A 288,358-nucleotide genomic window follows, 5' to 3' on the forward strand; every position below is an offset into this window, starting at 1 on the left:
CCCTTTGTCTGGAACATATTCCTCTGTTGCCTCATTTTGTCTAAATTTCTATTTGTATTTTTATGTATGTGGTAAGTTAGTTATTTTTCTTGACCTTGTAGAGTGGCCCTCTGTGGAAGACATTCTATGGGTCCCAGCAGTGCACTCCCCTCTTATCCATTAAGGGCCAGGGGCCAGCTGGTCCCAGGGTAGTGTCTGGTCTGTGTTTGCTGACTTGGTCTTCAGGCTGTGGGACTATAGTTTTCTTATTTTTGATATCTGCCCCCTGGTAGATAAAGTTGGTCTAGAGGCTTGTGCAGGCTTCCTGGGAGGGACTGGTGCATGTCCCTTGTAGGTGGAACTGTGTCTTCTTCCTCTAGTTGGCAGTGCCATGTCTAAGGGCATGTCTAGAGGTGGTTGTGGACTCAGGAAGTCTTGAGGCAGCCTTTCTGCTGATTGGTAGGTCTGTGTCCCCATGTAGTTTGCTGTTTGGCCTGAGGAGTCCCAGTACTGGATCCTATGGGCTGTTGGGTGGGGCCAGCTCTTGGTGCCTCCAGGAGAACTCATGCAAATAAATGCTCCCCAATATATCTACCACCAGTGTCTATGTCTCCAGGGTGGGACACAGCTGCCCTCCTCCTTTCCAGGAGACCCTCCAAGACCAGCAGGTAGTTCTGGACCAGGCTCCTACCAAATTACTGTTTTTGCCCTTGGTCTTGGCATGCATGAGATTTTGTGTGTACCCTTTAAAAGTGAAGTCTCTATTTCCCTCAATCCTGTGGAGCTCCTACAATCAAGTCCCACTGGCCTTCAAAGCTAAATGCTCTGGGTGCCCCTCTTTCCAGTGCCAGACTCCCCAGGCTTGGAGGCCTGATGTGGAGCTCAGAACTCTCACTCCTGTGTGATAACCTCTGAAATATAATCATTCTCCAGTTTGTGGGTCACCCACCTGCAGAATATGGAATTTGATTATATCATGATTCTGCCCCTCCTACCAGTCTCATTGTGATTCCATCTTTATGAAAAAAGAGCTGTAGAGGATCTTTTCTGATAGATTTCAGTCCTTTACAATGATGGTTGTCCTGCAGATTGTTGTGATTTTGGTGTGCTTATGAGAAAAGGGGAGCTTAGGGTCCTTCTACTGTGCCATCTTGACTGTTCTATAATATGAATTTTAATTTTGCATGGCTAGTGTACTATTTCTGAAAAAAAATCTGTAGTTCATTGCCATAGCTAGGACTTTTTATGATAACTGATTCATTGTTTATTCATTTTGTTGTTTCTTTCAGAACAGATTTTAATAAGGCCAGTTTTTCTGGAAATAAACCATCTCATAAAGTGTTTGAAATAGTGATGAAATGAGTGTGAGAATCAGATGATGCTCCATTTTGTTATTTCTATTATTTTCCTTTTTTCTTTTTTTAGAATGAAATATAGGTGATTTACAATATTGTGTTAGTTTTAGCTGTACAACAAACTGATCAGCTATATTTTTTCAGATTTTTTCATTACAGATTATTACAAAAAATTGAATATAATTCCCTGTGTGGTATACAGTAAATCCTTGTTGCTTATCTATTTTGTGCCTGGTAGTTTGTATCTGTTTATCCCATACTCTGAATTTATCCCTCTCTTCCTCCCTTTCCCTTTTGGTAACCATAAGTTGGTTTTCTGTCTCTTTGTCTGTTTGTTTTTTATTTTTATTTATTTATTTATTTTTTAATTCATTAATTAATTTATTGGCTATGTTGGATCTTCATTGCTGCACACAGGCTTTCTCTAGCTGTGTTGAGCAGGGGCTACTCTTCATTGTAGTGTGCAGTCTTCTCATTGTGGTGGCTTTTCTTGCTGTGGAGCACGGGCTCTAGGCATGCAGGCTTCAGTAGTTGTGGCATGTGGGCTCAATAGTTGTGCCTCACAGGCTCTAGAGCACAGGCTCAGAAGTTGTGGCACATGGGCTTAGTTGCTCCATGGTATGTGGGAATCTTCCCAGTCCAGAGCTCGAACCCATCTCCCCTACATTGGCAGGTAGATTCTTAACCACTGAGCCACCAGGGAAGCCCCTGTTTGTTTTTTAAATAAGTTCATTTGTATAATTTTTTTTCAATTCTACATATAAGTGATATCATACAATGTTTGTCTTTCTCTGTTTGACTTATTTCACTTAGTATGATAATCTCTAGGTCCACCTATGTTGCAGCAAATGGCATTATTTCATTCTTTTTCATGGCTAAGTAATATTCTGTTGTGGGGTGTGTGAGTGTGTGTATAGATAGATAGATAGATAGATAGATAGATAGATAGATAGATAAACAGTTATAACTTCTTTATCCATTCACCTGTTGATGGATATTTAGGTTGCTTCCATGTCTTACCCATTGTAAACAGTGCTGCTATAAACACTGGGGTGCATGGATCTTTTCAAATTAGAGTTTTTGTCTTTTCTGGAGATATGCCCAGGAGTGCGATTGCTGGATCATATCTACTTTTAGTATTTTAAGGGACCTCCATACTCTCTCCACAGTGGATGCATAAATTTATATTCCCACCAACAGTGTAGAAGGGTTCCCTTTTCTCCATACCGTCTCAGCCTTTAAAAGGAAGGAAACTCTGACACATGCTATGACATGGATGAAACTTGAAGACATTGTGCTAAGTGAAGTAAGCCAGTCACAGAAAGCCAAATATCGCATGACTCCACTTATGTGAAGTATCTAAAATAGTTAAATGCATAGAATCAAATAGTGGGATGATGGCTGCCAGGGGCTTGGGGAGAGGCGAAATTTGGAGTCAGGGTTTAATAGTCAGGTGTATAGTCTTACAAGACAAAGGATTCTGGAATTGGATGATGGGGATGGCTGCACAGCAGTATGAATGTACTTAACACTACTGAACTGTACACTTACAAATAGTGAGGATGGTAAATTTTAGGTACTGTGTATTTTACTACAGTTGATCTGATTTGAAGAACGTGAAATCTCAGTAGTGTTCAGACCAACTTCGGCAATTGATTACTCCTGGGTGTGTGTTCCTGGTGCTCTAGCCATGCGTGGGATTGCCTGAAGCCCAGAACTGGGCAAAACCCCAGGGAAAACCAACCTGTTCCTTTGCTTAATACTCTTAAATACCATGACAATACTCTGGTTTGGAACAGAAGCTCATCACCATCCTCTGGTAAGAACTTTTGTTACCACACTCAGGTTCAGGTGCTCACCAGTCAAAAGCCAATAATTTGAGAGGAAGTGTCAATAGAAAGGAAAGGTGGTTTAATCAGAAAAGCCAGGAATCTGGGGAGAAGATTGCCTCATGTCCAGAGACCAATTCTGCATATTCTGCTCAGCCATGACAGTTTCTAAAAGGAAAAGGTGAGGGAGAGAGAATCTCAGTGAATCACTGAGGCAGGAGGTTGGGTTCTGCATCATTCTCTGTTGTGTGCAGGCTGATTGACTCTCCCTTCAGATCTTATCTTGCCCGTGTGATCTGCCCGCAGGATTGCTAAAAGGGGTTGTTGGGGGTTGTCATTCTTTAACTACTTAATTCTTTATTCTTACTTCTTTTTAATCTAAGAAAAGGATCAATAGGTTAATTAGGTTCTTTCAAGTTTAACAGGGAACAGAAATGGGCAAACAGGAAAGGGGCAAAAGAGCTACTTTCAATTCCCCACTGTCAAACATCATTCCACTTCTACGGGATTATGGGGTGAAGGTCCATCTTCTATAACTTCTTCATGCTGACATAGGGTGCTGTATTCTCAAAGTGGAAGATATCAGCATGAGTCTGTAGAAACTCTTTGCTGACAATTTCAGTTTCCCACTTACATACACAGGCAGAGCAAGCTACAGTTATTTTGATTCCCACAAAGGTATAGATTATTATGAGCAATAATGTTAATCCCATTCTCTTGAGGCCAGTTCTTGTAATTGTGCTAGCCATAGATTCAGTACTGCTCCAGATGGAGCCGCTTATGTCATGGCTACCGTCTGGTCATCATGCAGTTAACTTTTCTTCCTCTGGTGGTGGTTATGGTATCTGTAAAACAACTCAGGAATGTGCATCAGACATTGAGTCTGTGACTCTGTTGTCCTAATCATTGATTGCTGGGTTTTGAGGGGTTTTCTCGGTTTCACTTTCAGTCAAAACATTGTACCAAACCTTTATTAAGTGTTCTATTATGTCAAGAAAACATTTTGGGACAAATTAATTGGCAATGTGCTCCATGAGTTCTCCTTGGGTTAGCAAATTATTTAGACTCCTTTAAGATCTAAGAAAAGTCCATATGCCTCTCCAGGCATGCTGCATCCTCGGTCTTGAATTTGCACCATCTTTAAGGAATCTTCTTAAGGCTGGGAGGTTGCAGCTCTTTGCTTGAAACTGCTTCTTGAACATTCTTTCAAACCCAAGAAATACATTAAAAGAATCTTCAGCCCAAGAGAAAATTCTGCAAGAGGATTCCTTTGAGAGATTTCAGGGAGCTGAGAAGATTTGAGCAACTCAAAAACAGCCATTCTTTACATCTTTTGGAAATAGGAACCCCCTTGAGACTCTCAAGGAACCATGGTACCCTTTAGTCAGATTGGGACACAAATGTGCTGGGTGCCCATTTTAATGTGCTTTTCTAGGGAGGCCTAGATCTATTTAAACCCAGGTTAAGGGTTTGTACTCTAAATTCTAAACAACTGTTGCGCAGAGAGAAATTGTGTCCATTTCTCCCCTAATGTGAGGAGGGAGCATTTAAGGAAGTGAAACAAAGAAACATCAGGAAAAGGCAAGTGATAAGGGGAAGAAGTGTGGATACAGATCCTACAATGGCTGGCTGCCTGCTGGCCCTCAAAGACCTCTAGTCTTCAAAGTCAGGCTCACACTGTTCCCATCCTAGGTCCAGTCCAATCTCAGAAGTGTGGGTCACACCCATTACTTGTCAACAGAATAGAAGGAACTTCCCCTCCATCATTGTCAGCCTGGCTTCTGGTCCTGCTCTGCCCTTGAGGCCAGGAGCCAGGGTCTGCCACATTCCTGTGCCATGTGTCCCCAAAGGCCCAGACCTCTAAGCCCCCTGCTGCTTGTGCGGTGGTGACCTAGCTAGTCCCAATCAAGGCCCACTCCCTGACTCCCTCCAGCTCACATTCTACCTTTAAGCCCTCTGGCTTCTCAAGGCCTTTTATGGGGTCTGGCCATGTGGGTGAGCTTGGGCTTCTTCACAGCATGGCAGCCTCTGCAAAGTCACACTGCGTGCAAATGCAGCTGAAAGGGTCAAGAGTGAGAGTTCCAGTGAGTGATGCAGACGTGCATGACATTTTTTCTAACATCACTTTTAAATTTGCCCTTTCCTATACTATAAACGCCTTCAGATGTTAGTATATTGCCCACTCAAGCCCAGTGTCAGTTTGGAGAAGGGAAGGGCCACCTCAGGTCCACACATGGGGCAAAGCAGAAGGCACCAAAGAAGCCCACAGCAGTATAAAGAGGGGTGATGAGGCTCAGGGAAGGTGAAATTTCTCCCATAAAGCCCAGTAGAGCACAGGACCTCCTCTAGCTCAGGGGGGCTGGGATGGGAGTCCCATGATTATCTTAGACTAATTGTGAATCTTTGCCTGGGCCTGGGCACCCACTAGCAAGCATGGAGCAAGGAATGGTCTTGACTTAGCCATACTATGTCAGCCATGGGCCTTATGGGCAGAGCTTCCCCTTATAGCAAGAGGTACAGGAGCCCCCACACTGAGGACACTCAGTGGGTGATACCTGACTCTTAACCAGGGCATCCAACTTCTGTCAGACTCCACTGAATCAGGGCCAGCTTCATGGGCATGCGACCCACATAGTCACAAACAGCTCCAGGCTCAGGAGGGCACATGCTTGCAACATCTTGAAATTCTTAACAGTTTTTGAACAAAAGGACCTGTGTTTTCATTTTACTTTGGGCTGCACAGCTTTTGCAGCTGGTCCTGCTTGTGTAGGAGGTACAGATACAACGGCAGAGCATGGCCAGAGCCAGGAGTGTGGAGCTGGGGAGGATGGAGACCTGGTCTTTCCTACCTCCTCGTTTTATGGATGAGGAAATGGAGGCCTCCAGGCAAAGAGACCTGAAGGAGTTTGACTGGGGGCAGAGCAAGCTTCTTCCTTTGCACCCTGGATTCCTCATGCTGAAGAAACTCCTCTGAATATCATGGAGGCAAAGTGTTCACTCCCTGCAGAGGCAGCCTAGAATGATGGGGCATCCCAGCGGTGCCATCGGATGGACTAGAATCTGACTCCTAGCTGAGGGATCCTGAATAAGACTTTCAGCTGTCCTGTGTCTCCTTGGGGGAAATGGGAATATCACTCGTGGCTGATGTGAGGACTCCATGGGGCATGGAAGGGACCAGTGACACTTTAGAAACCATTTTATAATTGTTAGTCCAGCTTGCTTGTTCCTCCTTCTGGGGATAAGCTGCAGCATCTAGAACCGTGGGCTCTCAGGTTCTGGGCTGGCCATGGCCCTGCACCGTAGGGGCTGTTTGCTTGTTCCTCCTTCCCACTGGTACCTCACATTCAACAAATGGGACAACAGCACTGAGCAGGCATCATGGGGCAGGCCCTGAAGGCTCCTTACCAAGCTGGCCTTAACCCTTTGTGGTCAGGGTGCCACTAGGGGAATGGAGGAAGCTTCTGTTTACCGACATGTAGCTGAATTATCTGGACTTAGTGGGCAACACACAGCACTGTCAGCAAATGCTTGATGAGGGAGTCACTGAATAAATGGAGAACTGAACAATGCTTGGGAGGGGGTGAAAAAAACCTAAAGTGACTTTAGACTGTGCTGCTGTTTGTGTCTGTATTTCCAATGCTGAGCAGAAGTTCCCTTAAAGCCCCTGTAGAGAGTGGAGTGTAGCTGAAGGGAACAGAAACCAGAAACCTTTGCCCTGCAGGGTGGGTATTCTCTGGACCTCAGGCATGTCACAGACTTTGGGGTTCAGGAAGGCACTACCTTTTCACTCCTGCCCACTTTGCTCCTTGCAACCAGGGAGTTCCACCTCCAAGCTTCTGTGGCTTTTTCCCACTGGGTGGTTGCTGCAGGATGGGCTAGAGTGTAGAATGGCAGTCCTCAAGCTGGAGTGTGCCTGGGATTCACAAACAGGGCTGCTAAGACCCAGATGACTGGAGTCCACCCCAGAGTTTCCCATTCAGTCAATCTGGCACTGGACCTGAGAATTTGCCTTCGAGTAAAGTCCCAGGAGATGTTGAGGCTGCCTGTCCAGGGGCCTCATTTTGAGAACCACTGGTGTAGACTATTGAACCAAGAGTGAAGAGACTGGCAACTCTGCTATAAGTCCCTGGGTGACCCAGGTAACCCACCTGTCTATCCTCTTTCTGCCTCAGTTTCCTCCTCTGTGCAATGATGATAACAATCCATAACTCAGTCATTGTGAGAATCGAGTGGAAATACGTATAAAGCATTTGGCACGGTGGCTGGCATATAGTAAGTGCTCAATAAATATTAGCAATTGTTACCTGCAGAATAAGGGTGGGATAGGAAGCTTGGGGTAGTAGGTATATGTCATGTGCAAACCTCTATAAATTCTCCCCGGGCAGGCATCACAAATGAATTGGAGCTTTCTCGCCAGGTTCTGGATGTGGCTTCAGAATCCTTCTAACACAGTACTTCCAGCTCCTACTACCAATGGATCGATCGACTCAGCACTTAAGTTGAAGCCTATTTGCTCTCCTTGGGTGTGGAGACCACAGGCCCTTCTAGTACTAACAATCAGATGTAAGCTGAGCCACACGGTCTCATTTCTATCTAAGGGGAAGCCAGTTCCCATGACAGGTAGCGGGTGGGCAGAAAAAAGGAAGGTTAGCTCCAGGGATTGAAAAACTGGTCCAGGAAGGAATCCCCCCAAAACCATGATGTTCTTTGTGAAGCACTGATGCACTGAAGTGTCTTTTTTGTTGTTGTTATTGTTTTGGGGTTTTTATTTTTAAGCTCTTTATTGGCATATAATTGCTGTACACTGTTGTGCCAGTTTTTGCTGTACAACAAAATGAATCAGCTGTATTTCTACATATATCTCCATATACTGAATTGTCTTATATGAAATAGGAAGGAAGAACTTAGTAGAAAACCTGGCTCCATGAGATAAATATATAGATGGACATACGGGGGCGCCACAGCCTATGAATCCCACATAGAAAAATAGGTCATTGAGCTAATAATCATCTTTATCTTCTCAGTTTTCCATTAATATTAAATTTTCCATTAAAAAAAAAAACCTGTTGCTACTAGGGACATTTTATCGGAAAAGCAAAAATCGAGAATATTCTATCCACCAGTTTGGAAAAATCATGTTTCATGGTGGAGGGAACATGGACCCATTGGGTGTAGTCTCAGCATGACTAACCCTCCAGGTTTGCTGGAGGTGGAGTGGTTTTCCAGGATGCAGGGCTCTTGGTGTAACACCAGGACAGTCCTGAGCAAGTAAGACACATGGGTGACCCTACACAGGCTGCCTGTGTCCTCCAAGCCCTGACGTGCTCATCTGCTGAATCACTGTGAGCATTAAATGAACTCAGAGCCAGGTGGGTGGGGGATGCTCAGCAAGCACTCACTCTTAGTAACTGGTGGGCAGAGTGTGAGTTTGGCCTCCGGGATGCTCAGGCAACTCCGCTGTTTGGTGTAGTTTAGGTATGACAGAGTTACGTATAGAATTCCAGCTCCTGAGGGAGTCAGGGAGCCAGCCCAAGGTGTTAGGCAATGTAGAAGCTTCCTGACCTCCCCAGGAGCTACAGGAATTTAGGGAAAGCTTGGCTCCTGATGGTGAGAGAGGCCTGGGTCCATATGCGGAGACTCAAGCTTGAGGACTGGGCTGCAAAAAGAGTCATTGACTACTTACCTGCCTCTGCCCTTAGAATTCTATTTTACATGTTAATTACTAAATATTCTAAACAAAAGCAGAGATAACCCCCCACTTACCTTCAACTATTCTCAACTGAGGGCTAACATTTTTTTATCTATATGCACTACCTATTCCCCTACCACTCTGACTCCTGCCGGGATGTTTTTAAACAAATACTTCATCTGTAAATACTTCTGTTTGTATCTCTAAGATGTACATATAAGAATTGTTTTTTAAATATATAATCCAATATCATTATCACAAAACAGGAGTTCCTTAATCATCAAATGTCCCATCCATATTCAGATTTTCTAATCTTATCACTTTTTTTAAAGAGTTATTTTGTTCAAATTGTTACCAAGTCCAAACTTGCTCTGCTTGCCCCATGAAAGGCCAATGAATCAGAGATGAGGTGTTGAGGCAAGGAATACGACCTTACTTGGAAAGCCAGCAGACCGAGAGGGTGGCAGACTAGTGTCTCCAAAAAACCATCTTATCGGGGTCTGGATGCCAGTTTCTTTTATAGAATCAGAGAGGGAGAGGTGGGGAAGTAAAGTAAAAAGTGTTATCCATCTTGCAAAATGTCTCCTAGAATGACTAGCCTTGGGGACGGGATTTGTTAGTTTCACAGGTGGGTAGGGTTCCCTGAGGCAGGTCATTGTGTATGATTAAAGCAATGAAAAGCAAAGGTTAAAGTCAAAGAAACAGATCCCACATAGAGTCCAATTTAGCCCTTCCCTGTTACAAAATCAGGACCCAAACACAGTCCATACATTGCACTTGGTTGATTTGTCTCTCAGGGTGTCTCCCTCCCTCTTTAACCTCCCCCCCCCCACATGCACTTTCAGGGGACAAAGCTTTTGCTTTGTAGTGTGTGTACCTTCTGGAGTTTGCTGCTTGAAGCCCTATGGAGCAGTTCAACATGTTCCTAATCTGTCTCCAGTATTTCCTGTGAGTTGATAGTTACATCCGGAGTCTTGATCAGATTGAGGTCAGATTGTTTGCAAGAAGGTCCAGAGGGGGAGCAGTGGCTCCATTTGCATGATTCTCAGGGACAAGTCTTATTTATGTGGAGCCTTTCTTTATGTGGTGCTCTTAGTCAACATGGTGCTCCATCTGTGGGCACCTCCTCTTCCTAGCTCTGGGCCCCAACTCTCCCCAACCCCACTCCCCGGGCAGGGTGGTTGAGTCAGCTCCAGGGCAGCTCTTTTCCAGACTCTCCCTGTCCCTGGGATGGGCAGCAGTGGAGGCAGGAGGCAATGGAGAGTTCCTGTTTCTTTCTCTTGGTAGAAAGCCTAAGGGGCGGTGGGGTGGAGAGTTAAAGTGAAAACTCTGGGAAATGCCTGGATCACAGCCAGCTGTCCCTTACCATGCACCTGCAACTTATGCAAGCTTTCTGAGTCTCTATTTCTTAATCTACCAAGTGGGGACAATAGCATCTCCTCCATGTAAGGACTTAGAATAGCCTGCCTGGTACACAGCTCTTAAATACTCCTCAGTGTTAGTGGTCCTTCTCATCACCACTATTCCATCCACCTGAACACCCAGGTGAGTGCTGAGGCCCCTCAGGTGGTGCAGCTGGGGAAGGAAGGGGCCTGGCCGGGGAGACAGAGGGTCCCTGGATGATGGCATCGCCCAGACACAGCTTGCCTGTCTTTCTGATGCCTGAGGATGCAGGAGGGAGTCATCTCTTGGGAGTGAGCCCTGCTTTGTTCCCCATTTCTCCTTTGAAAGGCAAATATCCCTAGACAACATTGAACCTGAGTATTTCTGGAGAGGGGCTGAAAGGAAGGGGGGCAATCCAGAAAACAGAGATTTGGGAGGGAGTGTCTGTAGAGGCAGGTTCTGCTCCCATCCTTGGGGGAGAAGTTCACAGGTGAGAGGCTCTGAGCAGATTTAGCTCTTGGAATGAATGGTGCTCTCCAAGGATGTCCCAGGTACGGCCACGTGGGGGGACAGACCTTCCAGAGTTACTTTCAAAGGCAGGGGCGCCCACACACCTTTGTGTGGGGGGGTATGAAAATCTCCAGGCTGGAATGGAACACCAGTATTTAGAAACCACATTCCAATTACAATAACTCACGTTTAGAAGAGGGGGAAGAAAACCCTACCTCATTGTATCACAGCCTACAAAAGTGAAGCCTGACACAAAACATTGGTGAAACTGAGATGAGCTTTTAAGCAGGGGGAACGTGCTTCCGAGGCGGGGACGGATCTCGGGTTTCAACGAGGCGGGCAAGTCGAGGCTTCAGCGCGCCCTCTAGAGGCCAAAGATCCAAAGTACAGCGCGAGCTCGTCCCGCTCCCCCGCCTCACGCGTCCCTAGCGGAGCCTGCAGCCTCGCTAGAGGCCAGTTCAGCAAGGACACAAGACTTATAAGAAAAAACGCTGAGTGGACGAGGCAGTGGTCCAGCCAAATGCGCATTTGCCTCATCTTGTACTGCCTCCGGTCCACTGAGTGTAGGAACTGAGTAATAGGAGGTAGTAACTTGTCAATTAAAGGTCTCTTTTGGTTTAAAAGAGACTTTTGCAAATACTTAAGTCTTCAGATTTAAGACTACCCCCATCAGGCCTCCTCTCCTTCCTTCCTAAGAGGTCGGAGGCAAGGGAGTGGCCTATAGGCTGTGTCTGGGTCACCGCTGGATCCGCTGTTGACGTGTGGGTGGCTCCAGGAACTCAAGACCTGCTTCTGCCTTCTCCCGAAAGCTCAGCGGTCCCCGTACCCATGCTTGCTTGCCTTCACCTCCTGCTGGCTGGCCCTGCCGTCCTTGAGGCACGGTTGCATCTCGCTTTAAGGCTCTGGCTTAAAAGTCCTGCCTGCATCCCTGTTCCGCAGAGCCGCTTTGTACCTTAACGAAGGAGTCAGCACCTGGGTTATCGTCTGGGAGCTTGGGCATCTCTGGATCCTGGAGCTGCCCCAGGCCTGGCCCTCAACACTGGTGCACTATTCTCCTTGGCAGAAACCCCAGACTTTCCTAAGATCCAGCTGCCGTGGGGAAGCAGAGGGAGCCTCGTGTTTGATCTGCTCCCACCCCCAATCACTGGAATATTTTACTCTTATGGGACTTGGTCTCCTTTCTCCATATTCAGCCAGAGCAGGGAGGGGTAAGAGAAGACCCTCCAAGATCACCACCTTCCCTCCCTCCCCTGCCAGCTCTCTTCTGCCCTCCCCACCAAACTTACTTAGAGGGCTCTTCTTTGTCTCCTGGAGTGAAAACACCCCTTAGGTCAGATTCTGCAACCTTTTTATACTGTAGTTAGTTAACAGTCTGTTCTCAGTCCCCCAAGCTTTGCTTTTGCTAAACAGTGGGAAGCTTTTGGTAATCAGAAAAATCTTTCTCTCTCTGTGAAGTCAAGTTTTCAAGATTGCTGTCTTCCTAGGATTAAAAAAAGAATCATTTTGCAAGGTGAGCAATGACATGTTCAAAAGACATTCCTTTTCCAGGTCTATAACTTCAAAAATGACAGCAGAAGATTATTATTATTTTGCCTAATTCTAAGGACCCAGGTTTTGTATTCTAATATAATTCTACTTTAAAGGGAATCAGGACTCCATTAGAAGGTAACCGATTCCATGTCCAGGGTGTAGCAAAAGATGTGGATGGGCCTGGAGAATCTTGCTGTTGGCCTCAAACAATGAAATGTTTCAGAGTTGTGGGGTGCACACGGGCTGCAGGTAGTGTTACCGAGTCCAAGCTCACTCTGCTCGTAGCAAGACAGGCCAATGAATCAGAGACAAGGTGTTGAAGCAAGAAATTTGACTTCATTCAGAAAGCCAGCAGACGGAGAAGATGGCAGACTAGTGTCTCCAAAAAACCATCTTATCAGGGTCTGGATGCCAGTTTCTCTTATAGAATCAGAGAGGGAGAAGCTGTGAGGAAGTGAAGTAAAAAGGCAGAGGGGTGGTAAGAAAGTAAGGTAAAAATGGCCATTAGTCTTGAATTTCTTCTTTTCTGCAGCCATTCACAGGTGGGCAGCATTCCCAAAAGCAACAAAAAGCAAAGGTTAAAGTCAAAGAAACAGATAGACCATGGAGTCTGACTTAGCTTTTCCCTGTTAAAGTAGTGCTAATAGAACAAAGGGCTTCTTGGCCAAACTGTAACAATTGGCAACAACGTATCACAATCTGAGTGTGTCAAAACTGCATAATTGTGGACTTCCTAGGTGGCACAGTGGTAAAGAATCTGCCTGCCAATGCAGGGGACATGGGTTTGAGCCCTGCCCTGGGAAGATTCCACATGCCATGGAGCAACTAAGCCCGTGCGCCACAACTATTGAGCCTGTGCTCTAGAGCCCATGAGCCACAACTACTGAGCCCATGTGCTGCAACGATTGAAGCCCATGTGCCTAGGGCCTGCACTCCACAACAAGAGAAGCCACTACCATGAGGAGCCTGCGCACCACAATGAAGAGTAGCCCCCACTTGCAGCAACTAGGGAAAGCCTGTGTGCAACAACGAAGACCCAATGCAGCCAATAAATAAATTAAATAAATTAATTAATTAAAAAAACTGCCTAATTGTAGTTGTTATGAGCAATTTTAGTATAAAAAGACATGAGACTATAATGATACCTAGAAAGGGAAAACTTTATGTAAAATGTACAAAAAGATACTATTTTAAATAAATGTCAGTAGTAAGGACTGTGTTCATAATGTATGGATCTCTTATTTCTTGAGGATCTATTTGTAAAACTGCATCCGTCCAACATATTCTCTATGTTTGCAAGTGGAAACAAACAAGTACAGGTGATAAATGGAATATTTATAAATGGTATGGAGTATTTATAAATGGAATATTTCCTGCCATATCAATAAACAAAGGATGTCACAGTCATCAATGATTGCAGGCTTCCCCTCCAATGTGAGCTGGCAAGCCCTGAGGAAACTCAGGATGTGAAAATACGGGCTACTGGCCCCAGATAGCTGAGGTGCATAGCAAAGGAGTGATTTCAGTGAGCCCAGACTCTTGCATCTTCCCATACCTAAAAAACAGTGCTCAATTCCTTATCTTGAGATATCTAGTTTTCTTTATTTAACAATAATCTTTTAACATTCCTGGTTACCTGCCCTTTGTTGCAGAACTCCTATATATTCTGGCTCCTCCACTTGCCTCCTTGGAGCAGTTTCTCCGAGTTATCTGAAACGCTCTCTCCTGGGCTGCAGTCCTCATTTTGCCCCAAATAAAACTTAATTCATAACTCTCACGTGAATTTTTTTAAGTGAACACAGGCAACTTGAGGAAGGGAGCGATGACTGGGGAGAGTAGCAAGGACCTAGCAGCATTGATGGTCACACAAAGTCACAAAGTAGAAAGAGCCCGAGAGTGTGTTGCAAGATGGTGGATAAGGCAAGACTCTAAAAGAGGAAAACTAACTGGCTAGACTGCATTCCCTGATTTCTTCGAGATAAAACCTCTGGTTGTCCTAGTTAATTAAAATGAGCCCCCATAAAGCAAGCATACGTTTCCTCCTCTTCCTCCCCTTCCTTCTCCCCTTCCTTCCCCCCTCCTTCCTTTTCATGTCTTTTTACTGTATTCCTAGAAGTTATCACAATAAACCCCACCATAATCCCACAAAGGTAAAAAACAGCTAAAAGGGTGCTGATTATAAGATGAATCCTATGTTGTATTTGTGGATATTTTATTTCAGTCTAAATCTTTTCCTTAAAGGACCAGACAATTAATGTTTTAGGCTTTGCATGCCATATGGACTCTTCTGCAGCTACTCAGCTCTGCTGTTGTAGCATAAAAGCAGCCATAGGCAACCTCTGAATGAAGGGGATGGCTGGGGGCTGATAAAACTTTGTTTACAAAAGCAGATAGTGAGCTGTAGTTTGCTGACTCTTGGACTAGAGTATGTGAAACTTCAAATTATCAGTCATGATAAGACTTTAATTTTAATTTCAATTTTTGAGGAAATTTATTGAATTAAGTCTGTTATCAGTGTTCAAATGTTTATGAAAAGTTGTTCTCTAAATGTGGTTTATTAAAATCATGGTGTGTTTAATAAAGGCTGCATTCATTTCCATACAAGTGGTGGGACGTTCTCCTCTCTAATCATAAAAGCCCTTCTGATATTAAAAGAGTCCACCCGTGTAAAGGACAGAGCTGAGTCTAAACTCCTTATTTTTCAATTGGTAAAATAATGAATTTCCATTCATTCGCGTGTGGCAGAGACTGGCCAGCTACCAAGCAAATCCATTTCCTCTTCTCTCTGGCATGCACAGCCAGACCACATTTCCTGGCTTCCTTACAGTCGGGGTGCCATGTGACTGAATTCTAGCCAATGGGCTATCAGCACAAGTGATGCATGTCAGTTCCAGACCTGGCCCGTAAAATCCTTCCTTTCCCAGTCTGCAGCCTGAATACAGAGAACACCAAGGCTGTAGGGGAAGACAGAGCCAAGACCCAAAAGAGCCATCCACTGAGTGAACAATTAAATTCTATTGTAAGAACCTCCGAGATTTTCGGTGTAGCTGTTATAGCAAAAAAGCATTATTGTAATTATGGTAATGGTGGATTGCAATGAAGATTTATAAATATAATTTATTGTGAAATATCTTGGAAGGGGGTGAGGTGGAGTAAGGCAAGAAGTAGACGGAATTTTGTCATGTGACCATCCAGCAATTGAACAAATATTTATTGAGGATTGATGTGGCTAAACTCTGAGGATACAGAGATAGAGAAGACACATCCCCTGTCTTCAAGGACCTCACCAGGAAGGGGCAGGCAGTTGTGTTAACAGATAATTGTAATACAGTACTTAGGGTCCTGGGATAGAATTGTATCCATGGCGGTGGGTGGGATAGGGGAAGGAGTTACCAGTTGGGAGAAAGAAGGGAACAGCTTCTTTCAAGAACATACAGAGGTGCCACAGCTTGAGGTCAACTGGATCTATAGTTGTGGGGGGGAGGGGAGGAGTATGGGGAGGTAAGCCAGAGAAGCAGATACCCCTCAGGTCCCACCGGGCAGGTGGCAAGAAGCAGGCAGTGGGTTACAGGACTGAGCTCTGCATAAAAAGCTCAGGATTCACCAGACGTCTGCTCTCGCAGTGCTCTTTCCAGCCACCACAAGAAGAGGCTGTACAGTGAGCTAGGCAACAGGACTTGAATAAGTTTTCTGGGACCCTTACAGTGATGGTTGACGTCGTTCTAGTTCTTCCCTTGGCTTCCAGAGGGAGCACCAGTGCTTCCTGTAAAGGTTCAGTCTCTCAACAGGCCCTGAATGTCTACTGTGTATTAGGTACAGCTCCAATTCCATTGTCTAGTAGGCGGTGGGGCCGCTGACACGTAAGCAGGTCATTTAAATTCCATGCGTGTGATCAGTCTGTCAAGAGACATACTTATAGGATACCATGGGAACTCAGTGAAGGGGTTGCTATAGGTATATAATAGGTAGGGACTTCTAGACCTCATCTCCTGAAATTTGTGCACTATGTCTTTGTTCCCTCCTCACAATAAACATTGCTATACTTACTGAATAGATGCTGGGTGCCAGGCACTTTAAGCACCTGAACACATTTGATTTCACTCAGTCCTTATAACAACCCCCTTCTGGATGAGGAAATGGCATCTCGGAGAGGCTACTAATAAGTGACAGAGCCAGGACTTGAATCCAGCCTGCCAGCACGGAAGTGAATCTCATTCTTTAAGCACTCTGTCCTAGGGCTGCCACCCTGAGAACTGCACCCGTAGCTCATCAGGCCCTCAGGCCTTCCTTCCAGACCTGGGCCCACTCCACCCAGGAAGTAATGACACCATCTCTGCACGTCCCTCTGAGAATAAAAGCTGGCTCTCTCTCTCTCTCAGGTCTCCAGCCCTGTTCTGTCTTCCTGCACAGCAGTGGGTAGGGCCCCATCCTCTTCCCAGGGCCCCAGGCTGTCAGGTCTCCATGTGACCGCCCAGTCTTCTACTGCAAGTATTTCATGGCCACTGTCACCTGCACAGCTTTAGGCTTGGGGTTTCTCCACTTGCAATGCTTTCTGCCTCTCACACAAACTCTACCAAATGTGATGTCTGCCTCAAATTCTACCTTCTCCAGAATAACTTCCTGGCATGCCAGGACCTCTGCCTTTGAATTACCTATTATTTTCATTGTTAGAACATTAATTAATTATCATTTTTCCCAAGACATCTCTCTTCTATAGTACTTTTTACTGGTCTAGTTTTCACATATGTGACAGCCTTTCTTACTTTGGCAAGACTGGAAGTGTATCCAAATTTAATAGACAAAATGTAAGATGTAATTAAAATATAACAATTTGTGTCTCTAATAGTGCTTTTCTGTTTTTGTTACTTTAAAAAACATTAATTTTATTGAGGTATTTTAATACAATAAAATGCACTCATTTTAAATATACATTTTGATGTTTTGATAAATTTACATATTCATGTAACCACCACAATCAAGACAGAAGACATTTATATTACCCAAAAGAATTCCCCTGTAATCCTTCTCAAACAATTCTGTTCTTGCATTCTGGCCCCAATCATTGATCTGATTTCTGACACTAGAGATTAGATCTGCCTTTTCTAGAGTTTCATGTACATGAAATATAAAAATGTATATAAAATATGTTTGACTTCTTTCACTCAGCATAATGTTTTGGATATCCATTCATATCTCAGTAGTTTTCATCTTACTGCTGAGTAGTAATTCCATTGTATGAGTACACAACAATTTTCTTTTCCATTCTCCCGTATGGATATTGGAAATGGTTCTTGGCTTTGAGAATAAAGTTGCTATGAACATTTGGGTATTAGGTTTTGGGTGGACATATGTTTTCATTTGTCTTCAGTCAATACTAAAGAGAGGAAATGCTCGGTCACAGGGTAAAAGTCTGGTTAATTTTCTAAGAAACTACCAAATTATGAAGTGGTTGCACCATTTTACACCCCCATTAGCAGTGTATAGTTTTTCCACATCTTCTCCAACACTTAGCAGTGTCAGTCTCTTTAATCTGAGACATTTTAGTGTATATGTAATCGTATCTCACTGTGATGACTCCCCGGTGACTAATTACATTAAGTATCTTCCCTTGGGCTTATCGCTCTTTGTATGTCTTCTTTTGTGAAGTGACTTAGAATCTTTTGCCAATTTTTAGAAATTGAGTTCCTTTTCTTTTTCTTACTGAGTTGTAAGAACTCTATATATTCTAGATACAATTTCTGTCAGGTAAATATATTGCTAATATCTTTCCCCCAGTTTAGCCTGGCCCTTTCATTTTCATTTTTTTAATTACATCTTTGAAGAGTAAAAGTTTTCATTATGATGAAATACAATGTATAATTTTTTTTCCCTTGTGCTTTGTGTCCTATTCAAGAAATCTTTTCTACCCCAAGGTTTCAAATATTTTCTTACATTTTCCTCTAGTAGTTTTATAGTTTTACCTTTTGTATTTGGGTCTGTGATCCATTTTGAGTTAATTTTTTATATATAATAGGAAAGAAGGGAAGGCTTTAATTTTTTTCCCATATGGATTACAGTTGTTTTATCTCCATTTGTCAAAAAGTCTATCCTGTTCCCCACTGAATCATTTTGGAAACACTGTCAACAATCAGGTGACCAATAAAGTTATAGTCATCAAGACAGTGTGGTATCAGGTATTAGAATAGACAAGGAGAATAATGGAACAGAAAACAGTAAATTGATCTTTGACAAAGAAGCAAAGGGTAATCTTTTCAACAAATGGTGTTGGAACTACTGAGTATTCACTTTTAATAAAAAATTATTCTAGACACTAATAACTACATGTTTCACAAAAATTAACTCAAAATGGATCATAGACTTGAATGTAAAATACAATATTATAAAACTCCTAGAAGATAACATAAGACAAAATCTAGGAGATCTTGGATTTGGTGATGACTTTTTAGATAAAATACCAAAAACATGATCCATGAAAGAAAATTTAAAACTTCTGTTTTGTGGGGACTTTCCTGGTGACACAGTGGTTAAGAATCCGCCTGTCAGGCTTCCTAGGTGGCGCAGTGGTTAAGAATCCGCCTGCCAATTCAGAGGACACAGTTTGATCCCTGCTCCAGGAAGATCCCAAATACCTTGGGGCAACAAATCCTGTGCACCAAAAAAAAAAAGAAAAAAAAAAAGAATCTGCCTGCCAATTCAGGGACACAGGATCACTCCCTGGCCCAGGATGATCCCACATGCCACATAGCAACTAAGCTCGTGTGCCACAACTACTGAGCCTGTGCTCTACAGCCCATGAGCCACAACTTTTGAGCCCGCATGCTGCAGCTACTGAAGCCCACACTCCTAGAGCCTGTGCTCCACAGCAGGAGAAGCCACCGCAGTGAGAAGCCTGAGCACCACAATGAAGAGTAGCCCCCTCGTGCCACAACTAGAGAAAGCTCGTGCTCAGCAACAAAGCCAAAAAAAAAACAAAAAACAAAAAAAAAGTCTGCTTTGTGAAAGACATTGTAAAGAAAATGAAAAAGCCACAAAGCAGCAGAAAATATTTTCAAAACATATTTTAGTAAAAGAGTAGCTCTTGCATCCTGTGATATTGCTAAACTCTATTATTAGTTGTAGCTTTTTTATAGATTCCCTGAGTTTTTCTTCTGACGTAATCATATTATCTGTGAATAAAGATAGCTTCACTTCTTTCTTTCCAATCTAGATACCTTTTATTTCTTTTTCTTACCACCATGCCTTGTTAGACCCTCCAGTGCACAGTTGAATGGAAGTGGTGAGAATGGTCATTTGTACTTTGTCTCTAATCTTAGATGGAAAGCATTGTCTTTCACCATTAGGTATGATGTTAGCTGTAGTTGTATTGTTTATACCCTTCATTAAGTTGAAGAAGTTTCCTTGTGATCTTAGTTTGTTGAGAGTTTTTATCATGAATGGGGGGGATGACATTTGCCGAGAGCTTTTCCTCCATCTTTTAAAGTAATCCTATTGTGTTTCTTTAGTCTTTCAGTATGAATTCAAGCAATTAGCTTCTAAATGTTAGGCCAACCTTGTATTCCTGAAATAAATCTCACTTCATCCCTTTTATAGATTGCTGGATTTGATTTGCTAATATTATGTTAAACATTTTGACATCTCTGCTATCTTTTGTGTGTTTTTCTCACTCTTTGTAATGAGATTTGTCCATACTGTTGCACAAGGCTGTAGTTTGTCCATTGATTATGCCACTGCGTGAATATTATTCATCTATTCTCCTGTTGATGGGCGTTTGAGTTGTTTCCAGGTTTTGGCTATTGTGAATAGTGTTGTTATGAACATTTTTGTACAAGTCTTTCTAAGAACACATGTATGCATTTCACTTGTGTGTATACTCAGGAACTGAATTACTGGGCCATAGGGTACACACATGTTTAGCTTTAGTAGGTATGGCCACACAGCTGTAAAAAAAATATTTGAGCTGAAATATTTGTGCCGATGAGACATCAGCAGTATGTGAGAGTTCTGGCTGTGCTACATCCTTGCCAACCCTTGACATTTCTCTTTTTCTTCCTCATTTTTGCCATTCTGATGGCTGTGTACTTGTCTCATATCATGGCTTTACATTTTCCTGATGACTAGTGAGGTTGAGCACATTTTCACGTGTTTTTTGGCCACTTGGAGAGCTGCTTTTGTGAATTTTGTCTTCTATTCATTTTTCCGTTGGGTTTTCTGTCTTTTTGTTATTGATCTGTAGGAATTCTTTATATATTCTGGATATGAGTATTCTGTAGGAGAGACATTTAGCCAGTATATTTTCCCAATCTGTGGCTTGTCTTCATAATCTCTTAATGGTGTTTCTCATTGTGGTTTTAAATGAAATTCTATTTAATGAAAAGTTTTCCCCTCGTCTCAAATGAAAACTGGGTTTCCGGCAGGTCCTATGGTTTGATAGTTTCCTCCTATGTAATAAAGCGTCCTTAAATGGAATGAAAGAAGCCTCACACAAAGGATGTAAATGTATGGTTTCACCCACATGAAGTTGTAGAACAGGCAAAACTAATTTATGGTAGGAAAAAAAATGAGAGCAATGTTTGCCTCTGGGAGCATGATGACAGATAGTGGCTGGGAAGGGACATGAAGGAACTTTCTGAATCGATGGTAGTGCTCTGTATTTTGATAAGGATTTGGTTTGTGCAGGTACATGCGCTTGTTAAAACTTAGCTGGTATATTTAAGATTTTTGCATTTTATTGTAAATAAATTTTACCCCAAAGAAATAATAAAACTGTAAGCAAATGTTAAACTCTACTTAATAATATATATGCTTAAGTATTCAGGGAGAAGCATTCTAATGTCTGCCACTTACTTTGAACTGCATCCAAAATTTCATTCAGGTCGCTGGATGGAGTAGTGGATGGACTGCTATATGATAAAACAACTAGAGTAAAATGCTGTGGTAAAAATCCAGGTGAGGGATACTTGGGTGCTCACTGTAAAACAAAAAAAGTCTTCACTTTTCTGTATGGTTGAAAAGTTTCATAACAAAATGGACAGAAATAAATACGTTGAAAGTCCTTGAAAAGTCCTTCAAAGTTCGGTGTGGCTAAAAGAAGCCAGTTTTTCTTGCTCTGCAGTCACCTGATTTTTTGCAAATCCTCCCTCAATCTGTGCGTCCCGCTGTTCTGTCCTGCGGCTTGCCCATGCAGGAAAGCGACTTCCTCCCTCCCAGCCAGGAACACCATTCCTTCCGCGCATCCTAGAGCTCAGGTTCCTATGCAAGCGTGTGCGTGTTGACCGTCTGCGTGGTGCAGCGCAGAGCCCGCAGAGACTCCAGGAAAGGCTAGGCGTTTGGTGTCCCCTAGCGTAAGGCATCCCCCCGCTCAGCCCAGGGGCAGGCGCCTCCGCCCCACGCGGCTTTACTGGGCGTAGTCCAACTCCGCACTCCTACCGCCTCAAGAGACTTCCTGGTTAACCATTTAACGCACGTGACCTCGGTTAATGGAAAACATCTCTTCTGATGCTTCCTGGCAGATTGAGGCTTTGGAGAGCAGAGCTAGAACTGCTCCAAACAAACGAGCAGAAACTGTGCAAGATTGTGAAAGATGGCAGAGATTGAGAGAGAGCGCGCGCGAGAGTCTGTAGGAACAGAGGCCACTGAAGACAACAACCTGGAGAAGACAGCCCTCGAACCCTCTCACTTTCAAGGGAGTCTCAAACGCAAGACACCGTTTTTCACCTGCCAAATTGTAAAACCCAAATAATTTTTAAGTGATAATACTCAATGCTGCAAGGATGTGATAGTGAAAGAGCCCTCTGGTACATTACCAGTAAGAACTTTTTATGGGAATAATTTAAGAATATGCATAAAAGATCATACATTTTGAATCTAAAATACACTCTAAGGGTGAAAAATCAGAATATTTTCAAAGATCTGTATATACAGTTGTTTAACAAAATATAATAATAGCAAAATTGGATATTGTCTATCAGGGTACTTATTAAATTACAGTCCAACAATGTGATGCAAATATGCAGACATTTTTCGTGATATGCTTTTAGGGGAGAAAAATCAGGTTACAGAATTTTATATACAATGTGATTCCCATTATATGCTATAAGATTATGAGAGGTAACTTGCTCTCTTTTTCATATTTCTGGTATTTCCCAAATTTTCTGCAATGCATCTATTGTTTTTCAAATCAGAAAAAAAAATTTTTAAAGCAGCACAGTCTGGGACTAGGGTATGAAAGCAATGTCTGCCCAGGGATTTGGGATATAATGTAAAGAAACTGTATCTTAAAAGGCTTGTTTAAAAACTCTTAAAAAATCAATTTGCAAAATCTTTTGCTTATAATATGAAGTCAGTGCAGCTCCCAGTTTGGAATCATATTGCTGGAGATGTTAAGTTGGTGGGGAGAAGGAACAAAGATTACTGCTTAAGAACAGAGCTCTGTCTGCATTGGGCTGGAGCAAATTTATTACAAAATTCCTGAGAGTGTAGTTATAAGCATGGGATATGAATTGTCTAAGGTGGTAAAGGTTGCCACTACTGTTGTCTTGCAACATAGATGGCATTAGTTGCAATTTCTCACTATCCACAGGGGAAAATGAGGAGTCACTAGAAGGGAAAGACCAGGGGGAAAGGGAGCTTCCACTTATGGAGCTCCTATAGTTTGCATTGTGCTGTGAGTTTTGCAAGCATTATCAATCATCTAATCCTTAGAATAGCCCTGTGAGATGTGTCACATTGTTGTAGCCAGGAAGTGACAGAAACCCATGTCAAACTAGCTTAAGCAAAAAGAGGATGTAGTGGTTTTTCAGTTATCTGGAAAGGACAGTTTGATGGAGGCCACATGCAATATGGTCATAAATCTCTGGCAGGTTATATTTTCCCAAAATAGCTGCAACAGTGTCTCCCATCCCACAGGCCTTTCCTATGTTGTGAGTAGGATACTCTTCTGATCAAGAATGGGGTCCATATTCTTTTTCCTTGAATTTGGGACTATGGCAGAGGTGACGCCATGTGACTTTAGAGGCTTGGTTATCAAAGACAGTATAGATTCTACCTGGGTCTCTTGGGACACTCACTCTGGGAACTCAGCCACCATGCTGTGAGGAAGCCCAGGCCACATGGAGAACTGTGTGTAGATGCTCTGCTGACAGCCAGCATTAACCACTAGACATGCGAGTAAGGAAGCTCTGAGGTGACTGCATCCCCGCCACCTTCCAGCTGTAAACACATGAGTCATCCTGAGCAAGAGCCGCTCAGCTGAGCCTAGTCAAGCTCAGAACCATGAAAATGATAATGAAATTATTGTTATTTTAAGCCACTAATTTTTGGGGTGGCTTGTTATACAGCAACAGATAAAGTGTCCAAATAAAATCTCAGGTAAGAGATTTTATTGACATCATCCTTTGCTATGGCAAACAGCTTCTTCCGTGCTTCTGGGAAAGATGGCAGCAAGCAGCTCCTGCTTGTCCCTACAGTTAGAGATTTTGGAGGATGGGCGAACTCTCCACTGAGGCCTGGCCAGTTAAGGTGTTCTATGCCCCTTGCCACGAGATTGTTTCAAAGATGGTCAAATGACCCAGGCAATCATTCTTCCCTAGGATTTTCATGCTGGGACCTTCAGGAAAAATTATCCTTCCTATACTCCAGGACTCTGATGGGCTAATTCCCCAGGAACAGGGGAGGGGGAATTATTCCTCAAAAGCAGGTATGCTGGTCCAAGCACACATGAGCACAAAAGATATACAATTTAAGACTGGGGAAGAGTCTGGGCCACCTCAACCAGAACCTCTCAGATCTTAAGATTAATTCATTTTTTTATTCATTCAAAATGCTTTTGTTGGTGGATAATAGCTACCATGTATTTGTTTTTCTTTTGTGTATTAGGCATTTATTAAATCTTCACTCAATTCTGTACCATAGAGATTATCCCTATTTTATAGACAAAAAAAAAAAAAAAGAAAAAGAAAATCTGAGGCTCAGAAAAAATAAGAAACTTGCTCAAGGTCAGAAAGAAGAAGAGTGGCCATTTCCTGATTCAAGTTATATCGCCTGGTGAACTGGTAATGTCCCTCAGGGCCACACTTAGGCAAAACTCTGTGGAGGTCTGAGATCATTGGTCCCTCCAACCCCCTCCCACTTGACAGTTCCCCCTTTCTTTTGGCAAATCTCCTACTGGATGCTCATGCCCTGGTACTGGTGGGTGATTTCTAAGTATGGTCACCTTGGCAGCAACCTGAGCAGCTTTTTCATGATTTCCACCAATACTGTGCTAACTCCCATACTTTTAAGGCCCCTGATTTCTAGCAAAGGTGAGCCCAATCAAGTATTCAGAAGAGAGCCTGCCAGGTAATGGTATCTATTTGTACTTGACAAAGACCTTCCGGTCTTCTAAAGAAGGGCTACTGGTGGAAGAGACCAGCCCACGGGCAGCCATACAGGATCAGCCGGCGTATTAGTTTCCTAGGGCTCCTGCGACAAGTCATGTATACTGGGTAAATAAAAAAAAAAACCCAGAAATTTATTCTCCCACAATTCTGGATGCCAGAAGTCCAGATTCAAGGTATGGGCAGGGTTGGTTGCTTCTGGGAATCAGAGAAAATCTGTTCCATGCTGCTTTCTTAGCTTCTGGCATTGCCAGCAGCCCTTGGCATTCCTTGGCTCATAGATGCCTAACTCCAACCTCTGGCCCCATATTCATGTTGTCCTTCTCTTGTGTGGGTCTGTGTCTCAAATTTCCCTTTCTTTTCTCTTATAAGAACAGCAGTCATTAGATTAGGGCCCAGCCTTAATCTGGGATGATCTTGTCTTGAGATCCTTATCTTAATTACAACTGCAAAGATCCTCTTTCCAAATAAGGTCATGTTCACAGCTATGGGGGTGTGTGTGTGTGTGTGTGTGTGTGTGTGTGTGTGTGTGTGGAGGTGGTTAGGACTTGGACATATTTCCTAGGGGAACACAATCTAACCCACTCTATCAGGGTATTTTGGGGCCCCACAAGTCACACACTTAGGCTACTTGAGATTACCCTCCACCCAAGTGCAGAGTTTCTGTGCTCTCTTTTTAACGTCCCTGGTTTCTCTGGAAAGGCTTTGTGGGGCTATCTTTACAGCTACGTAAAAGGAAAATATTTGCAGTCTAGACTTATTAGTTCATTCATTACTTAGCAAGAATACTTATTAAAAAATCATAAAACACGAAAAAAGCTGTAGGTTAACCAATTCCTGGTCCTCCAAGGGTTGAGTTGTATCCAAGGTGGGGGGTGTTGCCAAGCAAGGGGGATTCTCCTCCTGGAGGTGCACAGAGAGGGCATCCAAGGGCACTTCTGTTGCGGTTTCTGGTTTACAGCTGTTTCAGAGCAAGGAGGGCATCTGAGTTATCTTTGGACCCTGGGATCCTGATGGGGCTTTGCTCATTTTGGGGGTCTGTTCTTAGCTACTTCAAGTCCTTTAGAAAGAGATTGTGTGTAATCACATAAATAAATAAATAAATAAATAAATAAATAAATGAATAAATAAATGAATAAATAAAGGAAGAAACATTTTGACCCTCTCTTCCCTGGGAGCTGCTGAGGGCAGAGGCCCTGTCCTGCCCTGGGCCAGCCTAAAGCCTGCCTCCGCTGGTTATTTCTCCTGACTCATCCTCAGCTCCGAATACCTGTAATTTAATTTTACACACTTTTATTCATCCGGCTGCTTAAACCGCCCCCTCACAACTTCCCAGCCTGATTCCCATCAAGCCAGCCATCCCTGGGGCCGTCTCGTTCTCCTCCTCTGGCTCTCCTTCCTTTCTGCGCTGGACACGTGACCTTCTGCTCAGCCCCGTTTTATTGATGAAGAAACTGAGGCTTACAGAGGTGACATAACTTGCCCTCTGTCTATGTAACTTGGGCAGTGGCTGAGCCAAGGTCCCCAAATTTCAATCCAGTGGCCTTTCCGTGTTGCCCAAGATGCCTGGTCCCTGATCCATAGTAGCAGTTCTCAGGCTTTTCAATCTTGGAACTACTTTGGTGTAGGGAGAACATCCCAGGACATGGCTGACCCCCCAATTATTGAAGCACTGATAAGAGAGGAGCAGCAGTTTGTGTCCTCGGGCCAAGGCTTGTCCACACAGTTGGGGAGGGAAGTACTGAGGGCGAGGATGCCCGCTAGGGAAGACCTCCAGGCTGCAAGCAATTTGCTGTGCGAAGCACTTTACCCATTTTCTCAGCCCGTTTTCCAGATGAAGGAAGTGTGGCTCTAAGAAGACAGGTGATTCAGCACCTGAGAGACTGAAGCGGGATTCACATGTAAGTCTATCACCAAAGCCAGATTGGAGGTAAGAAGTCCCACACAGGTGCTGGGCGTGCCTCACTGAGGAGGGGGCAAAAACTGGCGTCCTGCCTGCTTCCCACTGCCTATCTCAATTTTCCCCCAAATGACACCTGTGAGCCCTCCCTGGGCTGTACATGGACTCCCGCAGAGGCTATGGGAGCAGGCACAGCCCCCAAGGCTGCTGGTGACGTGGTCTCAGGACACCAGACCAACGCTACTTCCTGAGAAACCGGTACCACTACTTTAGAGTGAGTGGGGAGGGCCTCTCCTAAACCCGGCAGAGCCTCAGAATCAGCTGAGGTGCTTATAAAAGTATAGCTTGTCTGGGCCCCACTCTAGCCTTGGAGAGGTGACCTGCTTTTCAAAGTCATTTTTCAGGAAAGAGCTGCCAGCAGGTGGGGGATTCCACAGCGTCTCATGCTAGCCCAGCGAGACAGGGGTCACCACCATCATCTGATGGAAGAAGGTGCAGAGGGAGGGGCAGCCAGTGGGGAATGAGAGGCCACGTGATGGGAGGGGATGAGCAAGGCCCTCCTGGTCAGAGAGCCCTGGGTGTGGATCTCCTCATCACCTGAGCCTTCCTCTCCTCATTTGAATCATGGACATGGTAACCCCCCTTACACAGCAAGGAGGCGTAGTCCCCACCTCAAGGCACCATGGATGACATTCAGAATGGAAGCAAAGAGCCGGAGAGGGACCCTGGCTCCGCAGGTCCTCTGCAAATGATGGCCACTATTCAGAGGCCACGCCAGTAGTGGGTAGAGGGGACTTGGGTCTGCCTTTTCAGTCCAGTGTTTCCCTCCCATTAGCATCTGCTGGAGAAGAGATATGAGTCATAGCACAACCTTAGCGGAGTGTAACTGCAGAGGGCCAGACTGCGCTACCTTTATCAGGGCTTCCCTAAGCTCAGGCTCGTGCTTCTGGGATTCTGGCTGGCAGTGTGTCAGCGACAAGGAGCCTGAGTGCAGGTCTGCCAAGTCCTGGCTGCCTTTCACAAGCTAGAAATAGGGCAGGATACCAGGCAGGTGCTTTTCTTACCCACACCTTCTCCAGTGTTACCAAGGAGTGATCATTTGCTCTTGGGCTAGGTCCCTGACTCTGATAGATATTGCAAGGGATGTTGCCAGGGACAAAAACTGGTTTGAAGGAGGGTGGGAGAGAAATTCCTGTTAAAGTGCTACACACTGGGGCACCTACTCTATGCCAGGAGCTTCTCATACCCCCTGGGTGGATGGGCTAGGCCTGACCCTGGAGCCAGATCTGTTTGGACAGGCACCATACCTTGAACTCACAGATTGTTTTTCCTTTGGTTTACTTCTGAAACAGCCAATAACTGAGCAAAGAGGATCCAAATATGGGTACAGGGGAGTGGCTATGGCTCCTTAATGCCTCCCTTGGGGCTCATAGATGCCCATGGGTTGGGTGGTCTTGGCGGGTTGGGTGGTCTTGGCAGCTTGGGTGGAGTGGAGGCAGGTGGGAGAGGACTGTGGGCTCCCTGCTTCATATACCCTCAGTCACAAGAGGGCCCAGAAACTGGTGCTGCACAAATGACGCTGCTACTCAGGATGTCACTTCACCTGGGATGCATGTCAGGGTTTTGGACCCCTTGACCCCACTTCCTTATTGGAGTGGCCTTCCCATCTACATCTGAGCTGCGGGGCTTAGTTTTCCATAGGCAGCCTGGGCTGGAACTGGGCGATTTGCTATTCTCAATAGTAACTGATACCGTCAGACTGACCGTCTGAATGCCTTTGACCATGTGGACTCCCCAGCAGCTCCCCATCACCTGTGGTCAAATTCTGTACTTTTTAACTTCGTTATCAACTTTCCACTGCCTAGCCCTGCACTGAAGGCATGCCGTACTCCAGCCACACCAAACCCTTGTCCTCCCTGCTTGCCCATTTCTCCCACCAGTGCTGCTCACACCTGTGAGGCCACCTTGGCTGGTACAGGTATCTGAACCAGGGAGATCTGCACTTGAACACTGGTTCTGAATTTCTTTACCAGCTGAGGGACCTTGGGCAAGTCACTGTAACACTCAGGTCTCACTTTCGAGTGAGGCTGAACTATGTCTAAAACCAGGGCACAGGCTTTGGAGGGGAGAACCAAGAGCTTCCAGCCTCACGGAGCCTCTCTTTAATTCCTTCCAGCCTTAGCATCCTCACCTACAAAACGGAAATATGACCACCTCCCTTGCAGGACTGTGGAAGCGACTGAAGGGGAACATGTGGCAAAGAGGGTCTGACAGCTGTTTCCTTTTCGTACTCCTTACTATTCAACCACCTGCATCCTCCAAAGTCAAGCTCCAGCCTTTCTTCTCTGGCACCTTAACCCGCTGCTCTTCTTAGGTCCTGACTGCCCTTCTCCCTGCCGAGCCCTTACTTCCTCCACTTGTTTTTTGCCCGCCCAGCTGCCTGTGGCCAAGCTTCCAAGGGGACTCTGGGAAAGCTCCCCACAGATGCATATTTAATCCTGACTGGGGCTTCCACCCTTGCTCGTTTGCTCTGCAACCATGACTGGTTGGACCGCAGACAAACCTCAAACACTCATCAACACTGCCTTCCTCAAAGCATGAGGCCAGCAGGGTTCCTGAGAGAGGGTTAGCAGTACCTGGAGACTGACGTCTCAGCCCACCTGATGGATGTGGCTGGAGTTGGGGGAAGGAGGTGGGAAAGGCCACTTCTATATTCCTTTTCCTCTGCACGAGAGGTGAGCACACGCCAGGTCTGAACATGTGGGAGAGGCTGCCCACCCTCCAGCAGAGCATAGAGGAGGGTGAGAAGGGTAAGCTCAAATACTTTCAGATGAAATCTTTAAAAAAAGTGAGGAAGAGACTGGAACAGAGTGCATTATTTCAAGAATCCAGGTTATCAAAGACTTAAAAGTAACAAATGTATTTTTAATTGATCTACGGATAAAAACTACTCAGTGAGGGTCAGTAACCATTTCAGCCCCTCTCTGTTAGCGTCATATCCTGGGCTATTTTGAGCAGCTGGGTTAACTAGTTATTTATTAACTTCATCCACAGTATTAGAAAAACAAGGCATTATATCCGTTTAGGTGAAATGTGTGGCTGGCAGTCCCTTATATTCCATATTTTTTCTTTAGTTCTTCTACTTTGTCGACATACGCTTTCATGGCATCTTCCTTGGAAGTCCCTGTAAGGCATCAACAAGATTATTGGTCAGATAGGCAGCAAGGTAGAAAGGTAACAGACTGTTTTTAGAGCCCCGGTTTAATGCTCTGAGGCTCAATTTCTCCACCTGTGAAGGGGGTGGGGGTTCTACTACCTACACCTCACAGACCTGGCCAAGATCTGAAGTCCTCGAGGAGCCTGGTCCACAGGGAATGCTCCATAAAGCACTGAGCCCATGCGGTGTGTGCAGCTGCCTGGGGCTTGGCACTGGCCTGCTGGCCATGGGAGTCCCCCTCTGCCATGTCAAGCCCAACATGGAGAGCTGCGGTGACTACTGGTCTTGCTGACTTTCACAACTGGCTTTGACCTATCACCTACTTCTCTGTTGGGCTCTTATCTCCCAGAGCTGTTAAGCTGCCAGGAAAAAAGCAAAGCCAGCCACCCTCTTCTCCCCAGAGATTAGCTATGAGAAAAGTTTAGACAACTCTGAGCACAAACAGCTGGCTCTCGGAGGGGAGTACAGAGGACACTGGAAATATCCCTGAGAGACAGCCATGCCCAGTGTCCTGGATTCTATGGTGAGGGAGAGATACTCACTGGGAATCAGAGTGTGTTCTGGAGCAATGGCATGTACTTGGGGCCTGAGAATGGTATGGAAGTGCCCAATGATGATGGACAGTCAGACAGGCATTCTTGTTCCAGTTACTTGCAAATCCTAGGAGTATATTTTGTGTGTTTTGGCCCCTTTTGAATTCAAGGGTTTTGCATTTGCAGGAAGACAGAGGGCTTATTCAGAAATGAGCTAGTTAGGACACAAAAGCTGGCAGACAACGTTAGTGCCGACTTTCGGGTCTTGCTGCCGCAGGTGGCACGTGATTAAGTCAGAGCTGGGATACTTGGCTGCTGCTGCTTAGAGTATAATAGCTCCATTCACTGAGGCTGTGATGTGCCAGCAGCTTGACATGCATTAGTTCATTCCTTTTTTTAGGTGCCTTTCTGGCTGGAAGGGAACTGGGGAGGGCTGCTTGGTCTAGGAGGTCACTGCCTGGCCTTGTGGGGAAGAGGAAGGTTTGGATAGGAAACCACTCCTTATGCTGAATACGTATAAAGGCCAAGTCAACTCTATCACCTCCCAGCCTGTTAGTGGCCTGGTCCCCAGCCCCTCCTCTCTCCAGATGATGCCATGACTCAGAGATGGTGTTTTGGAAGAGGCATAAATGATATTAGAAGAATAAGTACGTGGCCCAGTTTTTTTTTTTTTTTTTTCCATTCTGGCCCAGGTCAAACTGGTTCCCAACATGTGCCTCATCCACTGTGTTCTTTCTCCTCACCCCTTACACTCCTTAATGAAAAGTATTTCATTACTGGCCTTCCCAAATGAGGGAAACATATTAGAACAATTACCTTTCAGCTCATTCCAGGCATCCCACTTGGCCTTGCCTTTGAGGTCCAACATTCCAGGCCGTTCTTAAACAAGAGAGGGAAAGACATTAGACCTGCTGCAAGTTCTAATAGGGAACTTTATCAACTTTCTTGCTGTTGAAAGCTGTATTTTATTACATCGATTCCTTCTAGGCTCTGCTATGGAGTTAAATGGGTCTCGTATGGTGGGTTCTGCCTTCAGAAATCCACATGTACAGAAATCCAAATTTAAAATCTAGAGAAAATAGAAGGAAAACTGTTCCCGTTACTAGAGAATCCTTGTCTTATAAGTTAAATAACGCCAAAATTTCTTTTAAAAGCCATACTTTAATTTTTTTTTTTTTTTTAAAACAAGGACTACAATCCATTCATCTGGTTTAAAATTCAAACACCACAAGGGGAATACTATAAAGTTTCCTTCCACTCTTCCCACCCAATTTCTCTCCTGCATTATCATCAGTTTTCTGGGTGTCCTTTTCTGTGAACTGTCTGTTCATGTCCTTGCCCCACTTTGCTACCAAAGTTAGTCTATTTCTTGTTGATTTGTGGGAGCTTTATTCCTGAGGACGAGCTTCCTTTAAGTTATACCATGGTTTTACACATCTAGACCTGTTATCAGTTGCACTTGGGAAACACTCTTACCACTTCCCTGCTGACCTACTTCACGGCCACTCTGAGAAGAAAGCCAAGGGGAGCAATTGCAGTGCCCATAGCCTGGACCACTGTGTCTGAGAAACATCAAATTGCCTCCCAAGTGCTTGCCAGGAAGCATTCCCAAGGATACCTGAGTGAAACTGTACCTGCGGAATCATCATCAGAATCCTAGAGCTGCATATCCCAACAACCCTTTCATGATGATGGAAAAGTTTACATTTGCACTGTCCCACTCAGGGGCCACTTGCCACTTATGGCAGCTGGGCACCTGGAATGTGGTTTGTGTGACTGGGGACTGAACTGTTGATTTTATTTAATTTTAACTATTTTCAGTGTAAATTTAGATAGCTACATGTGGCTAGTGGCTACTGTATTGGGCAGTGCAGCCCTAGAGTGAGCTGATCAGGGAGTGATAGATTCCCAAGCCAGTCTACCTATACTTATGTGTAAACAGGGCAGAGGCCAGCCTCTGTGAAAATTGCATTTGTCAGAAAAGCATCTCAGCCACTCTGGTCACCCCCACTTCACCTCTCCTGCCTCCCTGGGAAGATGCAGAGTTTATAAACCCAGGGTAAAACCTTCACCACAAGACTCTTTTTAACTAAGCCCTCCCTGTGATCTCTGACTTGGCACTGCCCAGGATCCTTGAAGCCAGCCCACCAGCTCCACCTTCTACCCCAACTGCAACGGAATTAGGCGCTATGCTCACCCTCCTGAACAGGGGCGGGGGTGACCTCCTTCTATGCTACTATGGCCACCACTTCTGAGTCCCTGCATAGCCTGCATCGTGCCATTGCCATATACTCCTGAGTTTCAGGAACTCAGGGGCAGAATGAAAGCTGTCCAAGGCAGAAGACAGTATTACAGACTACGGTGGTCCAAACCAAGGCCTCAAAATCTGTACCAAGATTTTTTGATAGGGAACAAACAGTCATCTGGAACTATTGTCAGCAAAAACTCTTCTGACCTGCCCCACAAAGCCAGCTGCTTCTCTGCTCCTGCCATTTGGCTTGGCCCCATTGCCAAGTGCTCTGATTTTGATCCTGCCCATCTGGGGTGGAAGCAGTATGGTTCAACAAAACTACTACTGAGCTGAGAGCTTGGAGTAAGTTTCTTCCAAGCGGGGATCTTTGCTTCTTCCCAAAAAGATGGAAAATTCTGGAATAAATAAAGTTCTTCCCAAACTAGGATTTGAATTCTGCTATCTGAGCCACCAAGAAACCAAGAACAGTGCAAGGTCTGTGAATCCCAACCAGGAACATGACCTTTGGGGACCCTCTCCCAGCTTCAATCCCAGGAACCCCATGAACTGCCTTAAGAGTAGGGCAGTAGGGCTGTGGGTGGTTTTGAGTGAGGCTTCCAGAGACGAAAAGTTCCAGCACCAATCCAGGCTGCTTTGATGTTTGGGCCCTCCCACCCTCACCTCAGCATACCTGTATTTACATCACCCACAGTTGCTTGTTTGTAGTGGCTGTAGATGAAAAGCATCTCATTGTCTCCTGGCTTGGTCTTGAGGTGCTTAACCTCCTCAGCAGCTTTCTCAAACTCAGCCTACATTCGAGGGAGAGAAGACTCCTGAATAGAGCTCAGTAATGGGGGTGGAGGGGTTGGAAAGGCAGCACTCCTCTTGCAGTGCAGGTGAGGAAAAGCAGTCTTTCCTCAACTCAACAGGGCGGCTAGAAAGATTCAGCAAAACCAGGAGGGGAAGCACATCAGTAAACTCATTTGATGCACAGCTACGTATTGGGCTCTCTCACTACACTAGGTATCAGGGGCTGGAAACAGAGGTGAAGGAGACACGCTAAGACTGCCTGCAGCGGGCATACACTTCACAGAAAAAGCAGCGTGGCCAACTGCCTGGCCAGACCGGGGTCCCAGGATAGCCCTGACTTACGGATAGGGCTGGCAGTGCGTGACTGAAAGAGCTGAGAAAGGAACAGGGCATGAGCGCAGCGGTGTCAGCAGCCAGAGCCCGCGGGCCCCCTCCCCCTGAGGCCCGGGCATCCGGCGCCGGCTTCTGTCCCAGTGCCCGGACTGGAGAGAGGGGAGAGGAGCCAAAGGTCGCCCCCACACTGCTAGGTGCCGGAAAAGCGTCCACAGTCGAAGGAGGGAAAGACCTCTAGGTCACCCCTCCTCAGGCCGCAACCCTCCCCTTGCCTCACGCCGGACACTGGGCCCCTACCTTCCCTGACCTCCAAGCTCTCAAGCACGGCCTCCTTGCTTCTGCACTCTGCATGGCGCCCCTACTCCCGCCTTGTGCTTTCGGATGGGGCACTCGGTCCCTTTACTCTTTCAACCCATGTAACCCCACTACGTCCCATCTGTCTACCCAGGACCCTCGCCTCCAACCTCAATTCCTGCTTCATTGCGAAGTCCTCCCCATGGGCAACTTGCCAGCAGTTGCAGACTAAGTAGCGGCGTTAGGAGTCCAAAACCGGAAAGTTCCGCTTACAGGGCTCCGTCCAAAGAGTCTGGGTTGGGCATGGGTCCAGGAAGAACAGCAGAGCCCGGAAGGGAAAGACCTTGCGGGGTTGTGTCTGCGGGACGATCCCCGCACCAGCCTCCCGCCCCGCGGCACCTTCGCCGCTAGGCTGGGCACGCGTTATACCTGGGACATGCCGGCGGGGATGCAGCGATTCCAGGAAGCTCGCGGAGGTGGCGTGGAGCGGCAAACAGTAGCACACGGCTCAACTGGCAGGCGCCTTTAGAAGCGCAGCCGCAGGCCTCCCCAGCTGCGCTCAGGCGAGCGAGAGGCAGCCAATCAGAAGCCAACTCTACGCTCGGGGGCGTGCCCAGCCTCCGCGCGCGGCCCCTCCCGCCCGAACGCGGGGGCGATGTGCTCGCGCACGCGCAGCTGGGAGGAGCCGCGAGGGCCGCCGGGAGCAGGTGGGGATCGCGGAAGTAGGGTGCCCTCGGTAGCGAGGGCCTTTTGGTCGGAGTGGGGATGTGGTCCCGGACCATTGTGGGGGGTGACCCGCGAGGCAGAGGAGAGGGGCGGAAGCTGAAGAACGGATGTTTTTTAATTTGTTTCATTAAGTCTCGTGTCCGGCGTGAAAGGCCGGAAGTTGCGCCGCCGGACAAGTAACCTCTCAGGCTTGGGGAGGGCGAGGGGCCCCACCCCTCTCAGAGGGCTTGAAGAGCCCCCTGGGGGTGGTCCCCGGAGAACCGAGCGAGGGTGGGAAGCTGGACTGGTACCCGAAGCTGAGACCTCTTCCTCTGAAGGTTTGGCAAGTGCCGTGACTTGCCGGTGGCCGTGGTTTGCAGTCCTGTTTTGTTTGTGTGCAGTAATCCACCTGGTGCATTAAAGTCAGGGACAGGGTCGTATTTGTCTTGACTTAACAAACTTGGCCCGGACTAGGTGCTCAGCAAACATCTGTTAAGTAAACGACTCTTTCCTTCATTCATGAATGCTTACTGAATTGTCAGGTAACGGGCACCGTTCTAGACCTTGGGGATACAGCAGTGAATAAAATAGGTAAATCCCTGCATTCCTGGAACTTATACTGGGGATAGTAGTTAATAAAATCGGTTAAACAGAGTTTGCCAGGGGCATAGGGAGTTGGAAGTGTGCAGTTTTACATGGGGGGTGGGGGGGAGTGTTAAAGGAAGGCAGCATTTGAGAAAGCCTCTCAGGAGAGGAGGGAGCATTGCAGACAGAAAATTAGTGTAAATGTGTGAGCAGGGAGTGAGGGAAAGATAGGAGATGAGGCTGGAGAGTTAAGGAGGTGACAGGCTGGGTAGATGATACAGAATTTGGCTTTTATTCTGAGTGAAATGGGAAGTTACAGGCTTTTGAGCACAGGATGAAGACACTGAGGGGAGGCAGCTTTGCAAGGTTGTTACAGAGGCTGATGTTCTCCACGGGAGAAAGGAGCGGCACAGGTTGGATGGAGAGTTTGAGGGTGATGCCTAAGAGACCAAAGGGAGAATTTTCTGGCACTGGTTACACAGGAGCTGCGTGAAAGGAGGGAATTGATGGAAAATCATTTTCTGGAGGTCAAAAAGACCATACCTCTCCAAATCCTGATTTGTAACAAGAGTGGGCTACAAATCCACCCCCCTCACCCCCCCCCCCCATTAATTTATAGCTGTAGGTGTTTAGACTAAAGAAAGGCCAGGTAGAAGCTTTCAGATGTAACTTCCTAACTTAATAGAGATCAGGCTTTATAAAAAGGGAAGAAGTGGGGATGCAGTAGCAGGGAACACATCTAGAGTCTTCAGTCTATGAATAACTTTGTTTGAGAAAGCAAAGCCAAACAAACAAAGGTTTTGGAATTAACTTTGGGGAAATTACGTTTAAATTGTAAGAGTTGTGTCTTCCAAAATGACAATTCAGAACTGTTTTTTTGCTCTTAGCCCAGATGAAGCGTGGATTCACTTTTGCTCCATTATTTGGTGCTTACAGCTTCCTTGATGGAAATTCAGATTATTCCCTGTGTGGGTCAGATTTGCAGTCAAATATATCTTCCAGTCAGTAGGTTTTAACACGAGGCTGTTGTGTTGGGCACATTTGAAAAGATGAGATGCCTCTGATAATGTGATTTTCTTTATATCCCTCCAAGGTTAGCTGGTGTGATTGAGTTTTGAGTGGAATTAAACATTGCAGAAAGCAAGGCTAGTATTTTAAATTAACTTGGTAGTCTCCAGTTTAAGTGGGGTTGATTTGTTGGTTGCTTTTTGGGGAATATACTCCACTTTCCTTAAAAGAAAACAACCTTCCACATGGTGATTTTGTGCTCAGGTTAGTCTTCAAAAGTTGCATAAGGCAACTAAATTATGGAACTAGGAGGGACTGTGGATCCCAGGGAGCAGGGTGCTATGTGATCTTGACAAGGAGAAGAAAGAGTGTTTTTTCCTTGTTAGAGGGCCTACCCTAGGCCAAGTTTCAAAGTAGCTGAAGGCATGCTTTTCATCTTAACTGCTTCCTTCCCTCACTTCTCAGTGACCTATTTTTCCTTAACCTCCACCTGTGGAAATGCTGCCATATGCCCTGCATTACCACCTCTAGTCTAGGGAATTGGAATGCCGTTCAGCTTTTAACATAAAGAGAGGGTAACAAGTCAGCAGCTGGGATTTAATTTTTAAAAGTAAATTTTAGAGTATATTTGGGGTTAATAAATTATATGAATTTTTTTATTCTACAGTTTGACAGTACTGGAAAGGACATTGCTCTTCATCTCCCAAGAAGGGACAAGTTCATTAGCTCTGTGTATATCCTTGTTAGCAACTATCACAGTTTGTAATTATTAATTTATTTTTTGTAATTATTTACAATTGTTTTTATTTAATTGACTCTTCTGTCGGAGCACCCTTCCCTACATAAGCCAGGGAGGATAGGGATCACTGTGTATCAGTCAGTGCTCTGTCTCCAAGTGCCTGGCACTTGTAAGGCACTTAAATGGTGGGTGAATGAACAGAGTGCTTTTCTCCCTATGAAGCATATTCCTTCTGATTAGCCATAAACCAGCTAAGTTTATTAGAACTGAATGTGAAACTGTGGGCTAAAGTAGATGAACGTTGGTGCAAGGACCATGTAATCTCTGTTCCACCTGCAGCCTTGGAAACAGAACACCTGAAATGTTAAGGGAAGACGGGAACCTGATGAGCCTACTCGTCAGCCTGATTGACCGTCCGAGTTAGTGGAGAGGCCGTTGTCATTATTGCAGCTTGCCCTCACATCCTTGGGTTGCCAGTTTTGACTATTCATAGACTTCACTTGCTGGGTCTCAGTGTAAAGCCAGTCTGGCAAGTTATATTAACAGGTAAAAGCACTTCTTGCCCAGTGCATGTGAATAATAGTTTAATATTATGTTTCTTGGTATAAACTAAACCTCTAATTTCTAAGAGTAACCTAATCATTAAAACGTGAAAGTCGTTAAAAAGCTTTACAGTAAAGCTTACTGGAAGGCAAGGGTTAGAGTGTTCACGAATGATGAATTATATTCATTTGGTATTTGTTTTCCAGTTTCTTGGAATGTGACTCCTGAGGCATGGCTTCAGCAAAGCTGAAAAGAGAACAGTGTGTTTTAAAGGGAAGGAGGTGTTACTGAACCCAACCCGGGTCCACTCAACCTGATGGGCAGCAAAGCCAGTCTGCTAACACGGGGTTGTGGTGAAGGAACGTACAGCAGGGCACCAAGCAAGGGAGTGACAGACAAGCCTCATATCCACTCCAACTTGGTCTTTGAGTTAGGGCTTTTTTTTTAAGGGGAGGAACAAAGAGGCTGGGATTAATCATTGTGACATTTCTTAATTGCAGTTTCTTAATTGTAGGATGTCTCTGGTTTACCAGTCTCTGGCCAGGTGGTCCATGGCTTGGGGGTCTGTTAGCTCATCTGTTAGCCCTGGAGAAACAACCTGAGTTTGTACGTTAATGATGATATCTGCAGTAGCAATTTTAGTACATTAAAGATGTTTTATGGACAACAGCAGTTGTAGTCATCTGACTCTGGTTGATTAGTGCTCAGCACAGGATTGCAGTCAGAGGGCTCAAGAAAGGGAATAAAATTTTGGATAAAGAGATTAATCATAAACTTGGTGAGGGAATTCAGTTTTAGGGGGACTTGGGTTCAGAGGCACTTGGGAAATACTTCTGGGATAGGAGTGGGGAGAGCTGGGCAGAGTTGGGGGCCTTTGTTTTGTGAAGGCTGGGGGAGGTGACAGCTGAGGGGGTGGGGTAAAAATGTACCATAGTTTTCCTTTTTTCCTTTCTTTTTTCCTTTCCTTTCCTTTCCTTTTCTTTCGTTTCCTTTCCTTTTCTTTTTTCTCCTTCCTTCCTTCCTTCCTCTGTCTTTCTGTCTTTCTCTTTTTTCCTTTTCTCCTCTTTTGTCTGTTTTCCTTTTCTGATGACATAACTGGTGAGAGGAGGCCTGGCAGCTGGAGATCTTAACCAGCCCTTCCCCTTTGCCATTCTTTTCTTCCTTTGGGTGTTCATATTCAGAGAAGTTCCAGCAGGTTGGGTGAGAGAGGAATGGGGTGTGTGTGTGTTTGTGAGTGACAGAGAGAGAGAGAGACAGACAGACAGACCGACATGCATATATGATTCTCACCTTTCCCCGCTGTCCTGTTTTTGCCCAGCCAACATTGCTGGGGTGAAGGGTGGGGTGGGGTTTGGTTTGAGCTTAGTTGAGACATGGTGACCGGGGCTTGGGTGGGGGTCAGGGTGTTCCTGGCAGAAAATGTCCTACACTGGCTGGAAGTAAGAAAGGGAAGACTTTCTTTAGAGTTACTTATATGTAAGTTAGTCATGAACTGGTCAGGTGCTACCTGTATTCTGTTTAGAAATACTTATGACTGTGGGCAGGAATAATGAAGTGTTTTATGAATATATCTTGAGCTCAATACTGTAGTTCTTGTTCAACTTCATTAGAAGTATAAACTCTCTTCTAGATCTACATTGTCTTCCTCATCTTTGCTTATTTCCCTAGCTCCTAGTTGCACATGACAAGCAGTTGGTAAATGCTTTGAAACTAGGTTGTTGAGATGAATTTTCTAGTGAGCTCTTCGTTGCCTGTCATTAAAATCTAATGACATCTATTTAGCTGATAATTCCTTTGGAGATAATGCCATTTAAAAAACTTTATTCTGAGATAATGCCATTAAGAAAACCTAATTTTTATTTAGAGATAATCGTAAATTTATGTGCCCCCTACCCCCCAGCATGTGGGATCTTAGTTCCCCGACCAGGGATTGAACCCCTGCCCCTGCAATGGAAGCTCGGAGTTTTAACCACTGGACCACCAGGGAAGTCCCTATGTGCTCTTACTGTTAAATAACACAGCGATCCTTTGTACTCTTTACCCATTTTATCCCGGTGGTAACAGCTTGCACAGGTATGGTACGCACCACAGACAGTGCATTGACATTGGTATGTTTAAGATACAGAACATTTCCATCATCATCCTTATGTTGCCCTGTGATAGCCACAGCCACTTCCCTCCTGTTCCTACCCCTCCTCTGCTCCTGGCAACCAGGAATTTGTTCTGTTTCTATAATTTTGTCATTTAGAGAATGTTCTGTAAGTGAAGTCATGTAGTTTGTAACCTTTGGGATTGGCTTTTTTAATCAGCATGATTCTCTAATTATTCACCTACATTGTTGTGTGTACCAATAGTTCCATCTTATTGCTGAGTGTATTCCATCATATGCATGAACCAGTTCGTTTAACCATTCACCTGTTGAAGGACATCTGTACTGTTTCCACTTTTTGACTATCACCAGTGAAGCTGCAGCTAGTACAAAATCTGTACTCATGTACAGATTATTCTGTGAACATGTTTTCATTTTTCTGGAATATATGCCCAGGAGTGCAGCTCTGGACCGTATGACCATTCCATGTTTGGTTTTGTAAGAAATTGCCATTGTGGCTGTACCCTTTTTTTTTTTAATTTTTCAAATCTCAACTGTTTTTATTTTCTTTTAAAGTAAGCAGTGGTATTGTGCCCTTTTATTATATATTCCTACCAGCAGTGAATGAGAGATCCAGTTTCTCCACATCCTTGCCAGCATTTGGTGTTATCACTATTTTTTATTTTAGACATTCTGATAGATGTGTAGTGGTATCTCATTGTGGTTTAGATTTGCATTCCCTAATGACCAGTGATGTTGAACATCTTTTCATGTGTTTGTGTCATCTGTATATCTCTTATGTGAAACTTCTTTGTGTCTTTTGCACGTATTTAAATTGGAGTTTTTTAATGTTGAATATATTCCTGATACTATTCCTTTGTTGAATATGTGGTTTGCAAATATTTTCTTACAGTTTTTAGTTTGTTTTTTTCATCCTCTTAACAGAGTCTTTCACAAAGCATAAGTTGAAATCCAGTTTTTCCAATTTTTTCTTTTATGGATTATACTTTTGGTTTCGAGTCTAATAAATCTTTGCCTAGCCCTAGATCCTGAAGATTTCCTCCTATTTTTTGTAAAAGTTTTATAGTTTTGCATTTTAAGGTTAACATAATCAGTTTTGAATTAATTTGTGTATAAGGTGTAAGATTTAGGTTGAGGTTCTTCCCCCCTCCCCTGTCCCCTTGGATGTCTAATTGCTCCAGCACCATTTGTTGAAAAGATATCTTTCCTCTATTGAACTGCTTGTGCACCTTTGTCAGTAATCTGTTGCACACATTTATGTGGTCTTTTCTGGGTTCTGTCTTCTGTTAATCTATGCATCTATTCCTCCACCAATACTACATAAGTCCTGATTATTGTAGCTGTATAATAAGTTTTGAAATTGGGTAAACTGATTCTTCCTACTTTATTCTTCTTTTCAAAATTGTTTTAGCTATTCTCCTTCCTTTCCCATTCCATATAAATTTTAGAATAATCTTGTCTATGTCTACAAAAAAAAGTCTTGCTGTGATTTTGAAAAAAAATTGTGTTAAACTTGAATATCATTTTGGGGAGACTTGATATTTTTACCATGTCAAGTCTTCCAGTCTATGAACACAGCATGTTTATCCATTTATTTTGATCTTTGATTTCTTTCACCATCAGTTTGTAGTTTTCAGCATATAAATCCTGTGCATGTTTTGGTAGACTGAAACATTTAATTGTTTTTGAGTGATTGCAAATGGTATTGTACTTTTAATTGGTCCATGTGTTCATTACTAGTATATAGAAATACAGTTTTTTTTTTTTTTGTATGTTTATCTTGTATCCTGTGACTTTGCTGAATTCACTTATTCTAGAAACGGTGTTTGTTTGTTTGTTTTGTAGATTCCTGTTCCTTGGCATTTTCTGTGTAGATTCATTTGCAAATAGGGACAGTTTGATTTCTGATATATTGGCCTTTTATTTCCTTTTCTTGCCTTATTGCACTGTCTAGAACTTCCAGCACTATGTTGAATAAGAGTGTTGAGAGTGGATATCCTTGGCTTGTTACTGATCTTAGAGGAAAAGGCATTTAGTCTTTTTAGTGTAATGTTAGCTGTAGGTTTTTTGGTAGGTGCCCTTTTTCAAGTTAAGGAAGTTCCCCTCTCTTTCTGAGAGTTCTCATCATGAATGGATGTTGAAATTTGTCAGATACTTTTCTGCATCAATTGGTATGATTTTGTGATTTTTTTTTTTCTTTAGCTTGTTAACTGTGGTAGATTACATTGCTTGCTTTTCTAATATTGAACTACACTTGCTTTCCTGGAGGAAACCCCACTTAATCATGGTGTATAATTCTCTGTGTATACTGTTGAATTCTATTTGCTAATATTTTAAGGATGTTTATGTCTACGTTCATAAGGGGTGTTGGTCTGTGGTTTTCTTTTTTATAATGTCTTTGTCTGGTTTGTTATCCTGGAACTATTAGCTTCATAAAATGAATTAGGAAATGCTCCCTCCTCTTCTGTTTTCTAGAAGAGATTGTGTAGAATTGATGTTAATTCTTTAAGTGTTTTGTAGAATTCTCCAGTGAAACCTTCTGGGCCTGGAGATTTCTTTTTTGAGAATTTCAAAATTATGAATTCAGTTTCCTTAATAGTTCCCATTCAGATTATCTATTCCATATTGGATTAACGATGGTAGTTTGTGTTTTTTAAGAAATTGGTCCATGTTATCTAAGTTGTGAAAGGTGCATATATAGATTTGTTCATACTATTCCCTTATTACACTCATGGTGTGTCCAGTCTTTGATGATATTGTCATTTACAATATCATTGTTTTGATATTGGTTATTTACGTCTTTTTTCTGAGGTTGGTCATTTCCATCTTCTCTTGTACAAGATTTGTCAATTTTTTTGATCTTTCCAAGAACTAGCTCTTTTTTCATTGACTTCCTCTTGATTGTCTTTCTGTTTTCAACTTTATTGATTTCTGCTTTTTATTATTTTTTTCCTTCTGCCTACTTTGGGTTTTTTGCTTTTTTTTCCTTAGGTTCTTGAGGTGAGAGCTTCCTGACCCTCCACTGGGTCCCCTCTGACACTACCTGCTTTGTTAAATAAACATTTATTAAGTGGAGCACAGATTGCTGGATGGTGAGCTGTGGCCAACAGATAACCACAGAGAAATTGAAATAGAGAAGTTTATTACTCCCAGGTCCTAGAGGGAGTACGTGGCACTCCTCGAGGGGCCACATGGGGAGGTCAAGACTGAGTGCAGAGAGAGAGAGAGAGTGCAGTAGGACCTGGAGCACCTGGCTTTATTAGGGTCTGTGGGTGGAGTGCTTTGGGGTTCCTGGGCTAAGACCAGATTGGTCAATTCAGACAGAAAGTGCCGGATTCTAGTAAGCTCCATGGGGGTTTTATCTAAGGGGTGTGTAAGGGGTAGGCCCTGGGAGGCAGGGGAAACTGGTAATCACAAGGGCTGTTGGGGAAGTCATATCAGGAGCTTATATTTGCTTGTGATTCTGAAGGCTGCTATCTAGGGCATGTGCTTGCACGAGGGGGCAGTTTCGGTTTAAAGTCCCTATGGGCCACAAAGCCAAGCAGAATGGATGCCAAGCAAAATGGATGCAGAGGCAGCAATACCATGCAGTAGCTTAGCTAACCTCTCCACAGCATCCCAGCATGGAAGGGGAGGGACCTTTCATTACTGTGGAGGTGGAAGTCCAAGCTCTCAGGTGGTCTCCACTGACTCCAGGATGCAGGGGAGTCAAGCTCATTCTTGTCCAGCTCCCCACTCAGCCTTCTCTAATATGACCCTGGCAGGGGATTGGGGTTCCTCCTTAAAGCCTGGGAAGGGTAGAAGTCTAGGCTCTTGCTCTGCCTTTGCTAGTGGGGGTGGGGCTGCAGTTTTTTATGTGATTTCTGGCTGAATTAGAGATCTTGTTTTTCTGGAAGTTTTCTGTCTTGGCTAGGCTGTCCGTTTCCTGGTCCTTTAGGTAGAGAGACCAGGCTTTGTGCAAGCTTTTTTTCCTTACACCTGTTCGTGTTTCTGGGTTGCTGACTTCTTCAGCTTTGAGATATGTGAAAACCCAGGGACCTTTGCACCATGTCATTGCTCAGGTCTATAGGTCCCTAGCCAGTCTGCCGCCCTCCCTCCACTTTTTTAATCCTCTTATGTTTGTTTTATAGATAATGTCAAGGATTTTTAGTTGTACCTTATCAGGAAGTATAGGGAAAAGTACATCTACTCCATCTTGCCAGAAGCAGAAGTGTAGAACAGTACCACTTAAAATTCATTGTTATTATTTTCTCTCTGAATTACACTAGATTCTGAATTCGTAAGCTAAGTCGTGGCTATTAAAATTGAATAAAGACTCATTGTTCTCCACTCTTTTCAGAAGAGCATTAGTTCTGTTTTGGCTATTTGGAAGCTGTTTCATGTGGTTGAAGCTTACAACCTACCACATTCAATAGCAGAATGTTTTTCTTCTTAAGAAGCCAAGTGGTAAGGGAATGTAGCCAATATTTTATAATAACTGTAAATGGAGTATAACGTTTAAAAAATGTTGTACATCTGTAACTTATATAATATTGTATAGCAACTATACTTCAATGAAAAAAAAAAGTCGAGTGGTCAGATACTTATAAGTTTGCCATTAAAGGTGAGTTTCAGTAATGCCAAATCCAACTTTAGCTAGTGCTTAGAATAATGTACATTTTTACATATTACCTTAGAAACAGTTTATTTTAAAAAGCATCCTTCCTGGGATGGGTGATACAAAAATTAAGTTTTGAGTTTATCTTAACAGTATTTTCTGATTATGTGTAAAAGTACCGGGAATATTGCTGCAGTGAAACTGGCTGTTCTCTAATAGAGTCTGCCAAATGCATTATTTGTGTGATACAATAGGTAGCTCTTGATGGACATCACAAGATGTATGTTCTAGTCTTGGCTCTGCTACTGCATTAGCAGCTTTATTCTGACTCATACATCCTTTATTTCCTCATCTGTAAAATGGAGACAATTGCACCTGCTTTGCTGATAGGTAATTGAGGATTATTAGTGATGTTTCTAAAGCATTTAGCACAATGTTTGACACATGCTGAGTAGCTATTATTACCATCATTAATGCAGTTTATTAAAGCAGAACCCTTGAAGCAAATTCATAACAAAATTAGAGCTCAAATAATTTCCTCCAATCCTCATTGTAAGGTCATAGAGTTGAAACTGAGAAGTCTGTGTCTTTTCTTTCTTGACTCCAGTACAATTTTTCAGGAACTGTTTGCAGTACCATTTAATATGGATTGATGTAATAATAGTTACATGTTTTTGGGGGTTTTTTTTTTGGCCTGGGTGTGTGTGTGTGTGTAGGCTTCCCCACATAAACAAGCAATTCTTGGATGCTAGCATGGTTTCCAGAAATTCAACTCAGTTCTGACACTGTCTGCCCAGAGATAGAATCAGATTCCACAGCCAAAGGGCTCAGTCCCACAAGACCGCCTTACATTTCAGAGGCCAGTCACAAGTTGTTACCTGTGCTTTTGACCAGCTACTGATTGCAGGTTCTAATGACCCCTCCAATTTAGGATGCCAATTGCAAGTCCAGGTTGTAACCTGTACTTTGATCAACTGGCTGTAAATCAGAGGTTCCCGCAACTGCCTCTTGGGATTCAATTAGTTTGTTGGAAGGGCTCACAGAACTCAGGAAAACCTGTTTAGTCACTAGATTACCGACTTATTATAAAATGATAGTAAAGGATATGTCAACAGCCAGATGAGATGTATAGGTCGAGGTTCTGAACAAAGGGGCTTCTGTCCTCATGATGGTAGATGCGGCTTAGCATGGGGGCTTGTGGAAGTGTTCTGCTTCCCTAAGTTGGAAGCTCTCTGAAAAAGGTCTAAAAAGCTGTCCTTTTGGGTTTTTTATGGAAGTCATGATTGACTAAATCACTGGCCAATGGTGATTGACTCAACTTCCAGCGGGGGGTGGGACTGAAAGTTGGTTCTCTGACAGCCAGCTCCCACCTTTGGGTGGGATCCCAAAAGTCACCTTCCCTGAGGACGAGAGACCAAATATCATCCCGTTGTTCAAGAAACTCCAGGAGTTTTGGGAGCTGTGAGCCAGGAACTCTGGATGAAGACCAAATATATGTTTTTGCTATAAATCACAATAATGCAGTGGTAGTGAGGCTTCACTGTAACTGTAGTTCATATTTTAATCATTAGGTTACTTTCAAAAATGAAAGTTTTAGTTTAAGCAAACATAATGTTAAAACTGTCACTCATGCCCCTTTACCACCACCTCCCTCTGTAAGAACACCTTTCACCCCTAGATATGTCTTTGCAATTAGGCATTTGTATTAGTCTCTTGGGATTGCTGTAACAAAGTATCACAAATTGGGTGGCTTAATACAACATATTTATTGCCCCACAGTTCTGGAGGCTGGAAGTGCAAAATCAGTAAGCAGGGTTGATTCCTCTGAGGACTGTGAGGGAGAATCTGTTCCCTGCCTCTCTCAGCTTCTGGTAGCCCCAGGCATTCCTTGGCTTGTAGATGCGTCACTTCAGTTCTCCATCTTCACATGGTGTTTTCCTTGTGTGTCTGTCTTCACAAGGCCCTCTTTTCTTTTATAAGGATGCTGGTCGTATTGGATATGAGGCCAGCCTACTCCTGTATGACCTCACCTTAACGAGTTACATCTTCAACAGCTGCATTTACAAATAAGGTCACATTCTGAAGTCCTGGGTGGGAGTTAGGACTTCAGCATATCTTTTCAGTGGGACACACTACAACCCACAACAGCATTCAGCTAAAAATCAGAAGTAAGAGAATTAGTATTAAAAACATAGCACTTTTCCTCATGCATTATTGCCTCACAGTGGGAGAAAACTGAGAGCAAAGGAGAAATAAGTGGGGCTGAGTCCGTCAGGAAAGGTCGTTTTGACGAGGTGACGTTTACACTGAGAACACAGAAGGATAGGGAGGATCCAGTTTCAGAAAAAGCAAGAATGTTTGAAGCTAAGGAACAACTCGTGTAAAGGCCAGAAAGAGCTCAATGTATTGGAAGAACTGAAAGAGAGCCAGTGTCACTGTTGGGTGGTGGCCCAGGGGGAGATGGTGTCTGGGGCCAAATCATGCAGGGACTTGCCACAATGATGAGTTCACTTCTTTACTTTAGGGGCTCGGGGGAGCCTTTGAAGAATTTTAAGCAGGGAAGACATACTCAGATTTACATATTTAGAATATCACTCCCGCTGCTCTATGCCACATGGATCGAGGGGACCAGACTGGTAGTGGGAAGACCAATTGGGAAGCTTTTCCATAGTTCCACTAGAGACAGTGACAGTGGAGGCTTGGACTAGTGTAACAGTAATGGAGATGGAGAGAAATGGGGAAATTCAAGGTACATTTTGGGGAAAGAGCTGAGAAGATTTGCAGATGGGTTAACTAGAGAGTAGGGAAAGGAGGAATCCGTTGCTGATGGCTTGAGTAACTCAGTGGATGATTGTATAATTGACTGAGGTGGGGAAATCAGGGTTGAGGGTAGGGCTCAGATTTAGACTGCCGAGTTCAGTTTGGGATATGTTAAACGTTAAATGCCTGGTGATATCTCAGTAGAGAAGTTAAGTAGCCAACCTGGTTTCAAACTCAGGGCTAGAAATGTATTTGAGAGAGTTGTCAGAGGAGCGCTAACATTTTAAGTTCTCAAAGAAGAGAGGAGCCTGGAAAAGATCTACAAAAGAAGCAGTGCAGTAAGAGACAGCTGGAGAGAGTGGTGTCACAGAGGCAAAGAAGGATGAGCAAGTTCTTCAACCGTCTCGAGTGCTTCTGAGAAGTTGAGTGTGATCTCCTTTCACTGACATCAAAGTGATATGAAGATAAGGACAGAGACATGTTCAGTGGATCTGACCTTGTGCTGTTTTAACTGAGGGGTGAGTGCAAAGTCTCACCTGGAATGGATTGAAGAGAGAATGGAAGGTGGGGAATTGGATCAGGCGTGTGTAGGCAAATTATTTTGGAGAGTAAACATACCAGCCCTCTGCTGGGGGCAGACACTGTCTTCCAGGGTCTGCTGGGAAAAGATAGCCCAGGACAAAGGCCACTAGTGCCTCTGCTCATAAGATATGCAGAAACTTAGAGACTCATGGAAAATTGTCTTCCCCTAAGAGCCACTCCTCACCTCTGCACCATATTCTGGTGAATTTTCCCATGGGTGTGCCACTCTCTCAGCCACTCTGGTGAATCTGACTGACATGGGCTGGGACTAAATCAATTCTGTTCGTCCCAGACAGCATTTAATTAGAGCTACTCTCAGTGAGACTCCTAGCAGCAGGACTAGGCCAACGTGCAACGTTGACCTGAGCCATGCCCCCAGGGTCCTGAACAAATCCCAGAAACAAGCCAGGGGCCTTTCTCATTAGATTTCTTTATTGACCTTCCCACTTGGTCTAAGGTGTCAATCCAGGTGTAGCAGCTTGTACTGGCCTTGGCACAGACTCGACCCTGGGCAAAAGGCAGAAGTCTAGAGTCTGCCATCCATAATGACACTGGCCAGTAAGTTGACCTCTGCTGACCTGCAGAGTGAGGTGGTGTTACTTATCACTTTAGTTAAAGCTGGGGACAGATTTCATACCACCTTTTCAAACTGGATGACTCATTGTGGGGAAACTGCCCATAGGATGCACTTAACCCTCCTGGAAGCTTTCCTGAGTAACCGAGGGCTGTTTTGGAACAATTGCCACCATTGATCTAGTCATTGGTCATCTGAGAGCTTAGTCATGGTGTTTTCTGAAACACCAGTAGGACTAAGATGCAAATAACAGTATTTTGGGGAGAGAGGCAGGTTAATACTGGTGCCCACACACACACACACAAAGACACAAAATCGCAGGCCTGGAGGTGCATGTGGTGTTTCTGGAAAGAAATTTCTTTACAGTTTACAACTGGGACCCACGTGGTTTGGAGCACACAGGTTGTCAGGGCCTCCAGTGTGACCCTTGGTCTGCTAGTAGGCATTTGGGTGTTCACTTGGGTTCACATTATTGCATTTAGACCTTGTTTTTGGAGGGCCTGCCTAAGGGCAGGCAGTCAATCTGTCTTGTTTGTCTAGGCTGCCAGCTAAATGTCATTAGTTTATAACATGGCATGCTGAGCAGTGGCTGTGGGAATGGGGTGGAGAAGACATCTGGAGGTATTGAGAGGTACAGGAGCTGGTACAGATGTTCTGATACACTTGTTGGTAATGGTGATCCTATTGCAGTCAGAGCCATCTGTCAGGGGTGGCAATTTGAGGAGTCAGTTAAATTTAAGGTGCTTGTACCAGTTTATGGGAACCTCGTCAGGGTGTTTTGCTTCATGAGAACTGCTCCGGGGCAGTTCTGAAAGACAGAAGATCATTAACGAGTGATCCTTCCCACCCCTATCTCCTGGGGTACAGGTTGTTCTCTCCCTAGATGGTGAGGTCATTTCCCTCCCTCCACCTCCACAAAAATGCGTGTGTCCCATGCCAGAAGCCGTAACTTCACCTTTGTTCTAATCGACTCCTTTTCCCTGAAGGGAGTTTTTATAAAACTTACAGAGGTGCGTTATGCCACCCCCCGCCCCCCGGCCCGAAGGGTTCTCCAGTGATGTGATGTGAGTCATTGTCAGTCCAGGAAGAGAATCCAGGAAGCTGAACCAGAGTTATGTTCACATCCCCTAAGCCCCCTTTTGACCACCTTGCCACATGGAGGATGTACCAGTCAGGCTGGCCGGGGGTTCCTGACGGGGAAAGAGAGAAGCATCATGCACAGCAATGGTCTGGGTGGAATTCCAGGATTTCACATTGGTCTCTATAACTGCCCCCCCCCCCCCCTTTGTCCTGATCATTTCCCAGGAGACAGACAGCAGAGAGAGGATGATCCTTTTCTGGGGAAATCTGTGTGCAGCGAACAAACTGCCATTCTAAGTCGTGTGTTCCAGGAGGAGATGAGGGAAGTAGAGTGAGAATTCTTTCTGAGCTGATTTTTTAGGAGGCAGTCTTAGTGCTTAACAGTACCAGGTGGCTGTGGATGTTAGGGAGGTTTGGGAGGTCTACTGGGTCGGGAAGAAAGAAATTTTCTTCTACTCTTCTGAGAATTGTTTCCACAGTTCACAGCCCTGAAGAGAAGTGTCTTTGATCTGCCACTCTGTGGTTTTCCAAGAGGTGCATCAAATAGCTAGGCCTTTGGCAACAGCTCAAGAGTAAGTAAAATATAAGATTCATCTACAGGAATATTGGCCAGAGCTATGGGAACTGCCTTCACTTCTGCCTTTGAGCAGAGTGAACATGTCTGTTTTCAGTTCTTCACAGCTGGAGCTGAGGCTGAACAGCCACAGTAGGCCAGTGGACACTGCTGGGTATGAGCTTAGCCAAACCATCCATGAACTAGGCCCAGGCATTTAGGGGAACCTTGGTGTGAACAGAGGGTCCTGTTGAGTCAGTAGGCGGTGAAATGGGGAAGAAAGTTTTCTCCAAAGGGAGAGCTGCCACTTTTCCAAATCAAACTGATATGCTCATAGGTCCTGACCTGTTAAGATGTTAAATATATCATTTCCATTTGACAAGGGAACCTGTTTGGTTCCTCCCATCTTATTAGTCATTGAGCTGGAGTTGACTCACTCCCGAATGGGAATATTAGGCTGAAGAATCAGAAGCTGTGTCAGGGAGGTGAGGAGCCCAAGACCAAAAGGGGTGGCTCTGGGTGGAGGCTGTCTTCTCTTTGCTAGAGGCTCCAGTTTGCAAAATCATCAGCCGTGGAGATTGGTACCTCAAAGGGGTCGTTGGGTTGTAGGACCCAAAGGTAGAGATGTACCATAGCTTGCTGGACCACTTTCAATGCAGCTGATCGGTTTGGGCGCCACTCAGGATGCTGCCTTGTAGGTTAAAAGACCAAGTAGAGTGTCCAAGTGAGGAGTGTATCAATCAGGGTTTAACTGGAGAAGGAGCAGAAGCAGTAGGGACAAAATACAGCGCGTGCGCACACACACCCACACACACACACACACACACACACCCCACGCGTATATCACACAAGGAATTGGCTTACTCTGTGGTGGGGACTGGCTAAGCAGGTTGGAAATCCAGAGGCCTGCAGTCAGGAAAGGCCCACGAGGAGCAGACTGGACCCCACAGACACCAGCCAAGCCTCATGGTCTTAGGCAGAGGTCAGGAGGGAGGACCCAAGGGAAGGGAGAGCTAGTGTAGACCCTACTGTGATTTGGAGTCTCTGAGCTCAGGGATGCCTAAGTTCTCCTAAAGGGCTTCTAGCTGATTAAGTTAGGCCCGCCCAGGAAAATCTCTATTTTGATTAAGTTAAGGTAAGGTGATTATGGACTTTAATTATATCTGCAAAATGTTGCTACAGAATGGTCACTGCCCACTTCTTCCTCTAACATTCAGGAGAAAATATCCCTTGTGGCCCAGAGTAACCAAAAGCATGCCAGAAAGGGCATTCTGGGGACCATAGCTCAGCTTGGCCACACTGACACGCCACTGTCACACACTGTCTCTAATACCCAAAAAGTCCAACAAGGTGCTAAGCTTTTTTTTTTTTTCCTTTGGTGGTAGGAGGCTGAGGAGACAGCTGTTGTTCCTTGACGGCCAAAGGGACTGAGCGTTATGAACCCACCTACATAATCCCAAGAAACTTTACTTGTTGAGTAGAGCCCTGGATTTGGCTGGTGGAGCACAGGCAGGACCATTGAGACTGAGGTTTCTGACTTGCCAACCAACAGGACATTTTTTGTATATTGAAAATTTTGAACATCAGTGGGTAGGGCAATTGTATGATGTCCTGACCCACCCACTGATGACAGACGGCAGGGGAGCTTCTCTCACTGGCATTTCTCTACCTATAGCTCTTCCTGATGGGGGAGAATCTCCTTTGGCACTGTGGACGGGAAGTATAAGGATATATATGCATCGTTTGTACAATCAGTTGTAGAAACAACAACAGTACTTTGAATTGGCCTGAAGCATCCCCTCTAGTACCTTGTTAGTTTCCTTTCCTCACTGTGAATCCTGTCTAAATTCCTTTAGCTGAATCTGAGTACCTCCTTCTGCACAGGGCCAAGTAGGACAGTGACGTGGGTGCCTGGATCCACAGAGCCATAAGCATCTGAGTTCCTTCTTTTCCTGAAGTTCCTCAGTATGCTTGGGTGCTTAAAACCTTCAGTCTCTCCTGGGGACAGAGAGACCTGGGGACAGAGAGACCTCGGGCCACCCCTAATGTTCCTCCTTAAAGCAGATGCCAGAGTGGAGGGCAAGGGGAGGGATCAGGGTTACAGAGGGGAGAGGAGCTCGATGCCAGTGAGCACGGCACACTTATTATTAGTTTCATATGACCCAGTGGCTGTTCATGGCTCAACTTAATCTACCCAGAAGCTCTAGATCCTCATTGATGACGTAATTTGTGTCAGCTCTGGGGGCTCTACTCAACAGCTGCATTGCCTCCCATTTGGGGCCACAGGGCTTGTGTCTCATTGCCGTGGTTGCATCCCTTCCTTCTCCCACCCCGAGGAGAGTGAGCAACAACCAAAGGACCGTGGGACATTTTATTTGAATCCTACCTTTTGCTGCTCATCCTCTAAAGGTTAATTAACCCTTACACCCCCACCTCCACCACCTGGACGAGAACATTTGCTCCTGGATCCCAGGGAATCTTCTTATACGCCCTAATCCCATGGGACATTTGTCTTTTCTGTTCCAGAAAGCCATGTTTCTGCCAGCATCCCATCCTTGTCACACACTGTCAAGAACTGTGAAGAGTCTTGAGATTTTATCCTACTTGGAAGCTGACAAGTCAGCCTGTCACAGTGTACTGGACGCTGGCAGAAGACATGGGACTCCTGGGTCAGAGACAAAGGACTGTATTACAGCACAACGAACAGCATGAGCTACCTTTTGTGTCATTTCCTCTTGCCCCATGAGTCCACAGCTGTAGAACCCTGAGTTTAGGTAATCCAAATATTTTACAAAGAACTGCAAGCAAACCTGCCCAAACTTAGCCCAAAGGGAGATGTTATTTTTATTATACTGGGCAACAAACAAACTGCCCTCTATTCTGGAGAGAGAATATGTTTATCTTCCTGGGTTGTTTGCTATACACACATCCTTGAAAAGATATTTGAGAGCTAGAGCAGCCGGCATCTCTGCTCGTGAGATGAGCAGAAGTGTGAGAGCGCCGTGGAGAGTCATCTCGCGCACACACTGTACAAGGATTGACATTCTCACTGATAATTGTGTATCAAGAAAAATCAAATTTACATTCAGTATACCTTGTTTAAAACAAGAAGGAAAGCATGTGAAATATTCTTTCCAAATGGTTAAGTCTCAAACCCTTTGGAAAAACTCAACTGCCCAGAATAGTTTGTTCTCTGAGACTCTTACCTGCTTTGAGCAGGGAAAACAGATTATGATTTTGTGTGTTTGCCCCAAATTGAAGGTCACAAAGGTAGGTCTGTGGAATTGTAGGTGTTGATTTCTTAGTGGGTGGTGTACTCGGTGAACAGCAAGGGTTTATTTATTAGAACTGACTGTGACTCTTCCTCAGGAAAGGCCAGCTGCTAATGTCATCTTGCAGTAAAGCAGTTATAGCGCGGAGAGGTATTTGTATAGTTGTCTGATTTAGCTAATATTTGTTTTGCACCTCCTTTGTTATCTTAAACACCTAAGATGTGAGACTTTATTTTTTTATACTGTCTAAAAAATAGCTGAGGTCAAAGACTTTAAAATCTTTCATAAGTTAATACATTGAAAATCTTTCTCAAAAGTTTTATGTCAGTAAAAGATGAATAAACCATTTTTTCTAATATAGTAGTGTTTTGATTTGAATTATACAACTAAACATTTGGAAGAAAAAGGCCAAGAGGTTTTCAAATGTTTATTTGATCCTCACATAGTCCTACTGTATAAATATATAGTTTCATATCTTAAAAATTATGCTTTTGAAAATATTTAAAGCAAATTTCTGTTAACTTTTTTCTTTTTATTGTAATGACCAGCTTTTGGTATTTCATTGTTACCAAGATCTAATTTTAGAATAAAATTTTGTTGTCCATTTAAGAGTTAAAAAAAAATTATGCTTTTGAAGTAGGCCAGAATAGATTAAAATGGAATTAACATTTTAGGCATAGTCTTAAATGTGACTTGATTATAATTTGTCATTCTTATGAATTTTAGTTAAATTGGAATTTTATATAAAGTTACTAATTTGCCAAGGTTATGTTCTCTTTAAAAGGTGAATGTTCCTCATTCACCTACTTAGCAGTGTGCTAGGTGCTCAGTATTTTTAAGAGTAATAAAAAGAAGGTTTTTTCCCTCTCCCTCTCTGGCCTTAAACAACTTTTTTAGGGGTAAAATGACATATTTGGATGATATTTAGTAGTATGTATGTTTACTCCAAAATCATTGTCAGAATCATTTGCATATTGAGTAATTTTCATCTTAGCAGAAGTCTTCTTTTTCCGACTTTTATACCTGATCGTCTATGCCAGTTTAGTTTCCTCATATAAAAGAACAATAAACTGTATTTCTTATCTTCTTACTGATTTGTTTCAAAAGGAAGGCAGATAGACTCTTTGCCCTGTAATATTAGTTCCTAAATCTAGAGGAAAATTAAGCACTTAGTGTGAGTAATATACATATCTATATATAGTTTTGTATGTGGTTAGAGCATTAGTTTTTTGAAAGTTGTACCTTTTTCATGTGGGTAAAACAAGGTTTAAAGCAAACTTGATATATGACAATTTTGATTTTACAGTACTTAAATTTAGGGAGTAGATATAACTTTACAAAATGTTGTAGTTTTTCGAAATGATTCACCTTAGGAGTCTGTTAAATTTCAAGTTTCAGACACCGCTTCTCCTGCCTGTTGCAGAAGGGAGGGTCAGCCAGTGCATTCTTTTGCCTGGTGGTTGTGGAATCTTCTCCATGCTAACTACCCAAGTGTTGAGTGCTTCTCTACACTGAAAGCTTCTAACTCTTAAGGACATTTTGGATTCTCTTCCATTGTCTTACAGTAAGGTCAAGAGCATGCTTTCTTCAAATACTGGAAAGCACATATGCTTTTTTTTTTTTTTGTAATACAGTCAGTTCTCATTACTCACAGATTGTGTATTTGTGAATTTGCATACTTGCTAAAATTTACTTGTAACCCCCAAAGCAATCCTCAAGCACTTTCTTGGTCATTCCCCGATGCTCATTCCCCTATGACACATTTGAATCAACGAAATTCACGTTCCCAGCTGGGGTCAAACAAGGCAAAGTGCTACCTTCTTTTTTCAGCTCATATTGTAAACAGGTGTCTGCACTGTGCTTTATTTAATGCCATGCTTTTCACATTTTTATGCTTGTTGGTGATGTCGCTGTTTAAAATAGCCCCCAAATACAGTGCTGTCTAGTATTCCTAAGTGCAAGAGGGCTGTGTGTACCCTAGAGAAAAAATACATGCATTAGGTAAGCTTTGTTCAGGCATGACTTGTAATACTGTTGGCTGTGAGTTGTGTTCGTGAATCAACCATATATATCAGATAAGGTGTCTTTAAACAGAAATGCACATCAAAACAAGGTTATGATGAGAATGTTGTGGCTAGAGGAACCAGAGGCTCCACAGAACCTGACCCTTTATATCCCCAGGAGCAGTGGTTCAGTATTCATGAATTCAGTGTTCATGACCACTTTACAGATATTACCCACCTCGAGTAACCAGAATCGGCTGTAGTTACTTTTTTTTTTTTTTGAGCTGATAGAGATCATCAGTCAAGTATTTCATGCATTTGCATGTTTTGTGTTTATCATAATGCTGGGCTGGGAGCTTTTTGTTCACCTCAGGAGCCACCCCAGCTGATGTACAGCTCTTTAGCTCAGAATTTTGCCATGGGGAGAGGAGCCAGCTCCGTAATGAAAGCTGTTAGGGAACCTGGCTTGCAGCTTGTCTCGACATTCTCTGACCTTCCATGCTGAATTTCCACCTTCCCTGTTCACGCTGCTGAAGCCTGGGCCATAAATAGCCGCTCCAACCTGACCTGTAAGGGGAGGATACTGGACTGCATCCATTCTTGGCTCTGATGATGCAGCGAGTTACCTGTCAAGGATGTGGGAGCTCCAGGTGAGGGCATTCCGGACGTGCAGGAATGTGAGGTTTTGTGTTTGCTTTGTTTGTTTCTTTGTTTTTAAGAGTTTTGCTTTGCTTTGGATATGGGTTTTTCTTCATTACCCGAAACCAGCTTGGTAAGGCACCAGCCAGGACAGGTTTTTTTTAGGCGGGGAAGTTTAAAGACCTTCCTAAGCCTTAGGCACTGTTACTTTTCAAATCCCCACCCTACATTGTAAAAAATGGACCTATATCCTCTTTTAAATCTAATATATATAAGTAGAGTTGCTGTTGAAATGTTATGTGTTGTAGGTAGTTACTTAAATGTTAATTTTGGTTTTTAAAGATTTTCATATTCTGGAGCAATGAGGTTTTTCTTCAGGTCTCAAACATTTTCATGGGAAGCTCATAGACTCTGGGACTATGTTTATACTGCGGGACTGACTGATGTGTCAGGAGGAATTCAGGTGTTCCTCAGCCCTGCAGTTATCCAGACATCGATGGGGGCTTTCATGTGCCTCATGACACACATGTTGCTGGGTTTACAAACATAAACCATAAACAGATGGCTGCACTATGACATGGTCAGGTGCTGTGGGTGGACAGAGGGGCCTTTTGCTGAGCTGGGGCAGAGGAGGAGCTGACTGTGATGCTGTCCTGGAGCAGATGGTCCCAGGCTGGGTTTTGGAGGCTGCATATGTGGTAAGGTCAAGAGGTGAGGGGTAAAGAGAGTTGGGAGAAAAGCTGGGAGTGAAAAGGTGTGGCAGAGGCTTGTGGGAAATTATGGGCAGTTGCTGCTGCTGCGGTGCTCTGTGCCGAGTGGGTTATGGTGGGGACAACCCCATCTGAAGGGTAGGGAGGGGCTGAGGATGAAAGGCATTTTGTGCACCTTGGACAAGTATAAACTCGTCCTGGGCATGTGAGCTGCTTCCAGTGCCCCTGACTACTGAATACTTTTCGGATTTAGTTGGTGTCCCTCAATACGTATCAGTAGTATAACTAAGTTTCTGGCCCTCTCTGTCCTGTACAGTATTTGATAAGTTCTGTTTTATTTACTTTTGTTCAGTTAGCTCTTTTTTCTTAAAGGGAAGATAAATACCTTAGCTTTAAAAATAACTTTTTGTTGGTGTATACCATATATGTCAGAAAAGTGCAAATGTAAGTCTACAGGAAAATTAACCTAATTTCAAAACACATAATCATTATTAAAACACCAAGCAATATTAAAAATATGTAAAACAAGTAACAGGCTCTTGGATTTTTATCATTCAGAGGCAACCGCTGTCAACATTTTGGTAAATGTTGCTCTGGACATGTCTCTGTGCTTATGGAGATGCCACACACCAGCAGTTTTCTAACTTGTTTTATTTATTTTTTTTTATTTTTAAGAACTTTTATTGAGATACAGTTAACAGACAATAAATAGCATATATTTAGAATGTACAATTTGGTATCCCATTCTCCCAGTTCATTCCCCCCCAGCCCTCCCCACTTTCCCCACTTGGTGTCCATATGTTTGTTCTCTACATCTGTGTCTCTGTTTCTGCCTTGCAAACTGGTTGATTTGTACCATTTTTCTATAGTCCACATATATGTGTTAATATACGATATTTGTTTTTCTCTTTCTGACTCATTTCACTCTGTATGACAGTCTGTAGGTCCATCCATGTCTCTACAAATGTCCCAGTTTGTCTACTAACTTTGGGTTTTGTTTGATTTTCTTTCTCTAGTTCCTTTAGGTGTAAGGTTAGATTGTTTATTTGGGATGTTTCTTGTTTCTTGAGGTAGGATTGTATTGCTATAAACTGCCCTCTTAGAAATGCCTTTGCTGCATCCCATAGGTTTTGGACCGTTGTGTTTTCATTGTCATTGGTCTCTAGGTATTTTTTGATTTCCTCTTTGATTTCTTCAGTGATCTCTTGGTTATTTAGTAGCGTATTATTTAGCCTCCATGTGTTTTTGTTTTTTACAATTTTTTTCCAGTAATTAATTTCTAATCTCATAGCATTGTGGTCAGAAAAGATGCTTGATACGATTTCAATTTTCTTGAATTTACCAAGGCTTGATTTATGACCCAAAATGTGATCTATCCTGGAGAATGTTCCATGTGCACTTGAGAAGAACGTATAATCTGCTGTTTTTGGATGTAATGTCCTGTAGATATCTATTAAATCAAGCTGATTTATTGTGTCATTTAAAGCTAGTGTTTCCTTATTAATTTTCTGTGTGGATGATCTGTCCATTGGTGTAAGTGGGGTGTTAAAGTCCCCCACTATGATTGTGTTACTGTCACTTTCCTCCTTCATAGTTGTTAGCATTTGCATTATGTATTGAGGTGCTCCTATATTGGGTGCATATATATTTATAATTGTTATCTCCTCTTCATGGATTGATCCCTTGATCTTCATGTAGTGTCCTTTCTTATCTCTTGTAACATTTTTTATTTTAAAGTCTATTTTATCTGATATGAGTATTGCTACTCCAGCTTTCTTTTGATGTCCATTTGCATGGAATATCTTTTTCCATCCCCTCACTTTCCATCTGTATGTATCCCTAGGTCTGAAGTGTGTCTCTTGCAGACAGCATATATATGGGTCTTGTTTTTGTATCCATTCAGTCAGTCTGTGTCTTTTGGCTGGTGCATTTAGTCCATTTACATTCCAGGTAATTATCGATATGTATGTTCCTATTACCATTTTCTTAATTGTTTTTGTTTTTGTAGGTCCTGTTCTTCTCTTACGTTTCCCGCTTAGAGAAGTTCCTTTAGCATTTGTTGCAGGGCTGGATTGGTGGTGCTGAATTCTCTTAGCTGTTGCTTGTCTGTAAAGCTTTTGATTTCTCCGTCGAGTCTGAATGAGATCCTTGCTGGGTAGAGTCTTCTTGGTTGTAGGTTCTTCCCTTTCATCACTTTAAATATATCATGCCACTCCCTTCTGGCTTGCAGAATTTCTGCTGAGAAATCATCTGTTAACCTTATGGGAGTTCCCTTGTATGTTATTTGTTGTTTTTCCCTTGTTGCTTTTAATAACTTTTCTCTGTCTTTAATTTTTGTCACTTTGACTACTATATGTCTTGGTGTGTTTCTCCTTGGGTTTATCCTGCCTGGGACTCTCTGTGCTTCCTGGACTTGGGTAGCTATTTCCTTTTCCATGTTAGGGAAGTTTTCAACTATAATCTCTTCCAATGTTTTCTCAGGTCCTTTCTCTCTCTCTTCTCCTTCTGGGACCCCTATAATGTGAATGTTGGTGCAGTTAACATTGTTCCAGAGGTCTCTTAGGGTTTCTTCAGTTCTTTTCATTCTTTTTTCTTTATTCTTTTCCCCATCAGTGATTATCACCATTCTGTCTTCCAGGTCACTTCTCTGCCCTTCTGTCTCAGTTAATCTGCTATTGGTTCCTTCTAGCGTATTATTCATTTCAGTTATTGTGTTGCATATCTCTGTTTGTTTGCTCTTTAATTCTTCTAACTCTTTGGTAACCTTTTGGATCTTTGCATCCAGTCTTTTTTGAAAGTCCTGGATTGTCTTCACCATCATTATTTTGAATTCTTTTTCTGGAAGGGTGCCTGTCTCCTCTTCATTTAGTTGTTTTTCTGGGATTTTATCTTGTCCCTTCATCTGGTACAAAGTTTTCTCCTTTTTCATTTTCTCTATCTTTCTGTGTCTGTGGTTTTCAGTTCCACAAGACAAAATACTGCTGATACTGCTTGATACTGCTGTCTGCCCTCTTGTGGAGGAAGCTATCTAGGAGGCTTGTGGGTGCTTCCTGATGGGAGGGACTGATGGTGGATAGGGCTGGGTGGGCAGAGCTCAGACATTAATCTGATTTGGTGGGCAGAGCTCAGTAAAACTTTAATCTGCTTGTCTGCCAATGGGTGGGGCTGTGTTCCCACCTTGTTGGTTCTTTGGCCTGAGGCCACCTAGCACTGGAGCCTACAGGCCCTTCGTGGGGCCAGTGGTGGACTCTGGGAGGGCTCATGCCAATGAACACTTCCCAGAACCCCTGCCGCCAGTGCCCCCGTCTCCTCAGTGAGCCACATCTGCCCTCCACCTCTGCAGGCAACCCCCCAACACCAGCAGGTAGGTCTGGTTCAGTCTCCTGTGGGGTCACTGCTCCTTCTCCCGGGTCCTGGTGAGCACACTTTTTTGTGTGCCCTCCAGGAGTGGAGTCTCTGTTTCCCCCAGTCCTGTGGAGGTCCTGCAATCAAATCCCACTGGCTTTCAAAGTCTGATTCTCTGGGGATTCCTCCTCCCGTTGTTGGACTCCCAGGTTGGGAAGCCTGATGTGGGGCTCAGAACCCTCACTTTTGTGGGTGGACTTCTGTGGTATAACTGTTCTCCCATTTGTGAGTCACCCACCCAACTTTTTTGGGATTTGATTTTAACGCGATTGAGCCCCTCCTACCGTCTTATTGCAGCTTCTCCTTTGTCTCTGGACATGGAGTGTCTTTTTTGGTGAGCTCCAGTGTCTTTCTGTCAGTGATTGTTCAGCAGTTAGTTGTAATTCTGGTGCCCTTGAAAGAGGGACTCCTAACTTTTTTTTATTTGTTTTTTGTTTGTTTTTGTTTTTAAAAAAATCTTTATGTATTTGGCTGTGTTGAGTCTACGTTGCGGCACGCAGGATCTTTAGTTGCGGCACACAGGCTCTTTAGTAGCAGCACGTGGGAATCTTTTAGTTGCGACATGCAGGATCTAATTCCCTGAGCAGGGATCGAACCCAGGCCCCCTGCATTGGGAGTGCAGAGTCTTAATGGCTGGACCACCAGGGAAGTCCCTAACTTGTTTTTTCATTCACTAATATGTCATTGCCATCTTTTAAAGTTAATATCCCTGGATCCATTTCACCCTTTAAAATCCCCTGCAGCAGATTTTATTTTGTGGCGTGACATAATTTACTTAACCAGGTCTTCATTGATGAACATTTAGATGGATTATAATTTTTATAAATATTAGAGATACTTCAATGAAAAAATCTTCCTTGAATGTACATCTTTGTGCACTTATCTTCTCAAAATGATTTTATTATGAAAAATTTTAAGCATATAAACATTGAGTAGTATAATAAGGTCTCACATACACCCAGTTTCAGCAGTTACCCATGTTCTAAAACTTTTTTTTTAACGTGCACATCCATAATTGTTTTTCCTCTGTCAGAGTATTTGAAAGCAGTTGTAATACCATTTCAGCTATATACCTCAGTCTTTTAAGTTAAAGACTCAAAAGCATAGTAATAATAAATAGAATTGATATTAATTCCTAATATCATGTAATATTGTGCAAATAAGGATCCATGCAATGTCTAAACATTGGTTGATATATCTCTTTTAAGTCTCCTGGTGTATAACCTTCTTCCCCTTCTATATATCTCATGCTAATTATTTGTTGAAGAAAACAAGTCATTTATTCAGTAGACTTTTCCACAGTCTGAACTTGGCTGATGACCTCCTTATGGTGTCATTTAACTTGTTCTTCTAGACACCGTCATAGCCCATAACCTGGGAGTTAGATCTGGAGGCTTGATTCATTCGTTAAGTTTGATTTTCAGCCCCTGAAGTACCCATTCTAAAGTTTCCCACCAATCTTTTACCTAATGGTTTTGACACCCCTTTATGATCATTGCCTACATTCAGTATTTCATTAGGGTTTTCAAAATGATGGCTTTTAGCAATTTTTATTTTGAGATAATTGTAAATTCACATGCAGTTGTAAGAAATAATACAGAGTGATCCTCTATGCCTTTCATCCAGTTTTCCCCAAGGGTAACACCCTGCTTCAGTGTAGTCTCATATCACATCCAGGGAATTGATGTTGATACAATCCATGGACCATATTTAGATTTCACTAGTTTTACATCTTCTTTTGTATGCATGTGTGCACATGTATGTGTATTTACTTTTATGCAGTTTTATCACATGTGTAGATAAATGTGGATAACACGATGGTCAAGAATCAGAAAATTTCCATCACAAAGATCTCCATTGCTACCCTTTTATAGCCACAGCCACCTCCTTCCCTCCCTGCTAACCTCAGGAACACTAGTCTGTTCTCCATTTCTATAATTTTGTCATTACAAGAATGACATGTAAATGGAACTACACAGTATGTAACCTTCTGAGATCGGCTTTTTTCTTTCAGGTTAATTCCCTTAAGAGCCATCAAAATTGTTAGGTGTATCAATAGTTTATTCCTTTTTATTACTCAGTGTTTCATGACATGAATATACTACAGTTGGTTTAACCGTTCACGTTGAAGGACATTTGGGTTGTTTCCAGTTTGGGGGGATTACACGGGAATTTGCTATGAGCATTCATACATAGGTTTTTGTGTGAACATAAGTTTTCATTTCTCTGGCACAAGCACTCAAGTGTGTACTTGCTAGGTCTATAATAAGCACGTGTTTAGTTCTGTAAGAAACTGCCATATTCTTTCCCAGAGTGGCTGTACCATTTTGCATTCCCATCAGCAATGAGTGAAAGATCTAGTTTCTCTACACCTCACCAACATTTGATGTTGTCACTGTGATGTTGTCACTTTTATTTTAGCTATTTTGATAAATATATAAATCATGATTTTTAAATTCTGTCATTCCTTTAGTGCTTTTTAGCTGTAATCCCTCTATAAAGAACTTTTTCATCAGCTATTTGATAACCTTGAAATACAATCTGTATAAGAATTTGATTATCTTTCTCATTTCAATGCCCCCCTCCCCACCTTGGTAAGCCAGTTTTCAGAAAAACAAATAAGTGCCCTTTTAGCTTCCAGAGTGACTAATTGGCTTTTTAAAAAGTATCATTATAAACTCATGGATGTTTAAAATATTTGATGTGATTACCTTCTCCAGGTAAATTACTAGAAGAGAAATTGTCACATCAAAGTGTAGGCAAATTTAAAATTTTGATATAGACTACTCCACTCCTCTCCAGAAAGGCTGTATCATTTTATATTCTTAGAAAGAGTATATAAAATATTTCCTATATCCTTGATAACACTGGTGTGGCCAGTTTTTAATTTAAAAATATTGCCCCAATTTAGTGGCAAATTTATATCTTACTATTTTTATTTTCAGTTCTTTAGTTACTGGTAAAGTTGATCATCTGTTCATGTTATTGACATCTTAAAAATTTATTCAATTACCTGTTAATTACCTTTACCCATGTTTCTATTAAGATATTTGCTTACTTTTTTTTTTGTTGTTTTATCTGTCAACCTTTTCCTTGATTGTTGCTGATTTTTATTTGTTTAGACAGGTCTTTCCTTAAGATTATAAAATTTTACACCATATTTTGATACCTTCTTTGATTTTATAGTTTAGTTTAAATATTTGTTCCACATATGGTTTATTTTGTGTAAAGTATGGATTAAGAATCCAACATTACCTTTTTCTAAATGACCAGTTTTCCTAATGCCATTGATTAAATAAACTATCTTTTTCCCACAAATGTAAAATGCCATTTTTATACTAAATTCTCAAATCTTGAGTCTATTTCTGAGTTTTTTATTGTGTTCTACTGATTTGTCAATCTTCAGTGTCGCAGCTTAAATTACTATAGATTGTCCTTTAACATTTCTGTTACTGCGTGTTGTCAGTATATGAACATCATACTAGCGTATTCATGTATTACTATTATATATCTGACTTGTTACTTTGTAATGTGTTTTAATAATTGGTGCTGCTAATCTCTTTTTTTTCTTCTTTTATGGCTTTGCTAAGTTCACAAGCATTTTCTTCCAGATCAGAAATATTTGTGATAAATCCAGACCACCCTTTTATATTTTGATTGGGATTTTATTTAATTTATAGATCAATTTAGGGAGAATTGATTTCTTTACAACCTTGAGCTTTCATAGTTAAGAACATGGTCCATCATTTCATTTGTTCAAATTTTTTTTCATGTCATTGGATATTTTTTGTTAATTTACCCCTAAATTATTGCTTTTGGTTTCTCTGTCCCTTCATTTGAGGAATGCCTTTTAAACTGGATCAGATTCATTTTTTTAAAGTAGGTCAAACCTTCTGGGAAAATGTCACATTTATAATCTGTAATATCGGCTTTCCAAGTTGTCTCTTCAGTATGTCTGGCTCCCAAACCTAGCAAGCTGTATTTCCCACAGTCGTTGAGGCAAATTAAATAATGGCTTCATTCTGATAGTAGCTAATATGGTTTAGTTACTGAGTATACATTACAACAGATTTCTAATGAAGATGACAATACATTGTTGATCAAAATTAGATATTAATGCGCATTTGGATTTTTAAATTGAAAACTTCAACTATTTAAGTATAATATATGGGCAGCTTTTTATTAAGTAAAAAACCAAACCTACAGTTATAAGAGTTTCATAAGGCATGCATATGCTAGCTTGCCCTGTCTCCTTGGTTAGACCATTTATATCATTTGTTTCATTGCACCTGGGAATCTTGTATCTTTATCTGCTGCCTACATGAGCTGTCTTTATGCCCAAACCTATTTAATCCCAAATAGACTATTGATAAAAGCAGCTACTATTTATTGAGATCCAGCTATGTGATCTAAATGTTGGAGCTAAGAGGTAGAATCAATAATTAACTTAGATCTGTCCAGCTCTAAACTCTTTGGGAACTTGGACTGCATTTTAGGGCTTCCCAGCATGTTTGGGTGTATATGTGTGGTGTGTTTCTGAGAGCTTCTTTGTTGTTTTGGCAGCTAGGTGAGAGGAGAAAGAAGTTGGTCATAATTTTCAAAAACCTGTTAACATTGCTTCTAAAATATAGAATTTCTTATGATATCCCTTTCTTGAGAGAGATTCTTTATTAAGTACCTCAGTATATTGTAAATTATAATTTTGTAGATGTCTTGCTGAACTGCCATTATTTGGTAGATTCTAGGGTCAGAATTTTGGGGAAGCACTGCAGAAACCAGATTTATTAACAAATAGTGCAGTAGCTAATAATGCAATTATCAGAAGATTTAATTTAAGTTCATTAGCCACAAAACAAAATTATAAGATGAATCCTTACTTTAGAGGGAAAATATTATTTTTAGTTCCTTAAAAACCACTTGTTTAATTATAAACAGTGTACTAATTATAATTGCAAATTATTTTATGCATTAAAACAGCTTGAACCTTTGCTTTTCATACATAATATGCTATGTATTCTCTCAAACTTAGTAAAATATTTGTATAAGCATTCTATGATTCAAAGAGACTTTCTAGGCCAGATTAGTGTGCCTTATTTGTGTATATTATGAAATACTCAGCCACACTTTTAGTGTGAATAGTAACTTTTAGTGTGGATAGTAACTACACTATCCCTATACCTAACATCCTGTTAAGATATAAAACACAACCAATATAACTGAAGCACCTGTTTTACTTCTCCCTAATTGCATAATCCTTTCTTTGCCTCAGGTAGAAGGACTGATCATCTCCTTTTAAACATAATGCTTTTGAGCTTTGTATAGATGGTAGTGTACTCTGATGCTTTTGCTGCTCGCCTTTTTTCCATTCACCATACTGTTTCTGAGATTTCATCTGTGTTGATGTGCATAGTTCAAGTTCATTCATTTTCACTGCTTGAACTACTTTCATTGTATGAAAATGCCATAATCATCTCTTCTCCTGCTGATGGACATTCAGTCATTTCCAGTTTTTGCAATTAACAAACGATGTTGCTATTAATGTTCTTTTACAGTCCTCCTTGTGCACATATGTGAGAGACTCCCTAGGGCACCTACCTATGAATGAAATTGCTGGATTGAAAGGTATGTGAATGTTTAGCTTTACTAAATATTGCCACATTGCCTCCAAAAGTAGAACTCGTTTGGATGCCCACCTTAACTGATTAAATTCTCATTGCTCTGCACGCTTCCAACACTAGGTATTGTCAAACGTTTTTATTTCTCAGTTTGATGAGTAATATATCTCATCGTTATTTTGAATTTCACTGATTGCTGGTGGGGTTAGATATTTTTCGTATGTTATTAGTATTACAGGCATTTTTTAGTACTTGCATATTATGGCTGAAAGTTATAGGCACAGTCAAAAGCATGAAGTAGTTGCTGCTAGTTAGAAATATACCATAATTTTATTTTTAAAACATTTACAACTTGGCAGATTTTTTGGAGGAAATAATTTGGGGTGATTTTTTTTTTCCAACAGTGTATTAGAGAGAGCTAATGGAATTTGGAATTAAATTGGTGCTTGAATCCCGGCTTCATTTTTTATCAGCTATATGACCTTGGGCAATTAGTGCAATCTCTCTGAGCCTTTCCTCATCCTTAAAATGAGTGTAGTACCTCTTGGTTTGGTGATAGAATGAAATCTGATAACATTAACACTGGCACATAGGACTAGTACATAGTTTTAGGATGAAATAAACATATTCAAATTAAATAATAGTGTGGAAGACGGATGATACCATGGCATGTGATTAAATCAGTCCTGAAATCTGGCAGCATTTGTGAAATTAAAATGCAACTGATAGTTGATGCTAGTATAAGTGTACTTCATCTCAGGGCCAAGTGAGGAGATCGCTGGTGTACCAAACCAGAGCAGTCACGTGTTTAGTGCAACCCCACTTCTCCCCATACACACACCCCCACACCCCTGAGTCAGTTGTGTTCATCTTCTGTGCCCTGTCAGTTTTCTACCAGTCAAAACATCAGTGACTGTGATAAAGCTGTCCAGGATCACAGTGGGTAGGTGGGAGTGACCTTGGGACCCTTTGGTTGCCCCGGAATCTGGCTTGGGTCCGGGGACTCTGTTGTTAACTGTACAGTGTGGGAGAGATGGGCTGGGTGCCTGATTGCTAGTGGAGGGAGTGCAGCCTTGTAGATAATTATGAATTGATGTTTTTGTCCCTTGCCACAGGAGCTTCTTCACATGGCTTCCGAAGATGTGACCATTACAGTTCGACTCATTCGTTCATTTGCACATCGAAATTTCAGACCTGTAGTATATCATGGAGTTCATTTGGACCAAACTGTAAAGGAATTTATAGTATTTTTAAAGCAAGGTATGAGATGTGTCAGCCACTTTCTTTTATTAGCGTTTTGAAAGAAATCGTTGACTATTAGAGTGATAGTAATCTTTTAAAAACACTTTGAAAGATATTAATCTGTGTTCTAAGCTAGGGGTGACGCTAGCTCTTGCTCTGGGCCTTGGCATCAGTGGCAATGTCTCCCTAAGGCCTATTTAGCAACGTGTGTGCCCTCATCAGGAATTGTAACTATCATGTTTGGTTTCTCTCTCTCTTTTTTATTTTAATTAAAAAAAAATTAAGGTCTACATTTGCTTGTAACAAATGGGTTTATGTATTTGGAGGCCGACTAATAAGAGAATGTAGTATTACCTGCCTGAGCACACAAAGGGCCTTCTGGGGAGCGTGCCAGGAAGGTGGCAGGCCTCTGTCTGTACAGCCAGGAAATCACGAGAGCTGCTGGTCATTGTGGGCACAGAAGTGACGACCAGCCTCACTGGTGCTAGTGTATCATTTCAAGGTTAACATACAGCAAACGTGAATTTAGTCTTCATTTTGATTGGTCCTTGGTGGGTTTCTGACCTCTTGTTTTTTTCTTTGTTTTTTTTTTTTTTTTTTAAGTTTTTGTAATTTATTTATTTTTATTTTTGGTTGTGTCAGGTCTTAGTTATAGCACACGGAATCTTTCATTGCGGCACGTGGGCTTCTTTAGTTGTGGCTCGTGGGCTCAGTAGTTGTGGCACATGGGCTTAGTTACCCCACAGCATGTGGGATCTTAGTTCCCTGACCAAGGATTGAACACTTGTCCCCTGCATTGCAGGACGGATTCTTTACCACTGGACCACCAGGGAAGTCCCTGATCTCTGTTTTTAGTTACTGAAATGTTCCAGTCATCAACATTGGATGAAACATCTAGAATAAGCTTTTATTATTATTTTATGGTATAATGTACAGATCTTAGTGTTCTGTTCTATGAGTTTTGAAAGATGTAGCACTTTATATCCAACCTAATTTTTTTAAACTGACATAATTTCAGACATGGGAAAGTTGCAAAAACTGAATGCTCTTCACAGACTCCCCAAATGTCAACATATTGTTAATTTGTTTTTCTCTCTCCTCTTCCTCCTCCCTTCCTCTCTTACTCTCCCACTTCATTTTTTTTTCTGAACCATTTAGAAGTATGATGCAGACATGATTCCCTTTTACCTCTAAATATTTCAGTGTGTATTTTCTAAAAACAAGGAATTCACTTACATAACCATAATACAGTGATGAAAATTAGGAACTTAACATTGAAACAATGCTATTATCTAATTTACAGACCTTATTGAGATTTTACTTGTGCCAATAAGGTCTTTTTGTAAATAAGGAAAATCCAAGGACATATGTTAGTTCAGTTCCTTTAATCTGAATTAATTTCTTTATCCTGGAGTCTTTTGTTGTATTTCATCACATTGGTAATTTTGAATAGTACAGTACAGTTATTTTGTAGAATGCCTCCCTCAGGTGGGTTTTTCCAGTGTTTTCTCATTATTAGGTTTAGGTTACGCTTTTGGCAGAGAAATCATTGAAATGATGCTGACTTCTCAGTACACTTATCCCAGGACGCACGCGCTGTCAACTGCCCCCATTACCGGCAATGGTGACTTTAGTCCATTGGTTAAGGTGATATCTGCCAGGTTTCTCCATCGTAAATTTTGGTTGTAATTGAAAAGTAACTTGTAGTGGCATACTCGGAGACTATGTGAATGTCCTGTTCCTTCTCAAACTTTCATCCACTAGTTTAGCGTTCTTTGATAATTCTTGCCTGAATCAGTTATTATGATGATGATTGGCAAATGGTGATTTTTCTTATTCCATCATTCCTTTTATGTTTTATTTGTTGTTTTTCTACAGTAAGGAAGAGCTTTTTACCCTACGCCCCCATCCTCACCCCCTGCCCTATTTACTTAATCTTTTGTCTATAATATCACTGTGGACTCAAGGATTCTTACTTTATTCAAAGGATTATAATTCTTTACGATTATTATTTTATTTTAATGCTCTAAGCATCCCCATGTTGGCCAGTGGTAACCCCTTCCATCTGGCTCCATGTCCTTTTAACATGTCCCCAGCCTTCTTTGAGCACTTCCTTACTTTTTGGTCTAAGATGTTCCAGACATGTTCTGTTCTTTCCCTGCCCCAGCCCTGGGATCAGCCACATCTCTGAGGAGTTCTGATTCCATTACTGGAGAATGTTACTGGGAGACCAAGATCTTGGTTTATGTGTGTGCAATGTAAGTGTGTATAGCTAACTATAAAAAATGTAGTTAATCCACCTCAGTACAAATAACTCAATTTCATTCCTTTTTATGGCTAAGTAATATTCCATTGTATATATGTGCCACATCTTCTTTATCCATTCATCTGTTGATGGGCATTTAGGTTGCTTCCATGTGGATGGACCTAGAGTCTGTCATACAGAGCGAGGTAAGCCAGAAAGAGAAAAACAAATACCGTATGCTAACTCACATATATGGAATAAAAAAAATGGTACTGATGAACCCAGCAACAGGGCAGGAATAAAGATGCAGATGTAGAGAATGGGCTTGAGGACACAAGGTGAGTGGGGAGAAGGGGAAGCTGGGACAAAGTGAGAGAGTAGCATTGACATATACACTGCCAACTGTAAAATACATAGCTAGTGGGAAGCTGCTGCATAGCACAGGGAGATCAACTTGATGATGGATGATGACTTAGAGGGCTGGAATAGGGAGGGTGGGAGAGAGTCGCAGGAGGGAGGGGATATGGGGATATATGTATAAATACAGCTGATTCACTTTGTTGTGCAGCAAAAACTGGCACAACAGTGTAAAGCAATTATATTCCAATAAAGAGCTTTAAAAAAACAAGAAAAGAAACAAAAGACAACAACAGAAATGTAGTTAATTCTTGATGTTTTACTTCCTGATTGACTGTAAAATTTCTAAACTCTTCCCCCTTACTTTTTTGTTGTTGTTGTTGTCTAAGTTTGAGTGGTTTCACTGCTCAGTATTACTTGTCTAAAAAGAAAGTGAGGTATATAAACTCATAGAGAAGGCAGATTAGTCAGTCTACTTGTTAGGGGGAGATTGAGAGTTGGTACTAAGATATAGCCACTTATAGAGGGTCCTGCTTTGGAAAGGATATCACCAACATTGTATTCACATTTTGAAATAAAAACAAATCTCTACATTTTTTATTTTAAAATCTATGTGTGTATTATGGGTTACAGTGTTTCTTAGTGGTGATACAGTAAGTGCTGTGCTGTTCTTGGTACAGTGCTGAATAGGTTCTCTGAAGTCCTTGAGAATAAGATGTAATCTTCAAGCTGCTTCAGTGCCAGGGGAAGATGTATTCTCCTGGGGTCACTGTGTTCTTCCCTTCCCAAGCGTAGAATGTTCCCCATTAGAGCAGTGATGTGGATCACAGCTAGATGCTCAGCCCCGCCTACTCACATCATTCACCTGTGTTAGTTAATAGTATATCTACTACTTGTTTCTATTGTGCATGTGGGAATTGCGTCCCACTGATAAAAAGGTAAACTTTGGGGTTAAGACCTTTTTGAGTTGTGTGATCTGTGCTTATCTTTGTCATCTGATTTTTGAGGTACTGTGGAACTCTGCAAAGTTGGTGAATTTACCTTTTATGAATTGTATACATAGCAAAGACCAAATAGCTTATTACTGAGAAATTTTTGAACTAATAATAATAGCAAGCATCACTATGCATCAGATATTATACTAAGAACTTTAATTAGGTTATCTCATTTCATCCTCACAGCATCCTTCTAAATTAGGAACTGTTATTATCTCCATTTTACAGATGAAGAAACTAAAGAACAGAGAAGTTAGAAACTTGCCTGACATTACATGGCTAATACAAGGCAAAGCTGCAGTCTAACCCAGGTGGTTCAGCTATACATCATGCACCCCTACACACTACACTCAATTGCCTCTTTATTCTTCTTTGATGCCTTTCTTAAGAAGATCTCTGAAATAAATGGATTTACTCAGTATCAAAAGAGTCTTTGAATTTAGTTCATCTTGCTCTAGTGTTTTTTTAAATTAATTTATTATTTATGTATTTATTTATTGACTATATTGGGTCTTTGTTACTGCACATAGGCTTTCTCTAGTAGTGGCAAGTGGGGGCTACTCTTTGTTGTGGTGCACGGGCTTCTCACTGTGGTGGCATCTCTTGTTGTGGAGCACAGACTCAGGCATGTGGGCTTCAGTAGTTGTGGCATGTGGGCTCAATAGTTGTGGCACATAGGCTCAATAGTTGTGGCACATGGGCTTAGTTGCTCTGTAGCATGTGGAATCTTCCCGAATCAGGGATTGAACCCTTGTCTCCTGCATTGGCAGGCGGATTCTTAACCACAGAGCCACCAGGGAAGTCCCTCTAGTGTTTTTTTAAATTGAAGTATAGTTGATTTACAGTGTTTCAGGTGTACAGCAAAGTTATTCAGTTATACATATACATATTCTTTTTCAGATTCTTTTCCATTATAGGTTATTAAAAGATATTGAATATAGTTCCCTGTGCTATACAGTAGGTCCTTGTTTACCTATTTTATATATAGTAGTGTGTATCTGTTAATCCCTAATTCTCCAATTTATCCTTCCTACCCCGTCCTCTTTGGTAACAGGTTGTAAGTTTGCTTTCTATGTCTGTGAGTCTATTCTGTTTTGTAAATAAGTTCATTTGTATCATTATTTTAGATTCTACAAATAAGTGATATCACATGATATTTGTCTTTTTCTGTCTGATTTACTTCACTTAGCATGATAATCTCTAGGTCCATCTATGTAGCTGCAGATGGCATTATTTCATCCTTTTTTAGGCTGTGTATATATATATGTATATGTATTCCATTGTGTTTATGTATATATATATACACACACACACACACACACACACACCACATCTTTTTTGTCCATTCATCTGTCGATGGATGTTTAGGTTGCTTCCATGTCTTGACTGTTATAAATAGTGCTGCTATGAACACTGGGATGCATGTATCTTTTCAAATTAAGAATTTTTGTCTTTTTCAGACATATGCCCAGGAGTGGGAATGCTGGATCATATGTTAACTCTAGTTTTAGTTCTTTAAGGAACTTCCATACTGTTCTCCGTAGTGGCTGCACCAATTTACATTCCCACCAACAATGTAGGAGGGTTCCCTTTTCTCCACTCCAGCATTTATTATTTGTAGATTTTTGATGATGGCCATTCTGACTGGTCTGAGGTCTGGTCTGACTGCTCTGACCTCATTATAGTTTTCATTTGCATTTATCTAATAATTAGTGATGTTGAGCATCTTTTCATGTGCATGTTGGCCTTGCTCTAATGTTTTGAACAGTGACAGCTGGAAGGATGTTTGACATTGTGGCAGAGAGAAGCTTGCACACAGACAGAAATGTTCATTTTGGTGAATCACTTTTTGGGGTTATTTTAGATGCCTTCTTGCCTTTCTAGCTGTTCTTTTCTTATCATAGTCACTTTTTGCCATCTATAGCTTAACTTTCTTTCTTCCCATAATTATTTGTATTTCTCCCTCAGCCAAGAAACTTTGGTTAAATTTGATCCATTCTGCATTGAGAATCATTGTACCACTACACCATGCTATTAAAATCTAAAGCTGTATAAATATAATACGTAAGTATATTAAATATAAACTAACATTTATAAATATGTATAAATATATTAATAAATACATAAGATTATATTTATACATAAGCATATAAATATAATAAAACAAATCTATTATCAACTTATGGGGAATGGATGTTAATCAGATATTCTGATCACGGAGGTACCAGATATTACCTTATATAGATGACAAATTTTCTAGATTCAGAATAATATACAAACCAATTACCTAGATAATATGACATTTTAATTATTCATTGATTTGAAAGCATTTTAATACTTTGTAATACTTTAGATCTGGGTTCTGAATGTGAAATCATTTCATCTATTAAATAGAGGAAAGCTGTGGTGATTTTTTCCAGGCTTCCAATTCAGAACTCATTCTTTATACCCCATTACTCCTGGTGATATGTTGCTTTGTAGAGCAGTCTATTCTATTGAGTGACTACTAGGTTAGAAAGATTTTCCTTATCTTTTTAATCTTTATATATTTGTTTACATCTAATTCTCCCCTCCAGTTTCCCCTGTTATTAACATCTTACCATAGTGTGCTGCGTTTGTTGCAATTAATGAACCAATATTTATGCATTATTAACTACAGTCTATAGTTTATTCAGGTTTCCTTAGTTTTTACTAATGTCCTTTTTCTGCTCTAGGATCACATCCAGGGTACCACATTACATATAGTTGTCATGTCTCCCTAGGCTCTGTGAACTGTGGCAATTTCTCAGATTTCCCCTGTTTGATGACTTTGACAGTTCTGAGGCATACTGGTCAGGCCTATTGTAAGATGCCCCTAATGCTTTTCTCACAATTCAACTGGATTATGGGTTTTTGAGCAGAAAATTGCAAAGATAAAGTGTCACTTTTATCACACATATCAAGGGTACCTACTTTCTGCATGACATATGAGTGTTGTTGTTGACCTTGATCACTTGGCTGAAGTAGTGTAGGTTTCTCCACTGAAAGGCTCTGTTGTCTCCCTGTTCATAATGTACTCTTTGGAAGGAAGTCACTATGCACAGTACACAGTGAAGGAGTGGGGAGTTAATTTATTTGAAATTCTTTTGCATGGGAGATTTTATTTTGTTACTCAAATTGTTCTAGATTTGGTCACTGGAAACTCTTTCAGTTGGCTTCTGTGCCCCTTTGACATATGCTGTCTGTGTGTGGTTCTGGTACTTTAAGATGCTCCAGTCTAATTTTGTATATCCTGAGCCAGTCCTAGAATCAGCCATTTCTCCAGGAGCTCTGGTTGCTTTTATTGGAGAATGGCATTAGAAACCAAGATCTGAGTGCTAGGCTCTTTACTACTGGGGTTTCGTTTCTTCTAGGTTCTCTTAACTGACAGAGCAAAGAAATATATCAACCTGTGTATTTACACACACATATATATAAATATTTTCATGTTTACCACCTGAATCTGTATGTTAAACATGAATTCTTACTGATGTTTCCAACTCTAATCACGTGGATCATTCTGGCCTTTTCCCCTTGCTTATCTCTACATCCCCACTCCAATAGTGAGAAACCTGGCTCCCATCATCTGCCGTCCATTTACTTACTTGTTTCATTCCAGTATACAGATATAGCTATGTCAGAGTTGTTAATTGGTACTCTGGGGGAAGCAACTTGTTATTGACTAGAGTACAGTGCTTTTGTGCAGTTCCTTTTGCCTTAGTCTTAAAAAACTATTCATTGCCAAAGTTACTTAGGTCAGCACCTTTTTTTTCACCCTCTTCAGTAAGCTTGTTTCATATATTTGCAATACAGCTATATTCTCTTGTCACCCTCTGCATTCTTTCCTGGGATCCCCTGTCCTTCTAAATGTTTTCTTTGTTTTTTGCTTTGCATACATTATGGTTCACTCTTTGCGCAATACAGTTCTGTGGGTTTTGACAAATGAGTAATATCATGTAGCCACTATTATAGTATCATACAGAATAGTTTAACTGCTCTAAAAAATCCCCTATGCTTCACCTATTCATCCTCTTTGCAAGTCTCTGGCATCCACTGATCCTTTTACTGTCTCTAGTTTTGCTTTTTCTAGGATATCAAGTACTTGGAATCCTACAGTATATAGCCTGTTCAGACTGGCTTCTTTCACTTAGAAACATGCATTTAAGGATCTTCTGTGTCTTTTCATGGCAAATCATATCTTCTTAATCTCTTTTAATCTGGAGCAGCCCCCACCTTCATTTATCTGTCATTGTATTGATTTTTGTAAATGTTTTAAAGATATTATTTATTTATTTATTTATTTATTTATTTATGACTGTGTTGGGTCTTCGTTGCTGTGGGCGGGCTTTCTCTAGTTATAATGAACAGGGGCTACTCTTCGTTGCAGTGCAAGAGCTTCTCATTGCGGTGGCTTCTTTCGTTGCGGAGCGTGGGCTCTAGGGCACAGGCTTAGTTGCTCCTCGGCATGTGGGATCTTCCTGGACCAGGACTTGAACCCATGTCCCCTGCATTGGCAGGCAGATTCTTTGCACCACCAGGGAAGTCCCTGTATTGATTTTTTTTAAAGAAAAATCCAGGTCTGTGTTTTATAGAATGCCCCACAATTTGGATTTGTCTGGTTGTTTTCTTATGGTTAGATTCAGGTTAAACATTTTTGGCAGGATTACCACATAGGTTGCAGATTGACAAACCACAACGTGTGGGTCAATCTGACCTGCCACCTGTTTTTATAAACCAAGTTTATTGAAACACAGTCGCACCCATTTTTTTACATATTATATGTACTGGTTTTGTGTTTCAGTGGCACTTACATAGTTGTGCCAGAGACTGTACGGCTCACAAAAACTAAGATATTTATTACCGGTCTTTACAGAAATAGTTTGCTGATCCCTGATATTGGTGATTCCTCCTTGATGCATCACATCAGGAAGCACTTGGTGTCACTTTGTCCCATGATTGATGGTGTTTATTTATTGAACTTACTGGGTCACCAGTTTATTATAAAAGGATAAAACTCAGGAACAGCCAGATGGAAAATATGCATAGGACAAAGCATGGGGAAAAGGTGCAGAGCTCCCATGTCCTCTTGGAGTGTGCCATTCTTCCTGGTATCTGCACGTGTTCAACAACCTGGAAGCTCTGGTGATACATATTTAGGTCATTTGGTTAAGGTGCTGTCTACCAGATTTCTCTGTTGTAAAGGTGTCTTTCTAACTAATAAGTAGTGTGTGGAGTGATAAACATTGAGACTATATACATGTGTGATTTCCATTAGTTTAGTATTTATTGATGATCCTTGCCTGAATCACTGGTGACTGCAGAAATTGGGATTTTTTTCTAACTCTGTGACTAGTACATTTATTATCTGGCATTCTTCTGTAAAGAAGCACTCCCTTGGTGCCCTTCCTATTTAGAAAGGAACAGGATAATTTTATAGTAGCACAGTCATAGCACATCATCACCTTGTCACAAAGGGACTGTTCCTTCAATACATTGTTGAGGTGATGCTCTCTTGTTTGTACTACAAAATGTACTGTAGATTGTTGAGTTTAAATACTTCACTCTATAAATTTAAAACACAAAATAATACTCTATCTTCTGTGGCTGTGACTTAACAGAATGAAAATATAACAACGAAGAAGGTATGCTAACTTAAGGATAGTTAGTGGTTACCTCTGGGAAGGGAGGTTAATGGGACTGTGGAAAGACAGAGAAAAGGTTTCAACTGTATCTGTGTTGTTTTATTTAACAACAACAACAAAAAATAGGGCTTCCCTGGTATCACAGTGGTTAAGAATCTGCCTGCCAATGCAGGGGACACGGATTCGATCCCTGGTCCGGGAAGATCCCACATGCCTTGGAGCAACTAAGCCCGTGTGCCACAACTACTGAGCCTGCGCTCTGGAGCCTGAGAGCCACAGCTAATGAGCCCATGCTCCCAGCTATTGAAGCCCGCACACCTAGAGCCTGTGCTCTGCAACGAGAGAAGCCACTGCAATGAGAAGCCCGAGCACCGCATTGAAGAGTAGCCTCCACTCTCTGCAACTACAGAAAGCCCGCGTGCAGCAACGAAGACCCAATGCAGCCAATAGATAAAAATAAATATTTACAATAAATTGAAAAAATAAAATAAAATATAGCCTTTATAAAAAAAGACAGTAAAGATCTGAAGCAGTTATGACAATATGCTAACGTTTGTTAAATTTGGTTGATGGGTTAAATGAATTTTTGTTCTATTCTCCATACTTTTTAATGTTTAGGTTATTTCATGATTAAAGTAAAAAGCATCTTAATATAGCTTAACCTTGAAGTCTTACTATAATTTCTGGTAGAACCCCTCGTCAGAATAGAATATTGGTGCAATGTTCTGATTAATGTTAGGTCTTTGGTATTCTTGCCTGTGCGGATTAGTCATTGAATTAGTCAGTTTCTTTTTTTTCCCTTAGGTGTTTGTGCTTTCCTAAAAGTCTTTAAATTTAGATCCAGCATCTAATAATAAATTACAAATTATGTCACTTCTATTTTTAGAGCCTTTACTGTGAGGTAAAGAATTATTTTGTTGTCCATTGATACTTTAATAATTTTCCAGACTTTATTGATTTTTATATTGAAACGTGTGTTTTAACATCTCAGACTCTTTCGTGGCATCCTAATTGCCAGCAGTATATTTATTATGTTGCCTTATTTTTCTCATAATTAATTTTTCTGTGGATGCCTTTTGTGGGGACCTGAATGAATGAGTAAAATTACTGGTTACCTTCTTGTAAACATTCCAATAATGAAATATTAAGCAGATTTTTGCAGAATTCTGCAATCCTGAATTCTGTAAAAGTTCACTGGTTTCCAAAGTTAAGTTCAATGGTGGGAAAACATAAGATGTAAGGAAAACTTAGTGTAAAGTAGGAAATAATTTCCAGAATATAATAGATATATCACAGACTTTTACTTTCAGCCAAGGTGGAGTAACAGAGACTGAACTTTATTCTTCTAATTGAAACAACTGAAAAACTATGCAAAATATATCAGACAATGATTTTCAGATATTGGACATCAGATGCACAAGACGGAATAGCGGAAACAAACAAGGTGGCCCCTATGATTGTGCCATCTCACGCCAGAGAGGGTGTGTAGGCCACAGGGCAGGATGGGGGAATCCAGGCAGAGGCTGGAGGATTCCATGAGTTCATGAGTCACAGCTGGCATCCTGGAGTGGAGTCTAGAGAGTTCACAGGGCAGAGTACTGGAACGGAGAGAACTGTACAAAGAGAGAGCTCTAAAGATTTGCAGAGCATGAATCTTCTATTGAATATGATCAGCATGTGTAAGGAAACTAGCAGAAGCCAGGTGGAGAACCTCTTGAAGGCAGCAGAGGGTAAAATACTCAGAGCTCATGCACGGCCGGCAACAGTTTGTATTCACACCAGCCAGAGTGGAAAACCTTGTAATTACCGGGTTACTGGGTAGAATATCTAGAAGGGTATTGCTGCAGCAGTAGGGCACAGTTAACCCTGGGCTCAGTTCTGCTCTGCTCTTACCTAACAAAACTTAAAAGTGAGACTCAAAGGATGGTTCCAAGTAATTTAACTGTGTTCCAGAACAAAGCTCAGGATGTATATAGGAATACAAAAATATCCATTGCTCAACAAGATAAAACCCACAATGTCCTGCATCAAATCAGAAGTTAAAAGTCATGCAAAGAAACAAGAAAATATAAACCATAATTAGGAAAGAAGTCAATCAGTTGAAACTGAACGAGAAATGCTGTGGATGCTAGAATTAGTAGACAATGACAATTAAAACAGTTATTATGACTGTATTGCAAATGTTCAAGAAAGTAGAGGAAAGATTGAGCATGTGAGAGATGGAAAATATGAAAAGAAAAAGACCCAGATTGAACTGCAGATGAAAAATACCATGCCTGAGATGGATATGCACTGAATAGGATTAACATATAGATCAGATGGGCAGAAGAAAAGATTAATAAACTTGAAAACATAGCAACAAAAACTATCTAAAAGTGCAGAGAGAGAAAAAGACTGAGAGAAAACTAAATAGAGCAGCAGGGGGGTGTGGGGTAACTTCCATTAGCTAAATATACATGTGATTGGAGGCTGTGAGGAGAGGAGCTGGGACAGGGGAGGGAAGACCTATTTGAAGAAATAATTTGATTGAAATTTTACAAATGCGATGAAAGCTATAAGCTTACATATCCAAGTAGTTCAACAGATCCCAGGCAAAAGAAACATGAAGAAAGCTATACCATGGCATAGCATAATCAAATTGCTTACACCTGGTAATAAAGGAAAACTATTAAAGATAACCAGAGAAAAAAGGACACATTATATAAAAGGAATAAAGATGAAAACAACAGACTTATCATCAGAATCAATGCATGCCAGAAGAGAGTGGCGCAACATCTTTAAAGTATTGAAGGAAAAAAAAGTCAACTTAGGATTCTGTTCCCATCTTTCAGAAATGAAGGTATACTAAGGACTTGTCAGACATAGAAAAGCAGAGAGTCTAACACGAGGAGACTTGAACTATAAGAAATGCTTAAAGGACCTTCTTCCAACAGAAGGAAAATAAAACCAGATGGGAATCAATGCACACAAAGAAGTACTACTAAAAAATGGTGAATGTAGGTAAACAGAAAATGCTTTTTGCCCTTATTTAAAAAATATTTTTTAAAAGATATTTGACCATTTAAAGAAAAACAACAATGTGCTGTGGGGTTTATGGAAAATACATGACAGCAACAGCACAAAGGCCGAGAGGGGAGAACTGGAAGCATGCTGATAAAAGATTCTTTTACAATATATGAGGTGTTATAGTATCACTGGAAAGTAGACTGATAAGTTAAAGACATTTACTAAAAACCTTAAAGCAAATACACACACACATGAAATGAAGAGTTACAGCTAATAAGCTGACAAAAGGGGGATAGAGTAGGATCATAAAAAACTGTCAAATAGTCCATTTAAAAGAACATAATAGAAGCAACAAGCATATATTGTACAGAGAAATATAGCCATTGTTTTGTAATAACTACACGGAGTATAATCTATAAAAATATTGAATCACTGTGTACACTTGAAACTAATATAATATTGTAAATCAACTATACTTCAAAGAAAAAAAAAAGAAAAGGGAGATGATAGTTCTGTTCTCTTCTAATCTGTCATGGAAACAGTTTGGAGATTCCTCAAAAAACTAAAGCTAGAACCATATCATCCAGCAGTTCTACTCCTGGGCATATATCCAGAGTAGGTGAAAACACTAATTCAAAAAGATACATGCACCTCAGTGCTCATTGCAGCGTATATATTTACAAAAGCCAAGACATGGAAGGAACCCAAGTGCCCATCATCTCCCTTTTCTTAAAAACATAAGTGTGTTCATACAACTTAATTTAAAATTATTCTTGGTTGCTTCATATTGTGTCTATGATCTCTTAAGGCCTTAGGTTTTGTTTTTGTTTTTATCCTGATTGCTACTGTTAAGCCATGTCTCCCAAATGAAATTTAGGGAGGTAGTTCAGTTTTGGACTTAGGCAAAGGACATTCTCTCTCTCTCCCAACCTCAGTCTCTTTTTCTCCCCTTTTAACTGATTTCTCCTTGGTTTCTCTCTGTGCTCCAGACTCAGATTCACCTGCTAAACTAACAATTTCTTTTGTCTTTCTAGTTGGCACCTACAATATCACATTTTGTAATGATTGCTCACCAACTGTCCATGTGCTCATTTAGACAGAGCTCCTGACCAATATGCTGAAGGAGAAGGTAATAGATGTCAGTTCTAGGACAGAGCCTCTAACATCTGGTATCTGATCCTCCTGCTTTCCTCTACCCAAGATACCGTGGATGCCTTGTCTTTCAGAAGGTGCAGAAGTTTCGAATACTGTTTATGTGGTTAAATTTCTCATCATTTAAATAGTTTTGTGTGTCTGTAGTCAAATATATTAAAATGCTTTATATCGAAAAAAATAAAAGAAGGTAGAAGAGGAAATAGATGCACAAATAAAAAACAAACAGCAAAGTGGTAGGTTTAAACCCACCTATATCAATAATCACATTAATTGTAAGTGGTTTTAACACCCCAACTAAATGGCACATATATAACAGGAAGTCTCAATTATAAGCTGCCTGCAAAAAATATATTGTCTTGTATATAAGGATAAAGATCAGTTAAAGGTAAAATGATTAAAACGTTATACGATGCTAATACTAATCTAAGAAAGCTGGAGTGACTATGTTAATATCAGATAAAGTAGATTTCAGAATAAGGAATATTACCAGGGATAAAGACTCTCATTTTATCATGATAAGGCATTCATTAGTCAAGAGAACATAATGATCCTAAATGTTTATGCACGTAACAACAGAACCCCAAAATACATGAAGTCAAAACTAATAGAACTGCAAGGAGAAATAGATGAGATGGCAATTGTTGTGGGAGGTCCAGCACCCCTCTATCAATAGTTGATGGAACAAATAGAAAATGAGTAACGATATAGGAAACTTGAACACTATCAACCTAAATTGACCAAATTGACATTTTAAAAACATTCTACCCAACAACAGCAGAATATACGTTCCTTTCAGGTGCTCGGAGAACATTTACCAAGAAATTATATTCTGAGCCATATAGCAAATCTTGATAAATTTGAAAGGATTTGAGTCATGGAATGTTGTTTTCTGACCGCAATGAAATTAGTTTAGAAATCAAAAACAGAAATATCTCTGGAAAATTCCCAAGTATTTGGAAACTGAATAACACAGTTCTAAATAACCTATGGATAAAAGCAGAGATTAAAAGGGAAACTATTTTGAACTTAATAAAAATGTATACACAGTTTTTCAAAATTTGTGGGAAGCAGGTGAAACAGTACTTAGAAGAAAATTTATGGTACTAAAAATGTGTAATGTAAAAAAGAAAAGAGGTCTCAAGTCAGTGATTTCAGCCCTTATGTTAAGAAACTAGAAAAAGGAAAGCAAATTAAACCCAGAGTAAGCAGAATAAAAGAAATAAAAAGATCATAGCAGAAAATAGAAAAATCAGAGGGAAAAGCAGTAACAACCAAAGCTGATCTTTGAGATCAATAAAATTGCTAAAGCTCTAGCCAGACTAATCAGGAAAAAAATGAGTGAGAAGACACAAGTTATCAGTATCAGGAGTGAGAGTTGATATTATCACTACAGATTCTCTACAGAGTTTCAAAGAATAATACAGGAATAATTTGAACAACTTTGTGCTATAAATGTGTTATCCTAGGTATGTGGACAAATTCCTTGAAAGACTCAACCCAAACTACCTAAACAGGTAGTTTAGCTCACTGAATAGGAACAAACAACCTGAATAATTCTGTATTTTAAAATGAACAGTAGCTAAATTACATTTTCACAAAGAAAACTCCAGTCCCAGATGGCTTCACTGGTAAATTCTACCATACATTTAAGGAAGAAATAATCTCAATTCTACAGAAACTCTTCCAGAAAACAAAAGGGAAGGAATTTTTATTATTATCTCATTCTCTGAGGCCATCCTTATCCTAATACCAAAATCAGAGAAAGCAATTAGAAGGGGAAAAAAAAGCAGCCAGCCAATAACTTTCATGCATAAAGATGTAAAAATTCTTAACCAAATTTTAGCAAGTCAAATTCAACAATTTTTATAAAGGAATAATATATCATGCCCATGTGGGGTTTATCCTAGAAATGCAAGGATGGTTTACCATTCAAAAATCAATCAATGTAATTCATCATGTTAATAGATTAAGAAAGAAAAACCATATGTTTATTTCAATAGAGGAAGACAAAATGCTGCATCCACTTCTGTTATGAAACACTCAGTAAAGCAGGAATAGAAGGAAATTTTCTCTACCTGATTGAGGATAGTTTTGAAAAACTGACACCCTACATCATACCTAGTGGTGAAAGACTGAGGGCTTTCCTCCTAATGTGAGGAATCAGGGAGGGTGTCTTTTAGAAATCACGTCAACTCAACATTGCACTGGAGGTTCTAGCCAGTTCAATAAGAAAAGAAAAAGAAACAAGTGGCATCCAAGTTAGAAAGAAAAAAGTAAAATTGTCATTATTTACTGGTGACATGATTATCTATGTAGAAAATCCTATGGAGTCTATAAAAACACTGCCGGAACTAGTAAGTTGAGCTTAGCAAGGTTGTAAGATATAAGTCAATACACAGAAATTAATTGTGTTACTAGCAGTATACAGTTGGAAACTGAAAAAATAATAGCATCAAAAATATGGTACAGGATATATTCGATAGAGTTGCAAAACTTTTGCACTGAAAACTCCAAAACATCACTGAGAGAAGTTTATAAAGACCTATATAAATGTAGAGATATATATACTGTGTTCATGGATCAGAAAACTCAATGTGGTTAAGATACCATAACTCCTCAAAATAATGTATGGATTCCAGTCCCAATCAGTCTCAACAGGCTTTCTTTTTCCCTTAAGGTAATATCAGACTTATTCTAAAGTTTATAAATAATTTATTCTAACTTGTTCAAAAATTATAATGAAAGTAAAAAAAGTCCTATAATATATAAATAAATAAATATATAAATAAGTCACAAAAAGAAAAAAGTTGGAAGAATTACACTATCTGATTTCATGATTTATTACTATAAACCTGTATGAGGCAAGATAGTGCATGTGGCTAAAAAGGTGCTGGAACAGTTCGATATCTATATGCAAATAATTGAACTAAGTCTTCCTACCATACATAAAAACAGTTTGAGATTGTTCAAGACGTAAATTTAAAAGCTGAAACTATAAAACTTCTGAAAGAAAACATAAGAGAAGATCTTAGAGACTGATTCTGGTAAAAATTTCTTAAATATAGCAGAGTAAGCAAAAAAAGAAAAATTTAGTTAGGCTTCATTGAAATGAAAAACTTTTGCTCTTTTAAATACACTGTTGAGAAAATGAAGAGGCAAGCTACAGACTTGGAAAGACTTTGTAAAATGTATATCTGACAAGGGATTTGTATCTAGAATAATGATAACTAAAAAAGAACCCAAGCTCTTACCACTCAGTTGTAAGACATACAACCCAATTAAAAAATGGGCAAAATATTTGAACACGCACTTCATCAAAGAAAATGTCTGGATGATAAATAAGCACATTCATTGATACCCGTCATCATTAGTCTTTAGTGAAATGCAAATTAAAGCCATAAAGAAAAACCATAGTGAGAACATAAAATGCCCACCAACGTGCCTAAAATCAGAAAGTTTTAGAAATTAAAAACCAAGTTTTTGGCTAGGATGTGGAAGAACTGTAACTCCTTATATGTTGCTAGTGGGAATGTTTAAAAGGTACCACTTTGGAAGATGATTTGGCAAATTCTTAACAAGTTAAACACACACCTACCATACAATCTAGCTATTCCACTTGTAGGTGAAATGAAAACGTATGTCCGCATATGAATACTCATAGCCCTATTTGTAGTGGTGCCAAATGGGAAACAACCTTTTTCATATGGAAGTGTTTGTTTTTTTTCTCTTCCTCTTCAAACATTTTTATATGTAAAGCCTTCTTCTCATCATAATGTGTTTAATGTCTAATCTTTTCTTTTGCCACCACGGAAGATACCAGCTTTAGTCCTATGCTTCTTAGTGCAGCAGATGGGAGTTGGCAGGTTGGGTCCTAGTCCTGGCTTTTGACGTTGTGGGCTGACCAATTGCCTTCTTGGTACCTCAGTGTTCTTACCTGCTGATTAAAGGGATTAAATGATACATATTCACTCAGGTATGTTTTTGAGCACCTGCCATGTGCCAGGCACCCTTTTAGGTATTGGCAGCACGATGAAATGGGCTGTAGTGCCTGCCCTCATTGGAATCAGTATTCATTAACCTGTCGTGCCAGGCACTGTCCTGGGTTTCAGAAAGACAGGCCATTATGTCTTAACCTCCAGAAATTTATGAATTAGTAGGGAAGAGAGACCAAACTAAGTAAACAGACAAAACTATAGTTGTAAAAAATGTTATGAAGGGTGGAATATAAGAGGAGACCCCTCTTTTAGTAGGGCTGTCAGGGGAGGCCTCTTTGTGAAGGTGACACTTGAGCTGATATCTAAAGAGAAAAGGAGAAAAAGGGCTCCTGTTCACCTCTGTCATCATCTCTCCTCTCAGAAGTCTAGACTGAATGAAAGGCAGTGATTTGGTGTCTTGACTGTAGACATCTCTAAATGAAAATAGTTTTGTTGAGCTATTTGTTCTGTACCTCAGCCCTTTCGCCACGGGTTTTTGCTGTCTAGTTCAGGAAATATAAATGACAGCAAATTAAACATTTAATTTTCCTTTCTGATGTTTAGTCAATACTTCTTTGGCCCATAATTCAAAAATAAGTGAGAAACAAAAGATAAAATGAGAGTCTGTGCTCTGCTAAGCCTAAAACAGAGGTTTCAGATGGGAGTCAGGCAGAAGAATCTGGACTCCAAACAGACTTCCTTGGGCCTACAGTATTTTAAAAGTCAGAAAAATTCACCTATCCCCCAGACTTTTAGCATTCCCTTTTAAATCTTTAGATGACCAATTAGAATGGATGGGCTGAGAAAGAGAAAAGCAAATACTGTATGCTAACTCATATATGTGGAATCTAAAAAAATGGTAGTGATGAACCCAGTGACAGGGCAAGAATAAAGATGCAAATGTGGAGAACGGACTTGAGGACCCGGGGGAAGGGGAAGGGAAGCTGGGACAAAGTGAGAGAGTAGCATTGGCATATATACACTACCAAATGTAAAACAAATAGCTAGTGGGAAGCTGCTGCATAACACAGGGAGATCAGCTGATGATGGGTGATGACCTAGAGGAATGGGATAGGGAGGGTGGGAAGGAGCCACAGGAGGGAGGGGATATGGGGATATATGTATAAATGCAGCTGATTCACTCTGTTGTACAGCAGAAACTGGCACAACAGTGTAAAGCAATTATACTCCAATAAAGAGCTTAAAAAAAAAAGAATGAACGGGCTGCAGCCCCCTTTAATGGGATGCTTGCTCATACCTCACAGCCCCCTCCTGTTTGCCTGGCCTCACACACTCCTGTCATCTGATTGGCCTCCTGTGATTTTGTTTGTCTAAGAATCATCTCAGCAGGTTTTCGTTTTGTGTTTAAAACATGGCTGGGACTGTCCTGCTGTGAGTCTGATCTACTCGGGGATGGGGGGTGGGGTGCTCGGTGATTCTGATGTGCGTCAGGTGAGACCATAGCCCTGGCTGTGAACGTAATGGGTTGGCCAAAAAGTGCCTTTGGTTTTTAAGTAAAAGACATATTTTTCATTTTCACCAAGAACTTTATTGAACAGCGTATTCACTGTTTTGTTCGACTACCTTCTGCCATTTTTCAGGCAACTTCATAATTTCATCTTCCCAAAACTTTTTATCTTTTTGAGCAAAGAACTGTTCCAGGTGCCTTTTACAGCCTTCCAGGGAATTGAAATTTTTTCCATTAAGAGAATTCTGTAAAGACCAAAACAAATGGAAATCTGAACGTGCAGTATCTGGTGAATATGGCGGATGAATCAGAACTTCCCAGTGAAGTTGTAACAGTTTTTGCCTGGTCATCAAAGAAACACGTGGTGTTGTGTTATCCTGATGGAAGGTTATGCATTTTCTGTTGACTAATTCTGGATGCTTTTCATCAAGTGCTGCTTTCAGTTGGTCTAGTTGGGAGCAATACTTGGAATTAATTGTTTGTTTTTCCGGAAGGAGCTTATAATAGAGAACTCCCTTCCAATCCCACTGTATACACAACATTATCTTCTTTGAATGAAGACCGGCCTTTGGTGTGGTTGGTGGTGGTTCATTTCACTGACCCCACGATCTCTTCCATTCCACATTATTGTACAGTATCTACTTTTCATCGCCTGTCACAATTTGTTTTAAAAACAGAATGTTTTTGTTACATTTAAGTAGAGAATCGCATGTGGAAATATGGTCAAGGTTTTTTTCACTTCACTTACTGTGGAACCCAAACATCAGAGCGATTAACATAACCAAGCTGGTGCGAATGATTTTCAAAGCTTGATTTGGGTATTTTGAGTATGTCGGTTATCTCCCAAGTGGTATAACATTGATTGTTCTCAATTAATGTCTCAATTTGATCGCTGTCAACCTCAACTGGTCCACTCAACCATGGAGCATCGTCCAGCGAGAAATCTCCAGCACGAAACTCCACAAACCACTTTTGACACTTTTGATCAATCACAGCACTTTCTCCATACACTGCACAAATCTTTTTTTGTGTTTCAGTTGCATTTTTACCTTACTTGAAATAGTAAAACATAATATGCTGGAAATGTTGCTTTTTCCTTCCATCTTCAATATTAAAATGGTTATACAGTAATTCGTCAGTTTTGATAAGTTTTTTTTTTAAATGCACACCGATAAGGCAGCTGTCACAAAACAGTCTAACAAAATTGTTTCAAATGAAGTTAAAGACAACTAAGTGCTACTAGAGCCAACTTATGGAAAAAACCAAACCAACCTTTTGGTCCACCCAATACCTTTGTTAAAGGATTCACAGGGAGTGTTTGCTCTTGAGAGTGGGGACTTGTCTCGGTAACTTCTTATTTACTCTGTATCTGAAATGCTTGGTGGTAGGTAGTTTAAATGCTTGTGACATAGATGAATGAATTATATTTTAACTTTGGTGTGTATTTGACTTTTAAAAGGTAAATATGCTTAAACACTTTTCCTAACTCAGAAGTGTATTTTTTTTTGTTTTCTTTTATAACACGTTCCTGTGATTTTAAGATCAAAATGTAAAAAGGAATACAGTGAAAAGTCTCATTCCCACTTGTGTTCTCTATCTGACCAGTGCATCATGTTCCCTCCCGTGAAAATATAAGCAAATGCAAACTTATATTCTTATTTCCCCCCCTTTTACTTCAAAAGGTAGCTTACTAAAAATAAGGCTCTGCCTTATGCCTCCTTTACTCTTGAGATATCTTGAAGATCTTATATTAGTAGGTCATCTTTTTTTTTTTTTTTTTTTTTACAATTGAAAAATATGGTTAATTCTTTGGGCATATTATAGTTTATTTAGCAAGTACCCCCATTGAAGGATATTTGGATTTTTCCAGGCATTTGCTGTTGCAAGCAATGCTATAGTTAGTACCTTTGTGTGTGTGTTATTTCATACACACACACACGTACACGAGTATGCAAAGTATATCTCTATGATAAATTCTCCAAGTGGAATTGCTAGGTCAAGAGGTATATGCATATGTAATTTTGATATATATTACTTAATTGCCCTCTGTGTAGGTTGTAGTTTAATTATTAATTAAAATTAATTAGTATTTGGAACACTTTTAAAAATTTTTTACTCTGTTTTTGTTGCTGAGCTAGAGTAGTTACATGGTAGGTTATCTGAATTTTGGTTAAGAGTAATAAAGTTGTTCTAGATCATTGGTTTCTACTACTGGCTTTAACCCCCCAAGGGGTTCTCAGATTCAGGTGCTAAATGAACATCAACTATATAATAATGTCTTACACATACATACTATATATTTCAAATGTATGTAGGTGCTATTGTATAATAAAGTGATAATTCACTTAATACTATGGCTATTTGAATATTTTATAATAAAAATAATCTTTCTTTTACAGATATCCCTTTGAGGACCAGCCTGCCACCACCATTCAGAAATTATAAATATGGTAATCATTTTTTCTTATTCTTTTAAGACATATTAATATAATTTCACATTAGTTTTTTATTGATATGAATTTAAATTTGGTTTTCAAAAATGAATTTACTATCTGTATATAAAAACCAATATGGAAGTTATTTAGAAACAAATTCTAGTATATCATTAAATTGTAATTGTGTAGGGAAGTGGCCTATTTGTGAGGAATAGCATGTTTGGCCAACTGTCTAAAATGAATTTCTTTGTCAGGTAATCAGAAAAGGAGAAATGATTAAAGACTAGGAATTAAAAGAAGAGATTTAACATTTTAGATGCCAGTAACTTGAACATGTTGCATAGTAATTTTATATGTTGCAGTTATTGATTTTAAAATGTAGTAATAAGGCAAGAAGTTGGGTTTCATTATTCTTTATAAAGATGGTACAGTTATTAACCTTCAGCATAGTGACACTCACCAAACTTTGAATTTGAGACTTCACTTGAGAATTACGATGCATCTAATAAATATTTCTGTTAATTGGTGCAGACATTTTAAAGCATAAATTTTTTATTACCCTAGGTCATTTTTGGAGTGGTTTTTAATTCTGCTGCCATTTTGTAGAGCAACTTATGACCTAAAATACTTTGAAATCACAATCTTCACCGTGTGTTTGCATTTTGATATCCAGAGACTAATTTTGAGGTCACAGGGGTAGTCATCAGAAGTTAAAGGCATTCAGTGGAAAGTACTTTGATTTATTGGACTTAAAGAATTTACATGCTAAGTATTGAATAAGAGAAAGGAATAAAAATCATGATTAAGTAAGTATGAAACTTCTCAGTTCTGTCTTTCATGGTTTTCAAAGTATCATGCCTTGAAATATAACCTTAAACTTGAATCAGCCTACAGATGCCACTTCAAGTTAGCATAGTTACATATGGTTTCCCTTTTTGCATGGTGTGGGTGTGTATTCAAACTTGTGTTCCATGTAAGTTATTTTGAAAGATAAATTTTAGATCATGAAATCATCAAAATATCTGACTGTCAATCATCATGGTGGTAAATAACATATTCCCATCAATTTTTCCCTTTATGTCTGTTAGTATTTGTTTTGTTTATTTAGGTGCCCCTACATTGGATGCATATGTGTTAATGAGTATAGTATCCTCTTCCTGTATTGATCCTTTTATCATTATATAGTGTCCTTCTTTCTTTCTTTATGGCCTTTGTTATAAAGTCTATTTTCTCTGATAAAAGTATTGCCACCCTGACTTTCTTGTCCCTTTCTTTTGCATGAAATATCTTTAAAAATTTTTTTTGCTTTTTATTTATTTTTTAATTGAAGTTCATTTTGATTTACAATGTTGTGTAAATTTCTGCTGCACAGCAAAGTGACTCAGTTACACATATATATACATTCTTTTTTATATTCTTTTTCATTATGGTTTATCCCAGGACATTGAATATAGTTCCCGGTGCTATACAATAGGACCTTGTTGTCCATCCATTCTATATGTAATAGTTTGCATCTACTAACCCCAGAACTCCCAGTCCATCCCTCCCCGCCCTCCCCTGGCAACCACAGTCTGTTCTCTATGTTTGTGTGTCTGTGTCTGCTTTGTAGATAGGTTCATTTGTCATATTTTAGATTCCACATATAAATGACAGCATATGGTATTTGTCTTTCTCTTTCTGACTGACTTCACTTAGTATGATAATCTCTAGTTGTATCCATGTTGCTGCAAATGGCATTGTTTCTTTCCTTTTATGGCCGAGTAGTATTCCATTATATATATGTACCATGTCTTCTTTATCCATTCCTCTGTCGATAGACATTTATTTATTTATTTATTTATTTATTTATTTATTTATTTAGGGCTTTGTTGGGTCTTAGTTGCAGCACATGGGATCTTCATTGCAGTATGCGGGATCTTTCATTGTGGCACACAGGGTTCTCTCTAGTTGTGGCGCGCAGACTCCAGAGCATGTGGGCTCTGTAGTTGCAGCACATGGGCTTTCTAGTTGTGGCTCATGTGCCCAGTAGTTGCAGTGCACAGGGTTAGTTGCCCCGCAGCATGTGGGATCTTAGTTCCCCAACCAGAGATCAAACCCGCGTCCCCTGCATTGGAAGGGGACCACCAGAAAAGTCCCCTTGATAGACATTTAGGTTGTTTCCATGTCTTGGCTATTGTGAATAGTGCTGCTATGAACATAGGGGTGCATGTATCTTTTTGAATTATAGTTTTGCCCAGATATATGCCCAGGAGTGGGATTGCTGGATCATATGGTAACTCTATTTTTAGTTTTTTGAGGAACCTCCATACTGTTTTCCATAGCGGCTGCACCAGCTTACATTCCCACCAACAGTGTAGGAGGGCTTCCCTTTCTCCACACCCTCTTGAGCATTTGTTATTTACAGACTTTTTAATGGTGGCCATTCTAACCAGTGTGAGGTGGTACCTCATTGCAGTTTTGATTTGCATTTTTCTAATAATTAGTGATGTTGAGCATCTTTTTGTGTGCCTATTGGCCATCTGTATGTCTTCTTTGGAGAAATGTCTGTTTTGGTCTTCTGCCCATTTTTTGATTGGGTTGTTTGGTGTTTTTGTTGTTGAGTTATATGAGCCGTTTGTATATTTTGGAAATTAAGCCCTTGTCAGTTGCATCATCTGCAAATATTTTTTGCCAATCTGTAGGTTGTCTTTTTGTTTTGTTTATGATTTCCTTTGCTGTGCAAAAGCTTGTAAGTTTGATTAGGTCCCATTTGTTTATATTTTTATTCCCCATTGCCTTTGGAGACTGACCTAATAAAACATTGGTATGATTTATGTCAGAAAATGTTTTGCCTATGTTCTCTTCTAGAAGTTTTATGGTGTCTTGTCTTATATATGTCTTTAAACCATTTTGAATTTATTTTTGTGCATGGTGTGAGGGAGTGTTCTAACTTCATTGATTTACATGCATCTCTCCAACTTTCCCAGCACCATTTGCTAAAGAGATTGTCTTTTTCCCATTTTAAATTCTTGACTACTTTGTCAAAGATTAATTGACTGTAAGTGTATGGGTTTATTTCTCAGCTCTCTATTCTGTTCCATTGATCCATATGTCTTTTTTTGTACCAATACCACACTGTTTTGATTACTGTAGCTTTGTAGTATTGTCTGAAGTCCAAGAGGTTTATGCCTCCTGCTTTTTCCTCAGGATTGCTGTGGCACTTCTGGGTCTTTTATGATTCCATACATGAAATATCTTTTTCCACCCCTCACTTTCTTTTTTTTTTTTCTTCTTCTTTTTTTTTTTTTTGATATTTATTTATTTATCTATTTTAGTTGCCCTGGGTCTTAGTTGCCGCACATGGGATCTTCATTGTGGCATGCAGGAGCTTTTAGTTGTGGCATGCAAACTATTAGTTGCAGCATGTGTGTGGGATCTGGCTCCCTGAACAGGAATTGAACCTGGGCCCCCTGCATTAGGAGTGTGGAGTCTTACCCACTGAACCACCAGAGAAGTCCCTCCCCTCACTTTCAATGTATGTGTGTCCTTCACCCTAAAGTGGGTCCTCTTGTAGGCAGCATATTGTAGGCTTTTGTTTTATTATCCAATCTGTCACTCTGTGTCTTTTGATTGGAGCATTTAGTCCATTGACATTTAAGGTAATTATTGATTGATATGTATTTATTGCCATTTTAAACCTTGTTTTCCAGTTGATTTTATATTTCTTCCTTGTTCCTTTTTCTTTTTGTTTTTCCATGGTGGTGGATAATGTACTTCTCATGTTATTCCATTTTATTAACATCCTCTTGTCCTATTATTTCTATGCTACTCAGATGAATTGGCAGGAAAAATGAATACTTTTATCTGTGAAGAAATTAGAGACCCACCATGGTTTTGATAGGCTTCAAGTGACTATCTGCGTTTGTCTCTTTAACAATCTGCCACTTTGCGTTGACGGGAAAGGCTGAAATGTTACTTTCTCACCTCTCCTTGTCCTGCAGTACTGCTGCACTCTGTGGGATTGAACACACTGGGTGTTGGGGAGTGGAAAGGATACAGAGTCAGATTTCATTTTTGTTAGTTGCCATTTCTGTGCCCTTGGACAAAGGTCCAGCTCTCTGCCAGGCCACGAAGAGTCTGACATTTCTCAGAACCCCGCCTCCCATTTAATTGGCATCTACATCTATTACTGATTTACCCTGGCCAGACAGTATGTTCCTAAAGCACAGGAGATGTTGTCTTATTTTTAAATCCTTATTGTTTAGGCGTGGTGCATGTGTGCAGTCAATGTTGGTTGTTGTGCGGTGTTGGGCTGCTAATCCTGTTTGTTTCTAAGGCTGCGTGAAATGAGATTAAGCAATGCACGTGTGAACACATTACTCCGCAAACATAAAATCTTGTTTTTATTCTTATGAGGTTGCTTTCCTCAAGGAATTTGCATTAAGGAAAGAATACCACAGAAGTTTTTTCTGTTAATAATGAAGATTGTTTTTTTAAGAAGTAAAAACAAGTGAAAGAGATGAAAGGGACATTAATACAACACCTTTTGCTAGCTTGTCATTTCTCCTTTCTTACCTTCTTCCCAAGTCTTACCAATTTCTGTTGGAGAGAAAATCTGGTGAAATTTATATTCAAATCATTTCTGTTTCTGCTAAAAAAAAAAAAAAAGTGGCCTCCTTATTGTGGGGTTGCAGAACCTATCAGAACAAAGATATTTCTAATTTAGACTTGTTAGCAAAATATATAGAACATGGTTAACATTTGGCAAGGTCAAACTACAGTTTTGCAGGTTGATTATAACAGGGTTTCAGCAAGGTCCTTTTGTTTAAAAAAAAACTTACTATTGGCTTTTCTAACTTGTCTCTGGTAACAAACCGATATTTATTTGTAGTAAGAAAAAGAGTGTAATAGGTAACTTGGTATAATAGAGAATTCAAAAGTCACATTGTTTATTTCCTTGTGTACATTGTAAGCTTATTGTTAGTAATTGTGGCATATTTACATCCTAAATATGTGTATTTCACTTAGGTTAGATTTATTTTTATTTCTTAACAATACATATTGTTTTATGATTAGGCTGACTTTGTATTAAAAATTACAATAGGTAATTAAAACTTGGCTATTTAAAATAATGGGTAATTCAGGGTGCTGGTTTTTAATAGGTACCCTATCCTTCTGTATTATTAGAACATAGTTAAATCAAGGTTTGTTTTTTTTTTTAGTAGATCCTTTCATTTCATTTCACTGGAATTCCTTGTTGAATCAAACAGCATGATTGATAGAAATGAACTTTAGTTTAAGATTAAGAGTTTGTTCAGATATAATAATACATGTAATCATAATACATTAATTAAATGGTTAGATAAAACTGAGTGGAGAATTGGAAATTTTCTGAATTTAAACCTGTTGAATGCTATGTCTATTATGTAATTAAGAGCTGATTATTGCAGAGGTAGAAATACTCAATGTAGAGAAACTGCTTATTGGGAAAGCATAGTGTAGTGTGACTTCAAGATAAACAGATTAAGAAGTGAAGGAGGGATTGAGTAAAGCAGAATAGATGGTGTGTGCCTGTGCAACATTTGAAAACCAGGAGATGGGTATTGCTAGTCTTTGGGTATTAGCAGCCTTGCTCAGATTACCAGTGATCGTTGATGCTGCTTGAATTCTGAGAGTGGTAACAACTTGTTGGTATGATCATTTGACCTCCTGTCACTGAATCTGTTCTGAGAGATTAGTAGATTAGTAGTAGACATTAACAAAGTCTGTTTTAATTTAAGACAAACTTATTTTTTTTAAAACCTTGTTTGCTAATCTTAGCATTTAGCGACTCTAACAAACAGGGTAGAATAGTGTTGTTCACCTGTCATCTAAGGGAAAATGTGCTGAGTTGACTTCAGGTTATGGTACAAACACAGTTGTGTGTGTCAAAGGCCAGGGCTTTAAAATATCTTTATACAGTGATCTTTAATTTTAATGATATGCAAATATAATTTTTATTTTACTGTATACTAGATTTTTAAGTGAACCTGATCATAAGGCAAAGACTCAGATTTCTCAGTTTCATAGCTGCCACCCTCCCCCATCTCACTTTAATAGTTTGAAATGAAGTTTTAGAATAATTTTAGTAAAAAGACAACTTTTTTTTTCTTTCAGATAAACTAAAGATTGTTCATCAAGCGTATAAATCAAAGGTACGTTTCCTGTGCATAGTATCTGGCACACACACAGCAGGTAATCAATTTTGGATGACTTAGTGAGTAAATGATTGAGCACATGTACTTCTAAAATATTTTCTATTATAATAGCGTTTTTAATTTTGTAGGTACCCTTTCTACGGCCTTACCTTTCCATTAAAGGAAAAAAAAAAACCCTTAAGTCTTGTCCCTATTAGTAGTAGATTCTTTAAAAAAGAAGTGTTAATTTAAAAAAAAAGCAACATGTTATATATGGAGCAAATGTTTAACATAAAATAAGCATAAAACTTGGTAAAATACATTCAGGTTACATGTAAAGGAAGTCAGATATTATCTGGCAGTCCAATTTCTTTGATTTTCTTAATTCTGTACCAGAAGAAGAGAGCCAAAAGCAGATGAAAATAATGTGTTTTTTCTGATTTGACTCTTTCTGTGTGTAAAAGAAGGCCACGGACTGTGCCTCTCAGGAACAGACCTGTTAGTTCCACAGAGGACATGGCCTGCCCCAAAGAGGACTGCTTAGCTATGTGTTTATAGTATGTTTCCATTTCTGTTTTCTTACTTTTTTAGAGCAATGTTTTTATGTTTGCTTCTCATACCAATAGACTAGAGTGATCTTTTTTCTTGAATCTCAGTTACCTTGTATAGACTTCTCATTAAAGTAATAATCTTCTCTATTATACAAACTACTCGAGGACAAGGGACTGTATCTTATTCTTCGTGTCTCCAATACCTAGCACAATGCCTCATTTGTAGGAGTGTTTCTATAACAATTTTTGAAGGAAGTGTTTATTTTATGAATTCATTTAATTTCATTCTCTTCTCTAGTCATAGATGGCCTCCATAAACTCAATCAGCTTTCAAATAAATGTATAACAAAAGATCATAAAGAAGATGGCAGGAGGGTATGTCTGTTGACCATGAATTAGTAACTCAAATATTTTTTTTCCTATGGCTTAAAACAACACACACTTATTCTCTCATAGTTCTGAAGTCAGAAATCTTAAATGAGTTTCCCTGGGCTAAAATCAAGCTGCTTCTTTGCAGCAACTTTATTTTTTTTATACCAAGGATTATATATACAAATTTGACAGTATCCATTGTCAAACTCTGTGTGTGTGTGTATGGGACTGTGGTGTGGAATCTACTTTGTATGGATGCTAGAATTGTATCTGGCCACAGGCTCCATCCACTGTCTCTTCTCCAAGCCAAGACTGTTTACAACCTTGTCCCTAAAATGTGGAGAGTAGGAAGTCTTATTGTAGAAGGGAAATATATAAAATGAAGTTAAAATGAAACAATATGCTCTTTGAAAAGGTTGTCATTCTCCATTGTGTTGCATTTTTACATCATTGAGCTAATGTTTCCTAAAAGGAGTAAGTAAATTATTCCTTTATCCCTAATGAAGACCTAGTTCATAATATTCAAATAATCAGTATTATTACATTTTAAAAAATCAGGAAACTTTCCTGCTATAGTTGGAAATATCTTAGAATTGTTTCTTATATTTAAAACATGTTCCATCTTGGCATGTTAGAGTTGTAAAATTAGGGCCTATTTTTTAGTTGAACAGTGTGTTTACTTAAAGAAAGATTCCCATAACAAATTAAGTCACTTAGAATGTTTCTGGAATCTGGCTTTATAAACTTTCATCTAAACCATAACGATTCTAGTTAAGTACAGACTATATACCCCAGAGATGGTTCTTCAAATTTCCTCTTTAATTTTTAAGGAGGGAGTCAATATATTTTTACAGATATTGTTTTAAGACTTTAAAATTTTACCCACATGTCCTCATTTGTGCCTTTTCCAACTACCAGACATTTTTTTCATTTTCCCATGTTCATTCTACTCCCCCTTTGCAGGGCTTATAAGCACCACTGGCCCGGCCTGTCAGTTTTCCAACCCATCTGTGATTTTAATCTCCTTCCTTAGCCAAAGGGAGAGACTTCCAAATAACTCCTATATCTTAATAAACTTGTTCACGAAAGGCATTTTCCCCACTTCCCTAATTTTCTGGGTTTAAAGACGTTCTTATATACAGTTAACCAGGTATCCACATAAATTTCTTGCCATCACCACAAGAAAAAGGTGACTGGATACCTTCCCACCAGAGCCTCCTGTTTGGACGATGAGTTCAGTGTTTATTGAATGAATTAATAGCACAGTGCAAATAATTACCATAATATGATTGATTTATTTTTTATCAAGAAAATATATTTTTGTCTCTTTGTATTTTGATTATAATCAGTAGGCTACTCGTAAAGTCATAATTCCTATCAAAAAGATTTGAAAGAAAAATCCTAACTTCGATCTTATATTTTGTGAATTTGGAAATCAGATAGCTGTCCTTGCTAAAAGTTTATGAAAGGAAGAAGTCACACTCTGGAATACACTTTGTAAGATCTTGAAAAAGAAAATCTTAAAATGCCATGAGGGTATTTAGTTGCCCAGACTCATTGAGCTGACTCCTCTTAAGATCTATGCATTTTCTTTATGTGAAGTTCTACCTCAAGTTACAAAAAAGTAAAGCGTGTAAAGAGGGATACAAGGTGATACTTAAGTGGAAATGCTTAGGATATTTGGATGGGAAGATGCAACAGCATGAAAATGTCGGTTCTTTCATAGGTAATTTACAAATTTATGCCACTCTTATAAAATTCTACAGTTGTGTGTATATATATATTTGTATATATGTGTGTGGGTGTGTGTGTGTGTGTGGGTGTATGTGGATGTGTGTATATATATATGAGCTAAAGAAACTGATTATAAAACTAACATGCAAAAAATAAGTAATGAAGAATAGTCAGAAAGAAGAGAAATTAGATTGAATAACTCTAGCACGTATTGACAGATTATAAAACTGTAGTAATTAAAACAGTGTGGTACTGTCACATGAACTGTTAGTTCAATGGCACAGAATTAGAATTCCAAAAATATACCCAGTTGTATATGGGAATTTAATATATATTAAATATCGCATTTCAAATTTATGGAGCAAATATGGAGGATTCAAAAAATGATATTGGAACAACTGGGTAGACATCTAGAAAACAGTTAAATTGAATCCATATCCTTTTTTTATGCCAAAATAAATACTCTGGCTTAACGACATAAATGTAAGATGAAACCCATAGATGAGGGTAGAAATGAAATAGATTAACATGAGTGGGTAGTTTGTTCAAGCTGGGTGATGAGTACAGGAGGGTTCATTGTGCAACTCTGTATACATTGTATGTTTGAAATTCTCTGTGATTAAAAGTTTAAAAGATGAAATTAATTAAAATATTTAAGCAAACAAGGAGTTTTAAAAGTAATCTTAGACTGAAGGTCTAAGAATGATAGAAAAATAAAAGATCGATACAGTTTACTTTAATCATTAATTTAGTCAACAAACATTTGGCACCTTCTTTTTTAAAAAACACTTTAAGAAAAATGAAGGGACAAATAAAAACTGGGAGAAAATGTCCTGACTTACATTACAGAAAAGGCCTAATTTTCTTAGAATATAACAATATTCTACAATTCCATTTAAAAAATTATCCTACAAGTTTATTAAAAAAATAGAAGATATTCACAACATTACTTAAAATAAAATAAATGCAAATTAAGACTATACTTAATCTACATTTGCTGGATTGGCAGAGACCAGAAGATTTTGATAATACACTGTGTGGGTGAGGGTGTGGGAAACAGGACTCTTAGCAATGGGTAGCATTGGTATAAATGGGTACCGCTTCTATGGAGAGTAATTTGGCAATATCTGTCAAAATAAAAATTGCACTTATTCTCTGACCCAACAGTTCTACTCCTAGGAATTTATCTTACAGATGAAACTTGTACATATGCAAAATGGTATATGTACAAGGATATTTGTCGCAGGATTGTATATGGTAGGAAGAGATAGGAAACAACCTGAATGTCCATCAGTTGGGACAGAAGAGAGAGTTAATCCCTTCATTGGAATATGCTGCAGCTTTGGTAAATTATGAGGCAGCTCTTACACTGATTTTGAATGACTTTAAGATATTTCAAGAGAAAAAAATGTAAGGTGTTAGAACACAGCATATACTATACCATTGTTTGTGTGAAAAAGTTTACACACACATCTCTGCCTACATGTACATGTACAGAGACAGTCTCTGGAAGGATGCATAAGAATCAGTACAAATTCTCCGGAGAAGAACTAGGTGGATGGGATTGGGAGGAGACTACTTCTCACTCTGTCCATGTGTACTTGGAGAATTTTGTATTGTGAGTATGTTTGACCTATTCTAAAATGACTTTTTTAGGACTTCCCTGGTGGTCCAGTGGCTAAGACTCTGCCCTCCCAATGCAGGGAGCCCAGGTTCAATCCCTGGTCAGGGAACTAGATCCCACATGCGGCAAGGAAGATCCCACGTGCTGCAACTAAGACCCAGTGTGGCCCAATAAATAAATATTAAAATAAATAAATAACTTAAAAATGATTTTTTTAATAAAGTTTTTTTCCCCCTTTTAGTCTGAGTGCTTTGGAGTTTAAGCCCCTGTGCTCTCTAGTGAGTGAAGCTTTGGAACATGGCTTCTGGGGCAGCTCTTTTGGCTGCTGAGAGGGCTTTCTGTTGAGCCTCCCTCTCAGCCATATTCTAGAAAGAGAATCTGGGCTAAATGGCCACGTCTGGTTGACAGGTAGTACTATGTGCCTAACTAGCGCTCACTACTAGGTGCCATTTAGGGGCAGATATCAGTGCTCCTGTATTTATGATGTTTAACTGGACTTGTAAATAGCATTGGAGAGCAAACTCATCTACCTCCACCACAGATCACACAGAGAAATGTTAGTTAACATGACATGGGGACTTCCCTGGTGGCTCAGTGGTTCAGAATCTGCCTGCCAATGCATGGGACACGGGTTTCATCCCTGGTCTGGGAAGATCCCACATGTCTCAGAGCAACTAAGCCTGTGTGCCACAACTACTAAGCCTGCGCTCTAGAGCCTGCGAGCACAACTACTGAGCCCATGTGCCGCAACTGCTGAAGCCTGTGCGCCTAGATCCCGTGCTCCGCAATAAGAGAAGCCACTGCAATGAGAAGCCCATGCACCACAATGAAGAGTAGCCCCTGCTCAGTACAACTAGAGAAAGCCCGTGCGCAGCAGCGAAGACCCAATGCAACCATAAATAAACAAACAAACATGACATGGGACCAATATTTGTTAGCTGGGGCAAGGTGTTTAGGTATGTGGACTTCCAGTGGAGGAAAACTTGCTTCTCTCAGAAGTCAGACTGGCCAAAGTTGGAACCACAGTCCCCTGGCTGACTAGCCACATACTCTGGGCCTGTATCTTAACCTCTCTGATTCCTCCTGGATTGTCGTGAGGATGAGATGATGATGGTGATAATAGAACAGTGACGGCTAACGGTACTCCCTATGTGACTGACACTGCTTCATCTCTTTCCATCCTCACCATAGGGCAAAACAAGATGCATCCCTCCCACTACTTTTTTTTTTTTTAACAGATGAGCACATAAGAGCACCTCTAAAGGAGATAATGTAGTTTGTTGAAACCACACAGCTGGGTATTGGTGGAACCTGAATTTTAACCCAGCTCCAGCTCCAAAGCTCTGTGTTCTGGCACTGTCTCCCCAGTGCTTTATGTAGTGTGTGCATTTAGTAGGTACTCACTTTGTATCTGTTCACTTCTCTCCCTACAGTGATGGGAGCAGAATGTCACTTAGGTTATTGCTGTGACCCAAAGTATCAATTCAGTTGTCTTTGAGGAATCTTCTTACCAACTATGCAACACATGTAAGTACTGGTAAAATGCAGATTTTCTTTCTTTCTAGACAAATGAACTTGTGTTGAGTTTGGAAGATGATGACAGACTCCTGTTAAAAGAAGACAGCACCCTGAAAGCAGCTGGAATTGGTGAGAATGTAGAGCTGGAGGGGGCACTGGCTTTCCTGGCCTGTATGGTGATGCCTGGCTGATTATATTTGGATAACTTAATGCAAAGTAAATGGTACCCTTGGTGCTCTTTACACTACCTGATAATTATTCAGAGGAGGAGGACGAGACTGATGTACATTCAGATCATTTGACTGAGGGCAGTAGATATCTGCTCTCCGAATGTTCGGAATGCAAAGAGTTCTTTCCAGAAGGTATGCTCAGAATTCTGCTGAGGGTTATTTTAAGTGATTGACAGGTTATTACTCACTTAATAACCTACTTACTCATATCAGCATCATTTGAACTGATAGTTTAAGAGAAAAGGGCCTGGTAGCACTAATGTGGAATAATGAAGTGAAATGTTGTTTGTATAACATGCAGCGTGAGTTCTGATAGTCATCCAAATCACTCTGGGCCGACCAAGTCATGGAATTTCAAATAGGAGCCTAGTGTGTGCAGTTGAAAAATTGCCTGATTTAGCCTTTCAACTTGGAATATGCATGTAGTTTAATTTTAAAGGAATGCTATGTGACATGTTTCGTGACCATTAGATGTCACTATAATTCTACTTATATATACACTCACAAGTGATGTGGCAGTAAGATGAAAATTTTAAGAGAGATGTGAGCAGTCGAAGGTGTTATGCCTCTGACATAGCTTTGTGGTTAGTGACTCTAATGAAAACAGCACAAATCACACTTTCTAATTCTTCATATGCACTGGTTAAGGAGCATGCTAAGGTTCATGAAGTCGGTGTTAGGAAGCTTTAAATTTTTTTAACAGGTGTTTTATTGAGTTATTTTAGTCGCATCCATTAGGAATTCATTTTTAAATGACACATGTGGCTAAAGTGGGTTTCTGATGTCCTCCAATTTAAATATGATTTAAATACCATGTTGTATAACCTCAAACTTGTTTTCTGTGTTTAAGTTTATACTGTTGGCTAGACTCAGTGTCTTTGCATACTGTAGATATATAAGATTGATTGCTGTTATTTGAAAAAACAATCTTTAATTTGGAATTTATATCTTTAATCACTATTATTATAGCAGGTGGCACTTAACGGCTGCTTGTTGTTAAGCATAAAACTATGTTTAGTATAATAGACTGGCACTGATATAGGAATTGACAGATAGCTCCATGGAAAAGACTGGAAAATCCAAAAACCAACTAAAAGAAAGTTCACGGTATGACAAAATTTTGACATCTCAAATAAGTGGGGAAAAGAATCAATTAGCCAGAAAATGTTGGGCCCATTGCCAAAACATTTGGGAAAATCAAATTTAAATTCTTAGTCTTTATTCCAAAATAAATTCTATACAGAGTAAATGTTATAATGTAAAAAAACATTTAAATGTAGGTCAGTAGTTTCATAATCTTGGGGAGAAGAGCTTTCTAAGCATGCCCTTGAAGCCAGAAGCCGTAAAACAGGGATAAATGATAGATTTGACCACATAAACAGAGTTAAAGGAGAAGCAATAAACTGTGAAAAAATATTTGCAGCGTATATGACAAAGTTATTAGCCTGAGTTTATAAAGAGGTCTTATAATCAGTATAAAAAAGAAATTCTGATAAAAGAAATAACTAACATAAAAAATAGTTCAGCCTTATTAGTAATGAGAGAAATACGCATGAAAATAGATACTATTTTATGTAGTTTACTACTCTAGTGGTTAAGAATTAGAGGCTGGAGTCAGAGTGCTCGGGTTCACAACTTGACCCTGCCACTTGCTGTCTGGGTGACCTTAGACAAGAAGCAGTTATTAGACTAGCAGACATGAAGAACAGTGGTAGTATCTGAGGGAGTGTTAGGAAATGGATGTTCTAATTTGACCAGTAGGACTGTCTGTCATATCTGTTACCAAGCCAACAGAAGTGCTTCCTCAACTGTGACTCCCTTGAGGTGGTGTGCCTTCAGAGGTGTTATATCTCACCTCCCCTGTTTGGGATTCCTTGATGTACAGCTTTATTTATTGAATAGAAATAGACTGTATTGTGTGATACCATTATTATTTTAAAATGTATGTATTTATATGTCTGTATATGTATATGGAGAAAAGATCATATGCTAAAATTACAGAAATGGTTTCTCTGGGTGGTGGCATTGCCAGTAATCATTTTTTTTCCCTTTCTTCTCCACATTATCTAATTGTTCTTGTATTGATAATTTAAACTTTTTTCTACAATTTACATGTATTACTTGTAAAGTAAGGACCCAATATAAGGAGTAAACTCCTAAATTTGGAGAAGATTGGTTTGAATGAAGGCTCTGCATTTTGCTTGCTTTGTGACCTTCTAGAAGCCATTTAGCCTCTCTGAACTTCTACTTTGATTTCTGTAAAACAAAACAGAAATAATTAAACCTATTTCAGAGGGTTGTCATAGGATTGAGTAAAAGAATGTATATAAAAGCATCTGGAGCAATGCATGTAAAGGTCCTCAAAGATAGTTTATTTGGAAGGCATTTGGAGAAAGCAGTTGGCAAATGTTTTGAATTTGTTAAAACATCAAGTTGGTTTAATTGTCATTAATTTCAGACTTATGTAACAAACCACCTATAATAGTGTAAATCAAATCCCTCTTTTTGCCATTCTTGTTTTAAGGCCACATCAACATCAGATCCTTTTGATAGTTTCAGGGTGGTACTTCAGACTGCCCTCCTGCCCTGGCAAGCCCGTAGCTCTACTTCAGTCCCTGTGGGGAGCGATCCCCTCTCCTGCATGTTCCCCTTTGTTGCCTAGAGCAGTGTTGCTGTGCCCTAGAGAACAAGCCAGTTATTACACACCCGGATGGAGGTGATGGCCCCTGGAGAGCAACAGGAAATTCTAAGTGGGAGTAGAGCTGTAAAAGTGATACTTGAAGTGTGTGATTTTTCTAGGGAATTTTCCCTCCCTCGGTGCTGTGCCTGGTTAGGATTTTAAGAGGTTTAAGAGAAAAATTCTAAATCATCACTCTCTCCCTTTTTACCACTTGATCTTGCTGTAGAGCTGTCACTCTGCTATCATAGCCAGTTGCCATGGGAATAATGCCAGTGTAACAAATTTATCATTATGACTTTTCTGCAAAAATCATGAAAGGAAAAGAAAGACTGTGGGGGCGGGGCGGGAATTAGGGGAACAAACTGGTTTGAAGATTTCTTTTCTCACTGAGAAATTCTCTGGCCTTTTATCTACATTGCAGATCCCAATTGTATATTCTATGCCTGATGTCAGGGGAAGATTTTGCTTGTGGATTTAGTTCTAAAATACATAAATAAAAGGATTTGCTTTGTGGAAGGAAGAAGAAGGCCTTATCTAGAATTGCTATTTATAATTTAAAGATTTTTATCTTGTTATTACCAATTGTGGTTTTATGGACTAATTCCCCTAAGTAATACATTTGCATGTTAAATATTTTGGGGGTTATATTTTATCTCTTTCATTTTGCTACATTCTATTACTGGCCATCCTTTGAATCGTCTCTGGTTTAGGAAGGAAATTGGGGTAGGGTAACTCTTCTAAAGTCAGTTCTGTTTTATGGGAAATATTTTAAAACAAGATACAGTTGGCCAAACTGTAAGTGCTCATCTGTGGGAACAGTTCACATCCAGCCAGATCTTGTAATAGTTTCCAAACCCCCTTGTGTTTTGTTTTCATTTTGTGCGTCACTCCTGTTGTCTGCCCATAACCAAAACCCAGTCTCTGTGCCCAGCACCTGTCGGTGATCTTGGATAGCAACTCCTGTTATAGGATTCCTTAGCTCCCTCTTCATTATCAGGATCATATTTGATTTGTGTTTCCTGAAGGTTTGGGTCCCTTGCCCATTATTTTTTTGGGTAGTAATATCTTGGGGCATACATGGTTTTCTCCTTTGACAGCACGTTAAACTGGCTGTTCACATTAATGTCATAACAGCGATGGTCTGGTACTCTATAAAGTAGGTGGTGGGCCCAGGGAATTTGGGATCCCAGAGCAAGGGGGTCAGAAGGAAGCTCCCAGACATGATTCTTCCCTTTTTGCCCTCCCCTTGCTGTTGTGGAAATCACAGTGTCCACTCTGTCAAAGGTCACATTCATTTTACTATTTGTTTTCTTCAAACTAGTTTGAAGTCTTCTCTGCCAGCTTGACAACAGATGCTCAAGCAAATGTGAAATAAAAGACCACTGTAGTTCGGAACTATTTGTTGGATTGTTGACCTCTTTTGGTGAAAAGTTAGATGTATAACTCTGAGAGCGTGGTTTTGAATGATTTGTAGCTTAGGATTTTGTGAAACTTGCAAGGATGGGATATAGTCCTGGACTATAGGAGAGAGGGTGAAACTTTGTCCTTTTGGTCTCCAATTGCTGCAGAAATCACACCTTGCCCTTCCTTTTTTTGTTTCTGTTTTGTTTTTGCCAATAATCTGCAGTTATTATCGCATTACAGCCTGCCCTGATCATAAATTATCTGTACTACAGTCAGGGCACATCTCAGTCTCTTTCCTCAGATGACAGTTGCTGTGCTGCGCATGACTTTGGTACCAACTAGTACGAAGCTAAGGATTTAGAAACTATACACTAAATCCTTGTTGATAGGTGAGTTTATTGAAATAAGTTAGTTGAGGAGTTTAAGTACATTGCCCTTAATTTTTCTTGAGAATTTACATTTAAAATCATTTTTTCTTATATTTTTGAAATTTGGAGTTGTTATTTTCCTGTTCAAGGTGTATATATGTGTATTTTATAATGGAAACATTATAGAATTCTTAATTCTTAATTTCGTATCTAACATTTGATGTCCTGGCTTGCGTTCATTTTATTAAACTTGAAAGTCAGTATTAAAATGAACCACAAATGTATTTGGAGAGTTCTTACTTGATTTCATTTGATAGTAAGACAAAGGGATGAGCTGGCAGTGTATTTATTGAATTTGAGAATGCACATTCATTTCAGATTCACATGCCAAGGCACTATGCACCTGAGTGCACTGCTGCCTGCAGCACATTTAATTTAAAATCAGGTGCCCTAGGGGACCAGCATGTGGTAGACTTCCTGAGGGTTCTTCCGGAGCCATTTTAAATAGAATTTGGGAAGCAGGAATTTAAGGGATAATGGTGGAAAGGGTGTTATGTAGAGGTCTTGAAAATCTTTTGTAATTTGTTTTCACTTTAATCAGCAAGTGAATTTACAGTGAAATCATTCTCTCAAACATTTTCAACAGAGTTTTACAGATCAAAAAAAACATGTTATATTCTATTTCTGTTGAGGACCACATTACTAAAGTTCAAAATCCATTTTATGTCTTTCTTTTGAATGTTCAGAGCAACTAACTCTTAATTTGTGTGTTTATTCTCCAATTTGTTAAGGGTGAGAAGTTTTATCAACCTGGACCATTTGAGTTTAACCCATTTGTCAGTCTGGTTTTCCTGAAAAAATTAATTCACCTGCAAATAAAATCTTTACCTTAGATGATCTCATTTTGAGTCTGTATTCTATATATTACATGGATAATGGATTGATCTGTAAGTTAATTAGACCCAAGAGAACCTGTGTGTGAAAACAAAATGCTTTGTCAGTTCTTTCTTTTCATCTGCTTAATTCTAAACCTATTATTGGTGTCCTGAAGAGCCATACGATATATTAGTTTCTCAATAGGGGTACAGATAAATGTCAACTGCAGTAAGTGAAAATTGTAATTACAGTTAGCGTGTACTGAGCGAAGTGCTGTGTGGGCAAAGCACTGTGTAAAGTTCTGTATGTAAATAGCACATCATGGATGAAATCTTGCATGGTGATTATTGAGAACAGGGGGCTTTTGCTCATTCTCCATTAGGAGGAGGATATTAGAATCACTTGCAAATTATATAGGTCTACCTTTGGGCTTGCTTCTCTTCAAAAAAGGAAACCCCGGGAGCTTTTTATATGAAAGATAGATCTCAGACTATCTCCTCTTTGAATACTGAATTTTTTGAAGCCCCCTTTCAACATTTTACTGATTCCAAGTGTAGAGCTCTTAGCCGTTCTTTTAAATGCTATTTTCTTGTAAAATTGAACTGTACATTAACTTACTGTTTGCCCAGGGCACATTTATTTACAGCCTCTCTCACTGATTCCCAGTTTCCTTCTTCTGTGTCTCCCCTGCCCCCAACCCCCACCGCCACACACACCCAGGCTTATTGTGACAAGAGTTTGTAATCTGATTTTACAAGATTAATCTTCATTTAATCTTGAAAATACAGTAGGACTGGAATGAGGATCTGAGGGGTGTTATTTTCTTTCAACATTTCTATATTATTTGTAAAGAGCACAGTAATTTAGGTTTGAGAAACATTAAATTTGGTATTCTTAAAACCAGCAAAAACATTTTTTAATGGAAGGTCATGCTAAGCTCTTTAATTTTGTTCTTCTGTGATAGATTATAATGATGAGATGAGAACTGTAACCTAGGAGACCATAGTAATCCTCGCATCCTTCCTTGTTATCCTATTTATTTGGCTTGAAGAGTGTTGCTTGTCTGTTTTAGGAGGATATGTTAATTGAGTGATCAGTATTCATTACAAATAATCTTGTCTGTTTTCTTGTCAAGATTCTGAAGGCCCTTTTGCTCTTTCTGTAAAAACTAAGCAGACTGTATTAACTTCTGGTTTAATTTAAAAAACAAATGTGGAACTTGTTGGCACAACGCCTTAAAGAATCGCATGTTTAATAATTGGAAGGCTTTCCATCAGATTTGTCTCCAGTCTGAATTAATAATGTTGCTGACTTATTGTTTTAGAAGACAGAGTCCTTGACCTGCTAGGTTGAAAGAATTGTGACTGCTCTGAACCTTTGTGAGTCCTTTAGCTGTGCCATATCCCCTGTGAATAATTAGAGGTATTTGAAGGTATTGCGGTAGAAGCCAATTTGTGTCTTTCACTTTGCATATTGTTGAAGCCTCATGAATTAATCATAAGCGGGCAAAAAATTAACTTCTTCAGACACATATTTTGATGGGTCATGAGGGAGAATGTAAAGTGATCTGTAAAATATTCCACTGATCCTCTAAGTATTAAATTATTATACCTACAGGCTAATTTCAGAGGGAAAAAAAGAGTTTTCCTCCTCCTTCAGTATCTGAGTAGCAAATTTGAAAAAAATAAAGGCTTATTATTTCTAGGACTGTTAAGAGAGCTATAAATGAGCAATTTTATCATTTCCTGAGAACAAAATTCATGTGTTAATTCTTGTTTTTAATTTTTTTGGTTATTTTTCTTTTTACTTTTAAATTAGTTGAATTCTAGAGTCTTATAACTATAACTTCTTGTTGATTTTGTGAAATATGAAACCAAGCAAGTAACTCATCTTTCCAACTTTAAGCATATAAAGCACTGAATCAAAGAAATATGGATATCCATCTTGTTTAAAACCTAGTTTTACATTAAATTTTTTTTCCATTTTCTATTTTTCTTTTTTTTTAGCCAATGAAACTGAAATTGCATTCTTCTGTGAAGACGACTATAAGAACTACAAAGCTAATCCCATTTCATCCTGGTGAAAACCTCACAGGGCTTTCTTTTTGCATACTGGTATTAAGCTCTTTATTCCACTAGTGAGTTTTTGAAATTGACAAATAAACTTAAAAAATTAATCCCAGGCTCTGCCATTTGAGGTAGAATCTGTGGTGTGTTCTCTCTTCTGCAGGTATCATTTTTTTCTTCCTTATTGTAAAATAATATATTTATGTACAAAACATTTGATTTTTTTTTTAAGTGAAAGAAATAGTTATTCAGAAATCACTGTGGAGGGTTGGTTCTTTAATTATAATTTATTCTTCTGAAATTAGAGGTCATTTGGTGACTTGCATGTTGGATTCTTTAAAAAGATTATGAGGCTAAGGTCATTCTGTTTATTTTGTGCTTTCTCCATAGTTTCTAATTGGCATCCCTGTTACTATCTTTGGCTAGCAGGGATTATAAGAGTCTCTCATGACCATGAATGCCATCTTTTCACTTACCAGATGCTCACCACCACACATGAAATTGAATTGGGTATATTTTAGGGAGGTTTTCTGATATAAGAGGGTTTCTTCTGTCTTTTCATATTAAGCCCAAACAAATAATATTGCTGAAATGTGTTTTTATGAGCTACGTTTCCTGACTTCAGGAGCAAACTATAATAGAATCAAACTCATTTATTGGGAGAGAGAAGGTAGCAGGGTGTTTGTCCTTTTGGAAGAAATTGTTCGTTGAGAACAAGTCTAAGTCATGGATGATACATTCTTTCAAAATAATATAATACTTTAATGGCCGACTGCTAGCACTTGAAAAATAGTGGCTTCAAGGGGGCCACTCAACCAGCATGCATCTAATGAGAACTCTGAGAGAGGTTAGTTGGTTCTAGAATTACTCCATGAAGCCTTAAAATTGCTAGTAGGGCAAATTGGTTTCATTGTGGTAGAGGCTAACTTAAGAAAACCTTATTCTGCTTAAAAAATCAAACTTGAAAGCCTAGTTAACATAACCAGAAGCATTGCTTTGTTTAAAGACAAAGCACTTGGAGTGGAGGAAAGTCAGGGCAGGAGGCCCGTTGAGCTAGGCCTTGTAAGTTATGCTGAGGAGTTGGAACTCTATCTAGTAGGTAGTCAGGAGCCAGTGGAAAGATTTAAACAGGTAAATTACATGATTAGGTTTGTATTTTAGAAAGTAAGCTTTGGCAGCAGTGTCCAGATGGCAGAAAGACTAGAAGACAGTTGTCATAGACCGGGTGAAGATTGGAAGGTCTCACCTAGGACTTGACAGAGGGGAATGGAGAAGAGGAGGCCTTGTTGAGATAGTGCTAACATTTGGTCATGCATTAGATGGCAGGCATTGTGTTAGGTACCTACATGTGTTATTTAATTTTTACCACAATTCTTTAGTCTTAATAGTATCATATCTGTTTATAGATGAGGAAATTGGGGCCCAGAGAGGTAAAGTAATTTACCCAAGGCAATGCAGTAATGTGCACTGGGAGTGGAGCCAGGTCTGTCTTAAATTCCTGACCTTTCCCATTTCATCCTCTGGTCTCCCAGGAGAGGTATGAGGTAGAATCTTTGGGACTTGGTGAATGGCTGGTGTGGAAGGTGTAGGAGGAGGAGTGGAGACTTTAATGATTCTTCCTGGAGTGAGTGACTGGATTGATGGTGACAGCATCAACCCAAATAGGGAATTTAGTAAGTAGAAGAACAGATTAAAGCAATTCCATTTGATTATTTCGCATTCAATTTACACACACTTTTTTTCTTAAGAAAAAGTAAGCATACCTTTACCTGTATGTTTTCTTTTTAACAAATAATGCAAAAATATGTACACATGTCTAACCATTTGTTTTGGCATGTATTTATTTTCCTTATTAGAAAGTTATATATAGCCTTTTTTTTTTAAAGGATTTTTTTAAAATGTATTTATTTATTTATTTATTTTTGGCTATGTTGGGTCTTCATTGCTGTGCACAGGCTTTCTCTAGTTGTGGTGAGCAGAGGTTACTCTTCCTTGCGGTGTGTGGGCTTCTCATTGTGGAGCACAGGCTATAGGCAAGCAGGCTCAGTAGTTGTGGCTTGCAGGCTCTAGAGTACAGACTCCAGAGCACAGGCTCAGTAGTTGTGGCGCATGGGCTTAGCTGTTCCAAGGCACGTGGGAGTTTCCCGGCCCAAGGATTGAACCTGTGTCTCCTGCATTGGCAGGCGGATTCTTAACCACTGTGCCACCAGGGAAGTCCAAAGTTATTTATAGGCTTTTTTTTTTCACTTGTAAACAGAGATGCAAAAGTCAAAATTAAAATACATTACATCTCAATAGATGCCCCCCCAAAAAAGCACTCTATGATGTGCAACCTCATGTGTGAATAAAAATTAAAATAGAACATGATTTCCTTAACCTGATGAAGGTTACCCACAGAAAACCTACTAACGGAGAAGTGTGTAAGCAAACCTATTAGATGAATAGGACAGGGAGGACCACTATTACCAGTACTATTCAAAATTGTTCTGCCTCTTATTGTAGCCAGTGCAATAGGAAAACAAAAGTAGTGAGAACCACGGACACTGGGAGGAGGAGACAGAACATTCATTTGCAGACAATGTGATTGCTGACAAGTTATGAGAACTAGTAAGAGACTTCAAGAGTGCTTGATAATGAACTTAAAATTTGCACAAAAGCTATAAATGTGTTAACTAGAGGTTATAAAAGACCTAAATAAAGAGAGAGATACTACATGTTCATAGATGGAAGCTTTGGTGTAGTAAAGATGTAGATTTATACCTAATCTGTAATTTAGAGCAACCTCAATCAAAATCCCAGGATTTATACTGGGATTTGACAAACTGATTTTAAGGTTCATTTGGAAAAGCAAATGTATAAGAATAGCCAAAATCAATTTGGAAAAACAAAAAGGAGGGGGTATTCCCTACCAGATGTCAAAATATATTTTAAAGCTGTAATAATGAAAATAGCTTGGTTGTGATACAGAAATAGACCAAAAAAAAAAAAAATCAATGAATAGAAAGTGACTGATGTATATGGAAATTTAGTATATAATAAAGGTAGTATTTGTAATCAGTGGAGAAAGATGGATATTTAGCACGTGCCTAGGCATTAAAAAAATGATTAAGAACCCTACTTCCTACCATACCCAAAAATTTCAGATGGATTACATAAACATGAAAAACAAGATGAACTTATTAGAAAAGAAAGGATTATTTTTATGACATTGGGGTAGAGATGGCCTTCTTAAAACACAAAATGTGCAATTTCCATAATTTGCTGAATTCACTGTATCTGTATGAAAAACTAGATTCCCGCTTCCCCCCAAAATTATAAACAGTTTGAAAGGCAAGTGAAGACTGAGAAAAACAACTTGCACTTATAAGGTAGACAGAGGAATAATTTCCAGAATATATGAAGAACTCTTACAAGTGAATTAGAAAAGGACAAACCTGCAACAGAAAAAAGGATACATTTTATAAAGAAGAAATTTGTAAAAAAAAAAAAAAAAAAAGAAGCATATGGCTTATAAAAATGTGGAAAGGTGCACATCCTGTTATCCAAGGAAATTAAAATAACAACAGAGTATCATTTCCATTCATCAGCTTGGTAAAAAGTAATGGGTTTGGTAACAAGTATTGGCAGTGATGTGTGTCTGCACTGCCAATGGGAGTGTAAATTTGTGTACAGTCACTTAATCAAGCAATTTGATGTGCTATCGAAATAAATTATATCTTCTATTAACCCAGCAGTTCCACTTCTTAAAATTTGTCCCAAAGAAACCCTCTCATGCCTGCAGAAGGAGGCATTTATAAGGGAATTCACTGCAGTGTTATTTATAGTAGAAAAACACTGTAAACAACCTAAAGGCAGCCAGTAGAGAGTATCTAAATGACATTTAGTATATCTATACTCTGGGTTACTACTTAATCTAAAACAATGAGGAACATTCATATTACTTACAAGGGACAATCTTTGAGACATCTTGATGGATGAAATTGCAGAGGGACTCATAAACCGATGTCATTTGTTTTAAAAAAAGGCACAAAATGATATTATATATAATGTGTATATATAATACGTGTGTGTATATAAATATATACACTATATACACATATACACACTGTATACACATAAATACATATACAAACAAATAGACACCAAATTGATAACATTGATTACCTCTGGGAAGGGGCCTAGAATTGGGAGGTAAAGCTGGTAAAAGGCTGTATCTGTAAAATTTAAGGAGAATGTGTTAACAATTAGTAAGAATAAATGCATGTATAGAAATTAAAAGAAGCAGGAAAAAACCCATCAGGCAATTGCCATTAATATTTCAGCATATTCCATCTAGGTTATTTTTTCTTTGTGTGTTTTTAAATGCTTCTGGTCTCTTTGGTGTGTTTTGGGTTAAAAGAGTAATATTTGCTTGTTAAAAGCAACTCTAAGGGGCTTCCTAGGTGGCACAGTGGTTAAGAATCCACCTGTCAATGCAAGGGACATGGGTTCGATCCCTGCTCCAGGAAGATCCCACATGCCGCGGAGCAACTAAGCCTGTGCGCCACAACTATTGAGCCTGCGCTTTAGAGCCCATGAGCCACAACTATTGAGCCCATGTGCTGCAACTACTGAAGCCCACGTGCCTAGAGCCCGTGCTCCACAACAAGAGAAGCCACGCAATGAGGAGCCCGTGCACCACAACGAAGAGTAGCCCCCACTCACTGCAACTAAAAGAAAGCCCATGTACAGCAAAGAAAACCCAACACAGCCAATAAAATAAATAAGTAAATATTAAAAAAAAAGAAGTCTAGGGACTTCCCTGGTGATGTAGTAGTTAAGAACCTGCCTGCCAATGCAGGGGACATGGGTTCGATCCCTGGTCTGCGAGCATCCCACATGCGTCGAGCAACTAAGTCTGTGCTTCACAGCTACTGAGCCCAAGCATGGCAACTACAGAAGCCCGTGCACCTAGAGCCTGTGCTCTGCAACAAGAGAAGCCACTGCAATGAGAAGCCCGTGCACTGCAACAAAGAGTAGCCCCTGCTCACGCAACTAGAGAGAAAGCCTGTGTGCAGCAACAAAGACATAATGCAGCCAAAAAATAAAAAAATAAAATAAAATGCAATAATTGGAACTTCCTTGGTGGCGCAGTGGAGAAGACTGCGCTCCCAATGCAGGGACCCCAGGTTCAATCCCTGGTCAGGGAACTAGATCTCACATGCTGCAACTAAGAGTTTGCATGCCACAACTAAGGAGCCTGCCTGCTGCAACTAAGACCCAGTGCAACCAAATAAATAAATAAAATGCAATCATTTAAAAAAGTGAATAAAAGTCTAATTTTCTTTTTGAATCATCATTGGGTACCAGATACAGCATGTGTTTTATATATCATTCACATTTTCAAGTTGGGTAGAGCTATGAGTAGTCCCATCTGTGAAGTGGAGATGATGATGCCCATCTCACAGAGTCTTGGGGATCAAGTGAGACTCTGCCTAAAGGGGACTGAGTAGGCAGGGCCCGGCATGAGGTAAGTGCTCATCAAATGTCTTATAATACTCATTATGAGCAGTGCAGCATCATCAACTTCAGTTTGGAGCCAAAAACCCTGATACTCTCAGATATTAAGCCACTTGTCCAAGGCCTAAAACCTGGAAATTCAAAGAGCAGGTTTCTTCTGGCTTTAGATACCACGTTCTGCCACTCATTGAAAACAAGGTGTATCGGGCACTTAGAGAAACATGGTATGAAGGTTGTCAACCATGGGCCAAGAAACAGTGTCCCATTTTTGTTGATTGTCACCCCTTCTGCAAGCATTTTTGCCATTCTCTGTTGTAGAGAACTTACTTTCCCTTCTTGTGCCAAAGGAACATACAGGCCCTAGGCCCACTTAATAACCACACCTAGTTTTATGTGAGTCTGAAGAGTTTTTTGCCACAGCAAAGGTATTTTATTTCTCTTCTCTTTCTGTCTGTTACAGATACATGCAGGAGAGGTGGTGATGCTCCTGCCTAGAGAGGTAGCCAGGCCTGGGCACCTTGGGAAAACTGCTGCTCATTGCTGAGGTGGGGAGGGAAGAGAAGAGTGAGGCTTTCCCACTTCCTGCATGTGGAGGCAGGAGCCAGAGGAGTCTGAGGTTGCTAAACCATGTCTCTAGAGCACAAAGTCCAAGTATGCCAGTGTCCAAGGATCCGGACTCTGGTCTTCTTTTCTTCACTGTGTAGGCATGCATATTTTGGGGGGAGGGGCTCTGATTATTGGTTACAGGCAACTTCCCTTCATTTTACTCTTAAAACGCTCTCATGGTTAATCAGATTAGCAAAGGTAACTGAAGTAAGTGGCATAGTTTCTTACTTGACTTGAGGTGAACATTTTGAACTCCACCATCATGATGGGGGTCTTGGGTGTCTGGGCCTGGAAAGTACCCATCTTTCACATTGAACCCTCAGCATGAAGCTCGTGGTCACTATCAATCTTTCACTCCACACCTCCAGTATTTGTGGGAAGTGAGTACATGGTAGAGGAGAGCACGGCTTTTGTCATTTCTCTACATCAAAGGAGCTGTATTTTTTCAATGAATCAGATCTGAGACCAGCTCCCCTTTCCCCAAGTGTTATTTTGGGTTATAATACTAACATTCACTTTGGATAATGGCCTTTGGAGACTCATTTTTTGATTGCTTGAGAGAGGATCATGTAATCTGTAACAATTTAAAAGAAACATACAGGACTTCCCTGGCGGTCCAGTGGTTGAAACTCTGTGCTTCCACCACAGGGGGCATGGGTTTGATCCCTTGTCAGGGAAGTTCCTTGGTGGGAAACACAAGAAAAGAAAAAAAGACCTACAAAAACGAACCCAAAACAGGGACTTCCCTGGTGGTCCAGTGGTTAATACTTTGCCTTCCAATGCAGGGGGTGCAGGTTCGAATCCCTGTTGGGGAGCTAAGATTCCACATGCCTTGTGACCGAAAAACATAAAACAGAAGCAATATTGTAAGAAATTCAATAAAGACTTTAAAAATGGCTCACGTAAAAAAAACAAACCCCAAAACAGTTAAGAAAATGGCAATAGGAACATATGAATCGATAATTACCTTAAATGTAAATGGAGTAAATGCACCAACCAAAAGATGAACTGGCTTAATGGATACAAAAACCAGACCCATATATATGCTGTCTACAAGAGACCACTTCAGACCTAGAGACACATACAGCCTGAAAGTGAGGGGCTGGAAAAAGATTCCATGCAAATGGAGATCAAAAGAAAGCTGGAATAGCAGTACTCATATCAGACAAACTATAAAATAAAGATTGTTACAAGAGACAAGGAAGCACACTGCATGATGATCAAAGGATCAATCCAAGAAGACATAACAGTTGTAAATATATATGCACCCAACATACGTACACCTCAATATATAAGGCAACTAGTAACAGCCATAAAAGAGGAAATTGACAGTAACACAATAATGGTGGGGGACTTCATGGTAGATCATCCAGACAAAAAATTAATAAGGAAACACAAGTCTTAAGTGACAAATCAGACCAGATAGACTTAGTTGACATTTATAGGATATTCCATCTGAAAGCAGCAGAATACACGTTCTTAAGTGCACACAGAACATTCTCCAGCATAGATCACATCTTGGGTCACAAATCAAGCCTTAGTAAATTTAAGAAAATTGAAATCATGCCAAGTATCTTTTCTGACCACAACACTATGAGATTAGAAATCAATTACAGGGGAAAAAAAATGTAAAAAACAAGCACATGGCTAAACAATGTGTTACTAAATAATCAATGGATCACTGAAGAAATCAAAGAAAATTAAAAAAAAAAAAAACCTAGAGGAAAGTGACAGTGAAAACACAACAATCCAAAACCTATGGGACACAGCAAAAACAGTTCTAAGAGGGAAGTTTATAGCAATGTACTCCTACCTCAAGAAACAAGGAAATCTCAAACAACCTATCCTTACACCTAAAGCAACTAGAGAAAGAAGAACAAACAAAACCTGAAGTTAGTAGAAGGAAAGCAATCATAAAAGAGCAGAAATAAGTGAAATAGAGATAAAGAAAACAATAGCAAACATCAATGAAACTAATAGCTGGTTCTTTGAGAAGATAAAATTGATAAACCTTTAGCCAGACTCATCAAGAAAAAAAAGGGAGAGGATTCAAATCAATAAAATTAGAAATGAAAAAAGTTACAACAGATACCGCGGAAATACAAAGGATCGTAAGAGGTTACTACAAACAGTTATAGGCCAATAAAGTGGGTAACCTAGAAGAAATGGACAATTCTTACAAAGATACAACCTTCCAAGACTGGACCAGGAAGAAATAAGAAATATGAACAGACCAGTTGTAAGTACTGAAATTGAAACTGTGATTAAAAATCTTCCAACAAACAAAAGTCCAGGGCCAGATGGCTTCACAGGTGAATTCTATCAGACATTTAGAGAAAAGTTAACACCTACCCATCTGAAACTCTTCCAAAGAATTGTAGAGGAAGGAACACTCCCAAGCTCATTCTATGAGGCTACCATTGCCCTGATACTAACCAGACAAAAATATCACCAAAAAAAGAAAATTACAGGCCAATATCACTGATGAACATAGATGCAAAAATTCTTAACAAAAAATACTAGCAAACCAACTCCAACAATACATTAAAAGAATCATACACCCTGATCAAGTGGGATTTATCCCAGGGATACAAGTATTCTTCAATATACATAAATCAATGTGATACACCACATTAACAAATTGAAGAGTAAAAACCATATGATCATCTCAATAGATGCAGAAAAACCTTTTGACAAAGTTCAACACCCATTTGCGATAAAATTCTCCAGAACATACCTCAACATAATAAAGGCCATATATGACAAATCTATAGCAAACATCATTCTCAATGGTGAAAAATTGAAAGCATTTCCTCTAAGATCAGGAACAAGACAAGGATGTCCACTCTTACCACTTTGATTCAACATAATTTTGGGAGTCCTAGCCACAGCTATCAGAGAAGAAAAAGAAATAAAAGGAATTCAAATTAGAAAAGAAGTAAAACTGTCACTGTTTGCAGATGACATGATACTATACATAGCAAATCCTAAAGATGCTACTAGAAAACTACTAGAGCTCATCAATGAATTTGGTAAAGTTGCAGGATACAAAATGCACAGAAATCTCGTGCATTCCTATACACTAACAATGAAAAGTCAGAAAGAGTGTTAAGGAAATAATCCCGTTTACCATTGAGTCAAAAAGAAATACCTAGGAATAAACCTACCTAAGGAGGCAAAACACCTGTACTCAGAAAACTATAAAATACTGATGAAAGAAATCAAAGATGACACAAACAGATGGAGAGATATACCATGTTCTTGGATTGGAAGAATCAATACTGTGAAAATGACTATACTACCCAAAGCAATCTACAGAATCAGTGCAATCCATATCAAATTACCAAGGGCATTTTTCACAGAATTAGAACAAAAAATTTTACATTTCATATGGAAACACAAAAGACCCTGAGTAGTGAAAGCAATCTTGAGAATGGAGCAGACTTCCCTTGTGGTGCAGTGCTTGAGGCTCTGCCTGCCAATGCAGGGGACATGGGTTCCATCCCTGGTTCAGGAAGATCCCATATGCAGTGGAACATTAAACCTGTATGCCACAACTACTGAGCCTACACTCTAGAGCACACAAGCCACCACTACTGAGCCTGGAGTGCAACAATTACTGAAGCCTGAGTGCCTTAGAGCCCATGCTCTGCAACAAGAGAAGATACCACAATGAGAGTCCATGCACCATAATAAAGAGTAGCCCCTGCTCGCTGCAACTAGAGAAAGCCTGCACAGCAACAAAGACCCAAGGCAGCCAAAAACAAACAAACAAACAAAAAACAACAGATCTGGAGGAACCAGATCAGGCTCCCTGACTTCAGACTATATTACAAAGCCACAATAGTGAAAACAGTATAGTACTGACACAAAAACAGAAATATAAATTAATGGAACAAGATGGAAAGTCCACAGATAAACCCATTCAGCTATTACCACCCTAATCTATGTCAAAGGAGGCAAGAATATACAATGGAGAAAAGACAGTCTCTTCAATAACTGGTGCTGGGAAAACTGGACAGCTACATGTAAAAGAATGAAATTAGAAAACTCCCTAATGCTATACACAAAAAATAAACTCAAATGGATTAAAGACCCAAATGTAAGGCCAGACACTATAAAACTCCTAGAGGAAAACAGGCAGAACATTATTTGATGTAAATCACAGCAAGATCTTTTTTGATCTACCTCCTAGAGTGATGAAAATAAAAACAAGTAAACAAATGAGACCCAATTAAACTTAAAAGCTTTTGCGCAGCAAAGGAAACCATAAAGAAAATGAAAAGACAGCCCTCAGAATGGGAGAAGATATTTGCAAATGAAGCAACTGACAAAGGATTAATCTCCAAAATACACAAACAGCTCATGCAGCTCAATATCAGAAAAATCCTCACAGACAACCCAATCAACACATGGGCAGAAGACCTAAATAGACATTTCTCCAAAGAAGACATAGAGATGGCCAAAAAAAAATCATGAAAAGATGTCATCACTAATTATTAGAGAAATGCAAGTCAAAGCTACAATGAAGTGTCACCTCACACAGGTCAGAATGGCCATTGTCAAAAAATCTACAAACAATCAATTCTAGAGAGGCTGTGGAGAAAAGGGAACACTCCTACACTGTTGCTGGGAATGTCACTTAGTACAGCCACTATGGAGAACAGTATGGAGGTTCCTTAAAATACTAAAACTGGAATTACTATATGACCCAGCAATCCCACTACTGGGCATATACCAGGAGAAAAATATGGCCCCAAACATGCACACCAATGTTTATTGCAGCATTATTTACAATAGCCAAGACATGGAAGCAACCTAAATGTCCATCAACAGAGGAATGGAAAAAGAAGATGTGGTACATATATACAATGGAATATTACTCAGCCATAAAAAGGAATGAAATAGTGCCATTTGCAGAGATGTGGATGGAACTAGAGATTGTCATACAGAGTGAAGTAAATCAGCAAGAGGAAAACAAATATTATATAATATCACTTATATGTTGAATCTAGAAAAATGGTACAAATGAACTTATTTGCAAAGCAGAAATAGAGTCACAGATGTAGAGAACAAACTTATGGTTACTAAGGACAAAAGGGGAGGTGGGATGAATTGGGAGATTGGGATTGACATGTATACACTACTATGTATAAAATATGTATAAAAGATAACTAATGAGAACCTACTGTATAGCACAGGGAACTGTACTCAATGCTCTGTGGTGACCTAAATTGGAAGGAAATCTAAAGTATATGAATATGTGTATATGTGTAACTGATTTATTTAGCTGTACAGCAGAAACTAACAACATTGCAAAGCAACTATGATCCAATAAAAATTTAAAAATAGAAATAAAAAAGTAAGAGAAATATGCAGGATATGTCATGCTGCTCTACAATGTGGGTTTTTAGAGAGCAGTCACCTGACTCTATTCTGTGCTTCTGGCTCTTCACATGAGTATCCAGTAAATAATATTCATAGGCAGCGAGATTTAAGATGGAAAAAATCCATTTCAGGTCCCAGATGATATCATACGACTCCTGAGATACGTGAAGGAAAACTGTTTGGGAGCTGCTGCGAATGTTGCCTTAGAGATTCAAGCCTTTGGTTTTAGCCTCTTTCCTATTAAGTCCAACGCTCAGGAAAAATGCCCCCCGCCCCCAGTAATAATATTCTTGTGGTCTGTGAGTGAGCAGAGTACTCTTAAGGCTCTGATTCTTTAAGAACTTTTATTGAGATACAATTGATGTAACAATAAACTGCATATATTTAAAGTGTACAATTTGGTATTTTTTTTTCTCATTAGTAATGTATGTATGGCAAACCCAATCTCCCAAGGAGCTCTGATTCATTAGCAAGACTAAGACAAGTGGTAAAGACAAGATCGTGGGGGCTTCTTCCCCCTGTTTCTCACTTCGTGGGTAATGAGAGCCAGAAAAATCAAGGACTGTCGTCTTCAATCCTTTGTTTTTTTTCAATTAATTAATTTGTTTATTGGCTGTATTGGGTCTTTACTGCTGCTCACGGCTTTCTCTAGTTGCGGTGAACGGGGGCTCCTATTTGTTGTGGTACGCAGTCTTCTCAGTACAGTGGCTTCTCTTGTTGTGGAGCATGGGCCCTAGGCACACGGGCTTCATTAGTTTGCCTCACGGGTGCTAGAGCGCAGGCTCAGTAGTTGTGGTGCAGGGGTTTAGTTGCTCCGCGGCATGCGGGATCTTCCCAGACCAGGGATTGAACACATGTGCCGTGCATTGGCAGGAAGATTCTCAACCACTGCGCCACCAGGGAAGTCCCTTCAATCCTTTTATTGTTAAGTCCTATCTAGTGAAAAACAAGAATCCTATTTAATTTCCTGATCATTGCCCCTTCCTCCTCCACATAACCTCCAGTTTTGTGCCATATGTCATCAAAATGTACATCACCTGCCTCCCCACCCACCTGTTGCAGGACCCAGTGCCAGTTCCCCGTGTTCCTTGCAAACCCAGATCAGCTCCTGGCTCATGCCAGCACTACTCCTGTCATAATTTGGTATAGGCAAGCCTTGCAGTGCCATGGGGCCTTGCAGGTCATTGGCCAGCTCAACTGTCTCAGCCACCTACTCCCATAGTCACACTTTAGCCACTGTCATCATCAGTAGTCACAGCCGAGTTCACAACTTCATCTCGATATCATGCCTCATTCATCAGCCACTGCCTACTGTCTCTCCATTTCTCTCCCTCTGGTGCCCACATCCCACAGTTCAGTCTCGCAAGACTCCACCGTCATTGACCCCACTATCTTTTCACTGTCCCTCCCGCTAACCTAACAGATTCTCTAGTCCTCCATTATCATTCCTTTGTACAGACGCTCATTTCCCTTACCACCCCCAAGCCCCCAGGTTTAATTCCACACTCTGCCTTCTCCACACCTGCCCTGGAATAGCTGCATAGCTGGATAAAAACTTGTTGACTCACAAAGCTTTAGTTCATGACTACTAAGTTCAAGTGAGTTCCTAATGCTGCCCTGCAGTTCTTACACCTCCCTAGTTCCATCACTCTCTTTGGCCCTCAGTTCTAACACCTCTTCTCTTTCTAACTCTGAGCTGCTGTCCTTGCTTCCTATTTCACTGAGAAAACAGGTCATCAGAAGTTAGCTTGCTTCTCTTCCACCGCAGTGATGGTGGTGAACGATCAGTGCTCCTTTCTGAGTCTGTCCTCTACTTGTGCATCCATCCCTGCCTCTCGAGCACCACCAGAGCACTTGACCTGTCTCTCTCCTGTGTCATCACATCTGCCCTCTCCACCGGATCATTCCCACCAGCATATAAGCATGCCGTAACATCTCCCATCTTGACTCTCCCACAGCGGTTATCCCATTTTCCCTTTACAGCAAAGTTCCTTAACAGAGTTATCCATATCCTCTTTTTTCTGCTCTCTCCTCTCATTTTCCCTTGAACTCTCTCCAGTTGGGCTTCCATCCCAAGTACTCTACTGAAATGGGTCTGGTCAGGATCACCGGTGGTTTCCCTGTTACCAAAGGAATATGATTCTCTGTCTTCAAATACTGGACCTATCAGAAGCAGTTCACTTGGCACCCTCCTACTTGCACACACTGTCTTCATTTGGCTTCCTCATGCTCCCCTGGCCATTCATCCTGATTTCCTCTGCTGGTCCTTCCTCATCTTCTTAACCTTTCTACTCCCTCGATGACCTCATGCATCTCACAACTGTAAATAACAACTAGATACTGTGGACTCCCGATTTTATACAACAGCCCAGATCTCTCCCATGAATCTAGCACATGTACATCTAACTGGCTGCTCTCCATTGAGATGGTCACTAGGCATCAACTAATAGATATCTCAGAATTTAACATGTCAGAAATCAAGCTTTTGAGCGTTCTCCCCAAACCTGGTCCCTCCTCAGTCTTCGCCAGCAAAGAACTCCAGTTGTCCTTGTGGTCAGGCCAAAAAATTTGGAGTCTTCTCTCTTTTTCCTCTTATACCCCACATTCAGCCCATCAACCAGCCCTGTTTGTTCTACCTTCAAGGTACATCCAGTGTCCACCCTCATCTCATCTTCTTCAATACTACCACCTGGTCCAAGGCACAAGCATCCCTCACCCAGATTATTGCAGTAGCCATCTAACTGGGCTCCCTGCTCCCACTCCTACCCCACTACAGTTCTCCACCCAGCAGTCACAGTGATTCATCTACAACATACATCAAATCCAGTCATGCTTCTGCTTAAAACCTTCACCCAGAGAAAAAGCCAGTTTCCTGCTGAGGCATACACGGCCCTAAGCGATTGGCCCCTGCCACCTCTGTGGCTTTACTAACACCTCCCCTCATTCTGCAGTAGCCACCGTGGTCTTGGTTCTCTTCCTGGTACATGCCAGACATACACCTCAGAGCCTTCGCACTTATTCTTCCCACTGCTTGCAATGCCTTTTCTCCCAGTTATTTTTATGGGCTGCCCCTTCATTTTTGTCAGATGTCTGCTCAAACGCCATTGAAGAAGTCTTCCCTACTTGCCATGTATAAAATAACAAATGCCTGCCTCCTGCAGCGGTCCCTGTCCCTCTAACTCTACTCTTAAAAAATCTTTTTTCTGGTCAGTCTTCTGCCAGGCTGTCCCCAGCATATAGAACTGTGCTGGCACTTAATAGGCCAGCACAAATATTTCTTGAATGAATGAATGACTTTGGGATTATATTTGAATCTTAAAGCAAAACTTTACAGATTCTTGAAGGCCATCTCTTAGCAAAGTAGACCCAAAGTAGATTGGAGAAATTCTAGATGATTTTTACTTGAAGAACAGTCATCTAGATTTGTACACTAATATAGACTGGGCCCTGCAGTAACTGGCCAGCCGTCCTGAATGCATGTGTGTTTCAAATGCAGTTGAGGAAATGAGATTAAGAATCTTGTGACAGTTGGTGTTTATTCGTCTGAACCTGGTTGCTGCCTCACCTGCCTATGCATGCAGCCGACAGCTCTTTTTTCTGTGCAGTCCCTGTGTATGCCTTGAGGCCACTGTGTACCTCGTGTGAGGGCTTTTTTACCAGCTGGAAAAAAACCCGGTAGTGGGTATTCACAATAGGCAAGGTAAGTGTCCTACACTGTCATCTGTTTCTGTTTGAACTGTCCCTGGAAAGCTGAGTGGAAAACTGGGCAGTGAATTCTACAACTGTACAAATTACAGCAGGGCTTTCCCCCCTTGCCTTAAAGCAAAGTTTCTTGTTTTAAAAGTGACCTAGAAGTGAACTTGTGGTGACATTTAAAATTATGGAAATTGAAAAAGGCAAATGGTGCACTTCTGCCTGTATTGGAATTATTTATCTTTTAGTGTTTGCTTTAGGCAAGCGTGAGGAGGAGGAAAGAGCACTGGCTCTGAAGTCAGACAGCCCTGGGTTGGAAGGACACACACACTGTCACTAGCGTGAAGGTGTAACATTGGGCAAGCCACTGGGCCTCTCCAGGTCTCAGTCTCCTCTCCTGTTAAATGGGGATAATTACACTGCACAGAACTGCTCTGAGCTTCATTAAGATGGCCTAGCTCAGTGCCTGGCACACACATACTCTGGGAAAGAACTATCGTGTCGCTCTTTTCACAAAGAAGACCATTAATCCCAATTAGGGACGATCTAGACAGATGAGATTATCCTGCATCAGACGTTGGGCAGGGCTTCCCTGTCCGTGCAGTGGTTAAGAATCCACCTGCCAATGCAGGGGACACCAGTTCAATCCCTGGTCCGGGAGGATCCCACATGCTGCGGAGCAACTAAGCCCGTGCACCACAACTACCGAGCCTGTGCTCTAGAGCCCGTGAGCCACAACTGTTGAGCCTGCGTGCCAAAACTACTGAAGCCCACAGCCCGTGTGCCTAGAGACTGTGCTCCGCAACAAGAGAAGCCACTGCAATGAGAAGCCTGCACACTGCAACGAAGTGAAGAGTAGTCCCCGCTTGCCACAACCAGAGAAAGCCCACACACAGCAACGAAGACCCAACACAGCCATAAATTAATTAATTAATTAATTAAAATTGTAAAAAAAGTTGGGCAATGGAGCCAAGCCTTTACAAGCCAGGTATTTCCTGCTGCTTGTCAATTCTCTCTCCTCGAGTAGCACAGACATATATATACTACCAACTGTAAAGTAGATAGCCAGTGGGAAGTTGTTGTATAACAAAGGGAGTTCAACTCTAGGATGGAAGATGCCTTAGAGGACTGGGATGGGGAGGGTGGGGGGGGGAGTCAAGGGAGGGAGGGAATACGGGGATATGTGTATAAAAACATGATTGAACTTGGTGTACCTCCCAAAAAATAATAAATAAATAAAATCTAAAAAAAAATTCTCTCTCCTCGACCTGTTAGCTCCAACTACACAGCCCAGCAATATTCTAGGGGCCCAGGGAAGAATTCATTTTTCTTTTTCCAAGAAATCTTCCCATCCCATTCCCTTTTTCTGAGGAGACTTCTCCTTGAGGCAGCTAACCCTTAGCATATTACCTGTCGAATATTTCTTGTACGTGGCCTTCTTCTGAGGGGGTGAGGACTGAGTTAACAACAGCAGAACAATTTAAATTCCCTTTTTAAAAGAATAAGGCCAGCCCTTTCTCTCTTCTCTGGGTATAATTTGCTTAAAATGAGGATGAGGTCGGGGGTGGTAGAATGAATGGTTTCCACAGAGATGGATATGGAGGTTGTTCAAACAAATATCATCTTTGGGAAGAATAATCCTGCAAAAGCAGGTTTTGCCAGTTGAGTTTTCTAGATACGTACCCAGGCTTCTTTATTGGTGCTGATTAATGCCTGGCCATTAATATGAAGATCTTATAGAGCATCTCTTCCTCTAATATAACACCTTTCCTGCTGTTTTAGCCAATATCCACTACACAGACCAGAGGTCCAGGCAGCAGGTCAGGAGGAGGAAGATCTGCTATGGACTCAGCTCCATCTGCCTGCATCTGCCACCAGGTGTCAGCAGAGGCTGCTGGACCTCAGAGTCGCCAGGGTAGAGAGGGCTCAGGCATTTGTCAATGAGTCTGCTTAGTGGGGAGGTTTGTACACCTGTTGAGTTGGCCTTGCAGTCCATCGGCTGAAAGTCAAAGTCTTCAATCAGTAAATGATATGTTGTACTTGTGTACAAAGTGATCGTGTGGTTTCTACTGCCTAAAATTTTGATTTGTTTCAAAAACCAGTGCCTAATTATTTCAAAGCCAATGCCTACTTTTAGTCAGTTACACCTCTATAATCTTGCTTATTTCTACATAGAATACCAACAATATGTTAACACTTCAGAAAATGCTCCTACTTATTTGTTGAGGAGGATTATTTTTTAAAGCTAAGGATTGAGGGACTTCCCTGGTGGCACAGTGGTTAAGAATCCACCTGCCAATGCAGGGCACATGGGTTCAAGCCCTGTTCCAGGAGGATCCCACATGCTGTGTAGCAACTAAGCTCGTATGCCACAACTACTGAGCCTGTGCTCTAGAGGCCACGTGACACAACTACTGAAGCCCTTGCTCTGCAGCAAGAGAAGTCACTTCAATGAGAAGGCCAAGCATCGCAACAAAGTGTAGCCCCCACTCACTGCAACCAGAGAAAAAGCCCATGTGCAGCAATGAAGACCCAACACAGCCAATAAATAAATAGAAATTTAAAAAATTTTTTAAAATAAAGATAAAGCTAAGAATTGAAAGGTGGCAAGCAAGTTTTAATAGATCCTTTGTTAAAAGCTTCCAAGTATAGTCAGTCCCCTACATATGAGTTCCATTTTGAGAGCATGTTCATAAGTCCAGTTTGTTCGTAAGTCCAACAAAGTTAGCCTGAGTACCCAACTAACACAATTGGCTATATAGTACTTTACTGTAAAAGGTTTATAATACTGTTCAAACAAATAATACATAAAAAGAAAAGTTTTTAATCTTATAGTACAGTACCTTGAAGAGTACAGTAGTACTGAACAACAGGTGGCATACAGGGGCTGGCATCAAGTGAACAGGCAAGAAGAGTTACTGACTGGAAAAGGGAGAGGAGGTGGGAGGTGCTAGAGCTGAAGGATCGTCGGCAATAGGAGACAGAGGACAAGCTGCAATTTCACTCACGCCTGACGCTGATGGCACAGGTTCTGGTTCTTTGCTGGATACAATTCTATCTACCCTCTTGAAAAAGTGATCCAGTGATGTCTGGGTAGTAGCTCTTTTTTTCTCTTCATAGATGACACCGTGGCACTGGATTGCATTCTGAACAGCTGCTGCAAGCTTTGTGTACCGTTCTACATTTGGGTCCTGTGCCTCAAAAACTAACAGTGCATTCTCAAATAAAGAAAATCCCCTGGCCATTTCCTGCATCATGAATCTCTTCAGTTCTTCAGTTACTTCTTTTTCCTCTTGTCTCTCTTTGTCCTTTCTCTGGGCCTCCAATTCCTGGAGCTTCTTAGCAGTACCAGTGACATCACTGTTGCTTTTATGCTTGCTTCCAGACATCCTGGGCTTGAAATAAAGATACTGTACTACTATACTCTATACGGTACTGTACAGTAAAGTCCACAAAAGTCCAACCACTTGTAGAGGATGGACACACGTGACAATGTATGCCAGACACGTGAACTAACTTACATGATTGGACAGGTGAATGCATGTTTGCATCTTTGCAAGTTTGCAACTTGAAGGTTTCTATGTAGGGGACTTACTGTATACTGCATTATATGCAGCTTCCTTTGTTCAGCTGAGGTGAGATGCTTAAATCAATTCCTTCCCAAACCAGTGATGTTTGTGAATACATTCTTCTTGGTGGAAGGCCTTGGAAGCTCTCTTTTTGCAAGCTTTAAAGCAGTGCCCACAGCTCTGGGATCAAAGAGTGCCTCCCACCTCAAGAACAAAGGAATTACTTTGCACGAGGTCGTGTCTCTCTTCTCTTCTGAAGGCTGGATGTTCTCACATGTGATTAGGCAATGCCATTAACCCCGTATAGTTTACAAAGAGCCCTGTTTGTTTCTGAATTATTTTAAAAATTTAAAACGTCACTTTAAGTTAGTGAACAGAATGAAAAGCCAATCTGCTGTGATGCAGAATTGCCTCCGTGGGTTCTCTTTATGGTTCAGCTTCAGTCTGGCCATTAGAAGAAAATTTTTGGGCAGTGAGAGGGGGCCTGAGAGTAAGTTTGAGGTAGCAGGGTCTCTTTACAGCTTTGGGGACTCCGTTGATGTCTAATTTCAGCCCCAGTATTGTCAGTGCCACTCAGCTCTTTAATGCATGTACCACAGCTGGTAGATGCTTCCAGACTAAGATGCTGGTGAGAGACTTGGTCAAGTGCAAGATAAAACACAGAGGCTGGAAAGGAGGAGGAGAATTCTAAGAAGGCCTATTTGATGTAGGAGCTAGTCTAACCCTTCCCCAGCTCTCCCTTTACCAAATTCCTAAAGCCCTGGGCTGAATGGGACTCCCCTGATCTAGTGAGCATTCTATGGTCTTAGGTGTCCCATATTTGATGGAAATGTGTTGGGACCTGTTGTGCAAAGGCCTGGTGACTGGCCTTCCTCAGAGTCTCCAGCTCAAAGGGACAGAGCAGTATAGAGACAGGAATTTGTGTGTGGTCCTCTGTATTCTCCCCTCCTCTCATTCCAAGGTAGTCAGGCTCGTTGGTGTCCTAGCCCAGGGGTGCTTGAAGGGTTGAAAGCAGAAGCAACTTGAAGATAAATTCTTTAAGTCTTTCCTGAAAGTCATAGCTGGTCAGGCAGATTTTGGAAGGGAGGGTGGGTGAGACTAGGCAGCTGTAGTGATTCCCCCAGGCAGGAAGGGATGGAAGCCTGTGGATTCTACCATAAGCACATGTCTGCATTCTTGGGGGGATCTGACCTCAGAGGCAAAGAGCTAGCCCTAAGCAGGGGAGCATTCTAATTCCACCCAAGACCCCAGGCCTCCACTCTTCATGTGAGCAGCCAGGTTGTTCAGCCTCCCAGAGCTGCATGTATTGAGACAAAGGCATTTCTGGGAAAGCCGGTGTGAACCAAAGACTGTGTCTCTGGACCCAGGACCTTTGCATAACCCTCAGGTAGAGGATAAAGAAGCTCAGTAATGACTGAGGTTGGATTTCAAGCCAGATAGGGACTTGGAATCAGACTTCAGAAAATAAAAAATATGAAATTTCTTGTATACATGTGTTTGTAATTGCAAATTCATACACACTATAGCAAGTTGGCCCAACCTAATATTTAAGGAAGGCCAATGTAGCTTCTTGGTTACCAGCCAAAATGATAATTTGTTAATATTAGAGAACAGAATTAAATTCTACTCCCAAATTATCAAAAGAAAAACTTCTCTTTTTTGGAGAATTAAAAAACATATTTATTTTATTTTTACCAATTTAAAAAAATGTCCAGTAGTACTGAAAGCCTTACACTAGCTTCCTGAACTAACTTCTCTCCCTAGTCTCAAGCCTTAAGAACAACTATTTTAAACCCTTATATTAGTTCCTTCCGCTGTGTATCTCCATATTTCATCTTATATGCTCCTGTTCCTTTCCTTGATATGTTCATTTGGGGAAGAATCTATTGACTTCCTATTATAAAAGGGAATTGACTCACCTATTATACGTAGGTGAGGATTTAACTCTTTTATGCTACTTTCACCTTTCTGGCCTCTGGTTTCACACTGTATTTGAACAGTTTTTAGTTAGGTCAACGTTCAATGTTTACACTGTTATGATTGTATACCATGATTGTGCCTTTTCTTGGAAATTTGTAAATGCTTTCCTCCTTCACATGTGTAGTTGTCTATACACTTATACATACGTTTCCCTGTCAGATTGGTCTAAGCCTTTTGTTAGTTTTTTTCCCAACTATTGAAGCACATCAGATAACCTCTTCTTCCTGGCCTGCTGCTTTCTGAGACCTCCGTCATGCCTTGACCAGGATGGGCTGCTCCTTGGGTCTGCTGTAAAAATATTACAGGGGGCTTCCCACTGCCATCATCTGGGACTCCCCTCCCTTACTTTCATGTCCTCTTGGTCTCCTGAATCCTTTATCGTTTTCTGGTCTCACTCATTGTGCTGTAGCACAGCTTCTAGTAGTTTCCTAAAAATGGGCACATAGAAGGTCCATGTTTTGAAATGTTTGAAAATGTATTTGTTTTTCTCTCAGACACTGTTGGTAGGTATTAAAGTCTAGGCTGAAACACTGATGCTCAGAATTTTGAAGGTACCATCCTATTGCTTTTAGTGTATAGGAAGCTGTTGAGAGGACTGATACCATTCTAAGTCTTATTTATTCGTAGGTAAACCATTTTTTTTCTCTCTAAAAGCTTTTAGAACAGTCTCTTTATTTCAGGTGTTTTAAAATCTCACAACTTTGTCCTTTGGTGAAGATGTGTTTTAAGTCTTTGGGTTGAGCATTTGGTGGACCATTTTAATCTAGAAACTTCTGTCTTTCAGTTTGGGGAAGTTTTCTTGTATAGGCTGATGATTTCTTTTTTCTCTGTTTTCTCTGCTTTCTGGATTGCTCCTCTAAAGCCTTTATCTTTTGTCTTCTGGTTTGCCTTTCTGGAAAACTTACGAAGTTTCATCTTCCTACTTTTCTATTTTTTAAGGATTTCTGCTCTCATATTTTCAATTTTTAGCTCTCTAGTTCCTTTCTACAGTGTCCTTTTCTTACTTGATGGGTGCAATATCTTCTCTTTTCTCTCTAAAGATGTTAGTTGTAGTTTTATTGAAATGTTTTATTCTGTTCCTTTCATTTTTTCTGTTTCCTCTGGATTCCTTTTCCCAGTTTGCTTTAGATTCTTTCTTGTGTGGTAGCGGTATTCCTCAAATGTCAGTCCATTTCTGTCCATTTATATTAAGCTTGAGGTGCTAAGCATCTTTTTTTTAAATTAATTAATTTATTTTTATTGGCTGCCTTGGGTCTTTGTTGCTGCACGCAGGCTTTCTCTAGTTGCAGTGAGTAGGGGCTACTCTTCCTTGTGGTGCATGGGCTTCTCATTGCAGTGGCTTCTCTTGCTGTGGAGCACAGGCTCTAGGTGCATGGGCTGCAGTAGTTGTGGCTCATGGGCTGCAGTAGTTGTGGCTCATGGGCTCTAGAGCTCAGGCTCAGTAGTTATGGCACACGGGCTTAGTTGCTTCGCAGCATGTGGGATCTTCCTGGACCAGGGCTCGAACCCATGTCCCCTGCATTGGCAGGCAGATTCTTAACCACTGTGCCACCAGGGAAGTCCCTAAACAACTTCTTAAAAGCTCTCTGTGGGTGGGTGGGACCTGCTGAATGGTGCTGCAGGCCCCAGAGTCCAGAGGATAAATGTCCAGTCTCCTGCCTGGGAACAGCGTGGGGCTCCCAGGATTTGGAAGGGTGAATTAGCCAGCTTCTTATCACTTTCTGTGAGCGCTTTACTCAGAGCTTCTCAACTGGCAATTCCTACTCCTCTATTCACTTTCCATCTTCAAAGATGGGATGAACTCTCAATTTCTTTATCTTCATGGGGTTATACCTATGCTATCCCTTTATCCTCATTTTACTGGAGTTTCCAGAGGAGATGACATAACAATATGGTCAGTCTATCATGTTTAACTGGAAATCTGCTTGCATGCTTCTTTCCCTGTTTCCTTTTTTAAAAATGAAGTATAATTTACTTATAGTAAAATGCAAAGACCTTAAGTGTACAGTTCCATGAGTTGTAACAAATGTGCAACCTATCTGTATCTTTATAGAATGTGCCCTTCACCCCAGAAATTTCTTTCATGCCCCTTTTCAGTTGCCTCCCTGCATTTCCACCATCAAAAGCCACTGTTCTAGACTTGAGGACATGGAGAGGTGGGGAAGGGGAAGCTGGAACAAAGTGAAAGAGTAGCATTGACATTTATATACTACCCAATGTAAAATAGATAGCTAGTGGGAAGCAACTGCGTAACACAGGGAGATGAACTTGATGATTGCTGATGACCTAGAGGAGTGGGCTAGGGAGGGTGGGAAGGATGCTTGGGAGGGAGGCTTAAGAGGGAGGGAATATGGGGATATATGTATAAATACAGCTAGTTCCCTTTGTTGTACAGCAGAAACTGGCACAACAGTGTAAAGCTATTATACTCCAATAAAGATTGAAAAAGATAAAGACACTGTTCTGATTTCTGTCACCATAGATGAGTTTGGGATCCTCATTTCTGAATGTGTAAGGGAATTATTTATGTGGTACAAATCACTCTCCTAACTTATCTAACTGAAGAACAACTCTATTATTATAAGAAATCGAAATTTAAGTGAGAGCAATTCTGTTTTATTTAAAAAAAAAAAGAATTTTGTTCAAATCTAACATCCTTCTTCAAAAGTGAAGAGAGGTCTATTGTTACCTAGAAAGGCTTTTGAGGAAATTAGTTTCCTCCATAACCACCAGAACTTCATATCACATATTTAGTTAAAAACTCAAGTAGTCAAAAATGATCCTTAATATCTCTGAACAAATATCATGTCCTCTTTCCAGATCTTCAAGGTCACACTCCCCTCGGTTCTTCTGAACAAAAACTGAGATTCCCCTTGTTTTGAAGCAGATATCTGACCTCTTATCAAAACATATACGATTAGCCATCCTTTCAAATACCTTCTGAAGTGTGTGCACTTGTGGGCACAAGGCCCTCATGCAGGGGTGGCAAGGAAAATGGATCTTGGGTGGTGCCTTGTGTGTAGAGGAGACCTGTGATAAGGACTGCAGTGTACTAATTGCCTGGCTTCTGCCTGGTGGTTGCTCCCTTCATGTAGACCTACTGCGAACAACAAAAGCCGTATTTTAAAACGCGAAGTCTGAGTGTGTTTCCCACAACAAGAGTGAGCAACTTCTGTAGAACAAGCTAGGCCATCAGAAGAGAGTCCCGGCCAGTTTCAAGAGCAGCTGGCATTTAGTGAGTGCTACTAGAGTAACTCACTTAATTACCCTGCTAGTAAGTGATGGAGCTGGGGTTTAGAGCCTGCTCACAGCCAGTTCTCACACTGTCTTTGTAAGGAAGGCAGAAGGGACTCTGAGGGTAAAGGGGAGGTTCCTTAGACTCACCAGTTGTACTAGAAAAAATTTCATAATTGTAGCTGGAGTGAATGATATCCTTCTTTGCCCTTCACTGCTTTCTGATACCTCCTCAAGATGAATCAGCTCAGAATTCCTGGAATTAACATCTCACAAGCCCGCCCTCCCCTTCTCTTTCCACACCCACTACCCTCGTCATTTTTCACCTTGACCATCGAGACACTCTCCCGTCTGGTATCCCTACCTGCAGACTCTTGTCCATCAAGTCCACTTCTCACGAGTGCTACCAAGGTAATCTCTTAAAAGTGCAAGTCTGATTATGTCCCACTCTGCTTAAAACCACCTGATGGTAGGTCCCCATTTCCTTCAGGATGAAATGCATGCTCTAGCGTGGCACTGAGTTTGGTTTAATCTCGAGGCATATCTCCAACCTCTTCTCTTGCTGTGTGAATTGGCACGCCCCTCCTCTCGCCCACAGCCCTCCTCTTTCCCCACCACCTGTTTTCTCTGGACACACCGTGCTGCCGTGTAGTTTCTCTGGAATGCTCCACCAGACAGGCATTCATCTTGGGAGACACCACCAAGGCCAAGGATCACCTCATCTCTAAGATCTTTTCTGACCCACCTCTCCTACCACCTCACAGCCAGTAGCCTCAACTGTGTTCTCCTTTGGATCCCCACCAGTCTTCTACAGAACTTATATCACTGTGTTCTCCTTCGGGTCCTGGCCAGTCTTCTACAGAACTTATATCACACTGTGGCCTTGCTTTTCTATATGTCAATCTTTCTCACAAGATGGGGCTCACCCCGAGTTTGGGGACTGGGTCTTATCACTGTTGGAGCTCCCTTGCCTGGCACATATCAGGACTTAGTAAATGTATAGTTCTATTTATTTATATATATCCATATGAATGGATTTGTTTTCCCTCTTCCATCATATACTTTTCTAAAAGTTACTTGGCTTTCTGGAACTTATATTAAGAAATTCACATACCAGCAATAATATCCTGTGCCAAAATTGCCTGCTGAGATTATCTGTGCCTCACAGCCAGGACCACAGTTCCTGCTTCTTTTATATATTTGCTCCATGCCCTGACACAGTGTTGGATATGCATTACCTGTTTAAAATGTACCTGTTGATTTGAGATGACGAGGTGTTGGGGGTGAGAGACAAAAGACAGAGAAAATATGGTCCTTGCTATTGAGGACCTGACAAAAAGGGAGTCACTAGTCTGCCATCTTCTCTGTCTGCCAGCTTTCCGAATAAAGTCCTTGCCTCAACACCTCGACTCCGATTCATTGGCCTGTCGTGCGGTGAGCAGAGTGAGCTTGGACTTGGTAACATTCCTTCATCATATGATTTGTTGCAGTGAAAATACGGAAGGAACTCGAAGCAGTTAAGGTCACTTTGTGCTGAGACTGCGTCTCTCTATCATGTTAAATAAAATGTCAGTTGATAGTTATCCTGTCATTCTTTTCAAATGATTTTATGCACAGTAGATGGTTTTGACTATTGATTTTTAAGAATTTAGTAAGAATATGCAAACGAATGTGTGCATCTTATTTAAAGAAACCTAAGAAGGAGATTAAACAAGAGTACTGATGTTGAGTGAGGACTATGATGAGCGTTTTGGATGTGAATGCCCTTACTTGAGCTTTTCCGCAACCGTGGGACAATGATATTCAATCCCTTCCTTACAGAAGAAAAAATTGAAGCTCATTAATTTTCTGGATGTCTCTACAGCCACTATCACATACCATCTACAGGTAGTTAAATCTAAAGTCAGAAGGTTAAATTCTTTATAAAATGGTCAAGCGTAAGATTCTGTTGGCAAATACAGTATATTTATTTTTTAATTTTTATCCATATATATGTTTTTTTAATTTAATTTAAAAATTTTTATATAATTTTTACAGATTTCTTTGCATTTACTGTTATTACAAAACATTGGCTATCTTCCCTGTGTTGTGCCATACATCCTTTCCATGTATATGTTTTTAAGTGTCAAACACGAAAAATATTTTAGCCATTAGGTTGAAAAAAACAATGCATAGTACACAAAATGAATGTGGGCTGATGTACATCAGTATTTCCATTTGGTAAAAGCCATGGTAAAAACCTGGAGCGGTACTTTGGGGATGGAGCTAATTTGCCAATATATATACCTAAATCAATATTACACAAACCCAATGACCCATTGAGGCCTCTTTGGGGATTCCATGTGACACAATGACACAAGAGTTAAAATCAGAGGCTCTGGGGTCCATATGACTCTGGAAAATTTACTTTGGTTACATTTCCCTGCTCTGTAAGATTAGGCTGATGGTGCCTACTGCATGGAGTGCCTTCAGGATTAAGTGTCAGGTGTCTGTGCAGTGCCTGTTCGTGGTACGGCTTGGCAAGGGCTTGGTAGCTCTTGTCATTGGCTGGAGATGCACCCTCCTTCACATCGGTTAGCGAGATGCACTCTTCTGGTTATGCAGATTGAGAGGGCATGGAGAAACTGAGGTTGGCTGCTGGGTAATTACGGAAGGCTTCTAGGAACTCCAGGAGGGAGAATAGATGTCACTTAGAGGAGGGGTGAGCATGATATCTAAAACCATTTTCGTATTACAGGTGAGCAGAAAGGCCAGATTCTACCAAGAAGCCAATACTAAATGTCTTAGTTGTGCCCCCAAATGTCTGTGGTCATTTCATTGTGTAAATAGGGCTTGTATTCTGGACTTCCTGGGAAGTCTCAGTTTCCAAGATTCAGTTCTCTTGTCAAAGCCCAATTTCTGATTTTTTGCATCTGATAATATGGAACCTAGAACTGGAAAAATCCTCCAATGTCAGTCTTTAAACACTGTGAATTAGATTTGGGACATGGCAAAGAGAAAGGGGAGCAGGTGGGAGGGGTAGAGGAAGGACAGAGGGAGGAGAAAGGCAGGACCAGGGCAAGCCCTGAGCTGGACGCCCAGGAATACTGGGAGAGGGGGTGGCTGCACTGGGGTCGGGTGAGCACGTTACGTAAACCAAAGACTGGGGGAGCAGGGTGATGCCAGCAGAGGCTGTTGAGTGCTGACCCTTGTACCCTCCACTTGCCCCTGCTGCCCCTTGGTGCCTCCAGGGGCATCCAGCCTGAAGCCTCGAGGGAGGAGATCAGCAGCAACTCTCTGGAGCCCTGGCCTCCCACCAAGAGCCCTGTGGAGAGATTTCCCAGGGTGGGAGCTGGGCCTATTAGGGCCTCACTCAGCTGTGAATGCCCCATTAATTATTTGAGACACTCTCATAAGGTGGCCAGCTTTCCAGCTCCTCTTGTGCTCATCCACAAAGAGAGAACCTCCCAAGTGAACACTCTTTCCAAGGCACTTGGCAGAATTCTCCCAAGGGCAGGCATGTTATCTCTTCCTCAGCCTTGAGGTTTTAAAAGGGTGAAATGAGAGCATTTTGTGATTCTGGGCTTCACGCTTCTACCCTATTCCCCATTTCATCACACCCCTCAGTGCTATGACATTTGGATCATTTTTTAATCTTCCTTTCCCATTTTTGTTGTTTTGGTGTTGAACTGATTATGCAGAACTGTGTGTTGATGTCTCTTGGCACCTTCCCTCCAGGGATGGAGCTCTGCTTTCTAAACATCACCTTTAATCCTTTTATGGAGGGAACTTGTACAGGTGCAGACCCCATCCATCAGGGCCCGTTGAGACGGACACTTTGCAAGCCTTTGTAACCTGGGCCATGCGGAACAGGAGGTTCAGAGGTGCCAAGATCCCAAATCTATTGCACCCCTCTAGCCATCCATCTCAGGTGACACTGGTGGTTCAAAGAATAAATACATGAAAATTAAGCCCGCTCTGCCTGCAAAAGTGAAGAGAAGGCAAGTTGACTGTAGGCTGTCACCTGGCATCAACTCCTGGGAAGTGCTGAGTCACCTCAAGATGAAGGCTGGAGAGGAGCCTTGAGGGACAGTCCCACTGGCAGCACAAGGAAGCTTCAATTCAAAGTGAAAACAGATTCTCCGCATTGGAGCAAACCTATCAGTGTAAAATGTTTTACTCTCAATATGGGAATGTTTGTGATAAATAGGTCGCCACAGGAATGCCTGCTTTCACTTTTTCATTTATATGTTCTCCTCAGGACACCGCTCACTTTCCGTCTTAATGGCCTTTCCAGAACTTTCCAGAGCATATAAAGCCTACTCCTGGTGCCTCTGGGGATGATTTCTGGTGGTGGCACAGTGAGGAAGTTTCACTTACCCTCTTGTTTCACTTACCCTCCTGGTCTTCTGGTTGAGTGGAGAGGAGCCCTCACTCTGGTGTTGGGATGTCCTTAAGGTATCCCTCACCTCATTCCCTCCTGTCTGTTTTATAGTTTTAAAGATACCAGGACCACTCCACTAAGCATTTTAGCAGGTAAATATCTAGCTAGACTTTCGTAAACCTATTTGGTTTTTAAGGTTTTATTTGTTTTAAGATTTTGTGTCAGATGATACTGGTTTTCCATTTACATTAGAGGCATTTATTTAGCAAACACTCATATAGCAGTTACTCTGCGGAAGGCCTGTTTCAAACACTTTACAAAGAGACAATCCTATGATTCTCACAACTTGGTTATAAACCTGTGTCATAAGAACTATAGTCACCCTCATCTTATAGATGGGGAAACTGAGGCACAAGAGGGTTAAATCAGGTTAGGAAGTAGTGGAAGCAGCGTTGAAACCAGGGCAGCTTGGCATCAGACTCTGTGTTCTTAACCTCTGTGTCCTGCTGCCTCTCCAGAAGGAACACTTTAAAAATTAATGTATTCAAGGAAAAAACTGAGTTGATTGGAAGAAAACATGGATATGAAGAAAATGAAGTTCACGCGTTATTTGGAAATGGCAGAAATTGTGAAGGTGGACTAAAATGAGCACAGCTGGTGGCTCCCCTGGCCTGTAGGATGAGGAAGTGGCTGGCTGCCTAAGCACTGGACCTCAGACACAGACACAGCACACCGCACCCAAAGGATCTCTGGAGCTGCAGATAAAACTACTTGCAGGTTGATTTTGTACTAGAGATGTCCTGCTGCAGTAGGTGATGTGTTTGTAATAATATGTATATGCATCCACAGATACACGCACATACACATGCACACATAGATGTATATGTACACATACATTCATGTGTACACTGCTGCTTTAACCGCGTTCATGTACCAGAAATGGAGCCACACAGATTTAACAGCACCATTCCTTCTTTTTTTCAAATTAATTTATTATTATTAATTAATTAAATAATTGTTTATTTATTTTTGGCTGTGTTGGGTCTGTTGCTGTGCACGGGCTTTCTTGTGTTGCTGCAAGTGGGGGCTACTCTTCATTGCGGTGCACGGGCTTATTGCAGTGGCTTCTCTTGTTGCAGAGCATGGGCTTTAGGCACGCAGGCTTTAGTAGTTGCAGCATGTGGGCTCAGTAGTCGTGGCTCATGGGCTCCAGAGCACAAGCTCAGTAGTTGTGGCTCACGGGCTTAGTTGCTCTGCAGCATGTGGGATCTTCCTGGACCAGGGCTCGAACCTGTGTCCCCTGCATTGGCAGGCGGATTCTGAACCACTGTGCCACCAGGGAAGTCCCCTTCTTTTCTAATTGAAGTATAGTTGATTTACAATGTTATGTTACAAAGACAAAAAAAACCCAAAACAAAACAAATAAAAAATACCATGTTGTGTTAGTTTCTTATATACGGCAAAGTGATTCAGCTATATATATATATTTTTCAGATTCTTTTCCATTATACGTTATTACAAGATGTTGAATATAGTTCCCTGTGCTATACAGTAGGTCTTTGTTGTTTATTTTATATACAGTAGTGTGTATATGTTAATCCCAAACTCCCAATTTATCCTTCCCCACCCCTTCCCCCTTTGGTAACCATAAGTTTGTTTTCTGTGTCTGTGAGTCTATTTCTGTTTCATAAATAAGTTCATTTGTATCATTTTTTATATTCCACAAATAAGGGATATCATGTAATATTTGTTTTTGACTTCACTCAGTGTGATAATCTCTAGGTCCATCCATGTTACTGCAAAAGGCAATCTTTCATTCCTTTTTATGGCTAATATCCCATTATATATGTATATCACATCTTTTTTATCCATTCATCTGTTGATGGACACTTAGGTTTCTTCCATGTCCTGACTACTGTAAATAGTGCTGCTGTGAACACTGGGGTGCATGTATCTTTTTGAATTAGAGTTTTCATCATTTCCAGATATATTGCCTACTTAATATTAAAATGACCTTCTTCAAGTGATGCTAAGAAGGTATCTCCCAGTTATCCTGAAATTGATTGTTCTGATTGTGGATTGCCCTGGCTCTTAGTTCTGCAGATTTTTAAAAAGCTGCTTCACACTCAGCACCATCTCCAATGACCTGATAAATCCTAGGAAGCTGTGAGCCACAAGAGGGGAACAGCGGTGTCTATTTTGTTCACTGCTCTGTCCTGGAACTTAGCACAGTGCTTGGCATAGAGCAGGTGCACAGGGGCCATTTGTTGAGTAACTGAATGAATGAACGAATGGTGGATGAAAGGAGAATTACATTTTTAATTTTTTATTCTTTGTGTGCAGATCTGATAAACAATATAAACATATTTTTAAACTATGAAACAATAATGGGAAGTATACTGTTAACCCACTACATAGCTTAAGAAAAAAGCTTGTGGGTACCTTCCCATCCTCCTTGCTTCTGTCTAAACAAAAACCACCCTGAATTTAGGGTTTCTTTGTCCCTTGCTTTTTAAAAGAGTAGTTTTAAAAAATCACATATGTATATATTCTATCCTTCTTATGTTTACTACCATTGCTTCATTAAAATAGTTTTTAAAGTCATATATGTATGTATTCCTAAACAGTGTATTCTTTAGTTTTTGTTTGTTTTTTCAAATATTTATTTATTTATTTTAATTTATTTTTGGCTGCGTTGGGTCTTTGTTACTGCACGCTGGCTTTTTCTAGTTGTGGCTAGCGGGGGCTACTCTTCACTGCAGTGCACAGGCTTCTTAGTGCAGTGGCTTCTCTTGTTGCGGAGCACGGGCTCTAGGCATGTGGGCTTCAGTGTTTGTGGCACGTGGGCTCAGTAGTTGTGGTTCATGGGCTCTAGAGCACAGGCTCAGTAGTTGTGACACACAGGCTTAGTTGCTCCGCAGCATGTGGGATCTTCCCAGACCAGGGTTCGAACCTGTGTCCCCTGCACTGGTAGGCAGATGCTTAACCACTGCGTCACCAGGGAAGTCCCTATTGTTTAGTTTTTGGTTGGTTTCTGAAGTTTATAAAAAATGGTATCATACGGCTTATTGCTTTTTGCTACTTGCTGCTTTTTAAAAAAATTATTTATTTATTTATTTGGCTGTGTTAGGTCTCAGTTGTGGCATGCGGGATCTTCATTGCAGTATGCGGAATCTTTCATTGTGGCACATGGGCTCTTGGTTGAGGTGCACAGGCTTCTCTCTAGTTGTGGCACTCGGGCTCCAGAGCATGTGAGAGTAGTTGCAGTGGGCGAGCGTAGTTGCCCCGCAGCACGTGGGATCTTAGTTCCCCAACCAGGGATCGAATCCTCAGCCCCTGCATTGGAAGGCGGATTCTTAACCACTGGACCACCAGGGAAGACCCTGCTACTTGCTTTTTTCACTCTGTATTATGTTTCTAAATTTCACTAGAGCAATAGGTGGTTTATTTTCATTGCTGAATAATAAATAGGCCATCATCTGAATAGTATAATTTATTCATTCATTCCCTTGTCAATGGAATTTGGGTTGTTTCTAGTTTGGGGCAATTATGAACAATACGGCTATAAACATTCTTTAAAAAATGTTTTAACTGTTAAAATGATATTATACACACACATATACATGTATGTATAGCATACAAAATGAAAAGTTCATAAATTAAAAAGCAAACCCCTTTAAATACCGCATGGCAAGACTTGACTCTGACCCCAAAGCCGGCAATGCTCACAGTGCCCTCCGTCCTCCAGCCTGACTTCTGTGCTAATCACCTCTTCACTTTCTTTGTTGTACTGTCAGCATTCCTAAGTACTACAATTTAGCTTTGCCTGTTTTTTTTTCTTTCTTAAAATGTCTTTTTTAGATCTCCTTTAATCTGTAGACCCCCCGTCCCATCTCCCCTCCTTCCTCTTGCCATTTTGAAATATTAGGCTATTGTTTTCATCTGTGCATTTCATCAGGCATGCTTTTATTATCTGCAGGGATGCTCCTTATTTTTTTTTTTTTGAATAACTGCATGGATTTGACTTCAATCCTTTTCTGTTACTTCTGTGTACATAATATTAGATTTCCCAAACTTATAGAAAGGAGGTATAATTTAAGTTGTTCTACTTTTACAACTTTAGAGTATCCTCTTCTGTAGTTTTTATTAAGTATTAAAGAACTACGGCACCTCACTTCCCGAGATCTCCTGACTACCTTTTTTTTAAATAAGTTTATTTATTTATTTATTGGCTGAGTTGGGTCTTCATTGCTGTGTGCAGGCTTTCTCCAGTTGCGGGGAGTGGGGGCTTCTCTTTGTTGCGGTGCTCAGGCTTCTCATTGTGGTGGCTTCTTTTGTTGTGGAGCATGGGCTCTAGGCACACGGGCTTCAGTAGTTGCAGCACGTGGGCTCAATAGTTGTGGCTCATGGGCTCTAGAGCACAGGCTCAGTAGTTGTGACATACAGGCTTAGTTGCTCCGCGGCATGTGGGATCTTCCCAGACCAGGGCTCGAACCTGTGTCCCCTGCATTGGCAGGCAGATTCTTAACCACTGAGCCACCAGGAAAGTCCCCTCCTAACTACTTTTATCAGGAGGCTCTTTTTTTCTCCCCCCTTTTCTCTATTTTCCTGACCTGCTCCCTTTGGATTCTGTTCCTGGCTGTTCCTCCTCAGTTGGGATTTGTCCTAGATGGGAGCCTGAGCTGGTCAGCTCTGTATTTCTCAGGTCCATTCTCCACTGGCCCCTTCAGACTCTGCCCTGTACCACTGTTCTGGGAGTAAGCAGATCCTTTCCCACATCTCGTGCCCTTCTCCAGCTGGCCTGCTGGATTTACTGTTTCTTTTTTGAGGTTCTTAGGTCTGTCACATGCTCTGTTGCTTCCTCTGACACAGCTGCTATGACATGCAGGCCTTGTAGGTGTGTCTCCACCCAGTCAGGTTCTAGGGTTTGTGGGTTCTGTGTCATTTAGTTTATAGTGGTGATTGACCTTGGGTTTTCAGTTTTGCAATCCTGGTTTCTCTGGGTATCTTTATGGAGAATTTGAAGAGATTAAACAGTTACACCACCAAGGTTGCTGCCTTCCCAGAATCCCCATGAGTATTTTTATAGTGTTTATTGTTGTACACATATACAAATTTTTTTGAGTATACTTAGGGGAGAAATGATAGGTTCTTTGGGCAAATATTTGATATTACAAGGTAATGGTAAATTGTTTCCTAACGTTGTTGTATCAATTTATGCTGTCATTGTCAGAATACAGAAGTCCCCATTGATCCACATGCTTGCCGACACTTGGTATCGTCAGACTTCTTAATTTTTCGTATCTGCTAGATGGAAATGGTTTGCTTTTTGTCATCTTCATTTGCATTTCCCTGAATCATAATGAAGTCAGACATCTTTTCATATGTTTATTTTTCCCCCATACATTCTTTTCTATGAATTACCTGTTCATGTCTTTTGTCCAGTTTTCTTTCGGGTAGTCATTTTTTAAAATTGATTTTAGTTCTTAGAAAATATATTTTTCTCTGTTTTTATTTCACATTATTTATGGTGCCTTTTTATAAGAGCTTTTGGTATTTTACTCAGATAAAATTCATATAACATGAAATTCACCATTTTAACATGTGCAATGCAGTGATTTAAGAATTTTACTATAGTTGAATGTATCACTATTTTCTATTATGCTTATTGCCTTTCGTGTCTTGTTAAAGAATCTTTCTCTGCCCCTTTGTCATAAAGATGTTCTGTACTTTCAACTTTGAAACTTGAGTCTTTATCTGGAAAAGTAAGTAATGTGAGGTGGGAATCCATTTTTCCCTATATGTGTAACCAATTATTCCAGCACCATTTATTGATAATTACTTTCTTATTTCCAGTAACCTGTGATGCTACTTTTGTCATACCATATTTGAATGACTCTACGAAGCTATCTAAGTAAAATGTAATATTATTTTGGTGCAGCTGAAAAAGAAAAATTACTGTCAATTAAAAGATGACATAGTGCTTTCTTGTCACTTAACATGCCAATTTTATACTTTTTTGAAAAGCAGTTTTATATTATCTATCACTCTCTTGAATCCACATAAGGAAAATATATGTGAGTTAAATTGGTTAATGTAGTCTTAATGTTTATTCACATTTACTTCCGAATCACTTTCTCTTGATTGGGGTATAATTCACATACCATAAAATGTACCCCTTAAAGGGTACAATCCGATGGTCTTTTAGCACATTGCAAGGTGGTATGACCATCACTAACAGCCAATTCTAGAACATTTTCATCACCTTGAAAAGAAGTCTTGTACCTATTAACAGTCATTCCCCATTCATACTCCCTTCAGCCCATGACAGTCACTCATCTGCTTTCTATCTGTGGATTTCCATTCTGGACACATAATATAAAAGGAATTATATGATATGTGGCATTTGGTGTCTGGCTTCTTTCACTCAGCATAATGTTTTTAAGGTTCATCCATGTTGTAGCATGTATTGGTACTTCATTTTTTTATGGCTGAATAATATTCCATTGTATGGAAATACCACATTTTTTTTTTACTTAGTCCATTTGATGGACATTTTGGGTGATTTCCACTTTTTTACTATTATAATGCTGCTATGAGCTTTCATATACACATTTTTGTATAAACATATGTTTTCAATTTTGGGGGGGTGTATGCCTAGGAGTGGAATTGCTGCATCATATGGTAACTTTATGTTTAACTTTTTGAAGTACTGCTAAACTGCTTTCTAAATGTCTGTTTAGCTCCTTTGCCCAATTAAAAAAATTGGGTTATTTGTCTTTTTATTGTTGAGTTATAAGAGTTCTTTATAGGAGACTTCCCTAGTGGTCCAGTAGGTAAGATTCCACGTTCCCAGTGCAGGGGGCCTGGGTTCAATCCCTGGTCAGAGAACTAAATTCCTCATGCATGCTGCAACTAAGAGTTTGCATGCCACAACTAAGAGTCTGCATGCTGCAACTAAAAAAAAAAAAAGTCCACATGCTATAACTAAGAAGGCTGCATGCTGCAACTAAAGATCCCATGTGCTGTAATGATCTCGTGTGCCACAACTAAGACCCAGTGCAGCCAAAATAAATATAAATAAATAAATAAATAAATAAATAAATAAATATTTTTTTAAAAAAGAGGTCTTTATATATTCTGGGTATAAGTTCCACATCAGATAAATTATTTGCAAATATTATCACCCATCCTGTGGGTTATCTTTTCCCTTCTTGGTGATTGTCCTTTGAAGTACAGAAGTTTTTAATTCCAATTCATCTATTTTGTCCTGTGTTGCTGTACTTTGCATGCCCTATCAAAAAACCATTGCCTAATCCATGGTAATGAAGAGTCCCACCTGTGTTTTGTTCTAAGAGTTTTATTGTTTAGCTTTTATATTTAGGTCTTTGATCCATTTGAGTTAATTGACCATAGTTTTATGGGTTTATTTCTGAACTCTAAAATCGATTTTATTGATCTGTATGTCTATCTTTATGCTGTTCTTATTTACTGTAGCTTTGTAATAAGTTTTTGAAAGTCTTCCAACTTTGTTCTTTTCAAAATTATTTTGGCTGCTCTGTGCTCTTTGCATTTCTATATGAATTTTAGGATCTGCTTCTTAATTTCTGCAAAAAAAAAAAAGCCAGATGGAATTTTGATAGGGATTGCATTGAAGATGGGTGTCTTTCTGCTTATTTAGATCTTCCTTAATTTCTTTCAATAATGTTTTATAGTTTTCAGTGTACTTAAGTGTACACGCACTTTTTCATTAAATTTATTCTTAAGTATTTTAAGTCTTTTTGGTGGTATTATTAATGGAATTGTTGTCTTTAATTTTTGTATTATTCATTTCTAGGATGTAGAGGTACAACTGATTTACACATCTTGTATCTTGTATCTTGTAACCTTGCTGAATTCATTTATTAGTTCTAATTTTTTACTGGATTCCTTAGGATTTCCAATACACAAGGTCATGTCATCTGTAAACAGAGGTAGTTTTGCTTCTTCGTTTCTAATCTGGATGCCCTCTACTTCACTTCTTGCCTAATTGCCCTGGAGAGATCTCCAATACAATGGTAAGAGTGGACATCCTTGTTTTTCTCCTGATCTTAGGAGAAAATCAAGCAGCCTTTAACCACTATGTTGGCTTATGGATTTTTTCGTAGATGCTCTCTATCAGGTTGAGGAAATTCCCTTCTATTCCTAATCAGTTGTGTGTTTTTATCATGAAAGGATGTTGGGTTTTGTTATATGGTTTTTTGTTGTTATTATTAATATGGTATATTACACTGCTTTTCCACTTGATCATGACCTATAACTGTTTTTTATATGTTACTGGATTCAATTGTCTAGTATTTTATTGAGGATTGTTTTTGTATGTCTATATTCATAAAAAGGGTATTGGTCTGTAATTTTCTTGTGAGGTCTTTGGTTTTGGTATCATGGTCATACTGGCTTCACAGAATGTGTTGGGAAATATATTAGTTTGCTAGAGCTGCTGTAACAAAGTACTACCAACTGAGTGGCTTAAACAATAGAAATTTATTGTCTCATAGTTCTGGAGGTGGAAGTCCAAAATCAAGGTGGCAGCAGTGTTGGCTCTTTCTGAGGGCTGTGAGGGATGGGTCTATACTAGGCCTTTCCCTTGGCTTGTAGATAACCATCTCTCCATATGCCTGTTCACATTATCTTCCTCCAATGTGTATATCTGTGTCCAAATTTCCCCTTTTAATAAGGACACAATGATGTGTTACATACAATTGTAATATGTAATACACACATATTGGATTAGGGCCCATCCTAATGATCTCACTTGAACGTATTACCTCTGTAAAGACACTATCTCCTAACAAGGTCATATTCTGAGGTCCTGGGGTGTTAGAAATTCAACATGTGAATTTTGGGGGGGACACTGCTCAACCCATAATAGGAAGCGTTCACATATTTTTTATATCTGGGAAGAGTTTGTAAAGGATCATTGTTAATTTTCTTTAAACATTAGGTAGAATCCACTAGTGAAGCCTTCTTGTCAGGGGTCTTTTTTTTTTTTTTTTTTTTGGTAGGAAGTTGTTTTGATTACTAATTCATTATTTTTACTTGTTACAGGTCTGTTCAGATTTTGTTTCATCTTGACTCAGTGTCAGTAGTTTGTGGCTTTCTAGGAATTTGTCCTAGAAGGCTATCTAATTTGTTGGCATACAGTTGCTCATAGTATTCCTTTATAATTTTGTTTTATTTCTGTAAGATCAGTAGTAATGTCCCTGCTTTCATTTGTGATTTTAATAATTTAAGGCTTCTGTTTTTCTTGATCAGTGTATGTCAATTTTATTAATCTTTTCAAAGAGCCAATTTTTTTTTTGTTTTGTTGATTCTCTATATTGTTTTTCTATTCTCTATTTCATTTATTTCCACTCTAGTCTTTATTATTTCCTTCCTTCTGCTTTTTTGGAGTTTTGTTTGCTCTTGCTTTTCTAGTTTATTCAGATTATTGATTTGAGATTTTTCTTTAAATATAAGTATTTCTTCTAAGCACTCCTTTAGTTATATCCTATAAGCTTTGATATGTATCTGTTTTCATTCATCTCAAAATATTTTCTAATTGCCCTATTTCCTCTTTGACCCATTGATCTGTTGTTTAATTTCCAGATATTTGTGAATTTCCAAAATATATTTCTATTATTGATTTCTAATTTCTTTCCACTGTTGTTGGAGAACATGCTTTATGTGATTTAGTTTTTAAAAATTTATTGGAACTGGTTTTATAGTCTAATGTATATAGTCCATCCTGGAGAATATTCCATGTGTACTGAGAAGGGAGAAGAAGGTGTACACTTTTGTTGTTGGAGTGTTCTATAGATATGTGTTAAGTCTAGCTGGCTTATAGCAGGGGTCCCCAAGCCCCGGGCCACAGACTGGTACCAGTCCAGGGCCTGTTAGGAACCGGGCTGCACAGCAGAAGGTGAGCGGCTGGTAAGCGAGTGAAGCTTCATCTGCTGCTCCCCGTCACTTGCATTACCACCTGAACCATCCCTTCAACTCCCATCCTTGGAAAAGTTGTCTTCCATGGAACTGATCCCTGGTGCCAAAAAGCCTGGGAACTGCTGGTTTATAGTGTTCAAATCTTGGATTTTCTTATTGCTCTTTTGTCAAGTTTCCTATCCATCACTGAAAATGGGCTATTGAAGTCTCCAACTATTATTTTTGAATTGTCTGTTTCTCTCTTCAATTCTGACAGTTTTTACTTCATGTGTTTGGGGGGTTGTTAGGTGCACATGTGTTTATAACATATATTCTCAATACATTAACTCTTTTATATATTGACTGTTTTAAAATGTCTCCATTAACTAATTTTGTCTTGTCTATTTGTCTTTTTTCATATAGTCACATTAGTTCTCTTTTGGTTACTGTCTGCATAGAATATCTTTTTCTATCCTTTTACTTTCAACCTATTTGTGATTTTGAATCTAAAGTATTTCTCTTGCAACCAACAGATAGTTGGGTCATGTAAAAAAAATCCATTCTGCCTTTTAATTGTAGTGTTCTGTCTTTTTACATATAATGTAATTATTGATAAGGTAGGATTTATGTCTGCAATCTGGCCATTGGTGTTATATATATCTTTTTTTTGTGCCTGTTTCTCCATTATTTCTCTGTTTTGTTAGACATTTTCTAGTGTACCATTTTAATTCCCTTGTCATTTCTTTTACCACACACGAGGGTGAGTCAAAAATTATCCGCACTCTGGCTATAGAATTAATAGAAGTTTTAATATAACCAGAGTATGGATAATTTTTGACTACCTTCATATTATTTGCTTGCTGTTTGTCTTTAGAATTACAGTTAACATATTAACTTATAACAATTTAGTTTGAGTTAATACCAACTTAATTTCGGTATTATACAAAACTTTGCCCCTATATACTCCTTTCCATCCCCCCTCCTTTGTGCTGTTATTGTTGTATAAATTACATCATTATACGGTGTGTGCCCATCGACTCAGATTATAATTATTGTTTTACGTGTTGTCTTTTAAATCAGATGGGAGAAAATTACGAATAAAAAATACATTTATATATTTATCTCTGTAGTTACTTTTATTGGTGTTCTTTGTTTTTCATCTGGGTTTGAGTTACTGTCTAGTGTCCTTTTAACTCAACCCCAAAAACTTCCTTTAGTATATCTTGTACGGCTGGTCTGCTAGTGATGAATTATCTCAGTTTTTGTTTATCTGTGAATGTCTTCATTTTTCCTTCATATTTGAACATATTTATAATGGGTATTCTGAGGTCTTTTCTGTGAAATCTGATATCTGGTTGTTTCCAGAGGCAGCTTTTATTGCTTTTTTCCCATAGTGTATCGGTTACATTTTCCTGTTTCTTGCATGCCTCATTATTTTTTGTTGGAAACCAGACATTTTAGATAATATATTGTAGCAACTCTGGGTACTGGTCTCGCCACTTCCCCCACCAAGGTTTGTTATTTTTGTTTACTTGTTTGTTTTTTAGTGACTGGATTATTTTAGTGACATTCACTTTCTCCTTCCATAAAGTATGAAGCCTCTGATGTTTCTCCTCAGGGAGTGAAACCAAGCAGGACATTATGGGGCTCCTGGGCATGGAAGACTTTCTATGTCCCTTGTTCCATGTTTGTAGGGAACAGACTCCAGCCTTCATGACCTTCCCTGAGTCCCAAAGGGCAGATTCAATCAGTTGCTAATCAGGGAAGGGAGGGGAATGCAGAGACAAGGGAGGAGCAGCCAAGAAACAATAGTGCAGCCTTGGGGCAGGGTCCTGGTTCCTGGAGAGATACACATAACAATATAAGGTTTTTATAGAAGTGAAACCGCCAACAAATGGAAGATGTCAGCATTCTTCATTCCAGAGAAAGCCATCTGAGGCCAGATTAAAGAGACCAGAGAAGCTGATCAGGAGATTAATCTGAGACCAGATTAAAGGAATGCAGGCCCTGCACACAACCTCATCTTGTCAGCAACCCCACCCTTGAACTATTACTATAACACTCCTCACCAAATCCTCCCAGGGTGGGACACACAGTTTTTGAGGGCAGGAGCCAGCTGTGTCCCCCTTTGCCTGGCAAAGCAATAAAGCTATTCTTTTCTACTTCCCCCAAAACTCTGTCTCCAAGATTTGATTCGGCACTGGTGCACAGAGGCTGAGTTTTCGCCATCAGGAGGCCCAAATTGGGTATTCCCACAGTCACCTTGGGATGATAGTGGTATTGTTAAGGCTCTCATTCTCTCTTTTCCTGACCACACCCAGTTGTTAAACCCAACTAATTGCTGCTTTATTGCCCTACTGTTTCCGCTAATGCCCCAGGGCATAAATGTTCTACAAACTAATCCAATCAAACTGTGGCTCCTTTGAAAGAATAGTTTCCAAGGTCTGTGTTTGTTATTTGTTCTGAATCCAAGACGGTTCCTCCCAGCAGCCTTAATCCATGGTTCTCTGTAAACTACCTACCCTACAGTCTAGGTTGTGTTTTCTTAAAAATCCATGAATCTCCTCCTGATTGCCTTTCACCTAAACCTTCACTGTTCTTGACAGTGCTCTTAGGTTTGAAGATTTCCATGCTCTGTTGAAAATAAAATCAGTTCCTTTGCGAAGAGGTTAGGAGCTACCTATTTTACAACCTGCTTCTCTACCCAGGCAAAAATCTCTGAGCTAGGGCTCTAGAGCTGCAGGCAGGGATCATGACAAGCTTCTCTCTGAATCATACCCCTTCTCTAGGAGCTGAGTGATCACTGGAGTGTGGTGGTGGCAGCCTGAAGTCCCTTTGTCTAGTCTCTCCTGGCATGAAGCCACCACCTCATTGACTGGGACAAGGGCAGTTGGGCCCCGGGATGTTCAGCATGCCATATCCAAGGTACAACCTCTATTCTATAAATGGGGGATGAACAGAAGAAGTGATGAACTCCCACCTCTCAACAACACTTGCTTGGAATTAGCCTCAGCAATAGGCACCTGGGGATAGGATGAGACACACTGAAGTTCTGCTTCTCCTGGGAAGAGGGCCCTTCAACTGAGCTTCAGGAGAGGGAGCCCTGTGTCCTTGGCTGCAGGAATCTGGAGTCTTTACCTCACTGAGCTGGGAGAGGGAGGGAATGATCTTGGTTCAAGGACTACACACTCTTGCCTTTCTCACCAACTTTGGGGGGTAGGTTTTCTTAAATATATGCTTCTCCATTTGCTATTTGCCTTTAAGACCATTTCCAGAGGCTTTACATGCCTATTTAAATAATTTTCAAAGTTTCACTGGGGAGTGGGAGTTCCTCACACTGATGCTGGAAGTTGATCTCCTTCATTTTTCAGGGATAGTTTTGTTGGATTTAGGATTCTTGGTTGACTGTCTCTATCTTCCAGCAATTTAAATATGTCGTCTTTCTGCCTTCTGACTCCACGGTTATCTCAATCAGGTCAGGCTTCCATAACAAATACCACAGACTGGATGGCACAAACAACAGCAACTAATTTTCCCATAGTTTCTCATATTAAAAAATAGTTAAATTCTCTTATTACCTATAATTTGTAGGTTCTGTAGGGTTTCCAGTATATGCAATTATATTAGCTGTAAATAATGACAGTTTTGTGTTTTCCTTTCCTGCTATGTATACCATTTATTTCTTTTATTATTTTCTTCTTTTGCATTGGCTAGTACCTCTGGTACAATTTTAAATAGGAGTGATGATAGTGGTCATTCTCATTTCTGATTTTAAGTGAACTGCTCCCAACATTTCACCATTAAGAATTATATTAGAATTAAGCAAATATATCTTAAAACTGTATTAAGTTTTTAATAGATTACCTTTATCAGGTTAAGAAAGTCCCCTTCTATTCCTATTTTGCTAAGAATTTTTTAAAATTAAACCATAAATAGGCATTGCATTTTATCATTTGTCTTTTTCTGTATCTACTGAAAGGATAAAAAATTTTAATGCAGTGAATGATATTTGTAGAATTTATGTTAAACCTGGAAAAAGTCAAACTTGGTCACCTTTTTATATATTTCACAAGGTTAAGTTTGCTGTTTTCCTTTAGGATTTTTGCACTTATATTTAGGAGTGAGACTGACCTATAATTTTTCTTTCTCATATAATTCTTGTCTATTTTTATTATTACTAATTTCCTCTTAGAATAAGTTGGGGAGTAGTTTATCTTTTTGTAATATTTGGAAGAGTTTATATAAGATGGAATTATTTGTTCCTTGAAAGTTTAGTAGAATTTTGCTGATAAATCATCTGGGCCTTGGGTTTTTTGTGGGAGTTTTTTGGTGGGAAAATTTGAAACTACTGATATGATTTCTTTAATGACTTTAGGAATATTCATACTTTCTTCTTTTGGTAAGTTATATTGTTTCCATTCTAAGCTGCCCAATTTAATCACATAGACTGTGTAGTATTCTCTTATTATCTCTTAATTTCTGTTTCATCTATAGTTTTGTCTTTTTATACCTAAAATTATTCCTTTGAGGCTTTTCTCTCCTTTTTTTCCATGACCAGCCTTATCAAAGATTTATATTTGATTAGTTTTACCAAAAAAATCAACATTTGGCTTTGTCAGTCTTCTTTAGTGATCTTTGTTTTATATTTCACCAGTTTCAGCTCTTATTTTAGTATATCTTCTTTACTTTTTCTGAGTTGGATTCTTAGTGCATTATTTCCTATTGAGATTATTGATTTCCTTCTAAGTAATATTTTCTGCTGCATCCTCAGATTTTTGGTATGGAAATATTTAATTACCATTTACTTGTAATTTTTTGAAAATTTTCCATTATAATTTCCTCTTTAATTTATTTAGAAATGTATATTCTAAATTTCAAAGTATGTGGGCATTTAAAGTATAGACTTTATTCTTGATTTCTAACTTTTTTGCACAATGTTTAGAGAATGTAGTCTATATGACATTTATTCTTTGAAACTTATTGAGATTTGCTCAGGTCTAATATGTTTTCAGTTTGTTTTCTTGAGGGGAATATATGTTCCCTATTTTTTATATCAAGCTTGTTGTGCTGTTACGCACATGTACACACATAATTTTTTGTATGATGATGGATTTGTCCGTTTCTTTTTTTTCTTTGCTTTATGATTTTGAAGCTATATTGTGAAATATATACTATTATAAAATATTTAATTCTTCCTTTTATCATTCCATAGCAACTCTTTCTATCCCTAATAATTTCCTTTGTCATAAAGTACACTTTATATGTTAATAACCTAGCCACCTCAACTTCATTTAGTTTGCTTTTTCTAACACCTCTTTTATTATACCTTTATCTTTACCTAAAGATAAAAATAAATAGCATATAACTATATTGGAAATCCAATCTGGTCATCTCTATCTTTTAACTCAAGGGTTTAATCCATATTTATTGTGATTATTTATGTAGATTTGTTTCTAACATCTACTTTTTGTTTTCAACATATCCTGCGTTTTCTATGCTATTTTTCTCTTTTCTTGCTTTTCAGGAATTTTTTGTTTGCTTTCTGATTTCATTTTCCCCCTCTTATGGAGGATGCTATATTTTTAGCTTTTTAGTGATTACCCCTGACATTTTTCCAGGCTTATTGAACAAAATCTAAATTAGTCCATAACTTGCCTCTGCTCCCAAACAAATACAAGGGTCTCAGAACATTTTAACTCAATCCCTTAATCAACTTACATGTCATTGTTATCTTTTAGTGTGCCCTTAAAAAAAAACTACATAAATAAAAATTATTATTATTTAAATAGATAGGGCTTATTTATGTTTACCTTCATGGTCACCATGTCTTTGCTCACAGTTCCTTCTTGTTTTTCAGATTCCCCCTTTGGGATCATTTTCCTTCTACATGAAGTGTATTTTTTAGAAGTTCTTTAGATAAGAACTATTGGTAAACTCTCTAAATTTTTGTATTTTTCCTTCTTTCTTGAAAGCCACTTTTTCTAGATTTACAATTCTAAGTTGACAATTATTTCCTCTCTGTACTTTCAAGATATTAGATTTCTATTTTCTGATTTCTACTGATTTGTTAAGAAATCTGTTATAATTTCACAATTTTAAATGATCTGTCATTCTTCTCTGGCTGCTTTTAAGGGCTTCTGAGTGTGTCCAAGTATGGTTTTATTTTAAAAGTTTGCTTTCCTGCTTGGTGGTATGCATCGTATTCTCTGGTTTTATGGATTTCAGTCTTTATTGCTTTTGGAAAATCCTTAGCCTTTATTTTTTAAAAAAATCTGCCTCTCCTCCATTCTTTCATTTTAGAGCTCCAGTTTTTTGTATGTTTAAGTGTTTAATTTTAACCTTTTAACCTTTTATATTTTTTAATCCATTTGTCTTTTTTTTTTTTCTTCAATCTGGGTAATTTCTTCAGCTCCATTTTAGAATTCATTAATTTTTTTTAATCTGCTGTTAATTCTCTCAAGTTAGGTTTGTTTCCAACAATTTTCATTTCTGAAGGCTCTATTTTTCATCATGCCTGGTCCTTTTGTAGTGTCTTATTGCTTACTTATTTTCATGACTACTTTTTAATTCCTTAGATATTTAGTGTATCATTATTCTAGTTTGATAATTCTGTTCCTTGGAGTTGTGTTTCTGCTGATACTCAGCTGTGACTTGTTGATCTTAGATATTGAGTTCCTATTTGGTTAATCTGAGCTGAGGTTGCTTTTCTCCAGAAAGGACTTAAATTTGCTTCTGTCAGGAGCCAAGGAGAGCATTGTTTTGTTCATTTATTTGCATGTACATGTGTGTTCCCATCTATTTGCTGCCCTGGTGATTTCCCTTACATCCCGAGAGTTCAGCAGTGTATTAAAAAGTATGTTTTTTTTTTTTTTTTTTTTTTTTTTTCAGGAACTAGTTGCTTTATGACAGACTCTTCAGGAAGTTAAAGCCCTAATAAAATTCTTTAGTTGGGGAAAAGTTTGAACTGTTGGGTAAAATGAGATTTTCAAGTGTAAGCTCTCCATATGATGGATATTATAGAAAAAAGCTAGGTTTTTGATCCAATAAATAAAACCAACACTTGCTTAACCAGGGGGTGATTATTCACTTTATGGGAGGATTGGCAGTGGAGGCTTTTGGTTGCCAGGTGCATCAAAGGTTCCATTTATGACTGTTCATTTCTGAACAGAGAAAACAAAAATGAAGCCAAAGCATTTTGAGTAACTACTGGAGATCAAACTGAATTAAGATAAACTATTTGGAACTATTACAGAAGTTAGTGGGGAAAAAGAATTTAACTGAACAAAAATCCTACTTTGCACACTCTCAGGAAACACAATTAGTATATTTTACCTTAGACAAAAAATGTTCTAAACAAGGTGTTTTGTTTTAGGTTAACCGTATCATGTTTCTCTGGTCAGGTCCCCTTTCACTTTCTCCAACAATTATTTTTAAAATCCTCCCTCTTCAACCCGCAGGGCCAAAACAACTGCCTTCCCTGTCACTCTCAGCAAATAGCATCAACTACTTTTCTATGCAGACATCATCAGAAGAGAACTTCCACACCTTACATCACCAGAACTAAAACCTCCCCTCACTGGCATCTATTCTTTTCTTCTAATTTTATTATTATTATTATTATTTTTGCTGTGTGTGGGCTTTCTTTTTAGTTGCGGTGAGTGGGGGCTACTCTTCATTGTGGTGCACGGGCTCCTCATTGCCGTGGCTTCTCTTGTTGCGGAGCACGAGCTCTAGGCACGTGGGCTTCAGTAGTTGCGGCATGTGGGCTCAATAGTTTTGGCTCACGGGCTCTAAAGCACAGGCTCAACAGTTGTGGTGCACAGGCTTAGTTGCTCTGCAGCATGTGGGATCTTCCTGGAGCAGGGATCGAACCCATGTGCCCTGCACTGGCAGGCGGATTCTCAACCACTGCACCACCTAGGAAGCCCGTCTTTTCTCCTAATTTTAAAAGACAAGCTGCCAATCCTCCCTGCTAAAGCCACCTATGCTCTGGATGTCATCTCTTCCCATACCCTCTAGGACTTTGACCTCTCTCTCTCTCTCTCTCTCTCATCTTCAACTACTCCAGTTCATCTTGTTCTTTTCCACAAACATTTAAAACACGTTCAGGTCAGAACCATGGGAAAAAAATAACCAGCTCTCCTTCTAACCCTCCATATCCCTAATCCTGTCTCCCCCGACTTCACAGCCAAATCTCAAAGGAGTATCTACAACTAGCCTCTATTTCCTTACTTCTCAACGCATTCCCAATCTAGATTTTATCCCCAACATTCCATTGAAATTCTTACCCTAAAGTTTCCGTATTTCCAAATTCAGTGGATATTTACCAGTCTTCACCCTACTTGACTTCTCCATAGGATTCAATACTATTTCACATGCACATATACTCTCTTACGCTTCTTTAGCCCTTATTTTAAAATGTCAGTTATAAAGAAGGTCAACAGTGTTTAGCTGAATATCATTGTATTTCTCTCAATGCAAACTTATTTACTGTAAGATTATTACTTATAATTACTACTCGTTAGTAGTATTATATATGTTAGTGTAAATTATACTTTGGATTTATTTACACTTTATATTTCAATTCAGACCTTATATTGATTAAAAAACTGCATACATAAGAAGGTTATAGCATTTCTGAATTTCACTTTAGGTTAGTAGAAAAGGAATTTTCAACATATTTATTAGAAAAAGTTGGTGCTGGTCTGGTGGAATTGAGACTTTCTACTCCAGTGGTGCCAACTTCCTCTTTCTAAAGAGATCCAGAGCAAATGGGTTTCTGTACTTCCAAGGGTCCCCCTTCACTGCTTTTGAAACACATTCAACTTTTCAAGTAGCTGAATGATAATTCTTCTCTTTAACTAATATAAGTTATTTTGGCTTCTCCTTAGTTCTTACATGAACTACCAAAATAATGGATATTTTTTCATCTATTTTATCACTTTTTAAACAACTCTCCCAGCATTATGCATGGGAGGACGCAGAGTAGAAAAAACAAACCTCCAAGTACAAGATTCTTTTTTTTCCTGTTGAAAATTATTTGTGGTGAAGTTTTTTTCTGGCTGTGGTTCTTATTTTGGAAAACCCTTTTCATGGGCTCAAAATGGCAAGGCCATCTTTTGGTTATTGTTCCCAAGAAATGGTTTTTAGCCACTAGACTGCTTTCTGCACTGAGGTTTTTTTTGCTGGTACAATAAGACAATTCTGGTGGCTTCAGTAGAAAAGCTTGACTGCGTGACAGGTGGGTGTTCTGTGACGAGTTCCTGTTTTCTTGATGGACTCGGGACCGATGTGTGGGAGCACCTTGGGGCATCCTACATGGAGCACACAGAGGGCAAGGCTGTGGCTCTGATGGAGTGTTTTCTCCCTCTGCCTTTAAGAGAACACGGGGCTGGCAGCAGCATCTGCAGCAGATAGAGGCATATCTCACCAGGGCAGCCAGGGAACCAGAGTCCAGGGGAAGTTTAATGGGGCAGAGATGCACTGGTTTGTGGGCTGTAGACTATAGCACAGCAGAGACAAAGGAAGACGTCTAAGCCCTGTTACTCTGTCTGAAGATCAACACCGTGTGTGACCCCTGGGAACTTATTAGAGATGCACAGTCTCGGGCCTCATCCCTGACCCATGAATCCAAACCTGTGCTTGAAAAAGATCCTTATGCAACTCCCGTGCACATTATAGTTTGAGAAGCACTGCTGCGCTAACCTACATTAAATCCGCAGGCTTCAGATCCCAGCACAGGACACTGCTCCCTCCGGGAAGCCTTCCTGGTACTCCTTTCATATACCCTGGCACTTGGTCACCTGGGTATCGTCCACGTCCTTATGGCCTTGTCACTGCAGGTCTGCATTCCCTTCCTCAGAGGTGAGCTCTAGCCCAGATCATTCTGTGCTCACCGTTCACGCCGCCCAACTCACAGCAAACTCCAGTCAGAAGGCTCACTGGGACAATGAATAAATGAATGGGTGGGTGATCAATGCGACAGAAATAAAAGCCTGAAATTCACGGAAGGTTAGGTGTTTATTTTTGCTGCTTCTTAGACAAGCTCTACGAGGTAAAAACAAAATACACAAACAGTTTCAATAGTGTAGATTTTAAACGTTCAACCTCAGACCATGGCATTTAGGGATTCCAGAGCACTTTGGTTCAGGCACTTTTGTACCCAGAGGCACATAGAATTTCCCAGGCTGTAAGGGAGTGACTTGCTCTCACAGGGGTGCTGTTGCCAGCTGCCTGATGAGGTAGGGAAGAGCAGCAGCAGACACCAGGTCAAGGCCAAGCACATAGCCCACCCTGCCTTTCATGAGCTGATTGTCCAGCTCGGGGGGTGGCCAGGTCCTCTGCTGCACCTGCCTCCTATTGAGGAGCACCTGCAGCAGGAGGTAGGCGGGGAAGGGGAAGAAGCACATTAGACTTGGCTCTGTGTCAGCATCTTTGGTATAAGGAAACATCCCGGGCCCAGGGACGGCCAGAGAAAAAGGGCAGCTGATGCTGATTGGGGTTGACAATCCTTGGTGGGTCCCAGCTGCCCATGTTCTCCCCGCTTCCTATCGGCAGGAAATTGATGGGCCCTCATTTTGTCAAGCAAATGCTGAAATCTCTGCTTCGCCTGCCTCCTTTCCAGTGAGCCTCTCTGAGGCCAAGGCTGCCGCTCCATCAAGGACCATCTGGGAGGCAAGCTCGTGCTGCTCAGCCTTTGAGAGCAGATGGAAAACATCTGCAGGAAGCAGGCAGCTTTGCCTTCACTGCCTTCCCTCCATCAGTCACTGGCCTAATGAGATATGCTTGCACTTGGCTCCTTTTTTTCCTTTTCGCTAAAGGACCCTAATGTGCTCCACAGACATGAGCTCATGCAGTCTCTGTGGGGAGGCAGGTGCATCCTCTTCTGTCGCACTCTCGGGTCAGCTTTTGCCGGCTGACTCTCTTTCTACCATCCTAAGATGCCCTCTGGCCCAGGAGACCTAAGAATATAAGCGTGACCAACACCCCCATTCAGGGTACATCTCACTGATGTCTTCCATCAGGACCACACCCCTTTGTGTTCAAAGATGACACGTCATCCTGGTTCTGCCAGGGGATGGCGGCTCAGCTCAGAACAGCTGTTTCTCTCTACAGGGGAAATAAAAGCAGTTTCAATATGAATCCGTGAGGGATGGAGTATATTCCAAGGACACATGGCCTGCGGCCTCTTGTGCTTTGGGGCGGCAGCGTTTCAAGTCTGTAGCTTTGGAGGAGAAGACCCTCCCAGCTATTTTGAAACATAATCTTGCATTAGGAAGAACTTGGCGCCAGTGTGGTTTTCAGGGTGCTTAGAAGGCAGGTTCTCTGCCCAGAGGCAGCAGAAGACATTTGAAGAGGTCCCCAGTGTCCTTCCACAGGACCAATTCAGTGAGGACAATCCTTCCGCAGCCCTCCCGGTGGGATCCCAAGAAAGGCGGGGCTGTCACACTGAGCACTCTGGGCCTTGTTTTCCCCTCCCCCTTGAACCAACTTTTAGAGTTGGTTCTGCTCTAGGCCTTCCTGGGAGACATTCAAACTAATGATTTACAAGGTGAGAAGGCACAGCGGTTTAAAGAACGGTCATCACCAACTTAAAGGAAGGAAAGAAACTACACTTGTTCTCAAGACAGGCTTCATTAGTGGCTCTGGCAAGGAGGTGACTTCACACTCCCACAGGAGGATCAATTTGCAGTTGCCGGGGTGACTTCTGACTTTCAGGAAAAAAATCTCCCTGGCTCAGGGAGGATTAAGGGGAGCAGCCTCAGCCCCAGTCCCTTCCCTTTCCTGCCACCCCCCAACCTGGCAGAGGCTCCCAGGACACAGACACAGGCTCACCCCCAGTGCCCTCAATCCCGCCTGGCCTCCTGCTGCAGCCAGAGGAGGGGCTGCACCCCCTGCACACTGGTGACTCGTCAGCCTTGTGCACCCAAATTGGGCTCCAGGCAGAGCTCTTGTCTGTCCTGCCACCTTAGAGCCCCAGCTCTGCAAAAGCCTTGGGAAAGTAGGCAAAAAGGAGTGGACAGGGGAGGTGCACAAATGGACGGAATCCACTAAAGTACAAGCCTCTCACTGCCTTTTCTGTGCAAAAGAGTCTGTGCATCTCTCTGCAAGTGTCACAATAATGTGAGCTGCTCTTCTCCTAACATCTGGCACTTGCTTTTAAATCTACAGGTTGAAATCTCAGGGACTCAAGTTTTTAGCTAAGTAAGCATAATTGCAAATCCTGTTATATATATGAAATACATATGGACATATATATCACACACAGATGTGTCATTCTGAATATTACTGCACACGTCCCAGGAAGACCTCAACCCTCCCAATTTGTGTGTAATTCTGTTGGCCTGCATGATCAAGGAGAGGAGTCCTGACAGACCAGGCACCGTCCTGCCTGTGTCTGGTTTCCGGAGCCAGGTGCCAGCACCTCACACGTGGCTCGTCTTCTGGGCTGTGGCGCGGTCCAATGGCAGCATGAACTTGACGGCACCATCCTTCTCCCAGCCCCTCCGGATCTTGGCGAGTCTGCGGCTGAAGCAGGGCAGGAGAAACAGGACTTTGGCCAGGATGATGACACAGGGCACCAGCAGGGTGAGGGTGAAGGTCGGGGGCAGGTAGAACTTGTAGCGACTTTCCTCGAAGGCACGGGTCCAGCCGTAGGTGAGCGTATGCAGGGTGCTCAGCACCAGGCCCACAAAGCCCAGAGTGGACTGCGGGAGAAGAGAAGGCCAGCGTGAGGATGGACACAGCGATCCCACCAATGGCTTGTCTGCTTACTTGGCAGAGGGGAAGGAAGGAGGGTGGCTTTAGTAGGGCTCTGGGTTCAAATCCCAGCCCTGTCACTCACTCTCTGCACAATCTTATTACTACCTAAACTTTGGGCCTCAGTTTCCCCAACAGAAAAGGGGAAACAATGCTCATATGCCAAAGTGTATAAGGATTGATTGATTCATAAGGAGTCAATAAAATAACAATGCTTTCCCGCAAAGTGTATTATTCATGCCTCTGGTAGCTGCCAGAGGACTTAAGATGGAATTAAATTCAAAGAAGTTTAAAAACATGCTACTAGTTTTGTGTATATTTGCATGTATACAGAGTAATAAGTGTCCGCTAGCATAACAAAATCATAATTTCACAGATAAGACTTCCCTGGTGGTGCAGTGGTTAAGAATCCGCCTGCCAATGCAGGGGACATGGGTTCAATTCCTGGTCCGAGAAGATCCCACGTGCCGCGGAGCAGCTAAGCCCATGTGCCACAACTACTGAGCCTGTGCTCTAGAGCCAGTAAGTCACAACTATTGAGCCCACGTGCCACAACTACTGAAGCTCACGTGCCTAGAGCCCATGCTCCGCAACAGAGAAGTCACCACAATGAGAAGCCGGCACACCACAATGAAGAGTAGCCCCCCACTTGCCACAAGTAGAGAAAGCCTGCGCACCGCAACGAAGAGTAGCCTCTGCTCTCCGCAACTAGAGAAAGCCCGCATGCAGCAATGAAGACCCAATGCAGCCAATAAATAAATTAATTAATTAAAAAAGATAATTTCACAGATAACATTTGGCATAAGATAAGGCCAGGTAAAAAGTGAGTGAATTTTAAGTTGATTTAAAGATAAAGACAAAGGAAAAAGTTCACTTGGCACATGGATTTGGCACCAATAGATAGCTCACAGGGTCCTGCAGCCTAGTGGTCCTGACACTGTATATAAAGCCCACAACACCACATAGATGCTTTGTGAGGGTGCTGGTCCCTCACCTTCTCCTCGTGCTCTGAGCCCTGAACACCCCAGGTACAAACCCTGCCAGGATTACTCTCCTGCCTGGAAGGAGATTAGTGATGCTGAAGGTGTCAAGACCATTACCAATCCAAATGGAAATGGTCCAAGCCATCATACAGTAGAGCATCTTGCCCCTTGAGCCAGGTGTGGGCTTTTGTGGGTCACTTCCAGCCATGAGCAGCTCCTCGTCACCCCAAGTGCTGTATAATCCTGACTTTCTATGGGAACTGTGATGTGAAAATAGCCAGGAAGTGCTGATCTGTAACTTTAGCCTCTGAAAATCTTTTGCATGTAGGGAATCTTTTGCAAACTACAAATGAAACCTTCTGGATTCTACTGTTGGTGCTAGTCTCAACTGATACTGTGACCCTTGGCAAGCCACTTAATTAGCTTCAGTGAGAAGCAGTGATTACAAAAGCTAAAGTCAGAACTGCAGGAAAAGCGCCTTATAGATACAGCGTTCTCCAGCACCCAGACCTGGCAGGCAATGATGTAGAGCAGAGGGCACCCAGGGTTAGGACTTTGTGGGAGTTGGGAGGAGGGGCACAGGGCACCAAGAGATTCCAGGTGGGAGAGACCTGTGTGTATTACACAAAGAATGAAGACAGCAGGGACCCATCAAGCAATGGGCACATATGTATTTTCTCCAAGGAGACACGGCAAGAGTTTAATTGAAATGTGGCAGCATGACAATACCTCAGGGTGCTCTTTATAGATTGGTTTTGAGCTTTCCACAGAGAAACTGTAATTGGGCCTCCTGGATTTCCTTCCAGCCCCGCATGTCAACATCAGTCCAGGGGCTTGGCTGAGAGACGCTGTCTTGTTTGCACTCCCCTCAGACACGGCTCTAAGTGGGTCTGATTCTGCTACCGTGCCTCTGGCTCCTCCTTGGGGTGGTAGGGGCGGGGGGTGAGGGGGGAGCGCTTTGCTTATACCCACTCCTGTATAAACCCCAGGACGGTGAACCTCAGTAACTGGAAGAATGTGGTTCAGAAGAATTGTCTCTAATGCTTTTACTAAAAATAGTAATAATAAATACTTTCTAATGGCTACATATACAAGTTCATAGGCAGGTTCACAAGTGTAATGTTTTTGACCCTAAATAACATACTAGCTGCCAAACGATCCCCAGTCTTTATCCTTCCTAGCCATCTCTGGTTCTCTTTGGCTTTGTGACCACTTCAAGGATCTTTTTATCTCATCCTTAAAGACTTCCTGGCTCAGCACAGCCTGTTGGGAAAGCCCGTGGTTGGCTCTATGCTACTACTCACAGCTACTTCATGGGTCATGTGAAAATGGTCAGCCCCCAAATGGGAGCCTCCTTGACTGTGAGTCATGTGTGACCAAATCTTTGTCACCTCCAGAGGTATCTATCAAGAATTCCAAATCTCCTAGCAACTTCTGAACCACACCAACATTTTCTCAGTTCTAATCTATTGATAATGAAGCCTGGGGTTAAAAAAGTCCCCAGCATTGAGAAAATATTTGAGATTAATATCCAGGATATGTAGAGAACTCTTAAACTCAACAACAACAAACAACCCAATTCAAACATAGGCAAAGCATGGAAGCAACCTAAATGCCCATCAACGGATGAATGGATAAAGAAGATGTGGCACATATATACAATGGAATATTACTCAGCCATAAAAAGGAATGAAACTGAGTTATTTGTAGTGAGGTAAATGGGCTAGAATCTGTCATACAGAGTGAAGTAAGCCAGAAAGAGAAAAACAAATACCATATGCTAATGCATATATATGGAATCTTAAAAAAAAGGTACTGATGAACCCAGTGGCAGGGCAAGAATAAAGATGGCGATGTAGAGAATGGACTTTAGGACACGGGGGTCGGGGCAGGGCAGGGGAAGCTGGGATGAAGTGAGAGAGTAGCACTGACACATATATATTACCAAATATAAAATAGATGGCTAGTGGGAAGCTGTTGCATAATACAGGGAGATCAACTCAATGATGGGTGATGACCTAGAGAGGTGGGATAGGGATGGTGGGAGGAAGGCTCAAGAGGGAGGGGATGTGGGGATATATGTATAAATACAGCTGATTCACTTTGTTGTACAGCAGAAACTGGCACAACAGTGTAAAACAATTATACTCCAATAAAGAGATTAAAAGAAAAAAAAAATAGGCAAAGGACTTGAACAGAAATTTTTCCAAAGAAGGTATATGAATGGCCAATAGACACAGGAAGAGATGCACAACATCGCTCATCATCAGGGCAATGCAAAGCAAAATCACTTCCCAACCCATTAGGATGGCTACTACTGAAAAACCAAAACAAAACAAGAAAACAAGTGTTGGTGAGGATGTGGAGAAATTGGAACCCTTATGCGCTGCTGGTGGGAACGTAAAAGGGTGCAGCTACTGTGGAAAATGTATGGAGGCCCCTCAGTGAATTAAAAATACAATCACCACATGCTCCAGCAATTCCACTTCGGGTATATACCCAAAATAACTGAAAGTGGGGTCTTGAAGAGCTATTTATACACCCATGTTCACAGCAGCATTATTCATAATAGCTAAAATGTAGAAGCAACCCAAGTGTCCATTGACAGATGGATTAGCAAAATGTAGTATTTCTGTACAATGGACTACTATTCAGCTTTAAATAAGAATAAAATTCTGTCACATGCTACAACATGGATGACTCTTGAGGATATTTTGCTAAGTGAAATAAGCCAGTCACAAAAAGACAGGTACTTGATAATTCTACTTATATAAGGTGTCTGTATGAGGTAATAAGAATCATTGGGCCAGAATGTAGAATAGTAATTGCCGGGGGCTGGGGGGGAAGGGGAATGGGGAGTTATTGTGCAGTGGGTACAGTTTCAGTTTTGCAAGATGAAAAGAGCTCCGAAGATAGATGGTGCGGATGGTTGCACAACAATAGGAATATATTTAACATTACTGAACTGCACACTTAAAAATGGTTAAGATGATACATTTTATGTTATTTTGCCACAATAAAAAAAAATTGGGGGGAGGAAAGGCCCCCAGCACTGACCATCAGAAATAAATCTGGAACGAGCCTGACAACCACCTTGATATTCCCCAACCAGCTTCCAAGTCCCAAACTGTTGTTCCCCTTCCTCAGGTGGATTTACTGGGCTTTGCTGAGATAAAGCTGGGATAAGCCTTTTTACCCCTGAGAGGTTAGTGGCCTGAGACTGTGGCTTTCAAATCTGGCTACATGGTGAAATCATCTGGGGAGCCTGGGAAAAATCTTAATGCCCAAGTGCCAGTCCCAGAAATTCGGATTAAATTGGTTGCGGTGGAGCTCAGGCATCCAGTAGCTTTTTACAAGCTCAGCGATGATGCTGACGTGCAGACAGGACTAAGAACCACTAATGTAGGAGACTCTTATCACCTGAGCCCTTCTAACTTCAGGCTGAGAAGTCGTCATGGCCCCTCTGCCCAGGCTATTTGATTGGGGTGGACCTGGTCCTTTCTGTTCCTTTGACAAAGACCCACTAAGGGCCTGAATGGCCCTCTGCATCATGAAGCCTTCCCAGATGCTGCAGCAGTGAGAACCCACCCAGGCCTGGGAACTGAGTCCTGGTGGCCCCAGGCAGGCCTTAGCACCTCCCTCGGTGACCTGCCCTGGGGCGCCAGTGTTCGGCTCATGTTCACGACTGTCCCCAGCCCTAATCTGGAGAGTGATGCACTGTGCTGGGCAGACAAGCACACTCTCTGCCCTGGGAGTGTATGAATACCTGCTCCCGTGCATGCATCCTCTTCCCTTTGCCATCCAGAATTCCATGGGGATAGATGGCAGGAGGCCCCAACATTGGACTGCTGGCTCACAGAGAGGGCTGACAGCCAAAGACTGGCCAGTAACAAAGGGCCTTTTGACTTTCCAACCCCAATGGGAAGCCTGGATGATTCCAGCAAATTTGTTTCCCTAAAACTCTCTCTCCTTGGGAACAATTTAAAAAATCCCAGAACAGCCAAAGGAAGCCGAAAGAAAGGGAGGCATTGTCACGGGGCAATTAATAACCCCCGCAACAAGCTAAGGCCGTTTTTATTATATGTAAGCTTGTAAGCAAAAGGGACACAGCCAGGTTGTTGGCTCCTGGTGGTGCTCAATTACTATGGCAGGAAGGGGCTTTGGACAGTTGCTCACAAAGCTGGGGTCAGAGCAGGGCTCTGTTATTATTTCAGGCAGGTGGCTGGCATGGGCAAGGCCACACGAGGCTCCTCTAACTGTCGGGCAGAACTGAGGTGCTAAGAGCTGAACACGAATTTCTCTGTCCAGGTGAGCTGCACCAGCCTGGGTATTTTGCAATCTAACAATGTTTAATTGGCTTAATTAGGAGCAGTTAGCACAGCCAAAACCAAGCCAAAACAACAGCAAGAAAAACACCCAGGCAAACAAAACTCAAAATTAAAAACTTTGAAAACAGCCTCAGGAACAAAAGGATACACGTAAGCACAAGTCACCTCTGTGGAACCCACACATTGCTTTGATGGCCTTTAGCTCAATAAATCATTATAGACCCAGGGGTCAGGCCAGGCTTACTGAGAACCACGGTGTCTCCACAGCCAGTTTCTAAGCCCTGGTGACCTGCTGCGATCATTCGTAGCTGGGGAAGGAAACGGGGTCTGGGTAGCTCCTTGTTGTAAAGCAGTGCTCACCTTACAGGAGAAGGCTGCAGCTCACCTCAAAAACTGTACAGCCACTACTGGGTGTATGTATCATGCAGTATACATGTCCTCAACACAAATCCTCCCAATGATGACAGGAGGTGGACACAGACAGGTCAGGACACAGATGCTCGGAGAGGCTATGGAGCTGTCTACTGGTGCAGGGCTGGTAAGTGGTGGTCTTGGGATAGAAACCCCCATCTCCTGGCTCCATAGCCTGTGTCCCCCACCCCAGAGATAGTCACACACTGCATCACATGCACTTAAGTCACCCAGGGGGCTTATAAAAACAGACTCCAGAGCCAACGCTGGGCATCTGAGTCACAGGTCAGGGCTTGTCCTGGGTGCCTGTATTTCTCCACGAGCTCCGTGACTTCACACCTTCTGATGACGGCTCACAGTAAGAATCACATTTTCATTACTGTCCAGCACACTATGAAGTATACTCACATATGTATATATAACCACTGAATTGATACAACTGAAGAAATGTCTGTGCTTAGAGCATATAAAGCACTCTGACATTTTGGGAGACATTCTACTGTATTTCATGTTTTAAAAGCTTGTTGTGGGCTTCCCTGGTGGTGCAGTGGTTGAGAACCTGCCTGCCAATGCAGGGGCATGGGTTCGAGCCCTGGTCTGGGAAGATCCCAAGTGCTGTGGAGCAACTAAGCCTGCAAGCCACAACTACTAAGCCCATGCACCACAACTACTGAAGCCTGCGCACCAAGAGCCGGTGCTCTGCAACAAGAGAAGCCACTGCAATAAGAAGTCTGCTCTCTGCAACTACAGAAAGCCCGCACACAGCAACAAAGACCCAATGCAGCCAATATATTAAAAAAAATAATAAATAATTAAAAAAAAAAAAAAGCTCCTTGTGGCCCACAACATTGATTTCATGATCCACCAAAGAGTGTTAACAGCGTTTGCACATGCTGCTCTGGACTATTCTGAGGCTCTGGGTGGAAGTCTCTTGCCTGTCTCTTGCTGCCTCCTACTGAATTCAGAAATGAGTGGTTGGTAGCTTAGTCAGAGATCATGGAAATGTGGCCACGTGCCCTGAGAATAATAGCAAATTGCTCTGTATTTTCCTTTTACACATAATCTCGCACAGTGGCTCGCAACACCTCTGCAGAGAATTAACCCCATTTTTACGCAAGAGCGTAAAGTGAGGTTCGGGGAGTGCATGTGATCTGCCCATGGTTGCAGAGCTGGGACGCGCCAGTGCCTCCTCCTCCTCAGCACCCTCAGGAGATAGAGCATCTGTGGACAGAATGTGGGCATTTGATTTCCACGAGTAAAACCCTGCCTGTCTACCCATCTCTCAGCCGTCCACCCCTGTCCTCTTGCAGCGGCATAAGAAATTTCCTATTTGTATTTCGACTCCTCAGGATGTAAAGTAGAGCAGCTGCTGAGGTCCCAGTCAGCTTTTGCTAACAAAACCAAATCCCCCGGCTTTCTCTGGCAGCCAGAGCCGGGGCTTGTAATCTACAGCTGCTTAAGGGAGCAACTTTCTGGTGAGGGGAGCAAACTGCAGTCTGTTTTAATTGTGGATAAACCATGCACCCCAATATACTCCAGGCAGGAACACGAAAATCCCAGATTTGGGTGTGTGACACATGAGGATTAGTGGCAGATACATAAAATTCTTTCTTCCCCCCTTTTGTCAGCACATGTCAGGCCTGAGCACACCTCCAGAGACCTTCCGAGAGGAGCAGAGCCAGTGAGATCCAGAAACAGACACACTTAAAAAAACAAAACAAAAAGACAAAAAAACCCCCACACCTCTGTTTTGCTCTAGGGTATGCATGCATCCCCAATCAGGGACAATTAATTTGGATTACATAAGAGCACTGCACTGTTGGTGTCCCACCTGGAATCCCATGTTGCATCCACACTGCTCAGAGAAGATAATGCGACAGATTTTTGTTGACGTTGGGGGTGGATATGATAGCCGTTCCTGCCCTGATACCATCAATGGCGGAGCCCGTATTAGTCAGCACCCATCGTTGGAGGGGATGAGTTAATCTGCCAACACTTGGGGGCTGACCACATGCACTGGGTGGAGAACAGTGGGAGATGCCAAAGGAATGTAAAACATGTCCCTGTCCCAGTGGTCCTTATAATTAAAACGTGGCTGTGCCTGTCTTGTTCCCTGTTGCATCCCAGGTCTAGCACCACGCTGGGCATGCCAGTACGTGTTCAATAAACACTGAGTGAATAAATGCATAGAGAACCTTTGCCACTAGTAACATCTTCCGAAGTGTGTTCTGTGGAGTGTAGACAGTTGTTATCTGGAAAAAAAAAGTCGGGGGGAGGGAGCGCTAATACTCAAGTAAGTCTGCTGAGCAAGGTTTGCTTGTTGTAGATGTTATCTGCTGTGCTGGAGTGCATTGTGACTCACTTAGGGGAAAGCAAGTCTTTTCCCAAATTTATTTGACTACACACGTCCTTTTCCATAGGAATGATGTCCTTTGGGAAATGCTGTGTTTTATTTCCCACAAGCGGGTGGTCCCGATGCTCACCTCCCATCCACCCTGCATGAATCAAGAGGTTAAAGGGAACAGCAGGGCCGGGTTGAGCTGCGGGTGCTGGGTGGGCAGTTAGGTTCACTCAAGGGCTCACTGACTGCCCAGCCAGATCAGTGATATGTCCAGTGACTGCCCATTATGGAATTTTGTTTGAGAAGCCCTAGAATTGTAGAGACTGAGAATGCGTAGTCCAGGGTTCAGCGTTCTGCTAATTTTTTCACCTGCCTAAATCTGGCTTCCTCAGGTGTCACAAGGATGAGCTCGTCCCAAGCAGCCCCTTTATCAGGAGACTTGGATGAGCCCTCCAGGTTCTGGGAGGCCTGGGCATCCAACTGGGCGGTTCTGTTGCACAGATTATGAAAGCCCAAGCAGTGTGTGGATGGGAAGGTGCCTGCACAGGAGAGGCAGGGACAGGGCCATGCCAAGGCTTGTCAGCAGAGGCAGAACAACTTTACCTGAACGAAGCTGAACTCCCTCCAGCTGAGTGAGTTTGCAATGGATGGCAGTGAGGTGACAGCCAGCAGGGACAGGGTGCCGAGAGCCAGCACTCCCAGGGACAGGTAGATCTCCATTCGCCAGACTTCCTCCTCGAACCAGAGGTGACTTTTATTGGTTGAGACCTGGTGTGGGTGGAAAGAAAAGCATGAACACTGTGGCCAAGGTCAGTGCCCTGGGATTCGGACAAACGAGGAATTTAGGACAGGAAAACACAATAACGACCAGCATATCCACTTTCCATTCCACGTAACGTATTTGGCTCTGTTTTAAGCGCTTTTCAGGTATTGGCTCAGCTGATCCTCACAAGAACCCCGTGAAGACAATATTGTCCTCTATTGTCCCCATTTTTCAGATGCGGGAAACGAGGCACGGAGATCAAGTAACCTTCTCACGGTCACACACAGCTTAGGAGATGGCAGAGCTGAGTTTAGGAGCCAGGCAACTGGCTCGGAAGACATGACTTTCACAAATCTGTCTGGGGCCAGTCAACGAGAACGGTCGCATGAGCCAAGAGTAAGGAGCCGGAGAATCTGATAAGACGTAAAGAACTTACAAACAGGACCATCTCACAAGGTTTTCTGGTGCCCAAATCCCCAAGAGGAGGGAGGAGCTCTCCTAGCTCAGAATCCCTGCAGCCAGCCGGGCTTCCCGCCCAGCCTGTCTCCCCTGGACCCTCAGTCCCCCAAGCTGCCTCCGTCACTGGCTCACATTCCAGACACACACAGACACCAAACCCCTCAACAGTGCCTCACGAGCCCCCGGCTCCCATCTTGCCACCCAGCTCCCCATTTCTGTCTGAGGAATATAGCTTTGACTCAACCACTGCCAGGCAACAGAGGCCGATATCCATTCACCAAGCAGGCCCATAAGTACTTATGAAGCACCTACTGTGTGCTAGGCCCTGGGCTGCAGAGAGCAAAGATACCTGCCCTCAGAGAGTTCTGGGATCCCCCAGTGAGCCCCAGGGATGCACCAGTCGGGGAGCCCCTGCAGGCCCAGAGGTTTCCATTCCTTTCCTCCCCACTCGGAAAGCCGTTGCACCTGAGCCCCCTCCTGGCCTGGCCGACACTCACTCGTACAGTACACACGAGGAAGAGCTTTTAATAGAAGTCCTACTATTAGAACCATCATTTTCCAACTAGGCCAGGTAGCAGAGTTCCTGGAAGTCAAAGTGTTTTCTGAGAAATACCAGGAAACGCTGCTGCCTCAATTTTACCTGCAGAACAAGGAACAGCATTTCCATTAGGAAATGAGTCCAGGCTTTAGTAGGCAGGTGTCTGCTTCACAAAACAGAGGGACTCATACAGGTTTTCGAGAAACTATTTCAGCAGGAAAAAACAATAACCCAAGTGCAGTTAGAAGATATAACATTAAAAATGAATCTAGTGAGCTGAGCAAAGATGGTCGAAAAGCTTATGAGAGAACGTTGAAAGAAACTGAGAAAATGCTATCCATTGAGTACTTTTCCTGCAATGTGAGAAAAATGATGGCCTCTGTTCTGTTTCAGGGCAGGCTGGCTCCCACTGGTGTCTTGAAGCCACAAAAGGACCAGGAGCCTGGGGACCTGGGTTGTCACCCTGACCGTGAGTCCTGTGAGACTCGGGGCAACTCCAGCTCTGGGCCTTGGTTCCTCCACCGACAGAGCTGGGAGAGGTAATGTCTAAAATCCTCTGATTTTGCTCGTGAACCAAACAAATGTCAGCACTAGCCAGAAAGGCGGGGCGGTGTTCCTCTGCAGAGAGCAGGGAGGCCTCCTGCGTAACTGAGCCCAGAGGAGGCTTACTCATGCCTTCCCAGCACTAACAACTACTGCTCAGCAAGTCATCCCCGACGTGCAAGTTGTTTGTGCCTCAAATATACTTTGTTAGTCACTCCTTTCTGTGTTTCGGTGAGATCAGGCAGTTAATGTCACAAGTCAGAGTTTGGATGATTACACACAGCACATTTGCTTGCAAAATGTCTTGTTTTTTTCCTCTAATACTCCCACGCAGCAGTGACACCGGGAAGGGGTGTGTGAGGTGGGCAAGGGAGCAGTGGGTGGTGGGGCACCTGCGTGAGCATCTGGCTGCCGGCCACCTCCAGTAGCCTGTGGGAATCTCACCCAACTGATGGAACCACAGTGCTGTTCTCAGGGCTCCCCAGCGACCAGTGTCCCACACAGCCAACTGGGACATAGCTGAAACAGCGCTCCACTCCCCTAGTGATTCTCCCACGTTCAGAGCTAATCACGCTGGCCACCTTGAGCACGACCAGGATAGTGTTCGTCAACTAGGGATGGAATGCTGCCATCCACGTGTGGGGTTTCCTTTCCCGGTAGCCGGCAGGTTAGAGGCTGAAGGGCCCAGGGGCAGGAGACCCTGAAGGCTGCAGCATTAGCTCCTCTCCATGTCCCAAGAGTGGGCGGTGGTTGGCGAGAGAGTGATGCTGACCTCCTGCCAAACCCAGAGAATGGCGAGGCACGATGCAGAAGGGGCAGCCTAGGGTGTTGGGGAGAACCGCTTCTCAGTCCCAAGGCCTGGGTTCTGATGCTGGCTCTGCCACTTGCGGGCAGGCATGAGATCCTGGGCTGGGCTTCCCAGGCTACCAGCTCCTCTGTCTTTTCCTTGTTGTTTTTGCGAAGACTAGATAGATGCTGTTTGTGAATTTCACAAAGTAGGTGATTAACATAATAAATGGCTGATGCTGTTGTTCTTAATGGCAGCTGGGAAGTTAGACTAGTTCTTGCCCCAAGGTCTACCTATACTTCTCTTAAGAGATGCCTGGTATTGGCTTCATGGTGGCCAACTTAACAAACAGTCGCTCAGTGAACATGCACTGGGACTCTGTGTTAGGAACCGTGGACCTCAAGGGGTGGAAGACCCAGTGATGGAACTTTGGGTTGGGCAGATGACAGACATGTAAATGAGTAATTACAGAGTGATGCATAAGAAAAATCATAGAAGTAGGGACAAAACACAACCGATTACAGAGGTGGATGTGGGGAATGGGGGAGATAGGCCGGAGAAGCTTAAGAGAGGTAGGGTTTTGAAGCAGGGATAGGAGTTTGTCAGACTGCCAAGGTGTCCTAGGTTGGGGTGTCCAATCCCAAGGAACGAGCTCTGCCCCTTCAGAGGACAGTATGGGACCTGAGTGTGATGTGTCACAGGAGCAGTGGGGAGATGAGGCTGGGGACAGAGCCCAGCTGCACTGTGAAGGGTCTGTCATTATCCTGAGGACAGTGGGAAGTCACGAGCACTTTTCAGCAGTGACATGGTCAGATGTAAGATTTAGACAGTTCTCTCTGACAGCCTAGACTAGTTTTGGGGTGAGAGTGAGGAGAAAACAGTGTGTGGGTAAAACATTTTCTTTGATCTTGACCATGACTTTTTATTTTGATCTTGAAATGTATTTCTAAGGCACTACTGATTTACTTTTTGGCTGCCTATCCCACTTCTGGGTTCCTCTGCTCTGTTAACCCCTCCCCCTCATTTCCATCCCTCTCCCTGACATACCCAAATCAGCCCTGGCTCTGCCCTCCAGAACTCTGAAGAACAAGGTTCAGCGCCTTTGCCTGCCAGGCCTTCGCTGTCTGTCTCTGATCCCGTCCTGGGGGAGTGATGGTTGCCTGGCAACCTCCACAGGGGCCTGCAGCCTTAAAGGGCTTTGAAATTCAGGGAAAATTACCTTGTATAGGCCCCTCTGTACCCTGGTATTTGCATCATGGCAACGCTACATTAACATAATATCAAGGAGAGCCTTGGCAGGGCTGGGAATTTGGAGAATGGCAGTCAGAGGGTGGGCAGGGGAAGGTGTGGGCAGGGGTTTGCCTTGTTCTCTAGTTGGGAGGGGACATTACCTTCTTCCCCACCCACCGCCTGAAGCACCTGCCACCCAGATCTGCCACCTCCTGGGCAGCAAACATTGTGCCACTTCCCAGGGAGCCACACAGAGCCTCCTGCCCAGCAGGCTGACTCTTTTTAGAAGTAAGAAGATATCATCAATGAGCATCAAAAACACTAGCAATGCATGAGACCTCCATGTACATCAGGGCCCTGAGGACCAAAGAGGGGCTGTGACTCACTCAAGGTCAAGATCTTTGTTCCAGTCAGTGATGCTGGAGGAAAGGAGTCCAGGGCTCTGGCCTGCAGGCCTCCACAACACCCCATGCCAGCCCAGGCCAGCTAAGGCGAGGGATGAGACTGCCATATTTCACCCTGTGGCCTCAGGGCCTGGTAGAGTAGAAGTCAGTGAATGAATGAGTTCTGGGATCATTTATTCAACTGTTAGTTTGGACTTGTTTTCCCTTTAGAAAGCAGTATGGGCATGAACGTGGATCTTGAGGAGAATGGCTGGATTTGGATTCCAGCTCAGCCACTTACTGGCTGTGTGACTTTGACCAAGTTACTTAAACTCCCTGTGCCTTAGTTTTATCATCTGTAAAATAAGGGTAGTACAGCAGCTGCCTTACAGGGATAAGGGTTAAATGAATTTACAGAGGGTTATGAAAATCTCTTAGATGGTACCTGGAACACAGTAAGCTCTTTTTAAGAGTTAGTGACTGTTATTTTTCCCATTCCTCTCTCATTTCCAGCAGGTGTCCTGCTCCTTTGCCTGAAGTCTTGGGTTCCTCCTTTCTCTTATGAAAGCCCAGGCCTAAGATGCAATGATGCCAGGTGTCCATGGGTGGGGAAGGACAAGCCCGTTTGGAAAGCTGCCAGTAGGGAAGCAGGAACCAGAGTGAGTAGGGGCTGAGGCCTGTGGTTCCCAGGAGACGGCCCAGCCTTGCCTCCTGGTCCTGCTCCGGGAAGTGGCCAGGTCTCCGAGGGAATGGCTGCATGGTGGGTGTACCTGGGGAGGGCCCAGCCTCAGTAAGATCTCTGCTTCCCAAGCAAGAACAAAACTGCAGCTGTAACCAGGGGTAGATGAGAAGTGTCTCACTGGATGACTAAATGTCCTAGAGTGGGTAGGACCCATGCATCAGGCCAGAGGCTGAGAACTAGAGGTGGAATTAAGCAGGTTGGGGAAAGTAAAGAAAGGCAGTGTTGCTTGCAGACCTGAGCTTGGGACTCAGAATCGGGCCCCATGAGCTTGTAAACCAGGAGGAAGCATCTGGGGGGGCCTATTTCTATAGGCACAGGTGCCAGGGGATGCTGCCTGTGGTGCTAGCTGGCTTGGCCTGAAGGCTCTCCATTCCAGGAATCCTGCTGGCGAAAGAGCACCATATGGCTTTCCTAAATGAATAATTACTGTGTCCTGCCCCCCGCCCCCCAAAAAAGCAAAAAACAAAAAACAAACATTCTCCTGTAGCCTTTCCCATCTCAGCTGATGGCAACTCCATCACTCTGGGTGCTCAAGCTGAAAACCCAAAGATGTGATCAACCACCTCATGAATCCCATGTCTATTAAAGCAATTCTGTGTCCTCCGGCTTCAACATATGCCTTCAGTACCGTCCTGCCCCTCTGCCGCTCCCACCCGACTCCAAGCCTCCATTGCCTCTCATCTGGGTGCCTGCACAGCCTCCTAACTGGTTTCCCAGCATCTGCATTTGATCTTTTATCGTCTGTTCTCTACCTGGCAGCAGAGTGAGCCAGTTAAAACCCCGGATGGATCATCATTCCTCTACTCAAAACCTTTCATTGGCTTAAAGTCTAAGGCCAAAGCCCTTCCTCAGCCTTCAAGGTCTCTGTGGTGCAACTCCAGGCCCCCAGGCCTCGCCTACCACCCCCTCCCTTGGTTCTACCAAAAGGGCCTCCTTGCTGATCCTCAAAGGTGCCAGGCAGCTTCTTTTCTTCCAACCTGTGCTCACATATCACCCACTCAGCAAGACCTCCCTCACCACCCTTTAAAACTGCACCCCATCCCTCTCCCCTTGATTTTCCTCCTTAGTACTCACCACCTTCTAAATACCCTCTGTAACTTACAGCTGCACTTTAAGTCTCCCTGGTTTGGGAGCATAGGATTTTCATGTTTTGTTCGCTGATACTCAAAATCTTGGATAGCAGGATGTGGGCATGGCCCAGTCTGGGCAGAATCAGCAGATGGCAACTGGCAGGCTGCACCCATGGGCACCCCGGGTACTGTGATCAGCAGGAGACAGGCGAGGACCGTACCTGCTTGATGGCCAGGTTGACCAGGTCATAGCGGTGGGAGCGGCGCAGTGGTAGGCAGAAACTGTAGAGCGCGTGCAGGGCGGCACAGAAGAAGCTGAGCAGACCGATCTGCTTGCGGTGCTGCAGCCAGTGGTCCAGCCAATCGGGGAAGCGGAGGTACTTGGTGCCTCGGTGCAGCTGCAGGGCAGCTGCCAGCACACCAGGCAGGTATACCAGCGACAGCAGCACGTATGCCACGCAGGGTAGCGTTGTGTTGACCACGGACACAGGGAGCTTGTAGAACTTGTTTTTGCCCTCCTGCAGGTAGGGCTGCAGCACATCCCGGATGAAGTTGTAGGAGTAGAAGAAGATGAAGAGCCCCAGGGCCAGGAGAGAGGGCACCTTCCAGCCTGGGAGGAGGCGCAGGGGCATGGCTTCTACCTCCCGGGCTGAGGCCAGGGACCCCATGTCCACAGGGATGAAGCCCATGGCCTGCACCATCTCCAAGACAGTGCGCTTGGCTTCTGGCTGGTCACTGCAGATGGGCACCTGTGGGGAGGAAAGTGGGGGGAATCAGATTGGGTTCCCAAAGGGTTGGGCAGGGCCTCCAAGAGCATCTTGGCCAAGCTCCTCACTAAGCAGGCCCAGCAATCTGCCAGGTAAGTGTGCAGCTGGAGCAAAAGGGGGCCCTGACTCCAGGGCCAGGGGCCTTTCCTTGGCTCCCGGTGGCCTCCCAGTCTCTGGCCCAGCAATGCCCACTACTCAAGGAGAATGCCCAACACTCATCCAACAGTGAGCATCTTGCCCAGTTCATTGCCATCACTATTCATAAGCAAAACGCCCATCTAGGCAGCCCCCAGGGGCCCTTGGAGTAGGTGCCTCAAAGGACTGTGGCCTGCCCTGGGGGTCACTTAGCAATTGGGCTTTGCCTATGGCCCAGAAAATGCAACTATAGTTGCAGCTCCATCCCTCAGTTCAGAAGTGTCCTCTTTGACCATGTCCCCTGTCCCGTTATAGCCTTCAGCCAATACACAAGGCCTCCTGCAAGCCAGCCCCAGCCTCATAGTCCACTGCTCACCTCCATGAGCCCCCATGCAGGCCCACTGGTGTCCTCTGCTCCCTGAACACGCCATGGATCTTCCTGACACTTCTGTGGTCAGGCAGTCCATGAACACTGATGCAGCACCTGCCATGCATCAGGCTTTACACATGTGATCCCTCAACCTTGTCACAAGCCTGCAAGTAGGTACATGTTTCAAGTGAGGAAACTGAAGTTTGGGAACATCGTTTCTCACCTCTGTGCCTCTGTGGGTTGTCCCCTCAGTTTGGAATGACCTTCCTGCTCCCTGTGCTTGACAACATGAGGTGAAGCCAAGGCCAAGGCTGACCTCACAGTCTTCCCCAGCCAACCACTAGCTCTGCTCCCTCCAGATCCTGCTACCCTGTACTCACCCACTATCCCTTGCCTGTCCACACATGGGAGTCCTAAGATGCAGGCTGCATGGAGGGCCCTCCAGTCACGGGTGGCTGGGTACCTGTGGGCTCTCCCATAGCCTGGCATGGAGCTGGACAGAGGAGGCATCTGAGCTGGACACATTGGTGGAAGTTCTCATACACATGTGGAGCCTGGCATCCTTCCTAGAGGAAAGTACAGGTGGCTTCTTGGCATTAAAAACCACCTTGTCTTGGTTAGAGCTCCTCTTGCCAACAACTATATGCAGCAATGGCTGTTTTCTGGAGCCATTTTCCACCCTCAGAAAAACCTGTTGTTGACTATTCTGAGAAATCCACTCAGTTCTTGGAAGCCCTTGGAATAAATGAGATACAGTTTGGGACATGCCTGCTTCCTCAGGACCTGGAACATGAGTGTGTGACTTCCTTCTTTCTAAGTCCAAGCCTAAAAGCAAAATCTCTCCTCTTCTTGATTCCAAATAGTAAAAAGATAGCCATCAACCTTTTCCTCCTTGTCTTCTTGGAAATCAAATTACCATAGAAGAAAGAACATGATTTTAGGTTCATATGAACTGGGTTCAAATCCCAGCTCACCAAGCTGTGGGACCTGGTGTAAGTAAGTTCATTAACATCTCTGAGCCTCAGTTTCCTGCTCTGTAAAGTGGAGCTTTGCAGTGATGTGAGGTGAGGTAAGATAATATGCATAAAGAGCCTGGTACACCAAGGGCCCTCAATGGAAGTTAGCCATTTACATTTATTGTTGTGATGACTGGCATTCCCTCTAACACCTACCTGCCTGTTTCCATCCCTTGGGCCAGCCTGCAGGGTCCAGGCAGAGATGACATTGAAGGCCTTGACCACCATGCAGGTGGGGAAGAGGGAGGCCAGGTACTCAGCATTGGACTCATAGTGCCGAAGGTGCTCCAGCTCTGTGGGGTTGCTCACATCCACCAGGATCTTGCCAGCCAGCTGGTCACTAAGACCACATAATGTGGAGTAGTGTTCCCGGAACATAGCCACAAAGATGACCTCTGGGGAGCCCACTGCCTCCTCCTGGAAGGTCACTTGTGCTGCTGAGGGGAACAGACCAGCCGTGCGTTTGGGGTTGCGGCTCCCCACCACCACACTGAAGCCACAGCCCACCAGGCGTGTGGCCAGGGAGCGGGCAAAGTCCCCACTGCCCAGGATGCCCACTTTGGGAACTCCACTGGGAGCCTCAGCAAGGCTACCATCACTGTCCACCAGGTGGCTGATGAGTGGCTTATCCATCTCTCTTGATATTCTGGTGGCTAGAAGAGAAAACAGGAACTTGATCAGTGGAGGGCTTTTGAACTGTGCCTCCTACCAGCTCCCTCTCTTGTCCACTGGAGCTGAATGGTGGTCCAACACTCACCCAACAGGCTTTTATGAGTATTAACATGTGCCAGCACAGGGACACAAGCTGAACAAGACCCAGACCCTTCCTGGGGAGGGCACAGCCTCCTGGAAAGGAGAGGAAAGGACCTCTGCCCTCCACCCTCTGTCCTTTGTCCTGAATTATTTCCTTGGTATAAATTTGCAAGAGTGAAGAGTGCTGAGAAAGAAGGGTATGGAATTTCTGTCATCAATGCTATGCAATCCTGTACATCTTTTCAAAAGGATTATATAATGGCCAGTGTTACTATCCAGCAATGACCCCAATCTCAGTATCACTGGGTTTATCTGATTACCAGGAAGGGTAGACATGTTCCTGTGCTTGTTTTACATTTTGCATTTTGGAATGGTATCTCTGATGCTCTTTCTTAAGTAGATGATGAGCAGCTTAAAGGCAGGGACCTCATCTTATTTGACTTTGGATCTCACCATTTGTCCCAAGGCCTGGCACAGAGCTAGCATTCAATGTTTGCTCAGTGAATGAATGAACACTGAAATCCTACTCTCTGAGGGTAGGATTGGAGTGGGATATGACAGTGAATGGGATCCTAAGATTGAGTGGGTGCCCTGGGAGCTCCTTTGCTGAGCCTGAGATATGAGTGGACATGGAGGAAACCCTGGACATGAGCCATGAATTTGTGGGAAAATTATTTAATTGTCACCAACTTCTAAGTGAAAGTTGCTGTATTTTTCAAGTATGAATGTAAGCAGCAACACAATAGTATTAGCCTACCTGTGAGTTTGTCACCAATAATGAGCAATGTCACATCACAAATTTAATTGTGAAAGAGCTCTCCAAATATGATTTAAACTTGTCACTAATTTAAAATTATAGTAGAACACGTAAATACATAAAGCAAATATTAACATCTCTGAAAGGAAAATAGACAGCAATATAACAACAGCAGGGGACTTCACTACCTCACTTTCAACAATGGATGGATCAGACAAAAAAATCAGTATAGAAACTTTGAACTTGAACTATGCTTTAGATCAGAGGAAACTAACAGACATATGGAGAACATTCTATCCAATAGCAACACAATACACATTCTCCTCATGTGTCACAGAATATTCTCAAGGACAGAGTATATGTTAGGTCATAAAACACATCTTAATAATTTTGAAAAGACTGAAATCATATCAAGTATTTGTTCTGACCACAATAGTATGAAACTAGAAATTAATAGCAGGAGGAAAATGAGAAAATTCACAAATATGTAGAAATTAGCATACTCCTGAACAACCAGTGAGCCAAAGAAGAAATCAAAAAGGAAATAAAAATGCTATTTGAAACAAGCAAAAATTGAAGTACAATATACCAAAAAGTATGGGATGAAGCAAAAGCAGCTCTAAGAAGAAAGTTTATAGCTCAATGGCAAAATGAAGAAAAAAGAAAGATCTCAAACAACTTAACTTTACACCTCAAAGAACTAGGAAAAGAACAACAAACTAAGTCCAAAGTTAACAGAAGGAAAGATATAACAAAGATCAGAGTGGAAACAATTGAAATAAAGGCTAGAAAAACAACAGAAAAAAATCAATAAAACTAAGACCTGATTTTTTGAAAAGACAAAATTGACAAACCTTTAGCTAGATTCACAAAGAAAAATAAGGGAAAGGACTCAAAATAAAAAAAAAAAAAACATGAAAGAGACATTACAACTGATAACAGAAATACAAAAGATCATAAGAGACTATTAAGAACAATTACATGACAACAAACTGGACAACCCACAAGAAATGAATAACTTCCTAAAAATATACAATCTACCAAGACTGATTCATGAAGAAATAAAAAATCTGACCAGGCCATGACTAATGAGTATGGAAACTGAATCAATGATTTAAAAAACTCTCCCAACAAAGAAATGCCTAAGACTGGATGGCTTCACTGGTGAATTCTTCCAAACATTTCATGAAGAGTTAATGCTAACCCTTCTCCCATTCTTCCAAAAAACTGAAGAGGCGGGAACACTTCCAAGCTCATTTTATGAGAACATCATTACTCTGATACTAAAGCTAGGTAAGGACACTACAAGAAAAGGAAATTACAGGCCAATATGCCTGATTAACACAGATTCAAAAATCCTCAGTGAAATACTATCAAACTGAATTCAACAGCACATTAAGAGGATCCTACACCATGATCAAAGTGGGATTTATCCCTGAGATGCAAGGATGGTTCAACATATGCAAACCATTAAATGTGATACACCACATTAACGGAATGAGGGATGAAAATAATACGATCATCTCAACAGATGCAGAAAAAGCATTTAACAAAATTGAACATTCTTTCATGATAAAAACTCTCAACAAATTAGATACAGAACTAGGAATGTACTTCAGTATAAGAAAGGCCATATATGACAAGCTCACACCTAACAGCATACTCAATGGTGAGAAGCTGAAAGCTTTTCCTCCTAAGATCAGGAACAACACAAGGATGCCCACTCTTGCCACATCTATTCAACATAGTACTGAAAGTCCCAGCTAGACCAATCAGCAAGAAAAAGAACAAAAGGCATCCATATTGGTAAGGAAGAAATAAAATTATCCTTGTTTGCAGTTGACATGATCTTATATACAGAAAACTCTAAAGACTTCACCAAAAAAAAAAAAAACTGTTAAAACTAAGAAATTAATCCAGTAAAGCTGCAGAATACAAAATCAACATACAAAAATAGGCTGTGTTTCTATATACCAACAATGAACTATCTGAAAAAGAAATTAATAAAATAATCCCATTTACAATGCCACCAAAAAGAATAAAATACTTAGGAACAAATTTAACCAAGGATGTGAAAGATCTGTACATTTAAAACTATGGAACACTAATGAAAGAAATTGAAGAAGACACAAATAAATGGAAAGACATTCAGATTCAAAGCAATCAATATAAAAATTCCAATGGCATTTTTCACAAATATAGAAAAAAAATCCTAAGACTCATATAGAACCACAAAAGACCTCAAATTGCTAAAGCAATCTTGAGCAAGAAGAACAAAGCTGGAAGCATCATAATTCCTGATTTCAAATTATATTACAAAGCTTTAGTAACCAAAACAATATGGCACTGACATAAAAACAGACATAAACCAATGGAAAAGAATAGAGAGCCCAGAAATAAACCCATGCATATATGTTCAATTAATCTTCACCATAGGTGCCAAGAATACACAATGGGGAAGGACAGTCTCTTCAATAAATGTCATTGGGGAAACTGGACATCCTCATGGAAAAAAATGAAACTGGACCCATATCTCATACCACACACAAAAGTCAACTCAAAATGGACTAAAGACTTAAAAAAGAAAAAAAAAAAAAAGTAAGACCTGAAACTGTATTACTGTCTTAGGAGAAAACATGGGAAAAACTCCTTGACATTGGTCTTGTCAAAGACTTCTTTTGGATTTGACACTAAAAGTACAGGCAACAAAAGTAAAAGCAAACACGTTTAGTTTGATGACATCAAACTAAAAAGTCTTTTCACAGCAAAGGAAGCAATCAACAACATGAAAAGGTAACCTATGGAATGGGTGAAAATATTTGTAAACCATATCTCCAATAAGGGGTTAATTTTCAAAATATATAAGGAAATCACATAACTCAATAGTAAAAAACCTAAATAATCCAATTAAAAATGCACAGGAGGGGACTTTCCTGGTGATCCAGTGGGTTAAGAATCCACCTTCAGTGCAGGGGACACGGGTTCCATCCCTAGTCAGGGAACGAAGATCCCACATGCCGCAGGGCAAATAAGCCTACGTGCTGCAACGAAGACCCAATGCAGTCAAATAAAGAAAGAAATATTTTAGAAAACAATGCAAAGGAACTGAATAGACATTTTTCTAAGGAAGACATACAAATGGTCAACAAGTATATAAAAAGATGCTTAACATCAGTAATCATTAGGAAAATGTAAATCAAAACCTGACACCTGCTAGGATGACCAGTGTCAACAAGTCAAAACATAATGTGTTGGCACATGTATGAGAAGAGGGAACCCTCGTGCACTGCTGGGGGGAGTGTGAATTGGAACAGCCATTATGGAAAACGGTATGGCGACTCCCCAAAAAATTAAAATTAGAACTACCATGTGATCCAGCAATCCACTACTGGGCATTTACCCAAAGGAAATACAATCATTATCTTATATGCACCCCATGTTTATTGCAGCATAATTCACAGTAGACAAGATATGGAAACAACCACAGTATTGATGGATGAATCTATAACGGAAATGTGGTGCATACGTACAATGAAATGTTATTCAATCTTAAAAAAGAAGGAAATCCTGACGTTTGCATCAACATAATGAACCTGGAGGACATTATACTAAGTGGAATAAGCCAAACACAGGAAGACTTACATGATCCCACTTACACGTAGTTCTGAAAAAGTCAGACTTAGAAGCAGAGAGTAGAATGGTGACCAGGAGAAATGGGGAGATGTTGGTCAAAGGGTACAAACTTTTAGTTATAAGATAAGAGATCTTATGAACATTATGGTGACTAGAGTTGATAATACTGTATTATATACTTGAAATTTTCTAAGAGAGTAGTTCTCAAGTGTTCCCAACACACACAAAAATGTAAACTATGTGAGAAGATGGACATGTTAATTAGTTTTATTGTGGTAATTATTTTACAATGTATATGTATATCAAAATATCACATTGTATACCTTAAATATACACAATTTTATTTGTCATTCATACCTCAATAAGGATGGGGGGAATTAAAAACTAAACATAGTAAATATTAGATTTTGTCACTAGATTTTGTTACTAATGTACTAATAAAGAATCATGCATATTACTATTACACATCTTTTAAAAAATGTTTTAGGGACTGTGTTTCAATATAATAGGTATTCTTTGTAACCCTATGTGATTTTATGTATGTAAGAAGAGCATTATTTTGAGCAGAAGTTTAGGGGCTTTCCCAGCCTGTGAGTTCATGGGGTCCTCGGCCTAGAAGGGTTAGGAACCCCTGCCTGGAACCAGTGGAGCAGAAGGGATGACTCTTTATCACCCTTTTCCCACTTTCCACAGTGGCCTCCAGGCACCTGCTAAACACTGGGTGAGGTAGGAGGCACGAAGTCTAAAGCAAGGGGGCACAGGGGAACCAGGAGGCTGCGTCCTGGCTCTCCCCCGAACCAGCTGTGTGTCCTTGGACAAGCCCCAGTGCCTCTCTGGGCCGCAGCTTCCACCTCTGTAAATGGAGGTCACAATCTCTGCTCCGAGATGGCAGACAACGCAACCTTAAAAGGCTTTGAAAACTGACCTGGACATTTTACAAGGGGGCAGCAGCAGCTCCTAACTATGGGATGGCCGCCTTGTGCCAGATGTGTGATGTGTGATGAATGGTGGCTGTTCAGTCCTCACAGAACCCTACAAAGGAGGAGCCATTATTATCCTCAACTTAAAGAGGAGGAAACGGAGGCTCAGAGATGTTGAGAAGCCTGCTTTAGGAGGCACAGAGGGGAAGCAAGGGAAGGAAGAATGGGACGTAGGTCTGTTGGCCTCTGCAGTCTGAACTTCACCAAGAGTCTTACTGCCCAGATGGTGGGCAGTGACCTGTCCAGCAAGTGGCAGAGCTGGGCCCATGCTGGCTGAGAAGAGAGAGTCAGCGTGGAAGGGGATGCAGCGACCATCCATTCCAAGAGGCAGGGACATGTGTCACTGAACTGCCTCCGCCAAGCACAGGCAACTCCCTTAGCCTCTCGGGCCTCTGAAGTGGTTTTGAAGCATTGCCCCGTCTCTATCACAGATACCAGGGCCCAGCCGAGCTAAGCCCCTTCAGGGTCATTTTTTGGGGGACCCACAAATGGAGGGACCATGACCACACAGACATATAAGCACCAGCCAGAGCCCCCACTCTGCTCAGGCCAGACTGACTGTGGGCTCTGAGGGCGATTGCCACTCCCTGAAAAATGGGAAAGAGCGTTTTCTGCCTAGTTCTGGGTAGGGGACATTTTACCAAGTGGTGATCAGCTACCCTTTGTAGATGCAAAGGGGGTGCACAAGGATTCCCAGCGCACACGCAGGCTTAGAGTCACGTGTCCATGGGCTGCCCCAGCGCCCGACTTACAGTTGCCTGCATTGAAAGCCAGCTCTGGAGTCAGTCTGCCTGGGGTCTAATTCTCAGTCTGTCATCTGGGGCCTGTCAGTGCCTCAGTTCCCCCGCTATAAAAGGGAGAGATCACAGTACCTTCCTTATGGCGAGGTCATAGGAATGAAGAAGGAATATGTGTAAAGCACTCAGAACAGTGCTCTCTCCGTATGTAGTAAGTTCTGGGGTGGATGGCCATCGGTGATGAAGTGAACACTGGTTGCCAGCACTGTTCCCGAGCAGGGATGAGGCAAAGGGAGGATGCAGAGACCCTACCAGCACCTCTGCAGCCCTGGGGAAGAGGGGTGAGTGGTGACAGGGGCTTTGCGGTGGCCTCAAGCTCCCAGGCCAGCACTGGGGATTTGGGCCTAGGTAACTGTGCATCCCTCCCTGGGGATTCCAGCCTTCCCTGTGGGTCAGTCATGGCTGGGAGAGATAACCCAGGGCCTTCCCTGCCTCGGCCACCTGGAGTCACTGGTGCTGGGGCAGGTTTTGTTCCTATGGGGAGGGAGAGTCACCACATTGAGACCTCCAGGTCATCTTCACATCTGCTAGCAATCTGGAGGATCCCAAATAGATCCCTTCCTGGACAGAAGGCTCTCCTCCGGCTTTGCTCTCTCTCCTCTCCTTTTCATCTCCCGAGCAACTACCACGTGCTGAACACTCTTAGGAGCAAAAAGGTCAGTAAGATGTGCTCCCCACTTTCAGATGGTTTATAATCATGTGTGTGTGTGTGTGTTGGGTGGAGTGTCCACCCATGAGTGGATGCAGGGAAGGAAGGGATGGGGCTTCCAAAAGCGCAGCCGGGGAGGGCTTCACGGCACACACAGCATCTGCTGGTCCTTGAAGAGCCCCGAATGATTTACAGCCTCACAGCAAACCTGAACCAGCCCAGAGACTTGGACTCCAGTGAGACTTGGACTTTGAATCCTGTCCTTGTTTATCCCCAGACTTAGCATCACGAGTTGGGAGGAAGTGTTTGGGGCTGGCACTCAAGGCTCCCTGCTCAGAGCCTCATTCAGTATTTGTTTTCTTTGGGGGATTCCAGATGAGGCAGCTGCAGCAGAGGGAAGCCACGGGCACGGGATGGGGAACTTGGGGCTGGTCCCAGCTTTGACCCAAACTAGCCCCGGGACATTGGAGCGTCTAGGGACCTATTAAACATCCCAGACTTATAGTCCTAAGGGGCCCTGCTTTTCACCGCAGGGTAAATGGAAATTAAACATAAAGCACCTCTAAAGTGCTTCTTGCTACCAAAATTCAGTCCTTGGGACAGGAAAATGCCAGGTTGTAATGCCTCCTTCCCCTCCAGCTCTGATGCAGGGACACAGCCACCTGCACAGAGGTGCTGGCTTTCAATTATAGCCATGCCTATCACTCACTACCCAGGTGCCTCTGCACCTTAGTCCCCTCACATTTAAAATGGGAACACGAGGGGGTCTTCCCTGGTGGCGCAGTGGTTAAGAATCTGCCTGCCAATGCAGGGGATACAGGTTCCATCCCTGGTCCAGGAAGATCCCATATGCCACAGAGTACCTAAGCCCATGCGCCACAACTACTGAGCCCACATGCTGCAAATATTGAAGCCCGTGAGCCTAGAGCCCATGCTCTACAACAAGAGAAGCCACTGCACTGAGAAGCCCTTGAACCGCCAAGAAGAGCAGCCCCCGCTCACCGCAACTAGAGAAAGCCCTCACATAGCAACGAAGACCCAAAGCAGCCAAAAAAAAAAAAAAAAAATAGGGACATGAATTACACCTTTTCTAAGGGTTGTTGTGAGGATGAAATTAGTTAACAAGAGATCAGAGCCACCTTTTCTGGCTGGTGCTGTGTGTACCTGTGCGTGTATATGTGTGTGTATGTGTGTGTGTGTGTACTGTTCTCTGGAGTGCTTCATGGGCCTTTCAAAATTCTTCCGCCCTCCCAGTGCCTGGCATAAGGTCTGCTGCTGGCATGATGCTGGTGAAGGTAGGATGGTGGTAGAGTCCTGGAGGCCCCAAAGGTCTAGCAGAGTCCCTTTTGCCTGTCCATGTGGCCCAAAGGTGAGAGTGCCTAATCCTGGCTGGGCCCTGGCTCCCTGGCAGTTCTATTTACAGATCTGGGAAAGCGGGGAGGGAGGGGATCAACTGGCAGCTGGGTTGGGACAGCTGGGGCGGGCAGCCTGCACACATGAACCTGCCTGCCTCCCCCTCCCCAGCTGCGGACAAAACAGCAGGGAAGCCTGGGTGTGCAGGAACTGACACAAACCACAGTTCCCGTCCCCTCTGGGTCTCCGCCCAGCTCTCTTGGCCTTTCCTACTTCCCGGCAGGGTCACGACATGAGCTGTTTGTGGCCGGAAGCCACATCTGGCCCAGAGGTCTGCCTGGCAGCTCCTGTCTGCTCTCGGGCAGGCCTTTAGAGCTGGGTAGTCCGGACGTGGACAGCCCTGCAGCCTCTTCTGCATGGGCAGCACACAACCCTTCAGACCCCAGTGGCTGGAACAGGCCGCAGCCATGAAGGGATCACCATGGAGCTGGATGTGGGTGGGGATGGGGTTGGCCAGCTTGGCAACCTGCAGCTGGATGGTCTTCAGGCCAACTGGGGCGCTGCCCACCCCCTCCCAGGCAGAGGCTGACTTAGCTAATATTTCTGGCCTCGGGGACTGAGACAGGAATACGGTACAGTTCTTGTCCTCAAGCAGCCTGCAGTTATCTTCAAACTTTATTTTTAAATTTAAACATTAAATTTGGGGGTACATATTCCTACTACCACTCTATAAATTATATTTCAACATGATTTGTGCACTATAATGTTATACACAGAAAAAGTCATATATAAACAAATATAAATGTAAAGAGATAAGGTGAAAATTTAAACACAAGTAGAAGCTCTGAGTTTTCTTCCTGCTCCCAGGGAGGATCCTGTACAATCCCTGGGAGGTCCACACCCTTCTAGACACCTGGGTCCCCACGGAGTGACAGGTGCAAGACACAATTGAACAAGGTCTCCTGAGAGAAGACCCTGCCTTCAGGCAGGCAGCTGGGTGGCTCTCCGCAGGAGGTGGGCCTGAGCTGAGCCTTGAAGGATATGACAGTGAGCCCAGAAAAGCCTTCTAGAAAGAGGAGCCTGTGTGAGCAAAGGCCTAGGGGCCAAATAGCAGGTATCTGCAGACAGCTCGTGGTCCTGGGGCAAACTGGTGTGTGCCCGCAGCCAGCACGTGAGAGTTGGCAAGCCAAAAATGAAAACACAAATTCTTGCCCAGACCTTTTTTTAAGAAACCTAAAAAGTGTAGAGATGAAAAGAGTATGGATCCAAGAGGCTGAAACTCTGGGTTCTATCCTGACGATTTCCTTACCAGTAGATACCAGACAAGTTACATCTCTTCTCTGGCTTCAGTTTCCTCATCTGTAAAATGACCAAGGGCTGCCTGGCTTCTCTCAGTGGGCACGGGGCAGTTGAGGGCCATACATACCTGGGGCTTTGCCTGTGGCTGGGGGCTTCTCCAGGTCCTTGCCTGTAGGCTTCTCTCTGCCCCCCTGTGCCTCCTGCCTGCCCAAGTCAGCTTTGGGAAGGTACATAGAGATCACTATGCTTGTTCCATGGCATGACTCTAAAACTCAGCTCTGTGTCTAGAACATTGCAGAAGTTCCATGCATATTTGTGACTAGAGATACACATCATGGGAGCTTACAGCTTCAAAACTGACTCTATTTTTCCTTGGGGGCAGAAATCCTTCCAAAACGCAGTATATATTTCAAGAGAAGGCAGTTAGATCCTCACCCAGAACCCAGAGATCAACCCAAGCTGCAAGAAGGGATGTTCTTTGAGTCTTGTCTTGTTTTTATAGAACTGTGTTATAGGCTTATGTCCTCCCTCATTGTCAGGACATTTATCACAGCTGTCAGCTTGCATGCCTCTTAATCAAAGTCCTCCCAGGTCCTGCAAATTTGCTGTGGACAAGAAACGCAGATGACACACTATCAAGAAAGTGAAAAGACAACCCACAGAATGAGAGAAGAACATTGCAACTCATATATCTGATAAGGAACTTGTTTCTAAATATATAAAGAGCTCTTACAATTCAATATTAAAAGGACAACCTTTATAAAATGGGCAAAGGATTTGCGTACACATTTCTCCAAAGAAGATATACCAGTTGTCAATAGGCACATAAAAAGACGCTCAACATAATCAGTCCCCAGGGAAATGCAAATTAAAACCATAAGATACCACTTTCCAACTACTAGGATGGCTTAATCAAAAAAAAAAAAAAAAAGAGAGCTAATAAGTGTTGGTGAGGATGTAGAGAAATCAGAACCCTTACCCACTGCTAGTGGGAAAGTAGAATGGTGCAGCCAACTGAGGAAAAGAGTCTGGAAGTTCCTCAAAAGGTTAAATATAAAGTTTCTAATGCCCCAGCAATCCCACTCTTAGGAACATATATACCCTAGAGAAATAAAAGCATATGTACACACAAAAATGTGTGCACCAAGGTTCCTAGTAGCATATTCACAATACCCAAAAAGTAAAACAACACAATGACCATCAACTGATGAACTCATAAACAAAATGTGGTTTATGCACACAACAGAATAATATTCAGTAATAAAAGTATTGATGGTACATGCTATGACATGACGAAGCCTGAAAATACTAAGTTAAATGAAAGGAGCCAGCCACAATAGGCCACATATTGTATGATTCCATTTATATGAAATGCCTAGAAATAGGCAGATCTATAGACAAAGTAGATGAGAGGCTGCCAGGGACTGGGCAGAGTGGGGTTAGGGAAAACGGAGAGGGACTGTTCGTTGGTACAGGGTATCTTTCTAGAGGGATGAAGATGTTCTAAAGTTGATTGTAGTGATGGTGTAGTTCTGTGCATATACTAAAAACCACTGGGTTGTTTACTTTCAATGGATGAATTATATAGCCTGCGAATTGTAGCTGAATATAGTTGTTGCCAAAAAACTGAGATACCACAGAGCCTGTTATTAATGTGAGTAAATTAAGAATAAACATGCTTTGGTGTTTAAGGACTCTTCATGAGAGCTTGATGCATGGATTTTGTGACATCAGTGTTGGTGATTCTGCAACCTTCCAAAGTTCTTTCCTCATTATTTTCTAAAATTTGAGGTTTCTAAGCCCCTGGACCTCTAGAAAAGTGAGTAATCAAGAGTATTAATTGCTGGTGCAGGGGAGATGGGACCACAGGCTAAATAGCCCTCTTGGCTTCTGAGTGGGCCCTGCAGCCTTTGCCCACACAGCTACTTCTCTGCCCTCCACCCCACGCCAGCAGCCAGCTGTTCTACAGCCACACTGGATGGCATGCAAGGAAGGGTGCTGAGGCCTGAAGCCCACCCTACTCACCCGCAGGATGGGTCAGTGAATAGGGCAGATGTGTTCCAGTGAGAGGGGACTTGCAGGCATCATCTGCTCCTCATCCAAGTGACTGAGGGTTCATATGACCTATGGCTACACAACTGCAAATCTGCTTGCATTGGGTCCAATCTATTTGTCTTTCCCCACCAAACTCATCCGCTCCTTGATTAGGCAGATCAGCCCCTGAGAGCCAACTGGGAGCTTGCCCAGAAGAATGTGGTCTCAGGGAAACATCTGGAACAGATAGATGCCTTAGTAAACTGCAAGGTAGGCCAGGAAGAACCCAGGCAGCTATGTGGTCATATTTCAGCTGTACCACTTATTAGCCTTGGCAAGTCACTTTACCTCTCTGAGCCTCAGTTTCCTCATTTGTACAATGGAGCGATGTTACTTACTTTACTGAAATGTAGTAAGGATTACATGAGATAAGCAAAGTGCCATGGTCTGAGCCTGTTAAGTCACAATTTTCATGTTGTTTCTCTCTGCCTAGGATTTTTAAAAATCTTTGGTCTGTCCGTTGTGTCCCCTTTTGCCTGGCAGAGCAACAAAAGGTACTCCTTTCTACTTAAAAAAAAAAAAAAAAAGAAAAAATCTTTGGTCTGTGTAAAGTATAAATAGATGCACCTAAGTCAATACATGGCGTTCTCTGATGAATGGAAAATTTTACTCTAAAATTTTCTAAATATATGCTCGGAGATAATGGAAATCTGCACACATTTCCCACCAAGACAACTGGAGGAAAACACTTGCTGCTCCTTGGGACTCAAGAAGAGGTAAGAAGAGGCAGTGGTAGAGCAGGGAGACGTACAGTAGGGAGAGGCTGGCGGTCAAGGGCAGGGCACCAGGGTGGTCTGGGACTGGGCCAGTGAGCCCTCTAGGGGTTGTAGTCCCAACATCGGGCTCCCTGCCAGGGGTGGTCCTCACTGGGGGTAAGCAGGCCACCCTTCCTTACCAGCACCCTCAGCTCCTGGATCAAACCCCACCAGCTGCTTCTCTGCCTCCACACCCCTTGAGAACAGCTCTTTCCCACTGATAGTATTTCTCTCTTTCCTGTCTGTTTCCTCTCTGGAATCCAAGCTCCTTGAGGGTGAGAACAGATTCAAATGCAATTCTGTAAACCCAGCACTTGGCCCAGTGCCTAGCATGTATTAGGTCAAGCCTGAGCTACACTGGAGTCATTGGAGGGTTTGTTTTTTGTTTTTTTTTTAAACTGTTTTTCAAAGTAGTTGTAACAACTTTTTTTTAAATTAATTAATTAATTTATTGGCTGTGTTGGGTCTTCATTGCCGCTCGCAGGCTTTCTCAAGTTGCAGCGAGCAGGGGCTACTCTTTGTTGTGGTGCGTGGGCTTCTCATTGTGGTGGCTTCTCCTGTTGCAGAGCACAGGCTGTATGCTCTCAGGCTTCAGTAGTTGCAGCACAAGGGCTCAGTAGTTGTGGCTTGCAGCTCTAGACCTCAAGCTCATTAGTTGTGGCACATGGGCTTAGTTGCTCTGTGGCATGTGGGATCTTCCCGGACCAGGGATTGAACCCGTGTCCCCTGCGTTGGCAGGTGGATTCTTAACCACTGTGCCACCAGGGAAGTCCTGGAGGGCTTGTTAAAACATACTGCTGGGCTGCATCTCCAGGATTTCTGATGCTGCTGGTCCTAGGACCATGGGCTGAAAATCACTGCAAGAGATGCTCACAAAAGGTCTGTGAGGGGTGAGTGAATTAATGAATCCCTTGCATGTAAGAACCGCTCTGGATTTGACTTTTTCCTTGAATTCTTATAGTTGGGCCCAGCTCTTAGCCAGCCTCCTCCATAAAGCCCTCCCCCCTGACCCCCAGGGTCCCTGGTATCAGTACCTCACCTTATGTTCCTCTTGGTCTTAAGGGTCTGGTGTGTGTACCCCATCCCTGCACACCCCCTGGCCTCCCAAAGCTGGCTCTTTCTGGTAAGGGGAAGGTGGTCAAGGCCATGGCGGCACTCAGCCAATGAGGCAAACCCTTCAGAAGAACCGCTCCCATGGCCCCTTCCCCTGTTATGCGTGGGTCACCAGGCCCTGCAGGTTGAGGGAGAAGAGAGTAGTGGAACTGGGAGGCCACAAAAGATCCTGGGGACCCAGGAGCCCCCAACACATCAACTGGGGTGATCTTCCCAGAGGACCGAGTTTCCTGGATGACCAAGGATTCAGATGGCCTGACACCATATCCATGACTTTCTTTCACTAAGATTTAATAGCCAGGCCTGGAGGAAGTGCTCACTGGCACAGGTCACGCCTACCCACCATCAGCACAGAGGCAGGAGGGTGGTCAGTGCTGGTTGCGAGGGAGAAGGAGGAAGTCCCGGGGGTCAGCACCAAGACCAGGGGCGCAAAGCAGGGAAGATGCTAGGGTCCCCATGCTGCACAACTGCAGGGGCACCATTTACACTGTGATCCATGTGAACAGCGCCCTCTGGAGTTGGGCAGTGCACAACCTGCGCAGTTTTATGCAAAGGTTGGTCCTGCCGATCCTTGTCTGAAAAATTTCATCATTTGTTATTCCCTGAATATCCACTGTGTACCCAGAAGGTGTCCTGGCTAGATGACAGCTTGCCTTCTTGGGGCTCTTAGGGGAAAGGCCGGCTACACTCTGCAGCCAGGAGAAAAGTGCTTGAATGAGGGTGTGCCCAGTGCTGTGGGAGCCAGCGGGGGAGTGCTCATCTCTGCCCAGTGAGATCAGGGCACTAGCCTGTGGGGGGAGCCAGCTCTCATCTCTATGGACCAGTTAATCCAGCCAGGCTGGAGGCGATCAGGCAGCGGCAGCTGAATCTGCAGCCTCAGCGTCTGGGGTTTGGTGGCTTCTTGCTTTCCAGGGACACCTGGTGCTGCACCCCTGGGGCCAGATGGGTCTTGTGGGTTGTCGCTGCCTCCCACCTTCTCTCCTTGCCATGGTGTAAATGTGCAGATTCAGCAATGGGCCCCACTGCTCCTGGGGAGTGTGGAGGAAGGGAAGGGGCAGAGGCAGCTAAGACACAGAGTGGCAGCTCCCAGGGCTTCTGCCAAGGAGCCCAGCCTGCCTCACAAGGCCAGATTCTTGGGTTTGGGATGCATGCTCCCCCAGCTGATGGACCACCTTTTCCAGGAAGCCTCTAGGGCACCTTCCCCTGACCCTCAGTGGCCTCTTCCTCTGGACTCCTGGAGGAGTCAGCCTCCACTCCCCACTCCTTTGCATGGGGATGGTCATGCAACTCCTTCCCAACCACCGGCCACAGGCCAGCTCCATGCAGAACTCTGGCTTTTGTAAGAGTCCCTGAAAGCTCAAAACGCTGGTCCAGGCAGCCCTGGGAGCACCTCATGGCATCCTCCTGGGCCCCGAAGGACAGAGGGGACCTGGCACTCCGTGACTCACTCTGCACTCCTGTCACATCACCATTGACTGCATATCCTGGTTTGCTCGTCTGTCACCCCACCAGACGAGGGGCCACTTCCGACTCCTTTCTGTGTTTCTAGCATCCAGCCTGGGGCCTGGCGCCTGGCACCAGGTAGGTGCTCAATCCATGTTTGTGGCTTGAATGACTTAACTGCTAGATTCCATACCCAAGGGCAGTGTGCTTGTGAGTGAGTCCTGGCTGTGCTCCCCAGAACCTAGCTGGGGTCCTCCTGCACCCAGTGGGGATTAAATCATTTGAACCCCTACTGTAGCCTGGCCATACTGTTAGCACTGACTAGACATCTCACTATTTGATGAACTTAGTCATGCAGAAGACCAATGCACAGCTGTGCTAAACACTGCAAGTAAACAGAATCACACAAATGCAGCTTGGTTCATGCAACTCCGGCCAAAGTAGGAAATCAAACCCTGTATCTGAGGCACATTAGGGTGCAGCCTGGTAAGTGCATACCCAGGGAAGGAGGCTTCGGGGATGCTAGGTCAATGGCTCCAGGGCCTGTAAGCCGCTGAGCCAGAGGGTAGCAATTATTCAGAGCAGCCTGCCCCATATCCATCAGGGAGGAGTGTCTGGGGCAGGTGAGGCCCAGCTGCGGCTTCTGGCAGATGGCCTCCTTGGCTTTTCCCACCTGATCTGTGGTCTTGCCTCTGGCCATCCCTCCCTTTGCTTTTTCCTGCTCAAGTCATAGATTTAATCTCTGTGCCTGGAAAGTCCTTTTCCTCCAAATGACAAAATGCAAGGTCCAGCAGAAAGGCCACTCCTCTGTGAAGCCCTCACCCTACCTCCTCTTCGAGGCAAGAATAACCCCTCCTGCCCTAGTCCCCTCCTCCCCTACCACTTGTAGCACAGGTAACAGGATGGAATAATCATACAACAGTAAGTACTTTCCTTAGTACCTCCTTGGACTCAGAGCTCCAAGGGGTAGATAGCGGTGGGGTCCCTAGCCCCCTCGAATCTCCATCACTCCTCCCCATGTGCTAATGTGAGTATTAAAACTAATACCCTTTGATTTGAATAATTCATATTTCCCAGTCAGGTAAAGTGAATAACAGCTCCTACAAAATCATTCCCATTTTATACAGCTGAAATAAATAACCTAAGCAAAAAGTCAGCTATTTGCTATGCAAATAGAAGCAGCTTTCAGGGACGTTCCCTAGCCCCGCCTCCCCTCCACATGACTGCCCCTGAAGCCACGTCATGTAGCAATCCTGGGCCTCCCCAGGGCTGTGCGTCTGCCCGCCCTCTCCTACTGAGATGAAGCAAGTGCCCAGCAAGAGCCTGGCACATGCCACATCAGCAGCGATTGGGAATCAAAGAAGAGAAGTGACTCTGATGGGAGGCCTGACTCACAAGATGGAGAGACTCTGACTGTGGACTGGTACACTCAGGGTATCATTACTTCCATTTTACAGTTGAGAAAACTGAGGTTGAGGGACGTCCCTGGTGGCGCAATGGTTGAGAATCCACCTGCCAATGCAGGGGGCACGGGTTCGAGCCCTAGTCCAGGGAGACCCCACATGCCTCGGAGCAACTAAGCCCATGCACCACAACTACTGAGCCCACGTGCTGCAACTACAGAGCCCGCGCGCTAGAGCCCGTGCTCCGCAACAAGAGAGGCCACCGCCCTGAGAAGCCCACACGCCACAACGAAGAGCAGCCCCCGCTCACCACAACTAGAGAAAGCCCACGTGCAGCAATGAAGACCCAGCACAGCCAAAAAATAAATAAATATTTTTTTTAAAAAGGAAGAAAACCCAGGTCGAGTTAGGACTTCCTTAAGGCCCCACAGCTGGTTCTTGCCCTAGCCCCATCCAGTCCCTGCATTCAAGCGGTCTCCAGGGCAGTGAGGCTGGGCAGCTCAAGGCTGTGGGCATGAGTAATAACCAGTCATCTGGTATACATGGGGCTCTGAGGTGGTCTCGGCTTCTTCTTGGCTCTCCCTCCACCCTGCTGAGCTGCCCAAACTCATACTTTCCAGCCTCTCAATCCCAGGCTGTTTCTGCAAATCCAGGGCTGCCCTCTCTCCTAGATTCTAAATCAGGGCAGCACAGGCCCTCCCTCCCTGATCTCAGGTTTCTGGGTTCAGGAGGCAAGAAGGAGGTGTACAATGCCTCCAACAGCTGACCTGAGGGGAGACAGCATAGAAGATTCCAGTCTCAAATCCAGGTGTAAAAGCTGGGTCATAGACACACACATCTTAATTGGTGCGTTTCTATTTTCTCTGTGGGCATTTTCCCTTTCTGATGGACTCTTACAAACATTTTACTGTTATATTTCTCGTAATACTGCCTGGAATCGTTATTTAGACATCATAAAAAAATCATTATATTTTTAAAAGGAAGGCTGAGAAGCTCCTACAAGAGAGAATACAAAAAGCATGGGTGTATGTTCACACACACCCACAAGCCTGTACACACACATATACACGTAGGTGCAAGTTTGCTACGACAGAAAAGAGAGGTTTATCACCATATGCTTACAAAATAGAAGTGAGTGAATAATTTATAGGGCTTTTTACAAACAGTTAGATTTTCAAAACATTCTAGAAAAATCCAGTTCGATTACTTGCAGCAGCAGTATTCTGATAAGCCAACCCAGAAGTGGTTACCAATAAGTAAAATTTACAATTCCTAAATGGACCTGCCTTCCACAGAAAGACATCATAAACATTAAGCTTTTTTTTTTTTAAACACACCAGAACCCACAAAGCTGTTGTTCTCATTAACTGAAGGCCCTGTATGTGATAAATCCTGAAAGCCTTTACTTTGAAAAGGTTCCTGACAGTGCGCAGATGATAAAATTTCCCATTTTAGCATGAATTTCACCAGACTGTGCTCTTCAGTGCCAGTTCTACAACAGGGGCTCCCCGAGATGCTGGGGTACACTTAAGCAGGCCAGGGGTTGGTGGGACTAGAGGGAGGGCCCACATGCTGCCCAAGACACCTTGGCTCTGTGCCCTAACCAGACTCACCAACGGGCTGAGGGTCTGAAACACACGTCCCTTGACAGCCCCACTGTGATCTGCTACCTATTCCTGCTGGGGTCTCCCTCTGACCTGTGAGCCTCTTGACTTTGGTTTTGAAGACAGGTGGATGCTCAGAAGGTGTGGGACCTGCCAGGGGCTTGGAAAGCTGGGCTACTGGCCCCTCAGCCTGCACTCCAGTTTCTGGCTGCAGGGATTGGCGGGGTAGTGACGGATGCTCGGTTTCAGAGTGCACTGCGAGAGAGCGGCTCTGGCTTGATACTTCCTGTTTAGGGAGGAAACCTCATTGGTGATCATTAGTGGCTCAGACTCAAGTCTCTTTGCTACAGGAACTGAGGCAGGACAGCCAGCAGCACCCAGGATACATAAAATAAATAAATGTCATCCAATGCAGGGCAGACTGCTTCACCACAGGGGTGTGCATGTGTGTGTGTGGGGGTGTGTGTGTGTGTGTGTGTGTGTGAGAGAGAGAGAGAGAGACGGATGCCTTTACTTCTTGGATACACAGCCAAACATAATGGCTGCAATTTATGGCAATTTACCAATTGCTGTTGGGGGTAATTCATTGCAATCACCACGGCTGTCATTGGCTTAGTGATAATTCTCTCTACATTTTGTACCAACAAAGGCTTCACAGATGTCTTTACTTGCTAGTCAGTGCCCATGGTAGGGAGAAAGACAGACAGATAGAAGGACCCACAGAAAGACAACACTGTCCAGAGGGCAAAGCATGGACGGGGTGGGCCTGCCTGTGCCAGAGACGCTGCCCTGCCAGCGACCCTGGAGGCCACACCAGCAGCACAGAGGGAGGCCAGAGGTTTGGAGGCTTTTGTATCATTGAAGTAAATTATGCCAAGTTCAGTCTTATGACAGGTATATTTGGTTGTTTTCAACTTGTTGGAAAACCAGTGATCTTGGGAAACTAGCTCTGAGTAACCCTGGGCATCTGGTCCTTTGATGACCAGAATACACAGCCTGGGCTCCAGACAGGTTTACTCTTATTACCAGCAGCAGAGCAGGGCCTGCATGGTTCTCTGCTGTGGCTCCTATGTCTTGTCTCTTCCACTTGGGCGCACCCTCCTGTGGGCAGGGGCGTTCTGGCATCTCTCTGGGCCAGCACGCACAGCCTGACCTTCTCCTACTCAGCTCACCTGCCGCCCAACCTCCTTCCAGCCCCTGTTGCTCTCCACTTCTGCCAGTGCTGTCACTTCCACCTCAAGTCTTGACATCCTCCTGGCCATCCAAACCCCCCTTCCCTGAGGATCTGGGCCCTTGGGCATGCAAGGCACCTCCCAGCTCCGCCACCTTCTCCCTGGCTCTAAACACAGAGGCAGCTGTTCAAGTGGGGGATCTAGTTAGACAGACCTAGGTGTGAATTCAGGGTTGGCCATGTACAGGCAGTGTGACCCTGGGCAGGCTACTTTCCTTCTCTGTTCTGATGGTAAAGTGAAACAGTAAACATGAAAGCCCCCGAACCCACATCTTAGAACTGCTCTTACTTACACATGTCCTGTGTTCCACTGTGGGCCACCGGCCACATGCAGCCCTGGACTGTTCTCCTTCTGCTGCCTGGTAGCATTTTATATCCTCACTCAGCTTCCCAATTGTCTATAAGCTCCCTGAGGGCTCTCCACTCCTGCGTACCTACACAGCCCGGTGCATGGTGCTCTGCTCAGTAAGGCTGGTAGATGCCTATTGGGCCGGGGAACACTCAGGCAGTGCTCCCAAACAGGGAACACTGAATTGCTTAGAGTTTCAGGAGTGGGCTTCTGGGCAGCCCCAGGCGTGGAGCCCCTGCTGGATGCAGTAATTGGGGTGGGCTCAGCTCACCCTGTTCCCATCAAAGCTTCCAGATGGTCTCCTAATCCCTTGGAGAAGCTGCAATCAGGAAACCACACTTCCTTCTGAAAGCAAACCCTCCAGGTGTGAGCACACAGGAGCTCCAGGTGCACCCCCATGGTTCCAGCTGTGATGCCCCATCCCCTGGGGTTCTCCCGGAGCCCCTAGTTATGCCCTGAGCTCCCCCCAATCCCCTCTCTCCCCTCGCTCGCCCCACACTGCCATGCCAGATCAGAGTGTTCAAGAAGAGCTGTAGCAAAAGTTACCGGAGGACAAAAGGCAGCCAAGCCGAACTCACAGAGCAGTCAGGTCTCCAGCCGCCAGTCTTCCAATCCAGGAACACCGGGAGGGTGGGGCCCCTGAACTCCCATCCCAACCCTTGGCCACCTGGCCCAGCACGGCTTGTTTCCTTCCCTTCCAGTTCCAGGCTCCACCTGACTTCCAGCCCGTGTGGGGCCATCTCTGCAGACCAGCCACAAAGGGCCCGCTCTTACCTCCAGCAGTGCCTCAGCCCCACACCCAGGTCATGGCTGACTTGCCGGACCCCTGCCCCACTGTGTTCAGTGCATGACGGACCCATGTGCATGTCTGGCTGGGCACCTGGCTTCAGTACAGACCCCTTGGATTCCAAAAGCCCCATTTGGGTGACTCCATAGGCCCTGTGTTTGGCCATCCTGTCTTTGCGTAGACTCCACATAGAGGGCCCATCTCACAGGGCCACCTGAAGCCGCTTAATATCCTCAGCTGTGAGCTCTGAGTGATTCACCTTTAGAGAGACCTTCACGCTGACTACAGGGCATGCTGTCACCCTCCCAAGCCTGCCAGTCAAATCACAGGCCTACCATTCCTGACAGCCACCATAAGCACTGGATGCTACAGTAACGGAAAGGGTCATCCCATCACAGACCCGGCACACTGGCTCTGGGAAGCCTGCTGTCTACGCGTGAACCAAGACAGCCCATGCCCCACACAAACCTGAGGAGGCCCGTTCACCAGTCCCTAAATTCCTCTACATTTACCTGTGACTGATTTAATAGTCTTGGGGCTGTATTTTTCACAGTTTAATCTCCTCATCGGATGGCTCCAAAAATGCATAAAAATGTGCTGTGCTTTGACCCCACCTGGCTCTCATTAAGCAGAAGAGGGAGTGAGGAATAAGTTACTGCCTGATTGCAGGACAATTAGCGCTCACCTGTTGCACGTTCTGCCAAGTGACTATGGTGACTGATGAGGACACACTGATTGGAAAGAGTTGAGCATCAGGTAATTCTCCAGGGACAGCGTTCCACACCTGAGGAGGAGGGAAACATTTTGCTCTGGGTTGAAGTGACAATGCAGGGGTTTACGATCCTGCATAAATTAGCAGCCACCAACCCAGCCCTGGCGGCAGGCACAATGGTCAATACCTCCAGCTCAGGGGAGAGCCATCTCTGGTTTTGAACCCTGGCTTGCATTAGCTGTGGGACCCGGGCCTCAGTTCCCCCACTTGTATTCAGAAATAAGCAGAGGGTTTAGGGGGTTGTGGAATTATAAATGACATACGACACGCATCCTGCCAGAAGTGGGACTCAGCCAGGTCCTGAGTGCCTGGCACCAAGTTAGTGCTCAGTAAATGTTGGCTGAATAAATGATGAGGCAGAATTTGGACAAGCACACATGGTTGGTGGTTAGGAGTACCCACCTGGGGTTGAAAGAGTGGAGGTTCATGTGTTCTTGGGAAAGTTACATGGTTGGGAGAACAGCACTGTCTACTTCATAAGAGAGTCAGAAGGTTCAAGTGTGCTTACATATATAACATGCTCGGCACCTGGGAAGCTGAATACTTAGTGATGGTGATGACGGCCATTTCAGGTGCAAAGGAAGTGGTGCTCACAGCATGCCAAGGATGTGAAGGGCTGACAGGCAGAGGTCTGGGAACAGCAAGTCAGGTTGGACAGGTAGGTGGGTCCAGCTGCAGGAAGCAGCTGGAAGACAGGAGGAAGTAAGACTTGAAAACCACCTAGAGTGCCCTGTCCGCACCCCTTGCCTCACCATCTCCAAGTTCTTTTATCTCCACAGCTCCTAAATTGAGGCCTGGGCCCGAGGCCAGGTCTGCAACAGAGAAGGGGACCATGGAAGCCACGCGCTAGTGAACTGAGGGGTTCAGACTAGAAGAGCAATGAGCCTGGAAGGTCCCCAGCTGATTCTAAAACTCAAACTCCAGGGGAAGGGGGAGGGATCTGACATTTATTGCACTCCTAAAACTCACCACTTCACACAACGCACATCCCCACTGCACCGGCATTATTAATCCTGTTTTACAGGAATATCAAGTCCCAAGCCCTCAGCAAGGTTTTATAGATAAAACAGGTTCAGAGAACTGAGGACTTGGCCAAGACCACATAGTAAAGAGCTGTGATTCAGACTTGGGGGTCCACCTAACCACAAAGCCAGGCACCCTCCCCTGCAGTCAGCATCTTCACTGCTCAGGTGTGCCGTTGTGGACTTTAGTCCTTAAATTTCCCTGTTTACCTGAAGCCCTGCCCAATACTCTAATATGTCCAGCAAGGGAAGGGCCCCGAGTTAAGGACAGGAAACATGAAGGGGAGAGGAATTTATCTGCTTGGCATCCCTAGGCTGGAGGGGGGACATCTATGATCTCAGTGTGACCATGCCTGGTCCTGGGGAGCTCAGCAGGCTTGGAGCTGGTTGTCCAACCCGCTAGTGAACAAGTGGCCTGGCCTGAGCTCCCTGCAAGCTCTGAGGCCAGGGCCACCCCATGCCAACTCCAGGCCTTCCTCCCCCAGGCCTGGCTGAGGCCACCTGTCCACCATTCAAGGCCTCCTTCAAGGAACCTTTTCTACCCCAGTGATAGCCCCTGCCCCACTAAGTCCATTCATCCATCAGACATTGATTTAGCACCTGCTCCAAGCTGGCCCTTCTGCCAGCCACTGGAGATAGAGATGGGAACAGAGATGAGTTAGATACAGCCCCAGCCCTCCAGGTGCTCCTGACTGGATGCAGGGTGGGGTTCACTCTGCAGAATTGGATTCAGCCAGCTGTGGGTAGGACCTAGCCATCTGTATTTTTAAGAAACCATGCGGGTGACTGAGGGGCACACCCAGGTAAGACTCTCTGGTCCTGTAGATATTCTGGTTCCCAGTACTGCATTCTTCAGGCTGCCACAATCCTCTGAGAACATGGCCAATCTCTCCCACTAGTAGGCTCCTCTGGGCTCTCAAGTCAGATCAACCTGTGTACAAATCCTACTTTGCAACTTGCTACCTGGTTATCCTTGCAAAATGCACATGCTCTCTGAGGCTCAGTTTCCCCATCTTAAATGAGATAATAATGGTGACTTTCTATGCTGAAGATTAACTTGTGCAAACAAGATGTCTGGCACAGATAAATGCACAATAAATGTCTGCTATTAATTATATCATCACTGCACTCTGATGGACAGAAATACTTCCCCGTGGGTATTTCCAGAATCCCTACTTCTGGAGCCTGTCTCTGAGGCTGCCCTGGAAACCTGGGAGGTCTGTCGCCGAGTCCTCTGCCAGAGCTCCAACAAGACCTGTCTGCATTTTCCCCGAGGATCCAGGCTCCTGGCCCTCAAAGGACAAATTAGCTCCTCGTACCCTCCCCTTCATCTGCCAAGAGTGCACAAAGTTCCAACCACACCTCTCTGGGCAGCCTGCCCCCAATTTCGGGGAAATGGGGAAGTGAAATGGGTAAGTTTGCCAGGCAAGAGCTCTGCGGGCAGAGGACGCTGGTCAGCCCAGCCTCTTCCTGATCAAGGTCGGGAGCCCCCGCCCCTGCTGCCTGCCTCGCCCGGGGCTGCGACAGGCTGGGAGGCCTGGCGAGAAGATCCCGCCCACCGCTCCCACTCTGGCCCTCCCCTGAGACCGCGGGTGGGAGCTGCGGGGAACAGGGGACCGGTGAACTCGGCGGGTCCACGGGGTGGGGCGCGAGAGGCAGCATCCCGGGGGCTTAGCTTGGTCCCTTCAATCCCGTCCCCGGCGCAGGGCGCACCCGGCCCTGCCCACCCCGGGTGGCTCGTGAGGTTTGCGTCCCTGGGGAACGAAGGCGCACATGGCGTGGGGGACCCGGGACCCAGATTCGCTGCCGCCGGGCACACGTGGCTCAGTCTCAGGGGCGCAGGTCTCCAGCACGCGTGTGGCGGCGTGCGGCGAGGGCGCAGGGTGCTACGGGCAGCCTCTGGGGCTGGGGGGTCCCGGCAGGGCGCAGCCCAGCGGCGACCCGGGCGAAGGGTCACTCACCTCTCAGGCCCGCTGCTCGGAGCAGCGGTGGCGGCAGAATGTCCGCGGCGGAGGCGGTGGCCCGGCCCGGAGGCTCCTCCTCTCCCCGCGCCCCGCCCGCCCGCGGGGCCGGCCCTTCGGGTAAGGTGGCAGCCCGCCAGCCCGCTGCTGCTTATCCGGCTTGGCCACCTCCCCCGGGGCCACAATCGGGGAGCCGCAGGGTCCTCGATCCCCACCTGGCCCTGCAGCTCTGGCAGTGGCGGCGGGCGGCAGGGATCAATGACACTCCGCCCCTCAGCCCCTGGTCTAAGGTTCGGACACTTCCTGATCTGCGTCCTGCCTCCCCTCCCCGCGCCACGACCCCCCTTAAAGTGTGCAGACCTCGGGGGCCAACTCTTAACCAGGACAAGGAGGGCGTGTGGAAGCCAGGGTAACTTCTAGGACCCAATCTCTCCCTTCATTTGAGGGACATCTCAAATCCACGTCCATTTTATAACCGTCCATTTTGTAACCGAGGTTAAGTGGCCGGCCAAGTTCGCACAGGTGCGGAGATGCCAAGGCACCAGATTCACTCTGGCTTCCTTCCTTCCTGCAAGGGGAGCAAGCGGCACAGGCTCTTCCTTAACAAGGCTGCAACCAGGCTTTTGTGCTCCTTGTTTCTCCTCTGTCCCTTTTCTACCCTTAGGGCAGACCTTTGATCCTTTCTAAATAGTGCTCAGTTTCAGGGCGGGAGCTGGTGGAGGCCCCTTAGGAGCTGGTCTCCACTGTCTAGACTTCCTGAGCTTCAAACCACCACCCTGCACCTGAGAAAATTGGCCTCCAGCACTGGGCACTGTCCTCCCCTCCTCCATCCCAGCACAGCAGTGAGTCAGGTATAAGGCGAGGTTATATTTTGGGTCCCTTTCTACAGGTGTGTACCTTCATCTGAAGCCCTTTCTCAACCACAACCTCACATCGTGTGCTGCTGACAGCTATTCCCTCTTTTTACAGGTGGGGACAAGGGGACTCTGATGGTTGCTGGCATCAATGTCACTCATCTTCTGGGAGGCTGACTGGGGGTTACCTGAACCCTGGGACTCTTTCTGGATTATTCTTATAGTACATGTTCTGCCAGCCCTTGATAAAGAGTTTCAAATTACTCCAGGATACCATCCTGTTCTGGAGAGATAAGTCCTGGGGAGGGGTTATCCGAACCCTGAGACCAGAGAGGCGGGGGGCTGGGACTCTGGAATGGCCCCACAACTAGACCCCAGAGAGAACAATGGGGTGGGAGGGGCAGAGTTCTGGCAGGGTGGTGGGGTGAGGGGCCTCTCTTCCACCCTGCTGAGACCCACCCAGGAGCATCTTGTGCTTCCTCACTTCCATAGGTTTCCCCCTGCCTAAAATATCCTCCTTCCCCAGCTCTCTGATCTGCCAGGCCCCAAGGCCCAGGAATCCCACCATACAAGTGTTCCAAGTTCTGGAGACACGGGGGCCCCATGCCTTGTCCCGGCCCTTTGGATGGCATGTTGACTCTGCAGTGGGTTGTAGACTTTGGGGAGACAGGAACGAGTACCTAGCCCTCTTTGGTGCCCTAGCATGGTTCTCTCAGTAGGTGCTCTTTAAATATCTGCTCTGGCTGATGAGGGTCTCAGCATTCTTCTTGCAACTCCAAAGGGCGGCATAAGGAGATAGAGCTTGGGAAATGGAGACACTGAGAGGTCTTCCAGCATTCTCGAAGGATCCGTCCAGCATCCTTCCAAAGAGACCTCTGAGGTCCCCTTTGGGCCTCTGCGGGGCTCCCCATGAGTTGGAGAGAGAGCTGGAGGCTGGTGTGGTAGAAGTGCAGAGAGGAATGTCCTAGTGGAGCATGAACTTCTGCAAGAGAACTATCGGGAGCCTGAAAGGCACAGGGAGAGAGGAGGGGTGAACATTCCGCTGAGGCCAAGTACATTGGTGGACAGAGCACGACCCACACCTTGGGTGCTTTGACCATCTGTCTCCCTGTCTCACCTGGCATGGGGCCTAGAGTGGGTGAGAGCTCAATAAATGTTGGAGTCAAACTCCAGGAAGCAGATGAGCCCTCTCCTCAGCCGGGAGGGAGATGGCGCACTGACATTGGTTGAGCTCCTCCTCTGTGCCAGACTCATGTCCACGGCCAGGCCAAGGGCAGAGTGGTTGGAGCCATCCTTTTGAGACATTTGTCAGATCATGTTTCTCCTTGGCTCAAAACCTGCCCTGGCTCCCCGGTCTCCCGGTCAAAGCAAAGTCCTTGCAATGGCGACCAGGCCCAGTGGGACTTTGTCTCCGGTTCCCCTCTCTCTGTTCTCACTCAGCCCTGCCATGCTGGCCTTCTCCTTCCCTCCTTTGGATCCTTGTGGAATAACATCACCTCCATGAGACCCACTCTGACCATCTCCATCCCTCATCCGTGTACCCTACCCTATTTCTTTTCTTTTCACTTAGCCTTTTTCTCCTTCTAAGACATTGTAAAACACACCTTCTCGGTTTGCTGTTTGTTACTCTCTGCCCCCACAGAAATGTGAGCTCCCCTGGGGGCAGGGAGTTTTATCTGCCTCCTTCACTTGTGTGTTCCCAGTGCCAGCATCAGAGCCTGGCACATAGTCGGTGCTCTGTAAATAGTTGTTGAATGAATGCACTGTCATTCTCAACCTTCTGCACCTCCCAGCATCTCTGGGAGGCGCCTCGGGGCTCCCGCCTGCCACAGGTTTGCTCCCTTGCCTGCTCTAGAGCTAGCACACTGCAGGCACACAAGGTGCTCAGTACATGCACTGGTGGTTTTCTGGACCTGAAGCCCCTGGGTGTCAGTCTCCTGAGATCGCCCTTTTTCCTGAAGACAAGAAGATGAGGGTATTCAGGAAGAGAATCTAGAGTCATCTCCTACTTGGGCCAGAGAAAAGGACATAGTTCACGCTCAGCATCTTGGATTGATCCAGCACTTATAAGCTCGGACAGAGTACATCCATTTCACAAAATACTCTAATTGACTACTCAATCAAGATGGTCCCAAGAAGCTGGGTTGTGGATGTATTCTGACAGCCTGGCTGGGAGGCAGGTCATCTGACCGAGTCCTGCCCAGGCCAGGCTGTGGCCCCAGGGAAGGTGCCCTGCTCACTACTGCCCAGCCCAGGTGAGGTGAGACTCCTCCAACCAAGCCTCTGGGCACAGGGAACTACTGCCTTCTGTGAGGGAGGGAGAGGGGCTGCAGCTTGGTGTAGGGATTCTGAAGGAGAATGGAGGGGTTGTCTCTTCCTTCATGAAGACCCAATGGAAAAAACTATGTCAAAACCACCCAGAGGTGAGGCTGCGGTGGCAGGGGATGGGGATGGTCTGTGAGGGGCAGGCGCCAGATGGGGGTAAGCTGCAAAAGTGTGCTGAGGGCCTGGGGTTTAAACTTACAGACTCTTTTCCATGGCAGCTTATTTCGAGCCAATATTGTAAGGCATTATAAGGCGTGGCTCACAGGGCACTGGGCCTCCCACCCCTGCACCCCAGGGCTTGGTTCTCTGCTTTGGTGGAAGGCTTGCCTTCCTTCTAGTTCTCTATTGAAACATGAGCTCTCTCCAGAAGAAAATCTCTCTGAGCTCAGTGGGATGAGAAACTGTGTATCCACAAGAGATTTAACAGTGGCAGCACAAAGAGTAGAGGTTCTAAAGGCAGATGCTTCTAGGGGGATGGGTGGGCAGATAAAGGACTAGGGGAGGGGTGGGCTGGAGCAACCATTTTCCCAAGGAAGCTCGGGCACATGGTCAGGTACTTACTGTATGTGAGACCAGGCATCTTGGCTTGTGACTGGATGTCCGTGGCCAGCGGGAACTATGGTAGCACTGCATTGCCTTCAGTTGGGGGAGACTGCAGGGCTGCCCAACTAGGGAAGTCTGGGCTTTAGCCTCTTGCCCCAAGTGTGGTGCTTGTGGTGGCCTGGGAGGTTTTTAGGATTGCAGAGTCTCAGGCCCACCCCAGACCTGAATCAGAAATGCATTTTCACACGACCCTCCGGAGAGTGTATGCACATTGAAGTTTGAGAAACGCTAGTCTACAGCACAGATGAGAACATGGACAACTACCTGAACACCTAGGCCAGTGCAGATCTTCAGAAACCTGTACTAGGCTGCATTCACCCTCACTGGGTGGTACTTTAATACCACCTCCTTTGCTTTCTCAAAGGTCCTTGTAAGCCAAATAGACTGATTTCATCTGCTTCTGAACTTTTATAAATATGAAGTAAATGATCTGCCCTTCACAACACTCAATGCCTATTATACAAAGCTCTAAGGAAAAAAAAAAATAAGACTAGTATGCTTATTCCTTTCCAATTGCTGATCTTATTTCCCTTTTTTACATGGTGACTAGGATACTCAGACCTGCATACGTGACTATCTTATCCTTACTAAATATATTTAAATTCTACCTTATTTTCCCCCAGCCCATGATTTTCTGTGTCTAGTTTACTATTAACCGTATCGTGAAGCATTTCGTTATAAGCTGTTCTAAGTTGCTTTTGGGAAAAGCCAATTGTTTAAGAAAAATAAATAGGTAACATCTGTGTGCTACAGCGGCAAATTCTTTTTCCCCTCTCATGGCAAGAGCAGGGTCATTGCCATCCACTGCGGATTTTTGAGAAGACGATGGAGGGCTTGGGAGAAGAATGAGTCCATGGACTTCGGCCCAAAGTTACTGAGAAAAGAAAGCCCAAACAGCTAGGTGACACTGGGACAGTGCAGATGGGGTATCGTGACACTCTGCTCCTCCCTGCTCTCTCCCTGCCCGGCTCACCTGATTGGGGGTGCAAGGCGCTGTCCTCCATGTCAGGGGACTTTCCCCAGCCTCGGGCAGGGGCCCCGCAGCCAGGGACCCCAGCTGCAGGCTTTCTGTGTTCTGCTCCTTCTGCCATTAGGCCCCCAGTTGGGTGGCCCACACTCACTCAGCAGTGTGGGTGGGGCGTGGAGAGTCAGCTGAGGCTGGTCAAGGGCAGGAGGGTTGGAGCTCCGCCCAGCCCATGTGGGGTCACTGACCTCAGGGTTATCTGCAAACACACTCTGGTCAGCCAGCGGAGATAAGCCCTGGGGAAGTTTTCAACCTGCTTAATTCTCTGCTTCATGGGTCTTGGCTCCCAAGGGGAGGAGGGAAGAAAAGTGACATTTTTGAAGTCCCACCTTGAAGTAAGGACTGTGCCACGTTTAAATCACCTGCTTTAAGCCCCATCCAGGTGTGCCTGACCCCCAGGTCTTTTCACGACCTTTGCCTCACAAGGTGGACTGCTCCTGTGGGAAGCAGCCAGCACACCTTGTGTCAAGGACTGGGGACAGAGCAGGGGCAGTCCATGCAGTGTGACCAGAGGGGAGATGGACTTGGGTGGGGGCTCTCTCCCAAACACTAGCAGCCCTGTCCACCCAGGTGAGATCCTATGCACTGCCCCAGCCTCTCAGAGGTGACAGCTCCACTGCTGTGTCTACCTGAAATTTGCACAGCCTGGAGGCAGGTCTGTGGAATGTCAGGTAGGTTTTCAAGAGTCTGGTCCTTTCTAGTGTACCACATGATTTCACTGATATGCACAAGTTGGCCATCATCCTCAGAGTCATGTGTAGACGTTTGCTGGTCCCTGGCAGCATGTGAGAATCCAGGTCCCTGCAGGACAAATAAGGGAGATGGTGGCCCAAGACTTGGTATATGTACCAAGAGCCATGGCCATAGTCAGCCAGGTACTGGGGCCGCCAGGGAGGAGAGGGACTGGAGCTTGGTCTTTGGAGGTATTTGAAGGGCAAAGCAACACACTGACTGGATTCAAACATGGTCTTGACACCGAGCAGGACCCAGGACCCTGTGGGGCTCCCGGGCGCAAAGCCTTTCTGTGCCCCCATTTCTTTGATTATAGGAAAAGAGGCTTCATTCAGCCTCCATGACGTTCCCAGAGTTCCAATGGGCAGACACAAGCAGTTGTTAATTAGGGAAGGGAGGGCATGTGCGAGACCTGGGAGAAACAGTCAAGAGCAGCCTTGGAGCAGGGTCCTGTTTCCCCAGCAACAATACACACAACAGAATCAGGAGATCAAGATGGCAGAGTAGGAGGACGTGCGCTCACTCCGTCTTGCAAGAGCACCAGAATTACAACTAACTGCTGAACAATCACTAATAGAAAGACACTGGAACTGACCAAAAAAAAAAAAAACCCACCCCACATCCAGAGACAAAGGAGAAGCCACAATGAGACGGTAGGAGGGGCGCAATTGTGTTAAAATCAAATCTCATAAATGCTGGGTGGGTGACTCACAAGATGGAGAAGAGTTATACTGCAGAAGTCCACCCACTAAAGTGAGGGTTTGGAACCCCATGCCAGGCTTCCCAACCTGGGGGGTCAGCAATGGGAGGAGGAATCCCCAGAGAATCAGACTTTGAAAGCCAGTCAGATTTGATTGCAGGACCTCCACAGGACTGGGGGAAACAGAGACTCCACTCTTGGAGGGCACACAAAAAAGTGTGCTCACCAGAAACCAGGGGGAAGGAGCAGTGACCCCATAGGAGACTGAACCAGACCTACCTGCTGGTGTTGGAGGGTTGCCTGCAGAGGTGGGGGGCAGCTGTGGCTCACCAAGGAGACAGGGACACTCGTGGCAGGGGTTCTGGGATGTTCTTATTGGCGTGAGCCCCTGCAGAGTCCACCATTAGCCCCACCAAAAAGCCTGTAAGCTCCAGTGCTGGGTAGCCTCAGGCCAAACATCAAACAAGGTGGGAATGCAGCCCCACCCATTGGAAGACAAGCAGATTAAAGTGTCACTGAGCTCTGCCCACCAAATCGGATTAAAGTTTTACTGAGCTCCACCCACCCAGCCCAACCCACCATCAGTCCCTCCCATCAAGAAGCACCCACAGGCCTCCTAGATAGCTTCCTCCACAAGAGGGCAGACAGCAGAATCAAGCAGTATCAGCAGTATTTCATCTTGTGGAACTGAAAATCACAGCCACAGAAAGACAAAGAAAATGAAAAGGCAAAAGACTTAGTACCAGATGAAAGGACAAGATAAAACCCCAGAAAAACAACTAAATGAAGAGGAGATAAGCACCCTGCCAGAAAAAGAATTCAGAATAATGATAGTGAAGATGATCCAGGACTTTGAAAAAACACTGGATGCAAAGATTGAAAAGTTGCAAGAAAAGGTTACCAAAGACCTAGAAGAATTAAAGAACAAGCAAATAGAGATATGCAACACAATAACTGAAATGAAAAATACACTAGAAGGAACCAATAACAAATTAACTGAGGCAGAAGGGCGAATAAGTGACCTGGAAGACAGAATGGTGATAATCACTGATGCAGAAAAGAATAAAGAAAAAAGAATGAAAAGAACTGAAGACAGCCTAAGAGACCTCTGGGCAATGTTAAACACACCAACATTCGCATTATAGGGGTCCCAGAAGCAAAAGAGAGAGAGAAAGGACCTGAGAAAATATTGGAAGAGATTATAGTTAAAAACTTCCCTAACAAGGGAAAGGAAATAGCTACCCAAGTCCAGGAAGCACACAGAATCCCAGGCAGGATAAACCCAAGGAGAAACATGCCAAAACATAAACTAGTCAAATTGATGAAAATTAAAGACAGAGAAAAGTTATTAAAAGCAACAAGGGAAAAACACAAAGAACATACAAGGGAACTCCCATCAGGTTAACAGCTGATTTCTCAGCAGAAAGTCTGCAAGGCAGAAGGGAGTGGCATAATATATTTAAAGTGATGGAAGGGAAGAACCTACAACCAAGAATATTCTCCAGGAAGGATCTCATTCAGATTCAATGGAGAAATCAAAGGCTTTACAGAAAAGCAACAGCTAAGAGAATTCAGCACCACCAAACCAGCCCTACAACAAATGCTAAAGGAACTTCTCTAAGCGGGAAACATAAGAAAAGAAAAGGACCTACAAAAACTAAAACAAAACAAGAAAATGGTAATAAGAACATACATATCCATAATTACTTTGAATGTAAATGGACTAAATGCCCCAACCAAAAGACACAGACTGACTGAATGGATACAAAAACAAGACCCATATATATGCTGTCTACAAGAGACTCACTTCAGACCTAGGGACACATACAGACTAAAAGTGAGGGGATGGAAAAAGATATTCCATGCAAATGGACATCAAAAGAAAGCTGGAGTAGCAATACTCATATCAGATAAAATAGACTTTAAAATAAAAAATGTTACAAGAGACAAGAAAGGACACTACATAAAGATCAAGGGATCAATCCAAGAAGAAGAGATAACAATTATAAATGTATATGCCCCCAATATAGGAGCACCTCAATGCATAAGGCAAATGCTAACAACTATGAAAGAGGAAACTGACAGTAACACAGTCATAGTGGGGGACTTTAACACCCCACTTACACCAATGGACAGATCATCCACACAGAAAATTAATAAGGAAACACAAGCTTTAAAGGACACAATAAATCAGCTTGATTTAATAGGTATCTATAGGACATTATATCCAAAAACAGCAGACTGTGGGAAAACATTCAGAAGTCTTTATGAAACCTTGAAAATGTTACTAAAAGTAATTAAAGTATGTGGGCTGAGCAACTGGATGCAGGATGTCCTGCTTGAGCAGCGGAGGAACTAAGGGTGCTGGGCGTGGAGGCCATGGGGGCATAGGCTACCATGGAAACAGAAAATTGACCCTCTCTGGGGGCGCAGCCCCTTTCTCACTTGCACACCTCATATTACCCTGTTTGGCCCCGGAGGATGGCTGGTTAGCCAGAGATGGGTAAGATTCCTCATGGGAGGAACAACCTAAGACAGGCACAGTCGCAGAGGGGCCAACAGGGGTGGGGCACAGACCCTAAATCCTTTTGAGAGCCATCTCCTGCCCTCGGGGCTGCTTTGATCTCCACACCCAGCTTAAATCCATGCCCAGCTCAAATCTACACCCAGCTCAAATTGGACCCAGGAGGCAAACAAACATCATTGCTCCCAGTCATGTGAGGCCTTTGTTTGTTTACTTCAAAGATAACCTTGTTTGTGGGACTAAACTGGGAGTGTTAGACCCTTAGGCTATGCCAAGAACTCAATAAAAGCAACGTGGGATCAATCAGTGAGGCTCTTGATCCTAGAGGTCTTGAGTGCCCAGGTCCCATCTTTCTCTTAAATCTGTGTCTGTGTTTTCTTTAAGCTTGTGGCACCCATCACTCGCCTGGAGTCGCCGAGCTGGTCTCGGCAGCAGATTATATGTTCTCACATGCACGTGGAACATTCTCCAGGATAGATCACATTTTGGGTCATAAATCAAGTGTTGGTAGATTCAAGAAAATTGAAATCATATCAAGCATCTTTTCTGACCACAACCTATGAGATTAGAAATCAATTACTGGAAGGCTTCCTAGGTGGCACAGTGGTTAAGAATCCACCTGCCAATGCAGGGGACGTGGGTTCGATCCCTGCTTCAGGAAGATCCCACATGCTGCGGAGCAACTAAGCCCGTGTGCCTCAACTATCGAGCCTGTGCTTTAGAGCCTGTGAGCCACAACTATTGAGCCCACGTGCTGCAACTACTGAAGCCCATGTGCCTAGAGCTCGTGCTCTGCTACAAGAGAAGCCACGGCAATAAGAAGCCCATGCACCACAATGAAGAGTAGCCCCCACTCACCGCAACTAAAGAAAGCCCGCACACAGCAAAAATGACCCAACACAGCCAATAAAATAAGTAATAAATAAATAAATTAATTAATGAAAAAAAAGAAATCAATTACTGGAAAAAAACTGGAAAAACCACAAACACATGGAGGCTAAACAATACGTTACTAAATAACCAACAGATCACTGAAGAAATCAAAGAGGAAATCAGAAAATACTTAGAGACAAATGACAATGAAAACACAATGATCCAAAACCTATGGGATGCAGCAAAGGCAGTTCTAAGAAGGAAGTTTATAGTGATACAATCCTACCTCAAGAAACAAGAAACATCCCAAGTAAACAATCTAAACTTACACCTAAAGAAACTAGAGAAAGAAGAGCAAATGAAACCCAAAGTTAGCAGACAGAGAGAAATCATAAAGATCAGAGAAGAAATAAATGAAACAGAAACAAAGAAAACAATAGCAAAATCAATAAAACTAAAAGCTGGTTCTTTGAGAAGATAAATAAAATCGATAAACCTCTAGCAAGACTCATCAAGAAAAGGAGAGGACACAAATCAATAAAATTAGAAATGAAAGAAGAGAAGTTACAACAGACATAGCAGAAATAAAAAGCACCACAAAAGACTACTACAAGCAACTATATGCCAATAAAATGGACAACTTGGATGAAATGGACAGATTCCTAGAAAGATATAACCTTCCAAGGCTGAATCAGGAAGAAACAGAAAATATGAACAGACCAATCACAAGTAATGAAGTTGAAACTACGATTAAAAATCTCCCAAGAAACAAAAGTCCAGGACCAGATGGATTCACAGGTGAATTTCCTCAAACGTTTTGAGAAGAGCTAACACCCATTCTTCTCAAACTCTTCCAAGACATTGCAGAGGAAGGAACACTCCCAAACTCATTTTATGAGGCCACCATCATCCTGATACTAAAACCAGACAAAGATACTACCAAAAAAGATAATTACAGACCAATATCACTGATGAATTTAGATGCAAAAATCCTCAACAAAATACTAGCCAACAGAATCCCATAACACATTAAAAGGATCACATACCATAACCAAGTGGGGTTTATCCCTGGAATGCAAGGATTCTTCAATATACGGAAATCAAACAATGTGATACACCATATTAACAAATTGAAGGATAAAAACCACGTGATCATCTCAATAGGTGCAGAAAAAGCTTTTGACAAAATTTAACACCCATTTATGATAAAAACTCTCCAGAAGGTGGGCATAGAGGGGACCTACCTCAACATAATAAAGGCCATATATGACAAACCCACAGCAAACATCATTCTCAATGGTGAAAAACTGGAAGCATTCCTTCTAAGATCCGGAACAAGACAAGGATGTCCACTCTCACCATGACTATTCAACATAGTTTTGGAAGTCCTTGCCACAGCAAACAGAGAAGAGAAAGAAATAAAAGGAATCCAAATTGGAAAAGAAGAAGTAAAACTGTCACTGTTCGCAGATGACATGTTACTATACATACAAAATCCTAAAGATGCCACCAGAAAACTACTTGAGCTAATCAATGAATTTGGTAAAGTTGCAGGATACAAAATTAACACACAGAAGTCTCTTGCATTTCTACACATCAACAATGAAAGATCAGAAAGAGAAATTAAGGAAACAATCCCATTCACCATTGCAACAAAAAGAATGAAATACCTAGGAATAAACCTAACCAAGGAGGTAAAAGACCTGTACTCAGAAAACTTATAAGACACTAATGAAAGAAATCAAAGATGACACAAACAGATCAAGGGACATACCATGTTCTTGAATTGGAAGAATCAACATTGTGGAAATGGCTATATTACTGAAAGCAATTTACAGATTCAATGCAATCCCGATCAAATTACCAATGGTATTTTTCACAGAACTAGAACAAGAAATCTTATGATTTGTATGGAAACACAAAAGACCCCGAATAGCCAAAGCAATCTTGAGAAGGAAAGACAGAGTTGGTGGAATTAGGCTTCCCGACATCAGGCTATACTGCAAGGCTACAGTGATCAAGACAGTACACAACTGGCACAAATACAGAAATATAGATCAATGGAACAGGATAGAAAGCCCAGAGATAAACTACGGTCAACGAATCTATGACAAAGGAGGCAAGGATATACAATGGAGAAAAGGCAGCCTCTTCAATAAGTGGTGCTGGGAAAACTGGACAGCTACATGCAAAAGAATGAAATTAGAACACTTCCTAACACCATACACAAAAATAAACTCAAAATGGATAAAAGACCTAAGTGGAAGGCCAGACAATATAAAACTGCTAGAGGAAAACATAGGAAGAACATTCTTTGACATAAATCACAGCAAGATCTTTTTTGATCCACCCCCTAGAATAATGGAAATAAAAACAAAAATAAATAAGTGGGACCTAATGAAACTTCAAAGCTTCTGCACAGCAAAGGAAACTAAAAGCAAGACAAAAAGACAACCCTCAGAATGGGAGAAAATATTTGCAAATGAATCCACAGACAAAGGATTAATCTCCAAAATATATAAACAGTTCATCTAGCTCAATATCCAAAAAAACAAACAACCCAATCAAAACATGGGCAGAAGACCTAACTAGGCATTTCTCCAAAGAAGACATACAGATGGCCAAGAGGCACATGAAAAGCTGCTCAACATCACTAATTATTAGAGAAATACAAATCAAAACGACAATGAGATATCACCTCACACCGGTTAGAATGGGCATCATCAGAAAATCTACAAACAGTAAATGCTGGAGAGGTTGTGGAGAAAAAGGAACGCTCTTGCATTGCTGGTGAGAATGTAAATTGATACAGCCACTATGGAAAACAGTATGGATGTTCCTTGCAAAACTAAAAATAGAACTACCATATGACCCAGCAATCCCACTGCTAGGCATATACCCAGAGAACACCATAATTCAAAAAGACACATGCACTCCAATGTTCATTGCAGCACTATTTACAATAGCCAGGACATGGAAGCAACCTAAATTCATCAACAGGTGAATGGATAAAAAAGATGTGGTACATGTATACAATGGAGTATTACTCAGCTGGAAAAAGCAATGAAACTGGGACATTTTTAGAGACATAGATGGACCTTGAGACTGTCATACAGAGTGAAGCGAGTCAGAAAGAGAAAAACAAATATAGTATATTAACACATATATGTGGAATATAGAAAAATGGTACACATGAACCAGTTTGCAAGGCAGAAATAGAGACCCTGATGTAGAGAACAAACATACGGACACCAAATGGGGAAAGCAGGGAGGTTTGGGGCGTAATTAATTGGGTGATTGTGATACCAAATAGTACACTCTAAATACATGCAGTTTATGGTATGTTAACTGTATTTCAATAAAAGTTCTTAAAAAAACAAACAACAAAACAAAACAAAACACAAAAAAACAATACACACAACAATATCTTGGAACTATTTTTCCAAAGTTGAAACCCCTTCCAGGTGGGAGTGATTAATGATGGTATCCTGCCCACACGCATGCAGACCCCAGGCCAGTTGGACTTGAAGGCTGATGATGCTGACTCCTACCTACCTCACCACCAGCCCATCAGAAGAATGTGAGACTGTTCCTGCCTTGATCCTTATGGCCTACCCCTGAGCATGAGCCCGACTATAAGACCTCTCCCTATTTCCCAGAGAGGGGGGCACAGTTTTTGGGGGGCTAGCCTACTCTGTACCCCCTTTGCCAGGCAAAGTAATGAAGATATTCCTTTCTACTCCTCCAAAGCTTTGTCTTCTTAATTCTATTTGGCATCGGTGAACAGAGGCCGGGTTGTTCTCAGCAAGAGTCTCCCCACTGAACCTTGGTTGCCTCAGCTGCAAGATTAGAGTATATACCTCCTTGGGTGGTTGTGAGAATGAAGTGGTAAATTGCCAGGAAAATGCCTGGCATTTAGCAGGTGTTCATTAAAATGTAGTCAGCCAAGTATGAGGAAAAGGAAGAGGGAGGAGGGCGGCCCACTGAAAAAAGCCATTTCCATAGGAAATGTACTACTTGGCAGACCCCTCTTTTCCCCTTGGACAAGTCTTCTTCCTTCTGTGTCTTGATCTAAACTCTCCCTGCCTCTGAGAAGCCCTTGGGGAAGTCGCTCTCCTCTGACCCCATGGCAAGGACCCCTAGATGGGCAATGAATGCCAGCTACCCTCTTCTCTCTCCCGCCTTGTTCCCAGTGGTCAGCGGGCAATGTGGGCCCCCTAGTCAGCCTCCAGGCTGAGTGTAGAATCGTCTTGCTGGGTCTCCTGCTCCTGCCAGCTCAAGGTGTCTGAGAACTTAGTGGCTGAAACTTCCCCCACTGCCTTGAGAGTCCTGAGAACAGGCCCTGCCCTGCACACGATCTGGGGGTCTCTGAAAGGTGCTGCAGTAGATGGGGCAGGGGATGAAGGGGACCGATGAAGAGAGGCCTGGTTTGCCTTTTGGTGAAAATCGAGGCTTTATCCTACTGGCTGTGGGATCCCAGGAAGATTTGAAGAGGCATGAGTGCGTGTGTGATAATAATAGCTAACAGTTTTTGAGTCATGTTTTATACCAGGCACTGTTCTAAGCATGTTAACTGTATTAACTCATTTAATCCTTGTATGGTCAAGCCATTCAAGCTGGCTGTTCTCTTTTTTTCCCCCCGATCGTTATTGGAGTATAATAGCTGTACACTGTTGTGCCAGTTTCTGCTATACAACAAAGCGAATCAGCTGTATTTATACATATATCCCCATATTCCCTCCATCTTCAGCCTCCCTCCCACCCTCCCTATCCCACCTCTCTAGGTCACGAGCAATCATTGAGTTGATCTCCCTGTGTTAGGCAGTTGCTTCCCACTAGCTATCTGTTTTACATTTCGTAGTGTATAAATGTCAATACTACTCTCACTTTGTTCCAGCTTCTCCTTCCCCACCTCCCTGTGTCCTCAAGTCTGTTCTCTACCTCTGCAGCTTTATTCCTCCTCTACCACTGAGTTCATCAGTACCATTTTTTTAGATTGTATATAAATGTCAGCATACAGTATTTGTTCTTCTCTTTCTGACTTACTTTGCTCTGTATGACAGACTCTAGGTCCATCCACCTCACTACAAATAACTCAATTTCATTCCTTTTTATAGCTGAGTAATATTCCATTGTATATATGTGCCACATCTTCTTTACCCATTCATCTATCAATGGACATTTAGGTTGCTCCCACGTCCTGGCTATTGTAAATAATGCTCAAGCTGGCTGTTCTCTTGCTTCCTATGTATCTCCTCCTCAACAGGCCCTTCTTCACTCACATGACTACCTAATCCTTTTAATTATAGGGCATAATTAGTCCCTGGTAACTGATGAGCCCACCTGACTTCAATTCCCCTGTAAATGGTAGCCTCCTTCTCCCCTGGGTAGCAAAGACTGCTATCATGTCCCGCCCACCATCTGCCGCACATGGTGGGGGGTCGCTCCAGGACCCTTTGTGTAAGATCTTCCTGTCCATCAGTAAATCACTGATGTCTCTGTTGCTGTCTCCTTCTTTGGTCTCAAGGCTAGGCAACTACAAGGCTTGCAGGCCTGCAGGGTGCAGCCCAACAATCTTCTTGGTACATTTTCCCCATTTTCAAATGAGGAAACAGGTATGGGGAGGTTAAGTCAGCTGCTTGATGTGAAATAGCTCAGCAAGTTGTAGAGCTAGGATTGAAACCCAATGGATGTGTTTTGGTGCCCACCCCCTACCACTACCTTCCTATTGCCCAGAAGCCGTTCATTTCCAAAGCTCCTCTCTCTCTGGCAGCTGTGGGGCTGGATCCTGAAAGGCACATGAGAGACTGGGAGGGGCTGTGTTTTGAAGACTACCTAGGGGATACAATAAATCTAGTAAATCTTGTGTGTTGGGAGCACCTCATTCAGTCCTAAGGGCTGCACATTTAATCAGAGTTCAAAGCAACTGCCCAAGCACGCCTCTGACCAGGGGTAAAAAGGGGGTTCAGAAAAGTCATTTGGCCAAGGTCAAATCTCTTGCCTTAGGGAGTCCAGGAAGGGAAGTGACTATAGGACCCGTGGCCCATCTTCTAGCTTTGATACCTGGAGAGAACAAGGCTTTTGAAGTAACAAGGACCTAGGTTTGACTTCTGAGCCTCAGTTTTCTTCTCTGTAAAATGGAGATGATGACAGCAGGGGAGTATTTTTTTTCTTTTTCTTTTTTTTTCTTTTTTCTTTTCTTATTCTTTTTTTAAGAATTTTATTGAGATATAGACATACAATAGGGCTTCCCTGGTGGCGCAGTGGTTAAGAATCTGCCTGTCAGTGCCGAGGATACGGGTTCTATGCCTGGGCCGGGAAGATCCCACATGCCGTGGAGCAACTAAGCCCATAAACCACAACTACTGAGCCTATGCATTGCAACTGAAGAGGAAAATTAGAAGTTTGCACTCAGCTAGAAATAACTTCACACTTGCTCTGCTTCTGTAAAATCTGCTTGCTGCATGGAGATAAGAACAAGATGACCTAGCAATCAACTGTAACCTTAAGATATTCTGATAAGTATGGAATGTTCTGCTCCTGCTCCTGCAAGTTTCTGTTTGGAAACCACCTGCACATAACCCCTAGCAACTCCCGCACTCCGTAACTGCCCGTAACCTATAGTAACCAGGTAATCAATCAACCAATGCTAACTATAACCATGCGCACTGACCCCTAGAAGAGTAAAGCTCACCCTGATCTCGGGGCCCCAGAACTTTAGAGCGTTAGCTCATCTGGGACCGCTGGCTTAATAAACCTGAGTTCTCCAACCCTCTGAGTGTGGTGCTTGGTTTCTCCACAGATCAATTCGATTTCTGCAACACAACTACTGAAGACTGTATGCTCCACAGCAAGAGATGCCACCACAATGAGAAGCCCGCACACCACAACGAAGAGTAGCACCTGCTCACCACAACTAGAGAAAGCCCGCGTGCAGCAACGAAGACCCAATGCAGCAGCCAAAAATAAATAAATAATAAAATAAATCTTTAAAAAAAAATAACTGAATACAATAAACTGCATATAGCTAAAGTGTACAATTTGATATATTTTTTTTCTAATTAGTAATGTGTATATGGCAATCCCAATCTCCCAATTCATCCCTGCACCGCCATCCATGTGCTGGGTTTTCCCCTCTTGGTGTCCATGTGTTTGTTCTCTATATCAACAGCAGGGGAGTAAACTAAGTGCAGATGAACACATGTTAATTCCCCACCTCTCCTCACCTATACTCCTTGGTTCCTTGTTCTTCTCTGCCTCAATCAATATCCTGGCTTCTAGAGCCTGAGGGGATGGAAGGAGGATGCTGGGACCCAGGGTACACTCTGTCCCTTGGCCCTGGCCCAGCCATGGCTGGAAGGCCTGAATTGGGGGGGGTGCAAGGCCCAGTCTTCCCTCAGCTCTCCCCTCACAATCTTTCCTGAAGTTCCAGAAACCCTCATTCTCCAAGGGTGGGAGGCAGGATGGGACCCGTCTTTCCCCTTTCTGCTCCAGGCTCATCTGGCTACTCTGATTCTGGAACTGCTCTGTGAGGCCTGGAGACTTCTGGGCATGTTATCCAGCTCTGCTGGTGTTGTTGAACCCAAGTTCATGTGCCCAATGCACAGTGAGGCCAAGCAAACCAAAACATTGGAGTTTGGAGCAGAGACATGTTTATTGCAGGGCTGAGAAAGGAGAATGGGCACTTTATGCTCAAAAGACCTGAACTCTGTGATGGTTTTCAGGGAAGAGTTTTTATAAGCAACATTTGGGGTGAGGGTTGCAGGGTGCATGACTTTCTCCTGATTGATTGGTGGTGGGTAACAGGGATGGTGCTCCAGGAATCTTGTGCTCAGCATGGAGTCACCATCCTCCACCTGGAGAGGGTGGGGGCTTTGTTCCTGCAGAATAACTGAAAGATGTATATTGGATTGTTGTCCCTTGAGGAGGAAATAGGACTCTACTTATCACTGCACTATTGTTTCTTGACTGCTTTTCCTCTGATTCTGCGTTCCCTTACTTCCCTAATTAGTAACTGTTTGAATCTGCCCTTTGGAACTCACAGAAGTCCTAGGAGGCTGAAGCTTTTTTCTACAAATAAGAAGTGGGGGACATGGAAAGGCTTTTGTACACGGGAGGGCCCAGCAGTGTCCTGCTCTGTGTCAATCCTCTCTTTTCCTCGATATTCTTCAATCTTGAGGAGAACATGTGTGGGACAAGAAAGGGAATAAAGTCTTGGATCGAGAGGTTGATCATGAACTTGCAGAGAAACAGGGCTTTAGGGGGACTCAGTTTCGATGGGTCCACAGGCACGTGCACCAGCTTCTCCTGTTCTGGTTCCAGCTCTACTGCAGCCACTGTGACATGGGGTGAGACCCTTCCCCTCTTGGGACCTCTGTTTGTTCAAATACAAAATGAGGGGGCTTTCAAGTGCTCTGAGGAGCCTGAGGTCTGTGCAGATGCCTCTGTGGGGTGAGGGACTAGCCCAAGGTTGGGACTCCAGGCTGCTCCCACCCCTCATCTAGAGCAGAGCTGCCCCTCCTGTCTGTGGGTGGAATCAAGTTGAACACACTTGAATTAGACATCCTGAAAATCCCCTCCATATTTAAGATTCTAATCTGGTTAAATTAGGGCTGCTGAGGAGTGGGAAAGGATTGGAGTTGCCAAGACCGGCCTTTCCCAGGTACCGGGAACTTCTGGTGGTCACAGCCAAGGGCAGTGGATAGTAGCCCCTGATGGGGGTTCAGGGGCAGCAAGTGGGGGAGGGGAGGAGGGGACTTGCAGGCCTGTGGGAGACATTTTCTGCTGGGGGTGGGGCAGAGGCTCTGGGTACCCTCTTGACAGGAAGCCCAGGGGGCCATACCTCCGCTGGTGCCCTTTCCTGGAGAGCAGAGATGCAGGAATGAAATAACTGGCTACAAGACACGAGGGTGCATGCTCATGCAAATTTATGCAAATAACATGCAAATGAAGTTGGCCTTAGGCTGGGTTCCCTGGGATGACAGATGACTTTGCCTTAGGCCTCTAAGGACTTCACAGGGAAAGGCTCATAGCCTTCCCTTTGCACAATCCCTCTTCTCAACAGGCTTAAGCCAGAGACAACTATGGAGTGCCCACCATGGGTAGGTCCCACTGTGTATTAAGGCACCAGCGCCACTGATGGGACATCAGAGAGGAAGATTCCAGACAGTGTTTGGGACAATGTCTTCATTCCATAGAAAAGGACAGTGAGGCTTGGAGAGGTGAGGTGAATTTCCCCATCACCCAGCTAGAAAGTGACAGAACTGGAATTCAGTCCAAGACTACCTGATTCTGATTCCACGCCCCTTAGCCATGACCACTGTCTACAGTGCTGTGCTACTTGACAACTAAATACCGTCCCATGTGTGCATACATGTGGGAATGGGGTCACATAGAGCCTCCAGATCCCTGCAGTGGAACCCAGGCCTGCCTAACATGGTAGCCCTGGGCCACCTCCCCCCCAGACTCAGTGCCTAGAGCTTGATGGGGCTCAGTAAGTGGTTTCATGAATGTATGAAAGCTGATCTTTAGTGTAGGTACTTAAAGTCTATTTCAGCTACTGGTGGTATTTGTTGCTCTTTTCTTAGGTCAGCCTGGTCCAGGCCAGACCACACCATGTGGATAGCTGGGGGAAAGGGGGAGTTTTCTTGCTGCAGAGAATGCATTTCTATTAGCTGGTCGGGTCATGAGGAAAGAAGCTGGGGGTGGGAAAGTAGAGGGCCTTAGAATTGGGCAAGGAGGTCCCCACCTGGGGCTGTAGAGTGTAGACCTGAATGCTCAGATATGGAGAGACAAGAGTTCCAGCTGGTGGGCATTGAGTCGCAACTTCCTTCCTCCCCTCTTCAGCCCTTCCCCATTCCAGCTTCAGCTCTAGGGGTCATGCGGGCATGGGCATGAATTGAGTGGAGTTGCAAGGTCAGTAAACTGTAAGGTCATGAACTGAGTGTGAGTGATAAGTTTTGTGTGAGCTAAGGATGCTGGATTTGGGTTAACGCCAAACTTTGAGGGATGTTTTGCTTAGAGTCATGGTTGGGCCTAGCTGTGCTGTGGGCAATCAGGGATCCCATTCCTTCTCCAAAGTCAGTGGGGTCATCAGTGGTCCCCAGTGGAGACAGCTGTGTCCACACACGTGCACATGTGGCTATCTTATATAGTCACTGGCAACGTGGTGGTCAGACCAGAGGCTGGAGGAAGGGGCTCCTGCAGGAGCCCTTGGAGGCAATTTTCTGGGAAATACTCAGAAATTATAGGGGGCGGCAGTAGGCATGCTTTGAGAGGGGATGACTTTCTGGGTAGATGGTGACAGGGACTTGTGTTACAAAGGCTTCAGCCTGAAAAACAAGGGCACTTTCTTTTGGGGATCACAGGCTGATGGGGTCCGAGACCCACATATCCCAGCCTGGTCTCTGACCTGCGGACTGGTCAGGCCCAGCGTGGAGGAGCACCACATTGAAGTGTGGTGGTGACAGAAGGAATGGCCAGAGTTTGCAGGGGCTGGGGATTCTGTGCAGCACTGGTGGCAAGTGTGGGGTCCCTGGGCCCAGAATCCAGTCTCCTTTTACTGCCAACCTCAGAGCACTGGAATTTCCTCCCAAGCAGCATTTACTTCAGAATTTGACTAGTTCCCTAAGTGAAATAAGACACAACTTTTCATGCAGGGATCAGGTTCAATTACTGATAAAATAAGATGCCAAACCCCAAAGCAGAGGCTCAAGTCCTTGGCAGAGGGCAAAGAGCAGTGGCTAGCAGTGCGGTAAGCCTGAATGCAGGGTTAGCGCTGGGCTCCTTGCCCAAGCAGGGCAGAGGTGGGGGGCCTGAGCACTTTAAGCAGGGTTGGAGGCCCAGTCCCTTTCCCAGACCATTAGCAAGTGACTGTTGAAAAATTAACCGCAGGCCTGGGTAATGCACTTTGGAGAGGAGCATCCCCTTAGGGGTTCAAATGCATGATGTGGGCCCAAGGGGCAGGCCAGTGATGGCAGGGCTTTTGGAAAAGAAGAGAGAGTGAAAAGAAATGGAGCCTGCTTTGTACAGTCCTCCTCAGGTGTGTGGTTGAGGCAGTGACCCCCAAGGACTGGGGCATCTCTTTCGTGGTTCCCACTTAAGTCTCAGGTCTGGGAAGCCATCTTTGACCCTCCTCCAAGGCTCTGCTCTTTCACCTCAAGGGCGTCCCCCTGCAGGACTGGCTCTGAAGCAGGCCCACATTCCCTAGGCAGCTCCCAAAGGTGCTTTCTTGAGGCAGAAGTCCCTTCGGCTGTAAACACTCCTGGGCAGAGATCCTACCTGAACTGGGGCAGGAGAGCGCCTGGGTGAGGGGCTGGGAGGCCCTGGTGCTCCCTCTGCCTGGCCCTGGGTCCCCTCCCCTGCCAGCCAGCTCTCCCGTGCATGTGCTTCTTCTCCACTTCCATTATCTTGAACGTCTTCAGCACCCTTCCTGGATGGCCCTCACCATCTGCCCATTTCTCAAGCGAGAACACTGATCCTCCAGCAGTGAGAGTTGAAGAAGTCATGTGGCAGACGGTGCTACAAACAGGCAAACTCAGCGCAACATTGAGAGAGAACTCGGCCTCAACCCACTCCTTGCTAAGGGAAATAGCACCTGAGCCACAGGGTTCTTCTAGGCTCAAGCTTTCCCCTTTCAGTTGGGAAATTTCATACTTGAAGGCTTTTGATGGGTAGTTGGTTTGTCAAATGAGTACAAGGCGATGGCTTTCAGGCTTTTTCACAGGGTCGTACAACCCCCCCCGGTACATGTATGCTCGAATACAGGTTATAGATGCACACGGGAAAGAAAAGTGTTGGGAGGCAAAACTTGTCCTCACTACATGTGATAAGATGTGATACTTAAACTTTTATACCCTTTCACTTCATTAAAGAAAAAAGCTTGTTGACCCAACCCTCTAATAACGATATAAACTGAAATTTGCTAACCCTGGCTGGCAGCCACGTGTGCCTGGTCAGGAAGTGGTACCGCCAGCACGCTGTGGTCGCTGTGGTGGTGGGTTGTGGCCTTTAGGAATCTGTACACTGGGGCCTGTGTAAGGGAGACACAGACGGAAGACGGTCCTAAGCCACATGCCTCGAGCCTGAACCCCAGGGGATGCCCAGGGTCTGAGGCATTCACTCTTCATCTTGCAGGGACCCAGCTTCCCTCACCTGCCTGGGTGCCTTTGACTTAGTCACTCTCTCTGTTCTCAGTTTCTTATCAGAGCACTGTGACGGTTGTAGCTGATAACATCCATGGGCTGTCCCAGTTGGGCATCCTGGGATTGCTCCAGCTTGAACTTGACTTTCTAGGCTGTAAAATCCTGCTCGGTTAGAGGCGGGAGGCACTGAGGGATGAGCCACTAGGGGCCGAGCAGGGCTGGCAGCACTGCAGGGGCAGTTGGGCAAAGGTGGAGGATAGGCAAGGGGGTGGGGCTGGGGGAGCAGGCAGCTGGGCTTGAGGCCTCCTGTTGTTGCTCTGGGCACTCAGGAAGCATCGCAGGTGGGGAGCCATGCTGCCTGTTAGGCCCTGCTTTGCTGGGGCTCCTCCAGCCCTTCATACTTCGGCATCTGGAATGCAGGGACGTAGTCACAATTATACACCCAGACACCGCAGCCAAGCCTCAGACCCTCTCACCCGGTTCTCAGAAATCCTATGTCGCATCCAGGAAGCCCTCCTTGGCTGCAGCCCTCAGCCCTCCCGCCTTCTGGCGCTAGCTCTGATCCCAGGGGCCTCTGTCTCAGCCTGGAGTCCAAATCAGGGCAGAGCCTCAGGCCGGCGTGCAGGTAGCATATTTTCTAGGAGAGCTCAGGGAGCAGAGTGAGGGGCTGGGGGAGTGACATGGAGAAAGAGGAAAAGCCCAGTCAAGGGTACGTTGTTTGACATGATCTCCATCCTGCTGGAAGCTTCTGGGGAGTTTATGTTCTTCTGCTGACCCCCAACCTCGTGGCCACCGAGGGCTGCTCCAAGGACCCTTAGCTGCCCTGCACGTCTGAGCTGGGGGCAGACTGGGCATCACTGTGGTCAGAGGCGGGGTTAAGGGAGGGTGAGATGAGGCACTAGAGGTACAGCAAGGGACAGACGCAGTGGGCCCGTGCTGAGACCCCCGCCACACCATCTGCAGACATTGACACACATACCCAGCCTTCAGGCACATCATTGTCTGCCGGGGGACAAAGGACAGGATGCTTCCAAACAGCTGGTGAGGCGAGGACCTTACATCATCCAGTTTTATAACCACTGAGAAACAGACAACAATGTCAGAGCCGGAAGGGTCTTCAAGGAGCCTCTTGTTAATTCTAGTTCAACCTTCTCACTTACGGAGAAATTTGAGGTTCACGTATTCATTTGTTCAACAGCTATGCCCATTTTATTATAGTAAAAATGGGAGAGAAGTCACATGTCTTCAGAAGGCAGCCTGTGTGTTGAGTGATTCACTATGAAGTCCTAGAGGACTGGACGGGGCAGGGGTGGGGCGGGTGGGCAGGGCCAGCTCAGAGCACCTCTGCTCATTTACTGTACCACCTGGAGGGTGACTCCCTGTTATGTTGGACACATTAAGGAAGACCTGGCCTTTCTGGAGTCTTGGCCCATCTCTCCCACTTGTTAATGGGTATTGATCTGCAAACAAATTCTTGAGTGCAAGCGCTGAGGGCTCTGCTTAAAGGACTAACACCAGTTCTTGTAAAATCTGGAGTCCTATAGTAACATGGATACGCCTTCCTGTGTCTGTACTTCTCACTCTTGAACCTTAGGCAATTCATCTTTCCTGTCTCTGAGCCTAAATTTCCCCATGTTTTTAACCCAGTGAGAGCCTTCCAGAAAGGCGTGTTTTGTTGACTGCATGAACCAACCCATAAAACAACCAGTGGAAGCAGCCTCGGCGATAACCTTACCCGATCTCATGTTTAAAGAAGGGGAAACGGAGTCCCAGGGAGAGAAAGTATGAATTGCCCTCCAAAAACTTACACGCAAATGAAGGTGGCAGATGTGTAACTGATACAAGGTGCCGAGTATTAGAGCAGAGATGTGTGCCAGGAACACAAGCATAATGAGAGGGGTGATGAAGTCTGTCCAGGCGTCTACGGATGGTGGGGGATGGGTTGGAAAAAGCCTTAAATCCCCCCAGATGCCACAGAGGGGTCTGCTAGCACCATATTCTTTCCTCCCTCCCTCTCTGTCTCTGTCCCTCCCTCCCCTTCTGTGACCATGAGGGCTCCAGGTGGCCTACAACAAAGCTGGGCTCTGGCTGTCTGGAGCAAGATATGGGCCCTCACGGAATCTAGGGAGGCATGAGGGAAATGAGCTGGAAACACAGGTCACCAGAAAGACAGCTGAGGTTATGTGATGGGACACTGTGGCCATCTGTGTGCACAGCAGATGCTACTACCAGTCCTGCTGCTTCTGCTGCTGGGGGTGGCACCGCTGCCCCAGCCAGAAGCACTTCTGACCTGCCCTGCTTCCCGGTGTCACTCACTCTAGCCTAAATCCCCGATGGGGGATCCCATGGTCAGAATATTGGGAACCTGCTGCTGTCAGCTGCCCAGGCTAAAGAGAGCAAGTCAGGGCCTTTTAAGCTTTCCTGGAGGAGGCAGGGCTAACCTTCTCCAAGACTCACGGAGCAGCCCATTCCTGAAACATGGGGAAGTGGTCCAGATACTGGGTCCCTCCTACTCTGTGTTCTGTACTCTCCTGGCCTCATCCTGTAAAGGATGTGTTCCATGCCTCAAAGATCTCATGGCCCATGAGAAGACAGCTTGAGATGGAGTCCCCACAACTCTCCAGGCTGGGCTCAGGGCTGGCCTCTTGCCTTCCAGGAGTGCCGGAGAGCTGAGTCTGGCCCAGTACCGCCCAGCATCTCCAGAGAACACCTTAGTGGGCTTTCTGACCTTTGTGCTCTGAGGCATCCCACAGATGTCAGGACCAAAAAGAACTTGATCAGGAGAGAAGGACCCTTCTGCAAAGTGACAGGTGCTCACTCCACCCCCAAACTCTGCAGTGAGTGGCTGAGGATCCCAAGGCTACAAGAGGACCTGAATTAGTGCAGTCTCCTCCCTTTCCTTTCTCCATAAGCTGCACTCAAGAGGTGACAACACAAGGCACCTTCTCCCTCCCCTCTCTCCTAGGTAAGACCATCACACAGAAAAGTGATGCACATGGATCTGCACCTGTTTTTCCCTCCTTAGTAAAGTATCCTGCAGATTGCTCCATATCAGAGCATGTAGAAGTCTCATTCTTTATGATGGCTGCAGAATATGCCTTATTCATTTACCTGGTCCCCTTTGGATGGAGAATTTGATGGTTTCCACGCTTTGCTTTTGCAGTGTTTATGGTTTTTTGTTTTGTTTTGTTTTTTGTTTGTGTATGTGACTATATTTGCAGGATAAATTCCTAGGAGTAGAATGTCTGGATTAAATAACATGCACATTTAAAATGTTATCAGATATTGCCAAATTGCTCTTGAGTAGAGGCTATACCAATGGGCATTCCCAAGAGCAATGTATGAAAACGGGTGCTGGTTCCACACCTAGGGGGAATCTGGAATGTGGGGAGGTAGGAAAGGTCACATGAGTTTGCCAGCGCTCCTCAGAACCCACCGAAATGGCATTGCCTGGTGCTTGGCTGGGAAGATATTTTCATAGTTCTCTGGATGCATTATAAATGTTAATTTTCTGAATGCAAAACATTTTGTCAGGGCTTTTCCTTTTTGATGGTGGAATCGGTCTCAAGGGCCTCTGTTAGCCCTCAGGGTGATGGCTGTCAGGGTGAAGGAGAGACAGAGGAACTTTCCTCTGGCCGTGCCCTCCCTTGCATTTCAAGCTGATTGGCCCCATGGCATGTTCATTGCTCAGCTAACAGGAAATGGCAGTGGCCCAAATAGATCACTCTGCAGCAAGCATTTCTTCACTTTCTCACTAGCCCCATCTGTCAGTCCATCCATCCATTCATCCATCCATCCATCCATCTATCCCTTCTTTCATAAAACATAAATGAGAGCCTGCTCTGAGTTAGGCACTGTTCCGTGTGCTTGGAGAGCTACAAGATGATGGGAAGGGGGAGGGGAGGTAGAAATGCAAATGCCCAACAATACTGTGATGTCTTCTGTGCTAATGTAGAGGGAGGTTGGTTACAATAGATCCCACACATTTCAGAGCCACACTGTGCTGGGGCCCTTGTATCAGGGATGCAGAAATGGAGAAACCACCATCCCTCCCCTGAGGAGATCAAGGTCTCCTAGGGAGGAAGGACAGGCACCCAAAGAGCCAGTATCAGGGAAATGCACTCCACGTGTAGGAGTACTGAAGAAGGGATTTGTTCTTGCTGGGGGTGAAAGAATGTCACATTATTTTATTTGCTTTAAATCAAGTTAAACTGGCTGCAAGCCCCCACTTGTCAAGACAGATGAGAAATCCATATCTGTCATGTTCTGGGCAGGCCTCACCCATGGTGAACGTTCAGGGAAAAGCCCCCTGGTCTTCTGCTGTCACTGGTGATTTTAAGTTCCCGTCCCAGCAGGTGTGGTTCCTCTGCCTCCGTGCAGACTGAAGCTGGAGGTCTCTACTAAGGCAGGGATTTAAGGTTGGCCTCTGCCTCCCTAGGCACCTCCTTTATGAGGTCTGCTCTCTGCTTGGGAAGGTGTTCAGGTGAAGGCATGGGCTTCTGCCATCTCAGAGACCCCACCTCCAGAGTTTCTAAATTTCAATTGCCAGGTCTTGGGGAAGACTAAATCCTTCTTTCTCCCTGGATTCCAATGTTGCCAAACTTCGGTGTCCTTCCTTCTTGGGAAACAGTTCTATCAAATTCAGGAGTACAGACTTTGAAAACAAAAGCCTACCAGGCATTGTCTCCCTGGGTGCCTGGGCAGCTTCTCATCTCAGCTGACTGAGCAACAGACTAGGGAACGTCCCAGGGAATCAGAGGCCTGGTTCCTGCTCTGTATGGGGAGAAAACTTCCTACAGCAGTGTAGAGGACACTGCTCTGATCCCCTGAGATCTGTTTCTCTGCATCTGCGCACCCCTCCCCTGGGGTCTGAGAGCAAATGTTGTCTAACGCCCTGCACCTGCGACTCTCTGTAGCCTTCAAGGTGCTGGAGACAGCCTGCCCACACACGTGCACAGATGGCCAAGTACCAGGCTAGTGCTGGGCCGTGGAAGCCCAGCTACACTGCCTTAAGTGATGTAATTGACATTGAGCTGAAGCTAGGATTTTGCCCAGAGCACAGTCTGCTTCCCTCTTTCTGTTCTGCTCCCTCCCACTCCCTTACTGGTTGCATGAACCCCCATCTCAGGGTCTGCTTCTGAGGAACGGACCCAGGACAACCAGTGAGGACAGAACTTAAATATGGTCTGCTCCTCACGCTCCTCTCATGAATACAGCGAACGTGTTCTTTCAAAGCAGAGTTTTGCAGCAGAAGGGACCCCTGAACCCACTCAGTCTCCCCTGTCTCAGCTGGGTAGACTGAAATACCAGCACAGGCCGAGGAGAGGTGGCTTTCCAGGGCACGGGTGAGCACAACGTAATATTTTATTGAAGACCACAAGCTTGGGCCCCAGTGTAGCTCAGCTGCCCTGGATTAAAAGCCATCCTGCAGGTGGGGTGGAAGCAAAGCCAGAGTCCAGAACAAGGGAAGTGAAATCCCACTTAAACCAGCCACAGGGCTGAATGATGCCTCCTAGGTGACCTTGTCCTGGATGGCGAAGGGGCTAGAGACAAAAGTGTGTGGCCCCGGGGTCGCTTACTCTCTACAGGCCAGGTGTGGGTACCTGATCTTCCTAAGAGGAATGAAGAAGTCTTGATAGAACAAGTGGGGATTGAGCTTTGAAGGATGCAAGAAGGTCACCAGTGAGAAAGGGCAGGCATTTGAGGCAGAGGGAGCCCCGTATTACTTACTGTGTGACCTTAGGCAAGTCATTTTACCTCTCTTAAGCCTGGCTTTCATTTTGTGTAGGACAAAGGCAGCAACAGTACTTAATTTCCTAGGGTATTATAAAGATCAAGCCATGCAGGTGAAGAGCTTAGCATAGGGCCTGACACATAGCAAATGCAGAGAAAACATTAGCCATTATTTTCACGTTTATATGAGGAAGAGCTGATGGAACTGAAGATTGTCTACTTGACAAAGACCTTTATGTGTATTTCAAGACCCAGACCAAATGGGAGGATCTCCTACTGTCTTCTTATTTCTTCTCCCTTCAACTCAGAATCGGCCAACCCCTCCTTAGGCATCCTTGTGTGTGCCCTGGAGTGGATGCTGTGCTGTGTTACCCAGAACCCCCTTCTGGACAGAGGCACTTGTTTCCCCAGCTGCCTGGAGCATTGGCTGCAATGACAGGATGGCTGCAGCCCTTTCTGGGAATTGCCTTCAGCTGGAGGCAGATGACTTGTCCAACCCCAGGTCCTCGCTGGGAGCAGCCCACACTCTAGGGGTGGGAGCAGGGTAAAGTCAGTCCTCTTGCCTTAATCTGAGACACCTCTGAAGGGCCATCCAGCTCAGAGCTCCTCACAGGATTGGCTGAAGACTCAGTCGTGACTGCAGCTCATAAGTCTGCCCTCTGTCCAATCTTGGGTCCGTCATTCCCTCACGAGTGTCAACCTCCGGCTTGCAAACCTAAGACACACTTCGTGCGTTTTCTTTATGTCTGTTTGTTTCCTTCAATAAAACTGGGGCCATATGTTCTCCTCACCAGGGTCCCCAGCACCTAGCATAGAACAACCATGTATTAGGGTTAGTCCAGGTGCTATCAGAGTCCAGAGGAGAAAGTGCTCAGTTAAGAGAGGTGGCTTCCAGGTGAAGGTGGCTTCTGAGCCAAGTCCAGTGCCAGCCCTGTGCGTGCCAACTTGACTGACCAGCCAGACACAGAGGTGTTGGCTCAGGTGAGGGGCTCCAGGACTGTTACCCATCAGTACGTTACAGGTTCTTGAAGAGGGTGGTGATTATAAGCTCCCAGGGGCCTCCAAGGGACACCTAAGCTTCAAGGTGAAGGATGAGAATTCACCGGGGGAGAAGTGTGGGCAGCCAGTTCTGTCAGTGCAGAGTACAGCAGGATGGGCAGAGGTGAAGCTGACCCTGGAGTCTCCAGCTCGCATGGGCAGGAAGAAGGGGGCTCAGGTATCTCCAGCACAGCTTCTGGCAAAGACGATACGGAGAGGAAGGATGAATCCTTTGCAAACACATCTAGAGCTGAGAAGAAGTCTGGGGAGAGCTCTTCACACAGATTGAACAGGCATGGGGTAGAGATAAGAGTTGGAACTTGGAGCCAACTGGATAAAGTAGAGGGAGAAGAGAAGAAGGCTAAAGATCCGACCTGGGGTGGGGGAAGGGATGTGACACTGATGACCAAGAGGGAAGGGTCGAGGAGAAGAGACACAGAGGAGGAGAGCCAAGGAGATCTCAGAGGTCAGAGGGGTCAACTGTTACTTGGCTGTCAAGGAGGCTGAGGCCAAGGGGAGCCACGAGTTGGTTTGGGGAGGCCCCTGGTTGCCTTTGTGGGGCTGGCTAGGACACTGATTCAGAGCATAGGTTTTAGAATCAGCGCTGGGCTCAGGTTGTAGCTCTTTTACTTCCTGATTTGCTTGGGTAAATCACTTAACCTCTCTGGTCTCTGTATCTAGATCTGTAAAATGTGGTTGTCATGGGGACTAAAGGACACAATAGTTAGAAAAATGCTTGGCACAGTGCCTTGCCATGAATAGTGCCAGTAACTGGCAGCTTCTGTGGAAGGTGAGGGCAGGGAGATGAGGATGCTTAAGAGAGGGCCAGGGTGAGAAGGGCTTTGTAAGGCTGGGGTTGAGGTTGTTGCTTTGTGGACGGGCCTAGGAATGGACAGAGCTGAAATTTCAGATGTGGGCAGGGGTAGCTGATGCATGGCAGGTGTACAGGTACAAAGAGGGGGGAGCATGGAAGCATCCCTATGTCCCTCCAGGCTCTGAGGAGGCAGGCCCCTCGCTGACAGTAACATGAAGCCATTTTTCCTTATCATGGGTCTGCTCATGGCCATAAAATATGGGATGACACTAGATTTGGTCATCAAGTAAATGGGATAAAGAAATAATTGGAAAATGGATCCCTGCCCAGAAGGAGTGGAATTTTTCCCTGTGCTGCTGTTGTCTGTGCCCTGCTCTCTGAGTAATCTGCAGAGCCAGGCAAGTAAGTATGTCAGGCTTAGGTGTGATGAGAAACTCTGCCTTGAAAAGAGCCTGAAATTACCCATGACAGTGGAAGAGGCTTTGTCTCCTGAACAGAAGAAGGAAGAAAGACCCTGAGTGTCCCCTGGGGGTGGGATGGGAGGGAAGGAAGGAGCCCCTGAATGTAAACCGGCACCATGGTGCTCCTCCTGGTCGGGCAAGGCTTACAGTCCCACCTGGGGAGGGGCCGGTGGGCTAGGCTGGGGGGATGCTCAGGCTTAGTGGGGGAGATGGAGGAGGTGGCCACATATGAGGAGCACATGCTTTTGCCTGCAAGTCAGTTCATCCATCTCTTGGTCCCTGCAATTTATGTCCTCACACTCAACCCTTGGCACACCTCCCAACCCAGAGCTCTTCCTTGGGCTCTTGAGAGGGGCAGAAAGGTGGGGTTATAATTATCCAAGACAGCCCTGGGAGGAAGAATTGGTTTTCTAGTGGAGGTGTGGGTAGGATGGGTGGGAACCCTCTTTTCCCATAGCCCCAAGTCTTTTACAAAGAACCCACAGTTTTGTATGGAAAAGCCACTCTGATGTGCCTCTCTGTGGTTTCAGACCCAGTCTCCAGCCCCTGTCCCTCATCCCGCCGCACCCAGGGGCTCACAGCCCAGATGCCTACTTACCCCTTCCACGGTCCATTGTTAAAGGCACCAAAGTAGAAACCATGCTTCCTCCTTCTGTTGTGCCTTCTTGGCAGCAAGCAGTGTACTGGGTACTGCTGGTGTTTAAACTGTTTTTCCTTCCTGCCTCCAAAAATGAGTCAAGGGCAGCCCCACACAGAGCTTCCCAACTTTCGTCACACACACGGGACAGGACCTCAGTTTTTCCATCTCTAGAGGAGAACAGCATGTCCCACAGGCTGGTGGATGTCAACAACATCAGCCTCACTTCTGGCACTTGTTCAAAATACAGATTTCTAGACCTCGTCCCAGAGCCACAGAACAGAACCCCAGAATCAGAACTGTATTTGAAAACCCAGATACTAGACTTGAAGGGAAAAGTCTCTACTTAAGAATGTCGTACCCTCAGCTAAAGACAGATTGGCTTGCGTGAAATGGTCACATGCCAAAAAGTTACAAAATAGTCCATGGCTTTACAAAAAATGGAAAACACTGAAATTCTCCAAATAAGATATGCAAGGATTTGTTGCTGCAAATGGAGAGCAAAACAATTTACTAGAAGATGAGGATACAAGTGGAATGAGCAATTCAGTAATGAAGAAAGGGGGGTTTTTTACAAAATCCATTTTTCTTCATCTCCATTTGATGTCCATCAAAATGAATCACTGGCCATGCAGCAAAAAAAAAATGAATAAAAATGCACTACTTTTGTGCACATGCATTAGTGGCTTTATGTGCAATAAAGGAAATGGAAGGAGAGAGAAACTGGAGTAGAGTCATCAGGATGTGGTAGACCCCTCCTGCCTGCTGCTACAACACACAATTCTATGTCTGTCCTCCCTTGACAACTCTGTGAGGTGTGTCTCGTTTGCTGGCATTGCCCATCAAATTTGCATCTGTGCTCATGAAAGGTTTTAATGAGTAATGAGTGCCTCTTCATTGAAAATCTCACTGCAGGAGCATCCCACCCTGCCCCTGTCACATTAATGTGAAAGTTGTTCTCAGCCCTGACCCCATCCTTTGGTTTCTCAGGGCACATGGCCAGTGTGGGGACCTCCTCAACTGCCCTCACAAAAGAGGTAACCACTTTGCACCAGGGAGCACCTGGGCAGCACCAGCAGGAACCTGTCTGTCTAATGCATTCTCCAAATGAGCCTCAGACCCATCAAGTGGGGGAAGCCATGGACGAGATGTCTGAGATCTGTGGCAGTCTTTCAGCTTTCGTTGCCTTGCTGGTTGGATCCTTCTGGGTCCTCCCACCTGTTCCTTGTCCAACCCTGGCCCTCTCCCCAGGGCTCCTTAAAGGGCTGCTCCACCACATTATCCCTCACCATCACTCTCACCCCAGTTCAAAATCCAGCTGCAGCCCTGCCCCACTCCTGCTTTGCTGCAGCCAGGTTCCTGATTCCTTTTATTCACTTTTTTAAATTACAGGAAAATTCACACTTTATTGGTGTATGAATTTTAACAAATGCATGTAGTCATGTAATCATCCCCATAATCAAGATACAGAACAGTTCCCATTCCTCCCAGGATGACCTTGTGCTGTCCCTTTGTAGTCATTTCCTCCCCTAGCTTCCAGTCCCTGACAAATACTATTAATTTGGTCTTTTTGGAATGTCATAAACGTCTATGACATTTTCCAAACCTTCATTGCGTCGTACAATGTGTCCCCCTTTGAGTCTGGCTTCTTTTACTCAGCATAATGCACTGAATTTCATCATGTTGTTGAACCTATCAGTTGTCCATTTCTTTTTATCGCTGAGTAGTATTTCATTGTGTGGATGTACTACAATGTGCTCATTCATTCGTCAGTTGAAAGACGTGTTGGATTGCTTCCAGTTTGGGGTGGTTATATATAAAGCCACTTTAAACATTTGTGTGCAAGTTTTTGTGTGAACATATGTTCCGTTTCATATGTTACCTAGGAGTGGGATTGCTGAGTTATGTGATGTTTGTGTTTAATTTTATAAGGAATCACCAGTTTCTTTTCCAATGTGGCTGTACCATTTTGTCTGTATGTGTACAAGAGCAGTGTATGAGAGTTTGTATGTATGTATGTATACATGCACATACATATTTGTATTTGTGTTTATATGTATTGATATATACACAGCAATGAGAGAATCATTTTGTTTGCAAGTATGTGTGTATACACAAGTATGTATATATATAACACATATATTTGTATTTGTGTGTTTATATACACAAGCAATGTACCAGAGTTCCAGTTCCTCCCCAGCAGTTAGTATTTTTTTTTAAGTCATTCTATTAGGGCATAGTCATCTTTCGTTGTGGTCTTGGTTTGCATCTCCCTAAGGACAAATGATGTTAAGTATCTTTTCATATGCTTAATTGCCATCCATATATTTTCTTTCATGAAGTGTCCAAATCTTTTGCCTATTTAAAATTGGATTGTTTTCTTATACTGAGTTTTGAGTTCTTTTTATATTCTGAACCAAATGATTTTTCAGAAATGTGTTTTGCAAACATTTTCTCATATTCTGGATTTATTTTTTCATTTTTTGAGCAATGTCTTTCACTGAGCGCAAATTCTTAATTTTAATGAAGTCCAATGTATCCTATTTTTTTTTTTTTTGGTGAATCATGTTTTGGTTGTCATATTAAGGAACCTTTGCTAACCCAAAGGTTTGTTGTTTTATATTTTCTTATAGAAATTTTACAGTTTTAGGTATTATATTTAGGTCTTTGCTCCATTTTCTTTGAGATTTTCTATGCAGGCAATCATGTCATCTGACAGCAGGGCTGTAAGACAATAAGTTCTATTTCAACTTTTCCAATCTCTATGCCTTTTATTTCTTTATCTCACCTTATTTCACTGGCTAGGAACTACAAACAATGTTAAATAAGAGTGATGAGGTCGGACAGTTCAAGATGGTGGAGTAGAAGGACGTGCACTCACTCCCTCTTGCAAGAGCACTGGAATCACAACTAACTGCTGAACAATCATCGACAGGAAGACACTGGAGCTCACCAAAAAAGACACCCCACATCCAGAGACAAAGGAGAAGCTGCAATGAGATAGTAGGAGAGGCGCAATCGCAATAAAATCAAATCCCATAACCGCTGGGTGGCGACTCACAAACTGGAGAGGAGTTATACCACAGAAGTGCACCCACTGGAGTGAGGGTTCTAATCTCCACATCAGGCTTCCCAACCTGGGGGTCTGGCAATGGGAGGACGAATCCCCAGAGAATCAGACTTTGAAGGCCAGCAGGATTTGATTGCAGAACTTCCACATGTCTGGGGGAAACAGAGACTCCTCCCTTGGAGGGCACACAAAAAGTAGTGTGTGCACCAGCACCCAGGGGAAGGAGCAGTGACCCCATAGGAGACTGAACCAGACCTACTTGCTGGTGTTAGAGGGTCACCTGCAGAGATGAGGGGCTGGCTGTGGCTCACCACAGGGATGGGGACACTGGCAGTGGGGGTTCTGGGAAGTGCTCATTAGCTTGAGCCCTCCTGGAGTCTGCCATTAGCCCTACCAAAGAGCCTGTAAGCTCCAGTGCTGGGTTGCCTCAGGCCAAACAACCAACAGGATGGGAATGCAGCCCCATCCATTGACAGACAAGGGGATTAAAGTTTTACTAAGTTTTGCCCACCAAAACAAAACCCACCCCTACCCACCACCAGATCCTCCCATCAGGAAGCTGCACAAGTCTCTTAGATAGCCTCCTTCACAAAAGAGCAGACAGCAGTATCAAGCAGTATCAGCAGTATTTTGTTCTGTGGAACTGAAAACCACAGCCACAGAAAGATAGAGAAAATGAAGAGGCAGAGGACTTTGTACCAGTTGAAGGAAAAAGATAAAACCCCAGAAAAAACAACTAAATGAAGTGGAGATAGGCAACCTTCCAGAAAAAGAATTCAGAATAATGATAGTGAAGATGATCCAGGACTTTGAAAAAAGACTGGATGCAAAGATCCAAAACATGTGACAAAAGTTTAACAAAGACCTAGAAGACTTAAAGAACAAACAAACAGAGATAAGCAACACAATAACTGAAATGAAAAATACACTAGAAGGAACTGATAGCAGAATAACTGAGGCAGAAGAATGGATAAGTGACCTGGAAGACAGAATGGTGAAAATCACTGATGCAGAAAAGCATAAAGAAAAAAGAATGAAAATTAAAACAGCTTAAGAGACCTCTGGGACAACATTAAACACATCAACATTTGCATTATAGGGGTCCCAGAAGGAGAAGAGTGGTGAGAGTGGATATCTTTTCCTTGTTCTTAATCTTAGAGGAAAACCTTCTGTTTTTCACCATTAAGCAAAATGTTTGTTTTTTGTAGATGCCCTTAATCAGGTTAAGGATGTCCCTTTCTATTCCTAGTTTGCTGAGAGTTTTCTTTTTGTTATGAATGAATATTGAAATTTGTTACATGCTTGTCCTGCATCTATTTTGATTATCATACATGTTTTCTTCTTTAGTCTCTTCATTTAGTGAATTACATTGATTGATGTTTGGATATTGAACAAATCTTGCATTCCTGGGATAAATCCCAAATGGTTATGGTATAGTATGCGTTTAATATTGTGTTGAATTAAATTTGTTAATATTTCATGGAGGATTTTTGCAACTATGCTCATTTTTTCATTCCTGATATTGGAAATTTCTAATTTTTATTCTCTTGGTCAGTTTGGCTAGAGACTTATCAGTTTTATTGATCTCAAAGAAATAGCTTTTGGTTTAATTGATTCTATTATTTTCAGTTTGTTTCAGTGAAACAATTTGATTGTTTTCTGACTTTATAATTTTCTTCCTTCTACTTGCTATGGATTTAATTTGCTCCAATTTCTAGTTTCTTAAGGTGGAAGCTTAGATTATTGATTTGAAACCTTATTTTTTTTTCCTAATCTAACCATTTATGCTATAAATTTCCCTAGAAGGGTTACTTTAGCTGCATCTCCTAAGTTTTGATATATTATGTTTTCATGCAATTAAAAATATTTTCAAATTTCCTTAGTAATACCATCTATGACCCATGACTCACTTTAGAGTACATTGTTTAGCATATTACTGTTATAGAACCATCATGTTGACATTTTACTTTGTCTTCTTGGTGAATTTTAAAATAAAAATGGCATCAGATACATTTAAAATTTTTTTTAACCAGTTAAACTTGAAAAAAGAAAATAAGTACTTTGGGCTTCCTAGGTGGCACAGTGGTTAAGAATCCACCTGATGATGCAGAGGTCACGGGTTTGATCCCAGCTCCAGGAAGATCCCAATTAAAGAAAAAAAAAAAAAAAGAAAATAAGTACAGTGTTTAATTTCCAAATATTTAGGGATTCCCCAGATATTTTTCTGTTATTGATTTCTACTTTAATTTTGTTAGGCCAGAGAAGATACTTTGTATAATTTCAATTCTTTTAAAAATCGTAAGCTTTTTTCTCCTCAAATAATCCAGAATATGTTTTATTGTGGTAAGTATTTTATGTGCTAACAAAAAGTATGTATATTCTGCTGTTGTTGGGTCAATTAGGTCAAGCTTGTTAATAGTGTTATTCAGGTCTTCTATGTCCTTATGAATTTTCTGTCCACTTTTTCTATTAATTACTGTGAGAGCAGTGTGAAGTCTCCAAGTGTAATTGTGTATTTCTCTGCTCAGCCCAATCAGTTTTCCTTGCATGTGTTTTGAAGCTTTGTTGTTAGGTACATACATATTTAAGGTTTAATTGATCTTTTTATTATTATATTATGTCATGCTTTATGCATGATAATATTCCTTGTTCTGAAGACTACTTTGATATTAATGTAATCATTCTAGTTTTCTTTTGATTAATATTTGCTTGCATATCTTTTTCCATTCTTTTACTTTCAACATACTTGTGTCTTTAGACCTAAAGTGTTTTTGTTTTTTTTGTGTTTGTTTTTGTTTTTGTTTTTTTCCGTGAAGACAGTATATGGTTGGGTCTTTGAAAAAAATTCAAAAAATAAAATAAAATAAAATAAATAAAAAAAATTCAATCTGACAACCTCCACTATTTAATTGGGATTTAGATCATTCATATTCAGAGTCACCATGGATATGGTTAGATTTAGTTCTACGATTTTATTATTTGTTTTCTGTTTGTTTCTCTTTTTCCCTCCCCTACTTTCTGTTTTTTGCATCCTTTTGATTATTGAATATTTTTTAGTATCTGATTTTAACATATTGGCTTTTTACCTATATCTCTGTATTTTTTTTTTCTTTTGGTTGTTTGCTCTAGAGAAGATAATGTATATAACTGTATTATTTTCCTGGGGCTTCTGTAACAAAGTACCACAATCGGGGTAGATTTAGGAATAGAGATTTATTCTCCCACAGTTCTGGAGGCCTGAAGTCCAAAATCAAGATGTTGGCAGGGCCATGCTCCCTCTGAAAGCAGTACGGAAGGATCTGTTTCAGCCTCTCTCTTAGCTTGGTATTTCCTTGGCTTGAGGCAGTACAGCCCTAATCTTTACATAGCATTCTCCCGGTGTCTCTGTTTTCGTGTCCAAATTTATACTTTTTTTATAAGTACACAGTCATATCAGGTTAGGGCCCACCCTAATGACCTCATTTCAACTTGATTTCCTCTACAAGTAGCTTATCTCTAAATAGGGTCACATCTGAGGACTTCAACATAAAAATTTTAGGGGCACACAGTTCAATCCATGGTGATAACTAATCTTTTGCCATCTATTTAGAGTTAATATTTTACCACTTCAAATAAAATGTAGAAGTAACTATACCGGTCATTTACCCTGCCCCGCTGGCCTTCATGTGATAGTTGTCATATATATTACATGTCTTACATGATAACTACTCCAGATACCATTATAATTTTTGCTTTGAGCAGTCTTAAACATTTTAAAGAACCTAAGGGGGGAAAATATTTTATATTTATACAGATATTTGCATTTCTTTTGCACCTCCTTCATTCCAAAGTTCGCAGTTTCTCTTTGGTATCATTTCCCTTCAGCCCAAAGAAATTCCTTTATCATTTCCTTGTAAGCAGGGCTGCTGGTGATAAATTCTCTTAATTTTCCATTATCTGAGAATATTTTTATTTTGCCTTCATTCCTAGAGGATGTTTTCACTGAATATAGAATTCTGGGTTGGAAGTTCTTTGCACTTGAAAGATGTTGCCTTACTGTCCTTTGACCTCTGTGATCATTCAAATCATTGTTCTCCTATAAGTAATGTGTCATTACTTTCTGACTGCTTTCAAGATTTTTTCTTAGTCTTTGACTTTCAGTAGTTTTAGTTTGATGTGTCTGGGATGGTTTTCTTTGAGTTTATCCAGTTTATGTGCTTCTTTTCATTTATGTCTTTTCTCAATTTGAAAGAGTTTGACCATTAGTTCGTTAAATTTGTTGTGCGCTAATATGTATCTCCACTTCTTCTGGAATTTCAAGGACACAAACATTAGATCTTTAATGTTGTCCCACAGGTCCCTAAGGTTCTGCTTATTTTTTCAACCCTTTTTCCCCCTTTTCTGTTCTTCAGAGAGTACAATTTTTATTGACTTATTTTCAAGTTCATTAACGTCTTCCTCTGTCACTTCCATCTTGCTTATTGAAATTTGTCCAGTGAGTGTTTTATGTCTGATATCATATTTTAATTTTTTATAGTCTCTATTTCTCTGATGAGCCTGTTTCCATTAATTTCAATTGTGTTTACCACTGAGTGTTGTTATTATACTTGCTTTAATATTTTTGTCTGATAATTCCAATATGTGCATCATCTATTGCCTCACTCCAAATGGGGCAACGTAGAATTCACCTCATTACCCTCATCATCCCCAATTCCAGAAGTTTTTTAGTTTTTAAAAAAGGTTTTAGCAGCCTAAGTCCCAGTCCCAGTCAAAGAGGTCCTATCAACTGCTTCCCACAGAGCAGACGCAAAACACCAGAACCTGCACAATGCCCCTTCCAGCCACTGTCTGGCCCTTAGGTCTGTAAATATCATTGTCCAGAAAGGCTCTGTTCTTGTTCTGAAGTTCCTGTTCCAACTTTTCCATATTCTGGGCCTTCTTCAAGGTCTGAAAGAGTCTCACCAAGATGGCCAGTGACTGGGCTGAAAACAGTTCTGCCTGGCGTCAGAACACATGGGTGATTTCTCCTGGCGGTGTGGACTGGAGGACCTCAGGCAGCCACACCCTGTCCAGGGCTTGCCTGTCACCCCTTTGCTGTCTGAGTCCAGCCTCCCAAGTTCAGCCCTCACTCCAGCTAAGCCCGTTTTCTGCTGCTCCACCTCATCCTCAACCTCCTTCCTGGCAGGTTCTGTTTTTCCCAGAAGTTCAGCAGCCATCTCTCCAAGAGAAGAAAGAACAGACAAGGAGGCTGCCACTCCACATTTTAACTTTCAGAGAGGCCACAACCCCCACCCTGAATCCTTTCTGGAACTCCGTCCTGGCTTGGTTAGACCTTGTCCCAGCAGCCAATGAGATTGTGAAACTTTCTTCCTCTGAGCCTCTGAGAGCCCAGCAGAGAGGAAAGGAGCTGGTGACCAGCCAGGTGAGAGAGGGACCTAGGTCAGTGGGCTTGGCTCTGGGAAATCTGCTCACCCCCATCGTCAGTGGTAACTGCACCCTTGTGAGCCGAGAGCCACATGCTGGCACATCCATGAGGAAAGCGGAGCGAGTCATGTGGAGGTATCCACACTGCCCTGACTCTCTGAGGACCCTAGAACCCTCACCTTCTGAGTCATCTTGCTGCTGCTGTTTATTTTCTGTTTCCCAGGGTAAGGCAGGAGGTAGCGGGTGGCTTCTTCCTTGAGCTGCTTTCTGAAACCTGAGATATTTGTCGGAGATTTTGGGGAAGTCAGAGCAATGCCTTATGGTGAGCTCTGTGTAGAGGCCACCCACCGGGACCCTCTCCCTCCTGGCAGCCCGCTCCCAACCTTTTCACTGCCCATCTGCTGCTTCCTTCCCATGCCAATTCAGTCATGTATTCACATGGCAGCTTCAGGGCCAGGCCCTCGGTGCAGAGGGCTGCCCTCAGGGAGCGCACATCCTGACTCACTTTGGCGATGGCCCTCACATGGTTCTGTGCTTCCAGCTTTCCGTCTGGAGCAGTGGCTCTCAGAGTGTGCTCCCAGGACCAGTAGCATCAGCATCATCTAGACACTTGTCAGAAATGCAAATTCTTGGGCCGGATCCGAGAGCTAGGAGTAAGGAAGTCGGGGGTGGAGCCCAGCAAGCTGTGTTTTAATAAGCCCTCCGTGGAAGCACTCCTCAAGGACTGAAGAGAAGATGAGGGGACAGAACTAGGAGATGGCTGGGGCACAGGCATCAGGGCAGTGTGTTAACTGAAAAGGCTCTATCTCATAGTGCCATCCTGTGGTCTCTGCACATGAACTACTGCACAGTGAGGGTACATTCACAGGTCCCCTCTGGGGCCTTGTCTTCCTGCCTCTAGCCTGGGTCTAGGGACAAATCAGGACTTCTGTGCTCCATGTACTGCACTTCTCACCTCTGAACCCCAGATCTGTTCCCCACGGCCTGTCAGGTAGGAGAGAACTAGATCTCCTGGTCCAAACATCCAGGAAAGGAAAGGCCTCACAGCAGTGTCATGATTCGGCTGCCTAGAGAGTCCTAATCTTCTATCTTGTCTCTAACTCACCCCCTTAAGTGAGGACATCCCAGAATGGCCTCTGGGTCCAAGTCCTTCTGAATAATCTGGGTGTTGAGAATCTAGGCAAGGAGAGCGAATGGGGATAGGAAGGGATGGTGAGAACGAAGACAGGGAAAGTGATATGTGGGAATGGCTTATAATCACTTGGCCAGCCCCCACCGGGACCATCTCAGTCTGTGTGGATAGTCCAGCCTTAAGGCTCAGAGAACAGGTTAAGGTAAAATCTGATGGCAGCTGGGAGTTTCAGTGGCTTAGAGAAAAGTGCTCTAGTCTGCCCTCAGGCAGAGTGAAATAACAATGAATAATATTGAAACAACAATGGCTCACATTTATTGATCACTTACAATGTACTGTTCTGAGCATTTCACATGATTAACTCAATCCTAATGAGACTATTATTATCCCCATTTTATGGATGTTAAATGTACTTGGCAGAGCTGGACTTTGAACTTAGTTCCCTGTGGTCCCAAAACCCTTGCTGCTTTTAGACCAGCCTGGCTTTCCATTAGTCCCAGCCTGCTTTTTGTTGTTGTTGTTGTTGTTTTATTGTCTGCATTGGATCTTCATTGCTGCACACAAGCTTCCTCCAGTTGTGGTGAGCAGGGGCTACTCTCGGTTACGGAGCATGGGCTCTAAGGGCACGGGCTTCAGTAGTTGTGGCACACAGGCTCAGCAGTTGTGACTGGTGGGCTCTAGAATGCAGGTTCAGTAGTTGTGGCACACAGGCTTAGTTGCTCCGCGGCATGTGGGATCTTCCCGGCCCGGGGATTGAACCCGTGTCCCCTACATTGGCAGGCAGATTCTTAACCACTGTGCCACCAGGGAAGCCCAGTCCTGGCCTGCTTTTAATTCCTGGACATTATCCTTGACCCCATATCAGCTCAGTCCTAGTCTGGGGACACCCTTGAGCAAGCAGGAAAGTATAATAAAAGCCAAAGGAAAGATGTGACAAGATAGAAGTAAGGGGAAGATGGTGGAGGAGAAAGAAGAGGGAAGAAGGAGAGAGGGAAACAGAACCTCTCACCTAGCTTCCTCAGAATCGGGAGAAGAAACATCAAGGGGTGGTTGGAGACTGACTCAGGAAAACAAAACTTCAAGGGGGTGTGGTGGAGCATGCCTGTGAATCCTAAACAAGGCTAAGGAGAAGAGCTGAACAGAGGAGGACCAGCTCAGCAGGGGAGGGCACGGGAAGAAGAAAGGTCTTAGGTGATGCAGAGATGGGTGGGAACTGCCCCCAAGCCCTCATTCTCTCTAGATAATTTGAAGTCTATCCCAGCGAGGTACCTTCTCTACAAAGTCCAATAAACATTTACTGATTTATTAAACAAACATCTGCATTTGTTGTTCCTGAGACCTGGCTGATGAGGGAAGAACAGATCTCACATTGTTCCCCTCAGGTTTCTCTTGAGTAGGAGTCTCCAAGGGGTAGACTGTGTCTGCGACAGCTCCCGATATGCCTGTTACTTCTTTCCTCTTTAGTTCCAGGCTGTTGTGGCAATGGCCCCAGTGTTGCTCAGAATAAATCTCTGCTTCTCTGTCTACAGAAGCTACCTCTTGATGCAGGAGCCCTGTTGGCACTAGGCACTCTAGTGGCCAAGTTGAAGGTCCTCAATTGTCCACTGCCTGGACCACCATTGCTTCCAGTCAGGATAATAATATCCTCTATCACTACTGCTAATGAATATTGTTCAAATAATGCAATAAGACACCGCATAAAGGTATAAAGGAATAAAGAAATGGAAAGAAAAGACAAAGTATTATAATCTATAAGTGATCTTATCATCTTCACAGAATTCACAACAAATATAGGGTTTTAGATTAAAAGAACGACCAGATATAAAACCAACATACAAAAACCAATAGCATTTCTATAAACCAGCAACAATCAATAACGCAATAGGAAAAAACACAATCAAAGCTATAGTAAAAAAAAAAAAAAAAAAGCAAGCAGCATAAATCAAACAAAAACTATAATGTATGTATCTTGCAGTTAACCTAGCCAAAAATGTATAATAACCTTATGTAAAAAATTTAAAAAGTATATTGAAGGAGCTGAAAGAAGATTTAAATAAATGAATTAGAAGGCCAAATATTGTTAAAAAATATTTATTATTGCTGAATTAATCTATAAATGTAATGTAATTCTAATGAGATTGCCAACAAAATTTTTTCTTCTCTTCTTCATTTATTCAAATCAAATCAATTCTAATGCTAAATTTCCTGCCTTTAAAAAATTATTGAACATTTATATTTTTTCTTCCAGTTTTATTAAGGTATAGTTGATATACAGCATTGTATAAGTTTGTGTACAACATAATGACTCATGTACATCATGAAATGATTACAATAAGTTTAGTGAACATTCATCATCTCGTATAGATACAAAATTTAAAAAAATAGAAAAAAATTTGTTTTCCTTTTGATGAGAACTCAGTATTTACTCTCTAAACAACTTTCATATATAACACATAGAGGTATTAGTTATATTAATCACATTGTAGATTATATCCCTAGTACTTACTTATTTTATAACTGGAAGTTTGTAAATTTTGACCACCTTCATCCAATTCACCCTCCTCTCACTTCCCATCTCTAGTAACCACAAATCTGATCTCTTTTTCTGTGTTTGTTGCCAACAAAAATTTTAATGCAGTTTGGCACATAGATATTAAAATTAATCTGGAAGGCTAAGTGGGCAAAAACTATTAAGATAATTCTGAAAAGTAAGAATAATGAGAAAAAGTAACTATTGGATAAAAAGACATGCTACAAAGTTGTTTAACTCTAATAGCATAGTATTGAGCAGATTTAAGTAAATGGATAAATAGAATAGGATAGAGAACTTATATATACATGGGAATTTATTATACGTTAGAGCATGGCATCATAAATCAATGAGGTAAAGACAGACTCCTAATAAATGATATTGGGATGGTTGACTAGCCATATGGAAAAAAATTAAATTAGATTTTAACATCATACTGTAAGCAAAGAAAGCATTTCAAGTAGATTAAGGACTTAATTGTAAAATAATATTATTAAAAAAGTATTAGAAATGGTGAAATGAGTAAAGGGAGTCAAAAGGTATGAGGGTGAGTCAAAAATTATCTGCGCTCTGGTTGTAGAATTTATTTTAATTAATTTTTAGAAAAGACAAATACATCATTTTTCGACATAATCTCCTTTCTTTATTTTTGTTTTTGTTTTTGAATTTGTTTTTATTTTTAGTGGGCTATAGCAGATGGGTTGGCAAATAGCTCTGCAAGTTATGCCCCGGGAGGGAAATGTCCATTCTAATTTTCCTGGGAGAGCTTTCGGAGATTTTTCTTTTTCTCAGAGCCACTGCTGTTGCTGGCTTGCCTCTTCAGGTCCACTGCTGAGGGGCCCCTCCTTGGAAGAGAATTTTCTCTTTTTCTTGGGGATGCTCTTGTTTCCTCACTCTTCGGGGTCACTAATTGGTTCCTCTTTGGGAAAAGATTTCTTTTTTGGGGTGGGAGGAGGAAACAGATGTGTCTTCCAATCCATTCTCCTGAGGACCCTCCTGGGGCTTTTGCTTCTTCTTCTTTTTGGGTCTTTCACTTGTCTCCTCACACTCCTGCTGGGTACTACTGCTGTTTTCTGAAGATGCCAGGGCAATCACAGCCAGCCTTTTCTTTTCCTTCTTCAAGAATTTCTTCTCCTCTTTCTCCACCTTCCTAGTAATCGAAGCAGCAGCTTCCTTTGCCTGAACCATTGCCTCCTTCATGACAAACAGATTCTTTCATGGAATCTCTCATTCGTGGAGTCTCATAGAAGGACAACTGCTCCTTAACTTGTGCTCAAAGCTTCTCCCCAGATACACTGGTGGGTACCTCTGAAAAGCAACCAATTTGTGAGACAATACTGGATTTGTTTGCCAAGTTTCGGGAGACGAGGCCTTTGTTCTTGGCAACTGCTCGGCCAATGAAGGTAGAGTGGAAAATGAGTCCATATTTTGGGGTGTTATCCCATGTCTTCAGAGCTCTGGAAACTTCATCCATTTGCTGGACCCAGCTCTTTATTGGAATATAATTGCTTTACACTCTTGTGCCAGTTTCTGCTGTACAACAAAGTGCATCAGCTGTATTTATACATATATCCCCATATCCCCTCCCTCTTGAGCCTCCCTCCCACCCTGACTAACCCACCTCTCTAGGTTATCACCCATCGTTGAGTTAATCTCCCTGTGTTGTGCAGCAGCTTCCCACTAGCTATCTATTTAACATTTGGTAGTGTATATATGTCAATGCTACTCTCTCACTTCAATCGAGCTTCCCCTTCCCACCCCACCTCCATGTCCTCAAGTCCATTCTCTACATCTGCATCTTTATTCTTGCCCTGTCACTGGGTTCATCAGTACCACTTTTTTTTAGATTCCATATATATGCATTAGCATAAGGTATTTGTTTTTCTCTTTCTGACTTACTTCACTCTGTATGACAGACTTTAGGTCCATCCACCTCACTAAAAATAACTCAATTTCATTCCTTTTTATGCTAAGTAATATTCCATTGTATATATGTGCTACATCTTCTTTATCCCTTCATCTGTTGATGGGCATTTAGGTTGCTTCCATGTCCTGGCTATTGTACGTAGTGCTTCAATGAACATAATGGTGTATGTATCTTTTTAAATTATGGTTTTATCAGGGTATATGCTCAGTAGTGGGATTGCTGTGCCATATGGTAGTTCTATTTTTAGCTCTTTATGGAACCTCTATACTGTTCTCCATAGTAGCTGTATCAATTTACATTCCCACCAGCAGCGCAAGAGGGTTCCCTTTTCTCCACACCCTCTCCAGCATTTATTGTTTGCAGATTTTTTGACGATGGCCATTCTGACTGGTGTGAGGTCATACCTCCATTGCAGTTTTGATCTGCATTTCTCTAATAATTAGTGATGTTGAGCAGCTTTTCATGTGCCTCTTGGCCATCCATATGTCTTCAAAAAACTGTCTATTTAGGTCTTCCACCTATTTTTTGATTGGGTTGTTGGTTTTTTTGATATTGAGCTGCATGAGCTGTTTGTGTACTTTGGAAATTAATTCCTTGCCAGTTGCTTTGTTTGCAAATATTTTCTTCCACTCTGAGGGTCATCTTTTTGTCTCATTTATGGTTTTCTTTGCTGTGCAAAAGCTTTTAAGTCCCACTTGTTTATTTTTGTTTTTATTTTCACTACTCTAGGAGGTGGATCAAAAAAGATCTTACTGTGACTTACATCAAAAAATGTTCTTCCTGTGTTTTCCTCTAAGAGTTTTATAGTGTCTTGTCTTGTCTTATATTTGGGTCTTTAATCCATTTTGACTTTATTTTTGTGTTTGGTGTTACGGAATGTTCTAATTTCATTCATTCACATGTAGATGTCCAGTTTTCCCAGCACCACTTATTGAAGAGACTGTCTTTTCTCCATCGCATATTCTTGCCTCCTTTGTCATTGATTAGATGACCATAGTTGTGTGGGTTTATATCAGGGCTTTCTATCCTGTTTCATTGATCTATATTTCTGGTTTTGTGCCAGTACCATAGTATCTTGATTACTGTAGCTTTGAAGTATAGCCTGAAGTCAGTGAGTCTGATTCCTCCAACTCTGTTTTTCTACCTGAAGATTGCTTTGGCTGTTTGGGGTCTTTTGTGTTTCCGTACAAATTGTAAAATTTTTTTGTTCTAATTCTGTGAAAAATGCCATTGGTAATTTGATAGGAATTACATTGAATCTGCAGATTGCTTTGTTTAGTATAGTCATTTTCACAATATTCATTCTTCCAATCAAAGAAGATGGTATATCTCTCCATCTGTTTGTGTTGTCTTTAATTTCTTTCATCAGTGTCTTATAGTTTTATGAGTACAGGTCTTTTTTCTCCTCAGGTAGGTTTATTCCTAGGTATTTTATTCTTGTTGCAATGGTAAATTGACTTGTTTTCTTAATTTCTCTTTCTGATCTTTCATTGTTAGTATATAAGAATCCAAGAGATTTGTGCACATTAATTTTGTATCCTGCCACTTTACCAAATTCATTGATGAGCTCTAGTAGATTTCTGGTGGCATCTTTAGAATTTTCTATGTATAAGTATCATGTCATCTGCAAACAGTTACAATTTTACTTCTTCTTTTCCAATTTGGATTCCTCTTATTTCCTTTTCTTCTTGATAGCCATGGCTAGGACTTCCAAAAGTATGTTGAATAAAAGTGGTGACTGTGGATATACTTGCCTTGTTCCTGTTCTTAGAGGAAATGCTTTCAGTTCATTGAGAATGATGTTTGCTGTGGGTTTGTCATATATGGCCTTTGTTATGTTGAGGTAGGTTCCCTCTATGCCCACTATCTGGGAAGTTTTTTTTTTTTTATCATAAATGGATGTTGAATTTTGTGTAAAGCTTTTTCTGCGTCTATTGAGATGATCATATGGTTTTTATTCTTTAATTTGTTAATATGGTGTATCACATTGATTGATTTACATATATTGGAGAATCCTTGCATCCCTTGGATAAATCCTACTTGATCATGGTGTATAATCCTTTTAATGTGTTGTTGGATTCTGTGCACTAGTATTTTGTTGAGGATTTTTGTGTCTATGTTAATCAGTGATATTGGTCTGTAATTTTACTTTGTTGTGATATCTTTGTCTGGTTTGGTATCAGGGTGTTGGTGGCCTTGTAGAATGAGCTTGGGAGTATTCCTTCCTCTGCCATTTTTTGGAAGAGTTTGAGAAGGATGGGTGTTAACTGTTCTCTAAATGTTTGATAGAATTTTTCTGTGATGCCATCTGGTCCTGGATATTTGTTTGTTGGAAGATTTCTTATTACAGTTTCAATCTCATTACTTGTGATTAGTCTGTTTATATTTTCCATTTCTCCCTGGTTCTGTCTTGAAAGGTTGTACCTTTCTAAGAATCTGTGCATTTCTTCCAGGTTGTCCATTTCATTGGCATATAGTTGCTTGTGGTAGTCTCTTATGATCCTTTGTATTTCTGTAGTGTGAGCTGTAAATTCTCATTTTTCATTTCTAATTTTATTGATTTAAATCCTTTCCCTATTTTTCTTGATGAGCCTGACTAAAGGTTTATCATTTTTGTTTATCTTCTCAAAGAACCAGCTTTTTAGTTTCATTGATTTTTGCTATTGTTTTTTGTTTCTATTTCATTTATTTCTGCTTTGATTTTTGTGATTTCTTTCCTTCTACTAACTTTTGGTTTGATAGTTCTTCTTTTTCTAGTTGCTTTACATGTAAGTTTAGGTTGTTTTTTGAGATTTGTCTTGTTTCTTGAGGTAGGATTTCATTGCTATAAATTTCCCTCTTAGAACTGCTTTTGCTGCATCCCATAGGTTTTGGGTCATTCTGTTTTTATTGTCATTTGCTTCTATGCTTTTTTTATTTCCTCTTTGATTTCTTCAGTGATTTCTTAGTTGTTTAATAGCCTATTGTTTAGCCTTAATGTGTTTGTATTTTTTACAACTTTTTTCCCATAATTGATGTTTAGTCTCCTGGTGTTGTTGTTGGAAAATATGCTTGATATGATTTCAGTTTTCTTAAATTTACTGAGGCTTGATTTGTGACCCAAGATGTGATCTATCCTGGAGAATGGTCTGTGTGCACTTGAGAAAAAAGCATATTCTGCTGCTTTCAGATGGAATGTCCTATAAATATCAATTAATTCTAGCTGGTCTATTGGATCATTTAAAGCTTGTGTTTCCTTATGTATTTTCTGTCTGAATGATATGTCCATTAGTGTAAATGGGCTGTTAAGTTCCCCCACTATTATTGTTACTATTGATTTCCACTTTTATGGTTGTTAGCATTTGCCTTATGTATTGAGGTACTCCTATGTTGGGTGCATAGATATTTATACATGTTATATCTTCTTCTAAGATTGATCCCTTGATCATTATGTAGTATCCTTCCTTGTCTCTTGTAATGGTCTTTATCTTATAGTCTAATTTGTCTGATATGAATATTGCTACTCCAGCTTTCTTTTGATTTCTATTTGCATGGAATATCTTTTTCCATCCCCTCACTCTCAATCTGTATGTGTCCCTGGGTCTGAAATGGGTATCTTGTAGACAGCATATATAAGGGTCTTCTTTTTGTATCCATTCAGCCAGTCTATCTCTTTTGGTTGAAGCATTTAATCCATTTACATTTAAGGTAATTATTGATACTTATGTTCCTATTACCATTTTCTTAATTGTTTTGGGTTTGTTTTTGTGGGTCTTTTTCTTATCTTGTGTTTCCCACCTAGAGAACTTTCTCTAGCATTTGTTGTAAAGCTGGTTTGGTGGCACTGAATTCTTTTAGCTTTTGCTTATCTGTAAAGCTTTTGATTTCTCCATCAAATTTGAATGAGATCCTTGCTGGGTAGAGTAATCTCGTTTGTAGGTTTTTCCCCTTCATCACTTTAAGTATATCCTGCCACTCCCTTCTGGCCTGCAGAGTTTATGCTGAAAAATCAGCTGATAATCTTATGGGGTATGCTATTTGTTGCTTTTCCCTTGCTGCTTTTAATATTTTTTCTTTGAATTTAAGTTTTTTGTTAGTTTGATTAATATGTGTCTTGGAATATTTCTGGTTGGCTTTATCTTGTATGGGACTCTCTGTACTTCTTGGACTTGGGTGGACTTCTTGGACTTGGGTGGACTTCTTGGACTTGGACTATCCTTTTCTACTTAGAGAAGTTTTCAACTATAATCTCTTCAACTACTTTCTCAGACCTTTCTCTTTCCCTTCTTCAGGGACCCCTATAATTCGAATGTTGGTGCATTTAATGTTGTCCCAGAGGTCTCTGAGACTGTCCTCATTTCTTTTCCTTCTTTTTTCTTTATTCTGCTCCTTGGCAATTATTTCCACCATTCTATCTTCCAGCTCACTTATTTGTTCTTCTGGCTCAGTTATTCTGCTATTGATTCCTTCTAGTATATTTTTCATTTCAGTTATTGTGTTGCTCATCACTGTTTGTTTGTTTTTTAGTTTTTTTATGTCCTTGTTAAACATTTCTTGTATTTTCTAGATCCCTGCCTCTATTCTCTTTCTGAGATTTTTGGATCATCTTTACTGTCATTACTTTGAATTCTTTCTCAGGCAGGTTGCCTATTTCCTTTTCATTTATTTGCTCTTGTAGGTTTTTACCTTGCTCCTTCATCTGTAACATATTTTTTTGTTGTCTCATTTTTTTGATGCCTGGCTGTTCCTGTCTTGCTGGTTGTTTGGCCTGAGGCATCCAGCACTGGAGTATGCAGACAGTTGGGTCAAGCCAGGTCTTGGTGCTGAGATGAGGACCTCTGGGAGACCTCACACCATTTAGTATTCCCTGGGACCTGGAGTTCTCTGTTAGTCAAGTGGCTTGGACTCAGCACTTCCACCACAGGAGCTCAGGCCCAATCCCTGGTCTGGGAACCAAGATCCTGCAAGTTGTGTGGCATGGCAAAAAAAAAAAAAAAAAAAAAAAAAAGAAGCAACATACAGAAAAAAGCAGAACAATAACAAAGAATAAAAAATAAAGTTACAAAAATAAACAATATTTTAGAAAAAATAACAATAAAAATGAAACAACAAAACAAAACAGAACCACAAGAGCAAAAAAATAAAAAATAGGGAATAAAAAAATAAGAAATAAAATAAAGTAAAAAAAAAAACTAAAAGATACAAATAAACAAAGAAAAAATGAAGATAAAAGAAATAAAAAGAAAAGATAAAAAAATAAAAAATTCCCTGGTGCCTCTTTTATCAGTGTCCTTGCCCCCATTGTGAGCTATAGCCAATCCCCACCTCCCTAGTAGGCCTCCAAGACCTCTAGGTAGTTGTCTGGACCCACTGTGTCAGCCCCACTTCTGCATGTGTTCCTCTCACCAGTGTCTGTTCCTGAAGCTGGCCCATAGCACACAGGCCAGCTGGAGTGCAGGCTTACACAGGTGTGCCCGCAGGGGCCAGTGCAACCATAGGAGACCTTGGAAGGGGGCGGCATTTGGCCTGCCTGGACCTGTGCAGCCAGAGGAGGCCCTGTCAGGCTGCCAGGACCCACATGGCCAGAGGAGGGTTTAGTGGAGGCGGGGCTCAGATCTGGGACCTGTTCGGCTGAAGAGGCTTTGTCAGGGCAGTGCATGGCCTGTTGGGACTTGCATGGCCCATGGAGACCTTGTGGGTGTTGGTGCTTGGGTCTGCCAGGAACTGAATGACCAGAGGAAGCCCTGGCTGAGGGCTGCTCAGGCCCAGGACCCATGTGGCAGGAAGAGGCCTGGGGGTGGAGGTGAGGGTGCTTATGCCTTAAACCTGCATGGTCAGAGAGGTCCCCAAGTGGGGATTCAGATCCAGGACCCCAGCAGGCTCACCAGAGCCCAAGTAGGCAGGGGAAATGCTGACCATGTTCCCCTCCAATCCCCCAATCCCCTGAAGGTCCCTCTCCAACCATGCTGGTCGTTTTGCCAGAGTGGGAACCTCTCCTTTTCCCCAGGGCCCCCTCAGGGGTACTGATTCCATCCTGCCTCCACTGTTCTTCCCTCCCATGTCATACCTGGTTTCTCGGGGATTCCTCCCATCCCCTTAGGTGGCCTAGGTCCCTCACCAGTACCTAGTAGGTGCTGTACTTGTGAGGAGATACAAACTCCATGTCCTCCTACTCCACCATCCTGACTCTGCCACCCCAATATAGATTTATTTTTAACGATATTTTAAAATTCAATGTTTTAGCTTGGGTTCCACTATACAAAGGAGTATGTTCAGGTAATTTACTTTGGGAAGTGATTTCTGGGATCAGGTGTTGGACTGAGAAGAATGAAATGGGGTAGCTGGAAAGCCAATACAGGGGCATATTATTAAGCTGATGACTGCTGTGGGCAATTGGGGCTCAGGTTAATTGGGGACCCCCTGAGAAACCACACAGAATATACCATAAAATCACATTCCAGAGACCTGAAAGTGTGGAATATTGATCCACTGGCTCCCATCTCCCATTGGTTAACTCCTTAGCACTTCCATGTTTACCAGAATGCCTGGGGCAGAAAGGAAGTCATGTGAGGTGCAGCTGAGGCAAAGCTGTCAGACTGCACCTGGGAGCTGCTGGTTGCCACAGCAACTGTTGTGCAGAAGGCTGGCCAAGACAATGTGAGATGAGGCCTCAAAGACTCAAAGACGTCCAACACATTGTGTGGGAAAACCAGGTTGCAGAATAATGCATACAGCAAAATACCACTTATACAAATAACAAAACCACCAAAACAATAGTATATATTTTCTGGGTGTATAATACATTCTTTTAAATAGATTTACACATATATGTATGCATGCGCATATGTGTATATATATGTATGTGTTACCTACATACATATAAGACTACTAAAAAGTATTGGATTTATACATACCTACTTCCAAGGGAACAGATCTGGATTGGAGATGGGATTGTCTAAAAGAATGTTAGTTTTTTCTGTAATTTTTTAACTTTCTCCCCTAAGCTTTAAAAACAGAAGATTGGAAGCTTAAAAAGAGATTTGCTGAAGTTAATGCATAGAATTTGTCTATTTGCCCCCTTTCTTCCTGTGGGACAAGATTGAGGGTTCAGTCCCAAGCCAAACAAAGGGACTCTAAGAGGATAGTTCATGGAGTTTGTGATGCTTACAAGGAGAGAATGGCATTTATCCCTTAGCTGAATGTTCATTCCCCTAGAACACCAGAGTGACTGGCCAATGAGAACTTTGGGGATGGCATGGCAATGGTCTCTAAGAGTTTGGTATGAAAGCTGAGTAGAGGACTCTTGCTTCCCTTGTGGAGAGTTCTTAAGGTGGGAGACTGCCTTGGAGCAGCCATGATGGCAGGTGAGCAGGGAGGGCCAGTGTTGTGAAGCTGTACTTCCACTCTCAGGCAAGGCGAGGATGTGCTGTTTCCCAGGAGCTAAATAGGCCTCCCAGAAGCTGGGCTAAGCTGCCTTCGAAGAAGCCCACTTGTGAGTATGGCCTGCTGAAGGGAGGAGTTCCCCAGGAAAAGGCTGTTAGGGTGAACCAGATCAGCCGGAGAGCATATCACTCACATTGATGAACTTTGTATGGAGGGCAGACACCCCATGGGGAGGGGGCTTTTCAAAATCTGCTTGGAGGCCCAAGACAGAAATGATAGGGGGCACAGATCACCCACCACCAATCCTCCAAGACTCCCTCCTTCCTCTCACCTCCTCCTCCCCGACCCTGAACTTGGAACAGTCAGGCTCAGGAAGTGAGGAAAGTGGAGAAGATGAGAGAGCAAGTCCACCCCTCCTCCTGCACCACAGGGGTGATCTGAGCTGGGAAAGGAAAGAAGCTGATGCCAGACTGAGTCCTGATGTAGACAAGGCTGTGCTTTCCATGCTTCAAAATACTACTACAGTTATGATAGCTCAATGTGACTGAAAAGATGTAGGACTGCCCAAGCTGTCATCCTGCTACTAGGAAAGGTGTGCTGATGGAGCAGAGCTGAAAAATAGCAATGGGAGAAAAAACAAGGCCATTTCCTGTCTATGCCCGTTGAGTTCTGCCAATTCAGTAAATCAGATATTCTTATTTGTATTTAAAAGATATATGGTATATTTTTGACCAGTATATATGGTCAATACTGGAAGCAAATATGTCCAAATGTTACCTGTGATTAGCAGACTGCTAATTACCTGTTCAACCTCCAGTCACTTTCTGTATTTCTTACAGAACCCCAATTTTGTTCTGCTATCGCCCAGCTCTGTGAAGTCACATGGGTCAGGAGAGCTGCTTGGTCTAAGCCAAGGAGGCAGTATCATTCCCTAAGTGTATTCTGGAAATTGGTGAGGACTTATGTTGGGGAGGCGTGTCCTGCTGTAGATGTTGAATGAGTGGGGTCTAGGAATGCCAAATATTCTACAGTGTATGGGACAGTCCTTCTGGAGAGGATGGCCCCATATCCCATGTGACGTTTTGATGTCCCACGAGACATTCATGCAGGTGAAAAATCCGTCTCTAAGCCTAAAACTTCATTTATTTGGCATATACACACTCCAAACATCTTTTTGCATATTTTTAACATAAGCTGACTTCTCTAGGAATGTGCCTACTGTATAAATCAAGGGATGATTGCACAGTGTTTTGTTTGAAATGTTATCAAGAGTTGCTCACCACTTTGGAAAATTGTGCTGTCAATGGCAGTGGCCTTGTGCTAGTTGAGTCATCTCCTGCATCTGTCTGCATTTGTGGCTGTTGCAACCTTGGCAATTCCATGTGTAGCTGCAAGCATCTCACTGCTTTATCACGTCCTATTTGATAGGACTACTGCCTGTGCATTTGTCCATTCAAAGACATATTCTTTTATTATAAATTGCTTTTAATGTCTCCTTTACATTACAAGCATTGTTTTGAATTCTTTTTAAAATATATTTTTAGGGGAAGTTCCCTGGTTGCCTAGTGGTTAGGATTGTGGGCTTTCACTGCCATGGCCTGGGTTTAATCGTTGGTCAGGGAACTGAGATCCTGCAAGACAGATGGTGTGGCAAAAAAAAAAAAATTATTATACATATATTATATATACATATGTAATAATTTACATATATATGTAAATTATATTATCTACAACTTTTGTTTCTGGATTAAAGGACGGTTGTTATATGAATAATTGTTTTCATGAGAGATAGTTGCGTCTAAGATGTTTGAGATGGTCCCTTTTCCTCGCTGGTGGCATGGCACACTTCGTTAACGTGGACCTCCAGTGCTTTGGTAAAAGCTTTACAAGTTGAAGGAAAAGCCCTCAATCAAAGAGCTAAGAGGAGTTGATGAAGAACTCATATATAAAGAAGTTGATGGAGGACACCGATAAACTGGCCAACAGTACATTTGATGAAATGAGATGTCTTTTGAATATCCTTTGCTCAAAGTGATTCCTGGCATAGAGCTCTCGAACCCCTGGAACACTCTGAATTTTCTATGGTCACTAGGACTCAGGGTGGAGGAGCTTAGGTAGTTTCACATGAAGGATTTGTGTCACCTATATGCAAAAATTATGTTAAAAACAAAACAGAACAAAACCAGTGATAGGTTTGGGAGTGGACATGTGATGTAATTTGGTCAGTGAGATATGTGGGCACGTCTGCTGGGGGGCTTTAGGGAAAGGTTTCTTTACTCCTAAAAAGAGACCCAAGGAAAAGATGGCCTCTTTTCTACCTTAGGGCATTGTCCTCTTTTATCATATGTCCTCTTTTATCTACAAGCTTAGGGAGCAGAGTAGGAGGATGCAAAGGAGCTGGTCTTTGTTCACACAGTTGAACCATTTAGTAAACGAGCCTAGGTCCACCCCTCATTTGCATTTAATCTCCCAGTAAATCTGCTGATATGTGGTGGGACAATGACTAAATGTCACTGACATTTTTATTGCTGATAAAATTTGCCTCCCCAGACAAAAGGAAACAAAATCAAAATCTCTTCCAAAGGAAAAAGTAATAAAACACATGGCAGAAAAACCAAACACTACGAAAGTGTTTATAATGAAAAGTCAGCCTCAATCTACCAGTCTTCCCACTCTGTCTACCAGCTTGCCCCCCTCCTTTCCAGAGGCAACAAATGTCACCATTTTCTTGTGCATTCTTCTAGATATTCTGTGCATATACGAGTGTATATGTGTATGTACACACGCGCACACACAAAAACACACTTCCTTCTGAAATGCATCATCATATATTGTAAATTCTTCCCTTTTCTGATGCAGAGCAGGGTCCTGTAGGGCTCCTGCATATGGAGGCCTTTTTGTATCTCATTTCTTGTAGGCAAGACTCCAGCCTCTGTGACCTTCCCTGAGTTCCAAAGGGCAGATTTGGGAACAGTTGCTAATCAAGGGAGAAACAGCCATGAGAAACCACCTGAGGCAAGATTAAAGGGACCAGAGAAGCTCATCAAGATTAGGAGACCTGACCACCTGAGACCCTGCACACACCCTAACCCTCTCAGCAACCCCACCCTTTTGAAACTTTGCAGAAGAAAGAAGAATGCAGACTGTTACTGCCTTGATCCTTGTCACATACCTCTGACCACTACCATTGACTATACAACCTCTCCCTGCTCCCCAGAGAAGGGGGGCACAGTTCTTGAGGCGCTAGCCTACTGTGTTCCCCCTTTGCCTGGCAAAGAAATAAAGCTACTCTTTCATTCTCTCCCATAACTCTGTCTCCATATTTTGATTTGGCATTGGTGCACAGGGAGCCAAGATTTTGGCAACATTTCTTTTTTTCTTGTCATGTGATTATAGAATTAGGACAGTAATTATCTTTAATATTTACTGACTTGGAGGCTAAGTAGAGAAGTCATCTTCTTGGCATGGTAAAGTGGAAAACTGTAAACAATTTTTTAAACTCATTTGACTTTTTTTATTTTTTTATGCTGTCATTTTACTTTCAAAATTTCAGTGTGTAACACCCTTTATAGAAATACAGTTCAGGTCTTTTAATAATATAAAGTTAAGTTTCTTGGTAAAGGTGGAAGTGGGCAATGCTGTTGCTGGGAGCACAAGGCAGCCTGGAACAAATATCCTCCTGTGTCTGCCTGTACCCTAGCCTGAGGCACCTAGAGGGTCTGTGGGGGTATGGATGGCAGTGGTGGCACTGGGGAGAGCTCTGGGTATGGAGCTGCTACATCCCTCAGAGCCTCAGTTTTCTATAGATCTCCATGGTCTCCTGCCTCCCTCCACTACTCTTCCATTTTAAATAAAATCAAATAAAATGCAGGGGACAGGAGGGATATATCAGGAGCTTGGGATGAACACACACACATTGCTGTGTATAAGACAGATAACCAACAAGGACCTACTGTACAGTACAGGGAACTCTACTCAACATTCTCGGATAACCTATATGAGAAAAGAGTCTAAAAAAGAATGAATATATTTTTATGTATAATTGAATCACTTTGCTGTACACCTGAAGATAACACAACATTGTAAATCAACTATACTCCAATAAAATTTTTAAAAAAGGAAAAAAATCAAAAAGCACATTTTTCTTTGGTTACTGAACTTACTCACATTCCTTCTTTAACCAGCCAAGTTTCTTAAAACATTCCATCTTCACTTTATCTCTTCCCTAAGTAATATTTCATTGTGTATATAACAACATCTTGTTTATTCATTCATCTGTTGATGGACACTTAGGTTGTTTCCATATCTTGGCTATTGTAAATAATACTGCAATGAACATAGGGGTACATATATCTTTTCAAATTAGCATTTCAATTTCTTTGGCTAAACATCCAGAAGTGGAATTTCTGGATCATATGATAGTTCTATTTTTAAATTTTTGAGGAACCGCTGTACCGTTTTCCGTACTGGCTATACCAATTTACACTTCCTACCAACAATGAATGAGGGTTCCCTTTTCTCTACAACCTCTTCAACACTTGTTATTTCCTTTTGAAAATAATCATTCTGACAGGTATGAGGTGTTATTGTGTTTTTTAAAAAAATATTTATCCATCTATCTATCTGTCTATCATCTATCTATCTATCTACCTACCTATCTATCTATCTATCTATCTATCTACCTATCTATCTATCCTGCACCTGGTCTTAGTTGTGGCATGAGGGATCTTTGTTGCAGCACGTTTATTTGCGGCATGCAGACTTCTTAATTGCGGCATGCATGTGGGATTTAGTTCCCCAACCAGGGATTGAACCCAGGCCCCCTGCACTGACAATGTGGAGTCTTACCCACTAGACTGCCAGGGAAGTCCCTCATGGTGGTTTTGATTATCATTTTCTTGATAGTTAGGGATGCTGAGTGCCTTTTCATGTGCCTGTTGGCCATCTGTATGTCTCTTTTGGAAAAATGTCCATTCAGGTACTTTGCGCATTTTTTAAATCAGGTTTTTTGTTTGTTTGTTTTTTGTTTTTTGTTTTGCTATTAAGTTGTATGAGTTCTTTATATGTTTTTCATATTAACCCCTTATCAGATATATGGTTTGCAAATATTTTCTCCCAATCTGTGTGTTGCCTTTTCTTTTTGTTGATTGTTTGCTTTGCTGTTAGAAACTTTTAACTTTGATGTTGTCTGACTTGTCTATTTTTGCTTTTTTTTTTTTCTTTTGCCAGTGCTTTTGTTGCCATATCCAAGAAATCATTGCCAAACCTAACCTCTTCGAATTTTCCTCTGTGTTTTTCTTTTAAGAGGTTTGTAGTTTTAGGTCTTACATTTAGGTCTTTAATCCATTTTGAGTTAATTTTTGTATATGGCATAATGTAAGGGTCCAACTTCATTCTTTTGTATGTGGATATTCAGTTTTCCCAACACCATTTATTGAAGAGACTGTCCTTTCCCCATTGTGTGGTTTTGACACCCTTGTTGAAGATGATTTGACCATATATACAAGGGTTGCTCTCTGGGCTCTCTATTTTGTTCCATTGGTATACATGTCTCTCTTTATGCCAGTACCATACCATTTTGATTACTGTTGCTTTGTAGTATAGGAAGTGTGAGGTCTCCAACTTCATTCTTTTTCAGGATTGTTTTGACTATTTGGTGTCCCTTGAGATTCCATATGAATTTTAGGATTATCTTTTTCTGTAAAAAGTGCCATTGGAATTTTTGGTATGGGCATATTAACAATACTAAGTCTTCTAACCCAGGAGAGAGCATTCAGCTTTTTAGTCTAATCTTTCAAGTGTGGCTTTTTGGGCAGTGTTGTGGGTCACTGGTCCTGCAGCATGGGTGCCTGTGATGATGTGTCTTTGCTTGAAAGGAATCTTGGGGAGGGAGGGGGGTGTGAGGCAGTATGCAATGGGTCTGGATTCACAGAGCTGCCTGCAGACTCCAAATGGTCCAAGAATGGAGCCGAAGGTGGGTGTGGGGAACAATTTTATGGAGTGCCAGGGAACGACCCTGACAGTGGATGCCTACCTCCCTACAACATAGCTTAGCCTCCCAGCTTGAAGATGTTCCTAACTTTCAGGAGCTGGTGAAGAGCAAGGATATGCTGTCACCTGTATGGGTCACCTCCTCCTCCTCTTGCCCAGCAGTGTCCCCAGCACGGAGCAGAGTGCCTGAGACGTGGCAGGTGCCCAGTCACACAGATGGCCTGGGAGAGGGCAGTACAGCACCCGGTCAGTAAGTGACAGTCACTCTTCTCCTTCACCCTTTCTCCAGAGTCCAAACCCCTGAGGGAGAGAAGAACTTAGCAAAGAGAAGGCAGAGCCCATGTGCTCACCTTTCTACAGGACCCAGAGGCTTGGCTTGGGCTGGCCAAGGGCAGAGGAAATAGTGACTAAGTGGATATGGGACTAAAGCTTTTAGCTGGACTGGACTGGACACCTGCCTGGGATGTTCTTCAGGGACAGAGCCCAAGTGAAGCCAGGGATAGAGAAAATAAAGCCATTTTATGTTTTACCCAGTGCAGTATAGTCTGTTTAATAAGCTAGTTCCAGGACAGCCCTCATTTTAGAGACCAGGACAACAAGGCACAGAGCCATGGAGACACCTCCCTGAGCCTACGAGGCTGCCTCAGAGCCTGCCCCAGAACCCTCGCCCTGACACTCACCCGTGTGATGTCTCTTCACACAGATCGGAAGTGGCCTGTGGGCCAAAAGAGCATGGCAAAGGGATGGCGTGTGACTTCCCAGACTAGGTTAGCAAAGGCCTTACCACTCTTCCTTGGCTCCTTCCACCACCGGGCCCTGAGGTCTCTCAAAGAGCCCGTGGTGAGGAAACGAGATGCTCATGAGACCAACTTGTCAGCCATGAGTGTGAGGGAGGCACGGGAGAGGCAACGCCCCTCAGCCCTGGTCCAGCCCTCAACGAGTGCAGTCCCAGCTGGCATCTGACCACACCTCGCAACAGACCCCAAGTCTGAACTGCCTGGCCCAGCCACCCAGATTCCTGACCCACAGGAACTGGGAGACAATCCAGGATCACTGTTGTTCTAAAACACTTAGTTTTGGGATAATGTGTTATGTGGTATTAGAAAACTAACACGGTGATGGAGCTGGGATTTGAACCCAGCTAATCCAATTCCAGAGTCTGAGCTCTTAATTACTTCACCAGTGGGGTGCACGGTCCATGAGAGTGTGTGAAAAGTCTCCTTGGGGCAAATGACAATCATATTATTACTTTTATTTCTATATCTTTTTCAAAAACTGAAACAAGAACAGTTCCATGAGTATTTCCTGTTCAGACTAATCAGGCATCCCTGGCCAGGGTGCTGGATGTCATGTGGCACGCACAGCCCTCCTCATCAGGTTTCCGCAGGGAAGGGGGCTCCCCAGGCTGGGGGCAGAGTGCAGTGCTCACCGGGACATATGCTGTTTACACATGCATGTGCCCAACTAGGCACGGTCACCAAACAAACCTCCCAAAGAGGACACAACTTAAGTCACCAAGGGTGGCCAGGGCACTGATGAGGACAGCACAGGTTAACAAAGAGAGAGTCAGAGGTGATGCACAGGTCCTACAAGGAGATCTTCATCAGACATGAGGGGGGAGAAGAAGTGACTCACCAATCAGATCCTACATGTTCAACCACCTTGCTCTCACTAACAATGCTATTATTAAAGTCATTTAGTGAGAACATGGAAAAGGCTTTTACTGGGTAAGGTTAATGAGTCAAATTAAAACATTATCTTAAACTATTTTATCATTGTTAATTGTTTATCATTGTATCTTCCTCTTTAATATATAATTTTTGCATGTGCTTTATAATGTCTATAATTTATTAATCCTCTAGTCCATATATAGAAAAGTAAATAGTGTGCTGAGGAGTGTGCTGAATCATGAAAGGCCGGGGCTTATGCCACTATTCTGGCTCTGCCTCCTAGAGGAAGGAGGGAAGTGCAGGGCCCTGCCCTCTGGGAGAGAAACACTTCTGCAGGGAGGTGCAGGTGAGCATCTGGGATGCTGCATAAAGGGCAGGTCACCTCCAGGTGAGAACAGCTCATCCTTTTGTCCTGATGTGCTTTGAGATGTGAAAGGTGGCACACTATCCAGAGACTTAAAGGTCTGGATGTGTGTGTGGGTTTGGTTTACCTACAAGTCCTGGGACCTTGGTAGGAGCCATTTCCATGGTGTCAAGGGTGGGAGGGGTGGGAGTCACATAGTGGACCAAGGTGAGGAGACCCTCCACAGCACTGGGTGAGTCGGAGCCTTCACCACTCTGGAGGCAGGCAGCAGATATGGGCTGAGCTGGGGTTGGCAGAGGGCAGCCCAGCAGAAGCTTCCCATAGGGTCCTTGCCAAAAGTGAGCTGATGTTAGAGAAATTGCTTTGGAAATTACATCAGAGAAAGCAGAGATAACCAGGGGGTTAGATCATGAAGCTAAGAAGCTTCAAGCGGGCTAGAAGAAGGCTCGAGGGGGAGTCAGAGGTTGGTGGCTTCTGGCGGTGCTGGAAGCATGCAGGGCTATTTCATGTGGGGATGTTGGGAATGGCTGGGGTGTCATGCCTTTTACTGAGCTTCACATTTTCCTCCTTCATCTGTGTCCAAGAGAAATGCTGATGGCCTGTTAGACCTGGACTGGGAAACACGAATCCCCATTTTCTCTCAACTCCTCACCTTTTCTTCCTTTCTCTGTATGCAAAGAGCTCTGGATTCAGGAATGGAGAGAAATTTGTCTTATTTTGACTTCTTGCACAGAAGGGTCAGTATGCCTACCATTTTGAGCCATGAGATTTCTTGCACCTTTACTGACTCTTTAGAAGAAGGTGTTCAGTTACAGGCATGGAAACTGAGGCTGGAGAAGTCAACTTCTGCTCCTTGGTGGTGAACCCCAGTCTGACGAATTCCAAAGTCCGACCCTGTACTTCCCAGTTTATGAGCATTTCCAAAACATGGTGCCCAAGCCACTGGAGGTAAGTGAAAAGATTATGGGAGAATTTTTTCTTTTAATAGTTACGCATTGGTTTTCCATTTATGATAGGTATTTTTGAAAAGGTGAAGGTATTTAAAAGGGAGTTGATATAAACATTAAGTGAACACTAGTACAAGTGCTATAAGGGCATGGCAAAAATCAGGATCCTTCTAGAAGAACCTGCACTGCTCTCCTGTCACTTTACCTTTCCAGGACACCTGTCCTGGGGTTAGCCTGCCCCCATCATTTCTGGATTTACACTTCAGTCACTAGATTTCCTTGCTCTAGCAGTGAAAGGAGCCCCCATCACCTGGGAGTTGGGAGGGAGCTGGTCCATTCATGGAGGACATATCCTAGCTACCCAGATCTGTGCTCTGACAGCCCCTTCCCCCACAACAAAGATGACCTCAAGGCGAGAGGGTTTTCCCCTGCTCCTCATCCCAGTCCTTGGTCTGGGCTCTGAAAACACAGCAGAGAGATGCTCCTGGGTTGGGGGAGGTGGTTATAGGTTCTGGACGAGACCTCATAGGGCTGAGGGCATGTAAAGATGCCTTACCACAGCAGAAAAGGAAACTCTGGTGGAGCAAAGACCATCCCCATCTAAGATCATCACTCTAAAAACAAATGCTTTCATTTCGCCCATCTTTCCTGCTCTTGTTCACATGCATATTTTTAAGGAGTTTTAACTCAGGGATATACCACTGTGTATTCTGCTGGTCCCCCACCCCCGCCCCGCAGACCACAGCCTAGCCCTTTTCCATGTTGCTCTGTCATTTTCCTGATGACACTTGTGCTCCCGGACAGGGCTTCCTCCAGTGGGTCTTCAATCATGGACTAAATCTCCCCTGGATGACTAGACACTGAGATGGGTCCAATTTTTCATAACTATATGCAAGGAACTGCTTTAACAAATGTAGCTTTTAAGAATTTTTTAACCTTTGTTAGGATAATTATTTGCTGCCCCTCTTACTGCCTTATCCTCAGCCCCTCTTGATTTTTTTTTTTTTTGCCTCTTTCCTGGAAACTTCCTCCCCTTCTCCCCTCTCTGACAGCCCTCTCTCTTCTCTCCGCCTGTCCTGTCTCCTGCCCCACCATCCACACGGCTTGATGAAAAAATCACTGGACATGGCAGTCAGAAGAGATGAATCCAAGGTAGGATTTGCCACTTTCTAGTTGTGTAACCCCCAGGCAAGCCACTTAATCTTCCTAGCTCTTGTTTTATTTCTATCTTTAAAAATGAGTAAAACATAGGTAGAGCACAGAGAAGTTTTAGGGCAGTGAAAATACTATCTGATTCTCTAATGGTAGAAAACAGTCATTATCCATTTGTCCAAACTCATAAAATATATAATACCAAGAATAGACCTTTATGTAAACTATGGACTTTGGATGATAATAATGTGTCAGTGTAGGTTCATCAGTTGTTAGAAGCACACAACTCTGGTGGAGGATGTTGCTAATGGGGCAGGCTGCTGCACGTGTGGGGGCAGGGGCACATGAGAAATCTCTGTACCTAACTCTCAATTTTACCGGGAACCTAAAACTGCTCTTAAAAACAAAGCTTTTAAAAAATATGTAAGAAAAATAATACCAGCCCTAAATACCTCCACAGCGTTATTTATAAAAGTAAACTTTTAGAAGCCAAAAATCCATCAATAGAAGACTACATAAATTAAGTGGTAAATATAAATAAAACATATATAAATTGTTTCATATGTTGGATGCTGTGTATTCATTAAAAACAGTAAGGTGGAGCTATGAGCACACGATACGGTGCAGGTAACTGAATTAGCACACAAATTGCCAAACTACATGCATAGCACAGTCTCCCTTTTTAGTAATTATTGCTCCAAATAGTAATGCACTGAGAAAGGATGCACAATAAAAGGATAAATTATTAATGATATAATCCCCTGGGGATTGAGAGTAAGGGGGAGAAATACTTGGGGGTGCTTTTTACTTCATACTCATACTGAAATTTTTTTTAAACAAACGCATATTGATTTTGCAATATAAATAAAGTGTGGAAGAAAAAACCCGCTTGTTTGTCCTTTTCCCAGAGTGCTGGCTATCCTGTGACACACGGTATGAGAAAGCCCTCCATTTCACGCAGCATGTGTGTGGGTATCAACTCTACTCCTACGGTGGGACTCCTTTCTCCTCTCCAGTTCCTGTTCCCCTTTCCAGCCTTTCTCTTTCTGTAGATGGTATGTGACAGAGGTGACAGGGTGGAGGAGGCAGATGAGTCTTAGATCCAGTCCAGTTCTCTCCTCCCCTTGCCTCTGCTGCAAGTTCTGCCCAGAGGAGGACACAGCTGGACAATGCATAGACAAGCTCCCTGGGGCTGCCCCCTCTACCCCTCTCCGTCTCCCGGGGCCACACCTGCAGGTTCCTGGATGCTACCTGCTTGCCCTGGCTCCCAGCCTGCAGTGCCTGCGTCCACGGCCCTAAACTCACTGGGACACCCATGTTCAGAGCCCCTGGCTCCCTACAGGTGCCACGAAGCCGTCACTTCCCCAGAGCAGGGCAGGAGCAACGCTGGACGAAAGCCCTCAGGAGCTGCTACGTGGTGTTCGCTCAGAGCTGACAGAGTGAGTCATACAGGCAAACTAATTATATTTTTCATTTTTTTTTCTTGGGCATTTGTGAGTCTGCAGGAGCTTAATTTATGTATTAATTACACCTCAGAGCCAAATAAGGGGGCTGGAGTGCCTCAGACAGCCTTTGCATTTTATTAGGAAATGTTGCATACACATTTGGCTTCATGGGGAAACAGCTAGTAAAGCTTCCTTCTGGGGAGCGTTGGGACTCGGATGGAGCAGAGCTCTCTGAGCGATGCAGGTGGGGGGCTTAGGAGGGCAGCTTTAGGCCAGCCTTCCATTTGGCCTGTGGCTGACTTTGAACCATGTGATTAACCTTGCTCACCTTCTCTGCTCCTACTCCACTGCAGGGAGTGGGTCCCCTCCCTGCACCCCCGCAACCCCAGCTCCTGCGGCGGCTGTTTGGGATCCTCCTGATCGGGTGTGGGGTTGTTGTGTGGCGCTGAGCTGCTATTTCCCTGTTGTGGTCCAGCAGGGAGGCCATCAACCTGTTGCGAGAGGCTGGGGCTTCTGGAAGGGAGCTAGCCCTGCAGAGTCTCCACCAGTGAGCTGTGTATGTGAGGTTGGTCTTGAGTAGGTAGAAGGAGAGAGGGGCTGGATTTCTCATCTTGAATCTGGACTTGAGGGGATCTGGTAGTCTCAGTGTGGGGGCTCAGTCAGTGTCCAGGAGGCAGGGCCAGGCAGGGCCCTTGCAATGGCCAAGAAGTTGGCAGGAAAGATATGGAAGCCAACCTAAGTGTCCACCAGTAAATGAATGGATAAAGAAGATGTGGTACATATATATGATGGAATACTACTCAGCCATAAAAAGAGGAAATTTTGCCATTTGCAGCAACATGGATGGACTCGGAGGGCCTTATGCTAAGTGAAATAAGTCAGACCGAGAAAGGCAAATACTGTATATCATTTATATGTGGAATCTAAAGAACACAACAAACTAGTGAATGTAACAAAGGAGAAGCAGACTCACAGATACAGAGGACAAATTCGTGGTCACCAGTGGGTGGGGAGGTGGCAGTATGGGGGTGGGAGATCAAGAGATGTAAACCACTAGGTGTAGGATAGGCTACGAGGATGTCTTGTACTACACTGGGAATATGGCCAATATTTTGTAGTAACTGTTAAAAGAAAAAAAAAGGAAAGAAAAGAAGTTGGCAGGAAGAAAGCCATGTTTTTGTAGCAAGACCATCAGGGCTCTGAGCTCTTTAATCTCCCTTTCTTGTCTTCTAGTCCTTTCCCAGGTCTTGCCAGAAGCTTCTAGCATTGCTGTCTTATGTTATAGGGCTGAGGGTTTGGGGAGAAGGTCCTGAGGGTACTCTTTGGCCAGTTTTCACAGGGGAAGCAGCACTAAGGCCTCGTGGTGGTGGTGGTGGTGGTGGTGGTGGCAGGGGGGTGGGAGGGGGTTGGGTGGTTAATATCAGCGTGATCACGGAGGAAATGAGTGGAAGTAAACCCTTTCCTACCTCAAAACCTTCCCTACCTCAACCTTGGAGGTTCTGCATCTGAGGAAAGCACTTCTTAAAAGAGCTCAAGGAAGGTCCCCAAGGCTCTCTAGTGCCTGTGGGCTGACAAGCAGGTGCAGGCCCTGAACACGGAGTTAGGGGTCTAACGGGTGTGATCTGCCACTGACTGGCTGGCGGGCCTGCCGTCTGCACCCCTCACACGCCCTCCTGTTGCGCTGGCTCTTTCACACGTCAGCAGGGGGCAGGCCTGCTTCATGCAGGACGTAGAGACTTGTCACACTGAGAGGTGACCCTCCGTGATGAGCTTGGAGGAGTTTTGGTATTTGTGAGCGCCTTATGAAGAGGGAGAAGCAGTTTGGGGCACGCACACCCCCTCTGATGTGACCCCTCTGAGGGCAGGAATTGTCTGCTTCTTCCACTGTATTCTAAGAACCTAGAAAAATACCAGGCACGGACCAGGTGGTCATGAAAAGAGCACCTAGGAAGTGGTATTAGGAACATTGGCTACAGCTGCTCCCAAATCATGTTTTGGGCAAAGGAGATGAGTGGGAGGTGGATGAGTCTCAGAGAAGCTCTGGCACCTGCCCAAAGTCGCACAGCAAATTAGAGGGCAGGCCCGGCTAGGAATCATGGCCAGGAGTGATTCTAATGATAGCCTAATTTTCATTCTCTAACCAATTGTCTTAGCTCGGGCTGCAAGTAACAAAATACCATATGCTGGGTGGTTATAAACAACAGAATGTATTTTTTCACAGTTCTAGAGGCTGGGAAGTCCAAGATCAAGGTGCTGGAAGATGCGGTGTTTGGTGGGAGCTCTTATGGGTTGCAGATGGCTAAGTTCTTGTATCCTTGCATGGCAGAGCAGAGAAAGGGAACAAGCTCTCCTGTGACTCTTATAAGGGCACTAATCTCATTCATGAGGGCTCCACTCTCATGACCTCACCCAATCCCAACCACCTCCCCAAGTCCCCACATCCTAACACCATCACATCATGGGGTAGGGTCCCAACACATAAATTTTTGGGGGTGGGGACACAAACATTCAGTCTATAAGGACCCACCTGTTATTTAGACCCTGTGGCTACCACGTTCAAGGCTGCAGCCTCTAGCCGGCTGAGCTAACAAGAAATCTGCTTTGCCTGATGTGTGGGTGATACTCAGATGTTTTGTGCGCCCTAGATAGCCTGATACCTAGAAATTCTTATCAGTGGGATTCCATCACCTTGGTGAAGTTTTTGGTTCTTGCATTTATCAGGGGAAGGCTGGGGAAGACTGGGATGAGAGCATAACTGTTCACAGGGGTGCTGACAGGCTGGGAGCTGGTGAGGGGCTCAGCTCTGTGGAATTGCCCTCTGCAAGCTCACCCTGGGGAGGGGCGAGAGGCTCAGAGGCTTGTGGGTTTCACTCCTGCTTACTCCATCCAGTGTGCCTGCTTCCCGCTGCAATGCCAGCTGGTCTGTGCAGGAAGCGTGTGGAGTCCGAGGGGGCGGGGAGAGTAGGAGCCTCCACAGGAAGCCAGCTAGAGCCCTCGCAACAAGGGGTGCGTGTTCACCAAGTCATCAGCCCTGCTCCATCCACCCAAACGGCAGCAGCATCTCAGGCAGGGCCAACGCCAGGCTGGGCTTGTGCTGTAATCATCTCAGAATCAGGTATCTGATCAGTCTCCACCTGGGGCAGAAGGTGCTGTTGGGCCCTCTCCACAAGGGCCTGGATGTGACATCTCTCCCCCGAGGGCCCTCAGCTTGCAGGCACCTGCTCCCTCTGTATCCTTTCTGGAGCTTCAGGCTGGGAGGCCAGCCTTCTCAAGACAGGATGGATGGAGCCTGCGTGATGTTTCTAGGGAGAGCGCTGCCGGAGAGGTGGCCAGCATATTTGACAGATAGTGCTCTGGACCCGGGCTGTCTGAATGCATTTGTCTCATCCCCCTGAGTCCAGCCAGCCCGGGAGACAAGTCTAACCTTTCCTGACAGAATCAGTTCAGGCTTGTCCTCTGAGCAGGGCCCAGGGTGGGCAGGGGGCTGGCTGGGGCCAGCTGGGCTCTCTGACCATAACTGCCAGGGGCCTGCTGGCCAGGGGAGGACACACAGGGAGCCCTGGTGGGCCCAGTGGACACGCTCCAGCTCAGTTCACAGAGCAAGAGCTGGGAGAAGGGGAGAGGGGTCCCTGCCTCTGTGTCTTCTCCCAACCCCAGAGCAAAAGTAGGGAGGGGGGCCGGGAGGGAAGCCTGTTTTTTTTGTTTTGTTTTGTTTTTTTGTTTTTTAATTCTGTCCTGTTCCTATTGCTATTCTGAGGCCCAACTCTTATGAAAAGCCCATGTTTGGGGGGATCAAACTAGCCTGGATTTGAATCTTGGGGTAAAGGCTGGAGGAGAGTAGTTGTCTGGGCCCCTTTGAGAGCACTTGTGTGGCATCTCCACTGCAGGTCAGAACTGCCCACCCCAAAGAGGCCTGGCCTTGGGCAGAATACTGTCCCTTCTGCATTTGAATGACATCCTGTGCATCCTGCTGCCAATACCTGAAAGCCCACATTTGTGCCCCGTCCCGGCATAAGCTCCGCTGTCTCAGCCTCTTTCAGAAATTGCAAATTCACTATATTTGTGAAAGCTTATCTTTTCTTGGAAGGTCAGAGGCAGGGACCCCAGACTGTGGATGTCACTTGGGAGTGGGGGAATGACTGGGAGTCTGGGGTAGGAGTAGGGAGTGGGGTTGTACCGCTACAGAGAAGGCGGCTGTTCAGGGAAGGAGGCGGCCCTGTTCCCAGCATTGTCAGCCTCTCTGGTTTTGAGACGGTGGAAAGGGGGATATGAGGCCATGGAAGGACTCACCTCTGGTCTTTGCAGATGTCAGAGGGCAGGGGCAAGGGGCTGAGAGGTGAATAGAGTCCCAGCCAGAAACTAGGGGCAGCAATTTCTCCTGCCCCCAACCCTACTTCAGCACAGGGGCCAAATGACAGACTAGGGAGGGCACAGAGTTCCACTTCTGGTCATCAGGAAAAGGGAAGCTGAGAGCCTGAGACATTTCCGGGGGCTGAAAGAGAGGCAAGTGGAAGCCAGGGATTTGCCACACTCTTGGGGGACCAGAGAACAGAGGAGATGTAAATTCCCAACCTCAAAGTATTATAAATTTAAAATTCCCTCACAACTACCCACAAAATAGCAACCTGTGGATGTTCATGCGTGAGACCGTACAGTTTTCCTCCACTGTGAGGAAGCAGAACTGGAGACAGAAGTGAATCTACAAGCGTTCATTTGGGAGGTGAGGCCAGGAGACACCAGGAGGGACGCAGGGAGGCGGGACAGGGGTGGGAGAGGAGTGGAACATGCATCTTGGAGTTGCCGCCTTCAACGGAGTGCTTACACATGACTCCCACCAGCCACTGGTTAAGGGCTGCTCCAATGGGTCTTTGATGGCAGTTCACCCTGCCTCTTAGGCAAAGAATCAGTCAGCCCTTTCTGCATCTTGGGCACAGAGATGCAGGTGCTGGCAGTTGGGAGGGTGGCCCACGTGCGCTGAGATGGAGTGGGCTCGGGATGTCAGTCCCACTGTCCGGAAGGTGAAACTGAGGCTTACAGGAGTCTCCTATCCAACCTATTCTGGCTGGTGATAGCTGTGCTGGGATCTGACTCTTTTCCAGACCCCAGTCTTATGTGTCCAATGGAGACTGTGATACCTACGATAACAGCCATGACGGCAAGGCTCTCCATCTGCCAGGGGGTTTGTGAGGATGGACTGTGATGGCGATTGCAAACTTGCTTCTAAATGTCCAAACCCTGGTGGGAGGCAGCAAAAAGATGTGAAGGTTACATGGAAAGCTGAGTTCAAATACCACTTGGGCTACTTAACGGCAGTGTGGTCTTGGGGAAGTTGCTTAACTTCTGAGCTTTAGGTTCCTCAGTTGTAAAATGGGGCTGATGATTTATTTCTGGAGGAGTTGTTATGAGGATTACATAAGAAAACAGGTGACATGGCTTGTCCCCAAAGGGCCGTGTACGTGCCTTGTACCCTCCTCTCCTGCTCCCTTTTGCACCTTTAAACTCTTTTATGATTTTGCAGAAAGGTGTGGAGTTTAAACCCTCTGATTCCCCACTGGGTGGCAGTGTTACTGGGGTGGAGGTCTCCTCATTACTGGGAATGGCCTGTGCTTGATGTGGGCCGTGCTTCCCCGCCCAGTTCCTTTTTGGTCCCAGGAGCCTTTCTGTTACTGGTGAGCTAGGTTTCTTTCTACCTGAGGCCTCTTTATGAGTCACATAAACAAGGACCCGGCAGCGGTTCTTTAGAACAAAGGTTTTCATCGGCCTTTAGAGAATCTGACTCTCCGGTTTCCACATTAATGAGGGCCCAGATTGACCCAGGATTTGAAAAGGCTGGTTCCTGCTCTCAGCATTGTCCACAGTCTCTCAGGCTCGTCATTCCCACTTTACTTCTACCAACCAGAAGTAACCCCCTCCTCCCTCTGCCTTTCCATATTTTACCAGGCTGCAGGGTTCCAGATCCCCTGTCCTTAATGCCCCCGTGCCTTTGCATATGCTTTTCTGAGGCCCAGATTCGATGTCCCCTTTTCTTCTATAAAACTTCCTTGACTTCCCCAGACAAGCATCCCTTCCTGCTGCTGAGGCTTAACCTTAATAACCACCCTCTGCCACCAGGGGGCAGCCACACAAACAGAGTCAAGGGGCTGTACACCTTGTGACCTCAAGCAGGAAGTGACCCTTGCTTCAGTGTGCACAGAACACAGGACCATGGTGACAGCAGTCAGAATGTCAGTAGGCACTGTCCTTAGGTAGCGAGGCAGGGGCTGTGGCTCCGCCAGCATCTGTGGCAGCTCACAGAGTATCAGATAGAGACTCAGGGCATCCTGCTTCCCTTTGCTGAAGAGGGACAGAAGCAGAAATGGGCCCATCAGGAGCTCGTCCAGGATTCTCAGCAGTGATGCTTAAAACACACTTACTCATATAAGGGACTGAGGGGAAGGTCTATCTGGCACTTAGAATCAAGATTCTGGTCCAGAGTGGACTAAACCAGCATAACAGACCCCTCCCCAAATTCTATCCTGAAAAGGCTGTTGTCTCTCTTAGTGAAGACTGCACCTACTGTGTACTTCTGAGGGGCTCTTGTCCCCTAGTTGTCTGTCACCCCCATCGGGGGGGGGCCCTCAGGGATGCTTGCTCACCTTGGTCTCCCAGGTGAGGCCTGGAGCAAGTTTTCATCTGCTTCTCAGAGCTCACTGCCTTTTCTGTGGGCTCCTGGAGGGTACCAGATGCCCCTCTCAAGAGAGGTGAGGGGACAGCACCTGGGCAGGGCTCTGAATGAGAGATGGAGCAGGCTTCATGGAGCACTGGTCCACATTTACCTGTTCCCTCCAGGTGAAACTCTCTGGGACCTCCCTGTCCACTTCTTGGGAGATGTGTGATCAGTGTTATGTAACAACTTGGCTTGGCTATAGTCTCCAGTTATTCAATCAAACATTAATCTAGGTATTGCCATGAAGGCATTTTTTTGTTTGTTTTTTTGAGATGTGATTAATGTCTATAATCAGTTGACTTTAAGTAGAGGAGATTACCTCTGGGTGAGCCTGCTTCGATCAGTTGAAAGACCTTAAGAACAGAGCCAAGCCTTCTCTGAGAAGAAGAAATTCCATCTGTGCATAGACAGCAGCTTCAGCCCCTACCATAGAGTTCCAGCCTGCCCTTCCAGAAAGCCTGCGCTTCCAGAAAGCCTGCCCTATGGATTTCGGATTTGCCTAGCTGGCCCCACAGTTATATAAGCCAATTCCTTGCAACAAATCCCTTAATATATATCTCCTATTGGTTCTGTTTCTCTGGTGGAATTCTACCTGTTACAGGTTGGCTGAGTAAGGGGAGGATGAATCAGGGTGATAGAACCATTTTGGTATCAGCACTTACTATATAGCAGTCAGTGTGCTAAGACTTTGATCACATTTAACCCTCTAAGCGTTATATGTCATAAGTACTGTTCTCATCCTTATTTTATAGATGATGCAACCGAGGCACAGAAGAGTTAAGTTATGTGCTCAAGGTATGCTGCAGGCCAGGACCAGAAACGGACTCCAGGACACAACTTCCTAACATTTTTGGACTAACAACCCCTTTTGCAGCCTGGTGAGGCTAGGGACCTCTCCTCTTAAATATTCTTTCATATGCATAAAATAAAATGCACCAGGTTACAAAGGAAGTCATTAAAATAATTATCAAAATATTTTACAGCACAAATTTATGATGTGGTATTACACGTGCTTTCCTAGGAATGTATTCCATTAGCTGCACTAGTGAGGGTCGACCTATCATGTGACTGCATCATAATACCTGCGATCGCTGTGCTGTGCCATGGAATACATGTGACTCTTCTCGGTGATGAGTATTGCTAATACCACCTGTGGTTCCTTGTTTGCTTCCCTAATGGAAGGAAATGCTACATTTTGATAAGGGTGATGATAAAGATATGTTTTTTCCCCTCCAAGTTCACAGAACCCCTGAATGCTCCCTGATTGGAGGGCAGACTTCACCACCCCACCGGGTGCCTGCTTTGCAGAGACGATGGTGGCACAGGTCCATGGACACGAGTGAAGCCCTGTTACATGGCAGGCACACAGCAGACATGCCTTCCCTCTCTCCACTCCAGGAGTCAGCTGGGCAAGAGGAGCCAGGGTCCCAGGAGAGGACACAGTCAGCGGGAATGGCTTATGTGCCAAGCTCAGCCCCTACAACCCCCGCGTGCCCGCGTGCCCTTGCTCTGGCACTGGTGGCCCCCAGCCTGGGGCTGCTCACATTGCCCACACATCCATGGTGTCTTGGGGACACTGAGCCCTGAAGCTCCCTTACTGTTCATCTTGGAGACAGAGGCCTTGGCCGCCCGTGTTTCCTGCAGACCCTTCTCATGTTTGTGTCAACACGGGCTGCACTCAGCCAGCTAGCTCACCCTCTTGCATGTAGAGTAGCTTTGCCAACCTGTGGCTGAGGAGGTCCAGGCAGAGCATCTCCAGGTGGAGAGCCAGGAAGGGAGTAAGGACAAGAGGCAGGCTACCCACCTTCCCTCCCATGTCCAGAGAGGGGAGCCTGATGAACAGTGGCTGGAGAGGCCTTCTCACCCCCTATCTACCTCCCTCCCCCTGAACCAGCAGGCCAGCCCAGATGAAGATTAATCTCCCAGTAGGACAGCTGGTTTCAGCCTGAGCCTCACTCCCACCTCTACCCCTTTCCCTCTTCATGTCACTTCTCTCACTGTGAGAAGGCAGGAGAGAGGGACCCAAAATTCCAGAGTGTTTATGAAGTGCCAGGCACTTTGAATACACAATCTCATTTGCTCTCTCTAGCACCCCATGAAGTGCAACTAAGATACCAATTTGATGGGTGAGTAAGCCCAGGCTCAGAGGGGTGTTGTCCAGCAGTAAGAGGACAGGATCTGAACCTAGCTCTGAGCCAAGATTCACTCTCTTTCCACTTCACAGGCTGCCTTCCTCTGGTCAGCCATCATGGATTCTTGGTATCCAGCTCCCAGGCTGTACAGGCATCTTCTGTTCAGAAAGCCACTACCATAGTAATTCAGACTAAAGTGTTAGGAACTCAATAGGTTACCCTCCTCCGAGGTATTTGCATTTTAAGAGGGCTTCAAGGAGGCAGCTGTGCTCAATTCTCAGAGAATGCCTCTTTTGTTGTGGCACAGGGGCTGAGTAGGATTTGGGGGTTAAGGGTATGAAGGAAGGTGTTAAGGGTTTGGGTTGGAGTGGGATAGAGCTGAAAGCTTGGAGATGTGTGTGCATGTGGGGGGTGTGAGGGAATGGGCAGGGTTGACATTTACCTCTAATCCTCCAACCCCAAGAGGTAAGGAGTATTGCTAACTTTTTAAGATGAGGAACAGGTTTAGGGAAGAAAAGTGACTTGCTCGAGATCACATGGCTGATCAGTGCAAGAGGCAGGAGCCTTTCATGCTTTTCACATCATTGTGCTCGTAAGCGGTAGAGGACTCCGTGTGTCACCCTTTCCAGGCAACATGGCAAGCACTCACAATTAATTAATTATACCCGCGACCACCAAGTGTGTCTCAGGCATTGTGCTATGCACTGGGGCCCTAGAAACAAAGGGAAAGCCGTTCTGGTCCTTGAAGAGCTCATAGTCCATGGGGGGGAGAAAGACATATAAAGTAATCATTGCAATTTACTGGGGCAAATTCTCTGATCAAAGGCAACTCCACGTGAAAATGTTGCTTTAAGATTTTAGAGAGTGGCTAGTTTTCTTAAGAGATTCACGGAAGGCTTCTCCTAGGAGGGGACTCTTGAATTGGGTTTCAGAGGCTGAAAGGAATTCATCATAAGTTTGAAGTAGTGAGGACATTCCAGGTGGATAAAATGAAACCGCTGTGCAGAAGGCTGTGTGCCACTTCTGTGGGAACCCCTCATAGACAGTGACTTCACCTGGCATTTCCCAGATTGGTTTTCACAAGTATGAGTGCCCCGGATAGTAATAATAGGCAACAGTTTTTGAAGGCTTACTACATGCCAGGCACCCTTCTAAGAGCTCTCCATGTATTAATTCATTTAACTTTCACAACAACCCTCTGAGGTAGGTGCTGTTACCTCCATTTCACAGATGAGGAGGCAGTGGCACAGAGAGATTAAGGAACTTGCTCAAGGCAACACAGCTAGTCAGTGGCAGAGCCAAGACTGGAACTCAAGCAAGAATGTTCTAGAATCTATGCTCCAGTGAGTACATAAAATCTGGTCAGGGGAAAATAGCATAATGAATATTGGCCTAGTGAAAGTTCTGGAAAATGCATCAGCTAAACAAACAAACATATGCAAATTTTTCCATTCAGAGTTTTCCACACCAATTTTATATAGGAATACTTTTTTTTTTTTTTCTTTCAGGAAAACCCTTTGAGAATTGCTGCCTAACCCTAAGAGTGACTCCAGTAGAGGCTGGACCCTTTAACTGGGGGCTGGTGGACTTTTCGGTTCCTAGTGGTCCTCAGTCAAGTCCACCAGGTGACCATCTTCCCACAACACTGCAGCCCTCCCTGAATGAATCTACCAGGACCATGTGTTCCTTCCACATACTTTACAATGCAAGAAAAGAAAAACTATTAGGGTTTGGAGTAAGCCCTTTTGGTGTTGTCACAGCTGCATTTTTAATCTTGTGCTTGATTTCTCTCTCTCTTGACTGAGAGGAAAATGACTGATGTAGAGGGTTAGTGGTTGCCTCATTTACAGCCACGTTTCATAGTGGTGTGTGTGTGTGTGTGTGTGTGTGTGTGTGTGTGTGTGTGTGTGTGTGTGTGTGTGTGTGTGTGTGTGTGTGTGTGTGTCATAGAGTGAATAGCCAAGAGGAAGGAAAGTAGGGAGTCAGAGATGAAAAAACAGTTCCTCTCAGCTACCCAACCTCTGTCCCAGCCAGAGGTGAAGTCTCCTGTGCAGGGGTGAGGCTGGGAGAGAGAGGGCATGTGTGGAGTGTCTAATATTTCCACACAGAGCTATAGCTTCACATCAGAGTCTGGGAACATGAGTTAATTCTTGAATTTCTGAAACCTGATCCCTTCCTGCTGAGGGAAGTCTGGCAGCCACAGCCATTAGCACCACGGACAGCGGCAGGCCTGCCAGGTGCACCCTGGGGAAGGGCTGCACTCCTTGCTCAAGAAGCAGACAGGCACTGGTGGGACTGAGTTTTAATAGGATAACAGGGTATTTTTGCACTGTGAGATGGGGTCTTAGCTGCACTTGCTGTCATCCACACACCCCCTCCCACCCTCATATCAAATCAATGAGCACAGGGTCCTAGAGAAAAGAAACACTTGCCAGGGACTCAGAAGGTGGTGATAAGGGAAGTCACTGGAAGATGGTACTGCAAGATACTTCCATGTGCTCCAGGAGTTCACAGAGATGGCTGAGGTCTCAGGAATACTGTGGCAGTGTATTGTTGGATGCCCTTCCCTGTCTGTGTCTTCAAGGCCAGGAAGTATCTTCAGTGTCTGGCCTGGGGTAGCTGCCCCATTAATGTTGGTGCAGTGGGAGAAGAGTCCTGCTCCATGGCCAAGTTCTACATCTGCATAAACAAAGAGTTGAATCTCCCTCTAGGGGAAATCCTTACAGTCTCAGATGAACTTTTGAATCAAAAGCCTGCTTCCATTGGCAATCCATAGGCATGTTTTCAGGACATGGAAACTTGCTTTAATAACAGAATAAGATATGCACAAACTTGCAAAAAAAAAACACAAACAAGAAGTCACACTTCTCTGGTGGCTTCTGGGGCTGTTGGCAACTTGCTGTGCTACCCAGAGAAAAACATCCCTACCATGGGATTTCCTGTCTCATTCTGCTCCATCCCACAAATGCATGTTGAGTGGCCAGTCCCAGGGCCAGCCCTGTGGGGATGAGGAGACCAAATGGCAGGGTATTTGCCTGAAGAACATACAGCTTCCCAGAGGGGAAGAGTCACTCAGAGAAGCAGGATACCACAAGGCTATCTGAGATCGTCACTCGTCACATGTGTTACCCCAGCCCCAAGCTTGGGTGAGGCGAGTTTCATGTTGGTGGATATTATCAGAAAGGCAAGAGAGGAGGTTGGAAAAGTAATCTGTGTAAGCTAGGGCAGGATGTTTCTGCTTTCAGCTCTATCCCCCATATCTTGCACATAGTAGGCACCCAACAAATACTTGTTGCATGGATAAATAATTGGAGTGCTTGCTAGAGGGAGAGAAGCAGGGTGGGCAGTGTGTCTTGAATGGCTGGTACATTGTAGCTTCGTGGGGGAGTCTCAGCTTAAGCCACTATCCCCTGGGCTTTTGGAGAGAGCTGGCTCTGTCAGTTGGGGGCGTTGCATGGGACGTGGGCCCCGGAGAAGGCAGATGAGGGGTAGCTACAGACCGACAGCTCTGTGAGGACCCAGCCAGATCCAGCTCCTCTTAGCAGAGATAATCTCGGCTCCAGCCGCAGTCTCTCAGAGAACTGGCAAGGACTTTCAGGGGCTGACTGACCCTCTTGACTCAAATGTGTTGCTGCTGCTTCTGGGTTAATAGGCCTGGCAGGCACTTCCTTATTGGCCCCCAAGTAGGGTTGTCTGAATATCTTCAGGGGCTGAGGCTGCAGTGCTCTTCCTCCTCCCCCTTCAGCATCTCCGGAGCTGGAAATGGAAACAGAGCCCGCAGGTCATGGTGGCCCAGCCTCTCAGAACAGCGGGAGCCTGTGTACTCAGACTCACTCACCCTCTGGCCCTCAACTGTGGGCATCTGTTCCTGCCTGAAAAGACTGGGAGAGGCTGTGGTACCCGTACCCCATAGAACACCAAGCCCAGTACCCAGTACAGAGTAGAAAATGTTATTTCCCTTATCTTTCTTTCCAAGCCATCACTCAATAAACACAGCAAAAGACTGGAGGGATGGGGACTGGATATTCAAAGAGAGGCACAGGGCAATGCCTACAATAATGTCTCCAGAAAGCCCATAAAGGAGACGGAGCCAGAAGGCAGGGTAATCAATATTTGCGAGGAGGGGAGCTTGCTGGAAAGGCAGCACATGCAACTTACTGTCTATACCAGCCCTGCACAGTCCGCTCTTTTCTGTGTAGACCAGCCTCTTCACTATGCCCCAAACACCCCTCAGAAGGCTCGACCTCCATTATCCACCCAGGTCACTGATCGGTTCAAATCCCACCTGTCCTTTACAGTTATTCCCTTTCTCTTCGCCCCAGGTCAGACTTACGCAAGAGCTGTGGCCTCAACGCCCTGACTTTAGCAGCCTCTTCCTCTCTATACCCTTGTCTACACCACCTAATGATGTCTTACATGGCTGCTCGGGTGCTTTCTATTTGTTAGTCCCTCCAACTAGTCTGTAAGCTCTTTAGCAAGGACCTTATCTGAGACCTCCCTTTCATGCCTCCACCCACCCCACTACAGAACAGCACAGCACAGCATTCTGCATATAGTAGGTGCTCAGTAAAATTCTTACCAAGAGAATGAATGAGCAAATAAATGAATAAATAAGCAAAGAAGGGAGGATGAAAGGGAGGGAGGGAGGGAGGCAGGAAGGAAGGGAGGAAGACCACTCTGGTTTTGGCAAAGGCTTACAGGAATTTGTGAGGCTGACAAAGTTGGTGCTCCTTCTTTGCTCTCCTTTTTTTTTTTTTTTTTTAAGGTTTATTTTATTATTTATTTAATTATTTATTTATTTTTGGCTGTGTTGGGTTTTTGTTGCTGCACACAGGCTTTCTCTAGTTGTGGCAAGTGGGGGCTACTCTTCATTGCAGTGTGCAGGTTTCTCATTGCAGTGGCTTCTCTTATTGTGGAGCATGGGCTCTAGGTGCGTGGGCTTGAGTAGCTGCGGCATGTGGGCTCAGTAGTTGTGGTTTGCAGGCTCTAGAGTGCAGGCTCAGTAGTTGTGGCACATGGGCTTAGTTGCTCTGCCGCATGCGGGATCTTCCTGGCTCAGGGATTGAACCCATGTCCCCTGCACTGGCAGGCAGATTCTTAACCACTGCACCACCAGGGAAGACCTTTGCTCTCCTTTCTTACTTTCCCACCATAAAGAGTATCCTTTAAAAATTTTTATTCCTTGAGTGAATCATGGCATGAGCTAACATAAGTGAAATTTTCAAGCAATATAAAATAACCAAAAATTATAAATGTTTAATGAACACTTACTATGTCCTCAGTCTTATCGTTTAGCTGGGAGGTAAAAGTAACACACATGAGTTCTTTACCCAGAGTGACCTAGTGGTTGGCATCCCAGATCTGGAGATACATGTTTGGGATCCCAGCATGTCCTGGAGCAACTGTTGTGAAAATTACATACAACAATGATATTTGTCAATATACAAATTTACCCTCTGTTTCCTCAGCTGTAAAACGGGCACGTATCTCATAGAACAGTACAAGAATTAATATACCTAAAATTCTTGGCAGAGTGTCTGGTCAAGTTAGTGCTCAATAAATATTACCTATTATTATTATTATTGCTAAAGATATAAATTTTTTATTGAACTTCTGTAATGAGTTACTAAGAACTTCAGGCATTGGATTAAGCCAGCTTTCTCTCTCTCTCTTTTTAATACATTTATTTATTTATTTATTTATTTATTTATTTATTGGCTGTGTTGGATCTTTGTTGCTGTGTGAGGGCTTTCTCTAGTTGCGGCGAGTGGAGACTACTCTTCATTGTGGTGCGTGGGCGCCTCACTTTGGTGGCTTCTCTTGTTGCAGAGTATGGGCTCTAGGCATGCGGGCTTCAATGGTTGTGGCACATGGGCACAATAGTTGTGGCTCATGGGCTCTAAAGGACAGGCTTAATAGTTGTGGTGCACGGGCTTAGTTGCTCCACGGCATGTAGGATCTTCCCAGACTAGGGCACAAACCCATGTCCCTTGCATTGGCAAGGGGATTCTTAACCACTGCACCACCAGGGAAGGCCACAGTTTCTCTTGATTGTTGGTTTTCCCCTTCATACTGTACCATTTTCATTAGCAAATAAACATGCTCAAGGGTCTCCCATCTTTAAACTTAAGACCTTGTGTGATGTGACCTCTTTGAATTCATATCATGATGCCCTTCCCATTGGGGATGGAGGCAAAAGATTGGCCAGTGTGTTCAAGGTGATGTCTTTAAAGAGCTTACAGTCCAGTTGACTCAAGTCTAATTCAAAGAAAGCATGCCAGCACACAGTCATGCCAGATAGCAACTGTTTAGATGCAAACTCAAATAACACAAGTAGAAAGAGGTGGAGGGAGTTAAAGAAACCTTGCAGAACAACAAGGATGGGAGGACCCACACCTGTAGTGTTCTCCACTGAACACTCAGCACACAGCACAGTGCCTGGCATACAATGAATATTTGTGGGACAAATGAATAACACAATGCGTGAGTGAATAAATGGTGTGATTTCTGCCCTACTGGAGCTCACACCCTGGTTGGAGAGGCTAACAAGTAAATAAATGTTTGATTGTATGATACGTGATGGCAGGGGTATATGCATTCAAGGTACTTTAAGGGTACATGGGCAAGAATTGTCAATTCTGCTTGGGGAGAGGTTAGGGAAGACTTCAGACAACGGACTTATCTTGTGTTCAGCCAAGGGACTTGGCTGGAATTTGAAGGATAATTAGGAATGAGTCCAGAGGGATGAGGGGGCACAGGTATTCCAGGTTGAAGACACTGTAGTGCAGATGAATGAAGAGTGGGGCTCATTGCTGGTGGGAGATGTCACACACCACAAGGGCTTTGTGACGTGAGAAGGTGGAGGTGACTGGTTGGCACATAGTAGACTGTCAATGGATCTTGGTGGAAGGAAGGCAGACTGGATTACTAAGGGCAATTTGGGGCAGACTTGAGTCCTTACTGGACCTTGAAATGTAAAACTACAGTCTAAACGGAAGGCAATATGCTAATAAAGGTCATGATTAATATTAATGAGGAGACTGTCACTGATGATGACGCGATCAGTCAGAGGGAGCAGAAGCCAGGCAGGTGAGGAGGAGTGTCCAGCACTCCAGCAGGCGACTCTGTCTGGCTCTGCCACGTGGAAGGGAGGGAGGGAGGACAGGGGAAAGACCTCACATGGCTCATGGGGCTGGTGGGGAGGAGGCTGCCAGCTCTCCGCCTGCTCTAGCTGCTGCTCCTGCCCTTGGTGAAGGGCTGGCCTTGGAAAGTAGCCCTCCTCACTGCAAGTCCACAGTTGCTCCCAGGAATGCCGATCCCCTGGAAAGGTTGCTTTGTCTGAGGTCTGTGAAAGGAAAAGCCTGAGTGGAAAACATTTGCCCCTCCTTGCTTCTTCCCTGTCCAGATCCTGCAGGGGCAAAAGCACTAGAATTGAGGGATGATGGTCTTCAGGGCTGAGGAATTCAAACTGAATCTATGACTAGAAAATATTTTTCCAGGTGGAACTGGTGACTGAAAACACTGGGCAGTCTTGATAGAGGGCCGGAAGCCAGAGCAGGGCAGTCTGAAGGGGATGTAGCAGGGATGGTATGGTCCCCCTTCTCTGCTTCTGAGAAGGATAGGAAGTGTGAACGATCTTTGGGTCTCTATGTTTTCTGAAATAAATTTACTTTTCCCACCCAGGTGTGCTTATTGCCCACATGTCTCCCTTTCGTGGTGGTCTTAAGAATGATGGTGGAGGCCCAAAGTATTAATAGTTAATAATTGTAGTGAACCTTTACTGAGCCAGCTATTGTTCTAAGGCCTTTGTATTAATTAACTCATTTAGTCTCTCAGTAACTTAGAAGGGATGTTTGTCATTCCCATTCTACAGACATGGAAACTGAGGCTCAGGGAGGTGAAGCTATTTGTCCAAGGTCACCTAGACATGAAGTTGCACAGCCAGAACTAGAACCAGGTAGTGCAGCTCCTGGAATCACTGTGGCTCCCTAGTTCCAGAAGTGGCCCTAGGGAATGGAAGGGAGGGCTCCCAGGATCTAGCAAATCAGTGAAGAATGTGGTCAGGAGCTAGTGGCCAGTGTTATGTTCACTGCCAGGTTCTCACAGCCCCCGGTCCGGGTGGCAGGAGGAGTCCATCTCTGTTATATGGGTGGAGGACACTGGGCAAGCACCTCACACTTTCAAAGCCTTTGTCTTCTCATCTGAACAATGGGAGAATGATTGCTAATCAGTAGGACTGTTGGGAGGAGCAAGTGAAGCAGCACATACAAAGTGCCTGATGCATCATAGTAGGTGCCCAATCAATGAGTCCCTTCTCCCCCTTCTCTCCTGGGTCAAGTTTGCTTCAAGCTGGGTTTAGTCACCTTTTCCACAAATCTGAGGGCCTACCAGGTGCCAGATCTTCTGCTGTGCCCTGGGAGGGACACCGACAAAGGAAGAGGCTAGACCAGTGTGAAGTGGGGAGGAGAAACGGCCCAGAGTAACCAGAGAGAAACAAAATGAATTTTTTTAAAAAAACAGATTCAGGTATTTATTTATTTAAATTTATTTATTTATTGGCTGTATTGGGTCTTTGTTGCTGCACGTGGGCTTCCTCTAGTTGCAGTGAGTAGGGGCTACTCTTCATTGCGGTGTGCAGGCTTCTCATTGCTGTGGCTTCTCTTGTTCCTGAGCACGGGCTCTACCCACATGGGCTTCAGTAGTTGTGGCACATGGGTTCAACAGTTGGGGCTCGCAGGTTCTAGAGCACAGGCTCACTAGTTGTGGCGCACAGGCTTAGTTGCTCCACCGCATGTGGGATCTTCCTGGAGCAGGGATCGAACCAGTGTCCCCTGCATTGGCAGGTGGATTCTTAACCACTGAGCCACCAGGGAAGTCCACACAATGAATTTTTAAATAACCCATGAGAACACAATATCTGATAAGTGAATGTTCTCAAAGCAATAGCCTCAGGAAGGTGCAATTGTTCCAGAGACACTGATGTTCCACCAAACACTGAAATCAACCACTATTCCCCTCCCAGGCCTGGCTGGGTGCACCCCCTGTCAGGGAGGGCTGGGACAGGAGCCTGCCTTTTTAGGAAAATGGAGTCTCAGAGAAGGGAACTACCTGCCCAAAGTCACACACACAGGGCAGGAGCAGAACTAGAAGACAGGGCTTTTGATTTCTGAGCTGGAAGTCTTCCCAATATACAGGAGCATCTTGCATCCTTGCTTTGTTTTCACAAGCTGCATTAGAGATGGATAATTCTTCTCTAAATCAGGTGTCTGAGCCTTGGCTCAGAATGGCTTTGGACTGTTTTTTAAATAACTAAACCCACCTCAGTAGCAGGGAGCTGGGGATGTCCAAAGGAACCTGTCTGGATCTGCTGGTAGTGGTGGGCTGGGAATGGGAGCAGAGTGCACTAAGGTTACCACCAAGTGCTGGGTGTCAGGGATCTGGATTTAAATGGACTTTTTATACAGAGGACAAGGGCCAGCCATTCTTTGGGTGGAAGAAAGGGGCTAAGGCTAGTAGACTCTTGTATTTGGGGCTTCGGACTTTTCAAAGAGTCATTCAAAGAGTTGGTGGGCTGCTCTTCTGGAGCCTATTTCGCAGCTTAGAGTCCTCAGGCCAGGTGTGTGAAAGACCTTCCAGAAGCGAGATTTATTCTATTCTGCAGAGGTAACTCAAAAAGGCTTTCAGAAAGTTCTTCCCTCCTGGGGCTTATGGGACCGAGGTTCTCCTTGGCTCGGGGGATTTAAGTCTAGTCCTGCTTGCAGGCAGCGGGGTGGATTAGGTGAGCCCCGAAGGACCTTGCTGATATCGGGATTCCGGGCGCCTTCGTGGTCATGTGGAGGCGCCTGTGTGCGCGCGTGAGTGTGCGGTGGGTGGGAGGCGCGCGAGTGTGGCCGCCGGTGGGTGTGCCTGAGGAGTCGGGCCCGGGCTGCACCCGCTGCGCCCACTTGTGGCTCCCAGGCGCCGCCAGGAGGAACCGCGCCTTTGCCGCCTCTGCCGAGGACGCCGCCGGATAGGAGGAGGACCGAAGGCTGATGACAGGAGGGCGCCGTCTCCCAAGTGATCGCAGCGCGCGCTGCTTCCTCGCCGCCTCCGCCGCTCAGCCCCGGACTCCTTACGTCAGGGTAGCTGGGTCCCCCCTCCGCGCGGGAGCCAGCGAGCAGCAGCGCGAGAGCAGAGCCGAGAGCGCCGCGGAGCCCGAGCGACCTCACTGCGCGCGGATCCCCGCCGAGTCCGGCAGAGCCGGGCAGGAGGCAGCGCGGCCGAGCCCACGCGGGACGCCGTCTTCCCACTCGGCGCTCCCCGGCGGCTGCGGCCGGGACCCGTGGGGGCGCTGGGCTTGTGCTGCGCGCCCCCCGCCATGCGCGCCGGGCTCCGCGGCTCTCCGGAGCAGCCCCGGCGCGCCTCTTGCTGAAGTAGTTGGGCGCCCAGAGCAGGGGGTCGCCACGTCGGGGGCGCGGCTGGGACCCGCGGAGTCCGCCCCCGAGCGCGGGGAGCGGGGCCGCCCGCGCCGCCCGACCATTACCTCCCCGGGCGGCAAGGAGGAGCTGGTGGCGGTCGCCTCCCGGCTGTGGCAGCGGCGGCGGCGCGCCTGCCTGGCGGCCGTCGGCGTGCTCCTGGCCATGGCGCTGGGGCTGCTTATCGCCGTGCCGTTGCTGCTGCAGGCGGCGCCTCCCGGCGCGGCACACTACGAGATGATGGGCACCTGCCGCATGATCTGCGACCCCTACAGCGCTGCACCTGGTGGTGGGCCCGCGGGCGCCAAGTCTCCTCCGCCCGGACCCAGCACTGCCGCCCTGGAAGTCATGCAGGACCTGAGCGTCAATCCTCCTCCCCCGTTCATCCAGGGACCCAAGGGCGACCCGGGGCGACCCGGCAAGCCGGGGCCGCGGGGCCCCCCGGGAGAGCCGGGCCCACCTGGACCTAGAGGTCCCCCGGGGGAGAAGGGCGACTCGGGGCGGCCCGGGCTGCCTGGGCTGCAGCTGACGGCGGGCGCGGCAGGCGGTGTCGGGGTGGTGGGTGGCGGAACCGGGGGCGGCGGCGACTCTGAGGGCGAAGTGACCGGCGCGTTGAGCGCCGCCTTCAGCGGTCCCAAGATCGCCTTCTATGTGGGTCTTAAGAGCCCCCACGAAGGCTACGAGGTGCTCAAATTCGACGACGTGGTCACCAATCTCGGCAATCACTACGACCCCACTACTGGCAAGTTCAGCTGCCAGGTGCGTGGCATCTACTTCTTCACCTACCACATCCTCATGCGCGGCGGCGATGGCACCAGCATGTGGGCAGACCTCTGCAAGAACGGGCAGGTCAGTGACACTCCCACTCCCACCTCCACCCCCGCAAATCCCCGCGGACCCTCGTTCCCACCCAGTGCCCCGAACCGCCTGGGAACTCAGTCTTCTTTCTCCCCACTCGCAAGCGCCCGAGCTTGCCAGAGGAGGGAGCGCACCACAGCATCCCATTTCCCAGTGCGCCATGGTCGCATTTATCCCGTAGTTCCGAAGGCTGAGTTCTCAGAGCTCCGAGACCCGGCTACCCAAATTGCACTCTCCCGCTCTTTGCATACCGGCCTGAAGCCCCTTGGCGGTTCTCGGAGACTTCTTCTTTAGCGCCCCGTGCGCCCCATTCTCCCCGTGCCCTCCCGTCTCCTTTCTTCTTGGCCCCGGCCCGGGTTCCCGCCCTTCCCCGCTCGGTCAGTGTCCACAAAGCCTTCTCTCTCTCCCTCCTTCCCGGACTTGGCCACTGCGGAGAATAGGGGGATCGGGAAGGAGCTGGCTAAGTTGGAGAGAGAGCGTGGAGCCTGGGTGGGAGCGTGGACCCTGGAGACGCGGGCGGGAGGCCGGCCAGGGGGCGCGCCACGTGGGGGACAGGCAAGGGCCCCGGCGGAGGTGCTGGGGCCCACCCCCTCTGGCGGCTCGCCCCCAGGTCCGGGCCAGCGCCATCGCGCAGGACGCCGACCAGAACTACGACTACGCCAGTAACAGCGTGGTGCTGCACCTTGATTCAGGGGACGAGGTGTACGTGAAGCTGGACGGCGGGAAGGCGCATGGAGGCAATAACAACAAGTACAGCACGTTCTCGGGCTTTCTTCTGTATCCAGATTAGAGGCGCAGGGAGCGCGGGGTGGAGTGGCTTCCGGCCGCTCTGTGCTCATGGGGGCGCTCTGTTCCCTGGCGAGGACTGCTCTCGCTCCATGACACTTCCTGACATTGTTGGAAAAGACACATCCCTGCTGTCCTTCCTGCCCTGCTTCAGACCTCAGTGTGTCTGCGATTCGCCACCCTCCGGGCCTTGCTCCTGGTCCCTGTCCCCAACCCAGGGCGGGAGAGGGGGACGCCCGAGTGGAGAAATGAGCGTGCATCTGAGCCCCAGTGAGGCAGCAGTGCAGACTTCTCAAACCTGATTGGACTGGACAGGCCAGGCGGGACGCCTGCCCTCTTCCAGTCCCCCTTCTCAAAGGGCCCTGAAACTGCGGGCTCCTAGCCCTGGCCACCGAGGTAGGCCAAAGTGAGCATGCGCTCCCTTGGGTGTCCTTCTTTGTGACCTAAAATACTTGTGCAAATGTCCCTGTCCATCAGCCAAAGTCTCACCCTCAGCTGAATCGCTGCAAATGGGAAATCCATCTCTGCAACGCATTCCCGCCTCAGACCCACCTCAATGCATTAAATGATGTTTTTAGACGATGGACTCCAATGTCTCTATCAGCGGGACCCCAGGACCAGGCCTCCAGATGTTCATCTTGACATAAAAACCTAAGCTGGGCCCTGGATAGCTCCATCTGTGCCTGGGTTGCCAGACACTGCCTTGTCCCTGCCGCCTGGGGTGGGTGAAAAGATGTGGGGAGATGGGGGAGCAGCATCTCATCCTCTGAGGGGAGTCTCCACTGGGCTGGGCTGCAGCCTGGAATTGGAAGGGCCCAGAGGAGGGTGGGAGGGAGAGTCAGAATGTGACAGGAGAGGGAGGTTTGGATCTTCAGGCTCCCAGCCTTGTGGGAGGAGGTCAAAGGCCAGGAGTTTCTGGAGAAGGAAAGGGAAGAGGAGGCGTTTCTGCAAAATGAGAGGCATGAATGAGGTGTTTGCCACCTAGAGATCTCTGAGATCTCCTAAAAGGAAGTACAGAAATCCCTGAGGAAACACACCCACTCAGGCGTGTAGTACACTCAGCACATGTCCATTAACGTACACCAGCTGGGTCCATAACTCTCCAAGGATGTGGTAAACTGAGGCAATTCTGTGGACCATTCAGCTCCCTGAATTCACCCAGAGCTGTGTAGTAAGTGGGATAGACGCTCTCCCTCTCGGTGAGACACCCCCTTTTGGGGGTCTTCCCATGTGCACGGTGGTGTGAGCACCTGCAATGAACCTGGCGTGTTTGTTTGGTGTCCCCCTTTCCTTCGCTTCACCATCCACACACACAAGTCAAGAAAACACTCCACATGGTGTTGATTTTTTCTTTTTACTTTTTTGTTCTGTTTTTAGATCATTGAGTTCCAGTAAACAGTACGTTATCTACAAAATAGTTAGCAACCTGCTAGTATTTACAGAGTCCATTTTGACCAGTTGTTTGCAGAGAAGTGTGAATGTGTACCCAGAGGCAGCCCCCCCAGAGTGTGCTACCTATGTGAAACTGGATACACACACATACACACACACCCCATGTGGATATAATGTTGTCCTTGATAATACATTACACACGTGCACACACACATGTATTCGTAGACTCATGTCAATGTGGGGTGTGACATGTTCATGGCTACATGTCTGCCCCCAGATTGCATTGTGCTCAACTTTAGTTCCTGGAGGATGCTGAAAGCCGTAATTCCCACTTAAAAAACAATTATACCCCCTGCCTCGAGTCCTGTCTCTGTTGCTATTCCTCTTTATGTTCTTATTTTATTTGAATAATGTTTTATTGTCATTCACTTGAATATTAGCAATGATTGCATCTGCTTCAAGTCCAGGGATAAAGTGCTCAAAGAGAGCGAGGGGGAAAAAACAATATCTATATGCAAACCACCATCTGCCCAGTTCCAGACCCAAATGAACCCTAATTCCCCACCCACTCTGTCCCCAATGATTGGGCAGCCCAAACCCCGCTGAGTCCAGGAACTGGGGAGGGCAGAGTCAACCCCATTTACAGTTGCATACGTATCAGTTTCTGATGCCTTGTTGATTGTATCATCCAGAAATGCGATTAAAACCAAATATCTGAGACCCAAATGAAGTCTAATTGCTATGGATCCGCAATCCCCAGCGGGCCCCTAATCCTTTCTGACTTATTCCTTCCCTTCCTCCGATGAGATGGAGCTTAGACACAAAGCCCTCGGTTTAAATTTCAAAAATTAAAATTGACATGCAGCGGTGGCTTTCCTGGGAGCGGGAGGAATTTCTAAGGAGGTGCCTGAGCCCAGCTTTATCCTCTGCATTAAGAAGCAATTTGTACTCCTAACAAAACCCCCACCACTCCCCTTTGGTGGAAGGGCAGTAGAAAGGCCTTGCCCGGGTCTGGCTGTTCACGATACTTAGACAAATTTGAATCTGAGATTCCTCCATCTGTATTCCCCGGTGCAACCAGGCTTCTTGCAATTCTAATGCCTGGGCTGCTGGGAGGTGCTGCCAGAGGTGTCAGCTGCTAAGAGGATGATAGATTGATGAGGTGGCGGGCAGGAGGTGTGGCGGATGGCAGGAGTTTGTGAGCTCAGGAGCAACCTCTCTCTGCGTCCACACACTCTCCGTGTCCCAGGCAAGCCCTTCATGACTCACTGAGGTCTACAATCCCATGATCTCCCTGGAGGATTCCCTGAGATGGGGCAGAGAAAGATGGGGAGACATCTGCCACCTCTGTGTGCCATCAGTCTTGGGGTGATGTGAAATGAAACTATTTGCCCTAGACACTTATCCTTTTTGTCTCTAGTTGGGTTGAAAATTATTATCAATCAGTTGTAAAGTATCTTTTTAATTTCCTAATTGCTTTTGGGTCCATTTTCTACCTGTGTTTTTAGGGTGGGATTATCATGCTGTCATCTCTCTGGAAGTAGAAAAGGTATTATTCTGTCCAGTTGGGAGGTGGAGAAATCAGGGCTCAGAGAGTCCCAGTGACTTGCCTGTGTTCACAAAGCTCGTAAGAGACTAAGTCTGGACTTGACCTCAGACCTCCAATCTATGCCCTGCCTGACTGCACAGATGGAGCCCATGCACCTCTCAGAGCTCAGGTGTTTGAGAGGAGAGCAAATGGATGGAACACACTTCCCACTCCTTTCTGTGATTTAGGGAGTCTCAGCACCCTTCAAAGAGTCAGATGAGATGACCCAACCTGCTTCTTTGACCCAGGCTACCCACAGAGAGCACCCCAGACTCCTGAGAAATTTGGCTGAACTTCCTGTCTTGGGGGCAGTGTTGATGGTGGGACCCTTTGGTCAGCAACTCCAGATGCTCCATGTTTACCTGTGTGTCTCCACCAGCAGCATCCCCCCACCCCACCATCCTTCTCCTTAGGGGCCCCTGACCTCCTTCTCCTATAATAGCTCTCCCTTCTTTCTCTTGCCGAGGAGGGTTTAGCTGAAGTGAGCATGGCTGTCCCTGATGGCCGAGAGGGTCCTTTTTTCATTCCCAGGGTCCACATCTAGGTGACTAATTATTTCCAGGACTGCCTGAGTGCATGAGATATACAACTGGCCCTGGAAATTCAGATGGAAGTTGTGCCATCTGCTATGTTTTCCTCCTATCTGTGTGAGCAGGTGGCTCTCCTGGGCACCCAAGACAAAACATCTAGGCCCCCACTGCATGGAGTTATGATGACACCATGGAGAGGTCGTATTGTGGAGACTGGTTGCTTCAAACTTCACTGATCTTGCAGTC

The 288,358-nt window shown here is 43.6% G+C and overlaps 4 protein-coding genes across 16 annotated transcripts; 2 read left to right on the forward strand and 2 right to left on the reverse strand.

The window, feature by feature from the left end:
• Positions 1–29,453: 29,453 nt before the first annotated feature.
• DBI (diazepam binding inhibitor, acyl-CoA binding protein) lies at positions 29,454–34,534 on the reverse strand. 2 transcript variants are annotated; one of them, XM_057747090.1, is made up of 4 exons: positions 34,396–34,534; positions 33,221–33,338; positions 31,116–31,178; positions 29,454–29,733 (listed from the first exon to the last, which is right to left on the reverse strand). In XM_057747090.1, the coding sequence occupies exons 1-4, from the start codon at positions 34,402–34,404 to the stop codon at positions 29,660–29,662; spliced, it is 264 nt and encodes an 87-aa protein (XP_057603073.1). In that variant the 5' UTR covers positions 34,405–34,534; the 3' UTR covers positions 29,454–29,659. The 2 variants fall into 2 exon arrangements, with proteins under 2 accessions (XP_057603073.1, XP_057603074.1); XM_057747091.1 differs by lacking the exon at positions 34,396–34,534 and adding an exon at positions 34,137–34,352.
• Positions 34,535–34,603: 69 nt separating this feature from the next.
• Positions 34,604–169,285, forward strand: C8H2orf76 (chromosome 8 C2orf76 homolog). 6 transcript variants are annotated; one of them, XM_057746742.1, is made up of 8 exons: positions 34,609–34,673; positions 65,384–65,453; positions 66,562–66,706; positions 87,948–87,998; positions 94,119–94,156; positions 99,985–100,066; positions 167,653–167,813; positions 168,808–169,284. In XM_057746742.1, exons 3-8 carry the CDS (start codon positions 66,574–66,576, stop codon positions 168,955–168,957), a joined length of 615 nt encoding a protein of 204 aa, XP_057602725.1. In that variant the 5' UTR covers positions 34,609–34,673; positions 65,384–65,453; positions 66,562–66,573; the 3' UTR covers positions 168,958–169,284. The 6 variants fall into 6 exon arrangements, with proteins under 6 accessions (XP_057602729.1, XP_057602725.1, XP_057602727.1 ...); XM_057746744.1 differs by lacking the exon at positions 34,609–34,673 and adding an exon at positions 55,467–55,754 and having other exon boundaries at positions 168,808–169,285; XM_057746741.1 differs by lacking the exon at positions 34,609–34,673 and adding an exon at positions 55,467–55,727.
• STEAP3 (STEAP3 metalloreductase) lies at positions 155,840–200,270 on the reverse strand. 6 transcript variants are annotated; one of them, XM_057746740.1, is made up of 8 exons: positions 200,213–200,270; positions 197,824–197,914; positions 197,143–197,241; positions 175,614–176,110; positions 173,391–173,918; positions 167,258–167,422; positions 158,257–158,539; positions 155,840–156,941 (listed from the first exon to the last, which is right to left on the reverse strand). In XM_057746740.1, the coding sequence occupies exons 4-7, from the start codon at positions 176,088–176,090 to the stop codon at positions 158,258–158,260; spliced, it is 1,452 nt and encodes a 483-aa protein (XP_057602723.1). In that variant the 5' UTR covers positions 176,091–176,110; positions 197,143–197,241; positions 197,824–197,914; positions 200,213–200,270; the 3' UTR covers positions 155,840–156,941; position 158,257. The 6 variants fall into 6 exon arrangements, with proteins under 6 accessions (XP_057602723.1, XP_057602720.1, XP_057602719.1 ...); XM_057746737.1 differs by having other exon boundaries at positions 155,840–158,539; positions 197,824–197,860; positions 200,213–200,241; XM_057746736.1 differs by lacking the exon at positions 197,143–197,241 and having other exon boundaries at positions 155,840–158,539.
• Positions 200,271–283,123: 82,853 nt separating this feature from the next.
• C1QL2 (complement C1q like 2) lies at positions 283,124–285,382 on the forward strand. Of its 2 annotated transcripts, XM_057746587.1 has the most exons (3): positions 283,124–283,520; positions 283,560–283,807; positions 284,427–284,606. In XM_057746587.1, the coding sequence occupies exons 1-3, from the start codon at positions 283,124–283,126 to the stop codon at positions 284,604–284,606; spliced, it is 825 nt and encodes a 274-aa protein (XP_057602570.1). The 2 variants fall into 2 exon arrangements, with proteins under 2 accessions (XP_057602570.1, XP_057602569.1); XM_057746586.1 differs by having other exon boundaries at positions 283,124–283,807; positions 284,427–285,382.
• Positions 285,383–288,358: the final 2,976 nt, after the last annotated feature.

Source organism: Hippopotamus amphibius, chromosome 8 (genome assembly GCF_030028045.1).
Source record: "Hippopotamus amphibius kiboko isolate mHipAmp2 chromosome 8, mHipAmp2.hap2, whole genome shotgun sequence".
Taxonomy (NCBI): domain Eukaryota; kingdom Metazoa; phylum Chordata; class Mammalia; order Artiodactyla; family Hippopotamidae; genus Hippopotamus; species Hippopotamus amphibius.

Coding starts and splice junctions, on each gene's coding strand:
- DBI (XM_057747090.1), bottom strand. Junction 31,179..33,220: donor TGTGGGTGATGTAAATACAG/GTATGCTGAGGT, acceptor CTCTTGTTTAAG/AACGGCCTGGAATGTTGGAC. Junction 29,734..31,115: donor TGCCTGGAATGAGCTGAAAG/GTAATTGTTCTA, acceptor GATGCCTTACAG/GGACTTCCAAGGAAGATGCC.
- C8H2orf76 (XM_057746742.1), top strand. CDS start 66,574: ATGGCTTCCGAAGATGTGACCATTACAGTTCGACTCATTCGTTCATTT. Junction 87,999..94,118: donor ATTCAGAAATTATAAATATG/GTAATCATTTTT, acceptor TTTTTCTTTCAG/ATAAACTAAAGATTGTTCAT. Junction 167,814..168,807: donor AACGGTCGCATGAGCCAAGA/GTAAGGAGCCGG, acceptor GTTCTGTTTCAG/GGCAGGCTGGCTCCCACTGG.
- STEAP3 (XM_057746736.1), bottom strand. CDS start 176,090: ATGGATAAGCCACTCATCAGCCACCTGGTGGACAGTGATGGTAGCCTT. Junction 173,919..175,613: donor CAAGGGATGGAAACAGGCAG/GTAGGTGTTAGA, acceptor TCCTCCCCACAG/GTGCCCATCTGCAGTGACCA. Junction 167,423..173,390: donor TCAACCTGGCCATCAAGCAG/GTACGGTCCTCG, acceptor CACCCACACCAG/GTCTCAACCAATAAAAGTCA.
- C1QL2 (XM_057746586.1), top strand. CDS start 283,124: ATGGCGCTGGGGCTGCTTATCGCCGTGCCGTTGCTGCTGCAGGCGGCG. Junction 283,808..284,426: donor ACCTCTGCAAGAACGGGCAG/GTCAGTGACACT, acceptor GCTCGCCCCCAG/GTCCGGGCCAGCGCCATCGC.